General features: G+C 44.2%; 2 protein-coding genes across 2 annotated transcripts; one reads left to right on the top strand and one right to left on the bottom strand.

The window, feature by feature from the left end:
• Nucleotides 1-100,612: 100,612 nt before the first annotated feature.
• LOC120991019 lies at nt 100,613-229,122 on the bottom strand. The gene is made up of 17 exons (XM_040419908.1): nt 229,077-229,122; nt 228,823-228,896; nt 225,064-225,175; nt 223,693-223,767; nt 219,598-219,686; nt 215,896-216,058; nt 211,772-211,852; nt 196,346-196,410; nt 177,193-177,270; nt 145,040-145,100; nt 144,117-144,258; nt 140,882-140,961; nt 134,632-134,695; nt 120,376-120,416; nt 119,094-119,156; nt 109,432-109,479; nt 100,613-100,828 (listed from the first exon to the last, which is right to left on the bottom strand). The coding sequence occupies exons 2-17, from the start codon at nt 228,840-228,842 to the stop codon at nt 100,613-100,615; spliced, it is 1,398 nt and encodes a 465-aa protein (XP_040275842.1). The 5' UTR covers nt 228,843-228,896; nt 229,077-229,122.
• A 35,499-nt stretch (nt 229,123-264,621) lies between these two features.
• On the top strand, nt 264,622-284,011 carry EXOC1L (exocyst complex component 1 like). Its single transcript, XM_040418841.1, has 3 exons — nt 264,622-264,742; nt 280,614-280,744; nt 283,748-284,011. Exons 1-3 carry the CDS (start codon nt 264,622-264,624, stop codon nt 284,009-284,011), a joined length of 516 nt encoding a protein of 171 aa, XP_040274775.1.
• The last annotated feature ends 4,347 nt before the right edge of the window (nt 284,012-288,358 follow it).

Below are 288,358 nucleotides of genomic sequence, written 5' to 3'. Positions count from 1 at the left end.
CAAGTGGGAGGCACATATGCAAACTGTTGTAATTCCTACCCCGTTCATCCGATTTGGATGTAAATACCCTCAAATTAAAGCTGACAGTCTGCAGTTAAAGCACATCTTGTTCATTTCATTTCAAATCCATTGTGGTGGTGTATAGAGCCAAAAATGTTAGAATTGTGTCGATGTCCCAATATTTATGGACCTGACTGTACATATAAATCTGAAATTAGGGTGGCAGATGCTTAATGAAATCCTCTCAATATCTACGTAAAGATCGTGACTGATTTACTGTACATATATTTTTTATAAATTAAGGTAAGCTTGAAAAGTTGTGCAGTTGCATTCTTAAACCTGCTCTTCTGTTTTCTTTCTAACACAATGGTATCCTAAAGGCGAATGTAATTCCATTCTGCATCAACAGTTCTGAAGGTAGGTAATGCAGTGATCCAAAAGATAAAATGCTTCAAAGGCTTTTTACACCAGAATAATTTCATAATGCTACAAAAAATAGTAACAGCTTCTCTTCTGTTAGGGGCCAGTGATATTCTCACTGTCAAAATATAGCAATACATGTTTAAGTTTAAAAAAAAAAGTCCATAGAACCCACTTGCTAAGGAGTAAAAGACAGTGTGGAAGTCATTAACAATACTTTGTGATGTGATTGTATGCAGTAACACCCTTTCTGGACCAACGGTCTTTAAAAATGGCACGCACTTGTGAACGCAGATGGCGCATAGCTCCTGGGTTACTGCTGAGGCGGCTTTCACCAGGAGCACTGTGCTCCCGTGGCCTGAACAGCTCCACCATGCAGTGATTGGGGGAGGCATTCATTCTCTGCAATAGCCTTGGTCGCTCTGAAGAAACCCATGCTATTGCAGTTGTAGTTCAGATGGAGCCCTGCATGTGGCAAGGCTCCATAAGAACATTTTGAATCTGCAATGCTTTGCAATGGCATTTCATTGCAATGTATTGGAGAAAAAATTTAATAATTGCTTGTTATAGCCACCTAGGGTGAAATTATTATTTTTTTTATATTAAAATTCAAATCACTCGCCTTTTCTTATATTAAACATAAACAATAAAAAAAAGCATCATAAGCATTTCTGCTTCCCAAAATGCCCAAACTTTAAAAATATAAACATAGTTATCCCATACATTAAACACCGTAACAGGGGAAAAAAACACTCCAAAATAATATCGATAAAAACTAAATATTGCCCCACAAAAAATGAGCCCCCACACAGCTCAGTAGACATAACTAAAGAAAACATTTTTTCCAAAGTTTTATTTTCAGTATTAATGTAATAAATGTTTAAATGGGGTATCGTTCTAAGCCAGAGAATTAAAATAACAGGTCAGTTTTTGCTGCAAAAACAAAACCCATAAAACTCTGGCAGAATTGCATATTTTTTCCAATTCCACCCCACTTCCCACTCCACTATGTTGTATGCAATATTAAGTGTTGCCATTTGAAAGTACAGCATGTTCCACAAAAATCAAGCCCTCATACAGTTATGTGAACGGGAAAATAAAAAAGTTTTGGATCTGGGAAGGCAGGGAGTGAAAAATGAAAACACAAAAACAGAAAATTGCAGAGTGCTGAAGGGGTTAAACAGCAACCACATCTAGCATTATGAAGGTGATTTTCTGCTTCTGTAAAAAGTGTTAATGTCAGCATACCTGTAGTCTAAACCAGTGGTTTCCAATCTTTTCATGCCAAGTACCCCCTAGTGACAAGAAGTTTGAACCGAGTACTTCCAAGCAGGGCTGGGACAAGGCCATTTGGTGCCCAGGGCGAAGATGGCAAACTGCGCCCCCCCCCCCCCCCCCCCGTTTTTAAGAAAGAATCAATGTTGTTTCAAAACAAGAATATACTTAAAGCAATAGAACAAAGGACTGTGGGACTTTGAAAGTATTCATTTCAAAACACGTGTGTAAACACGAATATGAACTTTGCCCCACGATAGCTCTTTTGTAGAACCCCCATAAAAACTTACAGTTACTTGACTTGGCCCTTGGGGATCTCGGACGCCACTTCAACACTTGGCCGGGGGCTCGGCGGAGCTGATGTTGTGCTTTATCCTAATGAGAAAGATTTCATAATAAGGATTTGGAGAAGGGGCAGAGGAATAGCAGAGCAGGGAGAGGCTGGTGCTGCTACTAGGGGGTCATACCATGGGGGAGTAATAAAACCCACCATAATGCCCCCCCCAGTAGTAATAATTCTCCTTATAATATGCAAAACATACCCCTTTGTAATGCCCCCAGTTGAGCTAATGTTCCCATAATGTGCCAACATAAAATACCCCCCTTCTCAGTGCCCCCGTAGATGACCCCCATAGTGCTCCCCCCTTCACCATAGTACCCACCATAATGTGTCCCAGTATAAAATGCCCCTATACAGAGCCCCCCATATAAAATATCTTCTTTTTAGCCTCAGTAGATGCCCCTAAATAATCTGCAGTAAGATGTGCCCCCATAGATGCCCCCATATCATGTGCCAGTAGCCAGAGCCCCCCCCATATCATGTGCCAGTAGCCAGAGTGTCCCCATATCATGTGCCAGTAGCCAGAGTGCCCCCATATCATGTGCCAGTAGCCCCCCATATCATGTGCCAGTAGCCCCCCTTATTGCCAATAGCCCCCTTATGGGCCAGTAGCCCCCCTTATGTGCCAATAGCCCCCCTTATGTGCCAGTAGCCCCCTTATGGGCCAGTAGCCCCCCTTATCATGTGCCAGTAGCCCCCCATATCATGTGCCAGTAGCCCCCCTTATTGCCAATAGCCCCCTTATGGGCCAGTAGCCCCCCTTATGTGCCAATAGCCCCCCTTATGTGCCAGTAGCCCCCTTATGGGCCAGTAGCCCCCCTTATCATGTGCCAGTAGCCCCCCTTATCATGTGCCAGTAGCCCCCCTTATCATGTGTCAGTAGCCCCCCTTATCATGTGCCAGTAGCCCCCCTTATCATGTGCCAACCCAGTAGTCCCCCCTTATCATGTGCCAGCCCAGTAGCCCCCCTTATGTGCCAGCCCAGCCCAGTAGTCCCCCCTTATCATGTGCCAGCCCAGTAGCCCCCCTTATCATGTGCCAGCCCAGCCCAGTAGTCCCCCCTTATCATGTGCCAGCCCAGTAGTCCCCCCTTATGTGCCAGCCCAGCCCAGTATTGTACCTATATAAATAAAAAAAATAATAAAAAAAACTTATACTTACCTCCAGCAATGTGATGCGATGCAGGCCGCCTCTTCCGTCTGTGTCCCTCGCTATACGGCAGTCAGGCGACGCGATGACGTCATCGCGCCGCCTGCACCGGCCTCTGATAGGCTGCCAGCACTAGGCCGGCAGCCTATCAGAGGAACAGGAGGGGACACACCTCTCCCTCCTCTGCCGCAGCGCAGGCATCTGTATTGCCGTCCTGAGGACGGCAATACAGATGACTATGGAGATGAGCGCTTCCGCAATGGAAGCGCTCATCTCCTGCTCTGCCCTGCCGCCGGCCGCGGCCGCCCCCACTTGTCACCAGGGCCGCGGCCTTGCGGCACTCAGGCTTGCCGGCCCACCGGGAAATTTCCCGGTATCCCGGCAGGCCAGTCCGGCCCTGCTGCGCCCCCCTCCTTGTAGCGCCCAGGGCACCCGCTCCTTCGGCCCCTGCCTTGTACCGGCCCTGCTTCCAAGGAAGCGAACAGAGATAAATGTGTCACGCTCTAGGGTGGGAGGAAAACACCACACCGAGCAAAGGATGGAAGCGGAAAACAGGGAATTTAGCCTGAGAACTAGGGAAGGAAAATGGACACCTCCTAGTGAAAACCCTAACCAAAATCCTGACTGACTACCAGTATGAACAGACCCCAAAGGTAGGTGAGTTCATACGCAGGAATACCTAGAGTCCTATCAAGACCTTTGAGACCCTGGTACTAATGGCAGGGACGAGACTACCTGTTCCTCCAAAAGGAAGGACGAACAGGAGTCTCCTTCAGGCATAATACAAACAATAGGGAAATGCAACACACAGAACCCAAACAAAGTACAAAAAGGAAAGGAAAGACTTAACTTCAAAGGAGCAATGTAAGCACCAGGAACTCAGCCGAGATCCAACCACAATCTATCAAAAAGTCCAAACAGAAGCTATAAACTGCACAGCATTGTGGGAGAAGCAACTATAAATAGAGAAGGTTAAATGATCCTAATTGCCACACCTGGGGAAAGAAGGTGTGGCAAGCACCAGAAACAACACAGATGTCATTTGATCCAAACAGAAAACATGTCAGATCAAACCAAGTGTTGCCAGTTTCGCCGATCTCCTGCCACCTGTCGCGGAACATCCATGACAGTACCCCCCCCTTCTACGGGTGGCCTCCGGACACCCAGGACCGACTTTATCCTGGGTGAGACATGTGAAAAGCTTTCACAAAACGACTGGCATTCACATCAGATGCCGGTACCCACATCCTCTCATCTGTTCCATAACCCTTCCAGTGAACAAGATGATGAAGAGATCTATGGAGAACTCGAGAGTCAATTATCTTGGCGATTTGAAATTCCAAACTACCGTCCACCATGACAGGAGCGGGTGGCAAGGAAGACGGCTCCAAAGGTTCAACATATCTCTTCAACAAAGATTTATGAAACACATTATGAATTTTCAGGGCCTGAGGGAGTTCAAGATAAAAAGCTACAGGATTAATAATGGCAGTAATCTTATATGGACCAGTAAATCTTGGACCCAACTTCCAAGAAGGTACCTTCAACTTAAAGAGGACCTTTCATCTGGCAAAACATTGTGAACTAAGTGTCATGATCTGTACAGCGGCGCCCAGGGATCTCACTGCACTTACTATTATCCCTGGGCGCCGGTCCATTCTCCTGCTATGCCCTCCGGTATGTTCGGTCACTTGGTTATAGTAGGCGGAGACTTAGGGGACTTGGTTATAGTAGGAGGAGACTGCCCTTGTTCTCCTGGGCGTCTCCTTCGCCCCATAGAAGTGAATGGGGCTGCGTGAAAATCGCAAGCATCCGCAAGCAAGTGCGGATGCGGTGCGATTTTCACGCGCGGTTGCTAGGAGACGATCGGGATGGGGACCCGATCTTTATTATTTCCCCTTATAACATGGTTATAAGGGAAAATAATAGCATTCTGAATACAGAATGCTAAGTAAAATAGGGCTGGAGGGGTTAAAAAAATAATAATAATAATTTAACTCACCTTAATCCACTTGTTCGCGCAGCCGGCATCTCTTTTGTCTTCATCTGTGAGGAATAGGACCTTTGATGACGTCACTACGCTCATCACATGGTCATGGTGATGGATCATGTGATAGACCATGTGATGAACGCAGTGCCGTCATCAAAGGTCCTATTCCTCACAGATGAAGACAGAAGACGGCTGCGCGAACAAGTGGATTAAGCTGAGTTAAAAAAAATATATATTTTTTTTAACCCCTCCAGCCCTATTTTACTTAGCATTCTGTATTCAGAATGCTATTATTTTCCCTTATAACCATGTTATAAGGGGAAATAATACAATCTACACAACCTTGAACCCAAACCTGAAGTTCCGTGAAGAAGTTCGGGTCTGGGTACCACATTCAGTTTTTTATCACGCGAGTGCAAAAAGCATTGCACCCGCGCGATAAAAACTGAACAACGGAACATAATCGCAGTCAAAACTGACTGCAATTGCGTACCTACTCGTGCGGGTTTGCCGCAACGCATCCAGACCTTATCCGGACACGCTCGTGTGAAAGAGGCCTTATTGTACTCACTATCACCACCTCCTCAGGCAGAGAGTTCCATAGTCTCACTGCTCTTACCGTACAGAATCCTCTTCTATGTTTGTGTACAAACCTTCTTTCCTCCAGACGCAGAGGATGTCCCCTCATCACAGTCACAGTCTTGGGGATAAATAGATGATGGGATAGCTCTCTGTACTGACCCCTGATATATTTATACATAGTAATTAGATCTCCTCTTAGTCGTCTTTTTTCTAAAGTAAATAACCCTAATTTTGATAATCTTTTAGGGTACTGTAGTTGCCCCATTCCAATTATTACTTTAGTTGCCCTCCTCTGGACCCTCTCCAGCTCTGCTATGTCTGCCTTGTTCACAGGAGCCCAGAACTGTACACTGTACTCCATGTGTGGTCTGACTAGCGATTTGTAAAGTAGTAGGACTATGTTCTTATCACGGGCATCTATGCCCCTTTTGATGCAACCCATTATCTTACTGTCCTTGGCAGCAGCTGCCTGACACTGGTTTTTGCAGCTTAGTTTGCTGTTTATTTACATTCCTAGATCCTTTTCCATGTCAGTGTTAGGCCTCATGCACACGACCGTTGTGTGCACCCGTGGCCGTTGTGCCATTCTCCGTTTTTTTTTCGCGGACCCATTGACTTTCAATGGGTCAGTGGAAAAATCGGAAAATGCACAGTTTTGCAGCCGCATCCGTGATCCGTGTTTCCTGTCCGTCAAAAAAATAGGACCTGTCCTATTTTTTTTACGGACAACGGTTCACGGACCCATTCAAGTCAATGGGTCCGTGAAAGAACACGGATGCACACAAGATTGGCATCCACGTCCGTGATCCGTGGCCGTAGGTTACTTTCATACAGACGGATCCGAAGATCCGTCTGCATAAAAGCTTTTTCAGAGCTGAGTTTTCACTTCGTGAAAACTCAGAACCGACAGTATATTCTAACACAGAGGCGTTCCCATAGTGATGGGGATGCTTCTAGTTAGAATATACTACGAACTGTGTACATGACTGCCCCCTGCTGCCTGGCAGCACCCGATCTCTTACAGGGGGCTGTGATTCGCACAATTAACCCCTCAGGTGCTGCACCTGAGGGGTTAATTGTGCATATCATAGCCCCCTATAAGAGATCAGGGGCTGCCAGGCAGGAGGGGGGCAGACCCCCCTCCCTCCCCAGTTGTAATTTCATTGGTGGCCAGTGCGGCCCCCCCGGCCCTCCCTCCCTCCCTCTATTGTATTAATATCATTGGTGGCCAGTGTGCGCCCCCCCGGCCCCCCTTCTATTGTTTTAATATCATTGGTGGCCAGTGCGCTCCCCCCCCCGGCCCCCCCTCTATTGTTTTAATATCATTGGTGGCCAGTGTGCGGCCTCCCCTCTCCCCCCCCCGATCATTGGTGGCAGCGGAGAGTTCCGATCGGAGTCCCAGTTTAATCGCTGGGGCTCCGATCGGTAACCATGGCAACCAGGACACTACTGTAGTCCTGGTTGCCATGGTTACTTAGCAATATTAGAAGCATCATACTTACCTGCTGCGCTGTCTGTGACCGGCCGGGAGCTCCTCCTACTGGTAAGTGACAGATCATTAAGCAATGCTCCGCACAGACCTGTCACTTACCAGTAGGAGGAGCTCCTGGCCGGTCACAGACAGCGCAGCAGGTAAGTATGATGCTTCTAATATTGCTAAGTAACCATGGCAACCAGGACTACAGTAGTGTCCTGGTTGCCATGGTTACCGATCGGAGCCCCAGCGATTAAACTGGGACTCCGATCGGAACTCTCCGCTGCCACCAATGATCGGGGGGGGGGGAGGCCGCACACTGGCCACCAATGATATTAAAACAATAGAGGGGGGCGGGGGGGGCGCACACTGGCCACCAATGATATTAAAACAATAGAGGGGGCGGGGGGGAGGGGGGCGCACATTGGCCACCAATGATATTCAAACTGGGGAGGGAGGGGGGTCTGCCCCCTGCTGCCTGGCAGCCCCTGATCTCTTACAGGGGGCTATGATAAGCACAATTAACCCTTTCAGGTGCGGCACCTGAGGGGTTAATTGTGCTGATCACAGCCCCCTGTAAGAGATCAGGTGCTGCCAGGCAGCAGGGGGCAGTCATGTACACAGTTCGTAGGATATTCTAACTTGAAGCGTCCCCATCACCATGGAAACGCCTCTGTGTTAGAATATACTGTCGGATATGAGTTTCACGATTTAACTCAAATCCGATGGTATATTCTAACATAGAGGCGTTCCCATGGTGATGGGGACGCTTCAAGTTAAAATATACCATCGGATTGGAGAAAACTCCGATCCTATGGTATATTAACTCCTGACTTTACATTGAAAGTCAATGGGGGACGGATCCGTTTGCAATTGCACCATATTGTGTCAACGTCAAACGGATCCGTCCCCATTGACTTGCATTGTAAGTCAGGACGGATCCGTTTGGCTCCGCACGGCCAGGCGGACACCAAAACAACTTTTTTTTTATGTCCGTGGATCCTCCAAAAATCAAGGAAGACCCACGGATGAAAAAACGGTCACGGATCACGGACCAACGGAACCCCGTTTTGCGGACCGTGAAAAAATACTGTCGTGTGCATGAGGCCTTACCGAGTGTTTTACCATTTAGTATGCACAAGTGACTTTACATTTGTCCGTGTTAAACCTCATCTGCCACTTATCTGCCCAAGCCTCCAATCTATCCAGATCCCTCTGTAGTAGTATACTGTCCTCTTCAGTGGTAATTACTTTACACAGTTTATAGTCATCTGCGAAAATTGATATTCTACTATGCAAGCCTTCTACAAGATCATTAATAAATATATTGAAGAGAATAGGGCCCAATACTGACCCCTGAGGTACCCCACTAGTGACAGTGACCCAATCTGCACGTGTACCGTTAATAACCACCCTCTGTTTTCTATCACTCAGCCAGTTACTTACCCACATACATACATTTTCTCCCAGTCCGAGCATTCTCATTTTATATACTAACCTTTTATGTGGTACAGTGTCAAATGCTTTGGAGAAGTCCAGATATACGACATCCATTGATTCGCCGCTGTCAAGTCTAGAACTTACCTCCTCATAGAAACTGATTAAATTAGTTTGGCATGACCGGTCCGTCATGAAGCCATGCTGATATGTCGTTATTTGATTATTTCCGTTGAGATGCTCTAAGATAGCATCTCTTAGAAAACCTTCAAACAGTTTACCCACAACAGATGTTAAACTTACCGGCCTATAGTTTCCAGACTCTGTTTTTGGACCCTTTTTGAATATTGGCACCACATTTGCCATGCGCCAATCCTGTGGGATATTCCCTGTCAGTATAGAGTCCGCAAATATCAGAAATAAGGGTCTGGCTATGACATTACTTAATTCCGTTAGGATACGGAGGTGTATGCCATGTCTATTTTAATCTTTTTAAGTCGCTGTTGTACTTCTTCCTGGGTCAGACAAGACACTTTTAATGGGGAATTTATTTTTACATTCAGCATTTCATCTGACAGTTTATTTTCCTCAGTGAATACATTGGAGAAAAAAAATATTTAACAGCTTTGCTTTCTCCTCATCGCTCTCTGCGACTCCCCCCTCATTACTCTTTAACCCCTTATTTCACCTTAAGGACACAGCCTTATTTCACCTTAAGGACCAGGCCAATTTTTGCAAATCTGACCAGTGTCCCTTTAAGTGGTGATAACTTTAAAACGCTTTGACTTATCCAGGCCATTATGAGATTGTTGTAACGGGGTGCCGAAGGCGCATTTGGTCTCCCATCAGCCGCAGACCTGCTGCTTAGCTTCGGGAGCGAGGATCTGTGTTTGACCTCGTTCCCAGGGCGGCTTTGCTAGCTGGGAGGCTCCCTGCTCCTAGGTCTGCCTTGAGTGCCGAGCTGATCACTCAGTGCTCGACTGGTTGGTCTGTCAGTCATGTGACGCTGACCACGTCACATGACCCTCACTCCACACTATAAATACAGGCAGCCTGCTGGCCACAGGTTGCCTGTTAATTTAGGTTTCTGGCGTTTGTTGGATACCTGTATACTTACCTGATCCTGTTCCCTGATGATCCTTTGCCTGCTCCTCCTGTACTGCCATCCCTCCTGGTATTTTGACCTCGGCTTCCACCTGACTATTCTTTGCGGACTCCTTCGGTACTTCTCGACTCTCCTGGTATTTATGACCCCGGCTTCTCCTGACCATTCTTTGCTTATCCCTCTGTACTGCGTTGTCCTCTTGGTTTTGACCCGGTCTGTTCACTATCCGTTTTTTGTCTTGTCTGTCCTTCCCGCATGTATCCTAAGTTAGGGACTGCCGTCCAGTTGGCCCCTGTCATCAGGACTCGTGAGGCAAGTAGGCAGGGCCAGGGGTGAGGGTGGAGCGCAGTGGTCACTATCCTCCCCCCTGTGTGTGTGTGTACGTGACCGTTACAATTGTTTGTTTGTCACATATTGTACTTCCTGACACTGGTAAAATGAAGTAAGAAAAAAAATAATTATTTATCAAAAAATACCAAATTTACCAAAATATTTTAAAACATTTCAAATTTCCAAGTTTCAATTTCTCTACTTCTATAATACATAGTAATGCCTCCAAAAATAGTTATTACTTTACATTCCCCATATGTCTACTTCATGTTTGGATCATTTTGGGAATGATATTTTATTTTTTTGGGATGTTACAAGGCTTAGAAGTTTAGAAGCAAATCTTGAAATTTTTCCGAAATTTTCAAAAACCCAATTTTTAGGGACCAGTTCAGGTCTGAAGTCACTTTGCGAGGCTTACATAATAGAAACCACCCAAAAATGACCCCATTCTAGAAACTACACCCCTCAAGGTATTCAAAACTGATTTTACAAACGTTGTTAACCCTTTAGATGTTCCACAAGAATTAATGGAAAATAGAGATATAATTTCACTTTTTTGGCCGATTTTCCATTTTAATAATTTTTTTCCAGTTACAAAGCAAGGGTTAACAGCCAAACCAAACTCAAAATGTATGGCTCTGATTCTGTAGTTTACAGAAACACCCCATATGTGGTCATAAACCGCTGTACGGGCACACGGTTTATGACCCCATCTAAGAAACTACACCCCTCAAGGTATTCAAAACTGATTTTACAAACTTTTTTTTAACCCTTTAGGTGTTCCAGAGGAATTAATGGAAAATAGAGATACAATTTCAAAATTTCACTTTTTTGGCAGATTTTCCATTTTAATATTTTTTTTACTTTTACAAAGCAAGGGTTAACAGCCAAACAAAACTCAATATTTATGGCCCTGATTGTGTAGTTTACAGAAACACCCCAAACTGCTGTACGGGCCCAGGGCAGGGCGCAGAAGGAAAGGAATGCCATACGGTTTTTGGAAGGCAGATTTTGCTGGACTGTTTTTTTGGACACCATGTCCCATTTGAAGCCCCCCTGATGCACCCCTAGAGTAGAAACTCCAAAAAAGTGACCCCATTTTAGAAACTACGGGATAGGGTGGAAGTTTTGTTGGTACTTGTTTAGGGTGCATATGATTTTTGGTTGCTCTATATTACACTTTTTGTGAGGCAAGGTAACAAGAAATAGCTGTTTTGGCACCGTTTTTATTTTTTGTTATTTACAACATTCATCTGACAGGTTAGATCATATGGTATTTTTATAGACCAGGTTGTCACGGATGCGGCGATACCTAATATGTATACTTTTTTTTATTTATGTAAGTTTTACACAATGATTTCATTTTTGAAACAAAAAAAATCATGTTTAAGTGTCTCCAAAGTCTGAGAGCCAGAGTTTTTTTTAGTTTTTGGGCGATTATCTTAAGTAGGGTCTCATTTTTTGCGGGATGAGATTACGGTTTGATTGGGACTATTTTGGGGTGCATATGACTTTTTGATCGCTTGCTATTACACTTTTTGTGATGTAAGGTGACAAAAAATGGTTTATTTAGCACAGTTTTTATTTTTTACGGTGTTCACCTGAGGGGTTAGGTCATGTGATATTTTTATAGAGAAAGTTATTACGGACGCTTTGATACCTAATATGTATACTTTTTTTATTTATGTAAGTTTTACGCAATAATATCATCAGGTTAGATCAAAATACCATATGATCTAACCTGTCAGATGAATGTTGTACAGGAAAGACAGAGAAGGCAAGAAGGGGGAGGGGTGGCCCTGTATGTGAAAGATAACATAAAATCTAATTTGATACAAGTTAGCGTGAACAATTTAGAGTCAGTTTGGGTTACCGTGCAGCTTGATAATCATAAGGTAACTCGTGTAGGTGTGATATATAGACCACCTAGCCAAGTCAAAGAATTAGATGATCTACTAGTTGAGGAAATAGCTAAAATGACATTGAAGGGGGAAGTTATCATTATGGGAGACTTCAATCTTCCAGATGTAAACTGGAAAACCAAAATAGCTAGTTCTGCCAGGAGTACAGGTATTCTAAATTCCCTACTGGGATTATCTCTACAGCAAGTAGTGGAGGAGCCAACCCGGAAGGAGGCCATTTTAGATTTAGTATTCACAAATGGGAATTTGGTATCTGATATTACTGTAGGGGAAAGCTTGGGATCTAGTGATCACCAGTCAGTGTGGCTTACTATAAGTACAGTGACTGAGTCACACCACACAAAAACAAAAGTTTTAGAGTTTAGAAAAACAGACTTTTCTAAAATTAGATTAGTGGTATACGAGTCCCTATCAGACTGGAACAGTTTCATTGGAGTCCAGGAGAAATGGGACTACTTAAAAGTGGCACTATTGAAGGCAACAGAAAATTGCATTAGGCTTGTCAGTAAAAGCAAAAAAAGGAAGAGACCACTCTGGTATTCAGCAGAAGTGGCCAAAATCATTAAAAACAAAAAGATAGCATTTAGGAATTATAAAAAAAAAAAAAAACGAGGATGACAGACAAATTTATAAGATTAGGCAGAGAGAGGCCAAACAAGTTATAAGAGCTTCCAAAGCACAGGCAGAAGAGAAATTAGCTCAGTCAGGGAAAAAAGGCGAGAAGGCATTCTTCAGATACATAAATGAAAAAGGGAAACTAAAACAAGGAATTACCAAATTAAAAACAAAAGAAGGAAGGTATATGGAAGAAGATAAAGAACTAGCTGACTGCCTCAATGAATATTTCTGTTCAGTTTTTACAAAGGAAAATGAAGGAGAAGGACCTCAGTTAGGAAAGAAGACTAATGAATCTTTTGATGCATGTGTCTTTACAGAGGAAGAGGTTCTAAGTCAGCTGTCTAAAATTAATACAAATAAGTCACAGGGGCCTGATGGGATACACCCAAAGCTATTAAAAGAGCTCAGCTAGGGATGAGCGAACCGGAACTGTATAGTTCGGGTTCGTACCGAATTTTGGGGTGTCCGTGACACGGACCCGAACCCGAACATTTTCGTAAAAGTCCGGGTTCGGGTTCGGTGTTCGGCGCTTTCTTGGCGCTTTTTGAAAGGCTGCAAAGCAGCCAATCAACAAGCGTCATACTACTTGCCCCAAGAGGCCATCACAGCCTTGCCTACTATTGGCATGGCTGTGATTGGCCAGTGCAGCATGTGACCCAGCCTCTATATAAGCTTGGGTCACGTTGCGCTGCACGTCACTCTGCTGATTCAAGCATAGGGAGAGGTTGCAGCTGCGACGTTAGGGCGAGATTAGGCAGATTAACTCCTCCAAAAGACTTCATTCTGTGATCGATCTGCAGCTGTGGATCATTGAAGTGCTAATATTGACTTGCTCACTTTTTTGAGGCTGCCCAGAGCGTTTTTAGATCACTTTTTTCTGGGGTGATCGGCGGCCATTTTGTGACTTGTGGTGCGCCAGCACAAGCTATCACCAAGTGTATTTAACCATCAATAGTGTGGTTATTTTGTGCTATATCCTACATCAGCTGCAGGCTGAGCCTGTGTCACCGAAGTGCATTTAACCATCAACAGTCTGGTTATTTTTTGGCCATATACTACATCAGCTGCAGGCTGAGCCTGTGTCACCGAAGTGCATTTAACCATCAACAGTCTGGTTATTTTTTGGCCATATACTACATCTGGTGCAGGCTGAGCCTGTGTCACCCAAGTGCATTTAACCATCAACAGTGTGGTTATTTTTTGGCCATATACTACATCAGGGGCAAGTTAAGCCTGTCACCCAGCGCCTAAAAAATAGACCTGACATTTCTATTCAACCAAATCTGTACCGTTTTAGCTGGTCAAGTTATTTGTAGTGACCGTAAAAGCAGACTTTTTGTTCTGGGTTGAAAAACTATTCCCAAATTTGCCATTCTCAAAATAACTAGTTTCTGGTATATGAGGCCTACTTGAAATCTATCCCAAAAAGGATATCTTACATTGAAGGTGCTGATAGTGTCATTCAGAAAAACCTAAGACACACGCTACCGTGCAGATAGAAGTCTAATTCTGTGATTAAACCTATACAAGTCACATAGCGCAAAAAAAAAACAGGCCTGACATTTCTATTCAACAAAATCTGTAGTGTTTTAGCTGGTCAAGTTATTTGTAGTGACCGTAAAAGCAGACTTTTTGTTCTGGGTTGAAAAACTATTCCCAAATTTGCCATTCTCAAAATAACTAGTTTCTGGTATTTGAGGCCTACTTGAAATCTATCCCAAAAAGGATATCTTACATTGAAGGTGCTGATAGTGTCATTCAGAAAAACCTAAGACACACGCTACCGTGCAGATAGAAGTCTGATTCTGTGATTAAACCTATACCTGTCACACAGCGCAAAAAAAAACAGGCCTGACATTTCTATTCAACCAAATCTGTACTGTTTTAGCTGGTCAAGTTATTTGTAGTGACCGTAAAAGCAGACTTTTTGTTCTGGGTTGAAAAACTATTCCCAAATTTGCCATTCTCAAAATAACTAGTTTCTGGTATATGAGGCCTACTTGAAATCTATCCCAAAAAGGATATCTTACATTGAAGGTGCTGATAGTGTCATTCAGAAAAACCTAAGACACACGCTACCGTGCAGATAGAAGTCTGATTCTGTGATTAAACCTATACCTGTCACATAGCGCAAAAAAAAAAACAGGCCTGACATTTCTATTCAACCAAATCTGTACTGTTTTAGCTGGTCAAGTTATTTGTAGTGACCGTAAAAGCAGACTTTTTGTTCTGGGTTAAAAAACTATTCCCAAATTTGCCATTCTCAAAATTGTGGTGAACGGGAACAATGAGGAAAACATCTAATAAGGGACGCGGACGTGGACATGGTCGTGGTGGTGTTAGTGGACCCTCTGGTGCTGGGAGAGGACGTGGCCGTTCTGCCACAGCCACACGTCCTAGTGAACCAACTACCTCAGGTCCCAGTAGCCAGCAGAATTTACAGCGATATTTGGTGGGGCCCAATGCCGTTCTAAGGATGGTAAGGCCTGAGCAGGTACAGGCATTAGTCAATTGGGTGGCCGACAGTGGATCCAGCACGTTCACATTATCTCCCACCCAGTCTTCTGCAGAAAGCGCACAGATGGCGCATGAAAACCAAGCCCATCGGTCTGTCACATCACCCCCATGCATATCAGGGAAACTGTCTGAGCCTCAAGTTATGCAGCAGTCTCTTATGCTGTTTGAAGACTCTGCTGCCAGGGTTTCCCAAGAGCATCCACCTAGCCCTTCCCCAGGGGTGGAAGAGATAGAATGCACTAACGCACAACCACTTATGTTTCCTGATGATGAGGACATGGGAATACCACCTCAGCACGTCTCTGATGATGACGAAACACAGGTGCCAACTGCTGCGTCTTTCTGCAGTGTGCAGACTGAACAGGAGGTCAGGGATCAAGACTGGGTGGAAGACGATGCAGGGGACGATGAGGTCCTAGACCCCACATGGAATGAAGGTCGTGCCACTGACTTTCACAGTTCGGAGGAAGAGGCAGTGGTGAGACCGAGCCAACAGCGTAGCAAAAGAGGGAGCAGTGGGCAAAATCAGAACACCCGCCGCCAAGAGACTCCGCCTGCTACTGACCGCCGCCATCTGGGACCGAGCACCCCAAAGACAGCTTCAAGGAGTTCCCTGGCATGGCACTTCTTCAAACAATGTGCTGACGACAAGACCCGAGTGGTTTGCACGCTGTGCCATCAGAGCCTGAAGCGAGGCATTAACGTTCTGAACCTTAGCACAACCTGCATGACCAGGCACCTGCATGCAAAGCATGAACTGCAGTGAAGTAAACACCTTAAAAACAAGGAAGTCACTCAGGCTCCCGCTGCTGCCTCTTCTGCTGCTGCCGCCGCCTCGGCCTCTTCTGCTGCTGCTGCCGCTGCCTCGGCCTCTTCCTCTGCCTCTGGAGGAACGTTGGCACCTGCCGCCCAGCAAACATGGGATGTACCACCAACACCACCACCTGCGTCACCAAGCATCTCAACCATGTCACACGGCAGCGTTCAGCTCTCCATCTCACAAACATTTGAGAGAAAGCGTAAATTCCCACCTAGCCACCCTCGATCCCTGGCCCTGAATGCCAGCATTTCTAAACTACTGGCCTATGAAATGCTGTCATTTAGGCTGGCGGACACACACAGCTTCAAACAGCTCATGTCACTTGCTGTCCCACAGTATGTTGTTCCCAGCCGCCACTACTTCTCCAAGAGAGCCGTGCCTTCCCTGCACAAACAAGTGTCCGATAAAATCAAGTGTGCACTGCGCAACGCCATCTGTGGCAAGGTCCACCTAACCACAGATACGTGTACTAGTAAGCACGGCCAGGGACGCTATATCTCCCTAACTGCACACTGGGTAAATGTAGTGGCGGCTGGGACCCAGGCGGAGAGCTGTTTGGCGCACGTCCTTCCGCCGCCAAGGATCGCAGGGCAACATTCTTTGCTTCCTGTCTCCTCCTCCTCCTACTCAGCTTCCTCCTCCTCTTCTTCCACCTGCTCATCCAGTCAGCCACACACCTTCACCACCAACTTCAGCACAGCACGGGGTAAACGTCAGCAGGCCATTCTGAAACTCATATGTTTGGGGGACAGGCCCCACACCGCACAGGAGTTGTGGCGGGGTATAGAACAACAGACCGACGAGTGGTTGCTGCCGGTGAGCCTCAAGCCCGGCCTGGTGGTGTGCGATAATGGGCGAAATCTCGTTGCAGCTCTGGGACTAGCCGGTTTGACGCACATCCCTTGCCTGGCGCATGTGCTGAATTTGGTGGTGCAGAAGTTCATTCGCCACTACCCCGACATGTCAGAGCTGCTGCATAAAGTGCGGGCCGTCTGTTCGCGCGTCCGGCGTTCACACCCTGCCGCTGCTCACCTGTCTGCGCTACAGCGTAACTTCGGCCTTCCCGCTCACCGCCTCATATGCGACGTACCCACCAGGTGGAACTCCACCTTGCATATGCTGGACAGACTGTGCGAGCAGCAGCAGGCCATAGTGGAGTTTCAGCTGCAGCACGCACGGGTCAGTCGCACTGTGGATCAGACACACTTCACCACCAATGACTGGGCCTCCATGCGAGACCTGTGTGCCCTGTTGCGTTGTTTCGAGTACTCCACCAACATGGCCAGTGGCGATGACGCCGTTATCAGCGTTACAATACCACTTCTATGTCTCCTTGAGAAAACACTTAGGGCGATGATGGAAGAGGAGGTGGCCCAGGAGGAAGAGGAGAAAGAGGGGTCATTTTTAGCACTTTCAGGCCAGTCTCTTCGAAGTGACTCAGAGGGAGGTTTTTTGCAACACCAGAGGCCAGGTACAAATGTGGCCAGACAGGGCCCACTACTGGAGGACGAGGAGGACGAGGATGAGGAGGAGGTGGAGGAGGATGAGGATGAAGCATGTTCACAGCGGGGTGGCACCCAAAGCAGCTCGGGCCCATCACTGGTGCGTGGCTGGGGGGAAACTCAGGACGATGACGATACGCCTCCCACAGAGGACAGCTTGTCCTTACCTCTGGGCAGCCTGGCACACATGAGCGACTACATGCTGCAGTGCCTGCGCAACGACAGCAGAGTTGCCCACATTTTAACGTGTGTGGACTACTGGGTTGCCACCCTGCTGGATCCCCGGTACAAAGACAATGTGCCCACCTTACTTCCTACACTGGAGCGTGATAGGAAGATGCGCGAGTACAAGCGCACGTTGGTAGACGCGCTACTGAGAGCATTCCCAAATGTCACAGGGGAACCAGTGGAAGCCCAAGGCGAAGGCAGAGGAGGAGCAAGAGGTCGCCAACGCAGCTGTGTCACACCCAGCTCCTCTGAGGGCAGGGTTAGCATGGCAGAGATGTGGAAAAGTTTTGTCAACACGCCACAGCTAACTGCACCACCACCTGATACGGAACGTGTTAGCAGGAGGCAACATTTCACTAACATGGTGGAACAGTACCTGTGCACACCCCTCCACGTACTGACTGATGGTTCGGCCCCATTCAACTTCTGGGTCTCCAAATTGTCCACGTGGCCAGAGCTAGCCTTTTATGCCTTGGAGGTGCTGGCCTGCCCGGCGGCCAGCGTTTTGTCTGAACGTGTATTCAGCACAGCAGGGGGCGTCATTACAGACAAACGCAGCCGCCTGTCTACACCCAATGTGGACAAGCTGACGTTCATAAAAATGAACCAGGCATGGATCCCACAGGACCTGTCCATCCCTTGTGCAGATTAGATATTAACTACCTCCCCTTAACAATATATTATTCTACTCCAGGGCACTTCCTCATTCAATTTTACCATTATATTGCGGGGCAACCCAAAGTTGAATGAACCTCTCCTCTGTCTGGGTGCCGGGCCTAAATGTGTGACAGTGGCCTGTTCCAGTGGTGGGTGACGTGAAGCCTGATTCTCTGCTATGACATAAAGACTTATTCTGTGCTGACATGAAGCCAGATTCTCTGTTACGCGACCTCTCTCCTCTGCCTGGGTGCCTGGGCCTAAATATGTGACAGTGGCCTGTTCCAGTGGTGGGTGACGTGAAGTCTGATTCTCTGCTATGACATGAAGACAGATTCTGCGCTGACATAAGGCCAGATTCTCTGTTACGGGACCTCTCTCCTCTGCCTGGGTGCCTGGGCCTAAATGTGTGACAGTGGCCTGTTCCAGTGGTGGGTGACGTGAAGCCTGATTCTCTGCTATGACATGAAGACAGATTCTGCGCTGACATAAGGCCAGATTCTCTGTTACGGGACCTCTCTCCTCTGCCTGGGTGCCTGGGCCTAAATATGTGACAGTGGCCTGTTCCAGTGGTGAGTGACGTGAAGCCTGATTCTCTGCTATGACATGAAGACAGATTCTGCGCTGACATAAGGCCAGATTCTCTGTTACGGGACCTCTCTCCTCTGCCTGGGTGCCTGGGCCTAAATGTGTGACAGTGGCCTGTTCCAGTGGTGGGTGACGTGAAGCCTGATTCTCTGCTATGACATGAAGACAGATTGTGCGCTGACATAAGGCCAGATTCTCTGTTACGGGACCTCTCTCCTCTGCCTGGGTGCCTGGGCCTAAATGTGTGACAGTGGCCTGTTCCAGTGGTGGGTGATGTGAAGCCTGAATCTCTGCTATGACATGAAGACTTATTCTGTGCTGACATGAAGCCAGATTCTCTGTTACGCGACCTCTCTCCTCTGCCTGGGTGCTTGGGCCTAAATATGTGACAGTGGCCTGTTCTAGTGGTGGGTGACGTGAAGCCTGATTCTCTGATATGACATGAAGACAGATTCTGCGCTGACATAAGGCCAGATTCTCTGTTACGGGACCTCTCTCCTCTGCCTGGGTGCCTGGGCCTAAATGTGTGACAGTGGCCTGTTCCAGTGGTGGGTGACGTGAAGCCTGATTCTCTGCTATGACATGAAGACAGATTCTGCGCTGACATAAGGCCAGATTCTCTGTTACGGGACCTCTCTCCTCTGCCTGGGTGCCGGGGCCTAAATGTGTGACAGTGGACTGTTCCAGTGGTGGGTGACGTGAAGCCTGATTCTCTGCTATGACATGAAGACAGATTCTGCGCTGACATAAGGCCAGATTCTCTGTTACGGGACCTCTCTCCTCTGCCTGGGTGCCTGGGCCTAAATATGTGACAGTGGCCTGTTCCAGTGGTGAGTGACGTGAAGCCTGATTCTCTGCTATGACATGAAGACAGATTCTGCGCTGACATAAGGCCAGATTCTCTGTTACGGGACCTCTCTCCTCTGCCTGGGTGCCTGGGCCTAAATGTGTGACAGTGGCCTGTACCAGTGGTGGGTGACGTGAGGCCTGATTCTCTGCTATGACATGAAGACAGATTCTGCGCTGACATAAGGCCAGATTCTCTGTTACGGGACCTCTCTCCTCTGCCTGGGTGCCTGGGCCTAAATGTGTGACAGTGGCCTGTTCCAGTGGTGGGTGATGTGAAGCCTGAATCTCTGCTATGACATGAAGACTTATTCTGTGCTGACATGAAGCCAGATTCTCTGTTACGCGACCTCTCTCCTCTGCCTGGGTGCTTGGGCCTAAATATGTGACAGTGGCCTGTTCTAGTGGTGTGTGACGTGAAGCCTGATTCTCTGATATGACATGAAGACAGATTCTGCGCTGACATAAGGCCAGATTCTCTGTTACGGGACCTCTCTCCTCTGCCTGGGTGCCTGGGCCTAAATGTGTGACAGTGGCCTGTTCCAGTGGTGGGTGACGTGAAGCCTGATTCTCTGCTATGACATGAAGACAGATTCTGCGCTGGCATAAGGCTAGATTCTCTGTTACGGGACCTCTCTCCTCTGCCTGGGTGCCTGGGCCTAAATGTGTGACAGTGGCCTGTTCCAGTGGTGGGTGACGTGAAGCCTGATTCTCTGCTATGACATGAAGACAGATTCTGCGCTGACATAAGGCCAGATTCTCTGTTACGGGACCTCTCTCCTCTGCCTGGGTGCCTGGGCCTAAATATGTGACAGTGGCCTGTTCCAGTGGTGAGTGACGTGAAGCCTGATTCTCTGCTATGACATGAAGACAGATTCTGCGCTGACATAAGGCCAGATTCTCTGTTACGGGACCTCTCTCCTCTGCCTGGGTGCCTGGGCCTAAATGTGGGACAGTGGCCTGTTCCAGTGGTGGGTGACGTGAAGCCTGATTCTCTGCTATGACATGAAGACAGATTCTGCGCTGACATAAGGCCAGATTCTCTGTTACGGGACCTCTCTCCTCTGCCTGGGTGCCTGGGCCTAAATGTGTGACAGTGGCCTGTTCTAGTGGTGGGTGACGTGAAGCCTGAATCTCTGCTATGACATGAAGACAGATTCTGCGCTGACATGAAGCCAGATTCTCTGTTACGCGACCTCTCTCCTCTGCCTGGGTGCTTGGGCCTAAATATGTGACAGTGGCCTGTTCCAGTGGTGAGTGACGTGAAGCCTGATTCTCTGCTATGACATGAAGACAGATTCTGCGCTGACATAAGGCCAGATTCTCTGTTACGGGACCTCTCTCCTCTGCCTGGGTGCCTGGGCCTAAATGTGGGACAGTGGCCTGTTCCAGTGGTGGGTGACGTGAAGCCTGATTCTCTGCTATGACATGAAGACAGATTCTGCGCTGACATAAGGCCAGATTCTCTGTTACGGGACCTCTCTCCTCTGCCTGGGTGCCTGGGCCTAAATGTGTGACAGTGGTCTGTTCCAGTGGTGGGTGATGTGAAGCCTGAATCTCTGCTATGACATGAAGACAGATTCTGTGCTGACATGAAGCCAGATTCTCTGTTACGCGACCTCTCTCCTCTGCCTGGGTGCCTGGGCCTAAATGTGGGACAGTGGCCTGTTCCAGTGGTGGGTGACGTGAAGCCTGATTCTCTGCTATGACATGAAGACAGATTCTGTGCTGACATAAGGCCAGATTCTCTGTTACGGGACCTCTCTCCTCTGCCTGGGTGCCTGGGCCTAAATGTGGGACAGTGGCCTGTTCCAGTGGTGGGTGACGTGAAGCCTGATTCTCTGCTATGACATGAAGACAGATTCTGCGCTGACATAAGGCCAGATTCTCTGTTACGGGACCTCTCTCCTCTGCCTGGGTGCCTGGGCCTAAATGTGTGACAGTGGTCTGTTCCAGTGGTGGGTGATGTGAAGCCTGAATCTCTGCTATGACATGAAGACAGATTCTGTGCTGACATGAAGCCAGATTCTCTGTTACGCGACCTCTCTCCTCTGCCTGGGTGCTTGGGCCTAAATATGTGACAGTGGCCTGTTCTAGTGGTGGGTGACGTGAAGCCTGATTCTCTGCTATGACATGAAGACAGATTCTGCGCTGACATAAGGCCAGATTCTCTGTTACGGGACCTCTCTCCTCTGCCTGGGTGCCTGGGCCTAAATGTGTGACAGTGGCCTGTTCCAGTGGTGGGTGACGTGAAGCCTGATTCTCTGCTATGACATGAAGACAGATTCTGCGCTGACATAAGGCCAGATTCTCTGTTACGGGACCTCTCTCCTCTGCCTGGGTGCCTGGGCCTAAATGTGTGACAGTGGCCTGTTCCAGTGGTGGGTGACGTGAAGCCTGATTCTCTGCTATGACATGAAGACAGATTCTGCGCTGACATAAGGCCAGATTCTCTGTTACGGGACCTCTCTCCTCTGCCTGGGTGCCTGGGCCTAAATATGTGACAGTGGCCTGTTCCAGTGGTGGGTGACGTGAAGCCTGATTCTCTGCTATGACATGAAGACAGATTCTGCGCTGACATAAGGCCAGATTCTCTGTTACGGGACCTCTCTCCTCTGCCTGGGTGCCTGGGCCTAAATGTGTGACAGTGGCCTGTTCCAGTGGTGGGTGACGTGAAGCCTGATTCTCTGCTATGACATGAAGACAGATTCTGCGCTGACATAAGGCCAGATTCTCTGTTACGGGACCTCTCTCCTCTGCCTGGGTGCCTGGGCCTAAATGTGTGACAGTGGCCTGTTCCAGTGGTGGGTGACGTGAAGCCTGATTCTCTGCTATGACATGAAGACAGATTCTGTGCTGACATAAGGCCAGATTCTCTGTTACGGGACCTCTCTCCTCTGCCTGGGTGCCTGGGCCTAAATGTGTGACAGTGGCCTGTTCCAGTGGTGGGTGACGTGAAGCCTGATTCTCTGCTATGACATGAAGACAGATTCTGCGCTGACATAAGGCCAGATTCTCTGTTACGGGACCGCTCTCCTCTGTCTGGGTGCCGGGGCCTAAATATGTGACAGTGGCCTCTTCCTACAATTGATATTGGGTCATTTTTATTTTTTTTATTTTTATTTTAATTCATTTCCCTATCCACATTTGTTTGCAGGGGATTTACCTACATGTTGCTGCCTTTTGCAGCCCTCTAGCTCTTTCCTGGGCTGTTTTACAGCCTTTTTAGTGCCCAAAAGTTCGGGTCCCCATTGACTTCAATGGGGTTCGGGTTCGGGACGAAGTTCGGTTCGGGTTCGGATCCCGAACCCGAACATTTCCGGGAAGTTCGGCCGAACTTCTCGAACCCGAACATCCAGGTGTTCGCTCAACTCTAAGCTCAGCGGTGAACTAGCAAAACCATTAACAGATTTATTTAACCAATCACTGGCAACAGGAGTCGTCCCAGAAGATTGGAAATTAGCAAATGTTGTGCCCATTCACAAGAAAGGTAGTAGGGAGGAATCAGGCAACTATAGGCCAGTAAGCCTGACATCAATAGTGGGGAAATTAATGGAAACCATACTTAAGGAGAGGATTGTGGAACATCTAAAATCCCATGGATTGAAAGATGAAAAACAGCATGGGTTTACTTCAGGGAGATCATGTCAAACTAATCTTATTGATTTTTTCGATTGGGTGACTAAAATAATAGATGGAGGAGGTGCAGTAGACATCGCTTATCTAGACTTTAGTAAGGCTTTTGATACTGTCCCACATAGAAAGCTTATCAATAAAGTGCAGTCTTTGGGATTGGACTCCCATATTGTTGAATGGATTAGGCAGTGGCTGAGGGACAGGCAACAGGGGGTTGTAGTCAATGGGGTATATTCAGACCAAGGTCTTGTTACCAGTGGGGTACCTCAGGGATCTGTTCTGGGACCCATATTGTTTAATATCTTTATCAGCGAAATTGCAGAAGGCCTCGATGGTAAGGTGTGTCTTTTTGCTGATGACACAAAGATTTGTAACAGGGTTGATGTTCCTGGAGGGATACACCAAATGGAAAAGGACTTAGGAAAACTAGAGGAATGGTCAAAAATCTGGCAACTAAAATTGAATGTTGATAAGTGCAAGATAATGCACCTGGGACGTAAAAACCCAAGAGCAGAATATAAAATCAGTGATACAGTCCTAACCTCAGTATCTGAGGAAAGGGATTAGGGGTCATTGTTTCAGAAGACTTAAAGGTAGGCAGACAATGTCATAGAGCAGCAGGAAATGCTAGCAGAATGCTTGGGTGTATAGGGAGAGGCATTACCAGTAGAAAGAGGGAGATGCTCATTCCGCTCTACAGAGCACTACAGTCCCTGACAAAAGTCTTGTCTCTTGTGTTCTAATTGACCTGAAGTGCCGTGGGAGGTGCTCATGCCGCTCTACAGAGCACTAGTGAGACCTCATTTGGAGTATTGTGCTCAGTACTGGAGATCATATCTCCAGAAGGATATTGATACTTTGGAGAGAGTTCAGAGAAGTGCTACTAAACTAGTACATGGATTGCAGGATAAAACTTACCAGGAAAGATAAAAGGACCTTAACATGTATAGCTTGGAAGAAAGACGAGACAGAGGGGATATGATAGAAACTTTTAAATACATAAAGGGAATCAACAAGGTAAAAGAGGAGAGAATATTTAAAAGAAGAAAAACTGCTACAAGAGGACATAGTTTTAAATTAGAGGGGCAAAGGTTTAAAAGTAATATCAGGAAGTATTACTTTACTGAGAGAGTAGTGGATGCATGGAATAGCCTTCCTGCAGAAGTGGTAGCTGCAAATACAGTGGAGGAGTTTAAGCATGCATGGGATAGGCATAAGGCCATCCTTCATATAAGATAGGGCCAGGGGCTATCCATAGTATTTAGTATATTGGGCAGACTAGATGGGCCAAATGGTTCTTATCTGCCGACTAGTGTTGAGCGAACAGTTCGAGCATAGTTCGGGTCCGTACCGAATTTTGGGGTGTTCGTGACACGGACCCGAACCCGAACTTTTTCGTAAAAGTTCGGGTTCGGGTTCGTCGTTCGGCATGTATTTTGGCGCATTTTGAAAGGCTGCAAAGCAGCCAATCAACATGCATCATACTACTTGCCCTAAGATGCCATCGCAGCCATGCCTACTATTGGCAAGGCTGTGATTGGCCAAGTGCAGCATGTGACTCAGCCTCTTTATAAGCTTGTGCGCACGTCGGGACGTGCTCACTCCCGATGTGAATAGAACAGGGATAGACGCAGCTGATGCTAGGGCGAGAATAGGCAGGGATAATTGAATAACTGGAAGCAAATTTCTCTCCTCCACCTGTGATTCATCTGAACAACTGCAGCTGAGCTGCTTTTTTGATAGGGATTGGCTATTTTTAGAGTGGCCAGAGTGATTTTTCCATCCACATGTACCTGGGCTGACCGCCGGCCGCCATTTTGCGACTTGTAGTGCTGCAGCAGAAGCTGCCACAGTGTGCATTCCAAAGCTCCAAACAAGTCAGACATCTACACCTGGGATTCAGACCAATAGCGATTTAGCAGCACAGTCCAAGGCTATTTTTTTTAAAGGTTGTGCAGACCATTTTGTGGCACATGTTACTGGGCTGATAGGCGGCGGCCATCTTGGGACTAGTGCTGCAGCACAATCTCTCCCAACGTCCATTAATCACTTGTAATAGTGGTCTGTGCCATAGAAATCCTACATCAGGGACTTGGGTGTGCTTGTGTCACCCCTACTAATACCAGTCCACCTGTAATCCATACAGTGAAAAGCCATAAAGTATTCCAGTGAGGGAATTTTTTTTTTATTTAAAAAAGGCCAAGTTAGTTTATCTGGCGTTCAATATACTAGATACAGTTAGGCCTGCGTTTCATACATCTGGAATTAGCAAACTAATGTGCTGGGGTTGGGAAAACATATATGTACCCATACTAGAATCTGTCAAAGAAAGCGGTACTCACATATAACAGTCATTCCATCTGTAATCCATACAGTCAAAAGACTGAAAGTATTCCAGTGAGGGAATTTTTTTTATTTAAAAAAGGCCAAGTTAGTTTATCTGGCGTTCAATATACTAGATACAGTTAGGCCTGCGTTTCATACATCTGGAATTAGCAAACTAATGTGCTGGGGTTGGGAAAACATATATGTACCCATACTAGAATCTGTCAAAGAAAGCGGTACTCACATATAACAGTCATTCCATCTGTAATCCATACAGTCAAAAGACTGAAAGTATTCCAGTGAGGGAATTTTTTTTTATTTAAAAAAGGCCAAGTTAGTTTATCTGGCGTTCAATATACTAGATACAGTTAGGCCTGCGTTTCATACATCTGGAATTAGCAAACTAATGTGCTGGGGTTGGGAAAACATATATGTACCCATACTAGAATCTGTCAAAGAAAGCGGTACTCACATATAACAGTCATTCCATCTGTAATCCATACAGTCAAAAGACTGAAAGTATTCCAGTGAGGGGATTTTGCTTATAAAAAATAATATATTTCATTGTGGTGCGAGTTGAATCGCAACAATGAAGAAAAATACTATTAAGGGACGAGGACGCGGTCGTGGTGGTGTCCGTGGAGCCTCTGTTGCTGGTAGAGGACGTGGCCGTTCGGCCCCAGGCGCACACAGTAGGGAACGAACTCCCTCAACTAGCCGGCAGAATGTACCGCAATATCTCGTGGGGCCCAATGCCGCTCTTAGGATGGTAAGGCCTGAGCAGGTACAGGCATTAATCGATTGGGTGGCCGACAGTGCTTCCAGCACGTTCACCACATGGTCTTCCACCCAGTCTTCTGCGGAAAGCGCACAGGTGGCACCTGAAAACCAAGCCCATCAGTCTGTCACATCACCCCCAAGCATATCAGGGAAACGGTCTGAGCCACAAGTTATGCAGCAGTCTCTTCTTCTGTTTGAAGACTCTGCTTCCAGGGTTTCCCATGGGCATCCACCTAGCCCTTCCCCAGTGGAGGAAGACATACCATGCACTGACGCACAACCACTTATGTCTCCAGATGAAGAGGACATGGGAATACCACCACAGCAGAGTCACCGACTCTCTGATGATGACGAAACACAGGTGCCCACTGCCGCGTCTTTTTGCAGTGTGCAGACTGAACAGGAGGAGGTCAGGGAGGGAGACTGGGTGGAAGACGATGCAGAGGACGATGAGGTCTTAGACCCCACATGGACTGAAGGTCGTGGCGATGACTTTCACAGTTCAGAGGAAGAGGTAGTGGTGAGACCGAGACAACAGCGAAGCCAAAGAGGGAGCAGGGGGCCAAAGCAGACGAGCCGCCGCCCCCAGAGTTCGCCTGCTACTGGACATCGCCAACAGGGACCCAGCCCCACAAAGGCAGCTTCAAAGAGTTCCCTGGCATGGCACTTCTTTAAACAATGTCCTACCGACAAGACCCGAGTGACTTGCACGCTCTGCCATCAGAGCCTGAGGCGAGGCATTAACGTTCTGAACCTCAGCACAACCTGCATGACCAGGCATCTACATGCAAAGCATGAACTGCAGTGGGGTACACACCTTAAAAACCAGGCACTCGCTGAGGCTCCCCCTGCTCCCTCTACCGCTGCTGCCTCGGCTTCCGCCTCGAGAGGAATGTTGCCACCTGCCGAGCAGCAAACAGAGGATGTGCCACCGACACCACCACCACCGCCACCGTCAACTAGCGTCTCCACTATATCACACAGCAGCGTTCAGCTCTCAATATCAAAAACCTTAGAGAGGAAGCGCAAATTCCCCCCGAGTCACCCTCGAGCCCTTGGCCTGAACGCCAGCATTTCTAAACTGCTGGCCCTTGAAATGCTGTCATTCCGGCTGGTGGACACAGACAGCTTCAAACAGCTGATGGCCATGGCTGTCCCGCAGTATGTGGTTCCCAGCCGCCACTACTTCTCCAAGACAGCCGTGCCTTCCCTGCACATGCAAGTGTCCGATAAAATCAAGTGTGCACTGCGCAACGCCATTTGTGGCAAGGTCCACCTAACCACAGATACGTGGACCAGTAAGCACGGCCAGGGACGCTATATCTCACTAACTGCACACTGGATGAATGTAGTGGCGGCTGGGCCCCCAGGCGGACAGTTCCTTGGCGCACGTCCTTCCGCCCCCTAGGATCGCAGGGCATCATTCTCTGCCTCCTGTAGCCTCCTCCTCCTACTCGGCTTCCTCCTCCACTGCTTCCACCAGCTCATCCGGTCAGCCACACACCTTCACCACCAACTTCAGCACAGCCCGGGGTAAACGTCAGCAGGCCATTCTGAAACTCATATGTTTGGGGGACAGGCCCCACAGCGCAAAGGAGTTGTGGCGGGGTATTGAACAACAGACCGACGAGTGGTTTCTGCCGGTGGGCCTCAAGCCAGGCCTGGTGGTATGCGATAATGGGCGAAATCTCGTGGCAGCTCTGGGACTAGCCGGTTTGACGCACATCCCTTGCCTGGCGCATGTGCTGAACTTGGTGGTGCAGAGGTTCATTCACCACTACCCCAACATGTCAGAGCTGCTGCATAAAGTGTGGGCCGTCTGTGCGCGCTTCCGCCGTTCACATCCTGCCGCTGCTCGCCTGTCTGCGCTACAGCGGAACTTCGGCCTTCCCGCTCACCGCCTCATATGCGACGTGCCCACCCGGTGGAACTCCACCTTGCACATGCTGGAGAGACTGTGCGAGCAGCAGCAGGCCATAGTGGAGTTTCAGCTGCAGCACGCTCGCGTCAGTCGTACTGCCGAACAGCACCACTTCACCACCAATGATTGGGCCTCCATGCGAGACCTGTGTGCCCTGCTGCGCTGTTCCGAGTACTCCACCAACATGGCCAGTGGCGATGACACTGTTATCAGCGTTACAATACCACTTCTATGTCTCCTTGAGAAAACACTTAGGGCAATGATGTTAGAGGAGGTGGCCCAGGTGGAGGAGGAGGAGGAGGATGAGGGCTCGTTTCTAACACTTTCGGGCCAGTCTGTTCGAAGTGGCTCAGAGGGAGGTTTGTTTAAGCAGCAGAGGACAGGTTCACAAGTCGCCAGCCAAGGCACTGTACTGGAGGACGAGGAGGATGAGGAGGAGGAGGTGGAGGGGGACGAGGATGACGCAAGTTCACAGCGGGGTGGCAGCCCAGGCCCATCACTGGTGCGTGGCTGGGGGGATACGGTGGACGATGACGATACGCCTCCCACAGAGGACAGCTTGTCCTTACCCATGGGTAGCCTGGCCCACATGAGCGAATATATGCTCCAATGCCTGCGCAACGACAGCAGAGTTGCCCACGTTTTAACGTGTGCAGACTACTGGGTGGCCACCCTGCTGGATCCCCGGTATAAAGACAATGTGCCCACTTTAATTCCTGAACTGGAGCGCGACCGTAAGATGCGCGAGTACAAGCGCACGCTGATAGAGGCGCTCTTGAGAGCATTCCCACATGTCACAGGGGAACAGGTGGAAGGTGAAGGCAGAGGAGTGGCAAGAGGTCGCTGTAAGGAAAATTTACTCTCTTCCCTAACGGTGTGTCCCTTAACACATGATTTCAGTGGCCAGCTTGAATTAAGCCTTACCGGTACCGGGAGAATGAAGAAGATAGACCACATGAACACATGTCTATTTCCAATCCATTCTGCTTTATTCACAGCTGGCAAACAGTTTTAATAGAGGGGGTTGAGCTTCCTTTACATCCAATCATATGTTAGCATTAGTATTTGACCAATAGTATGGTCACACATAAGCTCTGCATTAACATCATAGCTGACTCCTAGTAACAGCATTTGACCAATCAGGTATATACACATAGGCTAGCAGACACTTGAGTCAGATGTCCTTTTATGGCTAGAAGGCTGTTCATACTTTCAACATGTATGGATTTCATGAAACAGTTTAAGGAAGTGTCTCACATTCCATAGGGGGGAGGGAGGTTTTGTAGTGCACTAACCAAATGTAATACACGTGGCTAAATGAGACTAAATGGAGTCACATATATCCCATCAAATCCCCTCTTAGAACCTTATATATATATATACTATATAGTTCTTTCTCCGCTCTTCCTTGGTTTGCTTATAAGCCTTTAGGTATTCCATATACCTTTCAGGAGTATAATCCTGAGGCTTTGTTGAGGTTGGGTTTACCTCTTCTACCTCTACCGGAGTATAGAGGAATGTTAAGTGTACCCCTCTTTCGGCCACATTTTTTACATATGACAAGAAGGGAGGGCGCACACTGTAGACAACAGCAGAGACCCACTATTGCAGCGACCACGGCGAGTACCACTCCTAAAACATATCTTATTTGACCAAAGTCAGGTATTCAGCCAAAAAGCCAGTCCCACCAACCTTGGTCAACATCCTGTTTTATATGTTTCCTCATCTCCTCTAATTGGCCTATTTTATCTTTTATTCCACGGGAGTGATCTAATAAATTGAAACAACACATCCCTGCGAACGCTGAGCATTCTACACCATGCTGGAGCAATAAATAGTCAATAGTTGCCCTATTCTGCAAGATAGCCTTTTCATACGATTGTATATCCAGCAGCATATCTTGCAGAACTGCACTAGTGACATTTATCTGTTTTATCATAAAACAGGCAAGTTTTGATATTGTCCTGTGGTTATATATGGCCAACCCTGGTACTCCTATCAAAGATACCCCTAAACTCATATATTCTAATCTAGAGAGGAGATTCACATTATAATCACAATTTTCCGGTAACTGTAGGGAAGTGTCTCTCGTGTGTCGTGTCTGCACTGCTGGAAATAGTGGTATCATTGCTAATGTCAGCCTGGCTATTGTACAGGGTCCCTCTGTAATATTGGCCGGTATGTATGTGTAACTAGTATTCCCACAGGCCAATACCCATCCTGTTGGTAGAGGTACATGTTTGTCTAGGGATGGTACTGTTTTTGTAATATTACATTGCATATTCTTTCCTGATATTATCTTTTTACAACTACCTAAATCTCTATCACAAATATTTGGCTTAATCTTATTCTGCATTTTTGCTTGTATGCAGAGAGGCAATAGTGTCTCATCACAGGTGAAGTTATAACATATTTCTGCTGCTGTGACAAGACCTGTAATTACTTCTATCATATTACTCTGCAGATTCTCATATGTAGGACAGTCATAACAAGCATGATAAGGATTTACATATCCATATTTAACATCATGATCCTCCAAGTCTGTGTCGTTCCATTGGGAACGTAGGAGCTCCGTCCATACGTCTAGTGGGGTGGGGACTGCTACCAGACATGTCTCCAAAATGTTAGATGCCGATAAAGTGGTTTGGAGACAAAAGTCAGTTAAGTTCAGAGTTTTGGCCAGGTACAGCCATAAGTTCTCCTTTGTCTTGCATAGACTGTCTTCCCCTCTGCATTCTGTTTCCAGGTATATCTGTCTGTTCCACAGCCATGGGACAGTAAGTAGGAGACACAAAATTACAATTATTAAGGCACTACATCTCAGCCATCTCGAGGAATTTCCCGACTGCGTCATCTCGTTGGGGGTCAAGGCTGTCTGCCTCCGTTAGTACCCCTTCTGTATCTTCTTCGAGGTCAAGGCTGTCTGCCTCCGTTAGTACCTCTGGGCCTCGTTGGAGGTCAGGGCTGTCTGCCCCCGTTAGTACCTCTCTTTTCTTCACCAACTTAATCCTTGTGGCGTGGATCCACGTGGGCGATTGTTCAGTGAGGACCGCTGTTCTGGTGATCGCGACTACCTCGGTGGGTTGTCCGTAGGTGAAACTTCCTGGTTCCTTTCCCTTCTTTAAGATCTTGATCATCACCTGGTTGCCTATCCGGAATGGACGGGTTGATTCCTGTGAAAGAGAAGGAGACTTACAAGCAACTTTTTCTTCAGTTTTACTGAGGACTTTGATCAGATTAGTACTTCTCTCTGATCAGGTCCAAGTCTCCTTCCTGCACCACCAGGGGGCGTCTTGCCCATGGTGTGGGGAAAGGCCTACCCATGAGTATCTCAATGCTGTTTATGTCCTACTCTGTGGAATGTCCTACTCTGTGGAAATGTGCTACTTAAGATGGAAGCACTGTGTTGGGGAATGCATAACTTCCCCTCTTCGCAGACTAATCCTATCTCAGGATTTTTCTGCAATACTGGATAACACCAGTCCTGCTGTTCCTGTTCAGTGACATACCACTGAAGATCAGTAAGTATTTGCAGCATCTCAGGGGTTGGAGATGCCAAACATGGCATCTCCCAATGGTTATACAAACCTGTGAGGTTGCTTTTGGCAACTCATTTCGCCATCTTAACTGCCAGCGCATTGCCCTGTGAGACATGTTCCTTACCATCTGCTGCCGTAAATCCTCTCCTCTGCCAGATCATACCATGGTCCCACACTACCCCATGTGTGTACCTACTCTCAGTATGAATGGTGACAGGTCTATCAGCATGTAGAATACATGTCCTAGTGAGTGCAATAAGCTCAGCTGCCTGCTGTGTTGAGTGCGGATGTCCTTGAGTAGGCCTACAACATCATGAGTGGTGTGCAAAATGGTGTAATGTCACATTGTGAAAGAATTTGCCGACTCTACCATCATAGCACAGGCTGCAAGAGAACGCAGACATGCCGGCATCCCCTGGACAGAGGTGGGCATTACCTTTGAGAAAAACACACAAGGACGCAACTTGCCTCCGTTTTCTTGTGTCAGTACACCCGCCATGGTTTTACAATTTTGGCGTGCAAACATGTGGAAGGGCATATTATAGTCAGGGAGGCCCAGCCCTGGACTCGACATGAGCGAACATTTCAGATAATCAAATGCATTGTACATTTCAGAAGACCATTTAATCAAATCTGGATTTCCATCCAGAGTGGCTTGCCTCAAAACATTGTCAATAGTGGGAGCAACCAGTAATCCATTGTCTACCGTTTATCATACCAAGGAAAGATAACATTTCTTTCTTGGTGTGCGGGGCGACCAAACCCGCAATAGACTGGACTCTTTCTGCGCTGATTCTCCGTTCACCTTTTGTGAGGACAAAGCCCAAGTATTCAACCTGCATTTTACACCATTGCATTTGCTTAAGTGTCACTTTGTGACCACATCCTGACAACCATTATAACAGTGATAAACCATCCTGAATGCTGGCCTCCGCTGACATGCTACACAGTAATAAATCATCGACATATTGCAGCAGCACAGAACCTTGGGGGGGATGTACCATGACTCTAACATCGCTCGGAGGACTATGCTGTACACTACAGGTGAATCAGCATATCCCTGGGGCATCTCTGCACCAGGTCAGTTGGCGTCTGTCAAAGGAAAAAGCAAAAAGTAGTCTGGTTATCTTATCAACTGGGATAGAAAAGAAAGCATTTTTCAGATCTATCACACTGAACCAAACAGCGTCTGCTGGAATGGCAGATAATAATTAAGTGACATCAGGTACAACAGGGGCTATAGGCACAATGATGTTGTTGATGGCCCTTAAATCCTGTACAAAGCGGGCAGCACCATCTGCCTTTGTCACTGGATTCACGGGCGTGCTGTAGGGTGAAATCACCTCTTCCAGGATTCCCTTTTGTAGGAATTCTTCTATCATTGGCCTAAGCCCATCAAGTTTCTCTTTTAACAGCAGGTATTGTTTCTGGAACACTGAGATGACACCTGGTTTCACAGTAGCTGTGTAATGTGTGCAATCTATGAATCCTGTGTCATATTCATTTGAGGACCATAATGCAGGGTTAATGTTATTCTGGGTGGTCCTGTATGTTTGCAAGAATCAGTGGCACTGGTGTAGAGACTGGAATGAGACCTGAGTGTACTCTTATGTCCTGATTCTTTGCTGATACCTGCAAGTTAAGCCTAATGAACAAATCTCTCCCTAATAGGCTGACTGGGCAATCTAGTATAATGCTAAATACATGACATGATGTATTCCCTGTCCATGGTTTCTACTGGTAAGGAATCTGTTCTGTATGTCCTTGTCAGTACCCCATTTATTCCCATAGAGGGCTCACATTTCCTTCCTGACACTCTGAGTCACCTAAGTCCGCCCCTTTTGGTGGACGCTTTGGTCTGTCTTCTGTTCTGCCATTAGTATCTTAGCTGTCCATACGAGCAGAGCTCTGATGTTAAGCACAACACTGAACATGTAACATGTAACTGCAAACATTGAAACAAACAGATCTGACAATACAGACATGAACACACAAAGGGCCCATAAAAACTTTTCATTGAAATAAAAATGTACAGCTTGATCAATGCTGTTGGTACCAAAAACCCCAAAAACTTCCAATAAAATAAAATTCTTAATGCGCATATTTAAAAACAAATACCGTATTCCATACGCATTCATATACATTTTCATGTACTCATCTTCACAAACCAGCTCATAACCACGCCCTTATACATAAAATATGAATTACACACACAGCTCTGCTACGTACATATAACTCAGAGCCACACCCATTCACATTCCACTGAATCATGTATCTTTCATCCAATCACACAATCTCTTTGTTACATCCCAAAACTTGCAGCACAGACAAACACAGCAATTGCTGATGGTCTGTCGCTGTAAAACAATATACATGTTAATCATACAGTCATTTTGTTAAAATTAACAAATCATCTTATATGCCATGTCGTTTTTTATTTTTTTATTTTTTTTTAGTGTTACACACATCGCCACTTATTGTATATAACTAACACTTCCCCCATTTCCTCTGCCTTGCGTCTCCTATTTCAGGAGTGTTCGAACAGGGGAAGTAAAGCAATACATCAAGGACATTCAGCTGTACCACATGTTCCTCAAACTTTTACTCACATCTGAATAAGAACTTATTGGGTGCAACCTTAGATTGATACGAGTGGACACTTCTAATTAGCATCATCACTGCAGGCACATTTTAAACCATCGGAACATACAATTGGGAAAGATCTAATCCAATACTGGAGCCCTGTCTGGAATATCTTATAGATAACACAGGTTAGTATCTTCACATTGCTGCTTATGCATTCAACAATTAGCAGCCCCCCCTCCCCCCTCAACCCCCATATGAAATTCCTGAGCAGAGGAGAGGGGTGAGATGGGAGGGGGCTCTCTCTGAAAACACATCTCAAACAGGACAGGAAGAAGTTTTTTTTTTGTAGTACTACAAGTGACATTTTGGAATGTGGTGGGGGGGAGGGATGCCTCATGGCAACCTTTGTTCTCTATAGGATTCAAAATCCTCCATCTTGAAATAAGAAATGCTGCTCATTTCATTTCTCTAACTTCAAGTTCTCTCAGTCACTTCCATATACACTTTTTCACCATAACTCAGCTTGCACCAGGCTATTATTATCCTTTAACAACTTCTCTCTTCAACTATCAATACACTTATGCATTAACTGTCCATCTTTTAGTGCTGTAATATCTAATTCCAGGGACTATAAATCGTCACTATTTAAACACACACAGATCATTAGGGCAACAAAACTTAACCAGTTCATTTCTGAACGTTTAACACAAGCCCTTTCTAATTGCAAACACTGAGACACTTTTTCCCTTGCCATGAATTAACTTCCTGACTCTGCTGTGTCTTGTCACTCACTATAGCCCCCCTTCACAATCACAGGAGCTCTGATGTACACTGTCTGTAAGCTTCTAACAGATTTTTTGCAGCTTTTCAATCCTGCCAGCCCAGCATAACATTCTGTTTCACATTTTATTCTACTTGTACTGCGTGTAGTATAACTAGTATGCGGTGTGCCAATATTTAGACCGTGCTCCATTATGTTTCCAAATGTTGGCATGGGGGGTCGGTATTTTTCTTCTAGTTCTAATGGTATAACCGCTGTTACAGCATCTTCCTCAATCTGAGTCAGAACTGGATTTATTATAAGGTGGAGGGGATTTCTGACTTCTCTTCTTTGTACCTACCTCCTGTTCTATTTCATGTAGAGACCAATCATTTTTGGGACTTTTTAGATTCTTATTCTTCTTGCTATTACCTGCATCATACCAGTGGGGGGCTATTTCCAGCCATTGTTCTGCACTCCTGGACATGTAATCCATGTCCCAGGAAGGATCCGCATCGAAATGCGGCCAGGCTGTTTTATCACCTAGACATAGTCCTTTGACCATATCCATATGATAAATACTATTATCACCGTCCCTGGGGAATGGATCTGCAGCATCCATTACCTCGGTCCATCCTGCTAGATTATCTACCCACGGGTTGATCAGGTAATAGTTTGTTGGACTAACACGGGCTACATAGATTTTGCAAGTCTCTCCTGATTCTGGTTTAGGGAATTTAGTTTTAGACCCTTGTCCTCCCATGTTAGTATTTATAGTTCAAAGAATAAGTGAGACAATCACTGTCAGGACTGGCTGTACTGCACTGAAATAGCGCCGACAAGACCTGTCAACTGATCAGCTGATTCGTATCTTAATGTCTCTCTATACTCTTTGGACCCCTATCGACTATTGTTGTTTCGGACTGCCACTTGCGTTCAAATTTTCCGGGTCAACAGATCGCTCTTAGCCGAAAAACTGGGGCGTCTTGCAGTCCTCCACAACACAAACAATTTTACACATTAACAGTAGTTAACCCAAAATACATCAATTTGATAATAACGGTGGGATATGACCGTACACTTACCAACCGATCAGTATCTCACACAAACAGATAATCTTATTACTTCTAAAATACTTATACTATATATACATAAGAGTTAATTCAAGCTTGTATCCTTCTGTTCCCGGAACAGATATCCTTATATAGTGCACTATCTCTTAACGATATGGACTTACTAAGCCTCTTATAATCAACATTTTTACCTAACGATATGGACCCTATAATATGAGCCGCTTAAAATCAACAAGCTCCCTGAGCTTTTGCGCGTGTCCCAGACATCGCAATCCACTGAAATCATAAATAGATGGTTCGACTTACTTGAATGGGATTTTTGGTCATTGCTCCCAGGTCCAAGGCGGACAAAAATTGATGTCTTTCACGGTAGACCTGAAGAGTTGACCCTCCCAATCCCGGACTGAGTCCCCAGATCTGTAAGGAAAATTTACTCTCTTCCCTAACGGTGTGTCCCTTAACACATGATTTCAGTGGCCAGCTTGAATTAAGCCTTACCGGTACCGGGAGAATGAAGAAGATAGACCACATGAACACATGTCTATTTCCAATCCATTCTGCTTTATTCACAGCTGGCAAACAGTTTTAATAGAGGGGGTTGAGCTTCCTTTACATCCAATCATATGTTAGCATTAGTATTTGACCAATAGTATGGTCACACATAAGCTCTGCATTAACATCATAGCTGACTCCTAGTAACAGCATTTGACCAATCAGGTATATACACATAGGCTAGCAGACACTTGAGTCAGATGTCCTTTTATGGCTAGAAGGCTGTTCATACTTTCAACATGTATGGATTTCATGAAACAGTTTAAGGAAGTGTCTCACATTCCATAGGGGGGAGGGAGGTTTTGTAGTGCACTAACCAAATGTAATACACGTGGCTAAATGAGACTAAATGGAGTCACATATATCCCATCAGTCGCCAACGCAGCTGTGTCACGGCCAGCTCATCTGAGGGCAGGGTTAGCATGGCAGAAATGTGGAAAAGTTTTGTCTCCACGCCACAGCTATCTGCACCGACACCTGATACGGAACGTGTTAGCAGGAGGCAGCATTTCACTAACATGGTTGAACAGTATGTCTGCACCCCCCTCCACATCCTGACGGATGGTTCGGCCCCATTCAACTACTGGGTTTCGAAATTGTCCACGTGGCCAGAGTTAGCATGTTATGCCTTGGAGGTGCTTTCCTGCCCGGCGGCCAGCGTTTTATCTGAACGCGTATTCAGCACGGCAGGGGGCGTCATTACTGACAAGCGCAGGCGCCTGTCCACAGCCAACGTGGACAAGCTGACCTTCATAAAGATGAACCAGGCATGGATCCCACAGGACCTGTCCCTCCCTTGTGCAGAGTAGTCCTTATTAACTGCCTAAAACATGTCTTGTTGTGCTACGGGCCACTTCTTTATTTGATACAAATTTTATGAAACCCACAGTTGAATGAAACTCTTCTCTGTCTGGGCGCCGGGGCCTAACCAGATGAAAGTGGCCGGTTAAACTAACGGGTGACATGAAGCCATAACCTCTGCCATGCTACCTCTATCTTCTGTCTGGGTGCTGAGGCCTAAGTCAAATAAAGCGGTCTTCTGCTGTGCTGGGGGATATGAAGCTAATCTCTGACCTCTCTCCTCTGTCTGGGTCCAAAGGCCTAAATCACTGAAAGAGGCCTTCTCCTGTGGTGTGTGATATGATGCCAGAATATGTGCTGTGGGGCCTCTCTCCTCTTCCTGGGTGCAGGGGTCAAATAAACTAAATTGTGGCCTACTCCTGTGGTGGTTGATATGATGCCTGATTCTCTGATGTGGAACCTCTCTCCTCTGTTTGGGTGAAGGGGTCAAAGTAACTAAATGGTGGCTTCTCCTGTGGTGGCTGATATGATGCCAGAATATGTGCTGTGGTGCCTCTCTCCTCTTCCTGGGTGCAGGGGTCAAAGTAACTAAATGGTGGCTTCTCCTGTGGTGGCTGATATGATGCCAGAATATGTGCTGTGGGGCCTCTCTCCTCTTCCTGGGTGCAGGGGTCAAAGTAACTCAATGGTGGCTTCTCCTGTGGTGGCTGATATGATGCCAGAATATGTGCTGTGGTGCCTCTCTCCTCTGTCTGGGTCCAAAGGCCTAAATCACTGAAAGAGGCCTTCTCCTGTGGTGTGTGATATGATGCCTGAATATGTGCTGTGGTGCCTCTCTCCTCTTCCTGGGTGCGGGGGTCAAAGTAACTCAATGGTGGCTTCTCCTGTGGTGGCTGATATGATGCCAGAATATGTGCTGTGGTGCCTCTCTCCTCTTCCTGGGTGCGGGGGTCAAAGTAACTCAATGGTGGCTTCTCCTGTGGTGGCTGATATGATGCCAGAATATGTGCTGTGGGGCCTCTCTCCTCTTCCTGGGTGCAGGGGTCAAAGTAACTCAATGGTGGCTTCTCCTGTGGTGGTTAGTATGATGCCAGAATATGTGCTGTGGGGCCTCTCTCCTCTTCCTGGGTGCAGGGGTCAAAGTAACTCAATGGTGGCTTCTCCTGTGGTGGCTGATATGATGCCAGAATATGTGCTGTGGTGCCTCTCTCCTCTTCCTGGGTGCGGGGGTCAAAGTAACTCAATGGTGGCTTCTCCTGTGGTGGCTGATATGATGCCAGAATATGTGCTGTGGGGCCTCTCTCCTCTTCCTGGGTGCAGGGGTCAAAGTAACTCAATGGTGGCTTCTCCTGTGCTGATTGATATAAAGCTGATGGTTGTGCCATCTGACATGGTTGCCAGGGTCTGATTCAATGGGGGCCTACTCCTGTGGTGGGTGATCTAAATGCCTGATTCTCTGCTGTGAAACCTCTCTCCTCCGTCTGGGTGTAGGGGTCAAAGTCTTTCAAAGTCGCCTTCTCCTGTGCTGATTGATATGAAGCTGATGGTTGTGCCATCTGACATGGTTGCCGGGGTCCCATTAAATTGTGGCCTACTCCTGTGGTGGTTGATATGATGCCTGATTCTCTGATGTGGAACCTCTCTCCTCTGTTTGGGTGAAGGGGTCAAAGTAACTAAATGGTGGCTTCTCCTGTGGTGGCTGATATGATGCCAGAATATGTGCTGTGGTGCCTCTCTCCTCTTCCTGGGTGCGGGGGTCAAAGTAACTCAATGGTGGCTTCTCCTGTGGTGGCTGATATGATGCCAGAATATGTGCTGTGGTGCCTCTCTCCTCTTCCTGGGTGCGGGGGTCAAAGTAACTCAATGGTGGCTTCTCCTGTGGTGGCTGATATGATGCCAGAATATGTGCTGTGGTGCCTCTCTCCTCTTCCTGGGTGCGGGGGTCAAAGTAACTCAATGGTGGCTTCTCCTGTGGTGGCTGATATGATGCCAGAATATGTGCTGTGGTGCCTCTCTCCTCTTCCTGGGTGCGGGGGTCAAAGTAACTCAATGGTGGCTTCTCCTGTGGTGGCTGATATGATGCCAGAATATGTGCTGTGGTGCCTCTCTCCTCTTCCTGGGTGCAGGGGTCAAAGTAACTAAATGGTGGCTTCTCCTGTGGTGGTTGATATGATGCCTGATTCTCTGCTGTGAAACCTCTCTCCTCCATCTGGGTGTAGGGGTCAAAGTCTTTCAAAGTCGCCTTCTCCTGTGCTGATTGATATAAAGCTGATGGTTGTGCCATCTGACATGGTTGCCAGGGTCTGATTCAATAGGGGCCTACTCCTGTGGTGGGTGATCTAAATGCCTGATTCTCTGCTGTGAAACCTCTCTCCTCCGTCTGGGTGTAGGGGTCAAAGTCTTTCAAAGTCGCCTTCTCCTGTGCTGATTGATATGAAGCTGATGGTTGTGCCATCTGACATGGTTGCCGGGGTCCCATTAAATTGGGGCCTACTCCTGTGGTGGGTGATCTAAATGCCTGATTCTCTGCTTTGAAACCTCTCTCCTCCGTCCGGGTGTAGGGGTCAAAGTCTGTCAAAGTCGCCTTCTCCTGTGCTGATTGATATAAAGCTTATGCTTGTGCCATCTGACATGGTTGCCGGGGTCTGATTCAATGGTGGCCTACTCCTGTGGTGGGTGATCTAAATGCCTGATTCTCTGCTGTGTAACCTCTCTCCTCCGTCTGGGTGTAGGGGTCAAAGTAACTAAATGGTGGCCTACTCCTGTGGTGGGTGATATGATGCCTGGTTCTCTGCTGTGGGACCTCTCTCCTTTGTCTGGGTGCTGTGGTCAAAATAATAGTAAGTGACCTTCTCCATTGGTGGGTGACTTGAAGCCTGATTCTGTGCTATGGGACCTCACTCCAATTAATATTGTTTAATTTTTATTTATTTTATGTTAACTCATCATTTCCCTATCTACATTTGTTTGCAGGGGATTTAACTACATTTTGCTGCCTTTTGCAGCCCTCTAGCCCTTTCCGGGTGTGTTTTACAGCCTTTTTAGTGCCCAAAAGTTCGGGTCCCCATTGACTTCTATGGGGTTCGGGATGAAGTTCGGGTCGAGTTCGGATCCCGAACCCGAACATTTTTCGAAAGTTCAGCCGAACTCGTCGAACCCGAACATCCAGGTGTTCGCTCAACTCTACTGCCGACACATTCTATGTTTCTATGTTTCTATGTTTGAAACAATAAAAAAATCATGTTTTAGTGTCTCCATATTCTGAGAGCCATAGTTTTTTCAGTTTTTGGGCGATTATCTTGGGTAGGATTTCATTTTTTGCAGGGATGAGATGACGGTTTGATTGGCACTATTTTGGGGTGTATATGACTTTTTGATCGCTTGCTATTACACTTTTTGTGATGTAAGGTGACAAAAAAATTGTTTATTTAGCACAGTTTTTATTTTTTATTTTTTACGGTGTTCATCTGAGGGGTTAGGTCATGTGATATTTTTATAGAGACAGTCGCGGCGATACCTAATATGTATACTTTTTTTATTTATGTAAGTTTTAAACAATAACAGCTTTTTTAAAACAAAAAAAATTATGTTTTAGTGTCTCCATATTCTGAGCCATAGTTTCTTTATTTTTTTGGGCAATTGTCTCAGGTAGGGGCTCATTTTTTGCAGGATGAGGTGATGGTTAGATTGGTACTATTTTGGTGGGAAAATGCCTTTTTGATCACTTGCTGTTGTACTTTTTGTGATGTAAGGTGACATCTGAGGGGTTAGGTCATGTGATATATATATAGAGCCGGTCTATATGGATGCGGTGATACCTAATATGTATACTTTTTTTCCCCCTTATCTTTTACCAATTTTTTTTTACTTTATTTGGGGAAAATTACGTTTTTGTTTATTTTTACTTGAAACTTTTAATTTTTTGGGGGGAAAACTTTATTTTTTCAACTTTGTTTTTCACTTTATTTTTTGTCCCACTTTGGGAATTGAACTTTTGGGGGTCTAATCCCTTTACAATGCATTCCAATACTTCTGTATTGGAATGCATTGACTGTATGAGTATTACAGTGAGCATTACTCATACAGCTTCCGGCCTGTGAGATCAATCGCGCTGCCTTCCATGCCATCGGGTCCCCCCTACAGCCCCATGGGGACCCGATGGCACCGCCACCGCAGGTAAAAGCCGCAAACCGCAGGTCTGAATTGACCTGCAGTTTGCGGCGATCGCTGCGACGGGGTGGGTCACGGGACCCCCCCGCACATTTAGCCAGGGTGCCTGCTCAATGATTTGAGCAGGCACCGGGTTCCGATCACCGCCCGCACCGGTACGTCATGTGTCCTGAAGAGGTTAAAGGGCCGACACCTTCAGATTCATACTTTTTAACATTTATATAATTGAAGAACATTTTAGGGTTAGTTTTACTCTCTTTAGCAATTAATCTCTCAGTCTCTAGTTTGGCCGCTTTTATTTGTTTTTTACATGTTAAATTTTTTTCCTTATAGTTTTTCAGTGCTTCCGTGCTACCCTCCTGTTTTAGTGATTAATATGCTTTATTTTTGTCATTTATTGCTTTCTTTACAGTTCTATTTATCCACATTGGTTTCTTTTTGTTCCTTAATCTCTTATTCCCATACAGTATGTACCTCTCACAATGAGATTTTAGGATGCTTTTAAAGATATCCCATTTTGTGGCTGTATTTTTATTTTTGAGGACTTTGTCCCAGTTAGTTAGGCCTATGGCCTCTCTTAGTTGGCAAAATTTAGCTTTTCTGAAGTTTGGTATTTTTGTTCCTCCCTGTAGAGACGCTCTTTTGAATGATAATTGGAAGGTTATTACTTTATGGTCACTATTTCTCAGGTGTCCCCCAACCTGCACATCTGTTGTTCAGTATGGCTGTCCCTCTAGTCGGGTTCTGAACCCGTTGGGAGAGGTAATTGTCTTTGGTTATTGCCAAGAACCTGTTTCCTTTATGAGATATATATCAGTCAAGTGTTTTAGCATTAGGTAGGCCTGGTAACGCTATAAAGTGCACCATTTTAATAAAGCGATCAACTACCACCAGAATAACTGTCTTTCCTGAAAAATTAGGTAGATCAGTGATAAAATCCATGGATAAGTGAGTCCAAGGTCTGGACGGGATGGGCAACAGAAGTAGAGAGCTGGAAGGCCGAGTATGTGTCACCTTAACATGTGCACAGGTACTACAGGCTGACACATAGTCCTCAACACACTTACGCAACCCTGGCCACCAGTATCTACGAGAGATGAGGTCAGCAGTGGATCTGCCTACAGGGTGTCCCGTAAGAGCCGTATAGTGATGTTCCTCAAACACCTTGTGACACAATTCCCATGGCACAAACAGTTTCCCAGAGGGACAAGAATCTGGTGCATATGGTGCAGTTTGAAAAGTAGCTTAGTCGCACACTGCTCGTAGTTTCTTTCTTTAGAATTTCATGGAGTCGGGTTCCCGCCCCATCAAATGCATGAAGAGAAAACTCCAGTAAAAATGGTTCCATAAAAATATGCTTTGCTTTTATTGAATCTGCGGCCAATGTTGATGTTACGTTTCAGCCAATTATGGCTTTTATCAAACTGGTGCTGCTTAGAGGGAGAAATAAGGATAATCTTGTAATATGGTTATCAGCGCGCTCAATTGTAGGCGTGCATCCGCACGGCAAGGGGGATGCGCCAGCATATTTCTATGGAACCACAGTTCATTGTAATTTTTTCTGGAGTTTTCTCTTCATACCTTCACCTCTAGGTCAGGGTAGACAGCGGATATCACCACCCCTTCCGACAGTATAGGACTCAGATTTTCAAAATCACCACCTCCAGGAAAACTATGGGACAAGGCGTTGACGTTCTTAACCCCAGGACGATAGGTGACAGTGAAATTGAATCTGGTGAAAAACAAAGACCATCTGGCCTGCCTCGGGTTCAGTCATTTAGCTGACTCCAAGTAAGCCAGGTTTTTGTGATCTGTGAACACCGTGATCGGATTAATCGCCCCTTCCAACCAATGACGCCATTCCTCAAAAGCCAACTTAATGGCCAGTAACTCTCTGTTCCCCACATCACAATTTCTCTGTGGAAGAGTTTTTTAGAGAAAAAGGCACATGGACGCCATTTACCAGGTGACGGGCCCTGCGATAAAACTGCTCCTACCTCCACCTCAGACGCGTCCACTTCCACAATGAAAGGTTGTGATACATCCAGCTGCACCAATATAGGGACGGAAGCATTCCTTAATCGCAGAAAAGGCTCGCAATGCCGAATCAGACCACACTGAAACATCTGTCCCTTTCTTAGTCATGTCAGTTAAGGGTTTTACTATTGTCGAATAGTTCTGAATACATTTTCGGTAATAGTTGGTGAGCCCCAAAAACCGCATAAGAGCCTTCAGATTTTCAGGTCGATCCCAGTCCAATACAGCACGGACTTTCTCTGGATCCATTCGAAAACCTGAAGATGACAGCAGGTAGCTCAAAAACTGCAGTTTGTTTACAGCAAAAACATACTTCTCTAATTTTGAGTACAATTTGTTAGCCCAGCGGCCTGTGGCGGCGCCGCTGCCCCTATCAGCAGGCACGGGCGCCAGGCTCCCTCTTTTCCCTCCTGCCGCCCAGCTGACAAACATGGGCAGCAACTAACTTAACTCTGCTACATATGTTCCATGCCAGAGTTTCCTTCCTGCTGGAGACTTGCATTAGTGTTGAAGCTTGCATGGGTGTGTCTCTATTCACCTAAGAGGCAACACACACACGCCCTCTGTCTCATCAGCCTATGGCTGGATTGCAGCAGGTATTTAAAGGGCTTCTATCACCAGATTTGGTCCTATTTAGCTGACTGACACTAGCGATGTGCTAGTGTCAGCAGTCCATAACAGTGTTCTTACTTATCATCTGTCTGCTGCCGTTCACCTTAAAAACGTACTTTTATAGATATGCTAATGAGCCTCTAGGTGCTATGTGGGCGTCATTAGCACCTAGAGGGCTCCGTCCACTAACCATTTCAGCCGCCCATCGCGTCCCTCCAGCCCACCCCGCTCCTGTTGATTGACGTGAAACTTCTCAGTATCTCGTACCAATTTCCGCGCCTGCGCCGTGCGCTTCTGTATTCTCCCGGCGCCGGCTTCCTCACTGCGCCTGTGCCAACTACGTTACAGTGAGGAAGCCGGCACCAGGAGCGCGGCATTCACTCACTGCGCCTGCGCCGAATACAGAAGCGCACGGCGCAAGCGCGGGAATTGGTACGAGATACTGAGAATTTTCACGTCAATCAACAGGAGCGGGGTGGGCTGGAGGGAAGCGATGGGCGGCTGAAATGATTAGTGGACGGAGCCCTCTAGGTGCTAATGACTCCCACATAGCACCTAGAGGCTCATTAGCATATCTATAAAAGTACGTTTTTAAGGTGAACGGCAGCAGACAGATGATAAGTAAGAACACTGTTATGGACTGCTGACACTAGCACATCGCTAGTGTCAGTCAGCTAAATAGGACCAAATCTGGTGATAGAAGCCCTTTAAAGGCACTTCCTACTACAGGAAGTTGCCTGAGCAACCTCAGTGTCTAGTCCCTGTGCAAAGGTGTTTATCTTGTCTGCCTTCCTGTGTACCGAATCCTGCTATTGTACTCCTGGACTTTGCTTTCTGCCGCCTGCCTCTGACCTCAGACTTCGTTTATGGACTTTACCTGTTTGCCGCCTGCCCCTGACCTTGGATCTTGTTTGCTGACTTTGCTTGATTGACGCCTGTCCTGACCCGTACCTCCAGGCCTCGTACGTCCGCTTAGTGCTTGCACCGAGCACTCTGACTCCCTGGTCAGCTGCCACTGACTTGGGGACTACTCTGGAGTGGCACCTGGCAGCTACCCTATGGCCCAAGCCTATCCCCACCATCAGGGGCTCTAGTGAATACAAGGTAGCTGCTTAGTTACGCCCCTCCGAAGTATACCCAGTAAGTGGCGCAGTGGGTCCACACCCGCTTGCATAATACAATTTATTATCTCTTAGGATCTGGAACACCTGTCTAACGTAATCCTGATGTATCTCCACATCTTAAGAATGAATTAGAATGTCATCCAAATACACAATTTCAAACCTCCCCACAAGGTGATGAAAAATGTAATTCACAAAATGCTGGAAAACCGCAGGAGCATTGGTCAACCCAAAAGGCATGACCAGGTTCTCAAAGTGTCCCTCAGGAGTATTAAAAGCTGTCTTCCATTCATCCCCTTCCTTGATCCTAACCAGATGATATGCCCCCCTTAGGTCCAACTTGGAGATCACCTTGGCACCAACAATCTGGTTAAACAAATCGGGAATCAAAGGAAGAGGGTAAGGATCATGGACAGTAATCTGATTGAGTTCACGGAAATCAAGACATGGTCGAAGACCTCAATCCTTTTTTTTTCACAGAAAATAACCCTGCTGCCACTGGAGATTTGGATGGTCTTATGTGTCCTTTAGCCAAACTCTCGGCAATATACTCTCTCATGGCCAGTCTTTCAGGTCCAGAAAAGTTATGCAATCTAGATTAGCTCCAGGAATAAGGTTGATAGGACAATTATATTCCCGATGCGTAGGTAAATCCTGGCATCCACTCTCAGAAAATACATAGGCGAAATCAAATATAAAAGATGGTTATGTCTTAGTTGGTAAAACAGAAAAAGATGTATTCAGAAAATTTGTCAATGCAATAATCACCCCAATCCAAAATCTGTCTAGTTTGCCAATTGATGGTTGAATTGTGCTTGCTTAACCATGGTAAACCCAGATCCACTGGAGCAGGGAGACCCTCAAACACAAAACACGAGATAAATTATTGATGAAAGTCACCCACTCTTAATCTGATATCATGCACCACTTGAGATAAACACTTCTGAGTTAGAGGTGCAGAATCAATAGCAAAAACGGAAATGTTTTTTTTCTAACGCACTCGGTGACAACCTGTGCATACGGACGAACTGAGCATCAATCAGGTGCACCCCAGCGCCGCTGTCGATAAACGCCTCAATCCCCACAGTTTTTGACTCTAGCGCCACCTCAGCAGTCAGAAGAAATCGGGTACTACCAGTCAAAGACAAATGCACATTTTCTTCTCTCACCCCTCCAAGAGTCAGATGGGAATTAAATGTCCCTCTTTTTTCTTTTTGCCGTTGAATGTATGCACATACTCTGATAAAATGTCCCTTCTATCCGCAGAAAAAAAAACACTCCCTTCCTATTACCAGTATGCTTAAAAGTGGATCCAGGAGTAGCTCCTCCCAAAAAATCTGTCCGGGACGGCAATTTTAGGCTCCAGATAGGCTTGGTCTCCACCACTACCACAAGGACCAACAGCCTGTGATCTCTGCATCTGCGAGAGGGTCGTGCGGAGGTCAGCTACCTCTAAAGATAGCCCTTGCAGATGACCTGCCAGTGCAGCAATAGGATCCATGGCTGCACACAAACAAACAAAAAATGAAGGTTTTGACAGTTTATAATGTCACACTTCAGTGTGGAAGGGAAACGCCACACCGAGCATAGGAGGAAGGGGGGAACATGGAATCAGGCCTGAGAAATAGGGAAGGAAAATGGACACCTCCTAGTGAAAACCCTAACCAAAATCCTGACTGACTACCAGTATGAACAGACCCCAAAGGTAGGTGAGTTCATACGCAGGAATACCTAGAGTCCTATCAAGCTCTATAGGACCCTGGTACTAATGGCAGGGACAAGACTACCTGTTCCTCCAAAAGGAAGGACGAACAGGAGTTTCCTTCAGGCCTAATACAAACAATAGGGAAATGCAACACACAGAACCCAAACAAAATACAAAAAGGAAAGGAAAGGCTTAACTTCAAAGGAGCAATGTAAGCACCAGGAACTCAGCCGAGATCCAACCAGCCACACCTGGGGAAGGCACCAGAAACAACACAGACGTAATTTGATCCAAACAGAAAACATGTCAGATCAAACCACGTGTTGCCAGTCTCACCAATCTTCTGCCACCTGTTGCGGGAATGTCTGTGACAAAATGTTAACAAAATAAGGATATTCTAAGGATGCTGTCATAGGCTCTGTTTTAAGCCTCTGTCAACAGTTTCTTCAGATTTGACAAAAAGAGTAGCACAACATGCATTACTAAGCTTCCTGTCAAAATGACAGACACCACACTAGGAGCCATAATGGATGACAATTACTTTTTAGATTACATTCTGCACTACCAAGCATATGGGAGAACACAGCACTATATCCTCTTACATCCAGTGATGTCCTCTCTGATGTACATTTTCTGTTTCCTCATCTTCTCCATTCAGACCAGATAGCCATGATGATTTATTTCAGTCATGTATCGTCACTGCACAGAGTTGGTACACAGACATCTTAGTTTTCTACTTTTCCATCATCCTCCCTCCTTCTAAACACTCCATCCTGCCACCTCCAATACTGTGCCCACTGAGCTCCCCAATACTATACTGAAGAAACAGATAGTCTCCCCTAAAAGAAACTAGTACCACACAAATAGAGCTTCCTTCAACAATTATTGACATACTGTGTCCCCTAAAATAACTGTACACAACAAATAGTGCCCCTGACAGTAATAGTGCCTTAAACATGGTGTCCTGTGCTAAGGCCCTGTGCCAGGGTGCCCCCACAGTAACAGTGTTCCCAAAAGTCCTACCAATAGTAATAATTATTTTCCAGAGTAGTAGTATTAGTGCCCCAATGTGCTTCCATTAGTTATGCCCCCTTATAATGTGTGCCATTGTGCTCCAGAAGTAAGAATGCTCCTCATGGTCCCCCAGTAGTAATAAAGCCCACCATAATGCCCTCAGTATTAATAATGTCCTCATAAGTAATAATGCCGCCTATAGTGCCCCAGTAGTACTAATGCCACCTATAGTGCTCCAGTAGTAACAAAGCCCACCACAATGCTTTTCGGTAGTTATAAAGCCCATCATATTGTCACTTGTAGTATTAAAGTCCCCACAGTGTGCTCCACTAGTAAATATGCACCCTAGTGCCCACGTAGTAGTACTGATACCCACCATAGTATGGTCCAGAGGTAACAATGCCCTTATATTGTGCCCCAGTAGTAATAAAGCTCCCATAATGTGTGCCAGTAGAAAAAAATGCCCCCTTATAGTGCATCCAGTATTACCAATGCCATCTCATAGTGCAACCAGTAATACTAAAGCCACTGGAAAAAATGCCCCCTTATAATGTGTGTCAGAAGAATGAAATGCCTATTTATAATGTATGCCATTAGAGAAAAAATATATGTAGTAGAAAAAAATACCCTATTATACTGTGTGCCAGGAGAGAAAAAGAATTACTCCTTATATGTGTAGTAGAAGAAAATACCCTATTATAATATGAGCCAAGAGAGAAAAATGCCCTTATAATGTGTGTTAGTAGAAAAACTATGCTCCCTTATAATGTGCGCCAGTACAGAAAATATGCCTCCTTATAGTGCACCCAGTAGAACTAATGTCCCCATAGTGCCTCAAGTTACAAAAATGAACCCCCCATAGTGGTCCAACATCTAGACAGTGAAGTGGATCATTACAGCATGCCTTGAAGTCTTAAGGGGCCTTTACACGAGCCGAGAGTCCCGCAGATAATCACTAAAGATCGTTTATAAAAACGCTTGTTAGTGATTATCTGGCGGTGTAAATGTACTGCCGATTACCCGATGAACGAGTGAAATGCTCGTTAATCTGGTAATAGATCATTTGTGTATAGGGCTGCAATGACTACTCGATTAACTCGACACAGAAAAATCCTCGATGTAAATTTTTTGCATCGAGGATTCGTTTATGTCATGTGACCACGGAGCGTAAGTGAAGCTCTTGTTATTACTCATGCTCCGTGGTCACCCGCTGGCCTGCAACATGCTGCATTGGATCCTGATACATTGTCAGAACATAATGCACGTAAGCGCACACTATGACCTGACGCTGTGTGAAATCAGGTCCCAGTTCATTGCGGTGAAGAAGAGGACAGAAGAGCTGTGGAGTGTCGGCAGTGCCTGTACAGGAAAGGTAAGTATTTCACCTGCACTGGGGACTGATGGCTAGGAGCAGAGATAGTGGCACTGGGGGAGCTGAGGGCATGGAGGACTGATGGCACAGAGGGCTGATTGCATTGGGTGGCAGATGGCACAGAGTACTGATGGCATGTAGAGTGATGGCACTAGGGGGAGCTAATGGTACAGAGGACTGATGGCATGGGGGTAGCTGATGGAACAGAGGAGTGATGGCATGGGAGGTGATGGCACTGTGGGGAGCTGATGGCACAGAGGACTGACGGCACAGAGGACTGATGGCACTTGGGGAACTAATGACATGGGGGGGATGATGGCACAGAGGACTGATGGCATGGAGGGGGACTGATGGTACAGAGGACTGATGGCACTGGGGAGAGCTGATGGCATAAGGAGCTGATGGCACTGGAGGAAGCTGATGGCACAGAGGACTGATGGCAGTGGGAGAGCTGATGGCACTGGGGGAACTTATGGCACAGAGGACTGATGGCACTGGGGGAGCTGATGACATGGGGGAGCTGATGGCACAGATGACTGATGGCACTGGGGGGAGCTGATGGCACAGAGCACTGATGGCATGGGGGAGCTGATGGCACAGAGAACTGATGGCATGGGGGAATCTGATGGCACAGATGACTGATTTCACTGGGCGGAGCTGATGGCACAGAGGACTGATGGCACTGGGAGGAGCATACATTTATCTTAGTTGATTACCACACACATTACAAATGTACTACACATATATGTATTGTCACTTTTATTTATACATTTTTCAATTATTTTTGTATGTACATAGTTCACAAAGAGTAATTCATTTCCAATCACGTAATTCATTAATAAATATGGTATTTTTATACATATAATCATGTTGATTGTATCATATATGCCTAAAATGGTGTATAATAATAATAATAATCAATCATGCACTTTTGTACATGGTTCCATGATGCTTTTACTGTATGTCCTTTTTAGTTTGCATATAGCGGGCAGCATTGTATTGATCAGGCCTGCGCAGGCGCACATTGACTTTGATGCCACCAGCAGCTATCTGTGATAACACTATTGTGGGACTATCTGCGACATCACGTGACAGCGGCCGATCATGTGACTAGTCTGTCATGTGACGACATGAGTCACGTAAGTGCGACTGCTCATGTGCACATTGTTGGAGACAGGTGAATGCAATTATGTTTTATTTAGAAGGGGTTTCGGATTGGTTGAATGGGTATTTAATGTGTGTCCTGCAGTGATGATGCCACCCCCAGACGAATGATCGCTGAAAAGCACTTCGAGGCTGGTGCCATCCTGAAGGAGACACAGCATGGGTAATTGACTTTGGCACTTAGTACTGCTTTAGCACTTGTACTTTATTTTGGTTGTTATCTTTGGTCATTATGAATTACTACCATTGTGTCTCCTTCCAGTGATGGTGCCATTTTTTCCTGCATTGTTTTTAATATTTAAAAGATGTTGTTAATAAAGTGTTTAATTTGTACATGCTGTCTGGCAATTCTTTTTAGGTAATCTTTACACTGACACAGTATAATATATACCAGGACATTTTAATTTTTTTTATAGCAATTGTAAAATAAATTGCAATAATCACAAAACCGTCCATTTATTTTGTGCCATTAAAGTTTTCGCAACTGTTAAAAAATGTCCCGGTAGATATAGAAAAAAACTCCCATACAATGTCTCAGTATATATAGAGATACAGTAAATCTGAAGATTACAGTAAATTGTATATCTGAATACATAGCACATGGGAAAAATACTGCTGAGGTTATTAGCCATACATAGAAAATTTTCAATTTCTTAGCACTGAACTCTATAGCTCATTGGTTTAAGTCTTTGCCTTAAGTGCAAAAGGTTGTTGGCTTGAGTCATAGCAGAGACAATTTGAAAATAGAGACTGAATGTAAGTTAAATACACAGGGGTGTCCCCAAGAATACTGACAGCCCCTGGGAATACCCCTCCTCTTCAGAGTCATAGCACTGGACACACAGCAGGGACTGCCAAGCAGAGAAAATACTGGCAAATCAATGGGCCATAAAAAAATAATGCAGGTAGTGGCAGTCTGAGCGCCATGACAGTGGAATACTGGCCAGGTGCGACCCTAACTCCCTGTAACAAAAGTGAAGGCCTCCTGTAGTATAAATAAAATACAATTCCGTAATAATCACTGTCTCCAGATTACTGGAGCACATCCCATCAGTATTCAACTGTAGTGTGGTGGTGGGTCTAGTCACAAATGGCAAAGTCTTGTCACCATTTGCAATTTTTCAGTCGCATTGTTCCTTATCTCAAGTGCCTCCACTCCCCCCTTTGCTCAGGCTGAGGTGAGGGGGGGGGGGGGGGAGGCCCGCAGCTGTTGGACGAGCTCATTCTCTAGTTTCACACAAACTGTGTGAAGAATGATGTATAGACTATAGAAGAATGCTTGAGCCAATTACTTAGCTAGATGATTCACATATATATTCAGTGCCTATAAAAAAGCCCCTCCTTTAAGTGTCATATATGATGTAAGCAGTATTAATGTTAGTAAGACGCCATTATAAGATGGCGCTGGTGCACATATGTTTACATTAATTCAAATACCAAAGTTTGTATGCGCAGACTCCAAGTGTTCTCTTTTCTTCTTATCTCTTTTTCCTTCTTAGCCAATGGAATAATAGTATGAGCCTCAGAGAGGGACGCCCCCCTCTGAAGATATAAAAACTGCTTTACTCATTGTAATAAACAGAGAGATAGTTTTTGACCCACCTGTGTGTCAGTGTTTGTATCTCCCATGCATGGATATTAACCCCTTGGGGTACCTTGATTTGGAGCACCAGAGTGTATCTTAAATGCTTTAATTAAAGCAACTTCAACAGTTGGTGCCCAACGTGGGGCCCCAGACGAAGGGAGCATCGACAGCCGACAAACAAGGGCCCCCAGGACTTGACAAACGGCAAGGGAGGGGAGGACCGTGGCTTTAGCAGAAAGGTAAGAAAACCATTTATCTTACCTGCCTATCTGCTATTCAGTTCATCACGTCATGGTGGCCTAGTCTGCTGTATGGTAGCCCATGTGAGTATAGTAGTTGGCTGGAATGCTGAAAGCCTGGGGTCCAGAGAACCATAGTCTGAATTGACGGATCACTCTGGTGTGTATATGTGTTTATGTGTACAAGTGATTGTCTGAGGAGTGAATTAAGCATGGATGGTTAAAACCACAGGCAAAGGAAGGGGAAAAGTAACTTCCGGGTTTGGGCCAGAGGATGTTGTCACACCAACGAGGGACACAAATTATTCCGCTTGACCTGCGGGAAGAGGTGCGGAGGGTGTCCGCCTGACCCGGGGGAAGAGATGCAGAGCTGCCTGACCCTTAGGGGAAGAGGTGCGGAGAGGAGTCCTGGGTAGAGATGTCACGAACATAAAATTTTCCGTTCGCGAACGCGGATTTCTGCAAATGTTCGCGAACGGGCGAACCGCCATAGACTTCAATAGGCAGGCGAATTTTAAAACCCACAGGGACTCTTTCTAGCCACAGTAGTGATGGAAAAATTGTTTCAAGGGGACTAACACCTGGACTGTGGCATGCCGGAGGGGGATCCATGGCAAAACTCTCATGGAAAATTACATAGTTGACGCAGAGTTGGATTTTAATCCATAAAGGGCATAAATCACCTACTGTAACAATCCAATTTTTTTTTTGAACAACGTGGTTTAAAACATCCAGTGTGTGTATATGATCAGGTATGATGTTGTATCGATCAGGTAGTGTAAGGGTTACGCCCGCTTCACAGACATTGACAGACCAAACTCCCCTTTTAATGCACCGCAAACAACCGCAAACAGTCCATTTGCCCAACCGCAAACTCCCCATTTGTACAAGGTTGGATACCAAGCTAGCCATGTCCCGGTGATGTCATTGAAGGTTTCTTCCATCACCCAGCCACATACAACACCAAGGGTCCCGGAAAGGTGAATTGAATTGATTTTTCGAACGGGGAGATGGTTAAAAAAACTCTGGCTCCCTCCCCTTTGTTTGAATCCACGGTCACTGCGTCTGCGCCATGCAATTTACTCTCACACCCGATATGAGTGCTATTTTCTGTAGTTCTCTCTTCTCAACAGTTTAATCCCTGTTACGTCCCCAATCTGGGGTCCATTTATTAAAAAGATTTTTCGAATGGGGAGATGGTTAAAAAAACGCTGGCTCCCTCCCCTTTGTTTGAATCCACCCCACGGTCACTGCGTCTGCGCCGTGCAATTTACTGTGACACCCGATATGAGTGGTATTTTCTATAGTTCTTTCTTCTCATCAGTTTAATCCCTGTTACATCCCCAATCTGGGGTCCATTTATTAAATTGATTTTTCGAACGGGGAGATGGTTAAAAAAACGCTGGCTCCCTCCTCTTTGTTTGAATCCACGCCACGGTCACTGCGTCTGCGCCGTGCAATTTACTGTCACACCCGATATGAGTGGTATTTTCTGTAGTTCTTTCTTCTCATCAGTTTAATCCCTGTTACGTCCCCAATCTGGAGTCCATTTATTAAGTTGTTTTATCGAACGGGGAGATGGTTAAAAAAACGCTGGCTCCCTCCCCTTTGTTTGAATCCACGCCACGGTCACTGCGTCTGCGCCGTGCAATTTACTGTCACACCCGATATGAGTGGTATTTTCTGTAGTTCTCTCTTCTCATCAGTTTAATCCCTGTTACGTCCCCAATCTGGGGTCCATTTATTAAATTGATTTTTCGAACGGGGAGATGGTTAAAAAAACGCTGGCTCCCTCCCCTTTGTTTGAATCCACGCCACGGTCACTGCGTCTGCGCCGTGCAATTTACTGTCACACCCGATATGAGTGCTATTTTCTGTAGTACTGTTCTCATTAGTTTAATCCCTGTTACGTCCCATATCAGGGTGGGATTGCCTTTTGTGAAAAAAAATTTAGGCCGTACCTTCGACTGCCTTCACAGTGACAGACCAAACTCTGATACACCAAACTGAATAGATTTTAGGAACCGGGAGATGGAAAAAGCAGCTTGGTCGGTCTTCTTACTCCCAAGTTGGGGCACTGCGCGTGCATGGAGCAATGTGCTGTGACACCCTATATGAGTGGTGTCTTAACTAGTACTATTCCTATCAGTTAAATCCCTGTTACGTCCCCTATCCGGGGACGTGTGTCGAATTGATTAACCATTGTCGAAATAACGAACCATTACGACATCCTGGAATAATTTAGTTCTGAGCTTTGTACTTGCTTTGTATTGGAATTGATGGGGATTTTTTAAATTGTCTGCATTATTTCTAATAAACTATTAAGAGACTTTATTATGATTTTTTTATTTTATGTATTAAAAACCCACCCATACAACTTAAAAAAAGAAATAAAATGTTTTAATTTTTTTCTATGAAAAATTATCTAGCCGATCGCTTTTGGTTTGATCATAATGAAGCAACGACCTTATCATCCGGGGTGTGGCAACATTGCCAACACACTCATAGAGGTGATGATCGCTTCATTGTGATACGCAAGCCCCTTCACCACAACAAGGTAACGATCACGAAGGGGAATTGACACTTGTATGTGCCGTTTTTTTTGTTTTGTTTTTGCAGCCACAGTGCAGCACCAGAGGCCAGAAAAATTAGGCATGTACACATGCCTGAAAAATAATGTTATTGTTGCAGCCGCTGTTGTAACAGCGGCCGGAAAAATTGATGTTTTCAAGGCAGAAAGGTGACTAAAACATTGCGGCTTGGTGGCGGAGAATTCACGAAAGTCATCCGGTATGCAGACATTAAATACAGCAGCGTGGGGACCATTTTGAGGCCAAGCCATGTCATAAGGCCTTTTGTTAGTCAAACGTATCCCCCACTGTCAGTCCCTTCGGGATCCATGCCTAATTCATCTTAATGAAGGTGAGGTAATCAACACTTTTTTGACCAAGGCAACTTTTTTTATCTGTGACAATGCCTCTTGCTCCACTGAAGGTCCTTTCTGACAGGACACTTGAAGCGGGGCAGGCCAGAAGTTCTATCACAAACTGGGATAGCTCAGGCCACAGGACAAGCCTGCACACCCAGTAGTCAAGGGGTTCATCGCTCCTCAGAGTGTCCATATCTGCAGTTAAGGCGAGGTAGTCTGCTACCTGTCGGTCGAGTCATTCTCTAAGGCTGGATCCCGAAGGGCTGTGGCGATTTGTAGGACTAAAAAAGCTCTGCATGTCATCCATCAACAACACATCTGTAAAGCGTCCTGTCCTTGCCGCCGTGGTCGTGGTAGGAGGAGGATTACTTTCACCTCTTCCCCTGTTAGATTCTCGTTGTGCTGTGACATCCCCCTTATAAGCTGTGTAAAGCATATTTTTTAGTTTTGTTTTGAACTGCTGCATCCTTTCTGACTTTCGGTAAGTTGGTAACATTTCCGCCACTTTCTGCTTATACCGGGGGTATAGTAGCGTGGCCACCCAGTACAGGTCGTTCTCCTTCATCCTTTTTATACGAGGGTCCCGCAACACACATGACAGCATGAAAGACCCCATTTGCACAAGGTTGGATGCCGAGCTACTCATTTCCCGTTCCTCGTCCTCACTGATGTCATTGACAGTCTATTCTTCACCCCAGCCACGTACAACACCACGGGTCCCAGATAGGTGACAACAACGAGCACCCTGGGATGCCTGCTGTGGTTGGTCTTCCTCCTCTTCAAAGCCACATTCCTCCTCTGACTCCTCTTCCTCATACTCCTCTTTCAGCGTTGCCGCAGGTCTGGCAAGCGATGATGACAAGGCTGTTTCTGGTGGTGATGGTGACCACAACTCTTCCTCTTCCTCTTCATGCTCATCTACAGCCTGATCCAGCACTCTTCGCAGGGCACGCTCCAGGAAGAAAACAAATGGGATGAGGTCGCTGATGGTGCCTTCGGTGCGACTGACTAGGTTTGTCACCTCCTCAAAAGGACGCATGAGCCTACAGGCATTGCGCATGAGCGTCCAGTAACGTGGCAAAAAATTTCCCAGCTCCGCAAAGGCTGTCCTAGCATCCCGGTCATACAACTACTCGTTGACAGCTTTTTCTTGTTGGAGCAGGCGGTTGAACATTAGGAGTGTTGAATTCCAACGTGTCGTGCTGTCGCAAATCAAGCGCCTCACTGGCATGTTGTTTCGGCGCTGAATGTCTGAAAAGTGTAGGAACACCTGAAATGGCCACACACCTTCCTGGCCTGCTTGAGGACGTCCTGTAAGCCTGGGTACTTAGACACAAATCGTTGTACGATGAGATTCAACACATGTGCCATGCACAGCACATGTGACAACTTGCCCAAATTCAATGCCGCCAACAAATTGCTTCCATTGTCACACACCACTTTGCCGATCTCCAGTTGGTGCGGGGTCAGCTACTGATCCACCTGTGCGTACAGGGCGGACAGGAGTGCTGGTCCGGTGTGGCTCTCTGCTTTCAGGCAAGTCAACCCCAAGACAGCGTGACACTGTCGTATCCGGGATGTGGAATAGCCCCTGGGGAGCTGGGGGGATTCAGTTGATGTGCAGCCAGACACCGCAGCAGAAGAGGACTCAGCCGAGGAGGTTATGGAAGAGGATGGAGTAGGAGGAGTAGAGGAGGTGGCAGTAGGCCTGCCTGCAAGTCGTGGCAGTGTCACCAACTCCGCTGCAGAGCCACGCATTCCATGCTTGTCAGCCGGTTGACCCAATGCGCAGTGTAGGTGATATACCTGCCCTGACCATGCTTTGCAGACCAGGTATCAGTGGTCAGATGCACCCTTGCCCCAACACTGTATGCCAGAGATGCCATGACTTCCTTTTCAATCACTGAGTAGAGGTTTGGGATTGCCGTTTTTGAAAAAAAAAATTGTCCGGGTACCTTCCACTGTGGTGTCCCAATAGCGAATTTTCTTTTGAAGGCCTCAGACTCCACCAGCTGGTATGGTAAAAGCTGGCGGGCTAAGAGTTCCATCAAGCCAGCTGTCAGACGCCGGGCAAGGGGGTGACTCTGTGACATTGGCTTCCTACGCTCAAACATTTCCTTTACAGACACCTGACTGTGGGCAGATGAGATGGAACTGCTGAAGGTGAGAGGCGGAGTGGCGGGTGGTTGAGAGGGGGCAAGGAGGACAGCAGTGGTTGACGTGGCTGAAGATGCTGGACCAGGAGGAGGATGGTGGCTTTGAGCTTGTGTGCTGCTTCTACTCGTCATCATGTGTTGATCCCATAGGCGTTTGTGATGTGCGATCATGTGCCTTCGCAAAGCAGTTGTACCTAGGTGGGTGTTGGATTTCCCACGACTCAGTTTCTTTTGGCACAGGTTGCAAATGGCATCGCAGTTGTCAGAGGCAAACAGACCAAAAAAATGCCACACTGCTGAGCTTTGCAATGATGGCATTCTGGTGGTGGCAACAGCATGTGTTGATTGGCCACTAGCTCCTTGCGATGACCTCCCCCTGCTTCCAACTCGTCTCCTCCTTCTGTCTGTCTCCCCTTCTGAACTTTCCCCCTCTTCTTCTTCTCTTCGAGCAGGCACCCACGTGGCATCCACGGACACATCGTCATCATCAACCACTTCACTTGTATCTGACACCTCAGCAAAGGAAGCAGCAGCGGGTACAACATCATCATCATCATCACACTGTACATCCATGTGTGTAATGCTGCCTGACTGAGACATATCCCTGTTATCTCCATCCTCTGGCAATGATGGTTGCGCATCACTAATTTCATCCAACTGATGTGTAAATAACTCCTCTGAGGAATCAAGTGAAGCGGCTGTGGTGGCTGTGGTGGTAGTGGTGGTAGTGGTGGTGGTGGCGGCGGCGGCGGGCGGGAGAGTGGTAACTTGAGAGCAGGTGACCAAAGCTGAGCTGGAGAAGGATGGTGCGTCAAGGTTCTTAGCGGAAGCTGTTGAAGATTGGGTGTCCTGTGTAAGCCAGTCAACTATTTTCTCTGAATTTTTTGGGTTCAGGGTACGTGGCCTCTGAACCCTGGGCATTATTCCAGGGTCAGTGGAAATCACAGCACCACGAACACGACGGCCCCTGCGACGTGGCCTGCCTCTGCCTGTCTTTTTTTATTAGATAAGTGTTACTATGCATGCAAGGTACTGTGCCACCCTATATAAGTGGTGGGCAGTGGGCACAGTACAGTCTGTGTGGGCCTGACACACACGGGCTTGCAACTGTGATTATATCACAGAAAAATATTAAATATAGTTTTTTTTTATCTGCGAGGTATTTGTGAGTGAGTGACACCCTGTAACGGTATAAGTGGAGGCCTAGCCACTAGCCAGTGGCCACAATACAGTCTGTGTGGGCCTGACACACACTGCATGCAACTGTGATTATATCACAGAAAAATATTAAATATAATTTTTATTTATCTGCGAGGTATTTGTGAGTGAGTGACACCCTGTAACAGTATAAGTGGATGCCTAGCCAGTGGCCACAATACAGTCTGTGTGGGCCTGACACACACTGGCTTGCAACTGTGATTATATCACAGAAAAATATTAAATATAATTTTTTTTAATCTGCGAGGTATTTGTGAGCGAGTGACACCCTGTAACGGTATAAGTGGAGGCCTAGGCAGTGGCCACAATACAGTCTGTGTGGGCCTGACACACATGGGCTTGCAAATGTGATTAGATCACAGAAGAATATTAAATATAATTTTTATCTGCTAGGTATTTGTGAGTGAGTGACACCCTGTAACGGTATAAGTGGAGGCCTAGCCACTAGCCAGTGGCCACAATACAGTCTGTGTGGGCCTGACACATACGGGCTTGCAAATGTGATTAGATCACAGAAAAATATTAAATAGAATTTATTTTTATCTGCGAGGTATTTGTGAGTGAGTGACACCCTGTAACGGTATAAGTGGAGGCCTAGCCAGTGGCCACAATACAGTCTGTGTGGGCCTAACACACACGGGCTTGCAAATGTGATTAGATCACAGAAAAATATTAAATATAATTTTTATCTGCGAGGTATTTGTGAGTGAGTGACACCCTGTAATGGAATAAGTGGAGGCCTAGCCACTAGCCAGTGGCCACAATACAGTCTGTGTGGGCCTAACACACACTGGCTTGCAACTGTGATTAGATCACAGAAAAATATTAAATATAATTTTTTTTATCTGAAAGGTATTTGATTGAGTGACACCCTGTAACGGTATAAGTGGAGGCCTAGCCACTAGCCAGTGGGCACAGTACAGTCTGTGTGGGCCTGACACACACTGGCTTGCAACTGTGATTAGATCACAGAAAAATATTAAATCGAATTTTTTTTATCTGCGAGGTATTTTCTGTCACACCCTGTATGAATGGTGTGCACACAGTACTGTCTGTGACTGAGCCTGCAGCCTCTCACACACGGGCAGGCAACTGCAATATATATATATATATATTTATAAAAAAATAAAAAAAGCAGACCTGAAAAGGGCTTTTTGGGGTGCTGTCAGGACGCTGTCCTTACAGCAGATGAGTCTGTGGACACAGAACACTGCCCTAGCTAACGCTTTCCCTATTGAATCAGCAGTAGCAGCACTGTCCCTCCTCTCACTGAGAATGCAGATTCCGAATGAATCTAAAATGGATGCTGTCCAGGAGGTGGGAGGGTCTGGGAGGGAGGGTCTGCTGCTGATTGGCTGGAATGTGTCTGCTGACTGTGAGGTACAGGGTCAAAGTTTACTCAATGATGATGTATAGGGGGCGGACCGAACATCGCATATGTTCGCCTGCCGCGGCGAACGCGAACAAGCTATGTTTGCCGGGAACTATTCGCCGGCGAACTATTCTGGACATCTCTAGTCCTGTGCTGACTAGTCGTAGACGTGATAGATAGTCAGATTGGGCCAACCAGAGGGGAGGGTGAATCCTTTGTCTGCAGAGGAAAGGGTTAAAGGTGCCTGCTCACTCCTCTGTTTTGTGTGTGTCAGTCTGACATATTGCCGTTGAAATGGGCCAGTCTCATGAAGGAGATTATACAGCCCCCAGCTAGTAGCTAGAAAAGAGGGGAATAGGTATGTGAAAAACTATAAGTTGATGAGGATTACAGAATGTGATATAAATGGAGAACTGAATGTTGAAATATGGAAAAGAGTGTTACAGCGATGTCAGGGAAAGTTGAGTAATGAAAGTTAGCTAGGTGCAGAGAAAGTGTGGCGCCAAACAGCAGGTCGCCTGGCTGGCAACGGGGATGAAAGTCTGTAAGACTCTGTGAAGTTAGAGCTTGCAGACTGTGGACATCAGAGCTCCTGTGAAGTTCAGGGGGTTCTGATGGGTTAGAAAACAGAGCAGTGTCAGGATGTTAATTTATTGCACTAGCAAGAGAGAAAGCGCCCGAGTGTCTACAATTAGAAAGGCACTTGTGTTAAATGTTCAGAAATGAACTGGTTACATTTGTTTTGTACACTAATGCTATGTGTGTGTCCCAGAAGAAAAGATTTGTGGCCATAGCTTTAAGGATTAGAGTAGTATGGTAGGATGGTCAGTTAATGAATAAAGTCTGGCTCTGATAACAGTCAGAAAAAGGGGGGCTGACTGTGGTGGGCTTTAACAGAGAAGCATGTATTCTGCTAGGCAAGCATTCTTTAGATAAGAGATGCAGGCAATGCAAAAGTGACTATGAAGAAGGGGGGATGGAATATGCTATGCAGAGTAAGTATTGTGATATGCGTAATAACATTTTGTAAGACGAAGAAAGGTGAAGATTGCTTAATAATTTTCTTTCTTCTTTCCCAAACAGCTAACCTAATGTGGGAATCCAGCCTTTAACAAAAATTATTATATATATGTGCAACACCAATTAAGACCATATGGCATATAGGATGATTTGGATTTAACAAAAATTATTACTTGTATGCTGTCTTTTTTCAAGATTTTGATTAATCACAGAGTGAAGACCAGAAGGCATTGGAAATAACAGCAGAAGAGCAACAGGGATCATCAACAATTCTGGCTGTAGTGTGTCTATCTGTTTCCAGGAAAGCTGTGTTTGTTTGTGCTGCAAGTTTTATGATGAAACAAAGAAAACTGTGTGGCTGGGATGGAAGCCATAAATAATTTAGTGGAATGTGAGTGGGTGTGGATTTTAGTTGCAGTTGAGTCGAATATGTGTGAAGACTGATGGATGCTTAGCAGAGTTGTGTGTGCAGTTTGTACGTAGTTACGTGTTATATGTTACGGTAAATGTTGTGCTAACATCAGATATGTCCTCATGAACAGTCGAGACAATACTGACGGAGAGATGGAGGATCATACCGTCCGACTGGAAGGGGTGGATTTAGATAAATTAGAGGAGAGAGGGAGGAGGACAGGGTGGACGTCACAGACAACGACAGCCCTTGTGCCCATCCCCTAGTTACAAGACACCCCCATAAAAGATGAGAAGTCCTGTGTTTCAGTCTATTCAATTTCACATTAGGAAAAGCTGGGTACTTCTGTAAGCCAAAATGCAGAGTAACATCAAACAGCATTGGTGGTTCAGTGGTGCCAACCACAGGTAGTGTTCCTTGGCCCTGATGCAAAACGCCTAATTTAAGTGAGGAAAAAGTAAGTTTTCTACCCTATAATGGTCCTGGGAGATGGACCTGCAGAGTCTGTGGGACCCAGAACCCAGAAGAGAGAGAGTTGTGCTGTGTGTGGTACTCCTCGTCCACACCACACGAGAGGATTGTATTCTGTGTTGACCATGTCCGGATCACTGTACGTCCCCACAGACACCCATGTTTTTGTCATGAGGATGAGAAATGAGGGGGGGGGGAAATTAGACCAAGATTAGCAAACAGGCAATCCAGTATCGACTGTGCTTTTAAACATTTTAGCAGATTCAAGTCCCTCATTCTGGGTGATACAGAAGTAGTCTCGTTTTTGATTGATACTGGAGTAGCTAAGACAGTTGTGCACAGCAAATATGTCCTACCCTGACTTAATCTCCAAGGAATACAAGAAAATTTAGACTAGAACCTTCAGAATCACAGGTGCATATCCATGAAGCAAACATGATTACAAAAAAAAATGTCTGCACACCCTTATACATACAAACAATAGTGCTAAGAAATGGGGATCATTCTAAATAAAAGTGGTACAATACCTACTATAAATGAGTCAATGGAAGCTCTTAGAGCACATATTTGATCAAATGTGTATCGGGCCCATCTACCAGGTGTCAAGGTGGCTTCCGCAGATGGGTCCCTAACACTAATATACTGCCTCTCTTTGGACTTACCTAAGCCTACAATATTCAGGGCAGTGTAGGAACCAGCTACAGAAGTCCCAGGTAGATGGGCATGTTCAGTCTAAAAGAGGCGCTACCCTCAATTAATACTACAAGAAAATTTAGACTAGAACCTTTAGAATCACAGGTGCATATCCATGAAGCAAACATGATTATAAAAAGGAAAATGGCTGCACACCATTATACATACAAACAATAGAGCTAAGAAATAGGGATCATTCTAAATAAAAGTGGTATAATACCTACTATAAATGAGTCATTGGAAGCTCATATTTGATCAAACGTGTGTCGGGCCCATCTACCAGGCGTCAAGGTGGCTTTCGCAGATGGGTCCCTAACACTGATATACTGCCTCTATCCGACACCCGTTTCATCAAATATGTGCGCTAAGAGCTTCCAATGACTCATTTATAGTAGGTATTATGCCACTTTATTTAGAATAATCCCCATTTCTTAGCTCTATTGTTTGTATGTGTAATGGTGTGCAGCCATTTTTTTTTTTTTTAAATCTCCAAGGACACCAGTCTTTGGGTAGAAGTGGATGGGAAAGTAGTACACTTCCCTTTTAACAGAACTCATCCGTATAAGATTTGGCCTTAACCAAAAAGTGCTTGCCCGTTTGCTGTCAGTGATAACGCCCCTTGTTGCCTCCTGGGTATAGACTTACTTGCAAAAGTACATGCTAGCATCTCATATTAGGAGGACGGCACTGTGAAGCTCACAGGTGCCCTCAATGAACAGGAACTTTGTTTGTTGGTCATTAGTGATAAAACTCCCTGGTCCATGTGTCAGTACTCCCAGAAGATGAGAAGGAAGCCCTGCTTGCGGTAATGTCGGGACATCTGTGGGCTACTGGACCCACTGATGTTGGCAAACTCTCAGTCCCTCCTGTGAAAGTGGAGATGAAAGGAAGTATCTCTTGAGTATGGCACAGTCAGATGCCATATCTCAAACAGTCCGAGACTTTTTGAAAGCAAAAGGGGTTATCAAGAAGATTGTAACTTCTAACACTCTTTTGTACCCTGTGAAAAAAAAAAGTGAGAAGAGCAAACCCACTCCACTGTGATTGATTTGACAAATGTTTCCTTTTCAGTACTACTACATCCAGACAGTTGGTATTTGTTTGCCTTCACACATGAGAGCAAACAATATACCTGGGTGGTGCTACCGCAGGCAGCCTAGAACTCACCCAGTATGTATGCTGCAGCCATGTCACTCCTGTTCTTTTTTAGCTGATCATGGCTGCAAGTGAGGAAACAAATAAAATAAAATAAAAAGGAGAAAAACTTCAGTTTTGTTGCATTACTGTTACGTTCCTGGGGTGAAACATTTGACCCCTGAACGTAAGAAGGCTGTGGAGGACATTTTCGGGCCCCATTTCTTATCGCAGACCTTGGATACACAAGTTTGATGCAGCCTCTTTATGATTGTTTGTCCTTTAGACCCTTCAACCTTATAGATGAGGTGATAGATGCCTTTTATACCCTAACCTGGCAATTTTATGCTCCCCCGCACTGGGCCTATCAGAATATAACATTTAGATTGTATTGTTCAGAAGTGAATGGCCATGCCTCAGCTGTCCTCACCTAATTGGATGGCCAGCAACAACACCCTGTGGCCAGAAGTGCCCCTTTATGCATCAGAGCTGTAGTAGTTGTACAAGCCATGCTTGATAAAAGCTCTGAGATAGTCCTGAACCACAAAGTGACAGTGATATTACATCTATCCTCATGAAACTACAACCCAAAAATCTTTTTGTTGTCTGCTATTTGAGAATGCAGTGTTCCATTTTTTTGCCTGACAATGTTACTGTCCAAAAGTTTAATAATTTGAATCCAGCCACCCTGTTGCCTCTGGAACAAGGGGGGAGGGAAGAGTTAAGGCACTTAAACTTTTCTTTCAGATCCAGAGGAAGAGGCTCATGACTGTTTGCAGATAATGTCAATAAGAGACAGCGGGATGTGGTAAATCAGCCATTAGGTAACCCAGATCATCTGCTCTTTGTGGATGGATTGAGGTATGACCAGGATGGCAGGTACTACAGAGGTTGGGCAGTGGTGATTAAACAGGACACTGTAAAAAGCATAGTCCTTAACACCACACATGTCTGCTCAAGAAGCGGCGCTAAAGACTCTGAAGATGGGTTGCAGATATGCAAATGGTAAAACAGACAGCATTTACACTGATTCCAGGTATGCCTTTGGGATAGCCCATGACTATGGGCCCATTTGGAAAGCCAGAGACTTCTGGACCACTTCAGGTAAACCCATCAGAAATGGGGAAGCATTTCTAATGTCACTAAATTGAGTGGCGGTGATAACAACAAAGGGTCACTGTAAAACAGACCCAGAGGAGGCAGAGGGAAAAGCCACAGCAGACCAGGCGGCAAAAAAATGGCTGCCAAATTGCCTAGGCAGACCCCTGCCTTAGTGGACACAGATCAGGTCCCTGAAATAACTCCTCCTGTCTCCCTGGAAGTCCTTAAGACCTTGCAGAACTAGGTGGGGAAGGAGGAAAGCGACTAGTGGATGGAAAAGGGGGGGCTATAAATCAGGAAGGCCTAATACAGTTCCAAGGGAAACTCTGCCTTCCCAGGTCCCTCTACCTCACGATGGCACAGGCAACACATGGAGTGACACACCAGACAAAAACCTGCTGTGTGTGATTTAGTACATAGCGCATGGTACACCCCAGGGTTCAGCACTGTAGCAGTCAGATATAACAAGGATGTAGGATTTGTGCCCAGAACAATGTGGGCAAGGTGGTTAAGGTACCCCAGGAAAACACGTCTTCCCTCTTGTATTTATGTCAATGCTTGCATACCACCTTCAATTACCAAAGTTGGGCATGTATGAGTATGCATTGATGTGAGATGACTTGTTTTTAGGATGGCCAAAAAGCATACACAAAGAAGAAAATAATATTATGGCCAAAGTTGTATGCATGTATGGGGTATCTGAGACCATTGAAAGTAACAGAGGTGTTCACTTCACAAGTGAAGTGATGCAGGAGATGATGAAGGTTTTGGGAGTAGAACAGGGCTTACATGCTTCGCACCATCCACAAAGCAGCGGAAGGGTAGGGAAAAAAGGAACTGAACGGGACACTCAAGTTAAAGATTCAAAAACTATAAACAGAATGCCTGCTGGTAGCCCTCTTTTCAGTATGGTATAACCATAATCGTAATCTTTAGTCCCTATAAGGTCCTTTTTGGGTCAGGCCCTAGGACAGTATTGTATTTCGCACAGCAGCTCTAGATGCAACATGGTTGTCTGACAGATTATGTGATCAGTTTGCACAAGCATTTTATTAATATATATATTTTTGAGTTTTTGCTTCACTTCCAGATCTTGATAAAGTACCAGGAACCCACCCACTTGTGTCTGGAGATTAGTTGGTAGTAGAAAGACGTGTTAGAAAAGTCCTCAAACCCTGGTTTGATGGTCCATTCCGAGTGTTGTTGACCACAAATACAGTGAAGCTCAAAGGAAAGCCTAATTGGAGTCATTTCAAGAAAGTGCTGAGTCTGGAGACTTGAAAGGATGATGTTTCTTGTTCCCCCTTGTGTAAATGCTGATCCTGACTCAAAAGAATATGGATTTTAAACAAGATAGTAAAAATAGGTTTCTGGGCCGTGAAAAAGTTGTGCAAAAGGAAGAACAAAGATGTTACAGTCCGATACTTCTAGCCCAGTTATCATTGATAGTATTGCCCAAAGATTCTCAGGATTAATAGTTCTTATGTTCACAATAGTCAATGGGCAGAAGGGCTAGAGAATTGATATTATCATCATTGTTTTCGTTTTGCTTGTACTAATTATCTGTTGTATTATTCCCTGTGTAAAGAAATTGTTTAGCAAGGCAGTTGACAAGGCCGTAACAGAGATGATGATGGGAGAGTTGTATGAAGACTTCGATCCAGGAAAATCAGAAGCACTGATGACCTCTAGTCTCCCCCCATATGATGTCAGTGCAAATGAAGGAAAGATCGTCTGACTTCCCTGTGCTCAAATCCAGTGTCATGGGAGGCTATTCATTAGGAATAAGCTTGTCATGGAAGCTGGTGAAGAGGAGTCGGAGCATTGGGACAGATGTTTAGGTTTAGGGAAAGAATGATATTGAAGGGGGGACTGATAGAGATATGTGAATATTATTCTATATTTTGTATCTCTAGGACTGTGTAACTGTATGATTTTTTAGTATTTGCTTTAAGCTGCTTGTTCCTTATCTGAAGCGCCTCCCCTGCCCCCTTTGCTCAGGCTGAGGGGAGGGAGGGGGGGAGTCACGCAGCTGTTGGCCAAGCTCATTCTCTAGTTTTACACAAACTGTGTGAAGAATGAGGTATAGATAGTGTTGATCGAGCACCATAGTGCTCAGGTGCTCAAGTGAATGGGAGAACCCGAGTGTCACGATCCCTACTCTCGGGTCACGTCACTGGGGTGAATTATACTAGTGAGCTCATCAAGTTACCACAGAAATTCCCACCCACCTATTCTAGATGACGGAATTATGCTAACTTACTCCCCTAGATTCTAACACCCCAATATTTTCTATCACAATAGCTGCCACCACCTATACTATAGGGCAATAGGGGCCTATAATCAGATATTCTCTCAACCCAAATTTAACACAGTAACACAAGTTATCTATATGGGACCTAAAATCCTCTGAAACACTACTGGTAACGTTATTCCCTCCGAAAGAGCAAGTTCTATAAGACAACAAGGAAGGGACTTGTCAATTTTTTTATTTAATACACAATAGTGCAGTGCAATACAACAATAAAGTGTCAGATAAAAGATAAAAATATACATACAATAACAATGCAGTAAATCAAATAAAATAAAAGGGCTAAAATACAGAATATTGGCTTACTGAGATGCAGCAGTTATATTCCGGCTGTGGGGACAGCTGAAGATATGGGCAGTCACTCCAAACGATGTGGATCCCCAAAATGGCTGACAATTACCTGTTCCCAAACACCCATTTTTATCCCCCCTCAGCCGAGGGGTGGGCTGTGAGGGAACCTCCCTCCTTTCGCTCTGGCCTTCTGGGATGTCAGATATTATTCAGGTCTTTGCCCCACCTTCCCGCTGCTGGGAACGATGTTGTCCGAGTAGAGTAATACGCCACTTTTACAGACTGACAATAATACACACAAAACCGAAGATAAAATTGATTTTAGAGGAAACATTTTTAGGAAACATTCTTTCCTGTATTTTTACTTGTATATAAAGTGCAAGTGCTGCCAAAAATTACAAGGAAGAGGCACTCCGATACAACCTGTATATCACATATTGGAGTGCCTCATTAACATTGTGGTACAATTGTTGAGGTAGTGGGACTCCTACACTCATAAAGCCTATGCACTAAGTGAAAGGGCTGCCAAAAATTACAAGGAACCGGCACTCCAATACACACTTTGTTACACATCATACACAGCCTTGAAAAATTATGATTCATGGCCTGATGGTGACCCTCAAAAACATTTGGAGCAAGCGCCTTCTGATCTGACCATCTAAATCATTATGGGCGAGGGCCTGCTGCCGCTTTGGTGACTCTAGATAACCTGGGGCCGATCGCACGTCCCTGTGACAGTGACAATCCATTCGGATGTCTTCCCTATCAACTTTCTATGTTTTTTTCAGCGCCAACCATGGTGATCATGGGTAAGGGGGAATCAGTGTTCGATTTTGGAGAGGGAGCCTGAGAAACGGCTACGGCTACCACATCCAAGCAAGGCAGCATGCGTGCAAATTACCTATTAGGTATAATTAGTAGTGATGAGTGGCAGGGGCAATATATTTGAATTCGCAATATTTCGTGAATATTTGGTAGAATATTCGTCATATATTCGAGAATACGCGAATTCGAGATTATTTTCTTGGTCGCGAAAAATCTACAATGTAATATTCATGAAATGCGCTCGAAATACAGGCGTGGGTCACTATAACTACATTTTTCAAGCTGCTAGAAGTTTCCTGAGACTGGAGAAAATGGTTGGCACGGCAGAACATTACAATAGCTTTATATGCAGATAGAGTGCTCCAATATATTTGCGATTGCAAAATCGACACCAATGATGCAAATATTTTGGCGCATGTGCAACTTCACATTTTAACAGGTCTGACTACTTATTAGTGATTGGTGCACTAAGCATTGTTGTGAACTTGTGACATTACAGCACTATGTATGTATATACAGTGCAGACCAAAAGTTTGGACACACCTTCTCATTCAAAGAGTTTTCTTTATTTTCATGACTCTGAAAATTGTAGATTCACACTGAAGGCATCAAAACTATGAATTAACACATGTGGAATTATATACATAACAAACAAGTGTGAAACAACTGAAAATATGTCATATTCTAGGTTCTTCAAAGTAGCCACCTTTTGCTTGGATTACTGCTTTGCACACTCTTGGCATTCTCTTGATGAGCTTCAAGAGGTAGTCCCCTGAAATGGTTTTCACTTCACAGGTGTGCCCTGTCAGGTTTAATAAGTGGGATTTCTTGCCTTATAAATGGGGTTGGGACCATCAGTTGCGTTGAGGAGAAGTCAGGTGGATACACAGCTGATAGTACTACTAAATAGACTGTATTTGTATTATGGCAAGAAAAAAGCAGCTAAGTAAAGAAAAACGAGTGGCCATCATTACTTTAAGAAATGAAGGTCAGTCAGTCAGCCGAAAAATTGGGAAGACTTTGAAAGTAAGGGCTTTTTGACCATGAAGGAGAGTGATGGGTTGCTGCGCCAGATGACCTGGCCTCCACAGTCACCGGACCTGAACCCAATCGAGATGGTTTGGGGTGAGCTGGACCGCAGAGTTAAGGCAAAAGGGCCAACAAGTGCTAAGCATCTCTGGGAACTCCTTCAAGACTGTTGGAAGACCATTTCAGGGGACTACCTCTTGAAGCTCATCAAGAGAATGCCAAGAGTGTGCAAAGCAGTAATCAAAGCAAAAGGTGGCTACTTTGAAGAACCTAGAATATGACATATTTTCAGTTGTTTCACACTTGTTTGTTATGTATATAATTCCTCATGTGTTAATTCATAGTTTTGATGCCTTCATAGTCATGAAAATAAAGAAAACTCTTTGAATGAGAAGGTGTGTACAAACTTTTGGTCTGTACTGTACATCTACATAGCACTATGTATGTAGCATGTATGTATGGACAGCAGAACCTACACTATATCACTATCTAACCTACACTGACTATCTCCCACTAACTATCTGTATTATATATATAAGCTAGCTAACTATCTAATGTAATGACACAGGAAAGCAGAGAGCACAGCAATAACACTGCTGTCTCTCTCAGATCTGCAAAATACTGCGTACAAGGGCTGCTGGGGAGGTTCTTATATAGTAAATGGTAGGCAACTTTCCTATTGGTTACTAGGGATGTTGCTAAGCTCAGACAAAGACATTGCAGCCTTCTCATTACAGCCTTCTCATTAGCCCACAAACAAGAAGGGAGGTTACTGTTGAAAAAACTAGAATATTTGAAATTCCGAATATATATCACTATATTCTAAATATTCGCGAATTCTCGAAGTGCCGATATTCACAAATAATATTCACTATTCGAATATTCCAGCCCAACACTAATAATTAGGTGAGGGCCTGCTGCTGAGCTGACCATTTTCAAAATTATTGGAGAGTGCCTGCTGCTTAGCTGACCATTGAAAAAATGTACAGTGTTCAAAGCAGGCCAGGTCGCCTGAATACTTCAGCTAGGAATAATGGAATAGGACTCCAGTTCTATTTTGTTGGTTTTTGGAACTGGGGCCATGATTAAGAGGGATGGCCAGGGGCATCTGTATTGCACCGCTAGAGGTGAAATTCTTGGATTGGTGAAAGACGAACCAAAGCGAAAGCATTTGCCAAGAATGTTTTTATTAATCAAAAACAAAAGTCGGAGGTTCAAAGTTGATCAGATACCATCGTAGTTCCAACCATAAACTATAACGACCGGCAATCCGGCGGCATTATTCCCATGACCCGCCGAGCTGCTTTCGGGAAACCAAAGTCTTTGGGTTCCGGGGGTGTATGGTTTCAAAGCTGACAAAGTACACTGTATGTCAAAGATACATTTTTAAAGCGCACACGTTACACTGCAGATATGGCCCTGGTAAGGTCACTGTCAAAAGCGGACACCGTCAGGGGCGTGGCCTGGCCGGCGATGTAGGAAGTCGCATCTCGCTGAGCTCCCGACTGCTCCCGCCCTAATCCTTCACCATTCTGCGGCTGAATACTACCTCACCTCTGAACCGGAGCGCTGCCACAAAGACTCCAGTGCCTCCTCGTTCACAGAATCCCCCAATGATCATAACGAGTTCCGGTAAGAAGGACCGGGAGGTGGCGGGGCTCGCGCCCGACAAAGCGGCCGAGATCGCGGCGAGGCTGGTGCAATATGCACGCTCCTCCTCTCCAGCGGGTGGCGCAGTGAATTCGGGTCCCCCTGAATCCAAAAAGGACTCTGATATAAAGATGTCCGATGCCCCTGATGATAAGGCCCAAAGTGGCCAAGATGGCGGACACCATGAGGGACAGAAAGGAGCAGTCCCAGAAGCATGCACTGCGACTGCAGACCAGGCCCATGCGGCCCAAGCAGGGCCTTAAATCCTCCCCCTGCCACAAGTAATGGACCCCACTAGCAAAGATATATATGCTGCAGTACAACAGTGCAGCTCCGTTCTGCTTACTTTGAATACCTCAGTGGGATCACTGCAGGAGAATATGTCATTTATCCGGCAGGATATGCGGAAGATAACGGAAAGAGTTACAGAGATCGAGGACTGGGTGGGCCGCTTGGAGGATCAAGTTCCACTGGTAAAACGGGACTTAGCCAAGGTCATTCACAATATTACGCTTCTGATAAATAAAGCGGACGACCTGGAAAATAGATCCCGTCGCAACAATCTTCGCTTAATAGGAATTCCAGAGAAAGCTGAGGGACAATATCCTATCAGATTTTTTGAAGATTGGTTCAGAAATACGGTCGCTAAAGATTCCCTGGCTCCTTTCTTTGCTATTGAAAGAGCGCACAGGGTGCAGTCCCATCCTCTGCCTCCGGGGGGTCCTCCCAGACCAGTTTTGATAAAGCTTCTACATTTCCAGGATCGGGATAGTATTCTTCGCAAGGCCCGAGACCATCCGGATCTTTCCACCGGTGGATACAAAATCTCAATTTTCCCGGACTTCTCGGCGGAACTGCAACGACGTAGAGCCCGCTTCCTGGATGTGAAACACACTCTAAGGTCCCATGGAATTCAGCACTCTATGCTCTACCCGTCTAAGCTACGTGTGCAAATCCAGGGCAAAACCCACTACTTTGAGTCGCCGAAGGACGCCTACCGTTGGACTGAACAACTAGGATGCCTGTCTGCCATGCCGAGGGAAGATCCGTTGTCACAGACCTGAAGATGTCCTTATGCAGCCTTGACGGACTTTTGCCTTCATACCAGGGCGGATGAGTATTCTGCTCTATATTTGCACTAACCTTACTTTTTTCTGCAGGACAGTATCTGTCGATAATAATGTCTTTTTGCCATTTCCTGTTGTAGGTTAATGCATCTGTTTTTTCAGGGGTGCTGCTTGCTGCTGTGATGGTTTTTTGATACCGCACAGGACTAAACAGCTGCTTGTCATGCAAACTTATTAATGGCCGGGGTTGCTGTTTGGGAGTTCTGATGATTAATTCTAAGTCTACTTTTTATGTGGGCTTGTTATTGCTCCCTATGTTGTGGGTTGCAGGAGAATTTTCTGTGCCTCACACTCTTTGTTGGGACCGCTGAGTATGTCCCTTCTTGAAGGCTGTTATCTTATGTTTTCTTTTTTGGGGGGAATTTTTTGAGCAGAGAGACAACTTTCTCTATCCCAACACAGTTGGGCGATAGGCTCCAGCATAACAGATTTCTTGCTATCCTACAGATATATGTACTGTTGAGTGATGGCGGTTAAAACCAATATTATAGCTTGGAATGTGAGAGGCTTGGGTAATCCAATCAAGCATCAGACGGTCTTTACAGCTACTCAACCGTATCAACCAGCCGTTTTATGTCTTACTGAGACCCATCTGACACGTCAGCATCATAGACTGCTGGCTAAGCCTTGGATTTCACAAGCCTTCCACTCTACCTTTTCTTCGCAGCTAGAGGGGTTAGCATTCTGGTTCATAGAGCAATTCCGTTTGAATGTCATTCTAATAAATTAGACTCGGAGGGGAGGTATGTGTGCTTACATTGTACTATTTTTAGGGTACAGTTCCTGTTGATAGCTGTCTACATTCCGCCCCCCATATTCCACTGTGGCAATCAAGGAAATTTTGGAATGGATCTCTTGCATGCCACAGATTCCAACTTTGATGGTAGGGGATTTTAATAATTGTCTTGATCCTGAATTGGACAGGTTTTCATCGTCGCAGGCTGCGGCGCCATCTGGAAAGACCTCATTGGCAAGACTATTGAGAGAGGTAGATTTATATGATCTCTGGAGGATTAGATTTCCAATGGAGAGACAATTTTCTTGCTTTTCAGATTCACACTCCTCTCTGTCCAGGATAGATTTGCCTATTGGGTAGCTGGAGGCCTCTTCTTATGTATCGGTAGTGGAATACTTACCTCGCAGCCTCTCTGACCACTCCCCCATTCACTTTGAATTGATGCTTGAGGAATCCGGGAGTCGTCGGGGTATGTCACTGTGGAAGCTTAATCCATTCTGGATTCAATTATTGGATGAGGAAGAGCCGTTGACCAGATTCATCATAGAATTCTTTGATAATAATGTAGGGTCTGCATCTCTCAACTCGGTTTAGGATGCTATGAAGGCGTATGTAAGGGGCCTCTTTATTCAAAGAATACAGAGGCGTAAATCTAAGTCTAGAGCACTTACTAAGTACGTACACATTTGTATGTACAAATGTGTACGGCGATTTTCGGTGTGTGAACATCCCACATTAATTCTGATGTGTGATGGCTACACACTAATATTGCCTATCTGATGATGCATATTCATAGATGATCACACCTGTGGTTGTCTGTGTACCTTTTATGACATAATCTGTGTGAGCAACTGTCCACCCACAAGACGCAGCATCCATGAGTGTGGGTGGTTCATTGCTCCCTATACTGTCAATCTATATCCGTTTTTTTTTTTTTTTTTCTGTGCGCCTAGAGCAGGCCCCATAGTAGAGACTCACCGGGATTATAGGGTCTATCCAGGTCTCACAAGGAGGTTCCAGAACACGGTCCAGCTTTAGGGACAGATCAGAATCCATGACTGTCCATCTCGTCTATCATTGACCCGTGCTACTGGACGATTGCAGTATTATCTCATATGTCATCAAGGATATATCTTTCTTTTTTGTTCTTTTCTATGTGTGTCTGTGGGAGTTTGCTTCCTGTGATTACACTTGATGGTAGCCTATAATCAGGTGTGAAATTGTTTTTGTGAATAGTCACAGGTATGAGGATGTAAAAAAATATATATATAGGTGGTAGAGTGATCACTCAGTGATTATCTCCAACATATATCCCTATGCATTTATCTCCCGATGGGTAATTCAATAATAGATGTTGTTCTGTGATCACTGAATTGAGGATCCGTGAGTAGATCCAGATAGCTTTCAATGAGATAATTTCCTTAATTGGAAAATTAATAGGATGTTTGAGTTTGTCTCCTTATTTTAAGTTAAAATGTATACCAGTCACTGTTAACATTCGGGTAAAAACCAATGTATCTATCAGTCAGTTGTTGCGCCTGGTGGGGCGTCCCTCTTTTAAGGTTCACACTCTGACTCAAAATACCTTCTCCGGTGGTTTTGTTCCTTACAGCTGCCGATGCGCCTTCCAGGGTTGTATCCTGTGGATTTTCTCCTTCGCGTCCCACGTGTAGGTGACGTCACGGGCATCCCACGTGTTTCGGGTCTGTCGGCGTTCGCTGTATTCGCGGTCTTTGTGGAAGGTTTGGGATTGGAAGCGCTTTCCAAGATATTCAAAAATTGAATCAAGCTAATGATTTTGTTGCAGGTTTTTCTGTATTCCTATCACCATACGCGTTTCGGGGGTCTCAACTGCCCCCTTCATCAGTGGTTACCCGCCATCTGTTAATGGGCTGATTAATATATCCTGTGTCTAATTAACTTTGAAAGTCTTGACTGTATTGTATTGTGTGGATCTGGCAAGTCTCATGATGTTACTTCTTTTCCTCTTTCGTTAGTTTTTTCTGGTTAATGATTACATAGGAATCAATATTGACGTCTTTAGGATAAAGAAAATGGAAAGTGGATAAAAGTTACATCGCTTATGTGGTATCGTTAGTATGTTTTCTATGTGGAAGTTGCTCATCTGTGTTCCTGAATGTATTCTATATTTCAAGAGCATTCCATGGGTTGGATTTTGTAGATGTAGCAGTAAAAGGTGTCAGTTTTTTTTATAACTTTTCTTTTTCTTTTTTCTTTTTAGTTTGGTTCAATAGCGCAGGCTTTATAATAGGAGATCAATATCTGTGATTATATTACTATTGTGCTGTTGCTATAGTGACTGGAAGTCAATATTGTGGTGTTTAGTTCAAGACATTTTTGTTTTAGACGTTTATTGCTAATAAAATCGCTTGTGCGGTAGTGCTGCTTTTTTTTATGGTATTGATGCGTTTTTTATATATGATTTGCAGCTAGTGATCCAAAAAAATTTCATGTCAAGATTTATTTTCCAGAGATTTATTTTTTGAAGAAATCTTTTATATATTTATTCCCTAATATTAAAGCTGTCTTGATCTGTAATTAAAGGGAATTCCTTTGGTCGAGAGGTGTGGGTAGAGTAGAATAGTTTGTCCCCCATTGAAGATGTCATGTGAAGAACATCTTTGTGTGGTTATTTGATGATTTTATTGTGGGGAGAAACTCGTGTCGAGCATAAATGGACACTATTGGGGGCATCTAGTTAAGTGGGTATATATGTTTCATAACAGAAGTCTATATGGAATTGCATATATCGATAGTGCCTGAATCTTCCTTCATAGGGTCTTTCTGTTTTTTAAAATATGGAACAGGGATAGATATTATCACTATATAATGGCGATGTGATTTATCTGTTTTGAGTGTGGTGGTTTCTTTTGGGACCACTTCTAAAAGTATGTTGTGGGCCTTTGTTGGAGATAATCACCACCTATATATATTTTTTTATATCCACATACCTGTGACTATTCACAAAAACTATTTCACGCCTGATCATAGGCTACCATCAAGGAAATTTATATACATTTTTTACTAATGCGGGACTGCAAACACGAGGAACCTCCTTGCCCACTAAAAGGGTGAAACCATGCACCGCATAATATATGCATTTTTTCATTTCTCATTTTTAAAATATCTTCTTAACCTGAAATTTTGCATCATATATTAATTTATGTAATTTATTCAACTTTTTATGTATTTACTACATGTACTATTTTTCCAGTCCAATTTTGAAAGGGTAACACCACCCCTCCCCCTTTTTTCACTCAAGTGATAGTTATAATTTAGGGACATCACGCCCAATATATATTTTTATGATCAAGGTTCAAATAAATGCATATTTTATTCACCCATATTGCTCTCTGTGTGGTTAACCAAGTGAAGAGTGCCGGTTTTTACACATAAATTTATATCCTACTCTTTCTGATTGGGTGAATCAGCTAAACCTGAGCACCTACACATGGTATTGGTTGGGTGAGCCACCAGTAATTTACAAAACTCTAATCTGGCCTTCCTGTTTTTGAGGCTCACCAATGGTTTACATCTTGTGGTGAACCCTCTGTATTCACTATGGTGAAGTCTTCTCTTGATTATTGACTTTGACACACATACACCTACCTCCTGGAGAGTGTTCTTGATCTGGCCAACTGTTGTGAAGGGTGTTTTCTTCACCAAGGAAAGAATTCTTCGGTCAGCCACCACAGTTGTTTTTCGTGGTGTTCCAGGTCTTTTGGTGTTGCTGAGCTCACCAGTGCATTCCTTCTTTTTAAGAATGTTCCAAACATTTGTTTTGGCCACGCCTAAAGTTTTTGCTATCTCTCTGATGGGTTTGTTATGTTTTTTCAGCCTAATGATGGCTTGCTTCACTGATAGTGACAGCTCTTTGGATCTCATCTTGAGAGTTGATAGCAACAGATTCCAAATGCAAATAGCACACTTGAAATGAACTCCGGACCTTGTATATGCTCATTGTAATTGGGATAATGAGGGAATAACACACACCTGGCCATGGAACAGCTGAGAAGCCATTGTCCCATTACTTTTGGTCCCTTAACAAGTGGGAGGCACATATGGAAACTGTTGTAATTCCTACACCGTTCACCTGATTTGGATGTAAATACCCTCAAATTAAAGCTGACAGTCTGCAGTTAAAGTACATATTGTTCCTTTTATTTCAAATCCATTGTGGTGTATAGAGTCAAAAATGTTAGAATTGTGTCAATGTCCCAATATTTATGGACCTGACTGTATATTTCCGCTGTCATACTGTCACGACCGCTACCCCAGCAGCAGTCGTGTCGGGGGACCCTTATCTACGGATGGGAATAGTATGGCCACCCCTGACTAACCCTAAGCTGGCACCTGTCTGCCCTGATACCCTAGACGGGGTGTGAACCCGTGCGGCGAGCAGGATGCCTAAACCCTCAGTCACCCTAAAGCCTAGAGTGGGGAAAGGCCGATGGGAGCACTAGTCACCATCACTCATGTCTAGGAGAAGAGCAGGGGAAGACAGCAACAAACAAACTATATCAGAGATAGACTTATCCAGTCACGAGCAGAGAAGGCGATCCCAATCACGACAGTCCACGCCGGACAAGAGCTCCACAGCAACACCATCAAACGATCTCCTTCAAAGGTCAGAATAGAACTGGAAGTAAGGACTATATCTGGCAATGACTGCAAGTGAAAGTGAAACTAATATAGTAGCTGGGAGTGGCAGACAGGACTCACCTGAGAAGGATGCCTACAAACTCCCAGTCAGGACAAAAAGGTTCACAAGGCAAAACCCAGATGACATACCCTGAACCACGGAGCAAACTCACAAGCTATCGCGAGTAGCAAGTCGCTGCGACCTTCTCCTCCCAGACCTGTCTGGATCAGTCATAGTCGCGACACATGCACAATAGTCCTTACAAGGACTTTGGGTCTCTAAAACGTTTTTGTACAAAAACAATATTCAATTACACTCCCTACACTCTCTGTCCCTTCCTATGCTCATCTCTCCCTGACTACGAATGAGCCAAACATGCATAATCGGGTGCCAACATGGCTACTGGCATTACAGTGAGGGCAGTACTTACCTAAACGTTTATTGGCTGTGTAGCAGCCAAGAAACGTGTGGGGAGGAGACTTGAGTACCGCCATGTGCCAAGCATCAAGATACTCGAGCCGAACAGGTGTTTGGCCGAGCATGCTCGATCATCACTTTGTATAGACTGTAGAAGAATGCTTGAGCCAATTACTTAGCTAGATGATTCACATATATATTTAGTGCCTATAAAAAAAGCACCTCCTTGAAGCGTCATATATGACGTACGCAGTATTAATGTTAGTAAGACGCCATTATAAGATGGCGTCGGTGCACAGATGTTTACATTAATTCCCATATCAAAGTTTGTAAGATAGTGCACAGGGGTGGACTGACCGTTTCGGCACTTCGGACGTGGTCCGAGGACCCGGCCGGGATGGGGGCCCGCCGCAGCCGTGCACATAACATGTGCACGGACTGCAAAGTTATTCACCCGGGCCCGGCTAACGCCCAAACGCCCACAAACTACGGCGGGGCATGGGAGCGCAAAGTTCCCTGCCCCGCCGATCACCGCTAAGCCTATGCAGTAGTATTTCCGGTGCAGGCGGGCGCGGTTACGTCATGACGCGCCTGTGCCGGGACGCAGCACAGTGCCGTGCGCCGTGCGCCTGCCTATCTACGAGTGAGCGCCAGGAGTCTAGGACACAGGTAAGTATTGGCTTTTTTTTTTTTTGTGTGCCAAGCCAACTTTGGGGGACATTACTGGGGGGCACAGGAGGCAAGTATACATATTACTGAAGGGACAATGGAGGGCAAATTACTACATGGGGAGCAAACTACTACATGGGGGCAGTGTAGGGGGAAATTAATACTGTGGGGGCAGTGTGGGGACAATTAATACTGTGGGGCAGTGTGAAGGAAAACGTACTACTGTGGGGGCAGTGTGGGGGACAATAACTACTGTGGGGGCAGTGTGGGGGACAATTACTACTGTGGGGGCAGTGTGGGGGACAATTACTACTGTGGGGCACAAATACTGCTGTGATGGTAGTGTGGGGGATGTCGCTATTGGGTAGGAACTATAGGGGCATTTATATTACAAGGACATATTAGGGGACATTATTTTTCAGGGACACTATTATCTGGAGCACAATATAGGATGTTATTATTACTCGGGGTACTCTAGGGGACATTATAATTGCTGTAGGGACATTTGGGGGTCATTTATCAAACTAGTGTAAAGTAGAACTAGCTTAGTTGCAATCAGATTCAACTTTTAATTTTAGACAGCTCCTTTTGAGACTGCAAGGTGGAATCTGATTGGTTGCTATGGGGAACTAAGCCAATTGTACTATGCACCAGTTTGATAAATGACCCCAATTATGAGAAATCTAACATGTCTGTGTAACAAACTCTGTAGAGACGAGTCAAACGGAGGAGAAGAGGAAAGAGAAGATCTACATGACAGGAGATGTCACTGGATGTAAGAGGTATGTGGTGCTGTATTATCCTATATGTAGAGCTGGCTAACTACTGTGACCTGCATCCCATCTTCTCCTCCAAGTGTTTTTTTTATTATAAGGCTACTATCACACTAGTGTTAAAGTTTTCCGGTATTGAGTTCTGTCATAGGGTCTCAATACCGGAAAAAAAACGCTTCAGTTTTTCCCCAATTATTGTCAATGGGGACAAAACTGAAATGAACAGAACGGAATCCTCCAAAATGCATTCCGTTCTGTTTAATTGCGTTCCCAGACCGGAGAGCAAACTGCAACATGTTGTATTTTGCTTTCCGTCCTGGGATGTGGAGCAAGACGGATCTGACACAATAGAAAATGGTTCCGTCTGAAGGGTTAAACAAGAATTAGCTGTATAATCTGTATGAAGGACAGGAGGTTGGGTGACATCATATTGAAGGGTGAATATATATACATTTACCTCCTCTCTCTATAAGGAAAAGTTTCTAGTCAGCAGTATTATAACAAGAGCTGCCTGTCTGTAGAAGGAACTGCTATTATTGTAATGAGAGCTGCAGCTATTCTTGTATGTATGCATGGATGTATATAAGGCCTGTGTACCAAGCAATAAATAGAACTATTACTGACATCATACTGCTTGTGTCACTGACATGTTCTCCAGACGTCTGTCTTCGGGGACAAAGGAAGGAATCAAGGTGCATTGATAAGGAAATATTACCCTTTCAGTTGGGAGCTCGTCCGTGGAATAGGAAATACAGGAATTCGGTAAGTAACGGAACATTCCTGTCTAACGACTGAGGACATTCCGATACTTTCCGTAAAATTTTCTGTTGCTTCTATTTTGAATCCGCTTTAGACACTCTGAAAGATGGTAGCTATCTTTAGGCAAGATAGAATGGAAGGACTGGTAACTATCTTTAGGCAAGATAGACTGTAAATAGACTACTAGCCAAGTCTAATAGATAAATTCTTTGCGGAAGTATTTATCAAAGATATCCTTTTGGGAAGGATACACCAGTGGAATTTTTTGGGGAAGAATTCATATAGAGTCTGCACCTTGATTTCTCTTGTCACCCCCTGTCTGTTGCTTCTTTTCTGTCGCTTTCTTATGCTTTCTGTTATGTTATGATGTTATGAAGCATTAAGTACTTTTTATGCTGAAGGTAAGCAGCAATTGATACTGTGAAAAATGTACTAACTTTATTGTGTGTGTCCTGGATGACCTTCTAACCCAGCAACTGGTGAACGCAAGTAACTATTTTAAGGGATTATACTAACAGACAGTTGAGCAGGAGTTTGTGCATAGACATAAGTCCTTCACGGTTCTGTACAGCCAGTTCTGGGGAAAATTTTGCTCTGCCTCCATCTCAATTAAGTTTTAAGTAATGGGTGCAAAGCAAGGAAAGGTCTCTCCACCCCCTCCGAATGTAGGAGAAACATGTAGGGATTATGTAGCCCGAGTCTGTGGGACTGATTATTCTTTAGTTCCTCCCTGGGTAGATAATATGCCAGGATGGACAGAGGCAATAAAGAGTATAAATTCGTTCCCTCGGGAAGGGGCTAATGACACCTTCCATATGGATATGGTGAGAAAGGTTATGTTTGGGTGACACTGAAGCTTACCCATATTATGGTCCAGACCCCCAGTGGGACATGAAGTATATGCAGTCAAGAAGGGAAAATTGCCTTACTTATGCACCATAATGGTATGATAGACCACATAAAAAGGTTCACAAGCAGAAGGCAGGGAACCAGGAGGGATATATATAAAAAAGAAACATGTGTTAGAAAAAGAATTGACAAGGAGTTCACTCCAGAAGCCCCCTCCTCCCTATTTAGGAAATATCCCACAGATATATCCGTCCCTTCTAAAAGATGTCTTAGATTAAAAAGTACTTTGAGGCCCAGGCATTATTAAATTGGCTCAAAAGGGAAGAAGATAGGAGGAGAAGAGCTGACACTCTAGAGTCCTTTTTCACAGTACACACTTCTTCTTCAAAGCATCTGTTGGGTGATAGTTCAGACGCTGCCCAAAGCACCCTGCCCCCCTCCTTCTCCTCATGTCCATTACATACACAAGGCTTCGAGTGACAGCAGTAAAGGGACGGGGGATGGCTCCTGAGCTAAAAATGCAGTTTCTGACAATTTGGGATTGACCAGTTGTTGTCCTGGAAATACGAGAACATGTAGAATACGATTCACACATTTCTAACACTAGAGATGTCATATCTCCCATGCGCCTTAGATCACAATAAAATGTTTTCCCAAACCTGAACATATACCTCATCATGATGAGGACAGTGACCTTAAGGAACAGTTCACTTTTATGACTGTAGGGGTCACCTTGTTAAAGGAACCTATTGAAGTAGATGTTATTAATAAGATTTTTATTATACCTATAGCCCCTGTGGTTCCAGACGTACCATCTCTGCTATCAGCTATTTCTGCCCATGCAGAGTTTTTCTCTGTTATTGATTTGAAGAATGCATTTTTTTCTGTCCTAGTTGACAAGGAGACACGGACACTTTTTGCTTTTATATTACATGGTGTAGAATGCCTCAGGGTTATGTACACTCCCCAGTAGTCTACTCCACTGTCCTCCAAAATACACTGTGCCCTTGGACTGCCCCTCATGGTTCTGTCCTTCTACAATATGTGGATGATCTCCTCATATGTAGTTCTACTCGGGAGGCCTGCCAGGCAGACTGTGTTAGTTTACTACTGTGGTTATGTGAAAATGGTCACAAAGTTTCTAGGAAGAAATTACAATGGTGTATGGAAAGTGTTGAGTATTTGGGCTTTGTTCTCAGTAAAGGTGAGAGGAGAATCAGCCATGCCAGAATTACCTTTGTTCTGGGTCTGCCCCGCCCACAAACCAAGAAAGACATGTTGACCTTTCTTGGCATGATTGGTTACTGCCGCCAATGGATTGCTGATTGTTCCTACTATGATAATATTCTGAGACAAGCCACTAATACTGATATGCCTGACTCCAGTAAATGGTCTGATGACATGTTACAAGCTTTTAGTCATTTGAAATGTGCAATAGTTTCAAGTCCTGGTTTGGGCCTACCCGACCAGGGACAATTGTAAAACCATGGCAGGAGTCCTGACGCAGGATCATGGAGGTAAATACCGCCCTGTTGCTTTTTTCGCAAAAGTGGTTCTCGTACAGGTTTAGGGCATGCCTGCGTGTCTCCGGAGTTTGGCAGCCTGTGCTATGGTCGCTGTGATGGCTGCGCCTATCACCCTAGGTCATCCCACCACTCTGCATACCTCACACAATGTTCAGGCCCTATGGAGGAACATACATACACAACATATGTCAGCACAAAGACTGAGTGGATATGACGTTTTGTTGCTATCTAATCCTCAACTTCATATCAAATACTCAGCAGCCACGTTCGGCCCAAGCTGCTGAACTGATTGCCCTCACTAGAGCTTGTTGTCTTTTTGAGGGGAATAATGTAAATGTATACACCGATTCCAAGTATGCCTTTGGGGTTTTACACAATCATGGGGTAATCTGGCTGAGGAGAGGCTTCATAGCTGCAGATGGGAGACAAATCTCACATTCCACCCTAGTACATGATCTCCTGGCCGCCATCCAATTACCGAGCAAAGTTGCTATTATCCATTGTAAGGCACATACTGGACTCCAAACACACATAGCTAAAGGGAATACCCTAGCTGATCAGTCAGCAAAAGAGGCTGCTATTAGAATGGCAGCAACAGTTCAAATGCCTTCCCTAGTTCCAGTCATTACCCTTACTGACATTCTATTGCCTCCAAGATTTGGCTACCAGTAGCGACAAAATAGAATGGCAGTTGGTAGGTGCAGTACAAGACCCTAATACGGGTCTTCTCTGCAAAGAGGGGAAGCCATGTATCCCATTAGCAAGCGCCCCGATTTTAATTGCACAGTATCATGGTCTTGGCCATAGGGGAGCACAGGCAACCACTGGCCTCATTGAGAGAGATTTTTTTTACCAGGTCTTAGATCAAAGGTACAATCTTATGTTTTACGGTGTATTATATGTAGCAGAAATTAGGATGCAGCCTAATAAGTATACTGGTTACTCACCATTTGAGGTCTTAATGGGAAGACCCTTCCCCAACCCTTGGGGTCCAAAGGCCCCGTGATAGAAAAAGGGGATCTAGAAGTAGTACACGCAGAATATGTGAGGAAACTTGTATAAATCTTAGATCAAATTGAACAAGATATTGCTCGTGCCTCTCCTTTCTCTCCACAGGAACCTACGCATCCTTTCCAACCAGGAGACGTGGTGATAGTCCAGTGCCTGGCAAAAGGACGAAAACAGACTGAGTTCCCGTTTGGACCACCCACCCGAGTGGTAGCAGTCACGTTACATGAAATTGCTAATAATATCAGGAAAGATGTTGAGTCATCCTTCTGGTGGGACTGGTTATTGAGCTGGCTGCCGGATTTGAGTTGGTTTAGAACATTATTGATCAGTATTATAATTATTATTGCTTCCTTGATTGTCATATGTTGATGCATCCAGTGTATCCCTTCCCTCATACAGATGTTTTGTGTAATGTGTCCAAAACCCACAGATCCTGGACAATCATATGCTACGTACCTCTCTATGAGAGGAAAGAAGATAAGTCATATTCATGACTTAAGAGGGGATTGAAGGGTTAAACAAGAATTAGCTGTATAATCTGTATGAAGGACAGGAGGTTGGGTGACATCATATTGAAGGGTGAATATATATACATTTACCTCCTCTCTCTATAAGGAAAAGTTTCTAGTCAGCAGTATTATAACAAAAGCTGCCTGTCTGTAGAAGGAACTGCTATTATTGTAATGAGAGCTGCAGCTATTCTTGTATGTATGCATGGATGTATATAAGGCCTGTATACCAAGCAATAAATAGAACTGTTACTGACATCATACTGCTTGTGTCACTGACATGTTCTCCAGACGTCTGTCTTCGGGGACAAAGGAAGGAATCAAGGTGCATTGATAAGGAAATATTACCCTTTCACCGTCCCCCATTGACTTTAAATGGAGTTCATGACGGATCCGTCTTGGCTATGTTACAGATAATACAACCGGATCTATTCATAATGGATGCAGATGGTTGTATTATCAGTAACGGAAGTGTTTTTGCTGAATCCTGCCGGATCCAGCAAAGACGCTAGTGTAAAAGTAGCCTAATTTATGTATTTTAAATTTAGCAATTAAAATTTTTATTTGGCTCCTGTGTATTTTTGCAGTCCTATGTAACACTACAGATAACATAATGTAAAAGGGTTCTCTTGGATTTACATATTAATATAGGTGATGTGGGAGGTGCAATATGTGGGTGTAGCTTGAGGGTGGGCAGGGACACAGGGGCCCCATAATCTCCTTTTGCCCGGGGGCCCCATGAGTTGTCAGTCCGCCCCTGTCAGAGGACATTACAGGGAGGACGTATAAGAAGAGACAACTACAACTCCCAGCATTTTCCTGGCCCTTACGTTGAATCCATGCTTTTTCACTTCTCCACACAAAACTCGGTCCCCTCATGTCATATGACATCATCACAGGTCTTTCACTACCTCATTGCATCCCCACCGCTGAGCTCCGCCCCTATAATCACATGGTGATGTCATCACAGGCCCTTCAGCTCTTGCTAATAGCTGTTATCAGCCATTAGCAGAGCACTCTTACTAAGGGCGAGACGGAAATAGCGGGACATGCACGCAACCGCCAGGGACAATAGTGAAAACGGGACGGTTGAGACCTATGACTAAGGGTCCATTCACACGTCCGCATGAATGGGTCCAAATCCGTTCCGCAATTCCGGATCGGGACCAGTTAATTTCAAAAGGGCCGCAAAAGATGCTTTCCGCATCCGCACTTCCGTTCCGCGGCCCCACAAAAAAGCTAGAGCATGTCCTATTCTTGTCCGCAGCCACGTTCAAGAATAGGCATTTCTTTCACAGTAAAATGTAAACGGGCGGCTCACCTCCAATCCAAAAAGGTTCAGGTGCTCACGTATATGTTTACCCCAAAAACAAATGAAATATAAATATATGTAGAGAACGGGCACTCAGGTCATAAGGAGTTGCATCAAAAGAGTTTATATAAACGTATCACCATAACATTAAAATTTAACATTTAAAATATACCATTTAAAACAAATCAAAACATTCTATAATAATCGAATATAAATCGATGTTATAGTCGACTCTTGAGAATAATAGTTGAATAATATCGATTGAAATACTCAAAAGGATCGGTTGTTAAGAGCATTGATTATTGGAAGAACCACATAAAGTAAAGCATAATAGGAAAAAAAGGGGAAAACGTAAAAAAAAGTCCTCCAGGTGCTATTCCCAATGGTAGCAAATAAGACCACTTAAATTTCCTTTGTTAGGATATATAACAATTCGTAGCTTGATATAAACAGATATACGATTCATAGCTTGATATAAACAGATAAACGAACATATGGATAGAAACAAGCAGTCTCTTTACCGTGTCTTCGCCACTTCCCAGTGGTTTTTTATTTGGCAAGACAGACCGCACGCTTGATCAGCGATGATTTCTTTTTCCAATAGTCCGATATAAGTGTGGGTTTCAGTAATGTATCAAGCAAAACTTTAGAATGGTGATCTCATATATTCGGATTGTAATCGCGTACCTGGTGGCGTCTCACGATTACTATCCGATTTATATTCGATTATTATAGAATGTTTTGATTTGTTTTAAATGGTATATTTTAAATGTTAAATTTTAATGTTATGGTGATACGTTTATATACTTACTCTTTTGATGCAACTCCTTATGACCTGAGTGCCCGTTTTCTACATATATTTAAATTTCTTTCACAGTGTCAGCTATGTGTGGTACGCAAAATGCGGAACGCACATGACCAGCGTTCGTGTTTTGCGGATCCGCAATTTGCAGACTGCAAAACACTTACAGACGTGTGAATCGACCCTAAGAGAACATAACTACTGTGTGGGGGCACTAAGGAGGCATAACTACTGTGTGGGGGCACTAAGGGGACTGGGTGGGGTTGGACATGTATATATAGTGTAGTAACCTAGAGGGGAGAATCGTGGATGGTCAGTACGTCTCACTAAGAATGTATGCCTCAGTGATATAATTCCCGGAAATACAGTTGCAAGAAAAAGTATGTGAACCCTTTGGAATGATATGGATTTCTGCACAAATTGGTCATAAAATGTGATCTGATCTTCATCTAAGTCACAACAATAGACAATCACAGTCTACTTAAACTAATAACACACAAAGAATTAAATGTTACCATGTTTTTACTGAACACACCATGTAAACATTCACAGTGCAGGTGGAAAAAGTATGTGAACCCTTGAATTTAATAACTGGTTGAACCTCCTTTGGCAGCAATAACTTCAACCAAATGTTTCCTGTAGTTGCAGATCAGATGTACACAACGGTCAGGAGTAATTCTTGACCATTCCTCTTTACAGAACTGTTTCAGTTCAGCAATATTCTTGGGATGTCTGGTGTGAATCGCTTTCTTGAGGTCATGCCACAGCATCTCAATCGGGCTGAGGTCAGTACTCTGACTGGGCCACTCCAGAAGGAGTATTTTCTTCTGTTTAAGCCATTCTGTTGTTGATTTACTTCTATGCTTTGGGTCGTTGTCCTGTTGCAACACCCATCTTCTGTTGAGCTTCAGCTGGTGGACAGATGGCCTTAAATTCTCCTGCAAAATGTCTTGATAAACTTGGGAATTCATTTTTCCTTCGATGATAGCAATCCTTCCAGGCCCTGACGCAGCAAAGCAGCCCCAAACCATGATGCCCCCACCACCATACTTCACAGTTGGGATGAGGTTTTGATGTTGGTGTGCTGTGCCTCTTTTTCTCCACACATAGTGTTGAGTGTTTCTTCCAAACAACTCAACTTTGGTTTCATCTGTCCACAGAATATTTTGCCAGTACTGCTGTGGAACATCCAGGTGCTCTTGTGCATACTGTAAACGTACAGCAATGTTTTTTCTGGACAGCAGTGGCTTCCTCTGTGGTATCCTCCCATGAAATCCATTCTTGTTTAGTGTTTTACATATCGTAGATTCGCTAACAGGGATGTTAACATATGCCAGAGACTTTTGTAAGTCTTTAGCTGACACTCTAGGATTCTTCTTCACCTCATTGAGCAGTCTGTGCTGTGCTCTTGCAGTAATCTTTACTGGATGGCCACTCCTAGGAAGAGTAGCAGCAGTGCTGAACTTTCTCCAATTATAGACAATTGTCTTACCGTTGACTGATGAACAGCAAGGCTTTTGGAGATACTTTTATAACCCTTTCCAGCTTTATGCAAATCAACAATTCTTAATCGTAGGTCTTCTGAGAGCTCTTTTGTGCAAGGCATCATTCACATAAGGCAATGCTTCTTGTGAAAAGCAAACCCAGAACTGGTGTGTGTTTTTTATAGGGCAAGGCAGCTGTAACCAACACCTCCAATCTCATCTCATTGATTGGACTCCAGTTGGCTGACACCTCACTCCAATTAGCTCTTGGAGATGTCATTAGTCTAGGGGTTCACATACTTTTTCCACCTGCACTGTGAATGTTTACATGGTGTGTTCAATAAAAACATGGTAACATTTAATTCTGTGTTTGTTATTAGTTTAAGCAGACTGTGATTGTCTATTGTTGTGACTTAGATGAAGATCAGATCACATTTTATGACCAATTTGTGCAGAAATCCATATCATTCCAAAGGGTTCACATACTTTTTCTTGCAACTGTAAGTATACCAGTAACATTAGGTTGCTGGGAGGTTTTCGTTAAAGTGGATTTTGGGTCCGGGTTTTAGGAGGGACCAGAGAGCTTGGGTGGGACAGGTCACTCCCGTACTCCATCCAGGGTTTTCCTACTGTGTGGTTAAAAAGGGTGTGGGAATCTCAGCTGAGGAGATCAAGTGTGCACAGTCTAACTAAAGCTGAACAAGCTAAGAGGGAGGACTTGGTTTCTGAAAGACCCCAGAGAGTGGTGAGACCATATTGTTGTGACTTTATGTTATGCAATATTTGTGGGCTGAAGAAAGCTTAAAGCTAAAGTTTGGACATGTTTACCTTTGTTTGCTGAAATAAACACTGCTTGTGGTGAAGAGTGAACTGACACGCGTGTATGTGTGCACAGTGACGGAGTTAAAACCCCCACAATTGGTGGAGGATGCGGGCACAACGCTCCTAGAAATCGCAGCCACCGGCAGTTGTAGGAGGTAAATGTCCTGGGTAAAAACTGCAGCGAAATTACAGTCTGAACATCCAACCATGGAGGATTTAGTAAAGCAATTGGTGCAGGCTAACTTGCTGCAGCAACAGGCTACTGCTCAACAGCAGAAAGCCAATATGGAGGCTATGCAAGCCCAGCAAGAGACAAATCAGCTACTGATACGACAGATGTCTGTATTGACTGAGGCCGTCAAATCTCAGGAGGGGGTGAGCCTTCCCCGTCAAAATGGCAGTGTTAAAGCCCGATAAAATGTGAGGGAAACTTTGCAAAAAATGACACCTGAGGACGACGTTGAGGCGTACCTGTCCGTATTTGAAAGGGTGGCGGAAAGGGAGAGTCTCCCACCCGAGCAGTGGGCAGAAGTGTTTGCGCACTATTTAACAGGAGAACCTTAGAAAGCCTATTATGATTTAACCTTGCAAGACGCTAAAGAATACGGCAAGCTAAAAGCGGAAATTCTTGCTCGGCAGGGGGTGACTGATGCAGTCCGAGCGCAGCGTGTTCACAGCTGGGAGTTTTGCCAAGATAAGCCTCCCAGGTCCCAAATGTTCGATCTGTTCCACCTGGTACAAAAATGGTTACAGCCAGAATTATCCTCCCCAGCTCAAATGGTGGAAAAAGTGGTGATGGACCAGTTCCTCCATATGCTGCCAAAACCCATACAATGTTGGGTTGCCCAGGGAAACCCCCAGACTGCGGACGAATTGGTGGGCCTCGTAGAAAGGTATATCAGCGTGGAGGACTCCCTGGAAAATAAAGGGGGGTTGAGACGGCCATATCGCGGCTCTAAGAACGGGACTTGGTTCACCAAGAAAGGACTACAACCCGGACCCAACTGGAAAACCCCGGTTAAGGAAAAGTTGGAGACTGGAACCCGAGTCCAGACCGGCCCCATTATCTGTTGGAGATTTCAGGCTCCTGGACATATAGCAGCGCACTGCCCTTTGTCTACCGAGCCCATGGAGTGCGGTGTCGGCCAACCATATTCTCTTTTTGCACATGCTGTGTGCAGTGCAGTGACCCAAGCCCAGGAAGGACCCCAGATGTGCCAAGTGACCGTGAACAGTGTTATAGTGACTGCCCTCTTGGACTCTGGCAGTTTGGTCACTTTGATGACGTCCAGGGTGCCTCACGTATTAAATCCTGAAAAGCATGTGGGAGTGTTGTGCATCCATGGAGACACACGGGATTATCCTGTCGCTCAGGTGTCCATAAACACTATGTGTGGTACTGTACTGCATGAGGTGGAAGTTGTGAAGGACTTACTGCACCCTATGATACTGGGAAGAGACTTCCCACTGTTCTGGGACCTGTGGGCTAACGCTAAGGTCCCGATGAAACTGTCAAGTACTGAGCATTCTAGTTGTGATGTGATGTGGTGGGACAGGTATTGGAGTGTCCTGGGGCTATATCAGGGTCTCCATTAGCAGTGATGTTAGGTGAGGATGACGAGGAATTAACCCCTGAGACTGATGTCCTGGATATTGAGGTGTCTCGGGACAATTTTAGAGAGGCACAGCTCAGGGATCTTACCTTGAAAGGTGCCCGGGAGAATATATCAGTTCTGAATGGGGTTGCCCAAAGTCCAGGGGCTGATAATCAGTTTCCCCACTTCGCCATAAACAATGATATGTTGTATAGAGTGACCAAAAGGGGGGATGAAGTAGTGGAACAACTGCTGGTACCCACTTGGGGGCAGCTAAAACCCAAGAACGCATTCTGCAGCGATTTTATTGGCCGGGGTGTTATAAGGAAATAGCTGACTATTGCCAGTCGTGTCCCACCTGCCAGGTATCAGCCCCTGTCCCTCATTTCAAAGTCCTTTGGTCCCTCTGCCAATCATTGAAGTTCCATTTGAACGGATTGCAATGGACCTCGTAGTACCCCTAGTAAAGTCAGCTAGAGGTCATCAGTATATTTTTGTGGTAGTAGACCAGGCATGTCCAAACTGCGGCCCTCCAGCTGTTCCAAAACTACAACTTCCAGCATGCCTGGATAGCTTACAGCTATTAGGGCATGCTGGGAGTTGTAGTTTTGCAACAGCTGGAGGGCCGCAGTTTGGACATGCCTGTAGTAGACTATGCCACCAGATACCCGGAAGCAGTCCCTTTAAGAAATACGTTGTCAAAAAACATAGCGAGAGAGTTGTTGCAGATGTTTGCCAGAACTGGTATACCAAAAGAGATATTAACTGATCAGGGAACACCGTTCATGTCTAAAGTCATGAAAGAGTTATGTCGGATGTTAAAAATTAAACAACTGCAAACATCAGTATATCATCCGCAGACAGACGGTCTGGTAGAACGTTTCAATAAAACACTTAAGAATATGTTAAAAAAGGTGGTAGAGAAGGATGGTCGTGATTGGGACTGTCTGCTACCGTACCTACTGTTCTCTATTAGAGAGGTTCCTCAAACCTCCACTAGGTTTTCACCTTTTGAATTATTATATGCTCGGCACCCTCGGGGGTTACTAGATGTGGCAAAGGAAACCTGGGAAAATGAGACTACCCCATATAAAAGTGTAGTGGAACACATTGCACAAATGCAAGAGAGGATATCTAAGGTCATGCCCATAGTAACATATTCTGAGGGCTCAAGATAACCAAGCTCGAGTGTATAACAGGGCAGCCAAGGTTAGGCAGTTCAGTCCAGGGGACCGAGTGCTAGTTTTGGTACCCACAGTTGAAAGCAAATTCCTAGCTAAGTAGCAGGGGCCTTATGAGGTGGTTGAGAAAGTTGGGGAAGTTAACTACAAAGTTCACCAGCCTGGGAAAAGAAAACCTATCCAGTTGTATCATGTGAACTTGTTAGAAAAGTGGAAAGATCGAAACTCCCTGGAAATGACTTGTTTGGTGGTAGAGGCTAAAACTAACAGTCAGGATGTCACAATTGCGGAGACCCTCTCCAAATCCCAAAAACAGCAATGCAAGGAACTGCTACAACAGAATAGGGATTTGTTCTCAGATTTGCCAGGTCTCACTAATTGTATTGAGCATGAGATTCGAACAAAACCACATGTTCGGGTAAACATAAAACCCTATAGAATCCCTGAGGCTCGTAAGGAAGTAATATCGCAAGAGATCAAAAGGATGTTAGAGCTAGGAGTGATTGAGGAGTCCCGAAGTGGGTGGTCCAGTCCAATAGTTTTGGTACCAAAACCATCTGGGGAATGGCGGTTCTGTAATGATTACAGAAAACTCAATGAGGCTTCGGAGTTCGATGCCTACCCTTTGCCAAGAGTAGACGAACTCATTGAGAGGTTAGGTCCAGCGCGGTATATTACTACGTTAGACCTAACAAAAGGGTATTGGCAGATCCCTCTATCAAAGGATGCTAAAGAAAATACTGCCTTTTCCACACCTGAAGGGTGTTACCAGTATGTAAGGATGCCATTCGGTTTACAAGGTGCCCCAGCTACGTTTCAAAGGGCTATGGACAGGAGCTTAGGCCCTCACAAAAAGTATGCAGCTGCACACCTGGACGATATCATCATCTTTAGCCCAGATTGGGAGAGTCACCTGGGTAAAGTTCGAGCCATACTAGATTCCCTAAGAACAACCGGATTCACCATAAACCCCCAAAAATGGGTATGTAAGAGGCCAGATATCTCGGGTATGTAGTAGGGAGAGGTCTAATTAAACCCCAGATTAACAAAGTGGAAGCAATTCAAACCTGGCCACATCCACTTACAAAAAAACTGATAAAAGCTTTCTTGGGAATAGTGGGCTATTACAGACGATTTGTACCGAATTTTGCTACTATAGCTGCCCCGGTAACAGAGCTTACAAAATGTACAAAGTCAGTCATGGCTAGATGGACCCCGGAAGCTGAACAGGCATTTAATGAGCTTAAGCTACGGTTGTGCCAGCAGCCAGTATTAGTGGCCCCAGATTTTAGTAAGGAATTCATAGTGCAGACAGATGCCTCAGAGGTAGGTCTAGGCGCTGTGATGTCCCAAGAGGTTAGGGGGGAAGAACACCCAGTGTTATACCTGAGCCGAAAACTTACCCCCTGCGAAAAAAATTATTCCATTGTGGAAAAAGAATGTTTGGCGATAAAGTGGGCATTGGACTCCCTTAGATATTATCTACTGGGTAGGAGGTTCAGGTTAGTTTCAGATCATGCACCACTAAAGTGGATGTCTGAGAAAAAGGGGAGTAATGCCAGAGTAACGAGATGGTTTCTGACGTTACAGGATTTCAGTTTTTATATAGAACACAGGCCCGGGAAGTTGCATGGGAATGCCGATTCCTTGTCAAGGGTACATTGTTTGATGGTAACAGGTGCCCAGCCCCTCGGCTTTAGGCAGAGGGGGGGGGGTATGTAGTAACCTAGAGGGGAGAATCATGGATGGTCAGTACGTCTCACTGAGAATGTATGCCTCAGTGATATAATTCCCGGAAATAAGTATACCAGTAACATTAGGTTGCTGGGAGGTTTTCGTTAAAGTGGATTTTGGGTCCGGGTTTTAGGAGTGACCAGAGAGCTTGGGTGGGACAGGTCACTCCCGTACTCCATCCAGGGTTTTCCTACTGTGTGGTTAAAAAGGGTGTGGGAATCTCAGCTGAGGAGATCAAGTGTGCACAGGCTAACTAAAGCTGAACAAGCTAAGAGGGAGGACTTGGTTTCTGAAAGACCCCAGAGAGTGGTGAGACCATATTGTTGTTACCTGCTTTGGACTGAACACAGAATGTGGGACTTTATGTTATGCAATATTTGTGGGCTGAAGACAGCTTAAAGTTCAAGTTTGGACATGTTTACCTTTGTTTGCTGAAATAAACACTGCTTGTGGTGAAGAGCGAACTGACACGCGTGTATGTGTGCACAGTGACGGAGTTAAAACCCCCACAATAGGCACTGGGCAGAGTTACAGGTTTGGCATAGTGTAAAAAATTTAGCCCAATAGTGTCCATCCTCAGTTCTTTTAAAACTTGAGAGGTATAGCTGAGCCATTAGCAGAAGGAGCACACATAAAAAACCTGAGCAATTTTAAGTTAAAATTTTTGGTAGAAGGTAGTTATACTTTAACTCTATCCAACTGTAGGTTACATTATTTCACATATCTAGTGGTACATCAGAATTTGCACAATATACATTATGATTTCTAATGACTACGAACCAGTTGTCTAGTAAATCGTGTATATATACCGCACCTGCAGACACTATGTTAAATTTTAATATCTTAATTACTAATTAGAACATGAAATAAAACTTGAACGCAGATCTTCAGGCTTGCTTTTCATACTTAATTTTCAACATTAATAGCCTGATGTACAATACATTAGCTGCACGGCGTATTATAAATTGACAAGTAAATTGGTTTGAATTCTGAGGAGATTACAAATGACTTGATAAACACGGAAAATGAGTCTTATGGCTTTATAGTACAATATTTGACTAATTAGGCAAAGTAACAGCTTTAGAAATGAACATGTCTTCAGTGATTCACCAGTCAGACGATGAGCGCACAGCAGGCGCAGTTCTACATGAAGGTAACTTCCCCTGTGCTCATACAGATTCGAGACAAAGTCATTCAGACATAGTAACCATGAACACTAGGGGGGTCATTTATTAAGACCGAAGTCTAGTTAATAACCCATGCGCTTGCAGTGGATCTGCTGAAGTTATGAAGAGGCGCCGGCATCTACATGACTTTGGTGCATCCAGCTCCAATCAAAATCTAAGCCAGCTTCCTTGCTGGCTTAAATTTAGACCGTTTTCTACGCCTATAACAGACATAGTAAATCATAAATGAGACAGGCTTGCCGGCCCGCCCACGCCACGTCCCCTTTATTGGACCTGACGTGAGCAGGGAAAAGTCACAGATTGTTGTGCAAATAACCTTTGCACCGCAATCTGTGCCAGAAATATGCCAAAAGTAGGCACATTTAAATGACCCCCTAGGTTTTCTTTATGCAGTGGACATCTACAGGAAATACAGACAAGAGGTAACCTTTATGTACTCCATTTTTGCTGTATAGTGTACCCACACAGGAGGCATAGGGCAGAGATGATGGGAGTGTGAGTAGAGGTTCCGACAGTGGTCACAGTCCTCACGGTGGTAATGGACCTCTCCAGATTTCCCTGGGTCGCTCACGATTGTTGGGAAGGGCGCATCCTTTCTTCCCCTCGAGGCACAATCTGGGTTTTAGGGTTTCCTGCCTGATGGTGGTTTGGAGTGCCCTTGGTGTTGGTGGTGTATTGTGGGGTTCAAGGCAGGTAGACGGGCAGGGAGGCATGCCCGAAAACAGTCCACAATGATGAAGCCGCTTTTGCAACAAACAATAGTTCTTTACTGGAAATAACAGTGGCAAAGCTCAAATACACATGCCCATGGTAGTAGTCACAGGCAGGCACAGTGTGGGAACATAAAGTACCCCCATGTCGTAAGCAGGTCCAAGTTGACAAGAGTTGAGGGCAACTCAAGTAGACATTGACAACTCAAGTAGACATTGACAGATACAAATAAAAATATAAAACAGCCTTTAGTACGTTGCCTTTTTACGGTGCTTTACGGATTCCAGTTGTGAAGTGGGTACAGTTAACATATACAAGTGCGTTTTTCAGGTGGACCGCGCTGCTCCAGAGCAAACAGAAAATCCTCCTTTCCGAACCAAGCAGATATAACTGGATATGGGAAAGCATTCAGATCATACAGATCCACTTTCTCCTTTCCTTTGTGCACTTCTATGGAGGATCAAGGTTGCCGCAAATAGTGAAGTACAATCACAGAAATTAAACTGCAAAGGATTTATTGTACTTACAAGATAAAAGAGGGTTACAAGCAGTGTACAAGATATCAATCACCCGACCCGGGTTTCGCTCTGAAAAGCTTCATCAGGGGTGTCTCCTCCGCCCTTTCAGGGGCGGTCTTTTTAAACCCAAAGGTGGGGATCCAGGCCCGTCCTTAATAAAGTAACCGAGTTTGATGAGCTTATCATTTGGACGAGGTTTATTGATGACTGCTTGATTATTTGGAGGGGAGAGGAACAGGGCCTTTTCGATTTTATAGGTAACCTGAATGTAAATCAATGGAATCTCTCCTTCACAAGTACAGTCAGTAAGAATATCATCAATTTCCTCGATCTAACTATATTCGTAGAAGATGACCATCTGAAGACTAAAACGTTTTTTAAGGAAAATGATGGGAATGGATATATAGATGCATCTATAGGGTGTATCGTAATTGTTCGAAACAAGAAGATTTTAAGATGCAGAGTGAGGCTATCAGTGAGAGATTTGTAGAAAAGGGATACCGTAGAGAGCATCTAGAGAAATGTAGGAAAGAAATAGAAGGAAAAAGTGAAAAAGAAGGAAGTTCGCTTAAAATAGAAAAAGATTTCCGTTTTTCTTTCATTACACAATTTACGGTGCAGGCCGGGCTTATTAAAAATGTGATAAGAAACAACTGGTTAACCCTGTAGAATGATCCGGTGTTGGGGAAAAATATCCCGGACCAACCGAGTGTGATTTTCAGGAAGGCTTTGAGTCTTCGGACTAGATTAGTTCACAGTTCAATACATGTTGAGGATCTAAGAAAAGGAAACAGATTTACCTGTTGTGGGTTCTGCCTGCCGTGTCGGAATAGGAAAAAAGAAAAAGGGACACACAGACTGTGTATTCTAATCAGAAGGATCAGGATTATAAAGTAAAGGGGCTTATTACCTGTGAGAGTGTAGGGGTGGTCTACATGTTGGAGTGTCCATGCGGCCTCCAATATGTGGGCCGGACTATGAGGAAATTAAAGGTGAGAATTCAGGAACAAAAAACGCAGGGGACATTGACAACACAAGTAGGCAGGGTTAGCAATACAATAGTGCAGCACACAGTACCAACCTGGCAGAACCAAACACCACAGTGCAGCACAATATTCTGCCCCAGCGGAACTAAATACCACAGTGTAGAACTAAATACTGTCCCAGCAGCACAAAATATCTCCCTAGAAGTACCTGACGTTCCCAGTGTTAATTAACAGTAAGAAAGTAAGGTTGTTATGTACCTGGTTGGCAGCCGCGAGGAGGGCTCAGGCCCTCCCCTGGACGTTGGCCCTCTGGGAAGTCTCCCTGTGGGGTCTCTGGCCAGTCCACCCCTTGTCACAAATTTTATTGAACATTAATCCAACAGATCTTACATGTCTTGCAGTGTTTATAGTTCTAAAGGCTGCAAATATGGTAGACGGGCTAGTTGTAATTTGTCTGAGTCAATCATCCTATATATTCCTTACTTTTTCTCTCTCTTTGATCAGTCACAAGGGTCAATATCTCTCTTTATCTCTTTCAATCTCTCTTATTCTAAAAAATGCAGCACTATGAATACCCATCTGCAGGGTATATTACCAGATCTACAGTCTGCCTCCAAAGTATGCCTGGGTCCTTTAAAACTTTCTATTCTCCTAAACAAGTGTGCTATGGAGTTATCTCTTCAGATAAGCAGTTTTTTTTAGCACGCACCTCCTCTCACTGGCTGTTATACTCCAGTATGTCTCACTTGCTTCCTCAGAGGTTGGCATAAGGCACTGTCTTACGTTAGTTCCCTTGCTGCCTGGTTTCTCCTAGGGCTACTTTTTACTTCCTCCTTTCTCACTGTCTCTACTCCAACTCACTCTAAGCTTAAACCACTCCATATGGAGAGGGTGAAGCAGCCCCACCTACCAACTGTTCCTAAGGGTCCATTCACACGTCCGCAAATGCGTCCGCATCCGTTCCGCAATATCGGGAACGGGTGCGGACCCATTCATTCTCAATGGGGCAGAAATGGATGCGGAGAGCACACTATGTGCTCTCCGCATCCGCATTTCTGGAATGGACCCTAATGGGTAGGTGTTAACTCTGTTTGCAACCTTTAGGATGGATCAAATAGAAAGACATTTTAACCCCTTGTGCAGTGGGCTGCCAGCGCTCTGCATTTATTCAGTGGTCTTCAAAGCCTCATTATAGTCAGCATCTATCACTTTCAAATTTTTGAAGAAGATCCATAAGCTAACATGAGCTAGACTACGACATAAAGTAACACCAGTCAGGGAAACCAAAATTTTATTTATTTATTTATTTATTTCAAACGTGAACTTTTATTAATTTTATGTAATTAATACATAAGAAAAATATCAAAACCTGAGAAACTAATCATCAATCTCCTCCATCCAATAACAATGTAAGACAAATGGACTGTGATTAGATTCAAATCTGGATTACAAAAGACAGAAGAACATTAAAAAGTAGGCCAAGTAGAACATAAATTGGTGGACACAGAATACAGTACGTTATTTGTATAAAGTAGCATATGTAGGGCATATTCTATTAATACAAAGTACTATGGCCTCATTTATCAAAGTATCTAAAAGAATAACTGGCTATGTTGCCCATAGCACCTAATCACAATGCTGAGCTCATTTTCCAGAGCAATTTAAAGTTGTTGTCCGTGACATTAAAGGGTTTATCCAAGATTTTATATTAATGGTCTATGCTCAGGATAGGTCATCAAAATCTGATCAGTGGGTGTCCAACTCCCGACGCCCCTGCTGTTTTAGGAGGCCACTGTGGTTGTGCTTGGTATTGCAGCTCAGGCCCATTCACTTGAATGGGACTGAGCTGTGCCTAGGCCCTGTGACCGATGAATGTGACATTATTGATTGTCGATGGTGCTGGTAACATTATTCACCTGATGAAGGGGAATTTGTCCCCGAAACGTTTAGTGAGCTTGCAATAAATATTTCTGAAGATACGACATAAGCACCTGGTTGGTTCCTTGCGCCGAGGGATGTTCTTTCTTTCTACTTTACAATCTGATATTGATGACTTTTAGCTTAGAATCCCATGCCTGCCGCTGCCTCACTCTCCCGCGCGCTGTCTTGCTTATCCTCCTTGTCCTGCCTAGTGGCCCAGTTGCTGCCCTTATACTTCCTTGCCCACGAAGGGCCCAGCCACCAGGATCTTATTCTGCTCCTACAGGCCGCAGTCTTTTGGCGCAGGCACTTCTAGGCCTAGAGTCCTCTGCCCACCCATAGGGTGTGTGCGCACTTCCTCGCTTTTAAATGGCCAGTGCGCACATCTTTATTCTTCCCCAGCCTATGGCTGGAGGTCTCTGAGAATTTTAGATGCCTTCCACATTTGGAGGATGCCTGAGCTTAGGTTCTTAGTTTTCTAGTTTAACCAGTGAAAGAGTGCTATTCTGACTGTCCACCCATGTACAGAACTTCTACCTGTTAGGTGATTCTGATACTCTGCTGCCTGCTTTGACCTTTTTGTTTTGTTTTTCAGAATTGCTACCTGCGTTGACCTCAGATTAGTTTTTCAGAATTGCACAAACTCTGCCTGTCCTGCTCTCTGCCTGTTAAATGACTACAAGTATTGCCTGATCACTTGGTGCTTTAAATCGGTGTATCTCACACTCGTGGGTCAGCTGCAACCTACTGTGGGACTATTCCCAGAGGTAGCGCCTTAGTTCATAACAATGACCTATCCTGAAGATAGGTCATCAATATCAAAATCCTGGACAACCCCTTTAAGGAATGAACACTGAGCTCTGGGTGCAGACATGTCAACCTAGAAGAGTCCTTTACAGGGTGATACTTGATCATTGGGTCATGGCAAAAAATTGATTGGTATTTTCTAGCAGAATTGCTTATATAAAAGGGCTTGGATAACTTACAACAGATGATCTGTAACAAGGCTCCCACCTCCATAGTAGCCAACATAATCAACCATTTAAACCCCACCACCGAGACCTCTTCCACAATGCTCATGCAACAGGTGCAAACTGTGTACTTTGAGGTAAATCTGCACTGCTCCCTTTCCACCTATTTCCCAGGACTGTTGACAACTATGCACCATCTATAATACTGGTATCTTAATATCTGATATCAAAGCTAATATGTATCAGCAATATTTAAATACAGATCAGTTTGATGCCTAATGTATGTTGTACATACCAAACCAGTATCTGATATGTGTTATACCTTTTGCAATATAAACCACTTTGTTAGTATCAGGCCTCATGCACACGGCCATCGCCCAGCCGTGCCCGTATTGCAGCCCGCAAACAGCCGGTCCGCTATAAACGGGGCATCGGGGAAGGAGCGGAGCGTAAGGGAGGCATGGAAGCACTACGTGCCTCCACACCGCTAAAGAAATGTTCTATATTTTTGCTGTGTGGATGGATCACGGACCCAAGTTGAATGGGTCTGAATCCGTCTGCGGCAACCACATGGATGGTGCCTGTGCATTAGGTACCGCAAATTGCGGTCTCCAATGCACGGAACAGCCGTTAGTGTGCATGGGGCCTTATACTGTAGATCAGTATCATGTCCAGGAAAAGACACTGACAAATTCCAAATGGGCTCGCCAAATTAATCTCAATGTAGGCACTAGGCAGGTTGTCCACACACAAATCAATGTAAAATGTCAGAACCAACGTGTCTTCTCTCAAAGTCACAAATATTGAGGAGGCCTACTATGAAGTCCTACAGCAGTTAACCTCTTGCTTGTTGTGACAGGCAAGACTGCAGTACAGTGAAGTAGTGTTTAACTCAGGCTGGATATAGTGCCCATACTTTTTGTACATTTTAAAGATTGAAAATTCCTCAACACTTATTTCTTGGAAATTTCATGCCTAATGGCTTTCGAATAATATTTTCCTTGTAGAGCCTCCAAGTTTGCAGGGTGGCGTAGCATTCTCTGATCTTTGTCTCTGTTGGGAAACTGTGCACCAACTCTTGCGCAATCTGTCTAGCCTTTTCAGGTGCTTCAGCCAGGAAAAGTTTTGTTGGAATAAAAATGCAGTCAGCTCCTTCACTTATCTGTTAAACAAAAATTATTGTCATCCAAAAATAACCAATTAATTGCAGAATTGTCCATAGTGTCAAGTAGAAGTTGGAATATGCATCTACTGTATGTAGTACTTGTGTAGGTCTCAACTTTCTGTTCTGTGCATGGTAATGTTCAGGTTAGTGGACTGAAAGTAATGGTCATTAATGAACATTCTGGCTACATTGATCCTCAGAAATATTTTTTGATGAATAGAAAGTTGAAGGGTATCTGTCACCCCCATTCCTGATTGACTGATTCCATTAGTTTCAGCTCTGATATGCTATTGTATTGAGGCTAGGTACTGTCCAGGGGTGGTACCCAGAACTGATTTTTAACAGGAAGCAGACCACAGTGATATGACAGTGTGCAGTCACTGAGGATCTACATCAATCTAGATCAAAAAGATTTGAAGATTTTTTAAGAATTATTTTTTGTTGAGTTATTACAGTTGTCAACATTTTAAAACCTTTTACGAGGGAGGAAGCAGTTTTGGGTCAAGGATCCTGGGGCTGGGCAGAGACTGTAAATAACTCGGGTGCCTTAAAATAGGGTCAGAATGGGGTACAATAACAGTGAGAACTCCCCTTACTAGATCCCCCTGAAAAATTTTGATTCTGATGTAAAGTTTTTTGATACAGTTTTGTGAGCCAAAGCCAGAAGTGGGTTAAAAAGGAATGGGAAATATAATGGAACAGCTTATACTTCGCTTTTCTTCTGAGACCACTTCTGTCTTTGGCAAAAAAAAAAAAAAGAATTAAAAATTGTCACAAAATGTTGGTGTGACACCACCCTAAATGAGTTATCCCACAAAAAGTTTTTGTCACCTATCCATGTCAAACCAATAATGAAGGTCCCCAAGTGCCCTATCTGAATGAAGCGCTAATGCATATGCCAGTACACTGCTCCATTAACTTCTATGGGACTGATGTAGATTGTGCTCCGTCAATCTCATAGATGTAAATAACAGTGCACCAACATACGCACTACTACTCCATTAAGACAGGGCACTCGGGGACCTTCATTCTTGCGATCACTGAGGGTCCCAGCAGTTGGACCCCCATTGATCTGACATTTATCACCTATCACCACATAGGTGAATGCTGTTCACGGGATTGTGTATAGTATATAAGGGCTATAAACTTTTGCCCACACATAGTGTCTTAAGAAAATGACCAATTGTCTTTACATTTTTTTGGGGTGATTTCATTTTTCCATGTCACTATCTATGTTGAAAAATTCCTATATCATGCAGTTTTTGTACTGGCTACTAGGCCTAAGGGCTCTTGCACACAAACGTGTGCCAGTCCGGTCCGCAATGCAGGAACACCGACCATATGGCTGCTGTATCGGAGACAGAACCCATTCACTTGAATGGGGTCCGGGATCTGCATCTGACGGTCCACACCTCAAAAAAGTAGTCATGCACTACTTTTTATGCGGTGCGGCGGCACAGACAGAAACCCCACGGAAGCACTCCATAGTGCTTCTGTGGGGTTCCGTGCCTCCGGTTTGCACCGACCTTGAATAGTCCACACCCATGATGTGGTGCACAAACCGCCGGTGCCCATATACTGCAGACATGCTGTTTGTGGTCTGCAATACGGGCACGGCCAGGCAACGGCCCTGTGCATGAGCCCTAAATATGTGAAGACTTCCTCTTCTGTACAGGTAACTTTACAGCAGTTGTCTTATTATCATCACAGGCAGGATTACAGTGACAGATAGATAGACAGACAGATTGATCAATCTAGATCAGAAATTAGAAAAAATTGATTTTACATTAAAAATAAATATTTTAGGGTACTTTCACACTAGCGTTATTCTTTTCCGGTATTGAGTTCCGTCACAGGGAGCATTTCGTTCAGTATGCATCAGGATGCATCAGTTCAGTCCCTCTTACGTTTTTTGGCCAGAGAAAATACCGCAGCATGCTGTATTTTTCTCTCCGGCTAAAAATCCTGAACACTTGCCGGAATGCCGGATCCGGCATTAATTTCCATTGAAATGTATTAGTGCATTAAAATTGCCGCATTGATGGATCCGTTCTTCCGGTCCGCGCATGCGCAGACCTTTAAATCTGTGGGGGGAAGAAATACCGGATCCGTTTTTCCGGATGACACCAGAGAGACGGATCCAGGATTTCAATGCATTTTTCAGACGGATCCGCATCCGGATCCATCTGACAAATGTCATCCGTTTGCGTCCAGATTGCCGGAACTGCCTGCCGGAATCCTCTGCTGCAAGTGCGAAAGTACCCTAAGGCCTCTTTCACACGGGCGTTGCGGAAAAATGTCCGGGTGCGTTGCGGGAACACCCGCGATTTTTCCGCGCGAGTGCAAAACCTTGTAATGCGTTTTGCACTCGCGTGAGAAAAATCGCGCGTGTTTGGTACCCAAACCCGAACTTCTTCACAGAAGTTCGGGCTTGGGATCGGTGTTCTGTAAATAGTATTATTTTCCCTTATAACATGGTTATAAGGGAAAATAATAGCATTCTGAATGCAGAATGCTAAGTAAAACAGGGCTGGAGGGGGTTAAAAAAAATAAAAAATCATTTAACTCACCTTAATCCACTTGCTCGCGATGCCGGGCATCTCCGTCTGACTCTTTTAAATGAGTTAAATGACTTTTTATTTTTTTTTAACCCCTCCAGCCCTGTTTTACTATGCATTCTGTATTCAGAATGCTATTATTTTCCCTTATAACCATGTTATAAGGGAAAATAATAAGGTTCGGGTCTCCATCCCGATCGTCTCCTAGAAACCGTGCGTGAAAATCGCACCGCATCCGCACTTGCTTGCGGATGCTTGCGATTTTCACGCAACCCCATTCATTTCTATGGGGCCTGCGTTACGTGAAAAACGCACAAAGAGGAGCATGCTGCGATTTTCACGCAACGCAAAAGTGATGCGTGAAAATCACCGCTCGTGTGCACAGCCCCATAGAAATGAATGGGTCAGTATTCAGTGCGGGTGCAATGCGTTCACCTCCCGCATCGCATCCGCGCGGAATACTCGCTCGTGTGAAAGGGGCCTAAGGCCTCTTTCACACTTGCGTTGTTGGGATCCGGCATGCACTTCCGTTGCCGGAGGTGCCTGCCGGATCCGGAAAAACGCAAGTGTACTGAAAGCATTTGAAGACGGAACCGTCTTCCAAATGCTTTCAGTGTTACTATGGCACCCAGGACGCTATTAAGGTCCTGGTTGCCATAGTAGGAGCGGGGAGCGGGGGAGCGGTATACTTACAGTCCGTGCGGCTCCCGGGGCGCTCCAGAATGACGTCAGAGCGCCCCATGCGCATGGATGACGTGATTACATGGATCACGTGATCCATGCGCTTGGGGCGCCCTGACGTCACTCTGGAGCGCCCGGGGAGCCGCACGGACGGTAAGTACACTGCTCCCCCGCTCCCCACTACACTTACCATGGCTGTCAGGACTTTAGCGTCCCGGCAGCCATGGTAACCACTCTGAAAAAGCTAAATGTCGGCTCCGGCAATGTGCCGAAACGACGTTTAGCTTAAGGCCGGATCCGGATCAATGCCTTCCAATGGGCATTAATTCCGGATCCGGCCTTGCGGCAAGTGTTCCGGATTTTTGGCCGGAGCAAAAAGCGCAGCATGCTGCGGTATTTTCTCCGGCCAACAAACGTTCCGTACCGGAACTGAAGACGTCCTGATGCATCCTGAACGGATTACTCTCCATTCAGAATGCATTAGGATAATCCTGATCAGGATTCTTCCGGCATAGAGCCCCGACGACGGAACTCTATGCCGGAAGACAAGAACGCAAGTGTGAAAGAGCCCTAAGTCATGTACTTGATATATCATATTATTGAATGTATATTAAACAGCGCTTCCTGAAGAACCTTACAATGTAAGAGCAGAAATGACAGGCTGAGCACACTGGAGAGATGGTCGTTTGCTGCTGTGCTAATTGCATCAGAAATGAGACCCAAGGGATCTCATTATTTATCAATATGGCAATTAAAATATTCAGGATAGTCAGTTTGTAGACATTTATGGCTTCCGGATCTCAGTAATAATGTTATTAAAGTGTGCTTGTTACTGCTGAATCACTGCTGATTTCTCTAGATTCAATTCAACAATTTTACACGGTTTTTAAAATTCTAAGTGAGGGAAATCGACAGAACTTCTGCATGTCTTAGGCCTCTTTCAGACGGGCGTTGCGGGAAAATGTGCGGGTGCGTTACCGGAACACCGACGATTTTTCCGCGCGAGTGCAAAACATTGTAATGCGTTTTGCACGCGCGTGGTACCCAAACCCGAACTTCTTCACAGAAGTTCGGGCTTGGGATCGGTGTTCTGTAGACTGTATTATTTTTCCTTATAACATGGTTATAAGGGAAAATAATAGCATTCTGAATACAGAATGCATAGTAAAATAGCGCTGGAGGGGTTAAAAAATAAAAATAAAAATTTAACTCACCTTAATCCACTGCGCTGCCGGCATCTCGTCTGTCTCCTTCTTTGCTGAACAGGACCTGTGGTGACGTCACTCCGGTCATCACATGACCCATCACCATGGTAAAAGATCATGTGATGGATCATGTGATGACACTAGAGACGTCACCACAGGTCCTGGAATGAATGCTCACCACAGGTCCTGTTCAGCAAAGAAGGAGACAGACGAGATGCCGGCAGCGCGAGCAAGTGGATTAAGGTGAGTTAAATTATTTTTTATTTTTTTCTAACCCCTCCAGCCCTATTTTACTTTGCATTCTGTATTCAGAATGCTATTATTTTCCCTTATAACCATGTTATAAGGGAAAATTATAATGATTGGGTCTGCATCCCGATCGTCTCCTAGCAACCGTGCGTGAAAATCGCACCGCATCCGCACTTGCTTGCGGATGCTTGCGATTTTCATGCAACCCCATTCACTTCTATGGGGCCTGCGTTGCGTGAAAAACGCAGAATATAGAGCATGCTGCGATTTTCACGCAACGCACAAGTGATGCGTGAAAATCACCGCTCATGTCAACAGCCCCATAGAAATGAATGGGTCGGTATCCAGTGCGGGTGCAATGCGTTTAACTCACGCATCGCATCCGCGCGGAATACTCGCCTGTGTGAAAGGGGCCTTAGACCCTATGCTGACAACCATATCCGTTTTGTGGTCTGCAAATCTTAGGCCTCTTTCACACGAGCATGATGGATTCGGTCTGGATGCGTTCAGTGAAACTCGCACCATTTTGCAAGCAAGTTCATTCAGTTTTGTCTGCGATTGCGTTCAGTTTTTTCCGTGTGGGTCCAATGCGTTTTGATGCGTTTTTCACGCGCGTGATAAAAACTGAAGGTTTACAAACAACATCTCTTAGTAACCATCAGTGAAAAACGCATTGCATCCGCACTTGCTTGCGGATGCAATGCATTTTTTACTGAAGCCCCATTCATTCAATGGGGCCAGGGCTGCGTGAAAAACGCAGAACATAGAGCATGCTGCGTTTTTCACGCAATGCAGAACTGATGCATGAAAAAAAAACACTCATGTACACAGACCCATTGAAATGAACGGGTCAGGATTCAGTGCGGGTGCTATACGTTCACGTCATGCATTGCACCCGCGCGGAAAACTCACTCATGTGAAAGGGGCCTTAGATCCTCAAAACACAGCTACCAACCATGTGTGTCCCCCAGACGTCCCGCCCTATGTTAAGAATGTCTACTCTTTCTTTTTTGCGGGACGGTGGAACAAACAGATGCGGTGTGCTGTCCTCATTTTTTGTGACTTTGCTGAAATGAATGTATCTGCATCCGATCCACAAAAAAAAGGGGAGCGGATGCAGACCAAAAATACAGTCGTGTGCATGGGGCCTTAGGCTAAGGCCTCCTGCACACGGCCGTTTTTTTTTTTTCCCGTTTACTGGCCCTTTTTAGCGTTCCGTATACAGTCCGTATGCGGAACCATTCATTTCAATGGTTCCGCAAAAAAAACAGAATGTACTCCGTATGCATTCCGTTTTCGTATTTCCGTTTTTCCGTTCTAACATAGAACATGTCCTTTTATTGCCCGCAAATCACGTTCCGTGGCTCCATTCAAGTCAATGGGTCCGCAAAAAAAACGTTCCGTTTTTTGCTGAACCATCTATTGAAAATTTAGGCCCAGCCCAATTTTATCTATGTAATTACTGTATACTGTATATGCCATACGGAAAAACGGAACGGAAAAACGGAACGGAAACACAACGGAAACAAAAAACGGAACCACGGATCCATGAAAAACGGACCGCAAAACACTGAAAAAGCCATACGGTCGTGTGCAATAGGCCTAAGTTGCATGTGAACAGAGTTAAAATTATGGTTGCAACATGACAAATTTTTTGCTATGGAGAAAAAATCTCAAGCGATAAGCGATAAAGTGACTATATGTTTTTTTTTTTTAATTTTACTGGAAGTGTGCCTCTATTTACATGTGAGTCCATGTTGCTGTTGAGCTCTACGCTAACAGAAGCAAAATAAGGTAGTTACTGGCGATGCTCGGTTTGGGAAACCCCACATGACCGCGTCTCTTTACTATTTCAGAATTTAAAGTGCTACATTGATATAGGCAAAGTTAAAAGCAGCCTCTCACCATAAAATAGTCTCTTTAAGATAAACAGTTTTCCCCACAAATGACATTTATCATCAAACAATAGGATAATGAATGAGTGGCACGTGGGTACGCAGACCTCCCAACTTTGTAAACGAATAAAGAGGGACAGCACATTTTTTCCACACTAGGCCACGCCTCTAACTCAGCCTAAAACATAACTATACACCTAATGCCACTCAGTCCCCTTAATGCCTCCAGATAGTAATTGTCCCCCCTTCATGCCACCGCACAGTATTTATGCCCACATTGTGTCTTAACAGAATTATGCCCACATTGTTCCCCCAGTAATATACCCACATTGTGCCCCCTGTAATATGTCCAGCTGTGCCCACAGTAATATTCCCACATTGTGCCCCCCGTAATATGCCCAGCTGTGCCCCCAAGTAATATGCCCACATTATGCACCCAGTAATATGCCCACACTGTGCCCCCCAGTAATATGTCCACATTATGCCCCCAGTAATGTACCCACATTGTGACCCCCAGTAATATGCCCACATTATGCACCCAGTAATATGCCCACACTGTGCCCCCCAGTAATATGTCCACATTATGCCCCCAGTAATGTACCCACATTGTGACCCCCAGTAATATGCCCACATTGTGCCCCTCACAGAAAATGAAAAAAATAAACAGAACATACAGGTGAAACTCGAAAAATTTGAATATTGTGCAAAATTCATTTATTTCAGTAATGCAACTTAAAAGGTGAACCTAACATATGAGACAGACTCATTACATGCAAAGTGAGATATTTCAAGCCTTTATTTGTTATAAGGGTCCACTCACACGTCCGCAAAATGGGTACGGACCCATTCATTTTCAATGGGGCCGGAATGTGCTGTCCGCATCCGCGGATCCGCACTTCTGTTCCGCCAAAAAAATAGAACATGTCCTATTCTTGTCCGCAATTGCGCTTTCTATGAGAGTGATGGCGATGTGCGGTCCGCAAAATGCGGAAAGCACATTACTGGTGTCCATGTTTTGCGGATCCGCAAAACACATACGTACGTGTGAATGGACCCTAATTTGGATGATTACGGCTTACAGCTTATGAAACCCCAAAGTCACAATTTTGAGGTCTCCTTTGCTCAGGGGGTATGGATTAATTAGCTGACTAGAGTGTGACACTTTGAGCCGAGAATATTGAACCTTTTCACAAAATTCGAATTTTAAGTTGCATTACTGAAATAAATGGACTTTTGCACGATATTCTAATTTTTCGAGTTTCACCTGTACTTACCTTCTTCCTAGCAGCAGCAGCAGCAGCAGGACATCGGCTGCTCTTGTCTGTGAAGGAGGCGGACTGAGGCTGACTGCCGGCCGGCCACGCGCCCCCACCTCCTCCCGCACAGACCAGAGGAGTGAAGAGCCTGCAGGGGGGAGGGATGATGAAGCAGGGAGCCGCTTCCTATTGAAGCCGGGACAGCTGCCAGAAAGCGGGACATACCTCCCCCGTACCGGGACAGCCACTGTAATCTGGGACTGTCCCGCCGGACATTGTCTAGGACATTGTTCTTCTGTGGGGTTTGTTGTTAAGACACCAGTCTTAAAGGGGTTGTCCAGGATAAGAAAAACATGGCAGCTTTATTCCAAAAACAGCTCCTCATCTGTCCAAGGGTTGTGCCTGGTATTGTAGTTCAGCTCCACTGAAGTGAACTGAGCCACCATGTTTTTCTTTGTTAAGGGCATCACTTTAGTGCACCCCCCTATATATTTTTCATTCTTCTGCCCAATGACCCATCTTAGACAATTAATATAGGTGAGATGGATCATGTGAAATACAATCATACTAGAATGAATATCTGTGGGACATTATGACTTCTAGTGCACCTGACCAAGTGAGAAAATGAGGAATGCTAATGTATGCACTTATTATCACTTGCAAGGCATTGCTGATATGTCTTAAGCTTTGTGTTTTTCCCATTATATGTATGGGACACCTAAAGGTCCAGTCATAATCTTACCTGTAAATACTTACCAGGCTGTAGTGTAGATTGGAGGACCTGAACATTGTTTCTGCCAGTCCCTGCGAGCGACAACAAAATAATATACAATCTCAGTATACTAAAGGACACCAACCTTAAAGTCCAACATCTAGTTCATAAAATTAGTATAGCATAGCTTTCCAGAATGTATTTTTTTTTTCTTTTTCTTGTAGGACCACACTTAAAGGGGCTGTGCCATGAACAATATTCAATACAAAACCGCACCTGGATCTATTTAGTATAGCCACTGAGTTATTCAATGAAATCTATCTGTATAGCGCCACCTACTGTTTGTTCTTTTCCCTATTTTTTGTCCACCTCACTGATGTGGTCGAACGCACTAAGTTTTAATCTTCAACTGCCCCCAGCCTTGTCTTCTGTTAGAAGCTCTGGCAGTTACAGGGAAAGAGCTACAGCAGAAAGGACACAACCCCTGATCTACCAGACTGAAGAGAATATAGCAGAGCAACTGGAGCAATGAATGAGGAGATCTCTGGATCTATGTGAGGTACAGGGCTGGTTCTGACTTTGTTAGAAAGAGACTGTCATGTACTATATACACGGAACAAAAATATAAGCGCAACACTTTCGATTTTGCTCCCATTTTGCATGAGCTGAACTCAAAGATCTGAGTTTCTATTATGCAGGCCCCACAAAGTGACTTCAGACCTGAACTGGTCCTTAAAAAGTGGGTTTTGGAAATTTTCTTAACAATTTTTAGAATTGCTTCAAAAATTCTAAGCCTTCTAACGACCCCAAAAAATAAAATGACATTTACAAAATGATGCAAACATAAAGTAGACATATGGGGAATGTTAAGTAATAAATATTTTATTACATTGTATGCTGTTCTTTAATCTACCATCTACAAGGACACCCAAATCTTTCTCTATAAGTGACCCCCCTAGTGTTACATCCCCTAGGACATATGAAGCACAAAGATTATTGCTACCAAGATGAAGAACTTTACATTTGTCCACATTGAACCTCATTTGCCAAGTTGATGCCCAATCACTCAGATTGTTCAAGTCAGCTTGCATTTTATGGACATCTTCCATAGACTGCACAGTTCTACATAACTTAGTGCCATCTGCAAAAATAGAAATTGTGTTATTAATCCCGTCATCTATATAATTTATTAATAAATTAAATAATAAAGGACCCAGCACTGAACCTTGGGGTACACCACTTATAACCCGGGACCATTCTGAATAGGAATCATTGACCACAACTCTCTGGACACGCTCCTTCAACCTGTTTTCAATTCAATTACAAACTATACTTTCCAAGCCTATAGACCTTACTTTACCTATTAAATGTCTATGAGGGACAGTATCAAAAACCTTTGCAAAATCCAGAAACACTACATCCACAGCTGCCCCTCTGTCCAGGCTACTCACCTTCTCATAAAAACAAATCAGGTTAGTCTGAGAACTTCTGTCCTTGGTAAACCCATGCTGGTTATCACTTATAATATTATTTACAGTTACATACTTTTGTATATAGTTCCTTAAGAGTCCTTCAAACATTTTTCCCACAACAGAAGTTAAACTAACTGATCTATAATTACCTGTGGAGGACCTAGATCCTTTTTTGAATATGGGTACCACATTTGCTTTGCGCCAATCACTTGGCACTGTACCAGTACCTAGAGAATCTTTAAAAATTATAAACAGGGGCACAGCAATGACTGAACTGAGCTCTTTAAGAACTCTTGGGTGTAATCCATCCGGACCTGGAGCCTTGTTCACATTTACCTTATTTAACTTAGCTTGGACCATATCTACAGTTAGCCAATTGAGTATATTACTGGATGTACTAACAGCCCCAGTACCACATATATCAGCTCCTTTCTCTTCTTTTGTATATACAGAGCAACTCTGTCTTTTCCTTATGACTAACCCCCCTTTACAATTATTTAGGGAACCTACCTGTTCAGACCTTGGTTTTTTAGCATTTATATATTTAAAAAAAAAATTGGGATTTGTTTTGCTCTCTGCTGTTCGTTTTGTATTTTTACAAATTTTATCTCCGTTTTACAGATTTTATTAAGCCCTTTATAAACTTCAAAGGCTACATCTGACCCCTCAGATTTGTATTTTTTAAATACCCTTTTTTGGAATTTATTGCCCATTTTACAGTAGCTGTACGCCAAATTCATTGTTTTTGCTTTTCCTGACAGAGTTTGCTTCTTATAGTGTAGGGCAGGCATCCTCAAACTGCGGCCCTCCAGCTGTTGCAAAACTACAACTCCCAGCATGCCCGAACAACCTACAGGTATCAGCCTACAGCAGGGCATTGTGGGAGTTGTAGTTTTACAACAGCTGGAGGGCCGCAGTTTGAGGATGCCTAGTGTAGGGGGAATATAATTATATTGTGATCACTATTACCTAGTGTTTCTCAAACAGTAACATTTCCAACAAGCTCTGCATCATTAGAAATTACCAGATCCAACAGAGCATTGCTCCTAGTGGGAGCTTCTATAAACTGGCCCATAATGTTGTCCTGCATCAAGTTGAGGAATCTTCTCCCCTTTGCGGTTGAGGCAGAAGCATGACCCCAGTCAATGTCTGGGAAGTTAAAATCTCCCATTATGACCACTGTACCAGCCTGTGCAGCCTGCTCTATTTGGTTATACAGTTGAGCTTCTATCTCCTCTGTGATGTTATGGGGTCTATAGATTACACCAAGTATTATTTTTTCAGTGTTTATATCCCTTTAAACTTCCACCCATAAGGTTTCCACATCCTCACCCACAATTGCCTCTTTCACACTTGTCTTCAGATCACTCACATACAGGCACACGCCACCACCTTTTCTATTGACCCTGTCTTTCCTAAATAGTGTAAAACCCTCATATAATGTCTGATTCATTTTTACATCAATCATGACATAACTCCTTTAAAGCCATCATACTCATTAGCCTATTGTCAGCTCAACCAATAAGTTTTGCTAGGACCAACCGACAATCTAATCTGCATGGGGAGCTCCTGACATCATCTGAATTGGGCACTTTGAATATTAGCACCTGCTCTTTTTGTTCTCCAGGAAGATAAGTCACCTCCAGGTTTGTCTGACAGCTGCTTTCTCCTCTCTTCCTGATGAAGACACAACAGGATGTTAGCCCAGCTCCTCGTACCTGCGATTCTGACCTCACACACAGGTACGGGCACCAGGCTTCTTCACCCCTTCCCACTGCTGCACGCCATGCTGACAGGCCCAGGCAGCAGAGTTCTTAGCTGTGGTCTGCATTCTTGCCACCAACATTTCCCTCCTGGCTCTGAGCAGAGCTTAAACTCTGGCTTAGAGTTCCTTGTGTATATTTAGGGTGTGTGCCGTATTGGACTTTGTATTATGTATTTGTCACGGCTGAGGATGGGGAAAACCCTCAGCCGTGCGATGCCAGAAGATGTTTGGTCGCTACTCGACCAGGACGACAGAATTAGGGAGCAGGTCACCTCCTATCACGTCCCTAATCTGACCCTGACTCCTAGCTGTATGAGCCGACCCTGATGGTAGGAGGGCTCATACTCCGGAACCTGGGGTCCCTATTAGCCCTCAGGGTGGCCCTGAACTAGGAGCTGGGTAAGACGACCTGTTCCTCCATGACAGGGAGGAACAGGAGTCTCACTGGCCAAGCTGCAAGGAAGGGGAAACACATACAGACATATGGATATGGCAGGTGAACAACACTAGTTCCAAACCTACCTGCCACAGCCTTGCTGACTGGAACCCATGCACCAGTATTGCTGTCCACACAATCAAGGAGACAGCACACCACAAAACACACAGGAAACCAGGACATCCATAGCTGTAATAAACACGGAAAGGATAACACATCAACCTGACATCATACATAGGTTTTATGACCACAAGGGTGGCCCTCATTGGAAGATGGTATAATACCAGGAGGATGACTCCACCAAACCATGGCTGAAGTACCCCTCAGATACAGGCATCCAGCGGAAGCTAAATAGCCCAAGTAGCCACACCCACACACAGATACACCCAGTGTTCACACACTAAGAAGGGAGTTAACCCTTCCTACACCAGGCAGGGTAGTGAAGCCACTTAAAGGGAAAAGCACATAAACAACACACTCCCCTGTTACCGCCGGCAACGGCATGCGTGGCAACCATGTCCTGGGGAACAGCCAGCAGGCCGAGACACTGCCACCACATGCACACAAGACCACACGTTGCCGCGGACAACCGCAAGTGAAGGGAAGTGTCACAGTGCACACAAACATAATAAACCCCGTGCACACCAGACATAGAAAGTGCACACCATACAAACAAAAGGCACACCTACAAAGACAGGTTGCCAGGTGTAACCGCATGCACTTGACAGCAAGCTGCCTAGCAACAGCTCAGGCTGCTATACTGCCAAGTACAAACATGTTGCCAGTGGCAACCACATGTGAGGCAACAAACCAGCAGCCCTCACCATGTGGTTGACAACAGACTAAACCGCAGGCAACTGCATGTGGGTCCAGGAGTCGCGACCATGATCATGGTCGTGACAGTATTACAGACTTTGCCTGATTGCCGCCTGCCCTAACCCTGATCTACTTTTATGGACTTTGCCTGCCTGCCGCCTGCCCTGACTTCTGCCTTCATACCCTGACTACACCTCCGTCTGATCAGCCTCTGGTCTCCCTGGGTTCACACTCTGGTCCCGATTCCCTTGTGTTCCAATTCCTTTCTGAGGTAGCACCTGCCACTCCCCTCGGGAAAGTCTCTCATCACCCTCAGAAATATTGTGTAAAGAACAAGGGGTGTGCTCAGACATTAGAGGGAGTTGTTCACGTGGGGCAGTGGGTTCCCACCCACTGGTTATAACAGTTTGCTCAGGCTATGGATGCCGCTCAACAGAACCTGCCAAGCCTCCCCAAACTTTACCAGGAGATGGCTCAGCAAAGGGAACGTCAGGATCAGATTCTGGTCCATCTACGCAAAGTGAACATGCGTCTAAATGACCTTACGTCCACCAATCCTGCAGCGCCCGCTGCAGTGGCTAACTTGGCACCTGCTCTGCTAACTCCCTATGTACCAGGATCAAGCCCCCATCTTTCAGCTCCGCCACGCTTTGATGGAGACCCTAAACAGTGCAGGGGGTTCATTCATCAGTGCACTCTGCACTTTGAACTGTTGCCGCATCTCTTACCGAGCCAAGGTCGTTTTTTTAATGTCGCATCTTACAGAAGAAGCCCTGGCATGGATCAACCCACTCTGGAAGAGGTGTGACCCAGTCCTTATGGATCTACAGGCTTTCTGTAGGGTGTTTGATGAACCAGGACGCACCACGGCAGCAGCTTCTTCATTACTGCGGCTGCACCAAAGAAGTCAGTCCGTGGGCCAGTATGCAGTCCAGTTTCTGACCATTGCCTCTGAATTTGGCTGGAATAATGAGGCCTTAGTGGCCACCTTCTGGGAGGGTCTTTCTGGGAGAACTAAGGATGAGCTGACTGGTCGGGATGTCCCCTCTACGTTGGATGACCTTATTTCCCTGGCCACGTGGATTGATCTGCGCCTCCAGGAATGTGCTAGGGGGATAGCACGTGAGAGTAAACCATATCATCCAGTGTCTTCTTTCCAGCAGTCTTCAGACTCTCACCTTTCCACATCTGCTGCTGTGCCAAAACCCATGCAGGTTGACAGAGTCGCACTAACTGAACAAGAACATAATCACTGTCGCACAAGAAGACTTGCTTCTACTGTGGCGGTGCTGGACATGTTCTTCGTTCCTGTCCTCTGAAGCCGGGAAACTCCCTAGCCTAGGGTCTGTTGGGGAGGTGACCCTGGGTGAAGACAATTCCTCTCCCCCTCTGAAAAATAACATCAAAGCAGATGCTCTTTCCAGGTCCTTTGAATCTACCGATCAGGAGGAGAAACCTCAACACATTATTGATCCAGCTAAGATTGCTGTCTGCCCTGTTAAGTTATCTGAGATCTTGGAAATACTTTCGCCCCTGGTCATAACACAAGATCAGCCAAACCGACTATTCATGTGTATGGGGGAGCTGGGAGAGAGGGCTGACAGCCGAACAACCACTCAGCCAAAAGATATTGAAGGTGTATAGGCATTCTTAGCGTATAGGGTTAGCTTAGATTTTCTAGTAACCACTTGCTTTTCTGTATGAGTGACTACTAGTTTAATACTGTACATTATTGTACATACTGTAAGTGGCCAAATCAAGCTATTTGTACCAATGCCTTAGGAAAAATGCACAACACCACTGCAAAAGAAACCATAACGTTTCATGTACAAACCGGATTCCAAAAAAGTTGGGACACTATACAAATCGTGAATAAAAACTGAATGCAATGATGTGGAGGTGCCAACTTCTAATATTTTATTCAGAATAGAACATAAATCACGGAACAAAAGTTTAAACTGAGAAAATGTACCATTTTAAGGGAAAAATATGTTGAATCAGAATTTCATGGTGTCAACAAATCCCCAAAAAGTTGGGACAAGGCCATTTTCACCACTGTGTGGCATCTCCCCTTCTTCTTACAACACTCAACAGACGTCTGGGGACCGAGGAGACCAGTTTCTCAAGTTTAGAAATAGAAATGCTCTCCCATTCTTGTCTAATACAGGCCTCTAACTGTTCAATTGTCTTGGGCCTTCTTTGTTGCACCTTCCTCTTTATGATGCGCCAAATGTTCTCTATAGGTGAAAGATCTGGACTGCAGACTGGCCATTTCAGTACCCGAATCCTTCTCCTACGCAGCCATGATGTTGTGATTGATGCAGGATGTGGTCTGGCATTATCTTGTTGAAAAATGCAGGGTCTTCCCTGAAAGAGATGACGTCTGGATGGGAGCATATGTTGCTCTAGAACCTGAATATATTTTTCTGCATTGATGGTGCCTTTCCAGACATGCAAGCTGCCCATGCCACACGCACTCATGCAACCCCATACCATCAGAGATGCAGGCTTCTGAACTGAGCATTGATAACAACTTGGGTTGTCCTTGTCCTCTTTGGTCCGGATGACATGACGTCCCAGATTTCCAAAAATAACTTCGAATCGTGACTCGTCTGACCACAGAACAGTCTTCCATTTTGCCACACTCCATTTTAAATGATCCCTGGCCCAGTGAAAACGCCTGAGCTTGTGGATCTTGCTTAGAAATGGCTTCTTCTTTGCACTGTAGAGTTTCAGCTGGCAACAGCGGATGGCACGGTGGATTGTGTTCACTGACAATGGTTTCTGGAAGTATTCCTGAGCCCATTCTGTGATTTCCTTTACAGTAGCATTCCTGTTTGTGGTGCAGTTTCGTTTAAGGGCCCGGAGATCACGGGCATCCAGTATGGTTTTACGGCCTTGACCCTTACGCACAGAGATTGTTCCAGATTCTCTGAATCTTCGGATGATGTTATGCACAGTTGATGATGATAGATGCAAAGTCTGCAATTTTTCGCTGGGTAACACCTTTCTGATATTGCTCCACTATCTTTCTGCGCAACATTGTGGGAATTGGTGATCCTCTACCCATCTTGGCTTCTGAGAGACACTGCCACTCTGAGAAGCTCTTTTTATACCCAATCATGTTGCCAATTGACCTAATTAGTGTTAATTGGTCTTCCAGCTCTTCGTTATGCTCAAATTTACTTTTTCCAGCCTCTTATTGCTACTTGTCCCAACTTTTATGGGATTTGTTGACACCGTGAAAATTGGAATCAACGTATTTTTCCTTTAAAATGATACATTTACTCGGATTAAACGTTTGATCTGTCATCTACGTTCTATTACAAATAAAATATTGACATTTGCCATCTCCACATCATTGCATTCAGTTTTCATTCACAATTTGTTTAGTGTCCCAACTTTTTTGGAATCCGGTTTGTATAATTACTCATCTTCTGACATGACATTGAGGTACCATACATGAATCAACAGGTTCATCTGCTTGGAGGGGAGCTATGCTCACCACTATACCAGCAACACCTGAGCTGGCCAGGAATGAAATTCTTACCTATATACACCTGTACGCCACCAAAGCCCACATATGAGAGAAGCATTGGAAACTGAATCATCAGGCAGCCACAAGTAGTCAGGAAAGAATTATTCACAACTAGCTCTTGGAAAAGTTGAATCTGTGTAACTATGTAAGCCATCAGACATACTATGATTATAATAAATAGCAATTCCCTAGTATGATTTACTAATACACTTTAACATTGAATTGTGCTTTAAAGAGGATCTGTAACCTCTCCTGACATTTCTGTTTTATGAACTACCATATTTTACGTTTTATGAGATACACTTTCTCCCCCCCCCCCCCCAAGCGTGGGAGGAAAATGGCAGTGCGTCTTATAAAGCGAATATTTCAATCTTACATGGCTGACACATCGCATGCCATGATGTGCTGCATAGGCATAGTGGCCTGCGATGTACCAGATACACGTGTTATACGCAGGGCCGCTATCAGGGAGGTGCCTGGTCTGAAGCTCCATCTCAGGATGTGGGAGGAAGGGGTGGAGACCGGAAACTGCTGTTGAACTGGCGGCGGGGATGGGGTAGTGACTGTACTCCATTACACCGGGCCCCGGTCACACATGTAAAGTCTACTCAGTTCATCCTTAAGTAGTGCTTTGTTAAACTAATCATCTGTAATAGTACTCACTATAAAAGCAGAAGCTCCTGCTCCGCCAGCTTCATTAATGAAGTGGGAGTAGCATGACCAAGTGACTGAAGTGACACTGCTGGCCTGCCCGCTGCTTTTATAGTGAGTACTACTACAAGTGATTAGTTTAAAAAAGCAGCACCACTGCTTGAGAATGAACTGAGTAGACTTTACATGTGAGAGCGCTGTGGCCGGGGCCCGGTGTCACTATTTACTGTAACACACAGGGACATGAGGGGACACATTAACCCCTTCACAACCAGCTCCGTACATGTACGACACTGGAGCGAAGTACAATCATGGCGGATAACGACCACGACCGGCAATAATGCCGATCGCAGACATTAAAGCCCTCTGGGTGTCTTACCGGCATTCTCAGCAGCCAATGAGGATGCCAGTAATTGATTTCAATGCACTGGGTCTCACTGAAGAGACCCAGGGCATTTAAGCTGCAATTCTTATTTTGGCCAGCAGGTGGCAGGCCAACATAAGAAATGCACAATTCTGAACTATTAATTGGTCTAAAAAAATCCATGATTGTTCAGAATTTTAAAAAAAATGGATTTTGCAGGCTCAAATACAAGCTTCAAAATCATAATTTAATCAAAATTTAATAAAATGTGATCAAAAAGTCGCACACACTCAAAAATGGTATCAATAAAGACGACAGATTGTCCTGCAAAATATGAGCCCCCATACAGCTCATCAGCTTGTTGCCAGTTGGGTGGGTGTCCCACTCCCTGCCCAGCATAAAATTCTGTGACTAAAATCAGTGCTGTCAGTGTCAGACTGTACAGGAAAACTGGTAACCATCAGATCAAAATTTATTGCAGACCGCTGGTAATTCATTCATAAATTTCTATTAGGAATAATAGAGGCATGGTACAAAATAGAGTTATATGAAAAGATGCTCCAGAACTGTTCCAGAGTTACTAAAACAGACATGTCAGAAGATGCAACAGCTCCTCTTTAGGTAATTATACAGATATATCGGAAATAAAACCAATTAAACTCACAAAGATGCCTCCACGTTCCAAAGTCCCAACGGTAACAAATCGAACTGATGATAATGTGCTCACCTGTAAAAAAAAATAAAGTACATACTGAAATCTGGACATTGGGGGCCACTTATATTAATAAATGTAATACATTTCTATTTGAAACTCTTAAATGGTGATATTTTGGTTACTGAGGGAAGATTATTTAAAAAAAATGGAGTAAGCAATCTTTTCTGCAAAGGCGTACGTTCCTGCATCACCGAAAATATTATTTTTATTTAAATAAGTACAATCTGTTCAGATACTGTAAGAAAGAATATATATAGCCATTTACCATAATCTTATTGACTGTTGGCACCGCACTGTATAAGCACAGTGCTTCCTGACTAAAGGGACCAGGGAGGAAGGGGGTTAATTGGGGCTAGGTCAAAGAGGGCAATGTGCTGCTGGCTGAGGTAGAGTCAGAGGGCTTCACCCCTTCAGCATAACATGTCCATCATGACAGGGCTGTGCAGGTTTCAGTAATCAGTTGTATGCAGCCAGTTCTAGGCATAAGATGCTAAAAAAGGTATTAAGAACTGTGAACGACCCGCACTTAAAGTGAATTAGCATCTGTGCCCCGTTCTTCATTGTATTGGGTGCATGGTTGCCAACCGTTCAGAAATTCCTGGACAGTCCGTTAAATAGGGGACTTTTTTTCCCAGTGTCTGTGATTTTTTTTGTTGATGGTACTTGAGCAGGTCACTTTTTGCAGTTCTCAGCATTTTAGAGCTCATAGTAAATGCCGGTATTGTGTTCAGTATTAGTATCTAACCTATAACCATGTATTACTTATAATCTTAATAGTTCAATATAGTTTTCCAAATTGCCAGTAAAAAAATGTTGGCTGTCTGTGATCTTTGGATAAATTGCCCAGAAAAAATAAAAGTTTAGGTTGACAACCTTGATTGGGGGTTCTTGTTAACTTTGGTTCTGTTCCAAATATGCATTCTTCACGGATATCTTCACAAATGAAACACCGACAGATTTTCCATGAACTTCAGACTGACACGGAAATGTGAACAAGCCCTAAGCAAACATTTCAAATACCCAATAACATTTAGAGCCACCCAGAGTGCCATCTGATCAGTTCCTTTTACCTCCCAAGTACTGTATAGCACCATGTGGAATAGTGCCAACACATATACTGGACACACACAAACACAGATTATCTAGGGCCAGCTTTAAAAAGATAGAAATTAGCTTTTTGATACAATTCCATAAATATCTCGCTTTTAATTGAAGTGAAAATATATCTTACGTCATGCTGGTGGCATCCTCCTTTGTCACCAAGCCTCTTGTCTGAGCCAACAGAAAACAGTTTTAATGTTTCTACAATGTAAAATCCAAGTCACGTAACAAACTGTACATTTTTTTTTTATACTCCTAAAAAGTTGTCACTGATTTGGCACTTAATCAAGGTAAAGTTAATGAGTGGTTAGTAATTGATCGGTAATTGTTCTGCAAGCCGCATCTAACAATTAGGGCTCATGCAGATGACTGTGATTGGCCTGGGAAACATGGGCTGTGTCAGCTGCATCTCCCAGACCAACCGCGGCTCCCCCGATCTATCATGTGAGTACACCGCAATATCACAGCGCTTAGATACAAACTGACTGTATCTTACATTACTATGATATAGTCACTTTGGGTCAGGGGAGATGCAGCTGACACATGATCCTGTTTTCCGGGTCGATCCAGGTGGTGTGCATGAGCCCATATGTACACACATAAAGGTTGATTAGCCTATCAGTATGTTTTTAAAGCAGGTAGGAAATCCAGGTATCTGCAGAAATACCACTGAGCCACTGTGCTACCCCTAGTGCAGGATTGTATGTGTGTTGCCACGGACCGGTAGGAATAGAGTGGAGGATGGGTAGGGTAGTGGCTCTGGCTGCAACAGTTATTTACATAAATCGCAATGGCAATCCTCACATCAATGCTTCCATCAATGCTTCCTAGGGCCTGGCAGTGACAGGAGGGCACACCCTTTCTTCCCTTAGGGCACTTATATTGGGGCTACTACCTGATGGTACTGTAGTTGTGCTGCCCTTGGTTTTATGGATCTAGTAAAGATGCTAGGCAGCAGATGTAGGTGCTATGGCCGACGAATCGTGTTGGAGTCAGTAACCAGGCCAGTTGTAGCACCCAACAGTATCAAAATAGTTCAAAATAATGCACAGTGCAAATCTTTTCTGATAGCGTTGTATGGATGTAAGCAAGAATGGGGGGTTGTGGTACTCCTTCCCTTTATCATTCTTTCTCTGCAGTATCCAAGGTTCTTGCAAACTTGTCTTTAAATTCCAGGCTAGGGGGGTACAGTAATAAAATATGGGACCAGGACTATTAGTACTGTATAGTAGATGGCTTTCTTGATGCAAATATCTCACAGAGATAGTGATCTTCTGGAACTCATGCCTAGTCTTCTGAGGAGTAAGCACATGTAGCTCCTCTTTCTTCCTCATCTAACATTAGACTCCTCTAGGGGTGGACTGGTCCATACAGGTACAATCTACAGTTGCAAGAAAAAGTATGTGAACCCTTTGGAATGATATGGATTTCTGCACAAATTGGTCATAAAATGTGATCTGATCTTCATCTAAGTCACAACAATAGACAATCACAGTCTGCTTAAACTAATAACACAAAGAATTAAATGTTACCATGTTTTTATTGAACACACCATGTAAACATTCACAGTGCAGGTGGAAAAACTATGTGAACCCTTGGATTTAATAACTGGTTGAACCTCCTTTGGCAGCAATAACTTCAACCAAACGTTTCCTGTAGTTGCAGATCAGATGTGCACAACGGTCAGGAGTAATTCTTGACCATTCCTATTTACAGAACTGTTTCAGTTCAGAAATATTCTTGGGATGTCTGGTGTGAATCGCTTTCTTGAGGTCATGCCACAGCATCTCAATCGGGTTGAGGTCAGGACTCTGACTGGGTCACTCCAGAAGGCGTATTTTCTTCTGTTTAAGCCATTCTGTTGTTGATTTACTTCTATGCTTTGGGTCGTTGTCCTGTTGCAACACCCATCTTCTGTTGAGCTTCAGCTGGTGGACAGATGGCCTTAAGTTCTCCTGCAAAATGTCTTGATAAACTTGGGAATTCATTTTTCCTTCGATGATAGCAATCCGTCTAGGCCCTGATGCAGCAAAGCATCCCCAAACTATGATGCCCCCACCACCATACTTCACAGTTGGGATGAGGTTTTGATGTTGGTGTGCTGTGCCTCTTTTTCTCCACACATAGTGTTGTGTGTTTCTTCCAAACAACTCAACTTTGGTTTCATCTGTCCACAGAATATTTTGCCAGTACTGCTGTGGAACATCCAGGTGCTCTTGCGCAAACTGTAAAACGTGCAGCAATGGTTTTTTTGTACAGCAGTGGCTTTCTCTGTGGTATCCTCCCATGAAATCCATTCTTGTTTAGTGTTTTACGTATCGTAGATTCGCTAACAGGGATGTTAGCATATGCCAGAGACTTTTGTAAGTCTTTAGCTGACACTCTAGGATTCTTCTTCACATCATTGAGCAGTCTGCGCTGTGCTCTTGCAGTCGTCTTTACAGGACGGCCACTCCTAGGGAGAGTAGCAGCAGTGCTGAACTTTCTCCATTTATAGACAATTTGTCTTACCGTGGACTGATGAACAGCAAGGCTTTTGGAGATACTTTTATAACCCTTTCCAGATTTATGCAAGTCAACAATTCTTAATTGTAGGTCTTCTGAGAGCTCTTTTGCGCGAGGCATCATTCACATCAGGCAATGCTTCTTATGAAAAGCAAACCCAGAACTAGTGTGTGTTTTTTATAGGGCAGGGCAGCTGTAACCAACACCTCCAATCTCATCTCATTGATTGGACTCCAGTTGGCTGACACCTCACTCCAATTAGCTCTTGGAGATGTCATTAGTCTAGGTGTTCACATACTTTTTCCACCTGCACTGTGAATGTTTACATGGTGTGTTCAATAAAAACATGGTAACATTTCATTCTTTGTGTGTTATTAGTTTAAGCAGACTGTGATTGTCTATTGTTGTGACTTAGATGAACATCAGATCACATTTTATGACCAATTTGTGCAGAAATCCATATCATTACAAAGGGTTCACATACTTTTTCTTGCAACTGTACATACTGGAAATTATGGTGGCTTTCAGGTATTAACATATAAAAGTCAGCAGCCAAATGTTACATACACTCATTGACAAAAAATTAATAAAGCACCCAGATGTTGGATTGCCAAACAACTCGGCCGGCAGATATGTAAGTGATTACAGGTGTGGTCTGATTAGACATTCGGTCTTGCCACAATAGGGTAAAAGTGCTTCCCCCACTGCCCTATAAAAAGGCTCTCTCTTGGTGAGAAATGTTGACTGCTAGACATTCCTCTCTGACAATTTGCCTAGTTGACCTACTTTGACAGAGGCACAACATTAGGCTAAGAGAACCAGGATGGTTCTTTTGATGAACTGCCCACCATCTAGGCCGTTCTGACCTAGCTATTAGGAGGTGTTGGGAGCAGTTATGTGAGGGCATTCACAAACTGCAACAGACCACTAGTAGACAGGATCAATTGATCCATCTACACACTCCTGTCTTTGCTTGGACCATTTCCAGACGCTTAGCAGAAGGAAATTTGGTGTCAGGGCGTCCATTACTTATCCATTGACAGCCAGCTAATGTCGCTTTTGTGTTGAGAACAAGAAACCTGGACTGCTACAGACTAGAACCATATCATCTTTAGAGAAAAATCAAGTTTTTTTTTGGGATCCAACGATGGTTGGGTTCAGGTATGGAGGCCTGGTGGTGAGCTCTTCATTCCTGCCTTTGCTGTGGAGTAACACACTGCCCCAACTGCTGGTGTGATGATCTGGGGAGCCATCACATACAACAGTCGGTCACCACTAGTAGTGATAGCAGGGACACTAACAGCTCAGCGATATGTCCAGGACATCCTGTGGCCACGTGTGTTGCCTCTCATGGCAGGGCTTCCAACTGGCATTATTCAGCTGGTTCTCACCCACACACACCAAAGGTTTCCCATGAATGTCTCCACCAGATTACAACACTTCCTTGGCCTACCCGGTCACCAGATTTATCACAATTGAGCATTTATGGGACTAGCTGTGATGTCCACTTCAGCAACCGACAAGTGTGCAGGATCTACAGGCCCAAAGACAACATCTCTGGGAAAATTTGCCTCAGGATACCATACAGAACCCGCCTCCATGCCCACCTGTATCTCATATGATATCCAGGCTAGAGGTGGTCCAACAGGGGAATAGAGCCTCCTTTCAATTGTACAGTTTTCCCAATAAAAGTTATTTTGCTCTAATATTGTAATCACTTATATGTATAATCATTACATTACACATAGAAAGTTTCATTTTATTCCAACTACTCCTTAGTAGTTGGCGCCTTATTTTTTTTGTCACTGATAGTATTTGGAAATGTATACTCTCCTGTTCGCACATGCTCAGGGTGTGCTGTCCACCTCTTTTGCGGCCCCATTAAAATTATTAGGTCCGCATCTGATTGGCAAAAATAGTGAAACGGATGCGGACAGAAAAATACGTTTGTGTGAATGGGACGTAAACTGAATCACAAAATTCGAGTTCATTAGAATCAGAACTTTTTGAAAAATTCAGATTTAATTTTTGAATTTTAGAATCAAGTCGCTCATTTCTATTAAAATCATTATCTATTAAAATCATCGCCTAAGATGTGCCATTTTTAGGTAAGTCAACCAATAGATGGTCTAGAGTCAGAGAAAAGTGCCTTCCTGCACCACATTTATCATCCAGCCTGAGCGCCTGTGATAAAATCTGGTGCAGGTCTGGACAGCCCGGTTTACGCCACCTGTAGGATTAGTAAATCTGGGCCTGTATGTTTAAAATTTTTCTATGCTTGTTAACAGTGTCGGACTGGGATGCCTAGGGCCCACCAGTAAAATTTATTTTGGGGGCCCACTGTACAGCTACATGCAAGTATTACCTGCTCACACAGCAGCAAGATGCTACCAGATGACTGAATATGGGGGTCAACTTTGAGAAGGTAGGTCCTGGGGAGAAGACGATGCTGGTAGCTTCCCTTTGTACCTAGAAGTCATCCCAGCTCTGATCATGTCTATAATAATACACTGGGGAGTTTCTTTAATAATCTATCAAGTTTTTTCTATGAACATAGGCTGGTTGAGGTCCTGTAAATTGAATATATGTATGTAGTGCAGTAAGTCTACTGTGTTATGTGCCACTTGTGCAGGGGGTGGGAGACTAGGGGCCCACCTTGCTCAGGGGCCCACCTGGGGATTCACCTGTACCCCTGTGGGCCAGTCCGAGCCTGCATGTTAATGTGTAATTAATTAGGCAGAAGTGAAATAATAAATCAACCCAATTCTGCAACCAGTCCACAAAGTAGATTTTCCAGCCACAGGTATGTGAATCTATTTGTCAATTAATCATTTTAATTTGCATAAAGCAAACAAGCATATTTAATTGATTAAAAAATGTACTCGAATTGTTCTCTATTATTCTCTAATATGTCCTTACTTACGTTTCCTCTTGGCTTGAGCTACCCTGAGACAGAAAGCATGAGATGACCAACTTTAAAAAAACTAACTTTTGCATTACTCTGTCAGGTATTTGCAAGTAACGCAAACGTTTTTTGTTTCTAAGTCGGTCATCTAGCGCCACTCATCTTAAGCTGTATTTGGCTGACAGGCTGTGAATGATAATTCATTGGGAGGCATATTGCTACATGGGACATTCACTTTCATCAGAAATGCAGATTACATTTATCTTTAAAGCAAACCGTCACCATGAAAATGCAGTACAATTCCCAGGCAGCAGGTTATAGAACGGGAGGAGCTGAGCAGATTGCACTTGTAATTTATATCTCTGAGATTAGGAGTCCAGTGGGCGGTCCTGTCTCTCTGAGGGCTTGTACACATGACCGTGCTGTGTTTTGTGATCCACAAATTGCGGATCCGCAAAACACAGATGCCGCCCGTGTGCCTTCTGCAATTTGCGGAACGGACAGCCCTTTATAGAAATGCCAGACATGACTTATAATTTTTGCGAAGCAACGGATGCGGACAGCACACGGAGTGCTATCCGCATCTTTTGCGGCCCCATTGAAGTGAATGGGTCCACACCCGAGCCGCAAAAAATGCGCCCTAAATGAGCCCTAAGGCTGTCAGTCACTGAATAGGACTGCCAATATGACTGCTTAGCATAAAAAGATTTAAGGATTGAGATGAATAAATGACAAGTAATTAATTGCGATTATAGTGAAGAAAAGAGTGGCACTGCACTTGACCAATAATAAATCCCATGTCGATACACTCGTCACCGGGGTACTTAGCGGGAATAAATATACGGCATCGCTGCTGCCAGTGGTGCTCTGTCCAACGTGTAACCAGGCAGTTACTGCTTCAATGATATTGCACATATGAGAGACAAACGGACGGCACTCACCGATGCTTGCAAAAACTTTTTCTTTTATTCCTGGTAGAGAGCGGACATCATACACAAGTGCTCCAGCTGAGTTAGGCGACGGTCGTTTCGCACCTCGGTGCTTCGTCTGGCCCATAATCAGGTGAAACAATTCACCTGCTTTTAAAAGACTCATGCTGTGACGTGGTTCTCTGTGCGCCGCACCAGCGCCACGCTGATACAGCGCTCACCTGTGTGCGTCAGAGAGGACCACGTCATTAGGGACCAAAAGGTAACCGCAGATGCGGCCATTGCTCCTGTTGCAAGCTCAATCCGCAATGGGACACACTGTTTTTTGGAGGGATCCAACATAAAGTGATTACCCTCATTACCTGTAAAAGCAAATATGTGGTAAAGTGTGAATGCGGCAGGTTCTATATAGGAAAAACAATAAGATGTCTCCAGGAGAGGATTAAAGAGCACATAAATTCACTTACCACGGGAAAGGGCTGTTTACGGTTGATTGAACATGTGAGAAAGGAGCATGCAGGTAACTATCTGGCTCTCAGTTTTGCAGGAATAGAGATAGTGCATAGCCTACCAGAAGGGGGAGATAGACATAAGGATCTCCTCACGAGAGAAAGTAAGTGGATCTTGCGCGCAGGCGCAATAGGGCCGTTAGGCCTGAATGACAAGATCGATATGAGGGTCTTTTTGTAAGGGCCCGCTCTTTCCCAGCATTAAGTTGTATGACTAATTTAAAGGTTACGTGGTATTGTTTTAAGTATATGTTTTTCATAATGACGTGGTCCTCTCTGACGCGCACAGGTGAGCGCTGTATCAGCGTGGCGCTGGTGCGGCGCAGAGAGAACCACGTCACAGCATGAGTCTTTTAAAAGCAGGTGAATTGTTTCACCTGATTATGGGCCAGACGAAGCACTGAGGTGCGAAACGGTTGTCGCCTAACTCAGCTGGAGCACTTGTGTATAATGTCCGCTCTCTACCAGGAATAAAAGAAAAAGTTTTTGCAAGCATCGGTGAGTGCCGTCCGTTTGTCTCTCATATGTGCAATAAATGACAAGTAATGCTGGAACTTTTCTAACAAATCTGCATATCAATCTTCTCAGTTCCTTGTGCTCTATACCACGCTTCCTGCATTTTCATTATGACAGGTTTGCTTTAAAATGAATGAGTTCATTAACAGGATACTAACCTGTTCTAGTGTTCAGATTATTCCGATCATTTATCGTTTTTAGGTTAAAATCACAAGAATCATCTATTGCCAGAATGTGGCAAGGTCCAAGAATTGTTCCTGAGCCACTCAAAAGACTTAATGGGTGTTGGTAAGGATGCTCTAATAGCGTCTAACATTATTTTGGGTCTGGATCAGATTGAAAACAATTGGTCAAAGTTATTAGATCTTTCTGTGTTCCAGCTGAAAGGCCCCACTGGTAACTCCTGCCAGAAGGCTTCATTTCTATCCCGACCACTTACCACTGAGTAATGTAGATGATTCTTCATGATAAATGACATCATTATCTACATTGTCCTTACTGTAGTTGAGATACATAGTCTACTTTGGCCTATTGGTCCAGAGAAGACACAAGTCCTAATCATTTACCATAGAGCTTAGGCAACCATACTTTGCAATCCATTTAACTGATATATAGATACAGAGTATTTAGTACACAAATTGTCGCGACGGGGAGTGAGGGAAACCCCCCACCGTACAATATAAGTCGCTGCTACGCCGGATAGCAGGGAACAGGGAGCAGGTCACCTCCTAACGCGACCCTGAAGATCTCCCTAACCTCCTAATGCATGAGCGGCCTCAGAAGGTAAGGGGGTTCATGCTCACCAACCTAGAACCCTAGGTATCCCTGCTATGCCCTAAGCCTGAAGACAGGGCAAAGACCACCCATTCATCCTACACAACGGCTGCATGGTGTCTCCAGAAGCCCAGCAGCTGGCCACCAACTAGACAGGCTTCACAGCCGAACAACAGGTAAGTAACAAAAGGCAACAGACAATCTAGGTTACCAGAACTTACCTGCCGCCGACGAGATGGACCGGAAACGCACTGTCTAGATCAGGCATGCTCAACCTGCGGCCCTCCAGATGTTGTAAAACTACAACTCCCACAATGCCCTGCTGTAGGCTGATAGCTGTAGGTTGTTCGGCCATGCTGGGAGTTGTAGTTTTGCAGGTTGAGCATGCCTGGTCTAGATGTTTACTTAAACCCCTCCGGGAAGGCAACCACACCACAACACAATAACCTCCAAACAAGGCCCACACCATAACAACATACACCAGGTGGGAGAGGGAAAACAGAAACACGCCGGAGGGGACACACAGACAGAGAAAGGGAAACAATATAACAAATAAATGTGGCTCACACAGACTAAACATACAGCCAGGGAGCAGAGCTCCTACACAGACTGACAAGCAAAATCAAACTGACCTCAGGTTTCACCACCCCAAAATATAAGGAGGCCTGAGGTCACACTCACCACACCTAGCAAACACACCTTAACCCCCTTGCACACCAGGAAGGGAAGGGACACACAACTCAAAGGGGAATTGTCAAAACATGCAAAAACAACATGTTGCCACCAGCAACAAGCATGCACGGCAAAAGTGTCATGGTCCACAATACCAGACCATGACACAGCCGTGACACTCCCTCCCCAAAAAAATAACGGGGAATAAAAAAAAAAAGGTGCAAATATAGTGTCAGTACATCCCTCAAAACTGCCGCCAGCATGCCAGGACCACCAACTAGGTCCCTGGTAGCCAGCCAACAAGCAGTAAGGAGAAAGGATACTGAACACAGCGTCCATCTCAGACACAGTTCACACTCTGGGCGGCAATCAGCAAGCATTCCCAACCAGCACACAGCCAGTACACCAAAGGAATGCTGCCAGCAACCAGCCCAAGAGCAAGGAACTACTGAGAACGGAACGAGGGGACACACCAACACGGACAACGGTTAGCAAGGTGGTGGGGAAAAAGCCACCAACCGCGCCGTTAACGGTGAACCCCATGACGCTCTCCCTCCGGAGAACGCGCATGTATGCCGAAAACGGCAGGCAATACATGCTGCACCCTCTTTCGAAGGAGACAAGATTGCGGACCCTCAATTTGCTATAATGTCACGACGGGGAGTGGGGGAAACCCCCCACCGTACAATATAAGTCGCTGCTTCGCCGGATAGCAGGGAACAGGGAGCAGGTCACCACCTAACGCGACCCTGAAGATCTCCCTAAACTCCTAATGCATGAGCGGCCTCAGAAGGTAAGGGGGCTCATGCTCACCAACCTAAAACCCTAGGTATCCCTGCTATGCCCTAAGCCTGAAGACAGGGCAGAGACCACCAATTCATCCTACACAACGGATGCATGGTGTCTCCAGAAGCCCAGCAGCTGGCCACCAACTAGACAGGCTTCACAGCCGAACAACAGGTAAGTAACAAAAGGCAACAGACAATCTAGGTTACCAGAACTTACCTGCCGCCAACGAGATGGACCGGAAATGCACTGTCTAGATGTTTGCTTAAACCCCTCCGGGAAAGCAACCCCCTTTCGGAGGAAACACACCACAACACAATAACCTCCAAACAAGGCCCATACCATAACAACATACACCAGATGGGAGAGGGAAAACAGAAACATGCCAGAGGGGACACACAGACAGAGCAAGGGAAACAATATAACGAATAAAGGTGGCTCACACAGACTAAACATACAGCCAGGAGGCAGAGCTCCTACACAGACTGACAAGCAAAATCAAACTGAACTCAGGTTCCACCACACCAACATATAAGGAGGCCTGAGGTCACACCCACCACACCTAGCAAACACACCTTAACCCCGTGCACACCAGGATAGGAAGGGACACACAACTTAAAGGGGAAGTGTCAAAACATGCAAAAACAACATGTTGCCACCAGCAACAAGTATGTACGGCAAAAGTGTCATGGTCCACAATTCCAGACCATGACACAGCGGTGACACAAATTGTCATTGACAAAGGAAAGGAGTTGTTCTGCCTTGTTGCTGACAGCCCCTGGTCCTCCCCTGTCCTCCTAAACATGAAAAACACACCTGTCTGCGGTCCCGTCACTGGCCATTTCTCAGCTGCATCCTTGGTCCCTGTGACCGCTTTGGCCAGTCCCAGGCCCCAGAGATTACAGCATTCTGAGTGGTACAGTACATCAATGCTGTGAAGTACTGTTCAAGCTGCAGTGACCGATGGGAAAGGTCATTGCCACGGTGGTCAAGGGACCAAGCAGCTTCCTGGTCCTACGAGAATGGAAGGGGGTAAGAGCAGAGCTGCGGCAGGACATCAGACAGATGGTTTAGAGGGAGAAGGATGGACCCCAGAAACTCCTTTAAGACATAAACTAAGATATATTCTTTATAAGCACTTTGGTAAATAATTAGCAGTATTAGTATTTTGCTAGTATTAGTTATTATTTTAGTTAATAAATACAGTGGTCAGCTAGAGAATTAGCAGCTATGGTTTAAAGGGGTTTTCCAGGCTACAGATGACCCATACTCATCAAGATTAGATCGGTGGTAGTATGACTCCCATAAGCCCTGTCAATCAGCTTTTTAAAGGGGCTGCGACACTCGTGTGAGTGCTGCATCCTCTTCAGTGTTTACCTGCGTGCTGTCTCCCTTGTAGTGGAGGTGCAGGATAATTACAGCTGTTTGTCTCATTCAAGTAAACAGCACAGGAAATGTAATTACACTGCACCACTGCTCCAAGGGAGACAGAGTGCAGGTAAACGCTGAAGAGGATGCAGAGCTAACACCAGTGCTGCGGTCCTTTCAAACAGCTTATCATGAGGATAGGTCATCAATATCTGTAGCCCAAAAAACCCTTTTAACTCCTTTGCGCTGTACATGTACGGCAGAAGTCATCACTTTAAAGATGGCGCCCGCTCGCAAGTGTAGCGCCCATTTAGATGAATGAGATAGTTCCAGAAATTTTGCAACAAATATGTTGCGTGTGAATAGTTTCTTAATAATCAAGACTGTTTGCAATGTTGTTTCATTTTTCATTAAAAAAATACGGAATGACGGAAATTCAACAGACTACATTAGACTACTTTCACATATGCGTATTGGTATTCCGGTTTTGAGATCCGGCAGAGGATCTCAAAACTAAGCCAAAACAGTTTTGTTTTGTCCCCATGCATTCTGAATGGAAAGAGATCCGTTCAGGATGCATCAGGATGTCTTCAGTTCCGTCAGCATTCCGTTTTGTGACCGGACACAAAACCGCTGCAAGCTTGTGTTTGGTCATTGAAATAGAACAAACCGGATCAGTCACTGAAAACAATGTAAGTCAATGGTGAGGGATCCGTTTTTTTAGGATCCTAAAAAAACAGATGCGTCACCAATTGACTTTCAGTATATTTAGTGACAGATCCAGTTTGTTCTGTTTTGATTTCACACAACCGCATCCCAACGGAATGGATCATTATTGATGTGTCATAAAAATGGTACCAATTTGGTCAGGTTTTGAGATCTTCTGCCGGATCTCAAAACCTGAAACCAAAACGCATATGTGAAAGTAGCCTTATGTTTAGTTCACACCTCAGTGATTTGATCAGTTATTTCCATCAGTTATTGTGAGCCAAAACCAGAAATGGAGCCTACAAGGAGATAAGGTATAAAGAAAGGATTTCCCTGTTCTGTGTTTTGGCTCACAATGACTAATGGAAGTCGCTGACCAAAACACTGAAGTGTGAACTAGACCTTATAGTCAATGGGATCCGTTAGACGCATTCATTTCTGAACATTAGATGGAACCAGAGCTCCTATTTTTGCTTCTTTAGCTTTTTAAAATTTTACTGAAAAATCTGCAGATATGAATGCAGTCTTGTCACATCTGTATACCAGTGCTTCAGAATGAAAAATAGCACCATATGATGATATTTATAAACTATACAATATACTGGGGGGCCTGCTACAGATCTTGTATTGGAGCTAAAGAGCTTTTTGGGCCCAGAGCACCAATGGCAGCTCGTATCCACCTTTACTACGACAGGGAGCAGCTAGACCCATCATGAAAAACAACAACATAAAATGCTAAGAAATGATGTTTTTGGTGGAAATGGTCTCTGTACACTGACTGCTGAGTATTTATGAGAAATACATTAAAATGTTTCTTTAAAATTGTGTTTACCGAGTCTCTTTTTTCCTAAACACTTGAAACACAATAACAAATTATTATATGAAGTAAGATTACTCTTCACTTCTAACAAAACAAAAATGAAGACAGGTATGGGACTGTTTCCCTCTCCGAGCACACACATCCTGTCAATGCTTTAGCTAATAAATTAGGCTGAAGAAAGGGTCGTGCCCTCGTTAACGTCCACATGTATCAGTGGAATAAACAAGACTTAGAAGATCAATGCTCCAGGTTATTTAACTCCTCAGCCATGACTCACATGTAAGCCAATGTTTTCTATGTGCAATGGGCAATTTTATGTAAACTTTGTAATGTACTTTTTAAAGTACCAAATAGAAGAAGACAATAAAGAAAACATAGTATGGAGGTCCCCGACATTGTTTTAGCTGTAGTTCTTAAGAACGGGGTCCCATCGTGAAAAACGAGGATGCCTCTTCCACCATTTACTGCTCGAGGACTTTTGAAACGATCTAAGCGCTAACTTGGCTGTTTTCAGAAGTCCCATTGAAAGTAGAGGAGGCCTTGCATGACCAGCTTCCTTTCCTTTCATGATGGGGCCCCATTCTTGAGATAGGAGTGAGACCCACTCCTATTGGAAATTTATGGCATATCCTATAGATATTCCATAGGACAACCTCTAAGTAAGTATTAGTAAAGAACCGCTGAGCCACTGGTTAGGCAGTACTGATATAGTACATACTAATCAGGGTATATGCTATTTATTCAGGTTTTTTTTTCTTTCACTAAACGATACGTTTTGACAAGAACATGTTTAAACAGCACCAGTCAGCAGGAACAACCTTTTTTAAACCAGACATAATTCCTGGTAGAGTTGATACCTGTGAAAAAGTTTCCAGCATTCCCAAGAAAAAGACTTTTAGGGCTCATGCAAATTGCAGTCCCCAATGCACGGGCACCGTCTGTGTGCCCGATGCTCAACTTCAATGGGTCCACAAAATAACAGAGCGTGTTTTATATTTTTGCGGTGCAGAGGCACAGACCGAAATGCCACGGAAGCGTTCTGTGGCCTTCGCTCCATGCCTCCACTAGCAGGGTCTGTGAAGAAATCCATAGTCACCTGGTCTCCACGACTCCATTCTGGCTTTCTGGCTTCTGGACTGTCTTCAGTAGACTTCTGGCCCCATCTGTTAACTTCTTTCACAGTGGGGGTCACATGTGCTACTGCAGCCAATGACTGGCTTCAGCAGCGACGTGTCCCCAAATGGTGCATGACACAGCAGTGATGTTCCACTTGGGGACATGTCACTGCTGAGGCCAGTCATTGCCTGCCACTGTGCATGTTACCCCATCCGTGCAGAAAGTTGATAGATAGGGACCTAAGGTCCAGTGATGATAGCCGGGAGACAGGGAGTCGGAACTGAACAACCAGGTGAGTATGGATTTCTCCACAGGTCCCGATGGCTGAAGCGAAGGCAGCAGAATGTAAAAAATAAAAATGGACAGACCATATAATTTTTTTAAACAAGTCCCTCATTTTTCTACACAAAGAAACTTGAATTTATAACCTGATCCATTGTAAAATATCGACAGTAAAAGTTGATAAAGTCATTTCTATATCACATTGCTTTTATAATTGTTTTTGAAATATTTTTCCGTGCTTTAACCTACAGAATGTGATGCATCTTGGACTAAACTGACCTTAAGAATTTCTGTCATGAGCAGACGACGGCGTGTTACGTTTGTGTGTGTTCCTCCACTTCCTTGAGTGGATACATAAAATTATAAGACGCACATCCTCGTGACTCATTCTAAATTCCATGATGTTAGTGTAGTCACAGAACACGTCATCGCTGACATATCAAGTAACAGAGGTAATCACCAGTATAACGTTGTGCCATCCCCATAGATTTATTACCTGCACCGTCTAAATCACAATGAATGCTCCTGTCTCTTAATGAGAAGGTAGATGGTCCTGCAGTCTGAAAAACATTAAGCAAGAGTAAATGAATGTCATTTGTCACAGGAGGAATAGGCTGCTTAGGGCTGTTGCAGCTAGCACCGTGACAGCGATACGCAGACTCAAGACAGACGCACTGCCAGTTAAAGTCCATTTCATGAAGTCATCTATCATTGAATCGTTTTACTGTGACTACTGTAACTCTCTAACAGGCGGCCTCCCTAATTGCTGGACAGGATGGTTCTGCAAGCGATGAGATGATCATATTAACGCTAGCGCACAAATACTATTCTGTGATTTATGTTCTTTATATCAAGGGCACATACACGTCATAAATGAAAACTGCTCTTATAGAAATGTTACACCATTTTTCTTTTACCCACAAGGCAATTTACATTTGTATATCATCTTGAATGCTATATAACATGACTGTGTATTAAATTACATAACTGCTTCTATGAAACTATTACACCAGAAATTGAAAGGGGGACTAGGCAGGGGTTCTGCCTGTCAAAATTATATATAGAGCTTTGAGCAAACATATAAGAGCAAATCCAGAAACAATATGGAAGAGGGGTTTACAATTTTGGGGCCATTTCAGTAATTATCAGGAATGGATATTCATAGGAACATATGTAGGCCCGTATAATCAAGCAGCCAATCAGACAATAAACGAGCAAACTCTTGTATGTCGACTGATGGGCATATGACACAAGGGGGAAAGACGTCCCGCTATTGGCAAGACATCTCTCTGTAATCAGGGATGTGCTGCCAATAATGAATAAAACAGTATGAGGGAGGAAAGACTGTGGTATTAATTGTTCCTCCCACATTCACTTTGCATTGGCCTGTGTAATCAGGTCTGTGCAAACGTGTGCCAATAAATATATTATAGAAATGAGCAAATCGATTCTAAACTAATCGATTTCACCGCAAATTTCACAAAAATTCGTCACCCGAACAAATCCAATACTTTTGAGATTTGTTTCAGATAATGTTGATGATTATGGCTTATAGCTAATGAAATCCCAAAAGTCAGTATCTCAGAAAATTTGAATATTGTGAAAAAGTTCAATATTGTTGACTCATGATATCAGCTAATCAACACAAAACACCTGGAAAGGTTGCCTAAGCCTTTGACTAGTCCCTTAGTCTGGTTCAGTAGGCTACACAATGATGAGGAAGACTGCTGACTTGATAGTTGTACAGAAGACAGTCATTGACACCCTCAACAAGGAGGGTAAGCCTAAAAGGTCATTGCTGAGTGCTGTATCCAAGCATATTAATGGAAAGTTGATTGAAAGGAAAAATGTGTTAGAAAAAGGTGCACAAGCAACAAGGATAACCACAGCCTTGAAAGGATTGTCCAGAAAAGGCCATTCAAGAATTTCGGGGAGATTCACAAGGAGTAGACTGCAGCTCGATTCAGTGCTTTAAGAACCATCACACACAGATGTATCCAGGACATGTGCAACACCAGCGGTCCGCAATGGGTCCCTTTAAGATGAGATATTATAAATGTTTTGTGACGCCAGTTGCAATGAAGCAACAACAGGACAGAGTCCCTTTAAGAAATGGTGTTGGTACCGAGGTGTAGGAATGCCAGAGTGGTATAGGGCGGCCCAAATGTCCCCTAAAGTGTGTTGCAGGTGTCACGGTGCTCCTACCTGGATACACTGGAACCCCAGGCGTTGGCTATGATGCACAAAAAGGCATAGTTGATGAATGGGATGATTAAATAAATTTAATCCAGACCTTGTGATGAAGTTGATAACAGCTTTTCTTGAATAAACGTTAATCAGAAAACAATCTTCCAACTTTGTCTTGGTTACCAGCAGGCTTTGGCTTTAACTGAACTGTGGCTGGCAAACTCCTCGTTGCTACGTCTGTTGCTCTTTGGCTCTGCTGTGCTATCAGGATTAAATAGGAATCTTTTCCTCTCCTTTCTACTGTACTTAGCTTGGTAGTCGGTCTGTCTCTATATCTGTCCAGGGAACTCTTTACTCCTGGCTTCTGAGGCTTAAGGCTTTTGGCCTCTGGATCCAGCAGAGCTGAAGGTGCTCTAGCTGGTCCAAACAGGGCACGTCCAGCAGGGACGGGCTCCTGCTTCCTTTCTTAAGCAGGGGGTACTCTGAACTCACTCCTGACTAGCTAAACTCCTCCCTAGAGGGAGAGAATAGAATGGAAAGAAGGCTCCATTCTAGGCAAGGTAGCTCTGCCATTAATGCCGCCTTCTGCTAGTGAACCAGGCATATTACACTTGAACAGTTACATAACATTAGAAATATGAGTACACGAATTTCTAATGAATACATGGGATGACATAGGGTTAGTCATAGGAGATAGTTGCAGGGTGCAGAAGTGGTAATGCACCTCTGGGGCGTTACACATGGAGAATAACTGCCTCACACCTTGTATCAAGCCACTCATGACTCAGAGACAACGTCAGAAGCGTCTTACCTGGGCTAAGGAGAAAAAGGACTGAACATCTGCTCAGTGGACCAAAGACCTTCTTTCAGATTAAAGTAAATTTTGCATTTCATTTGGAAATCAAAGTCCCAGAGTCTGGAGGAAGAGTGGAGAAGCACAAAATCCACATTGCTTGAGGTCCAGTGTGAAGTTTCCATAGTCAGTGATGGTTAGGAGAGTCATGTCATCCGCTGGTTTTGATCCACTATGTTATATTAAGTCCAAAGTCAGCGCCGCCATCTACCAGAAATTTTTGAGCACTTCATGCTTCCCTCTGCTAACAATCTTCATTGAAATGCTAATTTCATTTTGCAGCAGGACTTGTCACCTGACCACACTGCCAAAAGTACCAATACCTGGTATTATAACTACGGTATTAATATGCTTGATTGACCAGCAAACTCGCCTGATATAAACCCCATATCTATGGGGTATTGTCAAGAAGAAGATGAGACAGCAGTCCAACAAAGCAGATGGGTTGAAGACCGCTATCAAAGCAACTTGGGCCTCCATAACACCTCAGCAGTGCCAACAGCTGATCGCCTCCATGCCACGCCACACTGATGCAGAAATTGATGCAAATGAAGTCCTGGCCAAGTATTGAGTGCATATACTGTACATTTTCAGTAGGCCAACATTTCTTTATTAAAATTATACTTTTAATTGGTCGTATATAATATTCTAATATTCTGAGATCCTGACTTTTAGGTTTTCATTAGCTGTACGCCATAATCATCACCGCTTCAAATAGATCACTCTGCGTTTAATTAATCTATAGAATATATGAGTTTCACTTTTTCAATTGAATTACTGAAATAAATTAACTTTTAGATTATATTGTAACTTATCAAAATATAGTCCCACTGAGAAAGATTTATCTCTCCCAAATCCTGTTCCAATTTGTCTATAGCTGCCATTTTATGATCCCCAAATCTTTTGTTCACAGTAAACTTTTAACTTTTGGACAACCTACTTTTCCTCCCAGACCTTTACTCCTCAATCATTAATTTTCAAATAGGTTTACAGTTAACTCTCCTCTTACTTGATTTGCATGATTAAGTTGAAAGCATTTAAAAACATCTCTGACTACAGTAGGTGTTTGTGATATTGTGCTTTTAGCACGACAGCGTCGCGCTGATACTCGGCGACATGGTGCCGAGATCTCGCACTCACTGGAATAGTGACAGCACATCCCAGCAAGCGCGTCATAGAAGCGACGGGAGATCCGACTTGGATTCCCGCCAATTCTACACGTGTGCGGCGTTTGTTATGAATCCTGAGGGGGAAGTCCCCGCCGGATTTTAAATAAAAATCCGGCATGGGTCCCCCCCTCAGGAGCATACCGGGCCCTTAGGTCTGTTATGGGTTGTAAGGAGAGCCCCCCCTACGCCGAAAAAAACGGCGTAGGGGGTCCCCCTACAATCCATACCAGACCCGTATCCAAAGCACACTACCCGGCCAGCCAGGAAGGGAGTGGGGACGAGCGAGCGCCCCCCCCCCCCTCCTGAGCCGTACCAGGCTGCATGCCCTCAACATGGGGGGGTTGGGTGCTCTGGGGCAGGGGGCGCACTGCGGCCCCCCCACCTCAGAGCACCCTGTCCCCATGTTGATGAGGACAGGGCCCCTTCCCGACAACCCTGGCCGTTGGTTGTCGGGGTATGCGGGCGGGAGGCTTATCGGAATCTGGGAGCCCCCTTTAATAAGGGGGCCCCCAGATACCGGCCCCCCACCCTAAGTGAATGAGTATGGGGTACATCGTACCCCTACCCATTCACCTGCAAGAAAAGTGGTAAAAACACAAATAAACCACACAGTGTATTAAAATATTTTATTTTTCTGCTCCGGAGGCCGCCCCCTGTCTTCTTTATTAGCTCTTTTACCAGGGGGGGCTCTTCTTCTTCCGCTATCCCGACGGGTCTTCTCCGCTATCCGGGGGGTCTTCTCAACTCTCCGGGGTTCTCCTTCTGTCTTCGCCGCTCTCCGTTGTTGACTCGGCGCACCCCGGTTCTTCGTCTCGCGAGATCTCGGATTTTAAATAAAAATTTAGCGAGACGAAGAACCGGGGTGCGCCGAGGCCGCCCCCTGTCTTCTTTATTAGCTCTTTTACCAGGGGGGGCTCTTCTTCTTCCGCTATCCCGACGGGTCTTCTCCGCTATCCGGGGGGTCTTCTCAACTCTCCGGGGTTCTCCTTCTGTCTTCGCCGCTCTCCGTTGTTGACTCGGCGCACCCCGGTTCTTCGTCTCGCTAAATTTTTATTTAAAATCCGAGATCTCGCGAGACGAAGAACCGGGGTGCGCCGAGTCAACAACGGAGAGCGGCGAAGACAGAAGGAGAACCCCGGAGAGTTGAGAAGACCCCCCGGATAGCGGAGAAGACCCGTCGGGATAGCGGAAGAAGAAGAGCCCCCCCTGGTAAAAGAGCTAATAAAGAAGACAGGGGGCGGCCTCGGCGCACCCCGGTTCTTCGTCTCGCAAAATTTTTATTTAAAATCCGAGATCTCGCGAGACGAAGAACCGGGGTGCGCCGAGTCAACAACGGAGAGCGGCGAAGACAGAAGGAGAACCCCGGAGAGTTGAGAAGACCCCCCGGATAGCGGAGAAGACCCGTCGGGATAGCGGAAGAAGAAGAGCCCCCCCTGGTAAAAGAGCTAATAAAGAAGACAGGGGGCGGCCTCCGGAGCAGAAAAATAAAATATTTTAATACACTGTGTGGTTTATTTGTGTTTTTACTACTTTTCTTGCAGGTGAATGGGTAGGGGTACGATGTACCCCATACTCATTCACTTAGGGTGGGGGGCCGGTATTTGGGGGCCCCCTTATTAAAAGGGGCTCCCAGATTCCGATAAGCCTCCCGCCCGCATACCCCGACAACCAACGGCCAGGGTTGTCGGGAAGGGGCCCTGTCCTCATCAACATGGGGACAGGGTGCTCTGAGGTGGGGGGGCCGCAGTGCGCCCCCTGCCCCAGAGCACCCAACCCCCCCATGTTGGGGGCATGCAGCCTGGTACGGCTCAGGAGGGGGGGGGGGGCGCTCGCTCGTCCCCACTCCCTTCCTGGCTGGCCGGGTAGCGTGCTTTGGATACGGGTCTGGTATGGATTGTAGGGGGACCCCCTACGCCGTTTTTTTCGGCGTAGGGGGGGCTCTCCTTACAACCCATAACAGACCTAAGGGCCCGGTATGCTCCTGAGGGGGGGACCCATGCCGGATTTTTATTTAAAATCCGGCGGGGACTTCCCCCTCAGGATTCATAACAAACGCCGCACACGTGTAGAATTGGCGGGAATCCAAGTCGGATCTCCCGTCGCTTCTATGACGGCTCTGTCTCCATCGCGGCAAGCCAGCTCGGCGCTGGCTCCTGCGATGGGGCTCGTAGGTGCTCAATCTCGCCGAGAAAGAGAGCAAGATTGACACAAAATCGGGTTCACCTACTGTAACTTCATATTCCAGGATAACTCATGGTGGACTCATGAGCATTAACATTATCTACCATTGCTGGATCAGCTGTAATCTGAGGGGAACTCTGGCAGTAAGTGTTCAGTTTTCTTATATTGCCACCACAGGTTCTTAAACAGAGGACACCCAAAAATTCCCACTGCTCCCCATATTAACTCAGAATTCCACAATAAGGTTTATGAAAATGGGCTTTCTAAAGCGGGCAACCTCTTTAAGTACAACCGTCATCAGATAAATATGTTATTTTGGATTTGTGACAATTACAGAATTAAAATAAGTGTATTGCCTTTGGCCGAGGTCTCCTATCCATCTCAACAGAATGAGCTTTGAAGGAGGCTGAATAGGATGTCCTTGGCAAAATAGACCCTGATAAAAAATAAAAAAAAGATTTAGAACATACAATTGTATGTTAACACAGCTATTAGGAGCATCGACATAATTCACATAATCATCATTTGTACGAGATAATAATAGCTTGCAATAGAAGTTAAACATTTAGTGCAAATGTAATTAAACACAACACATTTTATTAGTGGGATGACTGATTTTGGACTAGTGAAATACATACTACAGTGTACAGTATATGATTTGTGTATATATCATACCTTTGGCCCAAAAGGATGACTCCAGGAAAAGCTACAGTGGATATAAAAAGTCTACACACCCCTGTTAAAATGTCAGGTTTCTGTGATGTAAAAATATGAGACAAAGATAAATTATTTCAGAAATTTTTCCACCTTTAATGTGACCAATAAACTTTACAACTCAATTGAAAAACAAACTGAAATCTTTTAGGTGGAGGGAAGAAAAAATATAAAAATAAAATAATATGGTTGCATAAGTGTGCAGACCATTAAACTAATACTTTGTTGAAGCACCTTTTGATTTTATTACAGCACTCAGTCTTTTTGGGTATGAGTCTATCAGCATGGCACATTTTGACTTGGCAAGATTTGCCCACTCTTCTTTGCAAAAACACTCCAAATATGTCAGATTGCGAGGGCATCTCCTGTGCACAGCCCTCTTCAGGTCACCCCACAGATTTTCAATCGGATTCAGGTCTGGGCTCTGGCTGGGCCATTCCAAAACTTTAATCTTCCTCTGGTGAAGCCATTCCTTTGTTGATTTGGATGTATGCTTTGGGTCGTTGTCATGCTGAAAGATGAAGTTCCTCATTATGTTCAGCTTTCTAGCAGAAGCCTGAAAGTTTTGTGCCAATATTGACTCGTATTTGGAACTGTTTATAATTCCCTCTAGCTTAACTAAGGCCCCAGTTCCAGCTGAAGAAAAGCATCCGCAAAGCATGATGCTGCCGCCACCATTCTTCACCGTGGGTATGGTGTTCTTTTGGTGATGTGCAGTGTTGTTTTTGGGCCAAACATATCTGTTGGAATTATGGCCAAAAAATTCAACCTTGGTTTCATCAGACCATAACACCTTTTCCCACATGCTTTTGGGAGACTTCAGATGTTTTTTGCAAAATGTAGCCTGGCTTGGATGTTTTTCTTCATAAGAAAAGGCTTTCGTCTTGCCACTGTACCCCAAAGCCCAGACATATGAAGAATACGAGAGATTGTTGCCATATGTACCACACAGCCAGTACTTGCCAGATATTCCTGAAGCTCCTTTAATGTTGCTGTAGGCCTCTTGGTAGCCTCCCAGACCAGTTTTCTTCTCGTCTTTTCAGCAATTTTGGAAGGACGTCCAGTTCTTGGTAATGTCACTGTTGTGCCATATTTTCTCTAATTGATGATGGCTGTCTTCACTGTGTTCCATGGTATATCTAATGCCTTGGAAATTCTTTTGTACCCTTCTCCTGACTGATACCTTTTAACAATGAGATCCCTCTGAAGTTTTGGAAGCTCTCTGTGGACCATGGCTTTTGCTGTGGGATTTGACTAAGAAAATTTCAGGAAAGACCAACTAGAGCAGCTGAACTTTATTTGGGGTTAATCAGAGGCACTTTAAATGATGGCAGGTGTATGCTGACTCCTATTTAACATGATTTTGAATGTGATTGCTTAATTCTGAACACAGCTACATCCCCAGTTATAAGAGGGTGTGCACACTTATGCAACCACATTATTTATTTTTTATTTTTTTCTTCCCTCCACCTAAAAGATTTCAGTTTGTTTTTCAATTGAGTTGTACAGTTTATAGGTCACATTAAAGGTGGAAAAAGTTCTGAAATTATTTATCTTTGGCCTCATGCACACGACCGTTGTGTGCATCAGTGGCCGTTGTTCCGTTTTCCGTGATTTTCTGCGGACCCATTGACTTTCAATAGGTCCGTTGAAAACTCGGAAAATGCACCGTTGTTCATCCACGACCGAGATCCGTGTTTCCTGTCCGTCAGAAAAATATGACCTGTCCTATTTTTTTGACGGACAACGATTCAAGTCAATGGGTCCGTGAAAAAACACGGATGCACACAAGATTGGCATCCGTGATCCGTGGCCGTCAGCTACTTTCACACAGACGGATCGCAGATCCGTCTGCATAGAAGCTTTTGCAGAGCTGAGTTTTCACTTTGTGAAAACTCAAATCCGACAGTATATTCTAACACAGAGGCGTTCCCATAGTGATGGGGACGCTTCAAGTTAGAATATACTAAGAACTTTGTACATGACTGCCCCCTGCTGCCTGGCAGCACCCGATCTCTTACAGGGGGCTGTGATCCGCACAGTTAACCCCTCAGGTGCCGCACCTGAGAGGTTAATTGTGCGTATCATAGCCCCCTGTAAGAGATCAGGTGCTGCCAGGCAGGCGGGGGCAGACCCCCCTCCCCTGTATTTAACTGATTGGTGGCCAGTGCGGCCCCCCTCCCTCCCCTGTATTTAACTCATTGGTGGCCAGTGCGGCCTACCCTCTCCCCCCCCACCTAATTAAAATCACCTTCCCCCATCATTGGTGGCAGCGGAGAGTTCCGATCGGAGTCCCAGTTTAATCTCTGGGGCTCCGATCGGTAACCATGGCAACCAGGATGCTACTGCAGTCCTGGTTGCCATGGTTACTTAGCAATATTTAGAAGCATTATACTTACCTGCGATGTCTGTGACCGGCCGGGCGCTCCTCCTACTGGTAAGTGACAGGTCTGTGCTATAGGCAATGCGCCGCACAGACCTTTCACTTACCGGTAGGAGGAGCGCCCGGCCGGTCACAGACAGCGAAGGTAAGTATAATGCTTCTAAAATTGCTAAGTAACCATGGCAACCAGGACTGCAGTAGCGTCCTGGTTGCCATGGTTACTGATCGGAGCCCCAGCGATTAAACTGGGACTCCGATCGGAACTCTCCGCTGTCACCAATGATGAGGGAAGGTGATTTTAATTAGGGGGGGGGGGGGAGAGGGGAGGCCGCACTGGCCACCAATGGTGGGGGGGGGGGTGATTTTCAATTTTATTGTAGTGATCCTGTCAATTCACCATATGTTTCTTGAGCAACTTTTTAAAATCTCTTTCTCTTGCTTCCAAGGTTACATTGCCTTGGTGTAGTAGTTTATATGAGGTCAGAAAAACTTACTTTGAAAAGGAAGAAGTGGAGAACCTTCTCTTTTCTCAAGCAGAGATGGCACAGTAGGAAGGCGATTTAACAACATGCAGTTTGTTGGCTTATAAGTTGACAGCCTATCCTGGGTGAGATGCACCACGATCAGACATTTACCCTGAGGAAAATACATAGGTCTACCTAAATAATATATATACAATCAGTGGAGCAAATATGAAACAATATAGATTAGATAGATAGATAGATAGATAGATAGATAGATAGATAGATAGATAGAGCGGCACTGGCATGTCCTGAGCTGGTCTTACACAGTGAAACAGCGAGTACGAGTCCTGCGCTGTTGTCACTGTTGATCGTTGAGTAATTAATAAATCCAGAACTAATGCTCCTCAGTAGCACAGTGAGGGAAAGGTCCTAATCTGATCTTATTCCCTAACACAGCGCATAGAGTACTGTACTAATTAGTACTCTATGCGCTGTTACTAGGTAAAGGATCAGTTGCGCAGGGCTGCTGCCCCCCACTCCCCCCTAGATGGCGCTGCTTGAGGCAACCGCCTCACCTTGCCTCCTTAGCGGTGCGCCCCTGGATAGATAGATAGATAGATAGATAGATAGATAGATAGATACATGGCTTGACAAAGGCTCCATTGAGTGAGCTGAAACGTTGCTGTCTCCACATGGGTGATTAAAATACCCTTTTTTCACTGATATTTGAGTGCTGCCTTGGCCTTTTTTATATATAGATAGATACATAGATAGAAAATAAATATCCACAGCACTCCCCAAGTAGATGACTGTGAAAAAAGACATGAGTGAATAAAGGCAACCTTTTTCACAACCATCTTTTTTCTATTCATTGGGGAAGTGCTGCTCTGTTCCTGAGATAGATAGATAGATAGATAGATAGAAGTAATTGGCTTGAATTAATCAGTACTTACAGATTTTACTAAGACCAAGGATGAGGATTTGGTGCTATCCACAACAACTGTTGTCCCAGCCCTATAAAAAAGGTAGATTGTGTTGGTTCGCAAGGCAGAAGCCTAATAAGCTAGGTAGAATATGTCTAATAGTAACCATATATATACATATATAGGCTATATGTAACAGTCTGTGTTTACTTTTAACTCATCTAGTGTTTTGACTTCAGGTGTATGATATAAACAGCTATGGGAAACATGGCAAGTTTTTGATAGGTCTATAACCTAAAAAGTACATACAGTTTCTGAAATACATGTACTGTAGTACAGGGAGAACATTTTTGTTTTGCATTTCATGATTCTTTGCTGTCAGTATTCAAAATGCAGCTTACCCGCAATAAAAAAAATATGGATTTCATTGGAAAGGTAATTCCTGATCTCCCTGTGGCAATAGAATAAACAGCTATAACCATCTAATGTTGAACAATAGTGATGAACAGCATAGGCAATATATTTTTTGGCGATATTTAGCAAATTTTTGGCCTAATATTCGCCATAAATTTGCAAATTCTAGAATTCGTGATCTCCAGTCATTATTTTCTTGATTGCGAAAATCAGCAATGTAATATGCACATATTGTGCATATTAACACCCTGCACTGGAACCTATCAGCTACATTATATCACTGTCTAACCTACACTGACTATCTCCCACTAACTATCTGTATTATATATATATATGCTTGTCCCACATGGGTAATTAAAGATTTTTTCTTCTTTTACTTTCTGGAGTGCTGCCCTTTTTGTTATTTTTATCTATTTGGATTGGCTTTTATCCACACTGGGCCAGCTGCACCCGCATTTTTTTCTTTGACGGTGCTGCCACTGAACTTTTTTGTTTTTTATATATATATATATATATATATATATATATATATATAAGCTAACTAACTATCTAACGTAATTGGATAAGGAATAGTATCCGGATGACTCAGCAAAGCACAGAGCATAGCAATGACAATGCTCTCTCTCAGAACTGAAAAAAACAGCAGAAAATGGCTGCTGGGGAGTTTCCTATATAGTAAGGGGTAGGCAACTTTCCTATTGGTTGCTAGGGATGTTGCTAAGCTCAGACAAAGATATTGCAGCATTCTCATTGGCCCACAAGCAAGAAGCAGTGAGGGTACTGATGAAAAAAAAAATCTAGAATATTCGCTATTACGAAGATATAGCACTATATTCTACATCTTCGCGAATTCTCGAAGTGCCGATATTTGCACTAAAAATTTGCAATTAGAATATTCGCGATCAACACTTTTTTTTAAATAAAATCTTTATTTTTGTTAATTAGAGTATAACAAAAACATAATACACCACATCAGTGTACATCGGAGAATACAATAATAGTGAAAATCAATTGAATCATCCCCTCCGACTCTGTAGCTATATGGCAATAAACCCAGCGACAATATCACAGAAGCTGTATACATTTCTACTAGGAGGTAACAGTAGATCTATGATAAGCTAGAGTCACATAACCCTACCATTCACGCAAATGATGACTGTTACCCTGTTTAGGCTTTGACTAATGGGTTTATCTCTGGTTGACTGGACCTTCACCATATTTATCAGGCAAATCCAAGATAGTGAAACAAAAAACAATAATAAACTCAAACAAACAAATGTCAGCTAGGGTCTCTTCTGTCTAGCATAGAGTTCTATTGCTTATATTTAATAAACTCTCTAATTCAGGTGAGTGAATGTGGATGACAGGGCCATTGTTTTCAGTGTTTAGATGTGGACATCTCTAAGAATCATGTCACGATCATATTGTCAAATTGTAAGCTGACGCATATCGCTCAGCCATGTGGGAGAGCCAGGGCTGCCATATTTGTAGGAATTCACTCCTTTTATTATTCTCCCATACCGCTAATTCTTCCATACGACATAGGAAGTTCATTTTCTCATACCACATATTTAGGGTGGGGGGGGGGGGGGTCCGTCTCCCTCTACTTAATTGGGATAAGAAGTTTTGCTGCTGTAATCATATGTGTAGCAAGAGAGGATTTATTTGGCCTAAAATCCTTCTCGGGTAGCCACAGTAGTACCAGAGGGCCCGAGAGTTTCATTTGGGAGTGACAAATCCTGTTAATGGCAGCCTCGACATCATTCCAGAAATGTTTCAATGCTGGACAAAACCACCAAATAGGAGAGATGTTGTCTACTCCATTGGAACATCTCCAGCATTTATTAGATGGGATTAAGTTAATTCTATGAAGGAAGTCTGGGGTACGGTTCCACCTAGTGAGTATCTTCACAGAGTTTTCTTGAACCTTGACGCACCTAGAAAATACATGTGAATGGGATAAAACAAACGCCTTATTTGGTTCATTTAGCGTAATGTTTAGTTTTTTCTCCCACTCCCTCAAATATGCCTGGGTCTGATGATCTCTGCTGGTCAGGAGTTGATTGTATATTAAAGATAAGCACTTTGCGGGAGTGGAAGGTAGTAGAACATAATTCTCCAACCAGGTCGGATCCGGTAAAGGCAGAAATTTAGATTTTTTGAACTTGGTACATGTGCTCTCGAAATCCCACTTCTGTATCACACATTTTTCAGGTAGGGGATCCCCCAGTGAGGGTGGCATAATAATCTGAGATCGTTGACAGTCAAGCAAGATCGCCTAATCTACATCCTAGGACAGCCGTCCAGGCTTCCGACCTGGTAATGGGGTGAGCCGAGAGCACATGTGGAAGCAAAGGAAGAGGCATTAGGGGGGAGAGATGCTTGCAACCCATATTGAGTGCTGGAGAAGCATTACAGTGTTTAATAGTACAACTTGTGAGATCACTGACCCCTTCTTGTCTATTAGGTGTTGTGTTGTGACTCCAGAGAAGACATTCTCTGTTCCTCCCTAGCAGAGCTCTTTCCATTGCTATATGAATGGGTGTTGGATGTGGTCTGGATAGGGCTACCCACCTTTCTAAGTGTTTGGCTTGAATATATACTGATAAATCCGGCAGGGAAATACCACCTTGTTTCTTCTTCCTTGTGAGGAGGGAGAAGCATAATGTAGCCTTTCTATCAGCCCACAGAAACTTTCCCATGATCACCTTTATTTTTATTAAGGAACGTACTCGGAACAGATATAGAGAGAGAGTGTACATAATTTGCGGGAGTACATATGTGGTTAGGACATTCTATCTTCCCAGCCAAGACATATTAGGTATTATGGTCCTGGAAAGGAAGGATTGTATCTTACCTATTAAGGGTGTGTAATTGAGTCGGAAGAGGAGCTTCAGGTTTGCTGGGACTAAGATTCCTAGATATTTAATAGCATTAGGGGGCCATTTGAATGGGGTTGATTCTATAATGTGTCTCTTTTGAGTATGTTTAAGCGATACTCCAAGGGCTTCGGACTTCTCCATATTTATCTTAAAGTTGGAGACTGTTCCAAATGAGTTGAAAATCTCCAGCACATGGGGCATCGCTTCCTTGGGGTTAGTGATCATTAGCAATAGATCATCGGCAAACGCCGCCATTTTATGTGAGACTCCTCCCACCTGCACCCCTCTGATGTTAGGGGATTGTCTAAATTTTAGAAGAAGAGTTTCCAAGGTTAGTATAAAAAGGGTAGGAGAAAGGGGGCAACTCTGCCTAGTTCCGTTTTTAATCTGAAAGGCGTCCAATAGAGTTCCGTTCACTAATACCCAAGCAGAAGGAGCTGAGTAGAGAGAAAAAATGGCATCAATGAGTTGATTAGGGAAGCCAAAAGCTTCTAGACTGGATCTCATATACGGCCAGTAACTCTATTGAACGCCTTTTCAGCATCCGTTCCTAATAGTACTAATGGTGTCTTCTTCTCTTTGGCTAAATATTCTGCATGTAATACTCTGCTGATGTTATTTCTCCCCTCCCTACCAGGTACAAATCCCACCTGTTCTTCCCCTATCAGCTCAGGAAGCAATTTAGAAATGCGTTGGCTCAACAGCTTTGCCCACCATTTCAAATCTGTGTTGAGAAGCGAAATGGGGCGTTAACTGCCGCACGCCTCTGGATCCTTCCTTTCTTTATGTATAATGGTAATGTATGCTGACTGAGCTTGTGGGGCAAGGGTAGAGCCTAGCATCAGAGAGTTGCACATTTTCGTAAAGTGTGGGATCAAGACATCTCTGAACTTTTTATAAGTGATAGGGTACCCATTAGGGCCAGGTCTTTTCCCAGACGGTATAGTATTTAGTATTTTTTTCTACTTCCGTCTCCGTGAAGGGTGATAAAAGGTTATTCTTCCCTTCTTCAGATATAATTGGAATCTTGATAGATTGAAGGAAGGAAGGAGTTAATATGGTTTTGTAATAGGAGGGAGTTATTCCCAATTTTGCTAGTGTGCTCATCAAGGTTGTAAAGTGACTTATAAAATCTGCAAAATTCCTCAGCTATGGCAGGGGTCATGGTCAATCTATTGCCTTCCTTGGACTTAATTGCACTAATAAAGGTTTTATTTCTCTGAGCCCTCAGAAGGGAGCACATTAATTTCGAACCTTTGTCCCTATGTGAATAGTATTTGAAGCGCAGTGACTGTAGAGTCCTTGCTGATTTGACATTTAGCGTGTCTTTCAGTTGGGAGCGTAGAAGATTAAGTGTATTCTGTGTGTCTTCTGTCAAAGTTGTCTTATGTTGTTTTTCTAGTGTGGAAATCTGTAGAAGTAGGGAATCTATGTTTTTTGTCCTTTGACTTTTTACCTTGTGCCCAAGCTAATCATTTCCCCCCTGATTACCATTTTGTGGGCTTCCCATAATATTGTCCTGGAGATGTTGGGGGTATCATTAGTTCTAAAGTACTCTAAAATCCTCTCCTTTATGTGTTCCTTGTTAAGTGCGTCTTCAATTAGTGTGGTGTTTAATCTCCAAGCCCAAGCTTTAGGTGGTACATTTTGTAGTGTCATCTGCAGACTTACTGGGGCATGGTCTGACACAGTTATAGAACCTATTGTAGTGCTTATGACCGATGGGAGAGAGCATTATTTGAGAGAAATAAATAGTCCAGCCGTTGGTAGGATCTATGGACCCGAGAATGGTATGTATAATTCCTGTCTTCTGGGTTAAAGATTCTCCATACGTCAGAAACTCCTAAATCTGTTAAAGCTATCTAGAGTCTGCGGATTTGGCAGGTGTAATCGCTGTTTTAGCTGGTTAGCCGGGCAGTGTGGTAAGGAGCTCAACGCTCAAGTGTCCTGCACCATGCTCCGTTGGCTCTCCCCCCGGTGATCAACACTTTTGAACAAGTGATTATAAGGAAGATTCACATTGATTTCAGTAATGGATTATGTCAATGTGATGTCAGAGTTTGTCATTGTGCTGTATCTTGCTAGTTGATAAACACATTAATGTATCAGAAGTAAATATATAATGCATTTAAAAAAAAACTCTTGTAGGATTCCGAGTCTGTAGCCTAATATAAATTCCCAGAAACAGCCATAAATAGGAAATAAATCTCCATGGCAATAATAAAATACACTATTGCGCAGTTACCTTGTTTTTCTATAGTTATATTGCATTATCTTGTTTATATGTTTTCATACTTTCATTATCTAGTCTGATTATTTACAAAATGGGGAAATCTGTGGACTTGCTATGAGCAATCACTGGGAATGAACAGAGCACTTGATATGATCTTGTGTTCTTTTTTATCTATCAATCTGATTCAATGTGCTGAAATATGTTGAAATGATTAGAACATTAAATACTACCTCCTACACCCTGGAAATAATGCTCTGCTTCTACGTCCCTCTCAATGTACTATTGCCAGTAAATATGTTAAAGGGGTTGTCCGAGTGATAAAAAATATATATATATCACTGTAAATCTGATGGGCAATAATATATAACAGAGCTAAGCAAGTTTTAAGTAAAATAAATTATATTTCCTAATTTCCCTGGTTCTCTTCTGGCCCTATGTTTACCTGCAATAACAACAATCTCTGCCCCTCCCCCTGCTCTGCAAAGGGAGTGAATACAAGTGCTGCCCTGAGTGACATGTCTGGCTGCTGGGAGACTCAGCAGCATGTTGTATGGGTAGGACTACAAGTCCCAGCTGTACAATGACACTGCTGATACACACAGGATCTTCCCCCGACCTGTTCTTGTGCAGAACTCCTCTAGTCTGTAAGCTCCTGTGCCCAGTATTTGTCTCCTCACTGCCCGCAGCTACTCAGTAAAGCTTTCAGCCCTGAGTCTATGCAACTGAAGAGGTTAATCTTTCCTGAAGTATCCAGTGGGAGGGAGACACAGGGCATAGAGTCTCAGCAGCAGCAGAGGCAGAGCAGGGGGGGCGTGGCCAGCCCAGTCACGTCTCGTGTATAGACTCATATCTGCTCTCTTAGGCTTTATGCACCAAACATCATCAGAGCAGGGAGAGAAGCTGACATCACAGGTCATGTGACCCTCAGTGAAATCTGAGAAACCAGCAACTGGAGATACAGTAAGTCAATTGTAAAGTCGTTTCATTTGCCTAGTTAGAAACATACAAAGAACAAAAAAATAACTCGGACAACCCCTTTAAGTGGTCGGACACACCAGTATTTTCAAGATCTATTATCCCTTCTCTTTTCTCTTTTTTGGATCCAGAGAGAGAGAAAAAACATATTTTCAGCCACTGACTGTCAGGGCATGTTGGGAGTTATTGTCACGGGATGCCGTCGGCGTCCCTTTGCTGTACAGGAGAGAGGATGTGCACAGTGTCCTCGTCTCCTAGGTAACAGAGGGCGGGACAGACCGGCCGCGCACATCTCCTCCGCGCGGCCGGCATCCTCACTTCCCCCAGTAACCAGGGGAAGTCTGAGCACCGAGCTGGACACTCGGTCCTCGGCTGTTCTCCCTGGTGCAGGTCATGTGGCGCTGGCCACGTCACATGACCTCAGCCTGCCAGTATTTAACAGCAGCCTGCTGGCCACAGGTTGCATGTTAATTAGGTATCTGGCGTTTGTTTGGTTTCCTGCATACTTACCTGATCCTGTGTTCCCTGACGATTCGCTGCCTGCTCCTCCTGTACTGCACATCTCTCCTGGTATCCTGACCCCGGCTTCTCCTGACTATTCTCTGCTTATTCCTTGGTACTGCGTAGCTCTCTTGGTATTGACCCGGTCCGTTCACGTTCCGTTATTTGTCTTGTCTGTCCTTCCCGCACGTATCCTAAGTTAGGGACTGCCGTCCAGTTGTCCCCTGTCATCAGGACTCATGTAACAACTAGGCAGGGCCAGGGGTGAGGGTGGAGCGCAGTGGTCACTATCCTCCCCCCTGTGTGTGTGTGTGTATGTTACAGATTAACAGGCCCAATAACCACTGTATTATGAATCCTCTGGTGACCCTGACTGACCATGTCTCTAACCTGAGGCAGATGGTGCAGGAGCTAGGGGAGAAACTCCATTCTTTTGAGCTAGGACAAGGTTCTTTCATTCCTCAGGCCTCCAGTCCGCATTTAGAGCCCCAGATTAAACTCCCAGAACCCTTTATTGGAGACCGGAAAAAGTTTCTTTCCTTTAAGGAAAATTGAAAACTTTATTTCCGTTTGCACCCCGTGTTCTCTGGCCCCGAGAGTCAACGCGTGGGCATTGTCATTTCCGGACTACAGGGTGATCCCCAGGACTGGGCTTTTTCTTTACCTGCTGGCGCCAGTTGTTTAACATCAGTGGATGTTTTTTTCAGGCCCTGGGTACCCTGTATGATGAACCAGACAGAGCTCTGGTAGCCGAGACGGCTCTAAAGGCACTGGTTCAGGGCAATCTACCTGCGGAGGAGTATTGCACCCAATTCAGAAGGTGATGTGTCCCCTAAGGATGGAACGAACCAGCCCTTAAAAGTCAGTTTAGGTCAGGTCTGTCTGATAACGTAATGGATCTTCTAGTCAGTTATCAACTTCCAGAGACCCTAGAGGAGATGAGGACCCTTGTTGTCCGACGGGTTACAGAGAGATGACAGGAACGACAGTTCTCTTCTCAGATGGTGGTCCAGCCTGTGGCCTATCCCAGAGACAACGCTAAGGTCTCTACCGAAGAACCCAAGCAGGTTGGCATGACCCGAGGGAATCTTCGCCGCAGACGTGGAGTGTGCTTCCACTGCGGAGATCCTGACCATTGGATCAACCAGTGTCCTAAGAAGGTCCTCTCTGTCAAGTTTCCTAAGGCAAGGCAACCTAAAGACCAGGTACACCCTGATTTTACTAAATGTAAGCTTTTGGTACCCATAACGATTTCTCTGGGGGTTAATAAATGGCGGGGTAAGGCCTTTATTGATTCTGACTCAGCGGCCAGCTTTATTGACTCTGAGTACGCTGTTAAACTGGGTATTCCAATGTTTGATTTACCTACACCTATCCATGTTATGGCTATTGATGCTACTCCCCTGATTGGTGGTATGGTGAGGTCATGTACCTCAGAGGTTTCTCTAACCGTGGGTGTGTGCCACTCTGAGAGATGTTCCCTTTTAGTCCTGGAGAACTTACCGGTTGAGGTGGTACTAGGGTTGCCTTGGCTCCGATTACACAACCCCACTATAGATTGGTCCAAGGGGGAGTTGGTGAGATGGGGACCTAAGTGTGACTCGTGCTTGTCCGTGGTACAGGCTGGGGTCTGAGTAAAGTCTGATACATTACCCACAGTCATTAGGGAATATTCTGATGTATTCTCATCACCAACTCCGGAGGTTCTACCACCCCATAGACCTTATGATTGCGCCATAGAGTTAGTTGAGGGTTCCAAGTTTCCTAAGGGGCGAATTTATAATCTTTCTAAGCCCGAACGCAAGGCCATGGAAGATTATATTAAGGAGAGCCTTGGTGAAGGGCACATTAGACCTTCTGTCTCTCCTATGGGAGCAGGGTTTTTCTTCGTTAAGAAAAAGGATGGTGGTCTTAGGCCTTGTATCGATTACCGGAGATTAAATAAAATCACTGTCCAGAATAGATACTCCCTCCCATTGATTCTGGATTTATTTAACCAGGTTCTGGGGGCAACCTGGTTTTCCAAGATTGACCTGAAAGGGGCATACAATCTAATCCGAATCAAGGAGGGAGACGAATGGAAGACGGCGTTCAATACTCCGACAGGACACTTTGAATATCAGGTTATGCCTTTTGGACTCTGCAATGCCCCAGCTGTGTTCCAAAATTTTATGAACGATATTCTTAGGGAGTTCTTAGGTAAATTTGTCATTGTCTATCTTGACGACATTTTAATATTCTCATGTTAAAAAAGTATTAGAGGTGTTGAGGGAGAATCAGTTATCCGCTAAACAAGAAAAATGTGTCTTTGGTGTACAGGAGATACTGTTTCTAGGGCATGTCCTGACTCCTCAAGCCTTCAAGATGGATCCTGGTAAGGTACTAGCAATTAAGGAATGGGTAAGGCCTTCATATTTAAAGGCCTTACAACGGTTCTTAGGTTTCGCCAATTACTATCGTAAATTTATTATGAATTATTCTGTAATTGCTAAACTGTTGACCGACCTCACTAAGAAAGGGGCGGATTTGGAGAATTGGTCTACTGAGGCCATTTCTTCATTTGAAACATTACAAAAGGCATTCAGTAGCGCTCCCATTCTGATCCAGCCTGATCAGGAGAGACCTTTTATTGTGGAGGTGGATGCGTCCGAGGATGGCGCAGGAGCAGTCTTTTCACAAGGTCCTGCTAGCCTCACTAACCTGAGACCGTGTGCCTTCTTTTCCAGGAAATTTTCTCCCACTGAGAGAAACTACGACATAGGGAATAGGGAGTTGCTGGCCATTAAATAGGCATTTGAAGAGTGGAGGCATTTTCTAGAGGGGGCAAGGCATGTTGTCACTGACCATAAAAACCTAATGTTTCTCGAGTCTGCTAAGAGGTTGAATCCCCGTCAAGCCAGATGGGCTCTGTTTTTTACTTTTGATTTCTCCATTACGTTCTGGCCGGGAAGTAAAAACGGGAAGGCAGACGCATTATCTCGGAGCTTCCATGCTTTTCAACCTACTGAGGCACCGCCTGAATCCATCCTACCAGCAAATATCTTCATAGCAGCTCTAACCCAGGATATCTTGGCTCTCATTAAGGCTGAACAACATCTGGCACCGGTATCCACCCCAACAGATAAGTTGTTTGTTCCCATACAATTTCGTCTCCAGCTGTTGGGTGAGTGTCACAATTCTGCCTTTTGTGGACATCCGGGTTTTGAGGGCACTAAGGATCTGGTTTCTAGATCTTATTGGTGGCCCACTCTAACTAGGGATGTCAAGTCCTACGTGTCAGCCTGTGAGGTTTGTGCCCGGTCCAAGACACCTAGGACTCGCCCTTCTGGTAACCTACGACCCCTACCCATTCCCAGTAGACCCTGGTCCCATATCTTGATGGACTTTATTACTGATCTACCGCCGGCGGAGGGTAAGACTGTGGTTCGGGTAGTGGTCGATAGGTTTAGCATTTCATTCCCCTGTCTAAACTCCCGAATGCCAAAACCCTGGCGTCTATTTTTGTGAAAGAAATTGTTCGGTTACATGGTATCCCGGAAAATATTGTGTCCGACAGGGGTGTGCAGTTTGTGTCCAAATTTTGGAGGGCTTTCTGTCAAAGATGTCAAATTTCATTGTCTTTTTCCTCCGCCTACCACCCTGAGAGTAATAGGCAGACTGAACACCTTAATCAGTCTGTGGAATAATTCTTGAGGCTGTATGTTGCTGATGACCAGCAATTATGGGTTAAATACCTTCCATTGGCTGAATTTGCTTTGAATAACCGTGTTAATTCTTCTGCTGGGGTTTCACCTTTCTTTTGTAACCATGGTTTCCATCCCCGTTTTCATTCTTTGTCATCCGTCTCCTCCTCTAACCCTCAGGCAGATAGGCTCTCCTCTGAACTGTGCACAGTTTGGGCCCAGGTTCAATCGAACCTAGAAAGGGCTCAAAGTTCTCAAACTCAAGACCAATAAGAGACGTTCCAAGGGGATGAATTTTCAGGTTGGGGATAAGGTATGGTTGTCCTCCGAGAATCTCTCTCTCAAGGTAGCTTCTAGAAAATTTGCTCCTCGTTTTATTGGACCATATAAGATCACGGAGGTAATTAATTTGGTATCGTTTAGGTTGGAGCTGCCCGAGTCGTTCCACATTCATAATGTGTTTCATAAATCTCTACTTAAAAAATATTTTGAACCTGTTGTACCATCGAAAGCCTCACCTCCGCCGGTTCTTGTTAATGATGCTGTCGAGTATGTGGTGTCTAAGATAGTGGATAGTAATCAAATGGCCAAGAGAGGAGAGAAGGCGCTCATATGTGAGGGTAAACAAATTGATGTCCCTTCCCCCTCCCCAGGATGAGTGAAGTTACTCACCTGGTTTGGTTTGCACTGATTGTGGTGCAACCTTAGTGGAGGGAGGTTCGAATGGTGGAGGTTGTCTGGGTTGGTGCTGCCGGATGGTGTCCGAGACGACCCTGGGCGGGGGCCAAACCGCCACTTGGGTGGATATTTGGATATATAAAAAAGGTCTCGTCTGCACTGGATTCGTGCGGCGAGCTGATGGACTTAAGGCGCAAATCACAACCCGAGCTTGGATACGAGATTTTTTTTTTTGAAAAGACGACGCGTTTCAGGGTACTCAGGACCCCTTTATCAAGTCTGAAAAAAACATATAGTTATTACAGTAGTCTGGGCAGTGTAAATGATCAAAAGTTCATAGTAGCTGGAAGACAGTAGTTAAAATAGTGTGTATACATATGTGCATACATGTACACATACACACATGCACGCATTTATATTTGTATATATAAAAATTAATTGGATGCATGGATAGATCAATGAATAAAGACAAAAACATGAACATAATATATATCCATAAGTAGTTGGTTGCTCCAGTATTTTAGCTGGATGATTGATTAGACAAATGCTTAAATAGAGGGTGGAAGTAAAAAAGAGAGATAAAAATGGCTGAAGGATGTAGATAAAATTAATTATATATCTAAAAAGGTAAAAACTAAGAAAGACAACTAAAAAGCCCTGTTGGGGGTATATATAATCGCATCGAACGGTTTTGTGATTGTATACAGGTGTGAATGTACAGATAGGTAAAAGTACATGGTCTAGGGTGCAAAAAAGGGAGTCCCTTACATGGAGGAGAATAATAATAATAATAATAATAATTCTCCCTCATAACGGAACGATTCTTTGAGAATTTATGCCCAAAGTAGAATGCTATCAACTGGACAGGAGTGCTAGACCTTGCTATTCTTTTGTTTAAAAACTGGAAGTTGTACCATACATAGGTGTTTTGTAATGAGAGAGTAAACTTGCGGTACCTGTATCCTCGGCACCGTGAGCACGCTGGTGCACTCTCCTGGAGGGTCCCTTTCAGAAGGAATACTAGTCAGCGCTAGTGTGGTCAATGAACGGGGTGGCAGGGATAATAAAAAGGATTTTTGGAGAGGTTTGATTGATAGAATGAGATAAATGTTTTTGGTCGTGTGTTTTATTCTGTGTTGAGTTTTTGTTGTCTGTTTATTGGCTGGTGTGTTAAGAGGTGTATGTTTCACGTTGTTGGGCAATCAGTCGAAAGTATATATGTTACCATATATATATATACACATAATAGCATATAATGGTCTAAGTATGTTCTAATGTAATGGCGTTATTACTGGTCCGTTGACATGAAATGTTCTTATTTGCAAGTATATATTGTGGTCAGCAGTGGTATTGGGGTTTGATTATAGTGATAAATAATATAGTTAAAGTGGTATTGGGCCGTCTGGGTAGTGTTTGTGGCCAGTGACCTTGCGTTGTTGTGGCTGCTGGCATCGCAGGAGGATCAATGCTTACCTGGTCATTGATGCTGGAGAGTGTCCTGTTGTAGCGGCGCTGCTGTGCTTGCTGCACGTGCGGTGTGCAGTGTGAGAGAGCGCGCTTTTTTCAAAGTTTTAAGGCGGAGCTGGGAGGGGGCCGTGGCAGGGGTGTGTCTGTGAAGGGGCCGGCCACTGGTGCCGGAGGCTGGGGAGCCCGGCTGATGTGAACAATATGTGTTTCGCTGTTGTTGGGGCTAGTATGGCAGGGGAGGTATTGTCACAGGGGTAGCTGGTGTTGTGATGGAAAGGGTATATTCGTGGCTAGAACGGCTGGGATAGTATAATGATGTTGGGGCTGTATGATGGTGGTGACCGGAATTTTGAGGGTGCCAGGGGCTTGTGGAATGATGTTGGTATACAAGGGGTGTATGATGTGATCGAGTTTGATGGGTTATATGAGAGAAGGAGTCAGGGATGGTAGGGAAGGATGGGGATAATAGTATGTCCGTATGGAAAGGGAGTGCTGCTTGTCTAGAGGTGGTACCAAGTAGCATATCTGATGAAAGGAGGACGAATAAATCAGAAAATAGTGGGATAATATAATATAATATGAAATAAAAAATGTATAGGATATATAAATAAATAAAAATAAAAATAAGAATGAAAATAAAGTTAAAAATATAAATGAAAAAATAGATGTAAATGAAAATGAATGAATGTAAAAATAAAAATAAATAAATGAATGAGAATAAATAAAAATAAGAATAATAATAAATGTGAAAATAAATGTGAATAATAAAAATAAAAATAAAAGTGAAAATAATGAAAAATAAAAATGAAAATAGATATAAAGATGAAATTAGAATTGAAGATAAAATAGAATTACAAGATAAAAATAAAATAAAAGTGAATAATAATAATAAATAAATATAAATAATAAAAATAAAAGTAAAAATAAGGTGGAAATAAAAATAAGAATAAGGATGAAAATAAAAATAAAGAATATTAGTTAGGGTGGGTCAGACTATAAGGGGCGTATAGGCACGGGATGGTAATATTAGAAGCACTGGTTTTCTATGCTTTCATTGATATAAATGCGTGCATGTGTGTATGTGTGCATGTATGCACATATGTATACACACTATTTTAACTACTATCTTCCAGCTACTATGAACTTTTGATCATTTACACTGCCCAGACTACTGTAATAACTATATGTTTTTTCAGATTTGATAAAGGTGTCCTGAGTACCCCGAAACGCGTCGTCTTTTCAAAATAAAAAATCTCGTATCCAAGCTCGGGTTGTGATTTGCGCCTTAAGTCCATCAGTTCGCCGCACGAATCCAGTGCAGACGAGACCTTTTTTATATATCCTAAGATAGTGGATGTCAGGAGAGTGCGTAATTCTTTAAAGTACCTAATTCACTGGAAGGGGTATGGACTCGAAGAGAGATCTTGGGTACCTGCTAGGGAGGTTCATGCTCCTGACTGGTTCGAAAATTTCATTTAGAACATCCTGAAAGGCCGTCGCCTGAAGTCTTTGGTCCGGTGGCACCGCATAAGAGGAGGGGTACTGTCACGGGACGCCGAGGCGCTCGCTCTCCTCAGCGCCGTCGGCGTCCCTTTGCTGTACAGGAGAGAGGATGCGCACAGCATCCTCGTCTCCCAGGTAACAGGGGGCGGGACGGACCGCCTGCGCACGTCTCCTCCGCGCGGCCGGCGTCCTCAGTTCCCCCAGTAACCAGGGGAAGTCTGAGCACCGAGCTGGACACTTGGTGCTCGGCTGTTCTACCTGGTGCAGGTCATGTGGCGCTAGCCGCATCACATGACCTCAGCCTGCCAGTATTTAACAGGCAGCCTGCTGGCCACAGGTTGCCTGTTAATTAGGTATCTGGAGTTTGTTTGGTTTCCTGCATACTTACCTGATCCTGTGTTCCCTGACGATCCTCTGCCTGCTCCTCCTGTACTGCGCATCTCTCCTGGTATTCTGACCCCGGCTTCCGCCTGACGATTCTTTGCGGACTCCTGTTGTACTTCGTCTCTCTCCTGGTATTTGACCTCGGCTTCTCCTGACTATTCTCTGCTTATTCCTTGGTACTGCGTAGCTCTCTTGGTATTGACCCGGTCCGTTCACGTTCCGTTATTTGTCTTGTCTGTCCTTCCCGCACGTATCCTAAGTTAGGGACTGCCGTCCAGTTGTCCCCTGTCATCAGGACTTGTGTGGCAAGTAGGCAGGGCCAGAAGTGAAGGTGGAGCACAGTGGTCACTATCCTCCCCCCTGTGTGTGTGTGTGTACGTGACTGTTACAGTTATGCTGCTAGTTTTCCAACAGCTGAAGTGAAGCTCATTAGACTAATTTGTGGGAGCCATTCAGTTCAATCCCCACTGATTAACCTGAGCTGGGCCTATTCAAGCAGAACAGGACAATACTGTCTTGCATGAGTTTAGTTTGGGCTGTGTGGCCACTGAGGGCTCTTTTGTAATCTAATATGCAGCTAGAGCTGTGTTCTTGGTCTTGTTTTAAAATTAAGAGTCTTTAAAGAATATGGTTCTAGCCATAATCTAGCCTGAGTTAGAACAGGTTGAAGTGAGAGCTGCATGTACTGTACTTACACCTCTTAGTTAAGACTGTGTGGATTAGGAGAGGGGAGGCTAAAGGCAGATGAGCAGGCAGCGTGGAGTGAAAGGAGAAGTCTCACAATCCTTCCTTCTGTCCCTGTATGGGTTTAGATCATCCCAGGTAAAGGATGACATTAAGTCTGGTTCACGTCATGTTTTTCCCATACGTTGAACGTATACAAAAAACGTATATGTTAAATGGATGCCTCAGACAGATGCTATATACCATAGAGTTCCACTGTAAAAAAAAAAAAAAAGAAAATTTTCTTACCGGACTGTGCAGGATACAATTTCCTAACATATACTACAAACACTTCATGACAATCAGAGAGCATACTTGCTCTCCGATTACCAGATATGGTTGGGTTCTTTTCTTTCAGAAAAAGAAGGGAAAAGATTAGTTCTTGCTCATCCAGTCATCCTCTACGTCTAATTAGCTGTTTAATGTCTCGAAAGCTGCTGTGATTGCTGACAACGGCACCTAAGTGGAAAAAAATTACGTAAAAGAGAACTTTTCTCCTTATACAATGTTTTGAAGAAAAAAATATATATATAACACACATTTAACAACCCCATACTATAAACTTAATATTTTTTTATCTGTCATACAACACAGTAAAAGGTGCTGTGGTTCGGGATATCTAAGAATTCCGTTATGGATTCCGCTACCAAACTGCTGCACTCAACTTTTCCAGAGTCTGATATTGTCCACAACTCTCATCTTTCCTTCTCATCCCCTGGCATGTCTGTATGGAACTTTAATGACTCTTTCCCTGCTGGATTTATTGAGTATTTGTTTACATTGGCTATTTCACCCCTGTATCTGGTAATCCCTTGATTAGGCCATATGTAGCCCCCTCCCCCCTTGGTCACACCTAATTGAACACTGAGTGGTATAAATCTAGGTCCTTAGGTCTTTCAGACCTTGGTCTTTTCAATGCAACATCTTTCAAGTGCACATACCGAATTATACCAGAATTGAACCAGAAGGGGACCAGAGGTAATTACGGAAATAGTTAATGCAAACAATGTCTCACTTTTTCATCTTACTCTTCCTACCTCCTGAAATACCCCCACATCCATTCACCCAGCAAGTAACTATTCATCTCTCCCTCCATCTTACCTACTCATCTGACGGCTTGCACAAACCTGTTTGCTAACATTAAACACTTCCTTCCCAAATACACACAGATACTTCATGTGTAACGCCCCACAGGTGCATTACCACCTTTTACACCTTCCCACTATCTTCTATGGTTGATTTTATGTCATCATGTGTATTTTTTGCCAGGGCCTGCAAAATGTGTATTCCTATTTTCCTGTAATGTTATGTTTAAAAGTAATGTGCCTGGTTTACCAGCAGGTGGCAGCAAGCTTGGCAGAGTTAGTTTGCCTACAGTGGAACCTTCTGTCCATTCTAGCCTTCTCTAGAGAGGGAGGAGTTGAGTTAGTGAAAGTCAGTCTAGAGTACCCCATACTTGGGGAAGGCAGCAGGCCCTCGTCCCTGCTGGACGGGCCCTGCCAAACTGAGTCTATCTTACGCCCTCCAAGGGGAAGGCTGTGAGCCAGCCAGCAGAGTCCTGTCTGCTCTGCTGGAACAAGAGAAAAGAGCAAAGAGCCTCAGAAGCCAGGAGGAAAGGTTCCCTGGATAAAGATGAAGATAAAGATACAGATAAAGATATTTATCTCTCATATCTTCCCTGTCCCACAACCCTAAACATCTTTTTAACACTTTCAACTCCCTTCTCTGTTCCCTATGGCTCCCACCCTCACCTCTCATCTCAACTGAGGACTTTGCCACATACTTCAAACAAAAGATCATCCACATCAGACAAAGCTTCAGTGCACTGTCCCCACAGCTCCCTTACACTTACACAACTACTCAGTCCTCTTCTCCCAAAACCTGCTTCTCCACCATTACAGAAGAAAAACTTCCCACCCTACTCACCAGATCACATCTCACCACCTGCGCACTTGACCCAATCCCATCCTACCTCATGCCTAACCTCACCACAGTGTTTATCCCAGCCATAACTCATCTCTTGAACCTATCACTAACCTCTGGTGTGTTTCCCTCTGGTTTTAAACATGCTACAATTAACTCCATCCTCATAAAGCCTTCACTTGACCCATCTTCTTTGTCCAGTTATTGCCCCATATCACTTTTTCCATATGCCTCAAAGCTACTTGAGCAACATGTCCATTCTGAACTGTCCTCTCACCTCTCCTCCTGCTCCCTCTTTGACCAGCTACAATCTGGCTTCCCGACCCCTTCCCTTACAAAAGTCAACAATGACCCGCTAACAGCCAAAACTAAAAAAACATTACTCTATCCTCCTTCTCCTTGACCTTTCCTCTGCCTTTAACACTGTCGACCACTCCCTTCTTTTACAAACTCTCTCATCTCTTGGCATTACTGACCTGGCCCTCTCCTGGATCACATCATACCTCACAGGCTGGACATTTACCATCTCACATACCACCTCCTCGTCTCATTCCCTCTCTGTTGGTGTCCCACAAGGCTCTGTCCTAGGACCCCTGCTCTTTTCTATCTACACTTTCGGCCTGGGACAGCTCATAGAGTCCCATGGCTTTCAGTATCACTTTTATGCTGATGACACACAATACCTCTTTGGTCCAGATATCGCCACCTTACTATCCAGAATCCCACAATGCCTATCTTCCATATCCTCCTTCTTCTCCTCTGACTTTCTTAAACTTAACATGAATAAAACAGAATTCATCATCTTTCCCCATCTTGCTCAACCCCCCAACAGACCTATCTATCACGATCAATGGCTGCACACTCTCCCTGGTCAACAAAGTCCGCTGCCTCGGAGTGACCTTGGATTCTGCCCTCTCTTTCCGACCACACATCCAAGCCCTTTCCACCACCTGCCACCTCCAACCCAAAAACATCTCCCGCATCCATGCTTTCCTCAACTTTGAGTCTGCGAAAATGCTTGTACATGCCCTTATCATCTCCCGCCTAGACTACTGCAACATTCTCCTCTGTGGCCTTCCATCTAGCACTCTCGCACCCTTCCAATCTATCCTCAACTCTGCTGCCCGACTAATCCACCTCTCACCCTGTTACTCCTCTGCCTCTCCCCTCTGCCAATCCTTTCACTGGCTCCCCATTGTCCAGCAAATTCAGTTGAAAATACTAACAAATACATACAAGGCTGTCCACAAGCAGACCCCTCCATACATCTCTGAGCTACTTTCCCGATACATCCCCACACGTAATCTCTGATCCTCACAAGACCTCCTTCTCTCCTCTCCTCTTATCACCTCTTCCCACAATCGCCTCCAAGATTCCTATCGTGCATTCCCCATACTCTGGAACTCGCTACTCCAACATATCAGACTCTCACCTACAGTTGAATCCTTCAAAAGAAACCTGAAAACCCACCTCTTCAGACAAGCCTACAACCAGTGACCCTGCTGCCTCTATACCGCCATGACCAGCTTTACCCTCTACTACTGTGTCCTTCTCCCATACCATGTAGATTGTAAGCCCTCACGGGCAGGGCCCTCTCTTTCTATACCAGTCTGTAAGTCGTCTTGTTCATGCTTAGTGCAATTGTCTGTGTCATGTGTGTACACCCCTTCTCATATGTACGTGGAATGAATGGCGCTTTAATAATAAATAATAATAATAATAATAATATTATTAATATAAGGGTATACTTATTTTTGCAACCCTGTTTTACACTAAAGTTGCCTACGTTCTTTATTTTACAGATATTAATGACATATCATTTTACATTGTTATTGTTACATTTAATAAATAATTATTTTGTCTCCATAAGTTAGGATCACTGTTTTCTTATTATTTGGATCCTTGGCACATGGTTACTAAGGTTTGAGGAAGACACATGTGGGCAGTTATGTGTAAATATCAAAATGCTGAGGAAATGAAGGATTCTAATTTTATTTGTTGAGGAAATGTGAAGAAACATGCACTATGCAAAGTCTGCAAGAACACTGGAAGCCGAATCTGAAACGAGCCTGCAGCAACTCTAAAAAACAGAGCAACAAGACACATACTGAACTATACAGCCTGTCAAATAATAAAGATAAAGCTACAAAGCTAGAAACACATATATAGAAAAATTACTTCACATAAGGTAAAGTCCTTGGGCCACTTTTCTATTTATATCACTTATATGCAGAAACGTATAGAACTGTCATTACCCCATATAATGGATCACATTAGTTTACTGCTCCTTTATTTTTGCAACCTTTTTTGTTCTCTAATAGACATGGCCTTGCGGTTCGCCCAGCGGTCGTTTCGCGACGAACTTTGCTCGTTCGCGGTTAGCTGAACTGGCGAACATATGGCGATGTCCACCGGCGCCATATTCTTTTACATTGTGAAGAACTTTGACCCATGACACATCCATCAGGTGGTACAGGATAGCCAATTGAGACGTTTCAGCACATGAACACACCCCCTGCCTTATAAATAAAACTGATCTGGCCGCCATTTTACATTCAGTGTTTTGCCAGTGTAGGGATAGGTTGCTGTGTGGAGCAGGGACAGGTTGTTAGGGACACCAAACGCTAGCTAATAGGGCCACAAAAGTCCTTTTAAGGACTGGTATATGTGTGCTATCGATAGGTGTGCAGTACAGAGGGGTGTAATATACTTATAATATACTTTCTAACATAGAAAGTATATTATAGTGCATTTGTATTGTGCAGCAGTTGTGTGCGGTTCTGCTGCGATACCGCATCCACACAGAGTGCCAAACGCTATTGGAACAAATAATTTCTACTGGTGTGATATACCAGTTGCCCCCCAAAAAAACTGATTGAAGCAGGGGTGTAATAGTATGGAGATAGATGACTGAGACAGAGTTCGAATCCAACTAAGAACTTTTACTGTAAACAGGGTCTTGACAGCAATTTACATCCAGATATAAACAGTCTCTTATGAACATGGAGGTTGGATGTGGTAAATGCAGGTAACAGGCTGTATATGTGGCTATATCTCAGGCTGTAGCAGGAGGTTGTGTACTCACAGGTATTTAGTCCTGAAACTGGTCCTGGTCTCAGTGATGGTGGTTTTAGGATCCTAATCTTCTACTTCAGAGTTGCTACAAATGGCCTTTCTGTACTTGTAATAATAAACGGTGAGGCTGCCGGAAGCTAATGAATCCTTCACCTTGGTACAAAGGTGCCTGAAGCCTAGTAAAATGACTATTGTCCTCCTTTGTCTTTATATAGAAAACTAGCTGAAGGACCCAGCTTCGCTCGGGTATATTTAATCTATTTCATTTAATGTTTGTGTGTGTCGTTAAAAGATATCAACACTATCCACTATAACAGTGACATCTACAGCACCCCGCTCCCAAAACAGTGACCTCCACAGGCCTCCACCCCTTAACACTGACCCCCCACAGTTCCCCGTCCCTTAAAATTGGATCCCCACAGCAGACCACCCCCTTAACTTTGACCTTTACAGCAGCCTTCCCCTTGACAGTGACCTCCACAGGGGCCCGCCCCCTTAACAGTGGCCTTTACTGGATCAGGGGTGTGTCCTTTTGAACAGCTCACTCTAAGACAGCAGCACTGTGCTGTCTGAGTGTGAACTGCAGGGAGAAAGTCACCATCCCTCCTACCCCTGCAGCTGACAGAAGTTGATTTTTACCTTAATTTTTTAAATCCCTGTCGGCTAAGGAGTGGAGGCGTGGCTTAACCAGATATGGGCGTGGCTTCGCGGGACCTAGAAGTTGATTTTTAACTTCATTTTTTTAATCTCAGCCGCCTGAGGCATGGGAGGAGTGTGGCCTAACTGGATTGGGGGCGTGTCCTTTTGAACAGCTCACTCTAAGGCTCCATTCACACGACCGCAAATGGGTCCGCATCCGTTCTGCAATTTTGCTGAACGGGTGCGGACCCATTCATTCTCTATGGGGACGGAATGGATGCGGACAGCACACAGTGTGCTGTCCGCATCCGCATTTGCAGAGCGCGGCCCCGATCTTCAGGTCCGCAGCTCCGCAAAAGATAGAACATGTCCTATTCTTGTCCGCAGCTGCGGACAAGAATAGGCATTTCTATAGGGGCCCCAATCGTGGCCCCAATCTTCCGGTCTGCAGCTCCGGAAAAAAAAGCATATCCTATACTTGTTCACAATTGCGGATCCGCAATGCACTACGGACGCCTGAATGGAGCCTAAGTGTAGTGGAGCCTAAGTGAGTGTGAGCTGCAGGAAGAAAGTCACCCTCCCTCCCACCCCTGCAGCTGACAGAAGTTGATTTTTACCTTCATTTTTTTCAATCCCCGTCGGATCAGGGGCGTGGTTTAGCGGGACCTGGGGGCGGGGTTTTAAGTCTTTTGAGGGTGGACACATTGTGGCAGGGGGCGTGTCTAGGCTCCTTCCTGCAAGAGTGACGCCCCTCTGGGCACCTAACTGGCTCATTTACATATCAAACTGGATTTTCAGAGGATAAAAACATCTATTGCTGGAACAAAGACACATCTTGAAATAAGGTACTAAGAGCTATTAGGCCACGGCTTTACTTCAATAGCAATTATCCTGGTGACAGATTTCCTTTAAAGCTCTCCTACAGCAGTGAAGATAAATAGCTGGGTTGTTATGGAAACCTGGAGTAAAACTGTGTATGTGGAGGCTGGAGGACCTGCAAGCTTCTATTGGCTGATAAGGGTCATGTGACCAAGCTTCTATTGGCTAATGCATTTTTTTTTGGAATATCTCAGGAACGGTACGTCCTAGAGAGCTGAGAACCTTCCTGGACACCTGATGTACCAAATTTCGTGATTGTAAATGCGACTGTGCGGATTCCTTTAGCGGGCATACACACACACATACACTCAGCTTTATATATTATAGAATCTTTCACTGGGCCCCCTTCCCCCCCCCCCCCCCCCCCGGAAGGGTGTACCGTAGAAACAAGGTCCCTTTTGTTGCCTATTCCTTGGCCTAGGTCTGGGCTACTCGGGGCCGTGGAGCTCCAGAGAGCTGAGAGGAGGGGGTCCTCTCCTTCCCCCTGCTCCTTCTACTACATCTTACCAACTCCCAACTCTTCTAACTAGGCCTGAACTGTAGTATATATACTGTGGTGCTATCCTCATCTAGTGGTGGAATATGTGTAATGCACCCAACAGCCTGTTAACAGGGATCTTTATACAAAAGTGCAATCCAACATGAAACAACATACATCATAACAAGATTTGCAGTGCCCACGTATGCAAGTGGGACGCTGCAATCTGATAACCTTTATCTCTGAACTGCTAAAAACTTATGAACACAGTAAGATAAGAATTGAGCTATAATGAGTGTTTAGGAGCTATTAGGAGATTAGAGATAAGCTTCACATGAGCTGTCAACTGAGCTGTCTTACGGGACACTGTGTAAACAGAGAGCCTGGTACTAGAAAATCTCAAACACGGGAAAGGAGTTAAAAGGTTACACAGGATTAGAAAAACATGCCTATTTACTTTCAAAACAGCCCCATACTTGTTTATGGATTTGTGGTGTGCTGGTATTGCAGTTCAGTTCATGGAAGGTAATGGGACCAAACTGCAATACCCAGGGTTGTACACAGATCTCATAGGGCCCCATAAAAAATGTCAGTATGGTCCCTCTTGCCCCACCCAGATTCCCAGTATGGAAGCATCAAACACTCCCAGGTAGAGATGAGCAAATCAATTTGTCTCATTAACAAAAGTTCTTCACCTCTGTGGGGTTGTCCCTACTGCTGAAGAAGCTCCCCCTGCTGCTTGATTGACATGGATGGACATCTCACCTGGCCATACCAATGTTGTGCCCGCACCGCTGCTCTGAGTAGTGGTGCAAGCGCAGAGACTCTACTTCCGCTTCCATAGCACCGACTGTACATGTGCTGCCACACTTCCAGGTAGTAGCATATTAACAGTCACTACATTGATAAATCTCCAGCTTCCCTTCACACAGTATATTAAAAAACTGTCTGCCTGCAGCCACCACTAGATGGAGCTCAGTGCATAGAAATGCTTGCAGTTACCATTTATTTTAATGGTAGTTGTGAATACTCTATTTACACTGAACTCCCCCTACTGGCCCCTTTTGGACAATGCAGTAAAATTATGTTGGGAACAGGAGAAACATTTCAGCCCTAGGTTCCCCTTGTGGTCTGCCTCTCTGGTAGGTACAGCACTGGCAACACCACACACAGCCTGTGGACAGCTTTGGTTTTTAGTGTAATATTTGTCATTCACAGTCACAATGATGGAGGTCCAACAAGCCATTCACTCCATTGTGATATTAAGTGGAACATGAAGACTTGTCTAAATTATACAATTAGGGTGGATTTACATGGCCCAAAGGGGGGCCAGAACGAGCAACGATCCAAGATAAAAAAAAACATCAATCAGTGCTCTTTCAAAGAGCCTTCATACTGACGGGGCATTTTTCTGCTCGCATAAAAGATCAGATTGGGCTGATCGTTGATCTACTTATACTAGGCAGTGATCAATAAGTTAAAGGGTCTTTAAAGACAGGTAATGAACTAGACTAAATTACAGATACAAACGCAGTTCCCCTCATCCACTACTTCAGATTCAGCTTGATGAAGGTCTGTATTGAGACCAAAACATTGCAGCTTAATTGAATCTGATACAACAGCTACCTACGTGAATCAATTTTTTATGGACTATCAGTCACAATCAATAACAACATAAGAAGATGACAGACATAAATAAATATATTGGAACGACAGGCACTCACCATCCGCAACCACCCAGAGATGTCTTAAAAGGTTAATGTTTATTGTCTTGACAAATTAAAAATTCTGTTAAAATATAATTAATATGAACACATAAAAGATGCTAAAATTATGATAGTACTTTCCCAAACTGGTCACATACAATGTTGTGTGTGGTGCATGGACAGGGGACGCCAGCCAACAGGACCAGGTGGATGGCTACCGTCCATGCAACTACACCATCCCATGTAAGTATCCACCTACGCAGTATAAACAGCAGATTGGGTTTGGAGTGGTTCACACTTCCTCAACCTCAAAAAGCCATTCAATATGCCCTCCTAAGTGAGAGGTTGCTAATATTCAAAGGATATGGCAATCTTTCTCCACATTGTCACATGCAATAAAAAGTTAAACAATTAAAAAAGAAGAGAAAAAAAATAAAAAAAGCACCGATAATCCTTTTTGATCCTCCTGGACTATGACAGACATTTGGAGTGTACCAGTATATCCCCTGGGATTAATGTATTCCACAAGACATCCGCTAGAGTTAGTTATACTTGATGTCCACTTAATAGTTAATGGTTAGTCAGACTTTTTAGATCCAAATGAAAAGTTCAACTAAGTACCGTGTATAGGTCCGTGTGACACAATCTACACACATCAACGTACATTTGTAGACCGAGTAGCCGTTTTCATTTAAACACTGTAGCAATGTAGATATTACTTTGTTAGCAGGATTAGTGTCTGCCTCTACACTGTGGCGTCCCACGTGGCGGTTAATAATAGAGTAAGTTTTACCTCTTTCCTGCTCGAAGCATGAAACACGCTACCTTGTCTCCCGGCTGTGTCACTCCTGGAGGTCAGTGTTCAGCATACCACGTGGCTCAATGATTCGGAGTCTGGCTTCTCACATGAGCCGACACTCCACTCCTACCCCCACAGCTTATGAATGGAGAGATGGAAAAAGGGCTGCAAGTTCCACACAGCGCTGATCCTTTAGCTTGTCAAATTGTAGCTACAAATCTTTATCCATGGATATTCCGAGTGGGTCTTCAGATGTGCAGGCATCATAAACACCAGACGCGTTTCGGAGTGTTAACTCACTCCTTCATCAGTGGTTACCTGCTATGCCATGTCCTGCCCACTTTTATAGTCAACTGCTAGTTCACCTGGGATAATGATCCCTTCAAAAATCCGTACTGGACCCATCCCTGTCTCCTGTGCATTTTATTATTGTTGGTCATGCCTTAATCTATCATGTTTATGACCTGACCACATAATTACTTATAGATAATACAGAACGCAATGTTCTGCAACCTCTCACAAAAAAAACGCAATAGCGGCTCCAATAGCGTTTTTGATGCGTTTTTTCCACCTTTATGTGTTTCCCACTATATCATTACTGTTCATTATATGATTTCATAACCAAATAGTCTTTTCATCAAAAATAGTTAGAACACAGCATGTTTCAGAAGGTGCGGCCCACTAGCATTTTGCATTGGTGATCACTTCAAAAATCCCTACTGGACCCATACCTGTCTTCTGCACTTCCTATAATTGTTGTATATAATGCCCTCACAAACTCACCAATTTATATGTTAGTTGTACCCAATATAGTACGAACAATAGGTACAAAATGGTTTAAAATAATTATTGGTGATATGAATGAAGGTTTGGATATTTCTGAAATATAGAATAGTAAAACGCCACCTTTGACTTACTGCACATTGCCTTAGTAATCAGCGAATGTAAAATACAGTGCATTGAATAAGTATTCATACCCCTTGAACTTTTTCACATTTTTTTTTTTCGTTACACCCACTAACTTAAATGTATTTTATTGGCATTTTATGTAATAGACCAAAACAAATGTCGCAGATTGCGGCGCAAAAAACCTTTGCACCGCAATCTGCGCCAGATATACGCCATAAAACTGGTGTATATCAGTTGGTGTCATGGTCTTACCTGCTTGCTGCTCTCCTTCGTTTGACATGTGCTGGCGGCCATCTTGGGTCCTGGGTTTCTTGTAGCCTTCCACCCTGCGGCTCCTCCTTCCCCTGGGAGGAGCTGGATGCCTAGCTCATATATATAGGAGGTCTGTGGCTTCAGTTCCTTGCTTGGTCCTCTTGTGTTCACATGCTTCTAAGACTGCTGCTGCTTCTGGTTCCTGATCCTGGCTTCGTCTGACTACCCTGCTGGTTCCTGATCCTGGCTTCGTCTGACTACCCTGCTGGTTCCTGATCCTGGCTTCGTCTGACTACCCTGCTGGTTCCTGACCTCTGGCTTCGCAAAGACTCTGCTCGGTTTCACCATCCGTTTGGACTTTTGCTTTACAGCTTTATTTTCAATAAAGCCTTCTTATTTTCATTTATCTCTTGTTGTACGTCTGGTTCATGGTTCCGTGACATTAGGACCAAGCCATGAATTCTGACGGTACAGGGCCATCCTCGCTACCCACGCTGGTTGCCAGACTTGATCAGCAGGATCACCTGTTGGGTCGGTTCGCTGTGGCGTTGCAAACCCTGCTTGAACGCACGGCTCATTTCGCTCCCGTTGCCGATGGGGCGGTTGCCCTACCTCCGCACCGCCCATACGATTGTGCCATAGAGTTACAATCTGGTGCCGTTCCTCCTCGTGGCAAAGTCTATCCACTGTCGGTAGCGGAGAATGAGGCCATGGAGGAGTACGTGAGGGAGGCGCTTTCACGCGGACACATTCGCAAATCTTCGTCCCCGGCAGGGGCTGGATTTTTCTTTGTGAAAAAGAAGGGAGGTGAGTTGAGGCCTTGCATCGATTACAGGGGTCTCAATCGCATCACGATCAAGAACGCTTACCCGATACCCTTGATTTCCGAGCTGTTCGATCGCCTTAAAGGGGCCACGGTCTTTACCAAACTCGACCTGAGGGCGGCATATAACCTGGTAAGGATCAAGGCGGGCGATGAGTGGAAGACCGCGTTTAACACCAGGACCGGTCATTACGAATCCTTGGTTATGCCCTTTGGGTTGTGCAATGCGCCCGCAGTCTTTCAGGAATTCATCAACGATGTTTTCCGTGACCTGTTGCAGCAGTGTGTGGTAGTCTATTTGGATGACATCTTGGTATATTCTGAATCCATGGAGGCCCACATTCTGGATGTCAGACGAGTGTTGCAACGGTTACGAGAGAACAAGCTGTTCGGTAAGCTTGAGAAATGCGAATTTCACCGATCCCAGGTAACCTTCTTAGGTTACATCATTTCCGCTGAGGGGTTCTCCATGGATCCTGAGAAGGTTTCGGCTGTCTTACAGTGGCCCCAGCCCAGTGGTCTTCGTTCCCTGCAGCGCTTTTTGGGCTTCGCCAATTATTATCGGAAGTTCATCAGGGACTTTTCCATGCTGGCCAAGCCTCTCACGGATCTGACCAGGAAGGGCAGTAATTCCCAGGTCTGGCCGCTCGAGGCCATCCGAGCTTTTGAGGCCCTAAAGTCCGCCTTTGTGTCGGCTCCGATTCTGTCGCATCCCAACCCTGGGTTGCCCTTTGTCCTCGAGGTGGACGCGTCTGAGACGGGAGTAGGCGCCCTTCTGTCTCAGCGTAGAACACCAGAGGGTCCTCTGCTTCCTTGTGGGTTTTACTCCCGGAAACTGTCTTCCGCGGAGTGCAACTATCAGATTGGTGACAGGGAGTTATTGGCCATCGTGCAGGCCCTTAAAGAATGGAGGCACTTGCTCGAGGGTTCGGTGGTTCCGGTTCTCATCCTGACGGACCACAAGAATCTGACCTACCTTTCTGAGGCCAAGAGATTGACACCACGTCAGGCCAGATGGGCTCTGTTCTTGTCACGTTTTAATTACGTGGTCTCCTACCTACCCGGTTCCAAGAACATCAGGGCGGATGCCTTATCACGGCAGTACTCCGAGCTGTCCAGGGAGGAGTCGATTCCGACTTCGGTCATACCTCCGAATCAGATCCTGGCCGCCATTCGCACCAGCCTGACCTCTCCCCTGGGTGAGCAGATTTTGGCGGCTCAATCTGGTGCTCCCTCTGGGAGACCCAACGGCAGATGTTTTGTGCCTGAGGAGTTGCGCACTCGGTTGTTGCGAACCTACCATAACTCCAAGACCGCGGGGCATCCTGGAAAGAATCAGCTGTCCTGGGCTGTTTCACGTCTGTTCTGGTGGCCTTCCCTACGTTCCGACATCGCCGCATATGTAGCGGCATGCTCCGTTTGTGCCCAGAGTAAGTCCCCTCGGCACCTTCCGTTGGGCCTTCTGCAACCCATAGCCACCGGGGAGCGCCCATGGTCACACCTGGGGATTGATTTCATTGTGGACCTCCCTGCATCCCGAGGCCATACGGTCATTCTCATGATTGTGGATCGGTTTTCCAAAATGTGCCACTGTGTTCCTCTCAAGAAGTTACCCTCTGCACAAGAGTTGGCCACGATTTTTGCCAGGGAGGTCTTCCGGTTGCACGGTTTGCCTAAGGAGATTGTGTCGGATCGGGGGAGTCAGTTTGTGTCCAGGTTCTGGCGCGCCTTTTGCTCCCAGTTGGGGATTCATCTCTCCTTCTCCTCGGCCTACCACCCTCAGTCCAATGGGGCCGCAGAACGGTCCAATCAGGCCTTGGAGCAATTCCTTCGTTGCTATGTCTCCGATCACCAAGACAATTGGGTTGACCTCCTGCCTTGGGCTGAGTTTGCCAGGAACACGGCGGTGAACTCTTCCTCTGGGACGTCTCCCTTCATGGCCAATTATGGGTTCCAACCTGCCGTGTTACCGGAGGTATTCTCTCGCCAGGATATTCCGGCTGTGGAGGATCACCTTTCCGTCCTACGTGCTTCTTGGGTACAGATCCAGAAGTCCCTTGAGGTCTCTGCGCAGCGCCAGAGATTCCAGGCTGATCGCAGACGAGCGCCTGCTCCTTCCTACCAGGTCGGAGACCGTGTATGGTTGTCCACCCGCAACCTCAACCTTCGAGTGCCCACTCCCAAGCTGGCGCCTCGCTTTGTTGGTCCCTTCCGAGTGCTTCGCAGGGTAAACCCGGTAGCCTATGCCCTTGCGCTTCCTCCTGGCATGCGGATCTCCAACGTGTTTCATGTCTCCCTGTTGAAGCCACTGGTGTGTAATCGTTTCACTTCCTCGGTTCCTCGGCCTCGTCCGGTCCAAGTGGGCAATCGTGAGGAATATGAGGTGAGCAATATCCTGGACTCACGCCTGGTCCGCGGTCGGTTGCAGTTTTTGGTCCATTGGCGTGGTTATGGTCCAGAGGAGCGTTCCTGGGTTCCCTCCGCAGATGTCCATGCTCCTGCCTTGCTCCGAGCCTTCCACGCACGCTTCCCTCAGAAACCGTTTTGTGCTCCGCGGAGGAGGGGCCCTTGAGGGGGAGGTACTGTCATGGTCTTACCTGCTTGCTGCTCTCCTTCGTTTGACATGTGCTGGCGGCCATCTTGGGTCCTGGGTTTCTTGTAGCCTTCCACCCTGCGGCTCCTCCTTCCCCTGGGAGGAGCTGGATGCCTAGCTCATATATATAGGAGGTCTGTGGCTTCAGTTCCTTGCTTGGTCCTCTTGTGTTCACATGCTTCTAAGACTGCTGCTGCTTCTGGTTCCTGATCCTGGCTTCGTCTGACTACCCTGCTGGTTCCTGATCCTGGCTTCGTCTGACTACCCTGCTGGTTCCTGATCCTGGCTTCGTCTGACTACCCTGCTGGTTCCTGACCTCTGGCTTCGCAAAGACTCTGCTCGGTTTCACCATCCGTTTGGACTTTTGCTTTACAGCTTTATTTTCAATAAAGCCTTCTTATTTTCATTTATCTCTTGTTGTACGTCTGGTTCATGGTTCCGTGACAGTTGGTAAATGACTCCCTTGTTCCTTAAATAAAAGAGGTTGCCCACTCACACCTGATTGCCATCCCATTGATTGAAAATACCTGACTCTAATTTCACCCTTAAATTATCTGCAAATCCTAAAGGTTCACAAACTTTTACCACTTACATATTGTATTATTTTCTTCAATAAATAAATACATTTTTTTACTCATTTGTCTGATTTGGTTGTCTTTATCTACTTTTAGGACTTGTGTGAAAATCTGATGTAGTTACCCGTTAAATATATGCAGAAAGACAGAAATTTCAGGCGGGTTCACAAACGTTTAAGCACCGCTGTATACAACCTATAATAGGGAAAGGGAAGGTGGCAAATAACAAATAACATTGGTGACAGACAGTATTTGTTGTACACTGCTCAAAAAAATAAAGGGAACACAAAAATAACACATCCTAGATCTGAGTTACCGTAATTAAATATTCTTCTGAAATACTTTGTTCTTTACATAGTTGAATGTGCTGACAACAAAATCACACAAAAATTTTAAAATGGAAATCAAATTTTTTAACCCATGGAGGTCTGGATTTGGAGTCACACTCAAAATTAAAGTGGAAAAACACACTACAGGCTGATCCAACTTTGATGTAATGTCCTTAAAACAAGTCAAAATGAGGCTCAGTAGTGTGTGTGGCCTCCACGTGCCTGTATGACCTCCCTACAACGCCTGTGCATGCTCCTGATGAGGTGGCGGACGGTCTCCTGAGGGATCTCCTCCCACACCTGGACTAAAGCATCTGCCAACTCCTGGACAGTCTGTGGTGCAACGTGACGTTGGTGGATAGAGCGAGACATGATGTCCCAGATGTGCTCAATTGAATTCAGGTCTGGGGAACAGGCGGGCCAGTCCATAGCATCAATGCCATCGTCTTGCAGGAACTGCTGACACACTCCAGCCACATGAGGTCTAGCATTGTCTTGCATTAGGAGGAACCCAGGGCCAACCGCACCAGCATATGGTCTCACAAGGGGTCTGAGGATCTCATCTCGGTACCTAATGGCAGTCAGGCTACCTCTGGCGAGCACATGGAGGGCTGTGCGGCCCTCCAAAGAAATGCCACCCCACACCATTACTGACCCAATGCCAAACCGGTCATGCTGGAGGATGTTGCAGGCAGCAGAACGTTCTCCACGGCGTCTTCAGACTCTGTCACGTCTGTCACATGTGCTCAGTTTGAACCTGCTTTCATCTGTGAAGAGCACAGGGCGCCAGTGGCGTATTTGCCAATCTTGGTGTTCTCTGGCAAATGCCAAACGTCCTGCACGGTGTTGGGTTGTAAGCACAACCCCCACCTGTGGACGTCGAGCCCTCATATCACCCTCATGGAGTCTGTTTCTGACCGTTTGAGCAGACACATGCAGATTTGTGGCCTGCTGGAGGTCATTTTGCAGGGCTCTGGCAGTGCTCCTCCTGTTCTTCCTTGCACAAAGGCGGAGGTAGAGGTCCTGCTGCTGGGTTGTTGCCCTCCTACGGCCTCCTCCACGTCTCCTGATGTACTGGCCTGTCTCCTGGTAGCGCCTCCATGATCTGGACACTACGCTGACAGACACAGCAAACCTTCTTGCCACAGCTCGCATTGATGTGCCATCCTGAATAAGCTGCACTACCTGAACCACTTGTGTGGATTGTAGACTCCGTCTCATGCTACCACTAGAGTGAAAGCACCGCCAGCATTCAAAAGTGACCAAAACATCAGCCAGGAAGCATAGGAACAGAGAAGGGGTCTGGGGTCACCACCTGCAGAACCACTCCTTTATTGGGGGTGTCTTGCTAATTGCCTATAATTTCCACCTGTTGTCTATCCCATTTGCACAACAGCATGTGAAATTGATTGTCACTCAGTGTTGCTTCCTAAGTGGACGGTTTGATTTCACAGAAGTGTGATTGACTTGGAGTTACATTGTGGTGTTTAAGTGTTCCCTTTATTTTTTTGAGCAGTGTATATAGATAGAAAGAAAGTCCAGAGGAGTGCACAGGAATATGTGAGAGCATTCTACCTTCAGCTTGTTTATCTTTTATCTTTTACACTACCCTGGAGAGAATTGGGTTTGATTGACTGTTAGGAATAAGGTTCAAAAAGGGACAAAAGGAGACCATTTAGATATATGTTGCTCAAAATCTTCTTATAAGAACATTGTCAAAATACAGTATGCAACAGATATTTTATCATTTCTGTTCTGACCTGTAACTTCTTTGAAGACAGCAGTGAACAAGAAGCTCTAATTTCTCAGAAGGCCATGAAGAAAACAATGACAAACTCCTGAAAGGAAAAAAAACATACCGTAATTGCGAAATGTATATAAAATCATGTAAAATAAAACTGAACAATTCACACAGCAAAGAACAATTTAGATCATCTATATGGGTCTGCCTGTACTAGCAAACAATGGATGATCACTCATATCATGTGCTTTGGTTATTCGCATATTATTAAAAGAATTATCCCACGAAAAGTGTTACTATGCAATTAATATTTTTTATTTTTATGTACATTTTCCTCTCTGGTAGCACCCCCTGCTGTCTATCCTTCTGTTCTACCGTCTCCTGCATTCAATGCTAGACTAACATGTCATAAACATAACAGTACCTCCCTGCTCCCTCTCTTTAGTGCTAGTATAGAGATCTCATAGTGAAGCAGGTGAAGTGGTCCAGACACTTTTCATTCATTAATCCCTACTTCTAAATTCATAGACATTAGTGTTAAGGGAAGCATTCGAAGCAGAATTTGGTCCAAAGTTTAGGAAAACTTTGATTCTAATTTCCTATTGTGATAACAATTCCGTTTTTCCTGAAATGCATGTGTTACAAAGTGAAAGTAAGAATGCCAGGAACGCGAGATCACCCTCATCCCGTGCAGTGTCCGCCATTGTCCTGTGAGCTGAGCATAGGGAGAGACATGGCAAGCGCTCATGTGCTAGGGACAGTATTACTGAAAATGATTAATAGAAGAATATTGGAGAGGAAGAGTGCAGGGAGAGCGCAAGGAGACTACAGGGAGAATGCAGGGAGAGCGCAGGGAGACTACAGGGAAAATGCAGGAAGACTTATTCTGCGTCAGTTTTATTTATTTATTTATTCCTACATTTCCTTATTTCTACATCAGCTATAAAGTAAGATATGTAATTTAACACAAATAAGATGGAAGCCTTTATTATTCCAGTGCCAGCGTGCCACTCAATACCATCCAGTCTGCACCCCTTAGGGGGGCCAGGTCTTAATGATGACCATCCTCATCTTTTGCTGGCTTTACTTCTTTCAAATCATCCTTCAAAGTCTCCATGTCCTAGAAAAGTCAGCAAGATGAAGAGAGAGGAGGAGCTGGATGTTCCTGATGACATATTCTCATTTATATTAGATGATGGAAAATGTGGAAAAACAGATGGTAGAAGAAGGGCTCCCACCTGTAGGGCAGGAGAGCGCTGAGGTTGAAGAAGTGGGTATGCCAGAGCTGATTACTATTCTGTGTTTACTGAGTGTCAAATAAGCTGCAGGAGATTGCAGGCAAGAACAGCAACAATATGTATATTGTCCCCACAACCTAACCAGCCAAACCCCATACCAGCAATAACCTCTGTTTAAAGGTGCTGCGCTGCCATTAATAATGAAGGACTATAAAGTGCAGTTTCCATTATATATGATAGGCAGCTGCAGGCTAATTGGCTGCGTGGTTCTTGACTGCAGGATGGCCACAACTCGCCTGCAGCACGGCCGCTCTGTGTGGCCATCCCCTATGGCAGAGTGGCCTGGGTATACCTGATTTATAGCAATTTGTGACAAATTAATTTGAAACGAATCGAATTTCTTGGCTAACTTCTGGGAAGTTGCCGATTTGAATTTTTCAAAACTTTGCTATTTCTAATAGAAATATATAGTTATATCTCTCTAGACAGTGGAGAAGGAAACTGTGGGGCATTACATACCATATGGATCTCTGGGGCTATTTGTGAGAGACTATTTTCTATGCAGTGGAGAAAGGGGTTAAAATGAGCTAAATTGCAATGCATCCTGAGAGATGCAGGCACTTGAAGAGTTGCTGCCCACCCACAGAAAGGAAAGAAGTCATCCAAATATGTAAGTAAAATCCAATTTCAAATTTGTGGGTTAACCCCTTTAAAATAGAATACATAGCTGCTATTACTAATTGAGCAAATTTCCAATATTGTTATCAATCATAAAAGACTATATAAAATAAAAATGTCACCTGGAAGGGGGGGGGGGGCGAGGTAGGTAGAAGTAAGAAGGAAAGTAGGACATTCTTGCAGAACTCCTTTTGCTAGTTCTTGGAATATCGAACATGTAAGAGGTTAAAACAACCTCAGATACCTAGAGTCTCACTTCAGTTTTCACAGAACACCTTCCATTCCAAGAACCTCTATAAATACTGCATTTTCTGACAATATGTGTACAAATAAAACTTACTATTAAATTATAAAAGCTCATTGTGTACACTGTGGGTAATCCAGTATGGAGAAAATATTATTACAAATGCATATTGCAGTGCTCGGATGGAAGAGCTGAAGCCCTTGTTAGTAAAATACACTTAAAATCAAATTTGTCTCGAAAAATTCTCTCAAGCATAAAATAACACACATATGGCAAAAAATTGTATTACAGGTATGGATTTTATGTGGAATAAACTATATTATTGCTGTCACCTCTGTCATTAGTCAGTCTCTAATGATATAATCAGGCGGCTGCTGGCTTTTTTTACTCTGCCAAACCTTTTCACTTGATTAGAGGGCATTATGCTGCCACCTAGTGTTCATTTTAGGATAAATGCAGAAAGTACATTAGTTTGTAGTAGCCGTGAGAAAATGACTAGCTGGGTTTCAATAGTCAGTTTTTTATTTCTATCTGCCTTGTTAGGCTGCGTTTACCATCACCGTTTAGATTTCCATTCTTTCGTTTATTTAGACGGAAAAAAGTCCCACATGCAGTACTTTTGTTCCGTCTAGAAAAACGTATCTCAGACAAAAATGGCTCAAATGGATGCCAACTGATGCAACAGGATCCGTTTTTTTTTTTCTCTTCTTCTGACGGATCAGAAGAATGGAAAACTAAAGGGTGATGTGAACTCAGCCTTATTCAGAATCTGCAGCATGATGTTAAATGTAGGGTGGAATTGCTTTATCATATATTGTCCCTGTTATCATTATTATGTTATTATTAAAGCGGATTTGTCATCTCTCCTGACATGTCTGTTTAGTAAACACTTGTATAAAAAAAAAAAAAAAAAGGTCAAAGTGCTGCCAAAGGAATAACAGTAAAAAAACAATGCAGTTCGATGCAGAACTTGCATCTTCATTAAGCCATACAAACAAATGGTACTTACTGTAGATGTTATAATAGGGGAATAGGAGAAGAAAAAGGCACCAAACCACAAGATGCCTTTTGACCTCAGACGGAAGACAAATAGAGATAAATAAAACAATTTATGATAAAAATGAGAATTAAATGCATGATGACAAATGAAAAGCAAATATAATACAGACTATATACATAAGGAAATTAATTAATATTACAACTGATACATAGCATAATCAGTGGCAAAGCCCCACCACCACCACTTTGACTGACAGGTCCCGGCAGTGAAGACACACTCAGGCCAGGCCCTGAAATCTCAATGTTGCTTATTCGTTTCACTGTTCAGCACAGGCACAGTACAGAATCCATTGGCCATACAATCCTGCACTATACAGTGAAGAGAACGAGCAATCGCGAGACTTCAGAGTCAGGCCTGAGTGATTCTTTACTATCTGGCCCTGAAGTGGTGGGGATGTGGCTGGGATGGCTATCTGCAGATTGGCTGGCTGCATGGCATTATAGGTGATCTAGTGTTGCCGGGGTGTTTCCGCTACAGTTTCGCTTTGTAACTCGTACAGACGTCATTTTAGGAAAACCTGATTCGTTGCCATAAAGCGCGAGAAAATTCGGATTCGTTACGAATCATAGTTTTCCTAAACTTCGGACTGAATTCCGCTTTAAATGTTAAATTGTTCACCAGTAATAGTGGATACAAAGCTAGTAGCCCTATGGAATATGTTGCAGTCAACGATCAATTCTACATTTGTATACCCCCTTCAGCTCAGAAACCAGATGGTGAACAACTGGATTGGATCTCCGGAATATGTAGGGGGTGAGGATGTCCTGCAGGGTAATAGAGCCTCTAAGGATGAGGGCTGGCCTAGTCAGTATGTGGTCTCTTAAATAAGGGTAACTAAAGAATACATGCCACTGGGATTGCAGGATGTTTCTTGGGTCACTATAGCCAATATTATCCTGACGTAGTCTCTGTTTTTGATTCTAGGCTTTATTAAATGCTTGCTTAATATGTTTTTTGTGATAATTCTTGTCTTTAAAATGTGCATTGGGTATTTTGGCTTGTTATGCAAAAGTTGCAGGGTAGGGAGGTATTATTACCGCTTTGCAGAGGTTTGGCGTCACCTCATCAGGAATATGCAGTCCAGTTCTGGGCACCAGTTTCATAGAAAGGATTCCCTAGAGCCGGAAAAAGTACAACAAAGAGCAACTAAACTGATGAGGGGCATGGAGGTCTTAGTTGGAGGTCCTATCACCCTTAGGAACATCCTGGCCAGCAGATTGCAGAGATCCAAACCAGTTGTTCACCATCTGTTTCCCATGCTGAGCTGAAGCATACAAATGTGAAATTTCACATTGCCTTTGTTGGTGAACAATTTAACATTATATGTTTCCTCAACTGCAGTATTGATTATGTAATTTATTTATTGCAATGGACACAGTATTCAATCACTAAGATGCAGAATGAATGCAAATGAATGGCCACCGTTCTGATGTCCATAACAGGCACCAAAAACATAGTGAAAAGCATCTACCAACCTATTTATAAGTCACCTACTATAAGTCACAAAGTATGCCGTATGCCATATTTGCGCCAAAATTTGTGACTTTTTTAGTGACAAGGAAATGGGCGTGGCATAGCAGGAGGGACAGTGCCTATTACTGCACTCCGGATTTACTATAACTCTGAAGATGGAGTAAGTTATAGGTCAAGTCTACACCAAACCCTAGCTGGCGTAGACTTGAGTTTCATGGAGTGCCAGAGAGGCATCTGCATCTTAATAAGTTATGCACATCTCACTCCAGCTCAGGGGAATCAAGACTGGTGTATGAGAACAAATGTGACACAGTGTGTCCTGAGATTGTGCTCAAGTGAATGTCTGTAAGTTCTGGGACATTGCTATGACTCATATTGAACAAATACCTGCTACTATTCCCAATAGGTACCTAAAATGACAGCAGCGTAAATTCTTTAACGATTTAACTATCCTTTCTAAAGAAAAGAGTTTACAAAAAAAGTTTGCATAATGGCTGTGCTTCTTTGTGCAATCATAACTGTGAAAGAACAGTTATGCCTGGGCTTCCCTAAAGTTCAGCCATATTATTACCTGTTTCAGCTGTAAAGCTAGATGCATTTCTCTCAGAAGCAGGCTGTGTCTCCCTTCTTCTACTACTGTGAGCTGTGTGCAGTGACCTCACTTCCCTTACTTCTATTTTTGCTTTCTTCTAGGGAGCTCAGAAAGATGATAAGGGGGGGATAAATCACACTTACAGAAAGGTAAGAGGCTCCTGTGATGGTCAGAAGCAATGTAGAAGCAGTTTTATCAGGCTCATGATCTCAGCTAGTTCTGATACGCCCCCAGTTCTTCTCAGTTATCTTCTGAGTCTCTGTTACCAGTGATGGATCTTGCCTGATAACAGGCAGTGGACTGCAACTTAGGTGGAAGTGAGACCCCTAGTGGCCATGACTTTACAGCTGTTTTCAGGTGGATAGAAGCATATTTTTTAAATGAAGTGATTTAGAAATATGCTAGTTCTCTATTAAATGAAATGAAATTGTGTGAAAGTACAGCAACTCTTTTAATCTATAAAACTACTACATATTAGGGCTCTTTCAGACAGCCGTATGCTGTCCGCCAAAATGTGGATCAGTTTTTTTGAAGACATTTCAGCATGTCCGCAAAAAAAACGATAGCATTCCGTATTTTTGCGGCCCCATAGACTTTAAAGGGGCCATGTCCTGATTTTCACTGACAAGAATAGGACATGTTTCATTTGTTTTGCGGAGCCATGGAATAGAAGCGGCCCCGCAACAAATATGGAGCATGTCCTACTCTTGTCCGCGGTTGTGGACAAGAATAGGCATTCTCTATATAGCACCGGCCATATGCAGTCCGCAAAATGCGGAACGCACACGGCCGGTATCCGTGTTTTGCGGATCCGCAATTTGCAGACCGCAAAACACTTACGATCATGTGAATGCAACCTTAGTCTGAGTATATCGGCTTAAGGACCTAGGATGAGAATGCTTGTCCTAAATGGCCGGTACTTTGCTCCCCAGGACAAGCATTCTCGTCCTGCGGTCCTTTCTCCCCCCCTTGTGCTCTGCTGCGATCAGCAGCACGGATCCGGCATCGGTGATAATGAAAAATTTAAAGTTTCAAGTAAAAAAAAAATGCGTCCTTTTCCAAAAATAAAGTAAATTATTTTTTTTTTAAATAGGGAAAAAATTAAAAGAAGACATATTAGGTATCGACACGTCTGTAGCGACCGGTTATATAAAAATATCACATGACCTAACCCCTCAGATGAACACCATCAAAAAATAAAATAAAAACTGTGCTAAAAAACATTTTTTGGTCACATTACATCACTAAAAGTGCAACACCAAGCGATCAAAAAGGAGTATGCCCCCCAAAGTAGTACAATCTCACCTCATCCCGCAAAAAATGAGCCCCTACCTAAGACAATCGCCCAAAAAATCTAAAAACTATGGCTCAGACTATGGAGACACTAAAACATGCTCTTTTTTTGACATATTAGGTATTGCCGCGTCCGTAACAACCTGCTCTATAAATAAAACAAAAACTGTGTCAATCCCGCAAAAATGATACCCTAACTAAGACAATCGCCCAAAAAATACAAAAACTATGGCTCTCAGACTATGGAGACCCTAAAACATGATTTTATTTTTTGTTTCAAAAATGATATTATTGTGTAAAACTAAATAAAATAAATCATACGTATTAGGTATTGCCACGTCCGTAACAACCTGCTCTATAAAAATATCACATGACCTAACCCTTTCAGATGAACACCGTGAAAAAAAAAAAAAAGTGTCAAAAAGCCATTTTTTTGTCAACTTACATCACAAAAAGTGTAATACCAAGCGATCAAAAAGTCAAACGCACCACAAAATAGTGCCCATCAAACCGTAATCTCATCCTGCCAAAAATGAGGTCCTACCTAAGACAATCTCCCCAAAAAAAACTAGGGCTCTCAGAATATGGAGACACTGAAACATGTTTTTTTTTTTATTCAAAAAGGCTGTTATTGTGTAAAACATAAATTAATAAAAAAAAGTATACATATTATGTGACGCCACGTCCGTAAGAACCTGCTGTATAAAAATATCACATGACCTAACCCCTCAGGTGAACACCGTAAAAAAAAATAATAGTAAAAAGTGTGTCAAAAAAGCATCATTTTATACTGAAAGAAATTTCACCCTACATAAGTCACGCAAAAAAAAAAAAACGATGGCTTGCAGAATATGGAGACACAAAAAATGCTTTATTATGTAAAACTGAAACAAACAACCAAAAAAGTAGTCATATTTGGTATTGTCGTATCCGTAACAACCTGCTCTATAAAAATAGCACATGATCTAACCTGTCAGATGAACATTGTATATAACAAAAAAAACTGTGCCAAAACAGCAATTTTTTGTTAACTTGCCTCACAAAAAGTGTAATATAGAGCAACCAAAAATCATATGTACCCTAAAATAGTACCAACAAAACTGCCACCTTATCCCGTAGTTTCCAAAATGGGGTCTTTTTTTGGAGTTTTTACTCTAGGGGTGCATCAGGGGGTCTTCAAATGTGACACGGCAGCTTAAAATGATACCAGTGAAATCTGCCTTCCAAAAACCATATGGCGTTTGTCTCCTTCTGCACCCTGCTGTGTGCCCGTACAGCAGTTTACGACCACATATTGGGTATTTCTGTAAACTACAGAATCAGGGCAATATATATTGAGTTTTGTTTGGCTGTTAACCCTTGCTCTGTTAGTGGAAAAAATGGATTAAAATGGAAAATCTGCCAAAAAAGTGAAATTCTGAAATTTCTTCTACCTAATATGTGTACTTTTTTTTATTTGTTTAAGTTTTACACAATAACAGCATTTTTGAATTTAAAAAAAATCATGTTCTAGTGTCACCATATTCTGAGAGCCATAGTTTTTAACTTTTTATGCGATTATCTTAGATAGGCTCTCTTTTTTTGCGGGATGAGATGATGGTTTGATTGGTATGATTTTGGGGTGCGTATGACTTTTTGATCGATTGGTATTACACTTTTTGTAATGTAAGGCGACAAAAAAATTGCTTTTTTGACACACTTTTTTTTTTTTTTTACAGTGTTCACTTGAGGGGTTAGGTAATGTGATATTTTTATACAGCAGGTTCTTACAGATGTGGCGATACCTAATATGTATACTTTTTTATTTATTCATGTTTTACACAATAATATCATTTTTGAAACAAAAAAAATCATGTTTTTTTATTTTTTGGGCGATTGTCTTAGTTAGGTTATCATTTTTTGGGGATGAGATGACGGTTTGATTGGCACTATTTTGGGGTGCATATGACTTTTTTGATCGCTTGCTATTACACTTTTTGTGATGTAAGGTGACAAAAAAATGTTTTTTTAGCACAGTTTTTATTTTATTTTTTGGACGGTGTTCATCTGAGGGGTTAGGTCATGTGATCTTTATATAGAGCCAGTCGATACGGACGCTTCCATACCTAGAATGTCTACTTTTTTACTTTATTTGGGGAAAAGGACACTTTTTTTACTTAAAACTTTTCATTTCTTTATAATAAAAAACTATTTTTTTTCACTTTTTTTTTACTGTTTATATTTGTCCCACTGTGGGACTTCAGCTTTTCAAGGTTTGATCCCTGTTTCAATTCAGTACAATACATTCTGAACTGTCAGCGTCTTACACAGTAAGACGCTGACAGTTGCCTAGGAGACCCAGCCCTTAGGCTGAATCTCCTGGGCTTCCATAGCTGGCAGGCCCCGATGCCTGTGTAAGGCATCGGGGCTGCCATGGCAACCATCAGGTTCTCACCACCGCAGCGCGGGGACCCGATGGCTAAGGGGGATAAGGAGCGCAAACCTCCCATATGTCGCGGTCAGCGCTGACCGATGCTGGTGGATGATCGCAGCAGCGCACATGAGGGGGAGGAAGGAACGCAGGACGAGAATGCTTGTCCTGGGGCGCAAAGTGACGGAGATTTACGACGAGCAGTCTCGTCCTGGGTCGTTAAGCAGTTAAGGTGATATAAACACTGTAACTGATTGTTTATAAACAATGTGGTGTAGTATTTACAAATAAACTGCTTCTCAATTACATATTGTTTTCTCCACTGATTAGGCTGTGTATCAGATGTAATATTAATTAATTGTCTTATGTACTGTATATGGTATATGTATCATATTTCCTTTTAATTATTTCTCATTATGCTTTAATTTTTTTAAATCATGAATTGTTTCATCTGTTTATCTCTACCTGTATGCAGCCTGAGGTCAAGGGGTATCTTGTTGTTTGGTACCCTTTATCATCTCCTGTGCTGGAAGAAATATGAAATTAGAGTTCCAGGAGCCACATAGGGTAGTACAATTATGACAGAGACAGTTTAAATGATTGAGCTATAGGTATTGCTTTCACCTTCTTTGGTTATAAACAGTTACAACCACTGTAAGCGCATATAGATAATGAATGAAGTAGGATGGCAGCCGGTGGTAAATTCTCATCAGGGATAAGCTGGACGTTAGTCGAATGTTAGCAGAAGTTGGGACACAGAAGTGTCCTGGATCAAAAGAAAAGAAACATGCGCCAGATTCTTTAAATGACTTACAGCAGATATAAAAAGTCTACACACCCCTGTTAAAATGTCAGGTTTCTGTGATGTAAAAAAAAATTAGACAAAGATAAATCATTTCAGAACTTTATCCACCTTTAATGTGACCTATAAACTGTACCACTCAACTGAAAAACAAATTGAAATCTTTTAGGTGGACGGAAGAAAAATAAATAATTACGGTAATAATGTGGTTGCATAAGTGTGCTGGGGATGTATCTGTGTTCAGAATTAAGCAATCACATTCAAAATCATGTTAAATAGTAGCATACATCTGCCATCATTTAAAGTGCCTCTGATTAACCCCAAATAAAGTTCAGCTGCTCTAGTTGGTCTTTCCTGAAATTTTCTTAGTCGCATCCCACAGCAAAAGCCATGGTCCACAGAGAGCTTCCAAATAGGGTTGAGCGAACCCGAACTGTAAAGTTCAGGTTCGTAACGAACTTTTCGATGTTCAGCACCCGAACCCGAACATTTCAGTAAAAGTTCGGGTTCGGGTTCGGTGTTCGGGTAATATTAATATACCATCGGATCGGAGTTTTCTCCAATCCGATGGTATATTTTAATTTGAAGCGTCCCCATCACCATGGGAACGCCTCTATGTTAGAATATACCATCGGATTTGAGTTAGATTGTGAAAACTCTGATCCGACAGTATATTCTAACACAGAGGCGTTCCCATAGTGATGGGAACGCTTTAAGTTAGAATATACTGAGAACTGTGGACATAACGGCCCCCTGCTGCCTGGCAGCACCCGATCTCTTACAGGGGGCTGTGATCCGCACAATTAATCCCTCAGGTGGGCACCTGAGGGGTTAATTGTGCGGATCACAGCCCCCTGTGGGAGATCAGGTGCTGCCAGGAAGCAGGGGGCCAGACCACCCTCCCTCCTCAGTATTAAAATCAAGGTGGCCAATGCAGAACCCCCGCCCTCCCTCCCCAGTATTAAAATCATTGGTGGCCAGTGCGCCCCCCCTCCCTATTAAAATCATTGGTGGCTAGTGCGGCCCCCCACCCCCTTGGTGGCTAGTGCGGCCCCGCTACTGCAGTCCTGGCTGCCATGGTTACTTAGCACTTTTAGTAGCATTATACAGAAAGAGAAAGAGATTTTAAAAAGTTGCTCAAGAAACATATGGTGAATTGACAGGATCACTACAATAAAATTGAAAATCACCCCCCTCATCATTGGTGGCCAGTGCGGCCTCCCCTCCCCCCCCCCCCCACACTAATTAAAATCACCTTCCCCCATCATTGGTGACAGCGGAGAGTTCCGATCGGAGTCCCAGTTTAATTGCTGGGGCTCCGATCGGTAACCATGGCAACCAGGACGCTACTGCAGTCCTGGTTGCCATAGTTACTTAGCAATTTTAGAAGCATTATACTTACCTTCGCTGTCTGTGGCCGGCCGGCGCTCCTCCTACTGGTAAGTGAAAGGTCTGTGCGGCGCTTATAGCACAGACCTGTCACTTACCAGTAGGAGGAGCGCCCGGCCGGCCACAGACAGCGCACGTAAGTATAATGCTGCTTAAACTGGGACTCCGATCGGAACTGCCGCTCCGCTGTCACCAATGATGGGGGGGGGAAGGGGGTTGTTAACCTGTGGCCACTGCCACCAATGATTTTAATTAGGGGTGGGGGGGGCGGAGAGGGGAGGCCACACTGTACACCAATGATTTTAATAGGGGGGGCCGCACTAACCACCAATGATTTGAATAGGGGGGGTGGGGGTGGGAGGGCCGCGCTGGCCACCAATGATTTTAATACTGGGGAGGGGGAGAGGGAGGGGGGGCCGCACTGGCCACCAATGATTTAAATACTGGGGAGGGGGGTCTGGCCCCTGCTGCCTGACAGCACCCGATCTCTTACAGGGGGCTGAGATCCGCACAATTAACCCCTCAAGTGCAGCACCCGAGGGGTTAATTGTGCGGATCACAGTTATGTACACAGTTCTTAGTATATTCTATCTTAAAGCGTCCCCATCACCATGGGAACGCCTTTGTGTTAGAATATACTGTCGGATCTGAGTTTTCACAAACTCAGATCTAAAAAAGCTAATACTATTATTTTCCGTTATAACCATGTTATACCGGAAAATAATAAAGTGAAGTTCGGATCCCCATTGACTTCAATGGGGTTCGTGTTCGGGTCCAAGTTCGGATCAACAATATAACAAAACAATAACGAACACAGGTGCACTCTGCAGTAATACTAAATCCTCAAACTGATTTTAAAATTGAGAGATTAGTCAACATGTCCCACGGTGTAGAACATGTCTTAAGCCCGGACACCGCGACAAGGTTTCTCAAGTAGCCCGGGACCCTACACTCTCCAACCTGAGCCATATGGGCAAGTTCGGATCAAGTTCGAGTCCCGAACCCGAACTTTTTTTTAAAGTTCGGCCGAACTCCCCGAACATCTAGGTGTTCGCTCAACTCTACTTCCAAAGCATCAGAGGGATCTCATTGTTAAGAGGTATCAGTCAGGAGAAGGGTACAAAAGAATTTCCATTAGATATACCATGGAACACAGTGAAGAGAGTCATCATCAAGTGAAGAAAATATGGCACAACAGTGACATTACCAAGAACTGGAAGTCCCTCCAAAATTGATGAAAAGACGAGAAGAAAACTGGTCTGGGAGGCTACCAAGAGGCCTACAGCAACATTAAAGGAGCTGCAGGAATATCTGGCAAGTACTGGCTGTGTGGTACATGGGACAACAATCTTCCTTATTCTTCATATGTCTGGGCTATGGGGTAGAGTGGCAAGACGAAAGCCTTTTCTTACGAGGAAAAACATCCAAGCCAGGCTACATTTTGCAAAATGGAGCATGTGATTGGAGCATGTGATCTTACGTCACCAAAGGTCCTTTAGCCCATAGTTCATCTTTTGAAAAATAAAGAAGAGACCGGGACTTACGCGAACAAACGGAGAAGGTGAGTTAAATTTATTTTATTTTTTTTAACCCTCAACTGATCACTTACTATGCATTCTGTTTTCAGAATGCTATTATTTTCCCTTATAACCATGTTATAAGGGAAAATAATACAGTGTATAGACTGTAACCTAGCAACCATGCGTAAAAAATCGCACAGCATCCGCACTTGCTTGCGGATGCTTGCGATTTTCACGCAACCCCATTCACTTCTATGGGGCCTGCGTTGCGTGAAAAACGCAGAATATAGAGCATGCTGCGATTTTCACGCAACGCACAAGTGACGCGTGAAAATCACCGCTCATCTGAACAGCCCCACAGAAATGAATGGGTCAGGATTCAGTGCGGGTGCAATACGTTCACCTACCGCATTGCAACCGCGCGGAATACTCGCCCGTGTGAACGCAGCCTAAAGGTTTGCCCTATGAGCATGTCTGGGTGGGGGGCTGGTTGAACGGACTGGCTTTCACCATTGCTGCTGAAGTCTGCTAAAGCAACAAAAAGGACACTGAGTTTATTTTAAATTGTGTCGTGTGGCTGGTAGTAGGCCGCCCGTATAGAAAGGGTAATTATATGTTTAGTTAGTGCTCAGCCGAGCAGGAATTTATTTTGTATCTTTGCCTGAATGTAAAGGCCTTATATTTTGCTTGTGGATAAGAATAAAGAAAACAGGCTAATTCCTGTGTGAACTGTGCCATTGTGTCACTGTCTCTGACTGCTGTGCCTACCCCTATTGAGCTGACCCCCACACAGGTCAGAGAATAAAAATTGTTGTGGGAGTGCTTCTTTAAAAGAAATAAATGCTTGAAATAGATCACTCTGTATGTAATGCATCTACATAATATATGAGTTGAATTGAATTACTGAAATACATAAACTTTTCGAGGATATTATAATTTATTGAGATACACATATAATAATTTTTGAGATCATTGCATATCTGCCTACAAACTTGGTACCCAAACCAATATGCACATTTTATACATTACATAGACTCAATTTTATTTATTATTCATCCATCCATTGTAACTTTTTATCATTCATCTTAAAAACATTTCATTTTATTTTTTTATCACAATTTTTTCCTTTATTTATTGTTACTTCTAAATATTCATCTATTATATGTCCACTTTCTCAATATACCTGTCAGCAAGCGTCCTTTGTCACCTAGCAACTCGGCAAACCCGCTCTTAGGGCCAGTTCACAAAGAGTTTTTTGCAGCTGATTTTGTACTGTTTCTGCCTAAAAATCTGCTCCAAAAAACACCTCTAAACAGCCTCCCATTCCTTTCAATACATTCATTACACGTGTAAAAAAGAAACATGGAAAAAAGAAGCAGCATGTCCTATCTTGAGGCAGAATCAGCGCTGAATATTCCATTGAAATGAATGGGAAGCAGAAAAAAATCTGCTCCATGTCCATGCTTTATTTGTGCATTTCCACACGTTTTTTGGCGCATATCTGCTTCAAAAATCTTAAGCTGAAAATTCAGCTTTGTATTGAACCCACTGATTAAAAAAAGCCGCATTAAAAAATCGTGTCAAAAAATGCCCGAAAAAATGTTAGCATACAAGGTTTGTATTGTATAAGCAACAACCACTGTATGGCATTGCTATATGCCTAGTATATTGTATGGTCACTAGATGGCAGTTTGTGTAACTTCCTGTTTGTCAGTTGTTCAATAAAGTTCAGTTAGTGCTCGTGCAGTTACCGAGCAGAGGTCAGTTAGACCTGAAAGACTGTCTGCCTGTCATTTGTTTAGCCTCAGAAAGTATTTCTAACAAAAAACATGTTTTTTCGCGCTGAAAAAAAACACGTGGATTCTGTGCTGATTTTTTAAGCATGTTTATCAAAATCAGTTGTGTGAACTGGCCCTTATAATAGTCTGCCTTCCAATTTAATTAATAAATATTTAATAAACATTAATGCCTAATTGTTTAGAGGCCCTAAGTGGCAATTTGAAAGGTTAACACCATACAGGAGTATTATCAATGTATTTTGTTGTTTATTCTAGACAGCTGTCTCTGTATATACACTTACACAGGGAATGCTATAAGTCCCTGATAACACCTCCCCTGTGTACAGCTATCAGTGACTGACAGTCATCTCTGTATACACACTTACACAGAGAATGCTATCAATCACTGATAATCCTTCCCCGATGTACAACTGAGATCAGAAATAACTATACATTATAGGTTTTAGTGAATCTTTTCCCACAAAGCTATATATCAATCTGCTCAGCTCCTTTTGCTCTATAAGATGCTGCCTGCAGATTGCACAGCACTTCGTGGTGACAGGTCCTCTTTAATAGATGACCTCTATTCTATTTCCCGAGCAGTGCTTTGGCTTTTTCATTTTTTGATTTTTATGCTGGTACATTGGCTGATGAAACTGAGCTACAGCCAGAACCTTTCCTGCATTATAGGCATTTCAAAGAGTTGCGCCTGCCTGCAAAACCCTCTAAAGTTAGCAGATTTCCTCCCTCTTTTTGGTATAGGGGTAATTATGGGGATCCAATTTTTTCTCTTCTGCAGATTAGTAAATACTTGTATTCCCCATGTAATAACAATTTTCAAGGGAAATACAAGTTTTCTTAGAATTCTGCACTGTCCTGTCCCTCTGTTAACCCTACTAAAATGTATTCAAATAAATTGACGACTGGGTCTCACCTTGCCCCTTTGTCAGTAGTGTAGTAGAGTATGTCCCTACATAGTCCAATCAGTGTTGACCAACTCAGACTGAGCAATATATTAGCTTGCATGTTTATAGAAAACATTGCATCGAAACTATGCTTTACCTGCGCTACACAGCATTCCTTGAGCATCTTACAGTTAAAACCTGTCTTGAGCCTTCTAGTGTCTCTTTATTGTAGCAATGCAAAGGTATATCATATGATCTTTCTGAGTGGTGTGTTTTATGCATATCATTGCTGTCTAAATATAGTAAACTATCCTCAATTAAGTGAGTAAACGATCACAATCTCTGTCTGAATATGCTTGTCTGTCATCGGCTTTAAATCACTAAATGTGATCGTGTAATTAAAGGGCTTCTGTCACTCTACTAAACATTTTTAATTTTTTTTGGTTACTTTTAATCCCTATACTGCGATTTATGCATACATACTGTAATTAATCATTTTGGTTCAGCAGATTATGTTAAAAACGTACTTTTAAAATATGCAAATTACCTTGCTACCAGCAAGTAGGGCGGCTACTTGCTGGTAGCAGCCGCATCCTCCTATCCTAAAGACGCCCCCTCCGCATGTTGATTGACAGGGCCAGCGGACGGGATCTCTCTCTGCTGGCCCTGTTTGCATTCAAAATCTGGCGCCTGCGCCGTACCTGTCTTCAGTCGGCGCAGGCGCACTGAGAGGCGGATGCTCGCTCGGCCGCTCCATCCTCAATGCGCCTGCGCCAATGACGTCACATCTACACCCGGCGCAGGCGCATTGAGGAAGGAGCGCCGAGCGAGCGTCCCCCTTCTCAATGCGCCTGCGCCAATGACGTCACATCTACACCCGGCGCAGGCGCATTGAGAAGGGGGACGCTCGCTCGGCGCTCCTTCCTCAATGCGCCTGCGCCGGGTGTAGATGTGACGTCATCGGCGCAGGCGCATTGAGGATGGAGCGGCCGAGCGAGCGTCCGCCTCTCAGTGCGCCTGCGCCGACTGAAGACAGGTACGGCGCAGGCGCCAGATTTTGAATGCAAACAGGGCCAGCAGAGAGAGATCCCGTCCGCTGGCCCTGTCAATCAACATGCGGAGGGGGCGTCTTTAGGATAGGAGGATGCGGCTGCTACCAGAAGGGGACAACTCTGGGACAACTACAGCACCAACAATTTGGTTGAGACCACCTCGTGGCTCGTACCATTGTAGTGGATGCATCGCATGCCCGTATATCAGGCAGGGCCACGCCTTTAAAACAACAAACAACAAAACATATGACATTAAACAATTCGTGAATTGCCGTACAAGAGGGGTAATATACCGGGCTCATTGTGGCTGCGGCCTGGAATATGTGGGCAAGACAAGACGGCAGCTGCACAGGAGGATAGGGGAATATCTGGGGGATCTACGCCAAGGAAGAGATACCCCCCTGGTGCGCCATGTGACATCGGCCCATGGGGGGGACTATTCACGGGTCCAGTTTATGGGCATTGAAGTAGTCCTACCCCCGTCCAGGGAGGGAGATTGGGACCAAAAAATCCTTCAAAGAGAAACTTGGTGGATTTTTGAACTAAAAAGTGTCCAACCGGAAGGTCTAAATGAACAGCTTTCATTTGGCTGTTTCAGTTGAAATAACCCCAAGCCCCCTGTGCAGCTTTCAACATAGGCTTAGATTACTCTGTCTATCTTGCTGTAGATACATATTTACCTTCTTTGACATTTTCATGACTAGTGAATGCATCAGTAAGGTCCCCACGTGATTGGTGGGGGGCGATGTGAATGATTTCAGTTCAGAACCTTTGAATCCTCCACTGGCGTTAAATACTCTGGGCAACGGTTCTGGCACTACTAGGTGTGGAACAGCTGCCTCTATACATGGATTTGACATCCTAGTTTAATATAAGGAAGGTGTGGGGATACATTGCCCTTTAAGTTAACCCCCGCACATTAGTCACCGCTCTATTCCTACGGGGGTTAATATCTAATACCTCTGTAGGGTACTCTTGTACGTGGGAGAGGTGGGCGGGGTTCGAACATTTCTTGCCCGCCCCTTATTTGGCCGCCTCCCCACATACCTTATTCCGATGCAGTGTGGTCGCAGGACCTGCGATCACATGATACCCCACGTGACCATGTTTGCGGTCAAGATGGGCGGTCTCTGGACAGCGCGGGCGGCTTTAAATAGTGCGGCCGTGCCGGCTGTTGGAGCGGTACTGCCAGGCTCGGACTGGCCCACAGGGGTACAGGGGAATCCCCCAGTGGGCCCCTGAGCAAGGTGGGCCCCTAGTCTACCACCTCCTGCACAAGTGGCACATAACACATTAGATTTAGTACACTACATACATATAGTCAATATACAGCACCTCAACCAGCTTATGTTCATATAAAAAACTTGTTAGATTATTTATTATATTTGAATGTATCCATATGGTGGGCCCCCAAAATAAATTTTACTGGTGGTCCCTAGGTACCCCAGTCCGACACTGGGTACTGCCATACGCGGGGTCCAGCTGCCGGGCCAGCAGGAAACATAATGCTAGGCCTGCAATCTTGGGAACACGTCCACTGACTGTCTCTCTTAAGATAAGTAATCCTTTTGTTCAAACCACCCTATGTAGCTTTGGCATATCTGTACATCGCCAATACACTGGGAGGTTGTGAATTGACATTTATACCGAGACAGTTATCGTCACTGGTTACTGTGTATTTTGTTGTGATGCTTGTGTTGACTCCCTCCTTTGGAGGGATAGTCCATTTTTGTTGCTGACACCAATGTGTCAAGGCCCCTGATGAACTGGTAAGACCAGAGAAACGCGTCGGGTTGTCATATGGTGTCTTTCAAGCATAGATTCCAGCATCTATTCATATCACTGAATTTGGGTGTCCATATAATCAGGACGAAGCTGGGCAGTCACTGCACTGTTCAGGGAAGTACATAGGGACGGCACAGGAGGTGTGTGGTGGTCAGGAGAGGGATTCTATAATTAGGGTGCATAGTAGGGGCAGAGACCCAGCAGCCCCCTCCCCCACTATCCTTTCCCCTCCCTAGACAACTACAAACCTACCCAAATCGGGGTAAGTTATATCCCTCTCATTTAATTTGCACTATTCACATATGGGCGTTTTATATATCATTAAAAGTTATATTTTAAAGGTAACCCACTTTCTTCTTGGTTTACGTAAAAGGAGACCGAACAGGTAGCCAATGCCATCGTCATGTAATCCCAGTCCGGCCTTGATGGCATATAATAGAACACGCATCGGCAAGCACAGTTCATGGAGCAAAGGGAGAGGCCTGGAATGAGTATTGGGATGTGTTATACATGGGGCCCCAATTTATAATCTAGTTATGGGGCCCAGTGATTTTGATGTACACCCCTGCCTGGGGCCCCCAGGAGCATTCACTTCAATGGGGCTGAGTGTGATACCAAGCACAGTCCCTATACAATGTACGGTGCTGTGTTTGGTAAGCACGGAAAAGGCCGCAGCGCTTATAGGACCGCCAGTGGCTTCTCAAAAAGCTGATCGGCGGGGGTCCCTGGTGTCGGTCCCCCCACCTATCAGATACTGATGACCTATCCTGAGTATCACAAAAACTGAAAACCCCTTTAATGCATATCCTACATATAACCGAAAAGAGTAAATCTAGAACTCTAAGTACATTTTCTTTATAATATTCAGTGCTGGTAGGCCGTTGTTTCTCACTGTCAGGACTGAACACAGACTTTGTGACGTAAGCAGAACACAGTGAACAAAGAAAGGTTACCTTAGGAAGTCACATGAGGCATAATACTCTTCTTCCACCTTTGCAGCGAGAATCTCTTTGAATGCCTGAAAGTCAGGACAGGATTTCACTTCAATCATCATACATTGGGCATTTTGTTCTAAAATCAATTAAAGAATTATTAGCAGAACAAATGAAGCTCTGGAACAGAACAAGCTGTTCCTGTAACACAAAAACCTGTATGGAGAATATTCATTATTATCGACCAATTTACAAAGGGATTAAGCTATTCCTTTAAAGTACATTGAAAGTCCTGTATATTAGTACAATATCCCCTCAGTTACCACTAAGTGCTAATCTATCTGTATACCAATGTTGCACACTTTTTTTTTTATCATTGTACATTAAAGTGATATATAGTGTGGGGGCTGTAAAAGTGAGTGGGGCTGACCTCTGGGTAGCCTACTGATTCTGAGAGCAAAGGAGTCGCCACATTGGTTTAGCACAGTGTCCCCCGCTGAACTTTGCCTGCACATCGGCACTCCCGGCCACCTGGTTGTACAGGGAACAGCTCAGGTTGTAGTTTTATGGTGTGGTAGAAGCCCACCTTAAAGGGGTTCTCTAAGACTGGGAACCCCTTATCATATGGCCTGGCAGGGTACAGGAGTGGAAAAAAAAGACTCATCTGTCACCCATGCTCCAGTTCCAGCACCAGTCTTCCCCTTTCCTCTGCTTCTGGTCCCTGCCTGACCAGGAGTGTGACATGCAGTCTACACAGATTTCACCATGAAGGCCAATTGTTGGCCTCATCAGTGGTGGCAGTAACGTGTTGTGATTGCAGAAATCACTGCTGAGGCCATTGATTGACCGGCAGTGGCAATGTGTGTAGACAGCACGTTACACTTCTGATCAGACGGAAATGATAAGCAGAGAAGAAGGGAGATCAGTGCTGGAACTGGAGAACCTGCAATCTGCCTGACCATATAAAAAGGGCCTCCTGTTCTCAGGGAAGACATTGCCCCTTTAATCAGGAGTTAGGAAAAAGCGTGTGACACCCACTCGGGAACAGAAGGAGTCTGATAAAAATGCCAGCCAGGCACATCTTCGAAAGTTTTGTTTCATGCCAGCATGGTACTGTAGCATGCGTTCTTCCACCACAAGTGAGTGCCAAAGAGGCCTGTTGCACGGATGTAACTTCAGGGAAGACGGCTTGCTCCAGACTTTAGGGGCAACCTGAAATCACTCTGTGTATAGGCTGCTGGAAGGATGTCAGAGAGCTGCCATAAAGGAGCAGAGCAGAATGTAGAGAACCGCCATCCCTGGCTGGGGACAAGGACTGTTGGTAACCAGAGCTGAGGTGAGCAGATGATGGCCGCAGGTTTCAGCACCAGAAAGTGTATAGTTGCAGTTGCCTTCTGGTCAGTTATAGTGAGTAGGGGGTGATCCCTTATTGTTCCCAAGACAAGTGAGATGAAGCAGGTTGCCCACAGTAGAGACTAAAGTGGTGGAACAGAGTGGAGGACTGCAGCAAAAAAAGTGGGGAGCGGAGCTGGTAAGATACCTTTACTTTGTCTGCTGGATGGCACAGTCAGGCGCCAAGGAGGATGGGTGCCACAGGGCACAGCTGGAGGGAAGAGCCTGTTATGCTATGGATAAACCGCTATCCTTGTTATGCCAAAGCCTGGTTGTTACTAAAGAGATTCTGTCATAACTGGTGACAGATAACCTTTTGAATATGCTGGGTAACTTACTTGAAGTGACCTAGCCGTTTTACTGAAACCTGTTCTGAACAGCCACAGCACAAGCTGATCACTGGAATCCGCTCCATACAGTGCACGAGCTCAGAAGTCCTCATACTCCTCCACTCCCCGCTCTCTCCAGCCCTTGTCAATCAGCGGAGAGCCGGGAATATGAGGACTCTGGCACACATTGTGCATTGAACAGTTCTATCACTTGGAGCACAATAGAGCTGTGCAATACAGATATTAGCAAAACGGCGGCTAAGTCAACTCAAGTAATTCACCCAGTGTTTTGCTGGTGACAGTTTCCTTTTAAAGGGGTTTCCAGTATTTTGACATTGATGGTCCATCCCCAGGATAGGTCATCAATATCTGATCAGCAGTGATCCAACCCCCACACCTCTGCCGACTTGCTGTTCAGAAGTAGTTTCAGTCCCATGCACCATTGTGTAGTGGACGGAATTGGTTATTGCGGTGCTGCTCTCATTCAAGTCAGGGGTGCAGGGTGTCGGATAACCGCTAATATGATATTAATAGCCTATGCTGAGGATAGACTATCAGTATCAACATACTGGAAAGCCTCTTTAAAGACTGAACCAATATGCATTTTGTGCCTCTTTAGCATAGACTTAAAACCGTTAGGTTATGTGCCCTCCTGAGGAGACTGTGCAGTGTCCCACTCGTGATCGTGGGCACCGCAAACTAGTTTGATTGTGTTTTATTGTCATATATTATGCCTGTATGCTGTACATCATCTCATGTCATATTCTCCCATGTCACTATGTGATTCTATGTGTAAGATCCTTTATACAGGCCTAGTTAGGGTGCACTACACTAGTTTCTCCACTAGATGGGGCAGTGTATAGCTTAGCTCAGGCCTAGTTAGGTAGTGTCTCAGCGTTCAGCCATGATGTAGCTGCCTGCTGGAGGGAGGCCTCCTGCCTCTCTGCTCTCTCCCTGTTGGCTCCACAGTCCAGGGTTAAAGCCTACAAGATTCAGCCTAGAGGTGAGAATAGCTCGCTCCTCCGGGGTGACCAGTGATAAACTGCAAACAGCAAGTATTCAAGGGGATTAGTATATTTTATTCAAGTTAAAGGATAGCAAACGGCCGTACTCAAAGGCTTCCCATGCAACTTTGCAATTAGGTGTAGAACACAGCTTCGGGCATCCACACCTCCAGTTTAAACCCTGAGGACAGATAGGCAAACTGTCAGAAAATCACTGGAAGTAGAGGTTCAAGGATTCTGAAAACCACCTTTAATTCAGGTTAGAATAAGGCGAGAGTTTATACCAACCTAAGACTTTTTATACTTCAAAAGCCTAGTCTGAAGCAGTAGCTTTCATATATATAAAAGACAAAGACCCTGTTATATCTGAGGACTTACAATATCCTACCCCCGTATGCATGAGAGACTGTATTTCATATCTGGATGTACTGGAGACTGTATTTCATATCTGGATGTACTAGAGACTGTTTTGTACTTGGATGTAACCGTTATCAGGAGCAACGTTCAGTAAAAGTTATAAGCTGGATTGCACCATCCTTGTCTCAGTCTCCAATTCCTCAGTTAACACTACAGTAAATGGTTGTACCACCATAAAAGGTACTGGCGTCACGGCTACAAGGGACCTTGCCATAGGCACATTAATACAGACCATCAAGGGCACCTCAAACCACCATCTGGCCTGTGTCCCTTACACCAGAGTGTGCCCCAGAGAATCCTTGTGCCGTTCTCCTTTTCACTTATGCGAGCCTGCCCAGGGACGACATAACCGTGAGTAACCAGAACTGTATTTACCTCGGCCCACCTATTGCTCACACCGTGACCTCACGTATAATTCCCCTGCAAGGTCTGGCTCACTGCAGCATGTTATAGAGCAGGCGGAGCTGACCAGATTGATATATAGATTTATGGGGAAAAGATTCACTTTAACTTGTATTTTATTACTTTAATGCTCCCCTATCTATACTTATAGGGGTTTTCTGGAATTTTAATATTGATCCTATCCTCTCGGTAAGCCATCAATATCTGACCCCCAGAACACCCACCGAGCAGCTGTTTTGCAGTAGCTCAGTAGCTTTATGTAGTGGACAGAACTGGTAACTGCAGCACTGGTCCCAACTGTAGAACAGCTGATTGGCAGGGGTGTGGGATATCCTGAAGATAGGCCATGAATATTAACATCCAGGAAAACCCCTTTAAGAGTCATGTGGACAGTCCTACTTAGTGGCTGACAGCATTCCTTGTATGACTATGTATACAGATATAGCTGTCAGTCATAGGGTGCCCACATGAAAGAGCATGTCTCCCACTACTTGTATTTCCTATGAAATAACACTTCTGGAGCATCTGTTCTTATAACTGTATGTTATGTCCTTCCTTTATTATTCCTTCTATAAACATATGACTATATTGAGAACTGGGTGTTACCATTCACCTTGCTAAAGGGGTGTGTATCTGCACATTCTCATACTGTTAAGCAGTGACACACTCCCAGCTGGTACCACCCAGTTGTCAATTTATTAATATATTTCTAGTGGGAATAGCAGAGGAATTACACACCATAGAGTCATAAGAGAAGATGCTACAGAATTCTCATTTTGTGTGGAATACAGGCCCTCTTTACATGAATCAATTCTGGCTCTCACAGACCTGATAGTTTTTCTTTAAGAAGCCCTCCTACTCTGCACTCATTACCTGTATTAATTGCACCTGTTTAAACTCTTTACCTGTATAAAAAGCCACCTGTCCACACACTCAATCAATCACACTCCAACTTCTCCACCATGGCCAAGACCAAAGAGCTGCATAAGGACACGAGGGACAAAATTGTAGACCTGCACAAGGCTGGGATTGGATACAGGACAACAGGCAAGCAGCTTGGTGAGAAGAAAACAACTGTTGGTGCAATTATTAGAAAATGGAAGAAACACAAGATGACTGGAAATCTTCCTCGGTCTGGGGCTCCATGCAAGATCTCACCTCGTGGAGTAAAGATGATTTTGAGAAAGGTCAGGAATGAGCCTAGAACTACACAGGAGGTCCTGGTGAAAGACCTGAAGAGAGCTGGGACAACAGTCTCAAAGATTACCATTAGTAACACACTACGCCGTCACGGATTAAAATCCTGCTGGACACGCAAGGTCCCCCTGCTCACGCCAGCACCCGTCCAGGCCCATTTGAAGTTTGCCAATGACCATCTGGATGATCCAGAGGAGGCATGGGAGAAAGTAATGTGGTCAGATGAGACCAAAATAGAACTATTTTGGTATCAACTCCACTCGCCGTGGAGAAAGAAGAAGGATGAGTCCAACCTCAAAAATACCTTCCCAACTGTGAAGCAAGGGGGTGGAAACATCATACTTTGGGGTGCTTTTCTGCAAAGGGGACAGGATGACTGCACAGTATTGAAGGGAGGATGGATGAGGCCATGTATAGCAAGATTTTGGCCAACAACCTCCTTCCCTCAGTAAGAACATTGAAGATGTGGGTCTTCCGGCATGACAATGACCCGAAACACACAGCCAGGGCAAGTAAGGAGTGGCTCTGTAAGAAGCATTTCAAGGTCCTGGAGTGGCCTAGCCAGTCTCCATCCCCAAAACCTGAAAGATCTGGAGGAGTGGGCCAAAATCCCTGCTGCAGTGTGTGCAAACTTAGTCAAGAATTACAGGAAATGTCTGACCTCTGTAGTTGCAAACAAAGGTTTCTGTACCAAATACTAAGTTCTGCTGTATCAAATACTTATTTCATGCAATAAAATGCAAATAAATTATTTAAAAGTCATACAATGTAATTTTCTGGATTTTTTTTTTAGATTCTGTCTCTCACAGTTGAAGTGTACCTACAATAAAAATTACAGACCTTCCTCTGCAACATCGCCAGTGTATCAAATACTTATTCTCCCCACTGTATCAGTCGTCCCAGCTCCTGAAGCCTGCTGAGCTCTGAACGCAAGATTAGAAGTCGACTGGCCCACTTTTACTAATATGATTGTGCTCAGATGTTGATGTAAAATGCACCAAAATTTGGCGCTTTTCTGTTGAGTAACCTCTGTTGAGTAACCTCTCATGAAAAAGAATAACCCACTGCACCCTGATTGATGAGGGGTGTAGCATAACCGGCAGGGGGCAGGAGGTGGAGGGTCATGGCTTAATATGCTATAGTGTCTGCCAAAATTTGGACGCAGTAAGCCAAATAATAGTTGGTGTAAAGTTAGACAAAAATATCTAGCCATACCTCAAATTTATCATCCAGCCTGCGCCACTGTTATACATTTAAGACAGTTTCAGTAAATGTGTTTGCAAAGTTACTAGGTCATCAGTATCTGATCGGTAGGGGTCCGACTCCTGCTACTCCTGCTGATCAGCTGTTTGAAGAGGCCACGGCCTTCATCCATAACAAGGCCTAAGTGAAGCTCAGCGCCATTCAAGTGACACCAAACACAGCCGCTACCCAATGGAGAGCACTGTACTTGGTAAGCCACGAGGAGGACGTAGCGCTCACCAGAGTGCTGCAGCCTCTTGGAACAGCTGATCGTTCCAGTGATCATTACACTGATCACTCACCGATGACCTATGCTGAGGATAGTAAAAACACAAGTTAAGAACAGCACCAAAGACCCAATGAAGTCAGGAATGCAACAGGTCATCTGTTGAAGGATCCTCATCATCCAGTTGAGCGTGAGGCCAGCATCTTCTCCAAACGGTTCCGTTTATTTACGCAATACACATAAAACAGCAGAGAAGCTGGCGTCACGCTCATCTTTTTCATTATCCTGAGGATAGGTCATCTCTATAAAACCCTTTAGAAACAGCTGTAGATGTGCTTGAGGACCCAGTGTGAGAATCTTCTAGCCATGGCGTAGAAAAGACAGATCTGATCTATGTGACAGGTACGGGTATGCCATCGCCGAATATGTTATGCGAGAGTTACATTTAGTAGGCTAAACACCCTGACGGCTGTGCGTAAAGCAGATGCTATTCGAAAATGCATAAATAATTGTTGTTGTCGGGAAATTGGCAGCAGCTACCGGTACACTCCATTTACTACTCTCCACAAGGAAGAACTGATGAACTATGCATGAGTCCACTGCTTTAAGAATTAACACAAAGCTACCATAAATAATCATTTGAAGAAGTGTGAATTTTTTTAATATACTCAACATTCTTGGGGCTTTATTTAAGTAATGTATAGACAGCCAGCAGCATATCTTAAATGGCTTTTTACAATACCGGGACAGAATACTGGGCCGTCAGTAGAGACCCTTTATTTTTAGGGAAAACAGTGCACCAGGTCCCCCGGCAGTGGGTCCCTAACGCTGCCATCTGTGCTGGTGTCAAATGTGCCAGCAACACCCTTATCTGCCTCCTGTAAGAGCTCATTTTTGTGGTGCAAATTGTAGGTTTTATTAGTACCATTTTGGGCTATACACAACGATTTGGCCACTTTTTATTCCATGTTTTCAGAGGTAAGAAGACAAAAATAGGTCAGACTTTACTAGGTGCAGAGATACCAATTATTTATTATAATTTTTACATCATGTTTGGAAAAAGGGGGGTTTAAGCTTTTCCAGTACAGGCCAGACCTAGGGCTGCAAGACTGGGGGAGGCCTGGCATGACAAAGGCTTAGAGGGACTGGAGCTGTTAGGGAGTTAAGGGGTTAATTGGTAGGTTTTAGGTGGGCGTTGCATTAGGGGAGGGGGTAAGGTTTTAAAAGGGGTGGGAGGAGCGGGAAGAGGGGCCATTTTTCAGGGAACAGCCAAATCTGCAGCAGCCGCATTGTCAGAGCTGCTGCATTACTTCTTTAGTGGCTCTTCGGTACCTGCGACTATGTCTGAAGGAAAAAGAGAGGTCCAGCTCGATTAAAATGTTACCTTTATTTTTCAGTGCAGATAAAAGCCAGTTACACTCCATTCATGTCATGAGGAAGGATCGCTATTGTCCTTGATCCGAAACATGTAGACTGGAGTGTAACTGGCTTTTATCTGCACTGAAAAATAAAGGTAACATTTTAATCGAGCTGGACCTCTCTTTTTCCTTCAGACATAGTCACGCCGTGGTTCCTGGTGTGGTCCGTGCTCGGTGCAGCAGGGTTTGAGCACGCCTACACTTTTTCTTTTTGCCTACCTGCGACTATGTCTGAATCGATGTGCTGCTGGCGCAACTCCGGGCGGCAGCGGAGAGTAGGGGTCAGGAGTGGCTGCAGGCTTCTGTGGTGGGCCTGCTGCCAGGATCGGGGGATCCAGTTTCTACGGATGCCCCCATTAACCGGCCGCGGAAGACTAGGTCTCCGGCGTGCCTTAGCCCGGAAGAGACCCCGAGGGTCCAGCACCGGGTTAGGAGCCCCTCCAGGGACCCTCTGGCACGCACCGCAGGTAAGAACACCAGTGTGAGGCGGTCGCGTGACGGGAGGAATCCTGTAGGACGGCGGGACCCTGGGTAGGGGAGGCAAGAGGTCGGACTCACCTTGTCCTTCGGGGGAGAGATACCCGGTCTTCCACGTGTTGGCAGGGTCAAGATGGCGGCCCTGTGCTTCCTTCTCTGATCGGGCAGCATGTGGCTGGCTCAGAGATGGCTCCAACTTGCACAAGGGCGGCCTCTAGTGGCGGAGCTTCAGAAGAGCAGGGTCCTGGGCTTTCTTCAGGGATCGGGCAGTCACAGTTGGTTCCAGCTTGTACGATGGCGGCCTCTAGTGGCGGAGCTGTGGAAGTGCAGGCTCCAGTAGCAGCAGCAGCAAGTGGTGGCACAGGCAGTGCTGAAGTCCAGATGACAGCCAGAGGAGAGATCAGCGCCGGTCAAAGTCTGTTTCCGCCGGTTCCGGGTGGTGGATTCACAGCGTCCACGCAGCCAGGTGAGATAGGGACCCCTCGCTGTTTGGGGGTCACTCTTTCCGGATTGGCGCGGCCACGGAGTCCTCATTAGCGGTTGCTTGTCTCAGGGGGGCTTCCGGGGTTGGAGGGGCCCGGGAGGGTCCGTAGCTGGTGGGCTGGGGGATTTATTACTGAGTTTGTGGGAGCTAGTAAAAGGACGGGCGGGACCTGGGATGGGGTCACCGCTGGCCACTTGGGTCGTGCAGGGGTCAGGAGTACTAGGTATTGCGCAACGGATGGGGGGTAATAGGGCTATGGATGCGGGGGCCAGCGGGGCGTTGGGGGCATCGTTACAGGGTTTGAAAGATACGGATGGGTTTAGGGAGAGTGAGGGTGGTAAGGATAAGGACAGGGGGGAGCTGCGTTTTGACAACGCTGCGCGAGGGGAGGTTTCTGTCTATTCTTGAGGATAGACAGCGGTATCGTTAGATTCCGCAGACTTTTTCCAACTGGATGCAGGCGTTTGTGATCCTTGCCAGTGTCATTGGGGAGAAGGCGCCGGAGAATTGTTCTGCGCTTTTCTCTTATCTAGACGCAATAGGGCAGGCATATAGGGTATATGAGGGGCTCGGGTGGTTGAGGTATGATGAGCAATTTCAGCAACGAAAAGCGGCCTAGCATCCGGTGGGATCATAAAGATATAGGTTTGTGGATGCGGCTGATGGCCCCAGTCAGGGCAGGGCAGTCCTTTCCAGGGGGCGCCGGGGGTTATGGGCAATTAGAGTGCTTGGCGGCCTTACAAAAGGGGTTATGTTTCCAGTTTAACGAGGGTGGATGCAGGTATGGGGATAAGTGCAAATGTAAGCAACAGTGTTCCTCATGTGGGGGTAATCATGGAGCGCAGCGGTGCTTTAAAGGTCATAGAGAAAAGGGGGGGGGCGAGGGGTATGGAAAAGGGGCGGACGCCAATTTGGGTAACCGAGATGGTACCCTTTCTAAATAGGTACCCTAATGTGGAGGCGGCGGCGTTTTTTGTTTGGGGGTTTTAGGGAGGGTTTTCGGATTCCGTTCGTTGGGGGTGATTTTTGGCAAGGAAGAAAAAATTTGAAGTCGGCGATGGAGCGTCCAGGGGTGGTGACCGAGAAATTTCAAAAAGAGGTGGAGTTAGGTCGCATGGCAGGGCCCTTTCGGGACCTGCCGATGCAAGATCTGTGGGTGTCACCATTGGGGGTTGTGCCAAAGAGGGAGCCTAACAAATTTCGCCTTATCCACCACCTTTCATTTCCAAAAGGGGGTTTGGTTAATGACAGGATTGCGCCGGAGTTGTGTTCGGTGGTGTATACCTCGTTCGATGAGGTGGTTCATTGGGTTCAGTCTTATGGGCAGGGAGCGTTGTTGGCTAAGGTGGATATTGAGGCGGCTTTTCGTCTGTTACTGGTACACCCGGATTGTCAGCACTTGCTGGGTTGTTTTTGGGACGGGGGATTTTTTGTTGATCGGTGTTTGCCTATGGGTTTTTCGATGTTGTGCGCTTATTTTGAAACATTCAGCAAATTTTTGGAATGGGTGGCCCGTGAGTGTTCGGGTTGGGGTTCGATTATCCACTATTTGGATGATTTTTTGTTTATTGGGCCGCCAGGTTCGAATGGATGCTCCGTGATGTTGCATTCTGTTGAAGCCATGTCGGAACTTTTTAGGGTTCCCTTGGCGCGGGAAAAAACGGAAGGCCCTACAACGGTGCTGAGTTTTTTGGGTATCGTCACCGATACTGTGGTGATGGAGTGCAGGTTGCCTGAGGACAAGTTAGATGATCTTCGACGTGAGGTGTCGTTGGCGTGTGGGCATCAAAAGATGCGGCTACGTGAGTTGCAGTCTTTGTTGGGTAAGCTAAATTTAGCGTGCCGTATTATGCCAATGGGGCGGATTTTTTGTAGGAAATTGGCCAGGGCGACTGCGGAGGTTCAGGCTCCTCATCATTTTGTGTGGCTTAATCGGGAGCTGCGGGATGATTTAAAGGTGTGGGCTTCCTTTTTGGAAAGATATAATGGGCGGTCTTTATGGATGGCAGATGGGGTGTTGGCGGCAGAGCTGGACTTGTTTACTGATGCGGCGGGTGGGCACGGTTTTGGGGTGTATTTTCAGGGTCGGTGGTGTGTAGGCGAGTGGCCGCTGAGATGGAAGAAAGAAGGCTGGGTGAAGAATTTAGTGTTGCTAGAGCTTTTTCCCATTGTGGTGGCGGTGTCCATTTGGGGGGAATTTTTTCGAATTAGGAAGGTGCGATTTCATTGTGACAACTTAGTGGTGGTGGAGGCTATTAATCGTATTTCGGCTTCATCTACGCCGGTTGTGTGCTTGCTTCAGCATTTGGTTTTGGGTTGTCTATCACTGAATGCTTGGATAGTAGCGACTCATGTGCCGGGGGTAAGTAACTCAATTGCAGATGCCTTGTCTCGTTTTCACGGGGACCGGTTTCAGGTGTTGGCACCGGAGGCGGACAAGCAAGGAGCGAACTTTCCCCAGGAGCTGTGGAATCTGCCATTTAGTCGGTTGGAGAGTTGGTGAGGGGATCCTTGTCGGGGGGGACCTGGGTGGCATATGATAAGGCATGGGGGTGTTGGGAGGAATGGTGTCAGTGTTTTCAGGGGCACGGTCTGGAAGATGGGGTTCTGTTGTTGTTGTTTGTCGGCATTGCAGAGAGGAGGGGTGGTCGGTGTCAAGAATGGGGAAGTTTATGGCGGGAGTGGCTTTTGGTTGTGTCGGGCAAAACCGGATGTGACAAAATCATTTTGGGTGTTGCAGGCATGAAGGGTTGGAGGAGGCGGTCTCCCAGTGAGGATCAGCGTAGGCCTATTTCCTTCACGCTGTTAGCGGACATGGTGGAGCAGTTGGGTCGGGTTTCTGTGTCGGTTGGGGAGGTTAGGTTTCAGTTAGCTTTTTCTTTGGCCTTTTTTGGGGCATTGCGCATTGGGGAATTGGTCAGTCCGAGTAAGAGCCGTGGGGGTGGGCTTCAGAGAGAGGATGTGGAGTTATTAACTGACAGGGTGGAATTTTGTATTAGGATCAGTTGGGTCGGGATTGTCGGGTTGTTTTATACCAGGTAGTGGGATCGGTCTCGTGCCCGGTTCGGTGTCTTAAAGAATTTTGGGGGAACATGGTTGAGGGTGATGGGCCACTGTTGGTGCATGGGGGTGGGTCTTTTCTTTCACGTTTCCAGTTTTTAGCGTTGTTACGGGCTTGTTTAGCAAGGTTGGATAGGGACCCCTCGCTGTTTGGGGGTCACTCTTTCCGGATTGGCGCGGCCACGGAGGCCGCTAGGAGGGGGTTGGGGGATGATGCCATTCGCCGCATTGGGCGGTGGGAGTCTATCCAGTTCCGGTCCTATGTTATGAAATCCAAATTACAGCTCATGATACCTGAATGTGTTGTGCAGGAAGGGGCAATCCCCAAACACCTGGTAATGAGATAATCCCAGCAACACTTTCTTCTTAATATCATATTATTTGTGGATGAAATAAAAGCATATTATTCAGAAGAAAGTGTTGCTGGAATTATCTCATTACCCGGTCTTATGTTAGGCCTGGCTTGTTATAAGAGGAGGAATGGTGTTTTTCAGGGTTGGGTGGCATGTAAGGGACGTTTTTGTTGATATGTTGTATTTTGTGTTTCCTGCAGGTGGTTCGGTGTGCCTGATGTGGATCATGGGTCACTCATGCGTGTTCTGGGGAGCGTTGCGGGCAGCAGTTAGGCCGGATGGAAGGCAACTGGGTTTTCCGAGAGAGGTGGCAGTGAATCGCTGTTTGCAGATGAGAGGAATGCTGTGGAGTCGGGTTCTTCCAGAATTCCATAGATTTGCAAGGTTAGATGTTGCCCCGGGGGTATTGGTGTTACATGTGGGGGGGAATGATTTGGTGATGCGTCCTTTTAGGGAGCTCACAAAGGACATTAAATTTGATTTGTTACGTTTGTGGGCTCAGTTTCCAGGTTTGGTGACAGTCTGGTTGGATATGGTGCCACGGAAGCAGTGGAGGGACGCTAGGTCAGTGGAGAGGGTCAATAAAGCCAGGATCAAAGTTAATAGGGCGGTAGGGCGTTTGTGGTGAGGAATGGCGGTTTTGCGGTGCGTCATAGGGATTTGGAAGCTGGTGTGGGGGAGTTTTGGAGGGGGGATGGAGTACACCTGAACTGGGTGGGGATTGATTTATGGTGTTCGGGTTTACAGGACGGGATTGAGTTGGCTTTGCGGGTGTGGCGGGACGCAAGGAGGTGAGGTTTCACCACCTTGGGTTGTGGGCGGTGGTGGGTCCTTGGAGTTGGTGGTTATGGTGGATCTGGCGTGGTGGGGAGGGAGCCAAGTGGGCTCTGGATATGGAGGGTATCTGCCTTCGTTTGTCTCTCATGGTTACCGTTTTCTGCCTCTGAGCTGGCGTTTATCGGCTAGAGGTAATTTAATTAAGGGGCGGGGCAGATACCCGTCAGGTTTACAGAGCTCCAAGGACCCCCCCTGTGTTTCAGGTTCTTCTTGGGCGGGCCTTCAGGTGGGAAGGCCTTTTTGGGGGGTTGGTAATTTTTTTATTATTTATTGTATGTTTTGTTATTTAATAAATGGCTGCTGTGGCCAATAAAATCCACCTGTGGTGTGGCGTCCTTATTTGGTTGGGAATTGGGGGACATAGGGGGGAACGACTCGACAGTACACTTGTCATGGTTACCTAACCCCTTCCCACCCTATGATGTATTATAATTTATTATGTGATGGTAAGTGGCCTGTTGCCTCAAACTGATGTAAGATATCATACAGATAGCGACCGCAGCATCCAATGAGTTTGATAGAGGGAATGACCACACTCTGTCACTCCATCTCCCGTTGCAGCCAGAGGCCTAACAATGGTATCCAGCTCTGCTAATAAAGAAGCCCATTAGTACAATTTACTATGTGAGCAGTTAGGCCCCTTGCAGACGAGCGTGTCCAGATTAGGTCCGGATGCGTTGAGTGAAAACTGTGCGATTTCGCAAACAAGTTCATTCAGTTTTGTATGTGATCGAAATGCGATTTAATGCGTTTTGCACGTGCGTGATAAAAAAACTGAATGTTGACAAACAACATCTCTTAGCAACCATCCGTGAAAAACGCATCGCATCCGCACTTGCTTGCGGATGCGATGCGATTTTCACACAGCTCCATTCACTTCTATGGGGCCAGCGTTGCGTGAAAATCGCAGAATATAGAACATGCTGCGATTTTTACGCAACGCAAAAGTGATGAGTGAAAAACATTGCTCATGTACACAGCCCCATTTAAATGAATGGGTCCGGATTCCGTGCGGGCACGGAATACTCGCTCGTGTGAAAGGGGCCTTAAAGTATCATATGTTCAAGTCCCTTTGTGGGACTAAAAAATATAGTAAAAACATTTTTTTTAAAGGGTATTTGCATATCAACATGATATAAATGTGCGATAGGTGGTGGTCCCATCCATGGGACCTGCTCCTATCACTAGATCAGAGACCAGTTGGGAATGGAGAGGTGGCAGCGTATACACAGCTCTCTTCATTCAGTTCAATAGCAATTCTGAAAATACACAAGTTAGTGCAAGTGAATAATGAAGTTAATAGAGAGAGCCATGCATACGCGGCCACCTCTCCATTCCCAGCTAGGTGCCATGGAACCCTGTTCTTGAGATAGGAGAGGATCCCAGAATTAGAATAAGAAGTGATCCAAAACTCATAAGTGCCCCAGAAATTGTAGCAATGTACAGCAATGTAAACATTTAGCTGTCAGACTATGCCAACATAAAAAAAGGTTTGTTTTTTTAAAGTAATTTTTTATGTAAAAGTAGTAAAATATACCAAAACTACACAAATGTGTTATTGTTGTAGTCATATCAACCTGCATAATCAAGTTCTGATCTCAATGATGCCATATTAAGAATCAGTGATGGCCAGTTCGCCGTGTTCGCCCGTGAACACATGCGGGCTGCCATCTTAACTCACAAGTCCGGGGAGGCACAGGTAAGCCCTTACCTGTGCCTGTGCCGCGAGCCGGTCTGAAACAAATGCGGTCACCGGGAGCAGGCAGTTCCGAGAACAGCCCGATGAAGGCCCCCGGCGGCTGTTCTAGGAAATGCCTGCTCCCGTTGACTGCATTTGTTTCAGACCGGCCCCAAAAGGATACAGTACATAGCCATTGTCCAGGATCCCAAAAATGAGTCACCACCTACAGGGGTGATTGCCTACTGTTTATTATTTATCTTCCTCATATTTCATTGTTTGTCTGTTTTTTACCTCCACTCCATTAGGACAGAGCTGTGATCTGTGACTACAGAGTTTACTACTGAAGTCATCTGAGACAAACCTCCTGTCTCATCGTTGGCTCAGAGTGTTGCTCTCTCCCTCCTCCATGCACCTTTACCTCTTCTGATTGGCTGTTGTGTATACAGTGGGGGACCGGGGCACCTAGAGACCACCAGTAAAGTTCATTCTGGTGGCCCAATGTTCAGCTACATGCAAATATTACCTGACCCCCATTCGCAAATTCCTAAAACTGCACCAACACATACAGTATTTATTTTCAGTAGCAGCCAGACTGTTCTGTCATGAAAACCTTGTCTCTGTGCCTAGAAGTCATCTCAGCCTCTCCATCCATTTATAATAATAAACTGGGCAGCCCCATTGTAAAAATGCCTATTCTGTTCCTCAATACGGACAAGAATAGAACATGTTCTATAATTTGCAGCATGACCGCACGAACGGCGACAGCACAGACGATATCTGCGCTGTCCGCATTTTTCGCATCCTCATAGAAATGAATGCGACCGCTTTCCATCTGCAAAAAATGTGAATCGGATGTGGACCGAAAATACGGTCATGTGCATGAGGCCTAAGGCCTTAGTCTTACACTAATTGGAAATTTTCTGATTACCTCTTTGTCAATCACCAGTAGTTCCACGTCTGATTTGCACACAAATGATACAAGTCTTTCGTTGGTTACAAGGCCAATATCCTGCCAAAATAAGGGGAAAAAAAATAAGGAATAAACCAAATTCACCAGAAACCTTTTTATATTACCTGTGCTATTGTACAGTGCTATCACAAATGTGAAAAACCCTGATGAAGCCAAGTGACTGGCCATATGCGTAGGGCGTTTTCTCTTCCCCTGACACAGGTGCACAATGGGGCATATTTTTTACCTTTAGGTAATTTGTGTTGTATGTTTTATGGCCTGATGGTAATTATTTGGGGCGGGGGCGGAGTTCGGGCGGCAGCACACAGCGAGAGGCAGCCAGACTAAAAGTACTGCATGCAGTACTTTTAGTCTGGCTGCCTCTCTCCGTGCGCTGCCGTGCTGCCGCCGGAACTCCACCCCCGCCCCCATTAGGGTCAATGGGGACGGAGCGGCAGTCCGGGGGCACATGTGAACTAGCGGCAGGACGGATCCGACAGGCTGCCGGAACAGCCTGCCGGACTCCCCTGCAGCTAGTGTGAAAGTACCCTTCTCATGTGTGTACCTGTTTGTCTATAACATGCTGCCTGCAGATTAGACTCCATGTTCAACATGACAGGTTTCTTTAAAGAAATATGGTTGTAACACTGTTGCTGCTGCCTAATGAGGATAACCCCTGTGAGGAATATGTGGAGTTTTGATTTAATTCCTGCTATCTGCTCAGGTTGAGGGGTAGTTGGGCAGAGGAAATCAGGCTCCACAGGTGGCCCTGCTTCAAAACAAACCAAATTTTCACATTTCCCAGCCCACCCAGCCACACTGGCAGCTCAGCTTCTCTGGCAGGATGAATACCTGTGCGGGGCCGAGGTGGTCAACAATAACAAACAAGAAACTCTCTAGACATCTGGGAACTGGCAGTTCATAAGAAATTATGACCTAACTGTACATCGCATAAATACACCGTTTACGTCTCTGCGACCCTGGGACCAAGACGGACGTTTTCCCTCTCTTCGTTTGCTGGTAGGACGCAGGGAAGGGGAGATGCAGAGAACTCCTAATTGGAACCAAATATCAATGCCGTGTTTGGTCTCCACATGCTCCAACGGTTCAGGCGGATCCATTGGTACCAGAACCATCTCCCTATGACCGTCCGGTGAGGAGCTATAAGCCATAATGGGTTTGTGGATTTTTGGCTACTAGGACCAGGGAGGGGGAGTGGGATCCTCTCGGGGGGAGGGAGGGGAGTCACCGACTAAGGGTTAAAGTGCCTGTGCAGGGCACCGGCCATTGTCTTTCTCTGAAGGGGTCACTTGTATAATGTGTTTGGAGGGACCTTGGAAAACCTGCTTATGTCACTGCCTCCCGTGTGGCTACGGCATTCACTATCACAGCTAAAGGATTACGCCTTTATCCAGTAACTGACTGTCATATGTTAACTGATTGTACGTCCATCTGTATTTGCACATCTGACCATTGTATATACCTGTGTGTATATAGTGTGTCTAGTGCGCCCTTAAGGGCTCTTTCACACCTGCGTTCTTGTCTTCCGGCATAGAGTTCCGTCGTCGGGGCTCTATGCCGGAAGAATCCTGATCAGGATTATCCTAATGCATTCTGAATGGAGAGAAATCCGTTCAGGATGCATCAGGATGTCTTCAGTTCCGGAACGGAACGTTTTTTGGCCGGAGAAAATACCGCAGCATGCTGCGCTTTTTGCTCCGGCCAAAAATCCGGAACACTTGCCGCAAGGCCGGATCCGGAATTAATGCCCATTGGAAGGCATTGATCCGGATCCGGCCTTAAGCTAAACGTCGTTTCGGCGCATTGCCGGAGCCGACATTTAGCTTTTTCAGAGTGGTTACCATGGCTACCGGGACGCTAAAGTCCTGGCAGCCATGGTAAAGTGTAGCGGGGAGCAGGGGAGCAGCATACTTACCGTCCGTGCGGCTCCCCGGGCGCTCCAGAGTGACGTCAGGGCGCCCCAAGCGCATGGATCATGTGATCGCATGGATCACGTCATCCATGCGCATGGGGCGCTCTGACGTCATTCTGGAGCGCCCCGGGAGCCGCACGGACTGTAAGTATACTGCTCCCCCGCTCCCCGCTCCTACTATGGCAACCAGGACTTTAATAGCGTCCTGGCTGCCATAGTAACACTGAAAGCATTTGGAAGACGGTTCCGTCTTCAAATGCTTTCAGTACACTTGCGTTTTTCCGGATCCGGCGGACACCTCCGGCAACGGAAGTGCACGCCGGATCCCAACAACGCAAGTGTGAAAGAGGCCTAGGGCAATTAAATATATAAATTAATCTTGCGCTGTTCTGTATCTCGATCCACGAATCCCCAAGTCTGTGTTTTGGCATAACGTCATACACTACCCGGGTTTGTTCCTGACCCGATATAATCCTGTCAACGGACCGGGCTTATATCTAACGAGGAATTGGTGGCAGTCTACCAGGCTGGATATTCTCTGTTTCACTGGGGCAGTGAAAAGGCTCTCTCAGCTTGTCAGGGTTCTGGGTGAGCGTTGTGTCTGGACCACCCTCTCTCACTCCCCATGCCTCCCTGTGCCCGGGCGGACAGGAGGTGTCTGTGTAAACTGTGCCAAGCTGGGACAGACCATGACGTTCTCTAGTCCTAGCAAGGGGGGGAACTAACTCTCCTTAGGGAGAGAGCACCTTAATCAGTTTGAGGAGACTTATAGGCCATACATGCTCCTCTGGAATTCTGGGGAGGGAAGAAATGCAAATGAGCTCTTAACAAGCTTTGCCTCTAATTCCACCAGATGGAAGGCAGCTATACTATAGGTCAATATCCAGCTCTTAAAAATAGTTCTCTAGTCCTGATATGCAATCAGATGAAATTCCCATTGTCATCCAGCTGAAGCCAAACAGAATTATTCCAGTGGTTTTCACATTAATATGAAATTTGCCTTTAGAAATCTGCCTTTATTTGCGTCGCTGTTACTGCCGTTAGAGCTGCAGAAGCGAGAAAAAGAAAAATCCAATTTTTCAGGGTAACTCATTTACCAGACTTGTCATGTCTTGGTAACCAGTGACAAAACCGTACCGCATGATCGCGATGTACAGTGACGTCAGGTGGGGCTGCGAGGTGCGGTATCCTCACAACCCCTTTTAATTTTGATGTTGGCCATCTGGGATCACTAGAGCAATTGGAGGAATAGGTAAAATTAGATGGAAATGGAGAAACTTATGGGTCTAAGGCTTTTTGTATTTAACACTCATGTGACATGGAGCCTGCAAGCAACCATGTGTATGACACCTATACACATTACATAGAAGGCTGAAAGTGTGTGAATGGGGAGTTTTACATCACGTTGTTTGTGTAGATGATAACTCAAGCCATGCGTGAACACAAATATCCATTAGGTCAGAAAACAGACCCATGAATATAGTTATATTAGGCGTGCCCACATCAGTGACCAAGATCTTACCCAGTTATTATCAACAGCTAAGAGCCAAAAAATCCATTATATCAAGAATTAACAACCATTTATGGGCAGTTCGTAAAAATCGGGGACTGGAGGTGCAGCGTGCACAGGATACAGTACAGTGCTGTAATTATCATTTTAGAGTTTACATTCTGCCCATATATTCATATTAGCATTCTGATGTATAGACATACATTAATTATAATCTTTTATTGTTTATTCTGGTTTTTCAGTTCATCTGTAAAAAAAAAACAGCTTTTGGCAAGAAAAACAAAGTTCACAAAAAAGTGAAGTTTAGCACTCCAGAACTCATATTATGTGATTTTCAGAGGCCATCAGCATCCCAAATGATTCATTGTGTAAAATTTCCTAAACATCAAAAGCAGAAACTTTGAAAGTTTTATTGGTGTTTTTGATTGTAGTGTTATTTACTCCAAAACTCAACATGCTCAAAGGGTGACATATTTAGGGCCTTCACCCACAAAATAAGAACACCCACTAATATTGCAATTTTATGCCTGTGTGACCTGTGTTGCTGTTTTGGGGGGGAATTTTGGTGGCGTTTTGCATGTGATAGTCTAGAATTTGCTTCATTCCATTGAAACATTAAATACTGTAGAGAACTGTTTTTACGTTTCAGGCTTCTCTTACCCCAACAAAATCTCCTTCTTCAACTTCATATAATGTAGAAGAAGATGAACTTTGCTTCCTTAAACTTGACTCCTCTGCTGTTGCCTCTAGTCGTCCAGATAATACGATATAACACTCACATGGTACGTGTCCACGTTTAATAACTAAGGTGTTTGATTCATATCTGTAAAACAGAAAGAGCTCTCATGTTTTCTCCAAGCACTTTAGTTTCCTTCAGCAAGATAAAATTGGTTATAGTGTGTATATGGCTGACATGCAGGAATTAGAAGAACCTCCATTAGGCCACTTTTAGGCTGAATGCACACGGCCGTGTTCCGCGGCCGAGAGCGGTCCGTGGTATGCCGGGCTGGATTCCGGTTCAGAGCAGGAGCGCACGGCGTCATTGGTTGCTATGACGCCGTGCGCTTCATGCCGCCGCTGCACTACAGTAATACACTCTTATGATCTATACGAGTGTATCACTGTACAGCAGCGGCGGCATAAAGCGAACGGCGTCATAGCAACCAATGACGCCGTGCGCTCCTGCTCTGAACAGGAATCCAGCCCGGCATACCACGGACCGCTCTCGGCCGCGGAACATGGCCGTGTGCATTCGGCCTTACACGGTCAGTATTTGGTCAGTATATTCTCTCTCTATTTGCAAGACAAAACCAGGAGTGGAACTGACCGAGAAAAAGTATAATGGAAAGATTTGTAACACTTCTGGTTTGGTTTACATACTGACTGTGGGTAAGTGACCTTAGACCATAAGCTAGCATAGACATGGAAAGCTGTTTCATACAGCATTTAGTTGCTAGTATGTTTAAATGTCCTTTGCTTGGATAAGTAGTTTTGCCACCTGATCGCCACCTAAGGCACACATTGCAGATTTTTATGTAGAAAATACTCATGAAAACCACTTTTAAAAACTACACATAAATCTGCACTATTTATTGTGGTTTTGGTGCATTTTTTATGTGTTTTTTGTGCAGTTTTTTGTGTGGATTTTGGGGGTCATTTATTAATCTGAAATACGCCTGAAACGGTTAGTTGCGCAGCTATCTGCAACATTTCCCCGTTCACGCCAGGTCTAAAATTGAGGGCGTGGAGTGGGCAGAGAAGGGCCAGCAGGTGTAGAAAATGGTCTAAATGTAAGACAGCTCAGAAGCTGGAAAACTCCCAGCAGTGTTTCAAGGATTCTTCAATGGTTTTTATTTCATTCTTCATTTCATGTAGTTTTTGAAGAATGAAATAAAAAGCATTGAAGAATCCTTGAAATGCTGCTGGGAGTTTTCCATATTGCGTGATTAAAGTGTCCTGAAGCAGCAGAAGTTGGACCGAGTGCTGTGCCGTATCCACTTTTGAATTACATTTAGACTGGCATTGGATGTGCTGAAGTTATGGATAGGCCTGCGCTTCTTCATAACTTCAGCGGATCCACTGCCAGCCATGGGCCTTTATTAAGACCTTTGTGTTTGTTAACATCCCTATTGAGGTCACTGGTCTCTCTACAGGAGGTGCGGAATCACACACACAATTGACATGCTGCAGATTTTATAACCCGCACAACAGGTCAATTTCCACACGTAAAAAATAAGCAAAGTGTACATGAGATTTGTCAAAATTCATTCATTTGTCATGTGCTGCTAACCATAATAATATTACCACTTGTGTACTATCAGGCCCCTTTCACACGGGCGAGTATTCCTCGCGGGTGCAATGCGGGAGGTGAACGCATTGCACCCGCACTGAATCCGGACCCATTCATTTCTATGGGGCTGTGCACATGAGCGTTGATTTTCATGCATCACTTGTGCGTTGCGTGAAAATCCCAGCATGCTTCTCTTTGTGCGTTTTTCACATAACGCAGGCCCCATAGAAATGAATGGGGTTGCGTGAAAATCGCAAGCATCCGCAAGCAAGTGCGGATGCAGTGTGATTTTCACGCACGGTTGCTAGGTGACGATCGGGATGGGGACCCGATCATTATTATTTCCCCTTATAACATGGTTGTAAGGGAAAATAATAGCATTCTGAATACAGAATGCATAGTACAATAGGGCTGGAGGGGTTAAAAAAAAAGAAAAAATAATTTAACTCACCTCAATCCACTTGTTCGCGCAGCCGGCATCTCTTCATCTGTGAGCAATAGGACCTTTGATGACGTCACTACGCTCATCACATGATGGATCATGTGATGGACCATGTGATGAACGCAGTGACGTCATCAAAGGTCCTATTGCTCACAGATGAAGACAGAAGAGATGCCGGCTGCGCGAACAAGTGGATTAAGGTGAGTTAAATTATTATATTTTTTATTAACCCCTCCAGCCCTATTGTACTATGCATTCTGTATTCAGAATGTTATTATTTTCCCTTATAACCATATTATAAGGGGAAATAATACAATCTACACTACAACTAACCCAAACCTGAACTTCTGTGAAGAAGTTCGGGTCTGGGTACCACAGTCGGTTTTTTATCACGCGCGTGCAAAACACATTGCACCCGCGCAATAAAAACTGAACATCAGAACGCAATCGCAGTCAAAACTGACTGCAATTGCGTACCTACTCGCGCGGGTTTGCCGCAATGCACCGGGACGCATCCGGACCTAATCCGGGCACGCTCGTCTGCAAGGGGCCTCAGAGTTTAGAACAGGCAGGAGACAGACTGAAGAATGATCCATTAAAGTCAACCGGCCAATTCACATGATTTTCTCCACTGCCCATTTGCCCGTGCAGAGAAAATCTCAATATGCTCTATTCTGGACCAGCTTTCAAGTGAACAGGTTAGTGAAAAGCCATTGGTGTGCGGTCTGTTTTTTAAAGATAGTTGCAAGGAAACATCTGGTGGGCAAAACTGATTCAACAAAGATGGAAGTCAGTTTTTAGCAGACAGAACAAGCTCAGAGACAAAGTTGTGGAGAACGTTGGGTTATAAAAAATATCCCTAAACTGATCGTCCCACAGAGCACCATTAAATCCACTATAACAAAAAGGAATGAATATGGCACAACTAGAAACCTGAGAAGAGAAGGCCAGCCACCACAACTGACAGATCAGGCAAAGGGAGGCATGAATCTAAATCTATTCTGGAGAGGTTTAAGGGGGAGACATTTAAATGTCTTAGAATGGCCTAGTAATAACCCAGAAGTAATCCAATGGAGACTCTGTGTCATGACTTGAAGACTGCTGTACACCAATACAACCCACCTCAGGCTAAGTTCACATCACCGTTTCATTTTCCGTCAGAAGATCAGGAAACGAAAAAAATGGATCCTTTATTTTGAGCATTCATTATACTCAGTTATGCAGGTTTTGCATCCGTTTTAGACATTTCCGTCTGAGATCCATTATTTCAGACAGAAAAAAAATAACTTTTCTTCCCGTCTAGAATAATGGATCTCAGACGAAATGGCTAAAACGGCTGCAAAATGTGCATAACTGAGTATAATGGATGCTTTTACGAGATTCATTTTTTTGTTTTGTTTTCTTCTGATGGATCAGAAGAACAGAAAATGAAACGGTGATGTGAACCTAGCCTTACATGAAGATGTGAGAGCAGTTTTGCCTGGAGGACTTCAGTGTATAGTTGTGTTAAGCTAAAAAAAAAAAAAAACAGGGGCATGACTATTTTTACAATGTACCTTATTTGTGCAAAACTCACAAAACATTATTTACATCTTTCTCCACAGCGGATGCTTTCCCTTTAAGCACTTACTCTTGGTAGAGGAAATGGTTACAGAGTTCCAGCTGAACCTTGTCAGGAAGACTCTGAAATGCTCTGTTCTTCTTTAGACAAGACTGTATCTTTAAGAAAAAAAATATATGATGTATTGTTTGTGGTTATGTAATTGGTGTGATATTTAAAGGGTCGCTGAGTTTTAGTAAAATGATATGTCTGAGAAATATCTAAAATTTTGATTGGTGGGAGACCCCCACTGATCGCTAGAACGAGGAGATGTAAGCACTCATATATTACATTCTCTCGCCTCGTCGCAGAAGGTGGACTCGAGACAGGCCCATAGACTTGTATTGAGCCCATCTCCTGTAGCAAGGTGAGTGCCATGCACACACTTCTCCTTGTTCTATGAATCGCGGGGGTCTCAGCACTCAGACCCCCACCAACAACATCTTTTGATATGCCTTTGTGGCATATCAAAGGTTTTACCAAAACTCATTGACCCTTTAATCTAGGTGCTCTATTTCTTTGTACATAATCGTCAATGTCATTAACAGTACAGTAGTGACACTTGCGTAGTGTCCCAAAGGCTGCCTGCAACAGACACACAATGGTGGACCCTGTGCCTTCCAGAAGATTATTTACCGTTACAATCTTTAAAGGGCATCTGTCAGCAGACTTGTACCTATGACACTGTCTGACCTGTTACATTTGCACTTGGCAGCTGAAGGCATCTTTGTTGGTCCCATGTTCATTTGTGCCCGCAGTGCTGAGAAAAATGCAAATGAGCCTCTGAGAGCAACAGGGGCATTGCCAGTACACCTAGAGGCTCTGCTCTCTGCAACTACTGCGCTCTCTGCACTTTGATTGACAGGGCCAGGCAGGAATGATCACTTTCACACTGTCTGTCCCTGTCAATCAAAGTGCAGAGGGCGCAGAGCCTCTAGGTGTAATAGTAACGCCCCTGTTGCTCCTAGAGGCTCATTTGCATATATTAAAACATCATTTTTCTCAGCAATGCGGGCACATATGAACATGGGACCAACACAGATGTCTTCAGCTGCCGAGCGCACATGTAACAGGTCAGCCGGTGTCATAGGTACAAATCTGCTGACAGGTGCCCTTTAAAAAGAAATCCTTCAGACCTAGTCTGACATTATTGAAAGTGAAGACACTGCATCAGCCACATGCCCAGTAAAGATAGGAAAGGGTTTCCAAAAACCATCCACATGCTTTACATATATGTACCAGGGACAAGACGGAAAATAAAAATACAGTATAAAGGTTCATTTACATGTCCAATATCACTGGATAGTGATTGGGAATGAGCATTCATATAAACGTTAGTTCTAGATCACTGCCTGCTCATTAGCTGCACTTACATACATTGATCTGACCTGTATGGGGAAGAATGATTGTTACTACGATCGTTTGTCCCCATAGGTTTCTATAGGATAATGTGCTGCCGATAAAGGATGAATTTTTGTGCTGCATAAAAGACTAATCATTTGACAAACAAGCATTTTGCAGGTTGAATCCTTACTTTCATGATTATCCAGTCTGATTGCCATGTGAAGTTGGTATGGTATTTTGGCCAGGGTCGACTGGCCCCCCAGAGTATCAGTATCCCGAAGCTCTGGCACAATAAAGAACCCCTAATAATTAAGGGTCCTGAGGTGTAGAAAATAATTTTATTTGGAGCTGACTGTGGAATAAGATCAGGGTTAGATATACTATGTGGAGCTGCACAAGGGCCCAAGAGGAAAAGGGGCCCACCACCACTTTATTAAGACAACCCCAATGCATCCTAATATCTGCTCCATTGTATGTAAAGGACTATTAACGGTTGTCATAGCTGTTACTGGTGGATTAAAAACTGCAAGAGAAGTTGAGACATCGCTAAACAATTTACTAGAAAGGAGCGTTATGATAAGCGCCTCACTCTGAATAAACTAGCTGTTACATACAAGGGGCCCACAAACTTTTTGCAGGGGCCCTTACCAGTCTATGAGGATAGAAGCATCTCCACTGGTGGGCCTAAGGAACTTCAGTCCAACACTGATTTTAGCTCATACCTTACAGGTTCGTCTGACTTCCTCTAGACCAAGGATGGCCAACCTACGGCTCTGAAGCTGTTGTAAAACTACAATTCCCACCATGCCCTTCTGTAGGCTGATAGTTGGAGACAGTCTGGGCATGCTGGTAGTTGTAGTTTTGCAACAGCTGGAGAGTTGCAGGTTGTCCATCCGTGCTCCTCCAATAGAGGATAACAATAGTATAATATTTATCCTCCCCCATTTTTTTATTTTTATCCACATCCTCCCACTTCCACTGATTGAAACTTGTGTTTTTGTGTATTTTTTCACCCTCCTATGTAAGATGCCACATACACCACTAAATCAATAATGGTAAAATACCTTACAAGACTTCTTTACACCAGATAATGTGAAACTGGTTGTGAAACTGGTTGCCTTAGGTGTAGAGGGGCTGTAGGGAGCTACTGTCTTTTACCTTTAGCCTCTACCAGACACAACACCAATTTGCCCAATTTTTTTGCATTGATCCGCTGGTTCTCTGTTAAAGGGTTAATGCTGTCTTTCACTGCTAAAGGGTTAATACTATAATATGTTATGTTCACTTCTAAAGCTGTTTACTGTGATACTAACTAGGATCCATACACTTTATATTCCAATAAGTCGTGTATGGGTAAGAGGCAGTTAATTGGCAGTCCTTAATAATTGTTGTTAGGTAGTGGTCTGGTGCCACTCTCCCCTAGCTAGTGGGTAATTGCTAGTATACAAGCCAAGAGTCAAGGGGTGTATGCTTCTGTTGGTGTGTAAGTCAGACAAGTCAAAGTTGGAGATAATTCTCCAGGGAGGCACCATCCCTGTATGAGTGAAAGGTGCCAGAAAAGCAACTTCGCTAAGAACCAACTTCTGATTTAAAAAAAAGGATTGAATTTTTGCATAAGGTTGAGGACGATAATGGACAGTGCTTGGACAAAAACAGTAAAGAAATCGCATGCTTACAGCTTTGGACTTTACTGCACATGGTTAAGGTTAATTGCTTCAGGCACCCACCACACTATTGAGACAGGGTGGCCATTTGATCTGGGACTCCAGCCCACAGTTGGGCATTGCCGAGAAAGAGAATGCATTCCTTTGCTCATTTGGGCATGTACTTACTCAGAGACAACCATAGTAGCCATTCCCTATACACAGCTTTTGGGAAAAGCCTACTCTGTGAAATACTTGAGAATTGTGCCTACTGCTTGTATCTGCACTGTGACACCTATCATCTATTCCATAAAGGAGATACTTTATTTTACTATAACCAAGGCGGCCTGCTCATTGGGTTCCACATCCGAATCATCCCCCCTACTCTCCTGCCTTGCACTCACACCTTCCCCCTACAGGCCGGCGTGCTTCGTGTGAATGGTGGGATGTACCATATTGTGGACATAGCATACCAATACATATGCCATTGATCATTATAAATACAGAGTTCCTATATGTGAATTAATATATTCTGTATACAGCACTGCACAGTATGCTGCAGCTATATCAATATAAGGAAATAATATTTATGCAACAGTAACATGTATGAGTAATAACTCCTGGCTCCCAATCACATGTGACATTTCCTAGAATATGCTGATGTAATCCGACATTTAATTCTAAAGTGCTCCAATTGGCCTGCAAATTTGTGTAAGAGACTAATGTCTCCTAGGATATCTCTCTTGTCTCTCGCTTTAAAAAATATACAGTATATATACTGTATTATTGTTTTTTTCTTTTGGATTTGGGTGAACCTCGAATTTTCACAAAATTCCTGTCGAATCTGATTAGTTTGCAATCGATTCACTCATTTCTAGTCACTAGAGGTTCCTGAATATTACTCTGCTAATAAATAAGACACCGTATCAGTTTTTCATATACGTCACCAGGAAGTGTGAACTGAAGCTAACCTGTTCTGTTTATTCGGACTGTATTATCTCAATACAGGAATACAGGTCAGGTGATAAGTGCCATTTATTCACATGGCTGCAGCAATGGATGACGTTAAGAGTCATTAATGCCCAGCGGCAGCACTTACAATGAATAATCAATATTCCAGGACAAACATGAGTTCTACCTGTCGGAGAATTTCTGGACTCCTTTGCTTTGGACACACAGATAGCAAGCTCTTCAGCTTTTCAAAGTCCTTTTTCTAAAGTAATAATGAAATAGAAAATCAATAATCAGTTTAGCTTTATTTCATAACTAAGATAAACACAGCACACATATGATGTATTCCATACACAGTATCTTTCAGGACTCACTTGATAAAAATATAACAGCACAATAGCATCTTTTGAGCTAGGATGAGGTATAGACAGGAGTGCAAGTCAACGAGGCAAAAACATAATTGCACCTCAGATGGACAGCAGTTTATCCATGTATTAGGAGCACCACATGTACCTGCCAGCCTTTTCCACCTCTACATTCCTTCCTTTGTAGTAGAAACACTCAACCAATTGACAGGTTGGGCACAGTCATGCATTCCCCTTACAGTTTGAATCTTCTCCAGGACGTCCCACCACCATTTAAGAGCCACCAAAATGACAGCTGCTCAGCTCACCCCGTTTGAGGTACACTTGATAATATAATTAGGATGTTACTTTCTGTTTTAGAAGATACAGGAAGGGAGTGATCTCAGTACCTATGTCATTTTCAGGCACCATATTTAGGGAGCATAAGCACAGAGATGATGGTTCTCTTGCTATCATATGGACTGTTGCTATGAAATGCAATTATTTAAAGTGCGTCGTTGCCTAACAAGATGCTACAATAAGGGTAAATGCAGTATATGAAGAACAAGGCTTTTTTTGAAGGGTTTCCAAAAGTATAATATTAATAGCCTATCCTCAGGAAAGGTCACCAGTGTCAGATTGGTGGGTGACTCTCAGCACCCCTGCCGAGCAGCCATTTGAAGAGGCCACAGCGCTCACTGGATACCAAGCCCTCACCATACATTGTATAGTGGTTGTACTTGGTAATGAAGCTCAGGCTGATTCACTTGAATGTGACTGAGCTACAGACAGGCCATATGACTGATGAATGTCACACCACTGGCCTAGGAAACAGTAGATCAGAGTGGGGTGCAAGGAGACGGATCCCCACCAATCCAATATTGATGATCTACCCTGAGGATAGGTCATCAATATTTACCTCCCGGAAAACCCATTTAGTTATATAGTCAAATATCTTAGTGTATTTTTCCTTTTATGGGAACCTATCAAAATGATCATGCTTCCCTATCCACAGGCACGATTACTGACAAACACCCACCAACTGGTGCCTTACTTTATAGCGAGGTGGGCAGAGGGAAGCCGGAATCAGTGCTAAAACTATGTTTTCTCAAAATCTCTGCAGCATCTTAAAGTAAAACATAGATTAATAGATCACGCTGCCCGCATATACTTTAATATCAATGTATACTTTATGATAGTATGAAATTAGTTACCATATTGTTTTTTGAGAAGCTACTGATATTGAAAAGCAGATCTCTTCTGCTCTGTATCTGCATCTGGAGGTGAAAGAGTGCCCATTCCACTACACCGTTCCTCCCAATATATCTACAGAAAAACATACAGACCATAAGCAGCAGCATATATAATACAGATCATGGATATTTTTTACTACTACTGAGTGAACTAATTCCAGGACACGTACAACTTTATTATTTGCAGTAAAGTAATATTATAATATACTATATATACAGAAGAACATCTAAAAAAGTGATACGCAAATTTAATGCAAACATAGAATTGACAATATTGGCAACTATGTATCTCTGCAATAAAACTGGACACTGTATATCGCAGCTTACTTAATAGTAGCTACAGTGAGGAACAGAAGTATTTGAACACCCTGCGATTTTGCAAGTTCTCCCACTTAGAAATCATGGAGGGGTCTGAAATTCACATTGTAGGTGCATTCCCACTCTGAGAGACAGAATAAGAAAACAAAAATCCCAGCTCTCTTCATGTCATTGACCAGCTCCTCCCTTGTAGTTCTGGGCTGAATTTTTATTTTTTTATTCTGTCTCTCAGAGTGGGAATGCACCTACAATGTGAATTTCAGACCCCTCCATGATTTCTAAGTGGGAGAACTTGCAAAATCGCAGGGTGTTCAAATACTTCTGTTCCTCACTGTAGTAGTAGATCAATTTTTACACTGCAAGAGCCCCGCTGTAGATATTGGACATTATTATCTATATAAGTGTGCACACAGTAGAGATATACCTATACAGGAGGACTACCAGTATAATCTTGATTTGCAACAATATAACATTTCTATTCACCATTTATTGATCTGTGTCTTTATATCTTTTTCTTTTATTATTTTTTATTTTCGTTTGTATGCTATACTAGCTGAAGGACCCAGCTTCGCTCGGGTATATTTAATATATTTCATTGAATTTTTGTGTGTGTCGTTAAAAGTATATCAACACTATCCACTATAACAGTGACCTCTACAGCACTCCGCCCCCTTCAGACTCCCAGTCCTCCGTCTGGCGCAGGGCCTGGACGGACACAAGGATGTCCTTTTGAACAGCTCACTCTAAGATAGCAGCACTGTGCTGTGAGATTGATTTTTAACTTCATTTTTTTAATCCCTGTCGGCTGAGGAGTGGGAGGGGGCGTGTCCTTTTGAACAGCTCACTCTAAGACAACAGCACTGTGCTGTCTGAGTGTGAGCTGCAGGGAGAAAGTTACCCTCCCTCCTACCCCTGCAGCTGCCAGAAGTTGATTTTTAACTTCATTTTTTCAATCTCTGTCGGCTGAGGAGGGAGAAGGGGCGTGGCCTAACCAGATCAGGGGGGTGTCCTTTTGAACAGCTCACTCTTAGACAGCAGCACTGTGCTTTCCGAATGTGAGCTGCAGGAAAAAAGTTCAACCTCCCTCCCACCCCTGCAGCTGAAAGCAGTTGATTTTTAGCTTCATTTTTTCAATCACAGTCGGCTGAGGAGTGGTAGGGGCGTGGCCTAACTGGATCAGGGGCGTAGATTAGCGGGATCTGGGGGCGGGGTTTTAAGTTCATCTTTTGTGGACACATTGTGGCAGGGGGCGTGTCTGGGCTCCTTCCTGCAAGAGTGACGCCCCTCTGGGCACCTTACTGGCTCATTTGCATACCAAATAAACTGGATTTTCAGAGGATAAAAACATCTATTGCTGGAACAAAGGCACATCTTGAAATAAGGTCCTAAGTGCTATTAGGCCATGGCTTTACTTCAATAGTGATTATCCTGGTGACAGATTTCCTTTAAAGCTGACCTACAGCAGTGAAAATAAATGGCTGGGTTGTTATGGAAACCTGGAGTAAAACTGTGTGTATGTGGAGGCTAAAGGCCTGCGAGCCTCTATTGGCTGATAAGGGTTATGTGACCAAACTTCTATTGGCTAATGCATTTTTTGGGAATATCTCAGGAACGGTACGTCCTAGAGAGCTGAGAACCTTCCCGGACACCTGATGTACCTGTGTGCCAAATTCTGTGACTGTAAATGCGACGGTGCGGATTCCTTTAGCGGACATACATACATACACATACATACACTCAGCTTTATATATTAGATCTCCTATCATGTCGATTAATTATTTGAGGTTATGTATTTTATTTGTATGAAGATATACATTAGGGATTTTTTAACAAACATGTTAAATATTTTTAATAAATGTGTATCTATATCAAATCCCATTGGCAGTAAGTGAGAATGCCAGTCCGTATCCCTATATGGATTTTTTTACTACTGACAGTAGAAGAAAGTCACTTGATTTCCAGTGTCAGATGTCACACAGTCCTGGTTTTTACACCATGAAATAAAGGAATTAGGGCTCATGCACATGACCGTGTCCATTTTGTGGTCTGTAAATTGTGGATCTGCAAAACACTGATGCCGGCCGTGTGCATTCCACATTTTGCAGAACGGAACGTCTGGCACTCAATAGACTAGTCCTATCCTTATCCGTGATACAGACAAGAATAGGACACATTCTATTTATTTATTTTTTTGTGGGGCCACGGAATGGACATGCGGATACGGCCCCTTTTAAGTGAATTGGTCCACATCAGACCCACATAAATGCAACTTGTATGCGGACCCAAACAACGGTGTGCATAAGGCCTTAATTGTGATCAAATGTTCAGAAGTTGTACCGCGTGTCTCTTCTCCGCATGTATACATTTATCAGACGTATATAATCACTTCTGCATTTATGTCAATTGCCATTAATATTAAAAAAATTACTCTCTGAATTTACACGCAACTCAATGTATTTTCATGGACTGTGATTGTCAGGGACAGTTCAGGGACAAACACCCCGCACAAGAAAACTATAGGTAACCTCTTGAGTTGACAGTCTAGAAAATCACCTGCCAAATTCTCTGATGGATTGCAACTGACAATTAATTATAGCGAGTAGGAATGAACGCTTCAAATAAGGCCGAATGCACACAGCCGTGTTCCGCGGCCGAGAGCGGTCCGTGGTATGCTGGGCTGGATTCCTGTTCAGAGCAGGAGCGCACGGCATCATTGATCTATACGAGTGTATTACTGTACAGCAGCGGCGGCATGAAGCGCATAGAAACCAATGACGCCTTGCGCTCCTGCTCTGAACAGGAATCCAGCCCGGCATACCACGGACCGCTCTCGGCCGCGGAACACGGTCGTGTGCATTCGGCCTAAGGCTGGATTCACATCACTGCTTCATTTCCCATTCTTCTGATTTGTGAGAAGAGCAGAAAAAAAAACGGATCCTATAAAAAAAAAATGGATACTGTTTTTTTGGGACAGAAAAAAAGTACTGGACGCAGAACTTTTTTTTTCTGTCTAAGAAAACAGATTTCAGATGGAAATGGCTAAAACAGATGCAAAATGTGCATAATGAATGCACAGGATCAGTTTTTTTTACAGGATCTTTTTTTTCTGTTCTTCTGACAAAATCACGGAAAATGAAACAGTGATGTGAATCCAGCCTAACATAACGATCGAAATATGTCTTTGCTTTGAACTTGAGGAAGAAATCCAGAATAAACGTCCAATACTCCAAACATGAAGAAGACTAGGCAGCTGTAACGTTACTGCTTTGCAGGTGCAGCCCTGATAAAGTAATACAAATCTTGACACAGATTTCAAGCCCTGGTATTTCGACCTTGGGATGCTACAAATAATATTATATTGATGACAAAAACACAGGTTAGGAAGTCTCCAGATGACAGTACCTTTTCATACTCAGCAGCATCCCACACACATGCTTTATATTGGTGGCCACACGATAGAACCGCCGACATTCTCCCTGCAAGAGGGCATGAAATATGTATTACAGTAAAAACACAAAGATGAGACTAGTTCTAGGAGATCATTCATTACCTTTTCATTAGCAAGGAGCACAGTACTCATGCTGCAGTCTACGCACCGTCCTGTGACAACAATGAGTTGCTAACAGCAGGCTGTTTGAAGAAACATGTTTACCTACCTCAATGATTCTGTGGTATGTGTAGCCAGGGAGACATTGCTTGCAAAATAAATGATATTTCCTGTAAGAACTGGAGATGAATGACTGTGTACTTGTACAGCGAGCCCAGGAGGAGCTATAGGGGAGGAGAGGAGTGGTAGTGGCTCTGGTTGTCACTGTCAATCATAGTCACTTTCCTCACACCGCTGCTCCCTATAGCTGTGCAGTGATAGAAGGGTGCACCTTCACTCCTAGCTGATGGAAGTCAGGGTGTCGGGGATGTTGAGTATTTGTATGGGGTGCAAGGCAGGGCATGTAGAGTGCAATGGTTGGTATATGGTGCTGGAGTCAGTAACCAGGCCAGCAGAATGAAACATCTCTCTTTACTTTATTTGAAGAATGAGGTTTGTAGTACATCCAATGATGGCAAAGACACAGTTCCCACAATATACAGTGCAAATCTCCCCAGATGGTTTCGTATAGATATGAGCAAGGTAGGAAATTATCTCACTCTTCCCTCTCTAGCTTTCTCAAGTCTAATTCTACAGAATCTATAGCTGGCAATTTTACTTTTGCAATTGTGCTTTTAATTCACAACTGAGACGTACAGGTTTTTCAGGATAAGACTGGCGTGTCCAAGTGTGAAGGGTGTCTTTACAGTATTCCCCTCACTGCAATAAAGTCTAAACAGCTTAGGTAGCAGGATACCTTACTGACTCCAATGCTCGGCCTTGAAGATTTCTGAACATTCTTGTCTCTTTTTCTCCTTCTGTAGATTATGCAGAGATTGATGAGTCTCTGTAGCTTTTGTCCAGTACTGTGAAGAATGGATCACATGGAGTTGCTTCCTCTCCTTGCTATATCCAGACTAGAACTCTCTAGACTAAACTAGGGGTGGATACTGTAGGGGCTGTGTCAGAATAGATTAATCACTTCTATCCAAAACCGTACTAGGTATACACAACATTAAATCACAGTAAATGACCGTAAATAATGGGACAAACATCAATTTGCAAATACCTCTAGTACTGAACGTGACTTTCATTTTTTGTTAAAGGGGTTGTCCGCTTTATTTATACTGATGATACATCAATATCAGATCTCAATTTGAGATCTAACTCCCGGTAACCCCTCTGATCAGATGTTTCAAGGGAAGGCTGCGCCTGTACAATGCAGATTATGTGCAGTTTTTTCATGCAGATTTTAGTGCGGAAAAACCGCAGCATAATACAGTACCAGCAAACTGTATGAGATTAGACAAATCTCATGTAGACTTTGCTTTTAACTTAGGAACGGGAATTGACCTGTTGTGTGGATATTGAAATCTGTAGTTTCAAATGTTGTTATGCTTTTTTTGTGTGGATTTCACCCTTTTTAATGGAAGGATGAGATCTGCAGTAAAATTGTATCAAATCCTCATAAACCAAAAACCACATAAAAACGCTCTAAAAATGCATAAATAGGGCAGATTTATGTGCGATTTTGGTGTGGATTTTATGTGGACTTTTCACACATGAATCTGCATTGTGTGCAACCAACATAATAGTTTCTGATCTTCCGCTGGGTTCACACCAGAGCGTACTGGATGGAGCGCTCTGTATGCGCGATTCTGCAAGCGAACGCCCATTGTCGCGCGTTCCCGGAAGACTATGTACGGGAACGCGCGACACTACATGCTGTAAAACGCTCAGGTGAGAACCATTCCCATAGGGAATCATTGGTTCTTGCCTGTTGAGCATTTTACAGCGCGTAGGAACGCGCTGAAAAAAAATCAGGTGTGAACCCAGCCTTAAAGGGGTTGTGTCACTTCAGCAAATAACATTTATCATGACGTTAATACTAGGCACTTACTAATATACTGTTATTACCCATATTGCTTCCTTTGCTGGCTGGATTCATTTTTCCATCCCAATATACCCTGCTTGTTTCCATGGTTATGACCACCCTGTATTGCCAGCCTTTCTGGTGACCGGGACCGTGGGAGCGCATATAGGATGGTGTAATTTTTCTATAGTGTGCAAGCATGGCTACCGCTGATGAATTTCCGGGTTGTAACCATGGAATTGAGCCACCTATAATGTGATAGAAAAATAAATGCAGCCAGCAAAGGAGACAATATGGACAATCACAATACATTAGTAAGTGCCTTGAATAAACTTTCTCTACATGATAAATGTAATTTGCTGAAGTGACATTACAGAATTCAGGATTCAGTATATTCCAATGCGGTGCTGCCACTTGTTTGCTATCATTGGACTATACTAGTAATAAACCTGGAAGCCTTGTACAGGTTAAGGCCTATTACTAGTATGGCCTTCCCCGATCTTAGCCAGGTAAAGGCATCCGTGGTCACAGTTGACCGTGGCATCTGAGGGTTAAATGTCTGCAATCCACATTACCACTGATGGCAGACCATAACTCCGGGCCTCCGCTGTTGAAAATAGCAGAAACCCGGTGGTTATGGCACCCGGTGCACTCACGAGTGGGCGCCATTTTTCAAGACTGGACTTTCACCGTACATGAATATCAGAGGTCCGGAAGGGGTTAAACCATTTTGTATACAGACATTAGTAACTTGGGTACTCAGGGCGGAATAAGAAGTGACAGACACACTGATTTTAGCAGCCTATCACTTATCTGCTAATGGAGGTAGATGTAGAGCACGTAGAGTACGTTCACACATACTCGTGGTCAGATGCAGTTAAAACCGTGATGTGGGACTTCCGGTTCCGGCGCCAGCATGGTGAGACGCAGCTAACCTCGGCTCTGTGCAGTCAAACCTCAGTAAACTAATTCTCCCCTACATACCGGACAAAATTCGGGACTATCGTCACCGCTAGTACAGCGGGAGTTTATGGATCAATACATCCTAAATATGGGGACAAGAAGCAAGTCTAAAGGTAAAAATAAACCTTTGAAAACTGCAGCGCGGGAGTGCGAAGGGGAGGAGGAAGACGCTCCCATGCCTGTACGGCGGGAAACAATGGAGGACCGCTCAGAGCCGGATGAAACTGATCTCAGAGGAGACGAGGCGGGCATTGATTATGTGAAGCTGGCAATAGAAGTGGCTAATAGAATTCTACCTGACCTGCAGGAATCCCTTGCCAACACAGTGGGACATACACTTCAGTCCCTACAAGCAACAGTAGCGGAGCACGGGTCAAGGCTAGAAAATACAGAGACTCGTATACAAATCCTGGAAGAATCTTGCTCCGATCTGCGCACGCTGCTGGAGAAAGCAGAAAGGACGATCTGGAAAATCGCTCACGAAGGAGCAACCTGCGCATTGTGGGATTAAAGGAGTCTATACCAGCCCAAGATTTGATCGCAATATGCGAACAAGAGATACCATCGGCTCTGGGACTTGAAAAATCGTGCAAGGTGGAAAGAGCTCACCGTATAGGCCCAGACCTGAGATCAGGAGCGGATCGCAATTCAAAAGTTGCTTCAACTCTACAGCAAAGATCGAGACCGGTCATAGTGAAATATCTGGACTTTACGGATAAGACGACCATACTGCGACAATACAAGCGGCAGGGGTCTTCACTTGAAGTCCGAGGCCTAAAAGTGTTGATATTCGGAGACTACTCCATGGAAGTGCAAAAGAGAAGAAGAGAGTTCTCAGGCATTTGTTCTGAATTATATGAGAGGCATACTAGATTTGCGCTCTTATACCCAGCACTTCTCAAAATATTCCATTCGGATGGTTCGTCATCTACTTATACGTCAGCCGAAGAGGCAAGAAATCAACTGGGCCTACAGCACCTGCCGTCAAGGCCCCCAGGCAGATATCGACCACCAGAGAGGACAGTTAAGTCCACGGAGACTGGAAAAGAAGTTGCTGCGTCAAGTATGGACACAAGCGGTGAACCGCGAAAATGGCCTGCACGCTGAAGGCGGTAACTGTAAAACAAATTGTCATGTTCATTATGTTTAACAGGACATTTAGTCTTAAAGATTGATCGCATAAGACTTTCAAATGTTCATATATTGGTTTGAAATAATACTGAGGGATTGACTGACCATGTTGGAAAAAGGTGAAGTCAATAGAGAGTGAGAAGAGGAATATGTTAACATATATTGTTATGGACAGTTATGAAGTTAGTGGCATTACAATTCCAGGCAGGTTGTCATGGAAACTGTTTGGGGCGGGAAGGGGTTTGTTGTTTGTCTGGATGTATACTCATGTACCTAGGCCGCATCCTCTCCATGCGATAATAATATAATGCGAGTTATATCATGGAATGTGAAGGGGCTTCGTTCCCCGGCCAAGAGGAATATGATCCTGAAACATCTGCAAAAATGTAGGGCAGACATTGCACTACTACAGGAAACCCACTTGGGTGCAGAGGATTTTTTTCGCATGGAGAGAATGTGGGTGGGGAAAGCGATAGGATCAAAATCAGCAAACCGAAAAGGAGGAACACTAATACTTTTTCATAAGAAATTGCAAGCTGATATATTGACACACGTGACAGATGATGCTGGCAGATGGCAAATAGTAACTATGAAATCACATATGGGAGAGATAGGGTTAGTTAATATATATGGTCCTAATGGAGAAAATAAAAAGTTTTTTGAAGAGATAGGCGCACACCTGAGCACCTTGCAGCAACGTAATGTTATAGTGGGGGGAGACATGAACATGGTGATGGAAGGCAGGGAAGATCGTAGATCGGTTAGGTTAATGAAAAAGACGATAGTAGGGAGAGAAACAGTATTAGAACAGTTGATGCGAGACCATGACCTCATGGATCCTTGGAGAGCAGCTAATCCTGAAGGGAGAGAATACACTTTCTACTCGGCTCCTAATGATTCATGGTCTCGTATCGATTATCTGTTGGTGTCGGCTTCCTTGTTTTCCATGATTGAACACCCTAAGATTCTAGATATGGTCATATCAGACCATGCCCCAATACAACTAGATTTTAAAGAGAGAAAATGGGAGAAAATGATAGCTTCAAAGATCTATTACGAGGATGGCACATGGAATTCCAGGAAGACAATGCCCAACACAGTGAGGATCCGACTTTATTATGGGATACGGAAAAAGCAGTCTTACGGGGTAAAATAATGTCCTATGTACATGCACTAAAGGCAAGAACCAAAAAGAAACTAGGAGAAATGACCAATATTCTTAGAAAGACATATTCTGAATTTCTTCAATGCTCGTCTGAACAATCTAAACTAGAATGGTATACTGCAAAAAAATAATTTGAGCTGTGGTATACCAGATGGGAAGGGATGTATAGCTCACAGAAGGAATCTAAACTATTTAAATATGGGAATAAATCTGGGAGGCTACTAGCGAGATTGACTAAGGAGCCAAGAAGTCAGTTAGTTTCCCCGACGTTGTTAGATGAGCAAGGCAAGAATCAGAATAAGCCTGAGAAGGTCTTAGAGATTTTTAGGCAATACTACATGAAACTGTATTCAGCAGGATCAGATGCCCAGCCATCCCTAATCCATTATCTTGATAAGAAGGACATACCAAAGCTCCAGGACAGTCAGCTCCTTGAACTTAATAAGCCAATCTCAGTGGAAGAGGTATCCAGGACAATCAAAAATATGCCCTCAGGAAAAGCACCAGGTCCAGACGGATATACTGGGGAGTTTTATAAAATATTGAAGGATGATATAACTAAAATGCTTACAGAGAGCTTTAATAGGGTGTTGGAGGGTAAAGTCACAAAACTGACTAATAATACAGCATATATACGTCTGTTACCGAAACCTGGGAAAGATTTTCTTTTGCCATCGTCCTACAGACCCATATCTTTAATTAATGTAGATCACAAACTATTTTCTAAAATTATGGCTGATAGATTGGCTGATAAACTGCCAAACCTAATTGGGCATCTCAGGTGGGATTCGTAAAGGGCAGATCTGCAGTGTTTAATATGAGGAGGGTGCTGACTGTTCTGGATTATGTTGCTAGAAATTCACAATTAAGAGAGTCACCTGCACTCCTTACAATAGATGCCGAAAAGGCTTTCGATAATGTGCATTGGGGATGGCTGGCGCAGGTATTAGATGCAATGAATATTAAAGGAGCTTTCCGAACGTATATATCAGCTTTATATTCGGACCCTAAGGCACAAATAGTACTGCCAGGCTTTCTCTCTCAATCTTTTCCACTATTAAAAGGGACGAGGCAAGGGTGTCCTCTTTCACCACTATTGTTTAATATAGCAATTGAGCCATTAGCCAGATACTTAGAAAAGTCAGAAGTATTTGAAGGTATAAAGATAGGGTCAAGAGAGGTGAAGTTGTCACTCTTCGCAGATGACATAATTATGTTCTTAGCAAATCCTTCTAGAGATATTCACCGAATATTTAAAGTGATTGAGGATTTTATAAAAAATTCTGGATTTAGAGCCAATGTAGAAAAATGTGAACTCCTATATATAGGCAATACACTCTCAAAGAATCAATCAATAATGCAAGAATGTCCTGTAGTTGTTTCAAAAAAACATATCAAACATTTAGATATTAAAATTGGACCCTCGCCTCACTCTCTGTATAATCTCAACTATACACCGTTGATAAAGCAGATTAAACAACAGCTAGAGAGATGGCAATCACTGCCCTTAACGCTACTGGGTAGGTGCCATTTGATAAAAATTATTAGTGTCCCCAAACTGTTTTATCCAATGCAAACATTACCCATCTTAATCAGACATAGGGATTATTAAAGAGTTAAATAAAGCATTTTCACAATTTATATGGTCCAAAAAGAGAGCTAGGATAGCCCTACGGAAGCTATATTTGCCAGCAGAAAAGGGAGGAGTCCGTTTCCCTGACCTTAGAAGATACAATTTGGCCAGTCTTTTCCGCCATTGTAGGTATTGGTTGGCCAAGACATCTTACTATTCAAATCTGTTGTTGGAAAAAGAACTAGCCCAAGGATGGGATTTGGGAGCACTTTTGCATTCTCACCTAGCCTCGATGCCAGTAGATATTGAGAGTTCAATAATACTGAGGGACACCATTATTACTTGGAAAGAAGTGAGAAAACTGCACAGCCTATCCTTTAGGACTTCTAAATATATGTCTCTATGGTCCCATCCAGAATTTGAGGCAGGAAACACTAACAAATTGTTTCAACAATGGAAGCAGAAGGGGATTACAACTGTACAGCATCTGTTGCATGATCAGGAGCAAAGACACCTCACGTTACCAGAGCTAAGTGACAAATATGGTCTCCTTGGTAGGCAAGAAATGCAATTTTACCAAATAAAGCACTTTTGTAAGTCTACATTAAAACAGGCTGCCCCGGAATGCAAAGTAAATGGTTTTGATTCTCTACTTAAGCAGATAGGAAATAAGTGGTCATTATCTGACATATATAGGCAACTTAGAGACAGTGATAATGATAAAACGGCTGCAACAATTAGTGGAGGATGGGGTAAACTATTAGTAAACCAAGGTTGGAGAGAGAGAATAATGACGGGGTGGATTAGGACAAGGAAAGCAGTAATATGTGAGAAATGGAGGGAATCTCAGTTGAAACTAATGCACAGAGCAATATACGCATTCAATATAAATAATACAAGAAATACAGAGTCCTGGATAAATAAGTGTCCAAAATGTAGTCTCCTAAAGGCAGATCTAGACCACGGGATGTGGCTATGTCCCAAGACACGACAATATTGGGAGTGGTTGCTATCTTGGATTAAAGACACATGGCATATTGATTTACCATGTGAACCTGAAGTAGTTTTATTTCATGTATTTCCAGACACAATTCAAGTACCCAAACTAATAGATGGGGTATTACTAGTAGCATTGAAATGCTTATTACACAAATGGCTAGAGCCACATATCCCCACAAGTACGGAATTCCATAGTCTAATGCGGTACTTCCTGCTAATGGACCAATTAGATGCAGAATCAAATAAGAACAAGAGCTCAACTGCTTTTTTAAATAAATGGTCGAAATTTATTGCAAAGCATTTGTCAATGGAAGAAACACAAACTCTCATGAGTAACTTTAAACACACTGAATGGTATTTACAGAAAGATATTAGAGGCACTCTAGGAAAATTGAAAGTTTCATAAATATGAGAAATGGAAATAGGAAATCTATTGCTAGGTATATGGATAAGGTAACAATAGTATAAGGGAAGAGGTACATCCAGACAGTAGGGGTTGGGGGGAGGGAGGGAGGGATGGGGTTATAAGGCGGTTATTATTTCTTTATGCATTACTCATTTTTCAGACTCAATGCTTTATACATTGTCACTGTAAGTATATGTGATATGGTGAAATGATACCTGAGACATGTGATATGTATCACAAAAAACCGTGATGTAATTCTAAAGTGGTTTTCAATGTGGTTGCAGTTGTTAAAAGTAAAACATGCTAAAACATGCAAAAAAAACTGCATAAAAACCACACAATAGTTTTTCCAACATTTTGATTCAGTTTTAATCTCTGTTGCTAAATATACACATACCCTTACTGTATCATCCATATAGTGTTCATGAGCTCCTCTGCCAACCCACAGCTGACTGACTGCTTTCCCTTAGCAGGTGGGTAGTGGAAGCAGGAGATCAGGGATAAGTAGGACATTTTGCTGGCAGATTATACTAGGGTGACTATATTTTAGTTTTCAAAAAGGACACTTGGGGCAGGATGGTGGCATGGCAGTAAGGGACGCCTTCTCCGATCTCAGCCAGGTGAAGGTGGTCTTGGCCAGCATAAGGCAGACGGACACCTGCACTTGGAGGAAGTTGGGGCGTTATTTAAGGGGGCACTATATGTGTGGTACTAGTATTTTCAGTGGGATTATCTGTTTTTGCCATACAGTTTCGGGGAGCACAGTGGGCACAGTAGACCCCTTAAAGTATCACAAAAGTTACACATACAAGAAATTTTTAAAAAATGAGTCACACAACAGGATAAGGTGGTAACATTAGAGTACAGAAGGGCTGGGTTACTTATTGTTCAATCTAAGTGGCATGTACAACCAATCAAAACTGTCTTCTGACGCAATAGGAAAGTGCATTACTGCTTTCAGGGCATTCAAGATGTAATAAAACAATCATAAGTAAACAGAAAATGATATAGCCATGTTGCACTTTTGTACAACCTGTCCTGTTAGACAAGATAAATTGCCTGTCTGCATGCCTACATAGTAATTAGAAAACATACTGCTTAAAGTTTTTAGTATCAAAGGGATTGTTATGGTGGTGCTCCGTGCCCGCCACTATCCTGCCATCCAGAGTGGGCAGGCATGGGGTTCAGCCAGTTCCCTCCAGTTTTCCAGATCCGGTTGTTAAGATTACAACTGGATCAGAGAACCGTGTTACCGGCTGAATCCCGATTCAGTCCTCTGGCGGAGGCAGAGCAGCTGGAGATGTTCACTTCCATTGCTTCGCGCGCCGCTGATAGTTTAGCTCCTTAGTTGGGTGGTATGTGTGTGTAGTGTATATAGGGTGTATTTATGTATGTGTACCATGTATATGGTGTATTTATGTGTGTGTACCATGTATATGGTGTATTTACAGGGCTTTTTTTCTGGCGGAACGCACCGGAACTGCGTTCCGCCACCTTTTGACATCGCAGCCTGCCATGCTCCAGCACCGCAGGCTGCGATGTATCAGCGGGGAGGGACTGGGAGGAGGAGCCCGGGGCCGGTGCGTTCACTGTGCTCCGGCCCCGCCGCTCCAGTACAGTTATAAAATGTGTAATTCAATTAATAATGATTAATGCTGCCCCCTCTGTAGTATAACATTCAATATATCCTACTCACAGGGCTACTGTTATATCGTAATGCAGGCCGTTAAGGGGTGGGGGGGTCTGTGGATGGCACTGTTATGGGGTGGGGGGGTCTGTGGATGGCACTGTTATGGGGTGGGGGGGTCTGTGGAGGGCACTGTTATGGGGTGGGGGGGTCTGTGGATGGCACTGTTAAGGGGGGGGGGTCTGTGGATGGCACTGTTATGGGGTGGGGGGGTCTGTGGATGGCACTGTTAAGGGGGGTCTGTGGATGGCACTGTTATGGGGTGGGGGGGTCTGTGGATGGCACTGTTATGGGGTGGGGGGTCTGTGGATGGCACTGTTAAGGGGGGGTCTGTGGATGGCACTGTTATGGGGTGGGGGGGTCTGTGGATGGCACTGTTATAGGATGGGGGGTCTGTGGATGGCACTGTTATAGGATGGGGGATCTGTGGATGCCATCCACAGATCCCCCATAACAGTGCCATCCACAGATTCTCGACCCCATAACAGTGCCATCCCCAGATCACCCATTAACAGTGCCATCCCCATCTGGGGGGTTTCTTTGCTGGGCTGGACTTTTATAGCCCCCCCAAATTTTACTTGCATCCCTGTTCTCTAAAGGGGCGGTTTTAGGGGGCGGTCCTAGGGGTGGGTAGGGGCGTGGCCAGGGGAGGGGGGTGAGTTCCACCACCTTTTCTCTGAGAAAAAAAGCCCTGTGTATTTATGTATGTGTACCATGTATATGGTGTATTTATGTGTATGTGTGTTGCATATATATGGTGTATGTATATGTAAACATGTGTCGTGACGCTGCGTGTCCGCCGTTGAGTAGAGAACCTGTTGTTAAACATTTGAATCCCACCCCTGAGAGTGGGATCACTCATTTAGTGTCCCATGCTGCAGCCCACAGTCTGTCTGCCAGGTCTCTTCCTGTGTGTGCATTAGGACTCATTCAGACGACCGTATATTTGTGTCCTCATCTGTTCCACAATTTTGCAGAACGGATGTGGACCCATTCATTTCAATGGGGCCGCCAAAGATGCGGACAGCAAAATGTGCTGTCCAAATCTGTAATCCATTCCGTGGCCCAGCAAAAAAGATAGAACATGTCCTTTTCTAAAATAAGCATTTTTATCATAGAGCTGGTGTTCCGCAAAATGTGGAGCGCACACGGCTGGTATCCGTCTTTTGCGGGTCTGAAATTTGTGGACCTCAAAATGGATATAGTCATCTGAATGAGCCCTTAGTGATACTTTTCCCTGCAGTGCTGCAGGAGTTAATGTCCTGTCTGATTCTGTTCTAAACTGCTTGACCAATGAGCTAATCAACTCACCTATAAAGCTGTTCCTCTGACTTCACTTCTTTTCCTGTGCAATTCATCTCTGTCGTCAGAGCTTTATCTCTCTAGCCTGTATGAGCGCTATATTCTGTTTGTGTTCCAGTGTACCAACTGCTGCCTGTCTCCTGAACCTGTGCCGCCTGCCCTGACCTATGGATTGTTTCACAGATTAAGGGCTCTTTCACACTTGCGTTATTGTCTTCCGGCATAGAGTTCCGTCGTCGGGGCTCTATGCCGGAAGAATCCTGATCAGTTTTATCCTAATGCATTCTGAATGGAGAGAAATCCGTTCAGGATGCATCAGGATGTCTTCAGTTCCGGTACGGAACGTTTGTTGGCCGGAGAAAATACCGCAGCATGCTGCGCTTTTTGCTCCGGCCAAAAATCCGGAACACTTGCCGCAAGGCCGGATCCGGAATTAATGCCCATTGGAAGGCATTGATCCGGATCCGGCCTTAAGCTAAACGTCATTTCGGCGCATTGCCGGAGCCGACATTTAGCTTTTTCAGAGTGGTTACCATGGCTGCCGGGACGCTAAAGTCCTGGCAGCCATGGTAAAGTGTAGCGGGGAGCAGGGGAGCAGCATACTTACCGTCCGTGCGGCTCCCCGGGCGCTCCAGAGTGACGTCAGGGCGCCCCAAGCGCATGGATCACGTGATCGCATGGATCACGTCATCCATGCGCATGGGGCGCTCTGACGTCATTCTGGAGCGCCCGGGGAGCCGCACGGACTGTAAGTATACCGCTCCCCGCTCCAACTATGGCAACCAGGACTTTAATAGCGTCCTGGGTGCCATAGTAACACTGAAAGCATTTGGAAGACGGTTCCGTCTTCAAATGCTTTCAGTACACTTGCGTTTTTCCGGATCCGGCAGGCACCTCCGGCAACGGAAGTGCATGCCGGATCCCAACAACGCAAGTGTGAAAGAGACCTTAAACAAACTCTGACAACCCTGACCTCAGCCTGTTGTTGACTACATGATTGCCTGTTCCTTCTGTGCCACGCACCGGTATCTCTGATCGCGTTGGCTCAACAGCCAACCACATCGGGACTATTCAAAGAGGTAGCAGTCTGGTGGCTTCCCCACAGCAAAGTCAAGATCCCTGTATAGGGATTAGAGGGTGAATACCAGGGGACTGCCAGGACAACATCTTTGGGAATAACCTGAAGTCAAACCAGTTGGTTAGCACAGTGGATCCACCTCCACTGCCAATAACAGGGTTTTTATAGTCCTTTTACATTAATGGCCTATCCTCAGAATAGGCCATCAATTCTGATCATTGAGTATCCTCCATCTCCTTTTCAACCAGCTTCTAACCAACAACAATCAGAATTTAAAGCCAGAATAATCCATGCCTGGTCAGATGTTTCTTCCTGTCACAGGGAAATGGAAGTATTACATGGCATACATTTAAATCCTTTGAATGACCATCCATGTATTGCATAGAGCAGGGATGCTCAACCTGCGGCCCTCCAGCTGTTGCAAAACTACAACTCCCAACATGCCCTAATAGCTGTAGGCAACAGCTGGAGGGCCAAAGGTTGGGCATCCATGGCATAGAGAGTATTAACTAGGTTTCCCCTACTCAATGCCAGTTGTCTTCATAAGATTGTCTTTACATATAAGGCTGGTCCTGCTGTTCTTTATACTGATAATTACCAAAAAAACTTAACTCATTTCATGCAACCAGGTGTATCAGTTTCAGTTCACATTGTATCCCCAGTATGTTAATAAAAAATGTCATAGATGTATAAAAAATACTCCACATAGCGCCCCCCCCCCCCCCCCCCCCCCCCCCCAAATTTCTGCTTTGGCATTCCTCGTAGATTTAAATAAAAGTAAAAAAATGTTATTATTTTATTGTTGGTTAGGCAATATCATATACTATAGTTTATTTCAGACACTATTGGGAGAAAGTTTCAAATGTTGGCACAAGTGCTGCTTTACATAGTTACATAGTTGAAAAGTGTTATAACAATGACTGTGGTTTAGTATGGTTTTGATTTTCTAGACAGATTTTTCATTGTGACTTTTTTTTTAAGTTTCTGAAAAGTTGCAAAAGCACACCAGCTAGAAGGATGGGAAAGTGGAGCTGCCTTTTTAGGCAGTTTAAAGATGTTGTGACACTTTTTATTAATTTGTTGTTCCTTTTGCCAACTCTTATGTGAATTCAAAACCAACTTCAAAAAGTCGCATCTTGATACATTCCCCCTATATCTTCATCCTCTAGATAACCAATATGTATCTTTATAGGAAGTAAGAAAAAGAAACACCGTATACATCAGCTGTACCTCTTGCTAAAAAGGATAAATTTATTTAGGAACACAAAACACAAAAAATAAAATCATTGTATACAATTATGACATTGTGTGTGGATCCACAATATATCCAACACACATACTCACAACAACCTGGTTTTAAATAGGAACATCTGTATGCCACGGCATAAGTACACAATATATGAAATATAAAAATATGGCACCAAAAATTATGGAATACTTATCAAATTAATAGATGGGTGTCGCAGGTTGGTGGGCAATACGTATAGCCGGATAACGTCAGCTTCCTCAGGGGTTAACTATTCATGTTGAGTGTGCCATATATATATATATGTGTAAATTAAACTACAATCGTATTCACCTGTTTTGAAAGTAAAATCAGCTGGAGAGAGGGTGTGGTGAAAACAAGTGTCCCTGGTGCAGAACCCATAAGATTGTACAATGGCGCTGTATGATGTGAGGCAGCTTCTCAGACCTGTCTACGCGCATGTACAAAATGGCGCTCAAATGGAAGCATCCTTGCGATGCGTTCCATAGCCAGGAAATGAATCCTGGACATGACGAGCGCCATACGCGCATGAGCAAAAAGTACATTGTATATCCTGGCGTACGTACCAACGACAGGAAATATATCCTGGCATGCGTTCCGTCAGCAGGAAGTATGGATAAGTATAAAATGCCTGCATAACACCATATATATCATCAAAATGGGTAAAGAGGAAAAAATCTATTAAGTCGAATATTGAGTACAAGATAACTGCATCACAGCAAATAAAGGTGCCCTATAATCAAAACAGATCAATTCATCACAAAACACATGATTATATAGAGAAATCCACAATGAGCATGATTGTAAAAGCAAATATATATGTGCATATACACTCACCTAAAGAATTATTAGGAACACTATACTAATACGGTGTTGGACCCCTTTTTGCCTTCAGAACTGCCTTAATTCTACGTGGCATTGATTCAACAAGGTGCTGATAGCATTCTTTAGAAATGTTGGCCCATATTGATAGGATAGCATCTTGCAGTTGATGGAGATTTGAGGGATGCACATCCAGGGCACGAAGCTCCCGTTCCACCACATCCCAAAGATGCTCTATTGGGTTGAGATCTGGTGACTGTGGGGCCATTTTAGTACAGTGAACTCATTGTCATGTTCAAGAAACCAATTTGAAATGATTCGAGCTTTGTGACATGGTGCATTATCCTGCTGGGAGTAGCCATCAGAGGATGGATACATGTTCTCATTCTGTTTACGCCAAATTCGGACTCTACCATTTGAATGTCTCAACAGAAATCGAGACTCATCAGACCAGGTAACATTTTTCCAGTCTTCAACAGTTCAATTTTGGTGAGCTCGTGCAAATTGTAGCCTCTTTTTCCTATTTGTAGTGGAGATGAGTGGTACCCGGTGGGGTCTTCTGCTGTTGTAGCCCATCCGCCTCAAGGTTGTGCGTGTTGTGGCTTCACAAATGCTTTGCTGCATACCTCGGTTGTAACGAGTGGTTATTTCAGTCAACGTTGCTCTTCTATCAGCTTGAATCAGTCGGCCCATTCTCCTCTGACCTCTAGCATCCACAAGGCATTTTTGCCCACAGGACTGCCGCATACTGGATGTTTTTCCCTTTTAACACCATTCTTTGCAAACCCTAGAAATGGTTGTGCGTGAAAATCCCAGTAACTGAGCAGATTATGAAATACTCAGACCGGCCCGTCTGACACCAACAACCATGCCACGCTCAAAATTGCTTAAATCACCTTTCTTTCCCATTCTGACATTCAGTTTGGAGTTCAGGAGATTGTCTTGACCAGGACCACCCCCCTAAATGCATTGAAGCAACTGCCATGTGATTGGTTGACTAGATAATTGCATTAATGAGAAATAGAACAGGTGTTCCTAAAAATTCTTTAGGTGAGTGTATATGTTCCTCCCTTCCTTTTTATATATCTAATAGGCCAATAATTCATAAAAAATAATGATAATAAAGTGCAAAGTGTCTACATTAAAAATAGAAAATGTAGAAAAAATTATTAGAAGTATAATATTATATAGATGAATATAATACAATACATAATTCATATAGACCAATTAGTTTATTAAAAATGAAACTATTACCCCAACATCACGACAAATCAATAAATAAATAATTGAGTGCATGTAAACCTTAATACAATTATAGTAAGTAATCCATCATGATAAGAAATTCTATACAAATAAAATAAATCATGATAGGAGAATAAAAAAAAAGAAATATTTATTTATTATTATTTACCGTATATATCAAATATACTGAATCATGTATCACAGGGCTTGACAAATTTCTTTGGAATCTAGGAGCCAGCAAAAAAAGTTAGGAGCCAGGCGGAGCCGCGTCATTAAGTCCCCAGTAGATGCCCCCATAGTGCTCCCCCCCCCCCCACTTCTCCATAGAGCCCCCCCCAATAATGCTGTATACCATGTTACATATGCAGTGTACATGAGCTGTATAGTATGGTATATGCAGTATACAGGACCATGATATATGTACAGTATATAGGACTATGACATTCAGTGTACGTGCTGTATGCTATGATCTGTATACAGTGTACATGTGCTGTTTACTATGTTACATACGCAGTGTACAGGACTATGATATATGTACAGTATATAGGACTATGACATACAGTGTACATGTGCTGACACCTCAGACTCCTTCCTCACTTGGATGAGAGTAGTAGTAATTTGCACTGGGGGTGGGTAGTTACCTGCAGGTGAACCTGAGAGCCACGAGGAGGGCGCAGGTCAGCGCTATGGCCCCGCACAGCAGGTCAGGCCTCCAGCCCATCAGACACAGCAGCCGCTTAACGTGCTGCCAGGCCGGACTCTGCATTCCGCTTATAGAGCAGATGGGCAGCCCGAGCTCGCTGGGGGCAGGACGGAGCTTCTCCTCATCACACCACATCTGTCACAGTGGACTTCCGCGGCGTACGCTCAGCCATGGGCAGGGAGCGTGTCCAAAGAGCAGCCGCATATATGGAACCTAAGGCACCGTCACACAGCTCTCTACTCATCTCCACTCCTGTGCTGCCTCTGGACAGAACGGCCCCCCTCCGGAGCTCCGCACCCGTCGCCCGGGCACCTTTGAAAACGGGCTGACAAATACCCAAGCGCCAGGACTAAATTCCTGGTCGCCATGGCGACCTGGCGCCTGGGATTTGTCGAGCCCTGATGTATCATAATTAGAAATCTTCTAAAACACCATGATCAATTCCCACAAAATGACTATAAAAATTATTATTATAATATATCATCAAAGTAGCCATTATTATCAAGAAAAAATGCAATTATATTTGGATGTACTCAAAACATGATTATGTCACTAATACCCTATCCTAAATAGGCATAATTATATTTATAATATATATGATCAAATTGCAAACACAATAGAGATCCAAAAAGAGGATTAGCTACTATGTTAACCTATAGGTCTGCATGTGAATGAATTGATCAATATCAAAAATGGTTGCATAGACGTGATATTAAAGTCCATTTAGTATATCTTCTATGTAGCCCTGGGAGGCCGATGGTCTTGAGGAGGACGACTTTTAGAATGTCTTCACAAATCCATCTAAGCTCTATTTGAAAGTGCAGTGTGCTGATGACATCCCCCCATGGGGCAAATCCAATCCAAATGTGCCCAACTGTGTATTATAGTGATCAACCTCAACAAAAGAAAGATAAACATGTAAATAACAATCACTGAAAAAAGAAAAAAAAACGACTAAACTACTGGTGCTCCCTAATGTTATTATGAATACGATTCAAACCCGCGATTCTTAAGCCACTGCACCTACCTCCATGATGTTCCAAAAATGTGCTGTGTGACGGACCGCTTGGTACCCCTACTGGGTACCTGTCAGAAAACAGCTTCCCCTCCGCCAGTACCAAAATTCCAGTGTCCTCAGCCCAAACCTGCCTAATAATTGGACAGAGCCAATATATGAGGACAGAACGCTAAACTCCTCAATCATCAGGCAGCACCAATGTTGAAGAGTAAATCAAGAACTGACTTTATTTAAGACCAACTCAGTATTTGTACAGTTTAAGAAGTCTAACAACATAACTCAATCAAACATGAACAGCATGCAAACAGACATCCCCTCCTCACTGTCTTAATGAAAAAATAGGGAGAGAAGAGACACATTTGATGGGATTATCTCCTGAGCGTATCATAGGGTGGTCTACTCCTCTACACCAGAGTCGGCTACTCCTAGAGTCAGCTATCTTAATCCCATCACTAACACAATAGAACAAAGGGACTAATAAACTAACACATTCATTGGGAGTCTCAGTGCAGAGTTAACCCTTTTTGTGTTGCGGGATTCACATTAATGGGCAATAGGAAACATGTGGCCTAAAACTCCAAACATAAATCAGGGGTAATAGTTTTTTGTAACCCCAAGAGGTCTAAGGGGGGTCTCCATAGTTCTGTGTCCATAGTCCGTAGGAAGGAGGCTAGCCCTCAGGCTTCTCCAGCAGCCCCAGTGATGGTTCAGTCCGCCACATGCTGCAACTGACGTCAAAGATTTGTCTTTTCTAGATCTGTCACGTGATGCCAAGCTAATATTAGAGAGATGTTGTATTCTCTTGCATAGCTCCTGTGTTGTTTGTCCAACATAGATTTTTCCACAAGGACACAAAAGGGCGTAAACCACATTTTTGGAGCGACAGTTCACATAATTTTTCTAAAGGATATTCTTCTGATTGCTTAAGTTGGTAAAAGTATCTGAGCAAACCATAAATTGGCATGCATTGCAATTGCCACAAGGATAATTGCTTTTCAGTTTGATACCTCCATGTCACGGCCTATGGTGTGCACTGTGACACTGTTGCTACACTTGCAGTTGCCCGCGGCAACATGTTGCTGTGTGTGCATGCGGTGGCAGTGTCTCGGCCTTCTGGGTGATTGCTGTGACATGGTTGCCACACATGTTGTTGCCTGCGGCAACGTGTAGCTTTCCATGCTTGTGTGTGCACTTCCCCTTTAAGTGGCTTCCTCCCCTTGTCTGGTGTTGGAAGGGTTAACTCCCTTCCTAGTGTTTTGTTAACACTGGGTTTATGTGTGTGTGGGTGTGGCTGCTTGGGCTATTTAGCCTCTGCTGGATGCCTGAAGCTGGGGGGTACTCCAGCCATGGTGTATGCTGGAGCTATCTTCCTGGCATATTCCATCTGTCCAGTGAGGGCCACCCTTGTGGTAAAAGAAGATGTTTTTATGGTGTCTTATGTTTATTGCAGCTATGGATGTCCTGGGTCCCTGTGTGGTTTGTGGTGTGTGCTGTGTCCTTTTAATGTTGGTGTGGACACTAGCACTTGTGCACAGGTTCCAGTCAGTGTGTCTGTGGCAGGTAAGTGTGTTACTGGTTTCACTTACCGGCCATCTCTCTATAGCTGTATGTGTTCCCCTCTCTTTGCAGCCTGGCCTCAGATAGAGACTCCTGTTCCTCCATGACTGGGATGAACAGGTTGTCTCTCCCCTGCTCCTAAGTGAGGGATTACCAGGGCGACTTAGGGTTTCTAGGTATCCTGAGTATGAGTCGTCCTACCATCGGGGTCCGCTCATACAGTGAGGAGTCAGGGAGAGGATTAGGGACGCGTTAGGAGGTGACCTGCTCCCTTATTACTCCTTTTGGCCAGGCTGATCCCCTTTTTACCCTTTGACACCGCACGGTGGGGGGTTTCCCCCACTCCCCATCGTGACACTCCATCTGTCATACCTGTGGGACGTTGAAAATGACTATGCACCAGTTTGTCCTTCAAATTAGGATCCCTACGGGCAATTATCCTCAGTTTGTCATCAATATATGGAGTAAGTCTCATGTCAGAGGTAAGTGGATACCAATGTGTATCCAAAATTTTATACAAATCTGCCCATTGATTTTTATATCGAGTCTTGGGTTTAGGTTGAAACAAATCAGAACAATTTGAGCCTTGCGCCAGACAAAAGACCTGTGAAATATCGCCAGGCCAGCTAAGGGTATCCCCTCTTCTGGAAATGTGATGATAGATCAATCGAAGCCTCCCTGAAGTCTGTCAGATGTACAATTGCGATGGAGTCTTAAAAACTGGCATTTTGGTATCTCCTTCTTCAAGTGAGTGGGATGAAAACTATGATAGTGAAGTAAACTGGCAGTGTCCTTGTGGAACAATGATCACAATATGAGAGCCATCGATCCGGACTTTCAAATCAAGAAAGTCGACTTCCACATCTGAAATTTTGTGCGTCAAAAACATTTTAAGCCGATTTTGATTTAGTAGGCCTATGAACTGTTCACATACCTCTATTGGCCCCTGCGGAAAAAAAAGGACATCGTCAATGTAGTGATACCAGCCCACAATGTGTTCACGGAACAGATCTAGTGGGTGCACACGTGTCTCCTCCCACCAACCTAAAAAAAGGTTGGCATAGCTAGGGCACACAGCGGGCACCCATCGCTGTCCCAGATATCTGTTTGTAGAAAATACGGTCAAAAACTAAGTAATTATGATTGAGATTGAATTCCAGTAAATTTACCAGAAAAGTGTGGTGGGCTGGATCGCCTCTCGAGGATTTGGCCAAAAAGTATTTTGTAGCAGAGAGACCATCTGTGTGTGAGATGTGACCAACAAAGTATTCGGCGGTTATGTGGCATCATGTAGGCTCTCAACAAATGCATGGAATCACAAACATAAGATCCTAGGCCTAAAACAAAAGGTTGGAGGAAAAAATCCAAATAAACACAGGCCTGCTCACAAAGGCCACTGATACCAGCCACAATTGGGCGACCCGGAGGGTTAGTTAAATTCTTGTGCACATTTGGTAGCATGTTAAAAGGTTGGATGACAGAATGGCAAACTTCCAAGAACTGTAATTCCCTCTTTGTAATCTTTATCTTAACTAGTAGAGGTTGCAACAAAAATATCCAAGACATTGAATGGGGAATCAAGGTGGAGATTTGTTAAGACCGACATCGTGTATGCCAGTCTTATTATGCCCTGCACTAGATGTGACAAACTTACTAAGGGGCACATTGACTCAATACATTTGTTGCATCTTCTGCTGTGCATTCACCAGAAATGAAATGTACTCCAGCCCAGAGCTGAAATAGATTTCTGGCATAACGAGTCAGGCCATAGAACTTCTGCTCGCAGCACCCCTCCTCCCGCTAATGTTCAAAAAAGTGGCAAGGGCATTTGAAAAGGCTTAAAAGGCACAAATGTTGCCGCAAGTGCAGGTTTGCGATTTTTCTATGCCAGAAAACTGGTGTACAGCCTTACAAGGGTTTTCTGAGATTTATAATACTGATGACCTCTCCCCTGGACAGGTCATCAGTGTTTGTTAGGTGGGGTCCGACACCCAGGACCCCCGGCTATCAGCTGTTTGAGAAGGCACTGGCGCTTCTGTGAGCACAGCGGCTTTCTCGTGGCTCACCAAGCACAGTGCCGTATACTGTATAGCGGCTGTGCTTGGTATCGCAGCTCAGCCACATTCACTTCTATGGGGCTGAGTTGCGCCTAGTATTTACAGGTAGCTTCACAGTGGGCCCCCAGAATTTATTTTATTGGTGCGCCCTAGGCTACCCAGTCCAACACTGCTTTTAACCAAAAACGCTGCCTACAAATTCATCAAGGTTGCCAAAATATTGCCCTGTCTGCCGGAACCATAACATCCTTATCTTGATGCACAGGAGTAGTGCGCATGCAGATGCCATCTACCTCTCCCTACTTCTACCATGCTATTCAGCATTTGTTGAGCTACTGTCTATTAATTTTCCCTGACAATGGGTGGCCAATGATTTCTATAAACAGGATGGGGGAGGGGGGCAATATTCAGAGATGATTTTCACATGAAGAAAACAGGAGTCAGGTAACTAAATACATGGAATTTTTTCTTATAATCAGTTGTCTTATTAAAATAATTTGGAATGACAGTTATGCTTTATTAACTATAAAACAGACAAGGTTTTACATATGAACCGACTGACAAATAAAAGGTCAAGTTACTTGTCCAAAGGGATTTTTCTTTCTCTCAAAGGGCTCAGAGTGGGTTAAAAATAAAAGAGACACTCACCTGACAGGCTCCCCCCATTCCGATTGTGGCGGTCCTACTGGTCTCTACTTCCTGCTCTCATCTTGACACAAAGGAAGTACTTGTTTATCCAATCACTGGCCAATGCGGTGATCTGTCTCAGCCAGTGATTGGCTGGCCTGGCGTTGCTGGGGACCAGGAAGTAATCACCAGCAGGGACCTGGTAAGCATTAGAGTGGAAGCGGGGAGGGATTTGTGAGGTGAGTATGACTAAGCCATTTAAGAAATTTTTTCCCCAATGGAAAACCAATTTAATGGCGATAGTATAATGTCCATTTTGAGTCTTGGCTCTCCAGGAGTGTACCTCAGCTGAGAATACCATTAGATATAAAAAAAAAAATATTATTTAGTAATGGAATAGGAAAGACAACACTATTTAAAGTAGACACACTTGAAGGCAATGAGTATAATCATGCTCCATTAAATATATACTTGATGCACATATTAATGGAGAAAGCTTTGCTCGGCTAAGCTATGGAGAAGCATCATAAATAACCCCCCCACTCCTAAAGTGCTCTTTCCCAGAAGAACAATGGGTTTAAGAGACCAGAGTTATTATGGAAGCGCAAAATAAGCACGTACTTGCGTGATTACATGTAAATCCTCCGCGTATTACCCCAAATATTTCATTTGTAGAATGCTGTATTATGGATACTTGGTGGATTATATGGATGAAAAAGCCTGTAGTATGATATAAAAAATTATTTTATGACCATTACTACAGGCTATACCGATGGTCCCATTACTTTATGATGTCAGGGTTGTCCTGTAACTATAGTGTTCTTCTGTCACTTGTCACTATGATGCCTACATTATTATTGGTGTGTATGGAGGACATCGTAACAGGACTGGAAAGACTTGAAGCCTGAAAATAAACATAGTCGTATAAGGCTAATTTCACACTCACGTTTGGTGTGGATCCGTCAAAGATCTGCACAGACGGATCCGCACCAATAATACAACCATTTGTATTATCTTTAACATTGCCAAAACGGATCCGTCTTGAACACCATTGAAAGTCAATGGAGGATGGATCAGTTTTCTATTGTGCCATATTGTGTCAGCGAAAATGGATCCGTCCCCATTGACTTACATTGTGTGTCAGGACGGATTTGTTTGCCTCCGCATTGTCCGGCGGACACCAAAACGCTGCAGGCAGTGTTTTGGTGTCCACCTCCAGAGCAGAATGGTGACCGAACCTATGCAAACTGATGCATTCTGAGCGGATTATTTTCCTTTCAGAATGCATTAGGGCAAAACTGATCCGTTTTGGACCGCTTGTGAGAGCCCTGAACGGATCTCACAAACGGAAACCAAAACGCCAGTGTGAAAGTAGCTAAGATGCAGAAGATATACTGGAGGCTGCACCAAATGGACTCAAGTTCATGTGTCATATGGTCTTTTGACACAAACTCCTACACTATCTAGTGATGTTGATGGCCTGTTATTGTTTGCTGACTGTAAAGCCCAGTAGGAATGTGGTCACTACATGTATACTTCACCTTAAAACCAAATAACTATAGCTTTAAAGTTTAAAAGGTTACCCAATATTTAAGCAAATGTTGCTGAGCAGCAATACCAGACAGCCCATGATGCAGCATTGAAAACAATTTTCCTAAATGTGGACAACTCCAACACTCATCACTATCGACTGAGTGATATCATTATGTTTTCACTGACCACTTCTGATCATTTCTGGATGCCATCTCTACCACTGACCATCTGGTTCCTGGACACTGATTGTGCCATAGCATACCAGATGCCCAACAATGAACATTGTACTGACCACTGGATGCTGGATTATCCATTTATCACTAGAGAACAGACAGGCCGGCTTCACATGAGAGCAACACACCTGCAAGTCCTGGCCTGGCTGTAGGTATCATAGAATGCTTTCCAGCAACCAAGTAGCCTTCTGTTTCCTACAGCATGTTGTTAAAGTCAAACAAAGCTCTAAAGATAATGAAAGTATATTTACAATGTGCTTGTTTTTTTGCGTTACCAGCTTTTTGCATTAAGCTTTATACTTACTTACTGGTGCTGTAAAACCAGAGTAAAAAATAACTTGTTGTTTTTATCATACTGTAGTTATCTACAAGCGCACTTATGATTTTGTAAAAGAAACAGTTCCAGGAAAATTAGAACTGATTGTATGGAAAACTGCAGTTTTACATGTGTTTTTTTTATGCAGTTAAGTAAAAACCACCAAAAAATTGCAACTTATACAGTTGCAAGAAAAAGTATGTGAACCCTTTGGAATGATATGGATTTCTGCACAAATTGGTCATAAAATGTGATCTGATCTTCATCTAAGTCACAACAATAGACAATCACAGTCTGCTTAAACTAATAACACACAAAGAATTAAATGTTACCATGTTTTTATTAAACACACCATGTAAAAATTCACAGTGCAGGTGGAAAAAGTATGTGAACCCCTAGACTAATGACATCTCCAAGAGCTAATTGGAGTGAGGTGTCAGCCAACTGGAGTCCAATCAATGAGATGAGATTGGAGGTGTTGATTACAGCTGCCCTGCCCTATAAAAAACACACATCAGGGGGCGTGGTTTGCCGGCAGAGTAAGATGGCTGCGTGAGACAAGTGCTCCAGCGCTACACCAGCGACAGCGGGATTATACACCCCATAACCAAGCACTCCAACACGGCTGACAGAGCGCAGGCAGCCCGGATGATGACCAGAGGCAAGCGGTCCATGAAAAAACAGGGGAAGCTGGACTTTTACCTGGGGAAAGGCGGCCCTCCCGGGGACACCTCGCCACCTCCGCCATCCCACCAGCAAGGCCCCGATAAACCAGAGGCCCGAAACAACCCCCTGGACGACATGGCTGCAGACTCACCGGACGCCACGTCTGGCCTGCTCCCACCTGCATCTCCAGACTCCCCGACTGCAAGCACGAGGCCCGGAGACGCCCGCGGATCTCAGGCGGGGAGTCCACAGAAGCGCGCCAATCTTCCAGCGCCATCTTCAAACTCGCCCACGGCGGGACAGGCGTGGCCGCAGCTGCAGCAGGCTGAGGAGACTCCAGTATGTGAGGTGAGCAATCACACTATCCTGACTATTCAGGCGATCCCAACAAATGATCAGCCTGCATCAAGTAACCTACTAAAGGACATGCTGGTCCTCTTTAGCAAATCCATTCACAAGGACTTAACTTCTTTGGTCCGTCCACTCCAAACAGCGGTGGAGGCCATGGAGGGCAGGGTGGATCATATAGAGTCCAAGATGGGGGACTTTGCTACCTCACACAACCAACTTATAGATGCCCACAATGATCTGTCAGAGGAAATAGACCGTCTTAAGGCAAAAGTGGTTGACCTAGAGGACAGATCCCGCCGGAACAATCTCAAATTCCGGGGGGTCCCTGAGGAAATAGCACCTAAAGATCTGACTCCTTATCTACAGAGCCTCATGAAAGCCCTGATCTCGGATCTCTCTCCCTATGATCTAACCCTGGATAGAGCACACAGGGTGATGAGGCCAAAGCATCTCCCTAGCTCGTCACCAAGAGATATCCTGGTGCGTGTCCACTTTTTCCACATTAAAGAAGCGTTACTGGCGGCGTCTAGGAAATTGGGCACACAGCCCTCCCCGTACTGCCAGATTAAGGTCTTTGGGACCTGTCAGCTATCACCCTTCAACAGCGTTGATCCCTCAGTGCATTTACTACTGCTTTGAGACGCAATAGTGTCCCATACAGATGGGGATTCCCGACCAAGGTCCTGATCCACCATCAGGGAGCCGTACGTGTTATCACCTCTCTAGAATCCGGGAAGAAGCTTCTGGACTCATCACGATGGAGGTCCCGGACCAAGGCCCTGGCTCACCTACTCACCTGGACTCTGGTTGGCAACTAGTGTCCCAGAAGAGGAAATCCCATCGCTGATAAGGGGTTATGGGATTAACAGGTTTACTGTTTGTCATGGTAGCGCTGTGCAGCCCTTCCCGGCCAAGAGCCGTGGTATATGCCCTACCGAATGATCATCGGCATCACATGCCGATCTATTGTTTTTCCTTTGTTAGGTTTTTCAATTAAGTTACACAGACTTGTTTTCTTCATATGTTCTGTTACTCAGTAAACTTACAGGATGTACCGTTTGCAGGCTTCATTGATAAAGGGAACCCCCATTCTCAATGTACTGTGTCTTAATGGTGCGGTATGCCTCCACAGCGTAGACCCTTCTTCTTATGGTCTTTAAAGTTGTTGCTGTGAACACTAAGGGCTTGAACAGCCCATTCAAAAGGTCTATGCTGTGGAAGGAAGCAAGGGTTCTAGGAGGGGATGTCATCTGCGCAACTGAAACGCACCTGCTGAAAGAAGATGCCCATAGACTAAAAAACGTTCATTTCCCCCATGTTTTCCACTCCCATTATACAAAAAAGCAGAGGGGTGTGATGGTTGCAATTAAAGATTCGGTAGCGTTTCAGTTGTCCAGATCTATAGAAGACCAAAATGGTCGATATATTATCCTGATAGCGTCCATAAATAATGTTACTTACACTATGGTCTTTGTATATGTCCCGAATAAGCACCAACTGCACTTTTTACATAAGCTAATGAACAAGGTGAACGCGATTAAGAGAGGCCTGGTCCTGTGGGGGGGGAGATTTTAACTCTGTATCAGATCCGTATATGGACTCGACATCCAAAGCTAGAGTTCACCCTCAGGGTCTCAACTCCCTTTTACTGAGAGAAGACCTCTATGATGTCTGGAGGCTCCATCATGATAGAGAAAAAGATTACTCGTTCTTTTCTAACGCCCATCAAACCTACTCCAAAATTGATATTTTTCTGGTTGACCGAAACCTCTTGTGTAATGCCACATATTCCTCCATAGAACTAATCACATGGTCTGACCATGCGCCCATCACATTGACCATTAGCAAAACTATCAACAGACCCCCCTATTCCCCGTGGCGCAATAACACGTTTCTGTTGGAACACCCCAAACATAAGCTAGCACTACGAGAGGGATTAGTGGAATTCTTCCGCATAAATGATGGATCTGTGTCAAACCCCTTCTCTCTGTGGAACGCCCACAAAGCGTTCATGCGGGGCTTGTTTATCAAATCTGGACATAGGGCAAAAAAAGACAGAGAGGAGCGCATAACTGCGCTGACTACACAGATCAGATCCTTGGAGTCCAGTAACAAGACTAGCCCCTCCGTTAATGTAGGAACCCAATTGCAAAACCTGCGCCTCCAATTAAAAGAGTGCCTCCTCTATAAGTATGAGAAACGCCTAAAAACAATAAATGCGTCCTACTATGCACAAGATAATAAATCAGGGAAATTACTAGCCAGTAGACTGAAGGAAAGAACCGCTAAAGCTAAGATCCCCTTCATTACGTCAAAACCGTTGGATAAAAGGATAATGGACCCGCAAGGAATTGCGAATTCCTTTAAAGGCGTCTATGAAGCCCTCTACAACCTGAAGCCACAGTCGGATCAACCTCCTCAAACGGCGGCAGCTATAGATCAATTTTTAGGTTCCCCGTGGCGCAATAACACGTTTCTGTTGGAACACCCCAAACATAAGCTAGCACTACGAGAGGGATTAGTGGAATTCTTCCGCATAAATGATGGATCTGTGTCAAACCCCTCCTCTCTGTGGAACGCCCACAAAGCGTTCATGCGGGGCTTGTTTATCAAATCTGGACATAGGGCAAAAAAAGACAGAGAGGAGCGCATAACTGCGCTGACTACACAGATCAGATCCTTGGAGTCCAGTAACAAGACTAGCCCCTCCGTTAATGTAGGAACCCAATTGCAAAACCTGCGCCTCCAATTAAAAGAGTGCCTCCTCTATAAGTATGAGAAACGCCTAAAAACAATAAATGCGTCCTACTATGCACAAGATAATAAATCAGGGAAATTACTAGCCAGTAGACTGAAGGAAAGAACCGCTAAAGCTAAGATCCCCTTCATTACGTCAAAACCGTCAGATAAAAGGATAATGGACCCGCAAGGAATTGCGAATTCCTTTAAAGGCGTCTATGAAGCCCTCTACAACCTGAAGCCACAGTCGGATCAACCTCCTCAAACGGCGGCAGCTATAGATCAATTTTTAGGTTCCCTTGATCTCCCAAGTCTCACCGATGCCCAATTAGAGGACCTAAACTCCCCTGTGATGGAGCGAGAAATCCTGGCGGTTATTACAAAACTACCCAATAACAAAGCCCCCGGCCCAGACGGGTTTTCAAATGCATACTACAAAGCATTCCAAAAGGAACTCTCCCCATATTTATGCCGAATTTTCCAACAATTAGTGACCACAAGCTGTCCCCCGAAAGAGATGTTAGAGGCGACAATAGTCACTATACCTAAAACTGACCCCCCCTCGGATGATACAAAGAAATATCGCCCGATCCCGCTTTTGAACACTGATAAGAAAATATACGCGAAAATTCTGGCAAACCGCCTGGCCCCTTACATTTCAACCCTCACCCATGCAGACCAAGTGGGATTTGTAAGAGGCAGACAATTACAGGATAATTCCACGTACATTAAATATACTAGACTATGTGCAGAGATCGAAAATCCCTGCTTTGCTGGTCACCTTGGATGCCGAGAAGGTGTTTGCCTGCATTAATTGGTCATTTGCTTTTGCGGTCTAATCGAGGATGGGATTCTCTGGGGCCATCCTGGCGGCTATCAAAGAGTTATATACCCAACCCAGCGCAAGAGTTTGGGTTAACGGGGCGCTTTCAGACCCCTTTAACATTACCAATGGTACCCACCAGGGTTGCCCTTTATCTCCCTTGATATTTATACTGACAATTGAGCCGCTAGCCCAGACCTTGCGGCAATGCTGTCACAGCCATGGCTATGACCGTGACTCTTCAACCGCATGCGATTGTCAGCGGTTTGGTTTTATTGTCAATCACAGGTGAGGGCAGTGGTATTTGCCTCACCTGTGGTTGCCGCTGACAACGCTTGCTTGTGGCAGCTTTCCTGCTGTGCATGCGGTTGCACCTAGCAACCCCTATGTTAGGTGTGTGTGTATTGTGTTCACTGTGTTGTTTGTCTGTGTGCACTCTGTGTAGTGTGTTGTGTGCACTGACACTTTTCCTGCACTGTGGTTGCCCGTGGCAACGTTTGGCTGTCATTACATGTGGTGGCAGTGTCCCGGCCTCTGGGCTATTCCCCAGGACACAGTTGCCACCCATGTCGTGGCCAGCGGCAACAACCACAGTGGGTTGCTACTGTTGGACACTTTCCCTTTAATCTTGTGTTTTCCCTTCCCGGGTGTTGGAAGGGTTAACTTCCTTCCCAGTGTGTGTGTGTGTGTCACTGGGTGTGTCCGACTGTGGGGTGTGGCTTCCTGGCCTATATAGCCTCACTGTTAGCATGGCTCTGTGGGTTGTTTCAGCCATGCTTGCTGGAGCAGCCTCCTGTGTTACTATCTGCCAGTGAGAGCCACCCCTGTGGTCATAAAGATACTGTCCTTATGTTTATGTCTGCTGTGTGTTGATGTTGTATGTTATGTTCTGTTGGGACCTTTCTATGTGTTTGGTGCAGCTTACGGTTCTGGATTCCTGTTTGCGCAGGGATCCAGTCAGCAAGGCTGTGACAGGTTGGTGGAACTAATAGTTCGCCTGTCATTCCCGTAAGGCTGTAGGAGTTCCCCTTTTCCCAACAGCTTGGCCATTGAGACTCCTGCTCCTCCGTGCCTAGGGTGGCAAGCGGATTAGACCTTCTTTCAAAGCTGTTTGTGTCAGATACCCTTTGCTCCTTTGAACACCTACATAAGCAATACCTGATACCAAACACAGACTTCTATAAGTATTTGTGCATTAGACACTTTATCACAGCTAACTCCCCGATTAAGTTAATGGGCAACCAAGAATTGTTCAAATTTTGGTCACTTTCCTCGCCATATTGCACACACCTTCGTCCTTTGTACATGATGCTCAGGGACAAAGGATAATTTATTAAATGGACCCCAATGCACATCTGGGAAAAAGATCTCGGATTAACGTTCTCAGATGAGCAATGGTCCTCAGGCTTTACCTTTATCTAAAAAAAATTCAGATGTGCTTTGCATTATGAATCTCTGAGGAAAACTACACTAAGGTGGTACTACACACCTGACTGCCTTAGCCACATTTTCCTGGGATCCTCACATTTGTGCTGGAGGGGCTGTGGTCAGAGAGGCACACTACAGGGAGTGCAGAATTATTAGGCAAGTTGTATTTTTGAGGATTAATTTTATTATTGAACAACAACCATGTTCTCAATGAACCCAAAAAACTCATTAATATCAAAGCTGAATATTTTTGGAAGTAGTTTTTAGTTTGTTTTTAGTTTTAGCTATTTTAGGGGGATATCTGTGTGTGCAGGTGACTATTACTGTGCATAATTATTAGGCAACTTAACAAAAAACAAATATATACCCATTTCAATTATTTATTTTTACCAGTGAAACCAATATAACATCTCAACATTCACAAATATACATTTCTGACTTTCAAAAACAAAACAAAAACAAATCAGTGACCAATATAGCCACCTTTCTTTGCAAGGACACTCAAAAGCCTGCCATCCATGGATTCTGTCAGTGTTTTGATCTGTTCACCATCAACATTGCGTGCAGCAGCAACCACAGCCTCTCAGACACTGTTCAGAGAGGTGTACTGTTTTCCCTCCTTGTAAATCTCACATTTGATGATGGACCACAGGTTCTCAATGGGGTTCAGATCAGGTGAACAAGGAGGCCATGTCAGTAGATTTTCTTCTTTTATACCCTTTCTTGCCAGCCACGCTGTGGAGTACTTGGACGCGTGTGATGGAGCATTGTCCTGCATGAAAATCATGTTTTTCTTGAAGGATGCAGACTTCTTCCTGTACCACTGCTTGAAGAAGGTGTCTTCCAGAAACTGGCAGTAGGACTGGGAGTTGAGCTTGACTCCATCCTCAACCCGAAAAGGCCCCACAAGCTCATCTTTGATGATACCAGCCCAAACCAGTACTCCACCTCCACCTTGCTGGCGTCTGAGTCGGACTGGAGCTCTCTGCCCTTTACCAATCCAGCCACGGGCCCATCCATCTGGCCCATCAAGACTCACTCTCATTTCATCAGTCCATAAAACCTTAGAAAAATCAGTCTTGAGCTATTTCTTGGCCCAGTCTTGACGTTTCAGCTTGTGTGTCTTGTTCAGTGGTGGTCGTCTTTCAGCCTTTCTTACCTTGGCCATGTCTCTGAGTATTGCACACCTTGTGCTTTTGGGCACTCCAGTGATGTTGCAGCTCTGAAATATGGCCAAACTGGTGGCAAGTGGCATCTTGGCAGCTGCACGCTTGACTTTTCTCAGTTCATGGGCAGTTATTTTGCGCCTTGGTTTTTCCACACGCTTCTTGCGACCCTGTTGACTATTTTGAATGAAACGCTTGATTGTTCGATGATCACGCTTCAGAAACTTTGCAATTTTAAGAGTGCTGCATCCCTCTGCAAGATATCTCACTATTTTTGACTTTTCTGAGCCTGTCAAGTCCTTCTTTTGACCCATTTTGCCAAAGGAAAGGAAGTTGCCTAATAATTATGCACACCTAATATAGGGTGTTGATGTCATTAGACCACACCCCTTCTCATTACAGAGATGCACATCACCTAATATGCTTAATTGGTAGTAGGCTTTCGAGCCTATACAGCTTGGAGTAAGACAACATACTCATTTGCCTAATAATTCTGCACGCAGTGTATGTCATATTTTATGGTCTTGTCCTCTGTTACAAGATATATGGAAGACCACATTTTCTCTTGCTTCGGACCTACTGGGTAGCCAGCTCTTGCCTTCCCCCTCACTGGCCCTCCTTTTCATCGATCTTGACAAAATACCCCGCAAAGTAAGGGTGGTGCTGGGGCACCTTTTCCTTTCAGCCAAATTGGCTATCACACAAAATTGGAAATCCCAGAATATTCCCAGCTTGGCGGATATTACACGCAAGCTCAATTCCACATATATACATGAGAAAATGTTAGCGAGAGCTGGACACTCATCCGCAACGTTTGAGAAGGAGTGGAGTTCCTGGGGTCTCTCCCTGCTTGCAATACAATCCCCTGACTAATCCTGACCTAAACACCCTAATATGTGCCTGTCGCACAATGCAATATTTGTTTGTATATTTATCTCATGAGTGTACTGAATGTTCTTTTGTTTATTTGGACTGTTTGCTGATTATTCACTGCTGTACTAGTGATGCGGTTAAGTCGGCGCTGCCAATGTGGCTGTGTAAAGCGCTGACTGTGTTGCCGCTCATTGGTGATTATCACGTATGTCTAAAAATTAATAAAAAAGTATTGATTGAAAAAACACACACCAGATCTGGGTTTGCTTTTCACAAGAAGCATTGCCTGATGTGAATGATTCCTTGCACAAAAGAGCTCTCAGAAGACCTACGATTAAGAATTGTTGACTTGCATAAATCTGGAAAAGGGTTATAAAATTATCTCCAAAAGCCTTGCTGTTCATCAGTCCACGGTAAGACAAATTGTCTATAAATGGAGAAAGTTTAGAACTGCTGCTACTCTCCATAGGAGTGGCCATCCTGTAAAGATGACTGCAAGAGCACAGCGCAGACTGCTCAATGAGGTGAAGAAGAATCTTAGAGTGTCAGCTAAAGACTTACAAAAGTCTCTGGCATATACTAACATCCCTGTTAGCGAATCTACAATACATAAAACACTAAACAAGAATGGATTTCATGGGAGGATACCACAGAGGAAGCCACTGCTGTCCAAAAATAACATTGCTGCTCGTTTACAGTTTGCACAAGAGCACCTGGATGTTCCACAGCAGTACTGGCGAAATATTCTGTGGACAGATGAAACCAAAGTTGAGTTGTTTGGAAGAAACACACAACACTATGTGTGGAGAAAAAAAGGCACAGCACACCAACATCAAAACCTCATCCCAACTGTGAAGTAGGTGGGGGCATCATGGTTTGGGGCTGCTTTGTTGCGTCAGGGCCTGGACGGATTGCTATCATCAAAGGAAAAATGAATTCCCAATTTTATCAAGACATTTTGCAGGAGAACTTAAGGCCATCTGTCTACCAGCAGAAGCTCAACAGAAGCTGGGTGTTGCAACAGGACAACAACCCAAAGCACAGAAGTAAATCAGCAACAGAATGGCTTAAACAGAAGAAAATACGCCTTCTGGAGTGGCCCAGTCAGAGTCCTGACCTCAACCTGATTGAGATGCTGTGGCATGACCTCAAGAAAGCGATTCACACCAGACATCCCAAGAATATTTCTGAACTGAAATTCTGTAAAGAGGAATGGTCAAGAATTACTCCTGACCGTTGTGCACATCTGATCTGCAACTACAGGAAACGTTTGGTTGAAGTTATTGCTGCCAAAGGAGGTTCAACCAGTTATTAAATCCCAGGGTTTACATACTTTTTCCACCTGCACTGTGAATGTTTACATGGTGTGTTCAATAAAAACATGGTAACATTTAATTCTTTGTGTGTTATTAGTTTAAGCAGACTGTGATTGTCTATTGTTGTGACTTAGATGAAGATCAGATCACATTTTATGACCAATTTGTGCAGAAATCCATATCATTCCAAAGGGTTCACATACTTTTTCTTGCAACTGTATGTCTCATTAAGTTACACTACACCACCAGCATCGGCCTATAAACATACATTAGGACTAGAGATGAGAGACGTTTTGAAAAATACAATTCAGCAACTTTGCTGAAGTTAGCCAAGAAATATGATTTGTTCCGAATTAATTTGTCACAAATCGCTATAAAAATACCCAGGCCACTCTGCCTTAGGGTACGGCCACATGGAGCAGCCGTGCTGTGGGCAGGTTGGGACCATGCTGCGGTGAAGAACCACGTGGCCAATTTGTCTGCAGCTGCCTTTCATGTAATAATGAAGACCGCGCTGTATAGTCCTTCTTCATTGTTAATGGCTGCGCGGCACCTTTAAATAAGGGCTGTTTCTGGTATGGGGTTTGGCTGGTTAGGTGGGGGGGACAATATGCATATTATTGCTGTTCTGACCTGCAATCTCCTACAGGTTGACAGTAAACACAGAATATTAATTAGCTTTGGCATACCCACTTCTCCAAAACCAGCGCTCTCCTTTTCCACATCATCTAATCGAGGAGGATATGTCATCAGGAACATCCAGCTTCTTTTTCAATGGGACGGCTCCTTCCTATACACTTGTATAGGATTAATTTTTCCATCACATTATACGCTGCTTGTTTCTAGGGGTTATGACCACCCTACAATCCCGCAGCGGTGTCCGTGCTTGCACACTATAGGAAAAAGCACCAGCACCACCTTGTATCTCTGTTGCAGCAGTGGCCGTAATCCCTGGAAAAGAGCAGCGTATAATGTGATGGAAAAATGAATCAAGTTGGCAAAGGAGGCAATATGGACAATCACAATCCATTAGTAAGTGCCTTGTATTAACTTTCTCTATGTGATAAATGCCATTTAATAAAGTGAGACAATCCCTTTAAACCTGCCTTAAACGGAATAACTGCCCTGATAAGACTGTCTGCAGCTACTATAGTGCGACTATATAACTCTACAAATTAAATGCACTGTATGACTAAGGCAAATTCTGCCCCGTGTCTCATGTCCCAGTGCATTTCCCTATGAATAAAATCATAGTACATTAGGGACTTGCTTAAGCTATGAACACTGAGGTAGATATAAGAAATGCTACCTAGTCGAAAAAATAGATATGTATAGCACACAAAATGAAGATCGTGTAAACATGAATAACACAGACTAACAGGTCGCACAAAGATGCTGAAGACGGGTCAATTATATCAAATAAACAGTTAATGTACCGGAGTGCCGTGGTATGATTGTGGAATCGTTGGTCCTATTATAGTGGTATAAGACGATTTCTTTGTCTCTCTTGATCTATTATGTTAGACATTATTGCACAATCTACCTTCCAAGGAAGTCTAAACACTAGGGGGAAGATTTATCACATGCCTGTCTTTGAAATCTCCTGTGCTGCCGGAGGATGTGCCTAATTGATGACGAGCCGCAGGCCTCATCATATATTAGGTGCCTCCTCCGGCAGTCTGTGCGCTAGACTGAAATCTAAGGCAGATTGGCGCTGCTGTAGATTTATGTCTTCAGTTATGCCAGAAAGCTGGGGTAAATAAAGATAAATGTGGCAAGGACGGTGTAAAAACGCAGCTTCTGGCAATATTTTGTTGCAATGGTTTTTGAAAAGTTTGAAAAACCGGGTTTGTGACTTTTTTCCATCAGAAAACTGCTGCAGGACGATAATAATTCTTTAAGGTCTTAAAGCCAATTTATGCAGAAGGACTTTACATTGTCGTTGTTCAGTATGAGATGCCCACAAGAAAGGAAGGCCATAAATGAGCGTTACGTAGCGGATATAAGGGAACTTCTAGAGAAGTACTGCACTGATCTGCTCACTATTAATGAAAATTGATTTCAGGTACAAAGTGTTTTTTAATAAATGACTCCTGGCCCCTGTGAAGGGCAGGGCCCAATATAAATGAATACAGCTCTTTACATGAAGTGATGCTCTCTGAGATAATGCAGGGGATGCTGAATGGTTTTAAAAAGCGGTTTTGGACTGGGAATTGTCTGGCTCCTTTTTCTAAAGCAACGTCATGGGTATAGACTTGTGGGAAGCGTTAAGTGTTCAGCAGTATAAAAGAACGGCCCTGCCTTCATTTGCTACTTGTAATAATAGTCTTAATGGAAGAGGAGCTGAATCAATACATCGAGACAGCTGTTAACAGATTATTTTAATGGAATCTAAACAGCTTTTTTTTTTCTGTCATTTTGGAGTTTAAAAATCTCTACAAATGACAAGAACGTTAACGCAACGTCTCTATGTGCATCAAAATATGACTTCTCATACAAGCCCGCTGCACGCAAGAGATCACAGAACTTGAACATAGAGGATATCTGCTGCAAAGACTTCCATGAAATCGGTCTTCTTAAGACACTTGGAGGCTGTTAAGGTGCCACACTTCTATGGTACCGAAAGGCCTACACAGGAGGACAAGCAGAAGATCACTCTTGTGGATGATTTTCATTTACATAAGAGAATCAACAACTGGACATGTCATCCCTCCTAAAGGAAGACATGGAGAAAAAACTTTTCAAACCTCAAGGACACACTTTGCATGAGTTCATCGAGACAAAGTCTAAAAGCAAGGAGAGGTTTTATCTCTGTGCCTCAGGTAATGTATGCTTCACTTTCACCAGCAATATGTATTATCACATTAGGCTATGCAATGTTATTATGTATCAATGACTTATCTCAAATCTACAGTGCTTTACAGGCAGAAAAGTGAATATTATATTGAAAAGTTATTTGCTTTATACATTATTAGTGATATTTCATTAGCAATTTTACAGTATAAGTGTGCTACTTTATTCAAAAAGTCATAGGAAACTGACACAATATAAACATTTAAATTCCTTTCGAATTTCAGATGATGCATTTATATATATTCTTTAAGGTTATGTTTATCTGAACGTATATTTTGTCTCCTAGTGACACAAAAGAGTATTATTGTCCGTGCTACTGTGCCACATAATGCTGATCGGCACGCTATATGTAGAGGAACGCAACACTTTTTGGCTGAAGCCCAAAAAGCTTTCCACCCTTTGGCTTAAATACTATACATTTTATATACTCTATTATAATTATAATATATATGTATATATGTATATATATATATATATATATATATATAAAATCATTTGTTAATAGCAATATGGAATTCTATCAATATACAAAAACTGGACAATTATGGACCACAGACAAGTAACATAGGGACAGCATACATGATTTCATACAACCCCAAAAATGGAGTCCATGTCTACCCACTTCTCTAGATATCCATTTATAAACATGGCGTCAGCCCAATGTTTCAGTTCACAGTCTAAACTACTGATTGATGTATCCAGGAAGTCGTGATAATGGAGAGGTGCCGACTTCAGCTATAAATAATACTTTTGGAAACACTCAAGCCAAAATGGACCAAAAGTGTCTTCCTCTTTTACCTACTCTACTGCATGGCTCCACTATGGAAGCTGAAGATGAAGATAATATCCAATTTTGTGTTATTCTAACAATGCTTATTGCTGGGGAAGACATGTTTTTGCTGTTGACTCCTTTGCTTTTTCTACAACAAATTAAATTTTCGCTTATGACTACAAGCGATGATAGAATTTGGTCATCTCATTATACACATATTGATTCAATAAAATTAAGAAATAATCTGTTTTGTTCTTATAGTTTTAGAACACTAAAAGAGACGTCATGTTTAAATATATAACAGCATTAGGGCCTCATTCACACAGTGTTCAATCTGTGATTTCCATCATTGATTGTGAGCCCAAACCAGGTGCGGCTCTAAACACAGAACAGGTGCAAATCCTTCCATGATACCTTATCTCTGTGTAGTCTCCACTCCTGGTTTTGGCTCACAATCGCTGATGGAAATCACTGACCAAAACACTGACGTATTGCAAAAAAAATATTATCATTTCCAACTTGCAAAACAAGGAACGGGTTGAAGCTTTGTGCAGAGGCCAGTTTAAAAGGTATTTAGGGATCATGCCCTTTACATCTGCAATCAGCAGATTTTTAGAGTTAAAATTGACGTACAGTACCAATTCATTTGTCAATGTAGACTCCCAGTGATAAACCAGTGCTCGTTCTATGAGAACTAATTACCTGTATAGCATTTAAAATTAATATTTAATAAGCATGGAAAGAATTTTATTTCAATTTCCAAAACACCTGCTTGTGTCTGCATGAATATCTTTACTACAGGGAGGCTGCAATTTCCCTCGGGCTAATTTACTGCCAAGGCAAACACTGATGTTACGTGTTTTCCAAAAAGTTTCCTAAATTTTTATATACCGTACATATAATGCTGCATTTGATAAGTTACTAATACTGCCATATATGATATGTTGAATATATATATATATATATATATAATGACTCTTTGTAACGTGTATTACTTCTCTTTGCTTATGCGGCAGGCGGCGACTCTCCTGGGTAGAAATAAGACTAGGGCAATTTAGTTTGAGTTGGCTTCCTGGTTTCATGGCGACAAAATGGCGGTGGGAAGTTGTGGGTCCATTTTGTAGGAGGCTTGTTCCACTTAAAGGCTATGTACACCTTTGGGGCCAATTTTTTTTATTATTGCATTGTGCTTATTTTGAGCTAAAAATCATTTTTTCATTTGGTCTTTATTAAAAACATGGAATCCTTTTTTTCTGTATAGAGCTGAGATGCTATACTAGCTGCCTGTGGATTTTATGTCTTTTCCGTCAGACCAGGAGCTGACGGGCTCCTTATCTCCGCTCTCTGACATTATAAACACTCATTATCGCTCTTACCTTACTGATAAAAATGTGGCTTAAATGCGTGCTTATGACCTCTTATTAAACTAGAGATAAGGGATATTAGATGACCAGCAAAAAGTGAAAGTACCAGTCACACAGTTAGAAAAACAGTTAACCCTTTGTGACAGAACGGCTCTATATTTTTTTAATAAAGGCCAATTGTAAATATGATTTTTAGCCAAGAATGAGTAAAATGCTATCATAAACAAAAATTGCCTCCAAAGGTTTACATAGCCTTTAACCACTTAACCCCTTAAGGACTTAGGGTGTACCGGTACGGCCTATTTCCCGAATCCTTAAGGACTTAGGGCGTACCGGTACGTCCTAAGTTTAAATCGCGGTTGCGGCGCCGCGGGGGTTAATCTGAACAGGTGATGTGACCCCCCCGTGTTGGCGATCGCCACAAACCGCAGGTCAATTCAGACCTGCAGTTTGCGGCTTTTACCTGCGGTTGCGGCGGGTGTCGGCGGTGCCATCGGGTCCCCATGCGGCTGTAGGGGGGACCGGATGGCATGGAAGGCAGTGCGATGTCTAAGGAAGGCATCGCGCTGCCTTCCGGTGACGAGCCTGTGAGATCCAGCCCCCTGGATCTCACAGGCAGGAAGCTGTATGAGTAATACACACAGTATTACTCATACAGCCAATGCATTCCAATACAGAAGTATTGGAATGCATTGTAAAGGAATATACCCCCCAAAGTTCAAGTCCCAACGTGGGACAAAAAATAAAGTGAAAAAAAAGTTGAAAAAAATTAAGTTTCCCCCCAAAAAATTAAAGTTTCAAGTAAAAATAAACAAAAACGTCATTTTCCCCAAATGAAGTTAACAAAAATTGGTAAAAAAATAGGGGGGGAAAAAAAGTATACATATTAGGTATCGCCGCGTCCGTATCGACCGGCTCTATAAACATATCACATGACCTAACCACTCAGATGAACACCGTAAAAAATAAAAAATAAAAACTGTGCTAAATAAACAATTTTTTGTCACCTTACATCACAAAAAGTACAACAACAAAAAATGAGACCCTACCTAAGATAATCGCCCAAAAAATGAAAAAATTATGGCTCTCAGACTATGGAAACACTAAAACATGATTTTTTTTGCTTCAAAAATGAAATCATTGTGTAAAACTTACATAAAAAAAAAAAAAGTATACATATTAGGTATCGCCGTGTTTGTATCGACCGCTCTATAAAAATATCACATGACTTAACCCCTCAGATGAATGTTGTGAATAACAAAAAATAAAAACGGTGCCAAAACAGCTATTTCTTGTTATCTTGCCTCACAAAAAGTGTAATATAGAGCAACCAAAACTCATATGTACCCTAAACTAGTACCAACAATACTGCCCCCCTATCCCGTAGTTTCTAAAATGGGGCCACTTTTTTGGAGTTTCTACTATAGGGGTGCATCAGGGGGGCTTCAAATGGGACATGGTGTCACAAAAACCAGTCCAGCAAAATCTGCCTTCCAAAAACTGTATAGAAACATAGAAACATAGAATGTGTCGGCAGATAAGAACCATTTGGCCCATCTAGTCTGCCCAATATACTGAATACTATGGATAGCCCCCGGCCCTATCTTATATGAAGGATGGCCTTATGCCTATCCCATGCATGCTTAAACCCCTTCACTGTATTTGCAGCTACCACTTCTGCAGGAAGGCTATTCCATGCATCCACTACTCTCTCAGTAAAGTAATACTTCCTTATATTACTTTTAAACCTTTGCCCCTCTAATTTAAAACTGTGTCCTCTTGTGGTAGTTTTTCTTCTTTTAAATATGCTCTCTTCCTTTACCGAGTTGATTCCCTTTATGTATTTAAAAGTTTCTATCATATCCCCTCTGTCTCTTCTTTCTTCCAAGCTATACATATTAAGGTCCTTTAACCTTTCCTGGTAAGTTTTATCCTGCAATCCATGTACTAGTTTAGTAGCTCTTCTCTGAACTCTCTCTAGAGTATCTATATCCTTCTGGAGATATGGCCTCCAGTACTGCGCACAATACTCCAAGTGAGGTCTCACCAGTGTTCTGTACAGCGGCATAAGCACTTCACTCTTTCTACTGCTTATACCTCTCCCTATACATCCAAGCATTCTGCTGGCATTTCGTGCTGCTCTATTACATTGTCTTCCCACCTTTAAGTCTTCTGAAATAATTACTCCTAAATCCCTTTCCTCAGATACTGAGGTCAGGACTGTGTCAAATATTCTATATTCTGCCCTTGGGTTTTTACGCCCCAGGTGCATTATCTTGCACTTATCCACATTAAATTTCAGTTTCCAGAGTTCTGACCATTCTTCTAGTTTTCCTAAATCCTTTTCCATTTGGCGTTTCCCTCCAGGAACATCAACCCTGTTACATATCTTTGTGTCATCAGCAAAAAGACAAACCTTACCAGCGAGGCCTTTTGCAATATCACTTATGAAGATATTAAAGAAAATCGGTCCCAGTACAGATCCCTGTGGAACCCCACTGGTAACATTACCTTGTTTTGAATGTTCTCCATTGACTACAACCCTCTGTTGTCTGTCACTCAGCCACTGCCTAATCCACTCAACAATATGGGAGTCCATGCTCAATGACTGCAGTTTATTGATAAGTCTTCTATGTGGGACAGTGTCAAAAGCCTTACTAAAATCTAGATATGCGATGTCTACTGCACCTCCACCGTCTATTATTTTATTCACCCAGTCAAAAAAATCTATAAGATTTGTTTGACATGATCTCACTGAAGTAAACCCATGTTGTTTTTCATCTTGCAATCCATGGGATTTTAGATGTTCCACAATCCTATCCTTTAATAGGGTTTCCATTAATTTGCCTACTATTGATGTCAGACTCACTGGTCTATAGTTGCTCGATTCCTCCCTACTACCTTTCTTGTGAATGGGCACGACATTTGCCAAATTCCAATCTTCCGGGACGACTCCTGTTACTAATGATTGGTTAAATAAATCTGTTAACGGTTTTGCCAGCTCACCACTAAGCTCTTTTAATAATTTTGGGTGTATCTCATCAGGCCCCTGTGACTTATCTGTCTTCACCTTAGACAGCAAACTTAGAACATCTTCCTCTGTAAAGATACATGCATCAAACGATTTAATAGTCATTCTTTCTAGTGGAGGTCCTTCTCCTTTTTCTTTTGTAAAAACTGAACAGAAGTATTCATTAAGGCAGTCGGCTAGCCCTTTATTCTCTTCTACATACCTTCCGTCCTTTGTTTTTAATTTAGTTATTCCTTGTTTTAATTTCCTTTTTTCATTTATATATCTGAAGAATGTCTTATCCCCTTTTTTCATAGACTGAGCTAGTTTTTCTTCTGCCTGCGCTTTAGAAGTTCTTATAACTTGCTTGGCCTCTCTCTGCCTAATCTTGTATATTTCCTTATCTTCATTGCTCTGGGTTTTTTTATAATTACAAAATGCTAGCTTTTTATTTTTAATGATTTGGGCCACTTCTGCTGAGTACCACATTGGTCTCCTCCTTTTTTTGCTTTTACTGACGAGTCTAATGTAATTTTCTGTTGCCTTCAATAATGCACCTTTTAACTAGTCCCATTTCTCCTGGACTCCATGTAATCCGTTCCAGTCTGATAAGGACTCATTTATGACTAATTTCATTTTTGAAAAGTCTGTTTTTCTAAAATCTAAAAACTTTTGTTTTTGTGTGGTGGGACTCTTTCACAGTTCTTATATTAAACCACACTGACTGGTGATCACTAGATCCCAAGGTTTCGCCTACAATGACATCATATACCGAATCCCCGTTTGTGAATACCAAATCCAAAATGGCCTCCCTCCGGGTTGGCTCCTCAACCACTTGTTGTAGAGATAACCCCAGTAGGGAATTTAGAATATCTGTACTCCTGGTAGAACTTGCTATTTTGGTTTTCCAGTTTATATCTGGAAGATTGAAATCTCCCATAATGATAACTTCTCCTTTCATTGTCATTTTAGCTATTTCTTCAACTAGTAGATCATCTAGTTCTTTAACTTGACCAGGTGGTCTATATATCACACCTACACGAGTTACTGCATGGTTAGCAAACTGCAACGTAACCCAAACTGACTCTATGTTGGCCTCACCAACTTGTATTAGGTTAGATTTAATGCTATCTTTCACATACAGGGCCACTCCTCCTCCTTTATTGCCTTCTCTGTCTCTTCTGTATAAAGAGTACCCTGGTATGGTTATGTCCCAGTCATTTCTTTCATTAAACCATGTCTCCGTAACAGCCACTAAATCTACATTCTCAGATGCCATTATTGACCCAAGTTCATTGATTTTTTTACCTAAACTGCGAGCATTTGTAGACAGGACTCTGAGCTTATCATTTCTTAACCTCTGTGCTTCTGACCTGTTCTGGCATTGTTTCGGGGGGCAATTGGACTCTTTTATTTTCACTCTTTTGCCCCCCCCTTCCTAGTTTAAATACTCTTTCGCAAATTCTTGGAGCTGTTCACTAAGTACATTTGTTCCTTTGAGAGAAAGATGCAAACCATCTTTTTTGTACAGTTCCTTTCTATTCCAAGTAGAGCTATCATGAGAAACAAAGCCAAATCCTTGCTCTTGACACCATTTACCAAGCCATATGTTGAACTCCTTTATGCGCCTCTGCCTATCATTCTGAACATTATGCACAGGCAGAACTTCAGAAAATGAAATGGTGGATGCAAAATCCTGTACGTCATTACCAAGTGTGATAAAAGATTTTTTCACTTCTGACACTTCATTGCAAGCCAGGTCATTTGTCCCTAGATGGACAAGAACATCCACGTCCCCTTCCTGCTTTGCTTGCTTAACAATATTAATAATACGTCTTCTATCTCTTCTAGCAGTAGCCCCAGGGAGACATCTCACAAAACCATTTTCTTTAAGCTCCACACTTCTTATGATTGAATCACCCAGCAACAGCTGCATCCTTTGAGACTTCACTTTATCTTTTTTGTTGCATACATTAGACATAGGAGTCGATGGTTTCTCACCCTCTGTGCTTGAGTCCATATCCATGTTGTCCTTACATTCTGAGAGTGCTGCAAATGAATTATGGAGAACCACCGACTGTGGGACATGTCTTCTATCCACCACTCTAAGACTTCCAGAACCTACATTAACCCATCTGCCATTTCTGGGGGTCCTCTGTGGCAGTGGCATTGCAGCAGTCCTAGCTGGAGTTTGTTTAACAGATAATTTAAATATTTCAGCTTTCAAAAATGCAATTTCCTGCTGCAGTAAGGAGAACTGTCTACAGATCTGACAGCATCCGAATCTCCAAAGAGTGGAACATGAAATAAATGCACAACAATTCCTGCACTGAACCAAGTCTGCCATTTTAAAGAGGAGAAAAAAATAAAAAATAAAAATAAAAAAATTTGTAACTTTAAATCAAACAAATCTTACTTTTTTTTTTTTGTATTGTTTCCACCTTCCAGCCTACCTCCTGACTATCTCCTGCAATATCTCTTTACTAGTACTTAATGTAGTACTTTCAGCTAATGAATTAGGCCAGCTAATGAGTCTGTCTCTATATATACACACACTCCTTCCCAAACTCCTCCCCCAGCAACAAATGTAACACCTTAGTGAGCTAGGCTCATTAGCAAACGCACAATAGCAAACAGCTGACCGAATTCCTTACCTCTTCTCAAGCAATGAACAGCAAAAACAACACAGATGAGCCAGTTGGAGACTCTAAGCCAATCTCTTGCAGTATCTCTTGAATCTCTTCAGTCTGCTGCAATATCTCTTTACTAGTACTTAATGTAGTACTTAATGTAGTACTTAATGTGGCATTCCTTTCCTTCTGCCCCCTGCCGTGTGCCCGTACAGCTGTTTACGACCACATATGGGGTGTTTCTTTAAACTACAGAATCAGGGCCATAAATATTGAGTTTTGTTTGGCGGTTAACCCTTGCTTTGTTACTGGGAAAAATGGATTAAAATTGAAAATTTGCCAAAAAATTTAAATTCAGAAATTTCATCTCCATTTGCCAATAACTCTTGTGGAACACCTAAAGGGTTAACAACATTTGTAAAATCTGTTTTGAATACCTTGAGGGGTGTAGTTTCTTAGATGGTGTCACTTTTATGGAGTTTCTAATCTAGGGTTGCATCAGGGGGGCTTCAAATGGGACATGGTGTCAAAAAAACAGTCCAGCAAAACCTGCCTTCCAAAAACCGTATGGCATTCCTTTCATTCTGCGCCCTGCTGTGTGCCCGTACAGCGGTTTACGACCACATATGGGGTGTTTCTGTAAACTACAGAATCAGGGCCATAAATATTGAGTTTGGTTTGGCTGTTAACCCTTGCTTTGTAACTGCTTGAAATTTTGAAGATGTATCTCTATTTTCCATTAATTCTTGTGGAACACCTAAAGGGTTAACGACGTTTGTAAAATCAGTTTTGAATACCTTGAGGGGTGTAGTTTCTAGAATGGGGTCATTTTTGGGTGGTTTCTATTATGTAAGCCTCGCAAAGTGACTTCAGACCTAAACTTCTAAGCCTTGTAACATCCCTAAAAAAATAAAATATCATTCCCAAAATGATCCAAACATGAAGTAGACATATGGGGAATGTAAAGTAATAACTATTTTTGGAGGTATTACTATGTATTATAGAAGTAGAGAAATTGGAAAATTTAGTATTTTTTTTAGAAATAAAAATGATTTTTTTTTACTTCATTTTACCAGTGTCATGGAGTACAATATGTGACGAAAAAACAACCTCAGAATGGCCTGGATAAGTCAAAGCGTTTTAAAGTTATCAGCACTTAAATTGACACTGGTCAGATTTGCAAAAAATGGCCAAGTCCTTAAGGTAAAATAGAGTCCTTAAAGGGCTTCTGTCACCCCACTAAAGTGTTTTTTTTTTTTTGGGCTAGTTAAATTAGTTATATAGCGATATATGAAAATATAATGGTGTTACTTACTTTGATCCAGCAGTTTCTTCCAAAAACGAAGTTTTATAATATGTAAATTAGGTCTCTACCAGCAAGTAGGGCAGCTACTTGCTGGTAGCTGCTGCAGAAAACCGCCCCCTCGTCGTGTTGATTGACAGGGCCAGCCGGGATCTCCTCCTCCGGCCAGCCCTGTCGGCATTTAAAAAATCGTGCGCCTGTGTTCATTCGGCGCAGGCGCTCTGAGATGAGGAGGCTCGCCTCCTCAGAACTCCCTCAGTGCGCCTGCGCCGATGACATCACCGAAATAGAAGACGTCATCGGCGCAGGCGCACTGAGGGAGTGCTGAGGAGACGAGCCTCCTCATCCCAGAGCGCCTGCGCCGAATGAACACAGGTGCGCGATTTTTGAAATGCCGACAGGGCTGGCCGGAGGAGGAGATCCCGGCTGGCCCTGTCAATCAACACGACGAGGGGGCGGTTTTCTGCAGCTGCTACCAGCAAGTAGCCGCCCTAATTCACATATTATAAAACTTCGTTTTTGGAAGAAACTGCTGGATCAAAGTAACACCATTATATTTTCATATATCGCTATATAACTAATTTAACTAGCCCAAAAAAAATAAATCACTTTAGTGGGGTGAAAGAAGCCCTTTAAGGGGTTAAGGACCACAGGTTTAAACCCCCCTAGTGACCAGGCCCTTTTTTACAAATCGGCACTTCACAACTTTAACGGTTTATTGCTCAGTCATGCAACTTAGCACCCAAATGAATTTTACCTCCTTTTCTTCTCACAAATACAGCTTTCTTTTGGTGGTATTTGATTGCTGACTGCTGAGATTTTTCGTTTTTCTGATATTAATCAAAATAGACCGCAATTTTCTCAAAAAAAGTGTATTTTTAACTTTTTCTGGTAAAATTGTTCAAATATAATTACATTTCTATACAAGTTTGTGTCAGAATTTATTGTGCTACATGTCTTTGATAAAAAAAAATCCAATAAGTGTATATTTATTGGTTTGCGCAAAAGTTATAGCGTTTACAAACTATGGTACAAAAATGTGAATTTCCGCATTTTGAAGCAGCTCTGACTTTCTGAGCACCTGTCATGTTTCTTGAGGTGCTAGAATGCCAGGATAGTATAAATACCCCCCAAATGACCCAGTTTTAGAAAGAAGACACCCCAAAGTATTCGCGGAGGGGCATGGTGAGTTCATGTATGATTTAATTTTTTTTCACAAGTTAGCGGAAAATGACACTTTCTGAGGAAAAGAAATAATAATAAAGTTTCCATTTCTGCTAACTTCTGGCAAAAAAAATTAAAAATCTCCCACAGACTCACTATGCCCCTCAGTGAATACCTTGGGGTGTCTACTTTCCGAAATGGGGTCATTTGTGGGGTGTGTTTACTGTTCTGGCATTTTGGGCGGGGCTAAATTGGGAGCAACCCTGTAAAGCCTAAAGGTACTCGTTGGACTTTCGGCCCCTTTACACACCTAGGCTGCAAAAAAGTGTCACACATGTGGTATCGACGTACTCAGAAGAAGTAGGGTAATGTGTTTTGGGGTGTATTTTTACATATACCCATGCTGGGTGAGAGAAATATCTCTGTAAATTGACAACTTTGTATAAAAAAAAAAAAAAAGCTGTCATTTACAGAGATATTTCTCACACACAGTATGGGTATATGTAAAAATACACCCCAAAACACATTGCCCTACTTCTTCTGAGTACGGCGATACCACATGTGTGACAATTTTTTGCAGCCTAGGTGCACAAAGGGGCCCAAATTCCAATGAGTAACTTTAGGATTTCACAGGGCATTTTTACGCATTTGGATTCCAAACTACTTCTCACGCTTTAGGGCCCCTAAAATGCCAGGGCAGTATAAATACCCCACAAGTGACCCCATTTTGGAAAGAAGACACCCCAAGGTATTCCGTGAGGGGCATGCCGAGTTCATAGAAGATTTTTTTTTTTGGCACAAGTTAGCGTAAATTATTATTTTTTTTTTTCTTACAAAGTCTCATATTCCACTAACTTGTGACAAAAAATAAAATCTTACATGAACTCACCATACCCCTCACGGAATACCTTGGGGTGTCTTCTTTCCAAAATGGGGTCACTTGTGGGGTATTTATACTGCCCTGGCATTTTAGGGGCCCTAAAGCGTGAGAAGTAGTTTGGAATCCAAATGCGTAAAAATGCCCTGTGAAATCCTAAAGGTACTTATTGGAATTTGGGCCCCTTTGTGCACCTAGGCTGCAAAAAAGTGTCACACATGTGGGATCGCCGTTCTCAGAAGAAGTAGGGCAATGGGTTTTGGGGTGTATTTTTACATATACCCATACTGTGTGTGAGAAATATCTCTGTAAATGACAACTTTTTCCATTTTTTTTATACAAAGTTGTCAATTTACAGAGATATTTCTCTCACCCAGCATGGGTATATGTAAAAATACACCCCAAAACACATTGCCCTACTTCTTCTGAGTACAGCGATACCACATGTGTGACACTTTTTTGCAGCCAAAATGCGCAAAGGGGCCAATGAGTACCTTTTAGGAGGGTATTTTTAGGCATTTGGATTCCAGACTTCTTCTCATGCTTTAGGGCCCCTAAAATGCCAGGGCAGTATAAGTACCCCACATGTGACCCCATTTTGGAAAGAAGACACCGCAAGGTATTCCGTAAGGGGCATGGCGAGTTCATAGAAGATTTTTTTTTTTGGCACAAGTTAGCGGAAATTTTTTTTTTTTTGTTTTTTTCTCACAAACTCTCCCTTTCCGCTAACTTGTGACAAAAAGTTAAATCTTTCATGGACTCAATATGCCCCACAGCGAATACCTTGGGGAGTCTTCTTTCCAAAATGGGGTTATTTGTGGGGTGTTTGTACTGCCCTGGCATTTGAGGGTCTCCGCAATCATTACATGTATGGCCAGCATTAGGAGTTTCTGCTATTCTCCTTATATTGAGCATACGGGTAATGAGATTTTTTTTTTTCGTTCAGCCTCTGGGCTGAAAGAAAAAAATGAACGGCACAGATTTCTTCATTCGCATCGATCAATATGGATGAAAAAATCTCTGCCAAAAAATGTGCAAAAAAAAAAAAAAAGAGGGGAAAGGACATAGGAGTGCTTGCGAAGTAAAGCTGCGATCGCTAATAAAGATCCAAAAAGCTCAAAAGTGATCTTTATAGCGCCGCAGCGATTTTACTGTGTTTTTGCAGTGATCAGAAAAAAATAATTTCTGTCACTGCGGTGGGGCGGACTGAACGCAAGTGTGCGCACAAGATCAGGCCTGATCGGGCGAACACTGTGTTTTTTGTAGAGCCTAAGGTGACCCTAATGTACTGATATAGATTTGGTTGCGATCAGTCTTGATCACTTACAGATACTTTATAGTACTAGTGCTGATTAGCGACAGCGATGACGCTAATCAGCAACTAATCAGTGACTGCTGTGCTTTGGGCGCTAACTACCTAACAAGTGTCTAACTAACTGGCGGTGATAAGGGACCCTTAGGCCCCATTCACACGTCCGCAATTCTGTTCCGCATTTTGCGGAATGGAATTGTGGACCCATTCATTTCTATGGGGATAGACTTTGTCCCGCTCGGATCCGGAATTGCGGATCTGCACTTCCGGGTCCGCACTTCTGTTCCGCAAAAATATAGAACATGTCCTATTCTTGTCCGCAATTGCGGGCAAGAAAAGGCATTTTCTATATAGTTCTGGCAATGTGCGGATCCGCAAAATGTGGAAAGCACATTGCCGGTATCCGTGTTTTGCGGATCCGCAAAACACATACGGACGTCTGAATGGCGCCTTACAGGGGGGTGATCAATGACAGGGGGATGACAGGGGGGTGATCAGGGAGTCTATATGGGGTGATCAGGGGTTAATAAGTGACAGGGGGGGGGTGTAGTGTAGTGTGGTGCTTGGTGCTACTTACAGAGCTGCCTTTGTCCTCTGGTGGTGGATCCAAGCAAAAGGGACCACCAGAGGACCAGGTAGCAGGTATATCAGATGCTGTTAACAAAACAGCGTCTAATATACCTTTCTGATGCGATTTTTTAAACATCTACAGCCTGCCAGCAAATGATCAGCGCTAGCAGGCTGTAGTTTAACTTCAGAGCTGCGCGCCGGTGTGAAATCTCGGGTCTCACGAGATGACGCCAATAGGCGTCGCTGAGACCTGAGAGCGCTGCCGCCGGGCGCCTATCGGCGTTACAGTGGCGGCAAGCGGTTAAGGTCATCTCCACTTGGGAAACTTGTAGTGGCACTGGGAATGTATGGATGCTGGTATGCTGTGCTATGGTGTTCCCTTTTGTCGGACCCCAGAAAGAGATAAAGGCAGAGGGTTTTGGTGCATGAGTGGCTGGGCAGTCATCCCTTTGTTATGTTTGTTGTGTCCTGTCCCTGAAGTGACACAGCTGAGGACAGTGGCGTACAAAGAGATGTAAGGGCCCCATAGCAAGGCTCAAACCAGGCCCCCCACACAGGACAGCAGGGTTTCTGCCTAAGGCTACTTTTACACTGACGTTTTGGCTTTCCATTTGTGAGATCCATTCACAAGCGGTCCAAAACTGATCAGTTTTGCCCTAATGCATTCTGAATGGAAAAGGATCCGCTCAGAATGCATCAGTTTGCCTCCGTTCCGCTTTGCAAGCAGCGTTTTGGTGTCCGTCTGACGAAACTGAGCCAAACGGATCCATTCTGACACTCAATGTAAGTCAATGGGGACACAATCTATGACACAATCTGGCACAATAGAAAACGGATCCGTCCTCTATTGACTTTCAATGGTATTCAAGACGGATCTGTCACCCATGGACTTTCAATGGTGTTCATGACGTATCCGTCTTGGCTATGTTAAAGATAATACAAACGGATCCGTTCTGAACGGATGCAGACGGTTGTATTATCTGAACGGATCCGTCTGTGCAGAACCATGACGGATCCGCACCAAACGCGAGTGTGAAAGTAGCCTAAACCCTTTTCAATGACCCTCGGGCCATTTTTCCACTGCCTTATTTGCTAAATGTTGTTCCTTTAGAGGGTAGAGTCCTGACCAAGTTTTCATCTCCAGTAGAATAGTAGATAATCCCCCCTCTTGCCCTGGGCCCCATAGCAGTCACATGGTCTGCCGCTATGGTAGTTACGCCCCTGGCTGAGGAGATATGTTTATAGAAAAAAAGCAGCATTGAATGGCAATGACATTTCCAACAAGGTGTTGTGAGCCATTAGTGAGAAAGCTGCTGACAGTGAGAGCTGCAGAGGACAGCAAGGTACTGAGTGGAAGCATGATTGAGAAAAGGCTCGAGCGAGGTGCTCTGCAGCCAATGCATAAAACAGCCAAAGAGACAGAAGTGCCAGCAATGGAGATTGTAGGTGGTAACAAGTACATATAACTTCCAAGCCATAGGACGTGCCACAGGCCTAAAGTAGGCTGCCATGTGTGAGGATCACCTAAGGTGGGAGAGCTAGAGCCTACAGATGTATATAGATAGGTAAGGGCTCTTTCACACTTGCGTTGTCCGGATCCGGAAAAACGCAAGTGAACTGAAAGCATTTGAAGACGGATCCGTCTTCAAAATGCTTTCAGTGTTACTATGGCAGCCAGGACGCTATTAAAGTCCTGGTTGCCATAGTAGGAGCGGGGAGCGGGGGAGCAGTATACTTACAGTCCGTGCGGCTCCCGGGGCACTCCAGAATGACGTCAGAGCGCCCCATGCGCATGGATGACGTGTCCATGCGATCACGTCGACCATGCGGGTGGGGCGCCCTGACGTCACTCTGAAGCGCCCCGGGAGCCGCACAGACGGTAAGTATACTGCTCCCCCGCTCCCCACTACACTTTACCATGGCTGCCAGGACTTTAGCGTCCTGGGAGCCATGGTAACCACTCTGAAAAAGCTAAACGTCGGATCCAGTAATGCGGCGAAACGACGTTTAGCTTAAGGCCGGATCCGGATCGCCTGATGATAATCGGCGGCGTATTACACAGCCAGATCATCGTTGATATGGCCGACAATCGGTCAGTGTAGTACTGCCTTTACAAGTACTGCACCAGCAGATAGTACCTGGCCATGAGGTTTGTGACACAGATGACTGGATCTGGGCAAAGCCCTAGTACCCAGGTCTAGTGGTAAGAGAAACAGTATTAAATCATTTACCAATATTCAACTATGCTGCATTAATGGCATTGCCCGCCTCTACATATGACATTGCCAACCCATGATAGTAAGAAATGCTGATTTATTAAATCAAATTTTGCATAGACACACCATAGTCACACCAGTAGGCTTACAAGCCTGTAAGTTCCTGGGTCTAGTTTGCTTATCTCTCAAGAGGATTATGTAAGAACCTTTGTAACTACAGTATGACTTTTCAATGCATGAAAAGCTCTAAATTGTTATTAAATCACCATTCCCCCATACATACTCTAGACCCTGCGTTCATATACAGTTGAAACCTATAAGGAAAAAGTAGTGACACCTAAAGGCAAAAATACAGATATAAAATCAGATATGAATTGAATTCATTCAGATAATTCAGATCTAAAATGATAAAAGTTAGCTGCTGTCCTTGTCGATTTTCTTACTAATTTGACATCTGAAAAAGATCAATTATAGATAAACGACATCTAAATATAATCAAATCTTTTTTTTTCCTGCCACTTTAAAAGTCCCAGGAGGAACATTACAGTCTTTGAATATTTCAGGCAGATGATTCATGTACATTACATATCATTTCAAGAGACACTGTAATTATGTCTTCCAGTGGCTAAGGAAGAAGAAGTTCATATATCCTTGGTGAAACACTACAGAGCCTGTTTAGATGAAAAATATGAAGTGGCTGACATGTGGTTCCTAAAAGATCTCAAGTTCATTGATGGGAAGGAACCAGACACTGTAAGTTTTTAAGAAAAACTTTTTATCAGAAAAATATTATCAGTATCCATAACAATGCTTGGCTCCTATGCCTGTACGACATTCAGTGGACAATATCGTATTTATAGCAGTGGTGATCAACCCGACATATTGAAGATTTTCTAATGCCCAAACATTTTAGCAGAATTTGCAGCAAAAACCTGGCGTACATGCCTTGCATTAAATTTATTAACTGTTTGAGAACCTTTCTCCACTTTATCTACCATGAGGGCATGGCTTGACAGAAAGGAGCGTGTCTTTGCAAGACAGAGGGCGTGTCTGAAATGCGTAAGCATGCGCAGAAAAGTGCCAAAAATTTGACACTATAGCATAGCACATACCATACTGGTTCTCCATATGGAGAGACAGATGGTGTAGAGAGTCTTACAGGCAATGCTGCCTGGGAAAATATATGCAAATTATCTGTTCTCCAGATAGGGAGGCCATCAGGGCAGCAGTGGCGGTACTGTGGACACGACACCTTGTTATAAGGATATGATTTTCTGTGCCCAATAGAGATTTGTAGAATTATTTCTATAGTAAAGGCTATGGCAGAAAAATTGAACTTTGACTGTCCAGCTTTGCTTTAACCATTAAACATAAAACATTTCTGCAATGTTAATGTTTTAAAAAAAATAATGGGGCAAAAACCATTACAGTAAATTCGTTTTTTTTTAGCATACTTAACATACTTACTATTAAAGATCACAAACCGGTATTTGGTATCCCTGTAATTATAATACCCCATGCAATATAGTGAACACATTATTTATAGTGATCACTTGTTTTTTTCCTTCATTTAACCTGTAATAAAAGTTGATAGAAATTAAAATCTTACTTTATATATTCACACAAAAAAGTAGAACTGTGACCACATGTTCTCCTTTGTGCTACAAATACATATATTTCTCTCATATACACAACAAATGTGTAGGAGGAGATTAAGCCATTGCCAGACACCTCATCTCTTGCAGTAACAAAGGATTAAAGGGGTTGTGCAGGCCATATATATTGATGAACTATCGTTTATCAATATCAGATCGGCAGGGGTCCCACAGCTCAGCTATTTGAAGAGGAAGCGGCTCTCCATGCGATTGCTGCTTCCTGTTCATTACACTACCTGTCGCTTCGGCGGTGCAGTTTAATTACAAGTGTAATGGTCACGTCCACACACACACACAGGGGGGAGGATACTGACCACTGCGCTCCACCCTCACCCCTGGCCCTGCCTACTTGCCTCACGAGTCCTGATGACAGGGGACAACTGGACGACAGTCCCTTACTTAGGATATGTGCAGGGAAGACAGACAAGACAAAATACGGAACGTAAACGGACCGGGTCAGAACCAAGAGAGCTACGTAGTACAAAGGGTAAAGCAAAGAATGGTCAGGAAAAGCCGGGGTCAAATACCAGGAGAGTAGAGAAGTACCAAAGGAGTCCGCAAAGAGTAGTCAGGTGGGAGCCGAGGTCACAATACCAGGAGGGATGCGCAGTACAGGAGGAGCAGGCAAAGGATCGTCAGGGAACAGGATCAGGTAAATATTCAGTAGTCCAACAAATAGCCAGGAACCTAGAATTAACAGGCAACCTGTGGCCAGCAGGCTGCCTGTATTTATAGTGGGGCCTGAGGGTCATGTGACGTGGCCAGCGTCACATGACCGACAGACAGACAAGTCGAGCACTGAGTGATCAGCTCGGCGCTCAAGGCAGACCTAGGAGCAGGGAGCCTCCCAGCTAGCAAAGCCGCCCTGGGAACGAGGCCAAACACAGATCCTCGCTCCCGAAGCTAAGCAGCAGGTCTGCGGCTGATGGGAGACCGAGTGCGCCTTTGGCGCCCCGTGACAACAAGCACTCGCTCCATTCACTTGAATGGAGCAAGAACTTGTAATTACACTATGCAGCCGCCTCTTCAGCTGATCGGCAGGGGCGCCGCCGCCAATCAGATATTGATGACCCGACAATAAGTCATCAATATAAATGGCCTGCACAACCTCTTAAAGTGTGTTGAAATATAATATCCCTTATCCTTTTATCCCGGACATCTGCCACAGAGTAAGGGTCCATTCACACGGAACTCCGCAAAAAAGATAGAGCATGTCCTATTCTTGTCCACAGCCACGGACAAGAATAGGCATTTCTATCACAGGGCCGGGCCATGTGAGGTCCGCAAAACAGTTGCGGAAGTGTGAATGGACCCTAAGAGTCGGGGGTCTCCATACACACTAGACAAGCAGTTGATCCCCATTAAACAGGTTGTGTCAACATTTATGTACTATGAATGGCTGGCATTAGGTTTTGAGCAGTAAGTTTTATCCATCTTGTGTAAAACTTATGAGGTTGGTTGAGTCTTAATAAATAGTAGTAGGTTTTTCAGACACTGTCATTGTTGACCTAGGTGGTTTCACCGTCCCAGTACTCAAGATTGAAAAATCTGCAATACTGAGCTCATGATAGCTACACATTGATTGAGTAACCCCTGCACCCACTTGTTAGTACAGTTCTATGAGTCTTGGAAGAGAAGATGAAACCATCATTATTCATGTACCATCTGTTACAAAAAAAAAACTCCTTTAGGTCTACCATACACACTGAAATTGTTGTTTGGTAAAAATTTTATAGCTAAAGTGACCAATTCTTATCTCAATTTCAATTATTATTATTGGATATGGAGGTCATCTCTGCAATATGGAATTATTTTCACTATAAACATATTACACAAAGATACTTTACAAATAGAAGAACATAGAAGATAAGTGATTGCATAAAATCTCCTTAAACATAACATTATTTAACACATAAGTAAATATAACTGGAAATAATATGCTTCACAAAGTAACACAATCAAATATTTTGGGGCAAAAAACTATCTTAAGAAAGAAAATGAGACACCATGCTGCCCAGGAGGTTATTCATGCATTTCATTGACAACTACTCCCTGCTCCCTATGTTTTGTGCTTCATGTGACTCTTCTTTGTATTCTGTAGGATAACCCATATTTCGACATGATGTTTGAAGAACTGTGTAATGTGGAAGCCTACAGTTGTGCCTCCAAGTACGCCTTTGCCCGAAGTTTAATTAAATTGAACACTCTCCACACAAAGAGGGACATCAAGGTGTTAAATTTTGATTCCTCCTACATAGAAGAGGGTTTCATGTGGTCTTCAAGCAACGGGGATTGTTTAGTACTTATGAGAATATGTTTTTATGCATCTAATCTTCTGTGCTTATCTTTATGTCCTATGCCGTAGATGACCTGATTAGGAACAATGAGGTCACCTACCCAGTGATCTACTAAAAGTCACACGTGAATTTTGTCGATAGGTCTGTCTAGATTAACTGTCCTAGTGTTAGAGCATGCACGGACCAGGTTGTAGAGGACATGATCTATGTCATCCAGATTGTTACTGAACTTTTTTAGGTGTGAATATATTGTGGGGATGAGCTAAAAGCAATAGTAAAAGTTACATGAATGACAAGTGTAAGAATGAATAAAGAGAAGGCATTACAAACTACGACAATAGAGGAAAACATCAAATCCAGTCACTGAGAAATACTTAAACACACATGTATTGCTAAAGTCTACTGGTCAATCACTGCAACTGGTACAGGTTATAGTTCAGCTAGAAAAGATGAGAGTCACATACAGGCTGTTACCTGCCAGGACATGCCACTGGGTTGAGTCTGTGAACCTGGGTCCTTTCCCTCCATTCCTAAATCGAAAGGAGTCATGATTTTACAACATGTGAACTATTTTTGAATCTCGACAGACATTCTAAAGAACGCATCAAACAACTGGGCTACTGCACCCTATAGAACAAACTATCTTGCTGATGCACTCATCATAGAATCCAACTGTTTGGGGAACTGGCCGAGTCTAGAGGATATGTGAAAGGACGGCATTAGGCATAATTCTCAATCATGAGAGTCTGGCAGCTAAAGCCTCAACATTTGCCCTCAACTATGGGGACCCAGTACTTGGTTAAAGGGATCCTAAACATGGAAAATTACAATTAAAACTGTAAAATCTCTGTAAGACAACTGGATGAAGCAGAATCCTCCCCCTCCTGCCCTATTTGCAGTAGGACAAAAGTAGGACAAAAAGATTGCCTCACTCTCTTTGCAAAGTCCTTCCCCCTCCACTGGCCACCAGCTGAATATGAAATGGCTCAGCACAAAATAATAAAAAAAATCTTTCTGGGACCCACTAGGTCCCTCAAACCCACCTCTCTTACACTTAACACACCTGTAGGAGAAAGTTTGTAATTTAATTGCTGTTCCAAAATCGATGGATCGGCCTCTTGGGAACCTGGTCATATGACACTCCTCTTCTGAAAGGACTGCTTACGCCAATGTCACGTCCTTTAACAGGTTTCTGGACCAGGACCTGTTCAACTCCACTACCTAGCATATGAGCAAACTCCTAAATCAACCTCATCTGCACATGCACCAGGGAGCAAGATAGTTCTGGCCCCGACCACAGAGTAAGTGACATCCCATCCATAGCCCAGGCCAGACACCTGGTAAATGATGTGACATCAGCAGAAGTAATGTTTTCAAAAAAAGGACCATCAGGAGACAAGGTTCCTGAGAGGCCAATCCATGCAACTGGAACAGTAAGTATTTTAACAACTTTCTCCTACAGGTGTCTTATCAGGAATTTAGGTGAGTTTGTAGAAAGAAAAATAAAACCTTAAACTTCTGAGTTCTCTACAGAATTTCTAGTCATGATCATGATAGAGCAGTACTAAACTAAACATACTGGGTTTTGAGTGTGTACAAAGATTTCAGCCATAAGTACTGACCTATGAAGGTAGGAGCGTTGTGGGTTGATGGTCATCTGGTAGAATACCTGGATATCAAGCATAATGCAGAATCATAGCAATGATATATCTTACACAGGGCAAGGATTCTGTAGCCCTCAAAAGTATCTACATTCCGTGGTCAGAGCAGGATGGCTTGGTAGATCACAATCCCTGGCATCCACCATTGCCAGACCTAATATCAGATTGTTGCTACAGTGAATTGCAATTTTGTTATATAATTGCCATTTTAGACTAAGTCTTCTCTGTCCAAACTTTAAACTTCTAAAGCATACTATCAACCTGTACTGTTAACTTTACATTAACATTACCCAGGATAAAACCCATTTATATTACAGGATCAAATGTCTTTTCTACCAAATAAAACTCATATTGGCTCATATTTTCTGCTACATTTCCTCTTTTGTCTGCATACCTTTAATATTATCAATAAAGTATATACAATGTCAAGGTTGATTCAGTTTGTCAGTACATTTTGGTGTTGGCATAGATTCATTTTAGTAGTTTTCTAAATAAGTAAATTAAAGGGATTGTCCAATTAAAGGGGTTCTCCGGGATTTTGGATACTGATGGGCTGTCCTCGGCATAGGTCATCAATATCAGATCGGCAGTGGTCCAAGTTTCGTCACCCTTGCCAATCAGCTGTATGAAGAGGCCGCAGCGCTCCATGAGGTTAGGCCTCTTCCTAGACCACGTGACATCACGTTCATCGGTCATGTGGCCTAGGCGAAGCTCAGCCCCATTCAAGTGAATGGGCCTGAGCTGCAAGACCAATACACAGGCGCTATCCATTGGACGGCGCTGTGCTTGGGAAGCTGTGAGGAGGCTGCAGTGCTCATGGGAGCTCCAGTGATCGCCGAGGCTTCCTCAAACAGCTGATTGATGTTGATTGATGTGGGTACTGACCTAATATTAATGGCCTATCCTGAGGATAGGCTATCAATATGAAAATCCAGGAGAACCCCTTTAAGACAACGTAGCCCCTATCCACAGGGCAAAGCGGCATGTGACAAAAAAAACTGTCACGTCACAGTCACAACATGTCTTATGTCAGATCGCAATCATTATAATGGGATGTCATATTGCATCTTCACATGTTGCTGTGTAGCCCCAGCCCAAGGGCTTGTTCACACAAAAGTGCCGTGTTTTGCAGTCCGCAAATTGCAGATCCGCAAAACACAGAATGCACCCGTGTGCCTTTTGCAATTTACAGAATGGACGGCCCTTTATAGAAATGTCTATTCTTGTCCGCAAAACAGACAAAAATAGGACATCATTTATAATTTTTCTGGGGCCACGGAACGGAGCAACGGATGTGTTGTCCACGTCTTTTGCGGCCCCATTAAAGAGAATGGGTCCACACTTGAGCCACAAAAAATGCGGCTCGGATGCGGAACCAAACCACGGTCATAACATATACCATAACATATAATTAGCCACATTTCAGTCTACAGATAATTAAATGGTTTGTGATATAGGAGACAAGAGATACATGCCCAACCATTGTCGACCTTGCTACAATTGCTACATGTAGTTGAAGCCTGTCTTCTTGTTAGAAGAGATTCAGCAAAGCAACAACCAAGAGGCAAAAAAAAAAAAGGATATTTCTTCCCATGGTAATTTGAAGTACACATTGGGATGCAGTGTATGGCTCCCACCAGTTGGTGTCGCTGCTGTGCAATCTGTATTCTCACTGCACTCATGAGGGTTCACACTGCACAGTGAGCAAAGGAGAATGTTTTGGTCCCTTCAAATGGGATTTTCATTACATGACAGGTAATTTTTAATTCAGCCCATTTGTAATGAATCCAAAATGTCACAGAAAGACAAAATATTTGTTTTATAGCAGCAACATATTCCTTAGCGCTGTACGGAGAACGCCATCATTCACATCTCAATGCTGTTCACAATTTTAATTTCCCACATACGCACTATGGCCAATTTCATAGAAATACTACTTAAGAACACCTGTCAGCAGAATCAACCCTGTAGCTGCCAGCAAGCATAATACCTGGTAGAGTTGATCCTGCTGAAAAAGTTACTTTTTACTAATCTGTAAATTAGGTCTTTGGTGCACAGAGGGGTGGGTCCAAGTCCCTTCGACTAACATAGCCCTGCCGCTCTGAACATAGAGCCACTGCCCCTTCTGATGATTGACAGGGCTACGCAAGTCACCTGGCCCTGTAATATCACGCCTGCATCAAATGAAGCCAAGCGTCTGTTCTTCTGGGTGGAGGATAACATGGTCAGCCACGTGCAGCAGTAATCTGTGCTGCTGGGGGAGCAGAAGCATTCCTCCATGCAATCGCATCCCGTTGTTGCTTATGGCGGCCTATGGTCTAAACAGCATATAAATGGCATCCAATCTGAACAAGCAGAGCCACACAGCAAAGTATAGCGAGCAACAGGGCAAGAAGTGGATATACCATTTGCATAAGGCCGTACAGGCAAGGACCCACTGCTATCTTTATAAAAATTATGCAGTGGGTTAATGCAATTTTACTGTGAATTTTATATCTCCAAAGGTTGTGTATGAGAGTAGGGAGTAGAGAGTACAAAATATTTGACCCTGACATATGTAAAGGCACTTAATTCATAATTTTCCTATAGTCCTAAGACTGTTTTTGCCTTATCTTGACATATGCCTTTCACTCCCATAAAACTTAACTTTTATTACAACTGAATCATTTGTACTGACCATTAAATCTACCCATTTAAAAAAACTATCAGTTGTGTTGCCTATTTTCTCTTAATGGATCAATTTATACTCAGTTC

This window comes from Bufo bufo, chromosome 2 (genome assembly GCF_905171765.1).
Source record: "Bufo bufo chromosome 2, aBufBuf1.1, whole genome shotgun sequence".
In the NCBI taxonomy this organism is placed as follows: Eukaryota; Metazoa; Chordata; class Amphibia; order Anura; family Bufonidae; genus Bufo; species Bufo bufo.
Note: the sequence above shows the minus strand (reverse complement) of the source record. Positions and strands in the feature narration are given on the sequence as shown.

What these genes read in the sequence shown, in the direction of transcription:
- EXOC1L (XM_040418841.1), top strand. Translation starts at nt 264,622, where the DNA reads ATGTCATCCCTCCTAAAGGAAGACATGGAGAAAAAACTTTTCAAACCT. An exon ending in GTTTTATCTCTGTGCCTCAG is followed by an intron (nt 264,743 to 280,613) that starts GTAATGTATGCT and finishes TATGTCTTCCAG; the next exon opens with TGGCTAAGGAAGAAGAAGTT. An exon ending in ATGGGAAGGAACCAGACACT is followed by an intron (nt 280,745 to 283,747) that starts GTAAGTTTTTAA and finishes TGTATTCTGTAG; the next exon opens with GATAACCCATATTTCGACAT.
- LOC120991019 (XM_040419908.1), bottom strand. Translation starts at nt 228,842, where the DNA reads ATGCTGCTGAGTATGAAAAG. An exon ending in ATGCTGCTGAGTATGAAAAG is followed by an intron (nt 225,176 to 228,822) that starts GTACTGTCATCT and finishes GTTTTTCTGTAG; the next exon opens with ATATATTGGGAGGAACGGTG. An exon ending in GCCTCATGTGACTTCCTAAG is followed by an intron (nt 177,271 to 196,345) that starts GTAACCTTTCTT and finishes TTTTCCTTTCAG; the next exon opens with GAGTTTGTCATTGTTTTCTT.